A 212,161-nucleotide genomic window follows, 5' to 3' on the forward strand; every position below is an offset into this window, starting at 1 on the left:
ACCCTGGGGGAGTGGGGACCCCTTCAATCAAGGGGTCCCCCCCCCAGCCACCCAAGGGCCAGGGGTGAAGCCCGAGGCTGTCCCCCCCATCCAATGGGCTGCGGATGGGGGGCTGATAGCCTTTTTGTAAAAGTGTAAGATATTGTTTTTAGTAGCAGTACTACAAGGCCCAGCAAGCCTCCCCCACATGCTGGTACTTGGAGAACCACAAGCACCAGCATGCGGCGGAAAAACGGGCCCGCTGGTACCTGTAGTACTACTACTAAAAAAATACCCAAAAAAAGACAATACACACACACCTTGAAAGTAAAGTTTTATTACATCCATCCACACAAACATACATACATACATACATACATACATACTTACCTTATGTTCACACGCAGGTCGGTCCTCTTCTCCAGTAGAATCCATGGGGTACCTGTTGAATAAATTATACTCACCAGATCCAGGGTACCAGGCTCCTCGGATAATCCTTTTGTAATCCACGTACTTGATTAAAAAAATAAAACGGAGACCCGAGCCACGCACTGAAAGGGGACCCATGTTTTCACATGGGTCCCCTTTCCCCGAATGCCAGAAACCCACTCTGACTGATGTCTAAGTGGGTTTCTTCAACCAATCAGGGAGCGCCACGTTGTGGTACCCTCCTGATCGGCTGTGTGCTCCTGTACTGTCTGACAGGCGGCACACGGCAGTGTTACAATGTAGCGCCTATGCGCTCCATTGTAACCAATGGTGGGAACTTTGTGGTCAGCGGTGAGGTCACTTTCGGTCAACCGCTGAGCAGAAAGTTCCCACCATTGGTTACAATGGAGCGCATAGGCGCTACATTGTAACACTGCCGTGTGCCGCCTGTCAGACAGTACAGGAGCACACAGCCGATCAGGAGGGTGCTACAACGTGGTGCTCCCTGATTGGCTGAAGAAACCCACTTAGACATCAGTCAGAGTGGGTTTCTGGCATTCGGGGAAAGGGGACCCATGTGAAAACATGGGTCCCCTTTCAGTGCGTGGCTCGGGTCTCCGTTTTATTTTTTTAATCAAGTACGTGGATTACAAAAGGATTATCCGAGGAGCCTGGTACCCTGGATCTGGTGAGTATAATTTATTCAACAGGTACCCCATGGATTCTACTGGAGAAGAGGACCGACCTGCGTGTGAACATAAGGTAAGTATGTATGTATGTTTGTGTGGATGGATGTAATAAAACTTTACTTTCAAGGTGTGTGTGTATTGTCTTTTTTTGGGTATTTTTTTAGTAGTAGTACTACAGGTACCAGCGGGCCCGTTTTTCCGCCGCATGCTGGTACTTGTGGTTCTCCAAGTACCAGCTTGCGGGGGAGGCTTGCTGGGACTTGTAGTACTGCTACTAAAAACAATATTCATAACTATCAACAAAGGCTATCAGCCCCCCATCCGCAGCCCATTGGATGGGGGGGACAGCCTCGGGCTTCACCCCTGGCCCTTGGGTGGCTGGGGGGGGACCCCTTGATTGAAGGGGTCCCCACTCCCCCAGGGTACCCCGGCCAGGGGTGACTAGTTGGATATTTGATGCCACGGCCGCAGGGCACGGTATAAAAGTGACCCCCGGCTGTGGCATTATCTGTCCAGCTAGTGGAGCCCGGTGCTGGTTTTAAAAATACGGGGGACCCCTACGCTTTTTGTCCCCCGTATTTTTGGAACCAGGACCAGGCGCAGAGCCCGATGCTGGTTGCTTAAATATGGGGGAACCCCTGTCATTTTTTTCCCCATATTTCTGCAACCAGGATCGGCTCAAAGAGCCCGAGGCTGGTTTGCCTTAGGAGGGGGGACCCCACGCAATTTTTTTTTAACATTTAAACTTTTTTTTTTTTTAAACAAAGTGCACAATGAAGCCCAGCACGGATCTCTCAGATCCGGCCGAGATTCATTGTATTAAAGTCGGCAGTGTTTTACAAGTCACTCATGTAAAACACTGCCTAAAAAAACGAATGACATCGACATCGGAAAACCCGAAAATGCAGAATACGGCAGCTTAGTAAATTAGTCGTAATAAATTCAAAAAGTTGCAGTTTTACACTTTCGATGTCATTCGTGATTATTCTCCCACCAAATCGGGAGAATTACGAATGTTAGTAAATATACCCCCTTGAGTCTGCATTTTTCTATCATTAACAGATGTACCATTGATTGTAGCCACTTCCTCCACTTCGACTTGTGTCGGTTATGGTGTGTTTGTGCCCTCATTCCTGCTAGGTTTGAAACTTGCTTTGCGAGTTTGTTCCCTTTGCACCTTCCCCTCTTGTTGCCACAGATTTAAACAATCATTATGTCTGATCCTTTGTTTTCTAGATTTTATCAGACATATTCTAATCTTTACGTTCTGCAGTACCTCTGGCTCAGAGCTGCCCATCTTAGGGAATGATGCCCTATCTTCTGCAGTCATATGTACCCATTCAGAACCAGAAAGTCTCTGCGTGTGGACCATATTTCCCACACATTTTAACTTCAGCATAATAACTTCAGCCTGAACCCTGTCTACCATACGCCTCTTACTTGAGCAAATGGCTCCCATTGTGGGTCCTTTTCCCACAAACACCACCAAAATACACAATGCAAGCAGACGGTTAAAGTGCTCCGAGCGCTCTTCACCCACTCTCGCCCACGTTGGCCAGTACTACGATACACTGTTGATAGTGTAAGGCAATGTACCCAACTTAGGGCCCCTAACTGGCTTCTATTCACTGGAAGTTTTTAGGAGTGACTTACCTTTTCCAGTGAATATCTACTGTTGGAGATTTTCCTGAGAGAGACCAGCGAAAACTCCCTATGCACTTATACACAAATCACGCTTGCGTATGCTTTACACGGCGCTAATGATACCGCGGTTTTGTGCAAAAGTTCGCACAAGGGTATCAAGTTACGTAACGTATCGCACCCACAAACGCGCGGTCAAATCGCACAGCGTATAGGTACTTGTTACCTATCCGCTCTACGATGACTGGAGTCGAATTCACAAGCTGCGATCCTCAGCCAGGGCGTAACAAAAAACCTTTACTTCAATACTACACAATGCACAATTCCCTATTACGTTCCTCTGCAAATCTCCTCACGATTTGCGTACTTCACTGTACCATATTCAGCATGAGTCAGCCGCCTCACGCCGCCAAGCCTCCACTTACTTGGTGTACCAACGACGGGATCCCGAATTCACGGGGTTCAATACACTCACTCCTACTTTCAGCTCATACAAATATACAGCATTTTTCTGTACAGAAAATTTCCACTCTTTCTGATTGGCAGCTTTACCCCCAGGGCACTTACAGTTTAGACAAAAGTCTTATACTAATCTGCTTTTGAAATCAGATAGTTATGTGCTATTTGCATTTAAGGTATACTATCCCACCTTTTAATTGAACAAACTATCGTGTGATTTGTACTTAGCGTCTGCACTCTTACGCAACCTTGCGTAAACACGCGACCGTGCATGCCTTTTACGCCGCGTGCACGGTCCTGTACTTTGTCCGGCCCACGTGTACAAAACGTGCGTCCGCGATAAAACAAACCACACAATCTCTATAAATGTGAGCAATACAAACTATAATCGCTCACTTAACACAACCCACACTTATTCTGTATAAACCTTTACAACCAGGCCAGAACTGCGTTTTGTCTTTATAATTACTCCCTTAACATATTAATTCGAATTTATCTATATAGCAAAAATGTATCCGATTTCACACAGATCTAAACTGATTTAAAAATCTATACCTTGTGGCAACAATATGTGAGAGGGTATGCAAAGTATAGGTACGCCCTGTGTACGCTTTTTCGCGCCAAAAATTACACTGAGACAATAAACAGCTTTTTTCCTGTATCTCTCCTGTCACAATCCTGACTGTAGGTTTATATTTGGTGACTTACCCCTGCCATCTGTCCTGGATCCTGTGTCTTTTCACTCACGGAGTTAAACAGCTTGTCAGCACTATGTGTTTTCCTGAGTTCTCTGCCTGAGAGGTAATCAGCTCCACCTGTGGTGATCTCCTGTGTGAGGCTGAATTCAGTAATCTAAAAGCAAGCATCCTGTGTTTTGCAGAAGTCCAGGCTTCAGTGTTCTCTTGGCCTGCTAGGCCTCCTTCTACATCACAGCCTTGGCTAGAGTAGTCACATGACAGTGACATCACCTAATCCTGCCCACCAATCATCAAGGACCAGGAAGTATAAATCAGGAGGCTGAGTTGGAATCTGGGCCAGTTCCTTGTGTCACATACAGCCTTGTGTGGGTCTTAAGCTGAGCTCCCTAAAGGTAACCTTTGTACCTAAGTTCCTGTGGAAACTCTGCTCCCTTGTTACCGTTTGGTTTACTTGTGTGTTGCCATTTGATTTCACCATTTCCCTGAGTCTCAATGTAAAGGTACAGCTGCAATGTTTCGTCTTAAAGGCACAGTACTGAATTCCGTGTTCTCCCCTGAAAACCACAGCTGTCGTGTTTCAGTTTTACTGCTGTTGTAGTTGGGATCTCCAGGGCTCAGTACCTCGTGCCTCAGCATCTCCATGCCTCAGCATCTCTGTGCCTCGGTACCTCCGTGTCTCAGTACCTCCGTGCCTCAGCACCTCCGTGCTTCCAGCATCTCCGTGCCTCAGCATCTCCGTGCCTCAGCACCTCCGTGCTTCCAGCATCTCTGTGCCTCGGTACCTCCGTGCCTCAGTACCTCCGTGCCTCAGCACCTCCGTGCTTCCAGCATATCTGTGCCTCGGTACCTCCGTGCCTCAGTACCTCCGTGCCTCAGCACCTCCGTGCTTCCAGCATCTTCGTGCCTCAGTACCTCCGTGCCTCAGCACCTCCGTGCTTCCAGCACCTCAGTATCTCCGTGACTCAGCATCTCCGTGCCTCAGTGCCTCAGCACCTCCGTGCTTCCAGCACCTCCGTGCATCAGTACCTCCGTGCATCAGTACCTCCGTGCCTCAGTACCTCCGTGCCACAGTACCTCCGTGCCACAGCACCTCCGTGCCTCAGTACCTCCGTGCCTCAGCATCTCCGTGCTTCCAGCACCTCCGTGCCTCAGCACCCCTACGCACCCCAGTGTCTCCACGCACCCCAGTGCCTCCACGCACCTCAGTGCCTCCACGCACCTCAGTGCCTCCACGTACCTCAGTGCCTCCAAGCACCTCAGTGTCTCCAAGCACCTCAGTGTCCCCAAGCACCTCAGTGTCCCCAAGCACCTCAGTGTCCCCAAGCACCTCAGTGTCCGCAAGCACCTCAGTGTCCGCAAGCACCTCAGTGTCCGCAAGCACCTCAGTGTCCGCAAGCACCTCAGTGTCTCCAAGCACCCCGCGCCCTTTAGCACAATTATACCTGGTATTCTTCACTGATTCATCAGTGCCTTTCCAGTTCTGTCTTTCAGGAGACCTTCAGCATGCCTCCTGTCTGCCGACCTAATCCTGCATGAGGAGAACCTAGATTCGGCCATCTCTGCTGCGGTTCCTCTTCCCAGTCACCGGAAGAAACCCAGAGTCCACAACAGTCCCAAACCAGGTCAGTGGTAGTATTCATATAATCCTCCAGTCGCCCGCACAGACTTCACTAACACCGGGTTCACAAAACCTTAGTCATGACAGTAGGAACTGGCCACATGGACCCGGCCGAAAGTGTTTGTCTGACGCATGACCTCCTAAGCAATATTGCAGGACGCTTGGAAGGTCTGGAGTCGACTCAGCATCGATTGGCACAGTGTCTGCAGCGGAATTCGTCCTCCAGAGATTCTATGACCTTCTGCTCTAAGACTCCTGACCAACTGCAGATTTTCTACCAGATGTTACTACAGTTACAAGAACTTTTGCCTAGTATTCTCTCTGTGATGCCTGATCTCCTCAGGAATACTACCAACGTTGTTGATCCTGTTTTGTCCCATCCAGTTAATAGAGTCTCTTCCTCTGCGCAAGGGAAAGTTTTTCATCAGAGCTATCCACGGCCCAAGCTCTCTGAAGCTGAACGTCAGCGGCGTAAGGAGCTACATCTCTGTCTTTACTGTGGAAATTCTGGTCATTTTGTTAAAGACTGCATTCTTCGCAAGCCAGGTAATAGTGACAAATCTCAGTATCATAGTGCTCATGTCTACAAGTCATCCACAGTATCCGATCCTTCTGCTGCTGACGGGGGTATCAAGAAGGCTACTCTTCTGAGAGAGACTCAAATTTATGACTGGGGTCCGGTGGTTAAAAGACCTTATCCCAAGTTGGGTGTCCAGAGAAGAATGTTCAAGCCATTTACAGTCACAGAGGAGTCCGTGTCCACAGCCCCAGGAGGGGCGTCTTCAGAGCGTCCAGCCCCAGTGAGGGGTTCAGAGCGTCCAGTCCCAGAGATTCTACAGAGTGCTGCCCAGCCAGAGATTCTACAGAGTACTGCCCAGCCAGAGATTCTACAGAGTGCTGCCCAGCCAGAGATTCTACAGAGTGCTGCCCAGCCAGAGATTCTACAGAGTGCTGCCCAGCCAGAGATTCTACAGAGTGCTGCCCAGCCAGAGATTCTACAGAGTGCTGCCCAGCCAGAGATTCTACAGAGTGCTGCCCAGCCAGAGATTCTACAGAGTGCTGCCCAGCCAGAGATTCTACAGAGTGCTGCCCAGCCAGAGATTCTACAGAGTGCTGCCCAGCCAGAGATTCTACAGAGTGCTGCCCAGCCAGAGTGTCTACAGAGTGCTGCCCAGCCAGAGTGTCTACAGAGTGCTGCCCAGCCAGAGAGTCTACAGAGTGCTGCCCAGCCAGAGAGTCTACAGAGTGCTGCCCAGCCAGAGAGTCTACAGAGTGCTGCCCAGCCAGAGAGTCTACAGAGTCTTGCCTCAGCCCAGCCCCGTGAAGTGGGGGCTCTTGCCTCAGCCCAGCCCCGTGAAGTGGGGGCTCTTGCCTCAGCCCAGCCCCGTGAAGAGGGGGCTCTTGCCTCAGCCCAGCCCCGTGAAGAGGGGGCTCTTGCCTCAGCCCAGCCCCGTGAAGAGGGGGCTCTTGCCTCAGCCCAGCCCCGTGAAGTGGGGGCTCTTGCCTCAGCCCAGCCCTGTGAAGAAAGGGCTCAGCCCGTCCCGGTTCCAGCCGGTCCAGCAATACTCCAGGCCCAGCCTGGTCAGTCCGTCCCGGTTCCAGCCGGTCCATCAATACTCCAGGCTCCGCCTGGTCAGTCCGTCCCGGTTCCAGCCGGTCCAGCAATACTCCAGGACCAGCCTGGTCCGTCTCCTTTGGCTCCAGCCAATTCAAGTATCCTCGAATCCAATCCAGTCCTACTCGTCCAGCCAAAGCTTTCTTCAGTTTCATCCTCTAAGCCTGCCAAAGATAGTCCAAGTATCTCCTTCCGTAGGAATCCGACCATTCAGGTTGGTCATGTAGGAGTCTCTCCTAGCTCAATACTAAGTTCTCCGCCAAAGAATTTAAAGTTACAGTGCACTTCTAGGTCATTTTCAAACTGTGTATCTAAAGGAGATTCGTATTTTCCGTTAGACTTGGACTCAGACTCTGAATTTGATCCAGTTTATGATGCTACTCCTTTCCTGGGAGGTGCTGTTCCTTCCTGTTATGCTTCCATGCATGAAGAGGTTCCAGAATCACCAAAAAGCTCTACAGGTCTCTGTATGAAAAGTCCTCGTTATAGAACAAGATTTAATTTAAGCCTCAGTGGAGTGCTAGCTTCGAAAGCACAATCTTCTCGCACTACAAAACGAGGAGAGGAACCTTCTACAGTTTATTCCTCAGTCCTTTCGGATGAAGGAAATTCCAGTCTTGTCTATGATGGATGGTCTACCTGTTCTGAAGATGAAGATCAGGAAGACTTCTAAAGAATCCAGCTTAAGTTTTGTTCTGGACCCTCTGGTTTCCACTTTTTAGAAGCTTTGTGTACAAGTTATTCATCAAGTTCCTCTAAGATTCAAGATGGGTGTCCGGAGTCCACCCTTGAAGAGGGGGATACTGTCACAATCCTGACTGTAGGTTTATATTTGGTGACTTACCCCTGCCATCTGTCCTGGATCCTGTGTCTTTTCACTCACGGAGTTAAACAGCTTGTCAGCACTATGTGTTTTCCTGAGTTCTCTGCCTGAGAGGTAATCAGCTCCACCTGTGGTGATCTCCTGTGTGAGGCTGAATTCAGTAATCTAAAAGCAAGCATCCTGTGTTTTGCAGAAGTCCAGGCTTCAGTGTTCTCTTGGCCTGCTAGGCCTCATTCTACATCACAGCCTTGGCTAGAGTAGTCACATGACAGTGACATCACCTAATCCTGCCCACCAATCATCAAGGACCAGGAAGTATAAATCAGGAGGCTGAGTTGGAATCTGGGCCAGTTCCTTGTGTCACATACAGCCTTGTGTGGGTCTTAAGCTGAGCTCCCTAAAGGTAACCTTTGTACCTAAGTTCCTGTGGAAACTCTGCTCCCTTGTTACCGTTTGGTTTACTTGTGTGTTGACATTTGATTTCACCATTTCCCTGAGTCTCAATGTAAAGGTACAGCTGCAATGTTTCGTCTTAAAGGCACAGTACTGAATTCCGTGTTCTCCCCTGAAAACCACAGCTGTCGTGTTTCAGTTTTACTGCTGTTGTAGTTGGGATCTCCAGGGTTCAGTACCTCGTGCCTCAGCATCTCCGTGCCTCAGCATCTCTGTGCCTCGGTACCTCCGTGTCTCAGTACCTCCGTGCCTCAGCACCTCCGTGCTTCCAGCATCTCCGTGCCTCAGCATCTCCGTGCCTCAGCACCTCCGTGCTTCCAGCATCTCTGTGCCTCGGTACCTCCGTGCCTCAGTACCTCCGTGCCTCAGCACCTCCGTGCTTCCAGCATCTCTGTGCCTCGGTACCTCCGTGCCTCAGTACCTCCGTGCTTCCAGCATCTTCGTGCCTCAGTACCTCCGTGCCTCAGCACCTCCGTGCTTCCAGCACCTCAGTATCTCCGTGACTCAGCATCTCCGTGCCTCAGTGCCTCAGCACCTCCGTGCTTCCAGCACCTCCGTGCATCAGTACCTCCGTGCATCAGTACCTCCGTGCCTCAGTACCTCCGTGCCACAGTACCTCCGTGCCACAGCACCTCCGTGCCTCAGTACCTCCGTGCCTCAGCATCTCCGTGCTTCCAGCACCTCCGTGCCTCAGCACCCCTACGCACCCCAGTGTCTCCACGCACCCCAGTGCCTCCACGCACCTCAGTGCCTCCACGCACCTCAGTGCCTCCACGTACCTCAGTGCCTCCAAGCACCTCAGTGTCTCCAAGCACCTCAGTGTCTCCAAGCACCTCAGTGTCCCCAAGCACCTCAGTGTCCCCAAGCACCTCAGTGTCCCCAAGCACCTCAGTGTCCGCAAGCACCTCAGTGTCCGCAAGCACCTCAGTGTCCGCAAGCACCTTAGTGTCTCCAAGCACCCCGCGCCCTTTAGCACAATTATACCTGGTATTCTTCACTGATTCATCAGTGCCTTTCCAGTTCTGTCTTTCAGGAGACCTTCAGCATGCCTCCTGTCTGCCGACCTAATCCTGCATGAGGAGAACCTAGATTCGGCCATCTCTGCTGCGGTTCCTCTTCCCAGTCACCGGAAGAAACCCAGAGTCCACAACAGTCCCAAACCAGGTCAGTGGTAGTATTCATATAATCCTCCAGTCGCCCGCACAGACTTCACTAACACCGGGTTCACAAAACCTTAGTCATGACATCTCCGGGTTCTTTCAGCACCTCTGCAGACCAGACAGAGCAGACGCAATCTAACAGCACACAAATAGGGTTTTAAAACATTCAAGCAACCAGAAAAAGGTTTAACTTAAAGCTGTATTTCCACCCTTTGCTGATAGATTAAAGTCTGCTATGATCTGCTAGCCCTTGAGTGTGTGAAAAACAGGATTGAGCCCCCAATTGTGAATGCTGATTATTTTACAGGACAAAAGCAATACCTTAATACACTTAAATTCGAGCTGCTGCGGCCGCTGTATGTAATCCTTACCCTACGTACTTTTTACACAGTTAGCATACAAAGGGCGTACCCTGTACGCACTTTGCGTACTCACGCCATGACGGACGTACAAAGTACACGCAGTGCATACACATACACACGGACACTCTGAGAGCGCAATGTAGCTACACATGTGATAGAAATACACCCTAAACCTTTGGCAGGAAATGGGACATGACACCAATTGTATTTCAAAAACTATGTTGGGGTCCAACCCACCAACGGTTATTTTACTTAGCAGGGGGTTACAATAATAACACAATACAATAAAAGAAAAAGGCTACAGTCAATGGTACATACGACTGTTCGCCTGCGCTTCCCGGTCCGGTCCTCAGTCATCAGGGTAGATGACCTTCAGAGATTGTGTGTGACCGGGCCTGCAGCTGGCTTTTTATACATTTGTCCAAAACCTAACACAATGGAAACTGTAATCTCTTTGTCTATTGGTCACTGGGATGGTCATTTACAGTACAGGAGAGGTCATAGGTCGGTTTGAATAGGTGGGCGATGTCTGGTTCAGGTGCACTTGCAGTTGGTCTCCACTGGGTTCCCGCCGAATATCAGGAGTACAGTAAATACAGTTGATATTAATATTCTGCTCCTGTGCATAACTATACGCAGGAGCGTGCGATCTTCCGCAAACCAACACCGGAATATTGCTCTAAAAATATCCTACAGCTGGATACCAAACACCACCTCCTAACCTAATTCTGTCCCCTCCTATCATGTAAAGGTGTAAGTGTAACTCGCTGGTGTGGTGCATGTAGACTATGTGTACATTGTGCACTATGTGGATTAAATATGTAATGTGTTTTTATTGCTTTTCCATGCGACCACAAATACTACCGTAATTACTCATACCACGCGCTAATACGCAGGACCGCGGGAGCGGTCATACGCAACTTGCGAATATGTGCACGCACGGCAGAACAAGTACGCTCATGGAGGCCATCTGTGTGTAGTTTGTACGTGATGTGTGTACTGAAATATTTTTGACTTCGACAGTGTGAATAATTAAAACTTATCTTTTAATGGTTCTAAACAGACGATGGCAGTAAAATTTCAATAAGGAAAACAAGTCATTAGATAAAAAGAGATTAAATCAAAATTAAATACGTTACTCACTCATGATCAGTTAGGTGAGAGGTTGTCTCTATGCACACCTACTGTATTCTAAGTGAGTGTCAATATATGACATTTATCAGAGCGATTTACGCACAATTTACCTGACACTCACGTTATTTAACACTCCACACAAAAATGCATTTCACATATATTTATCACATCCCTTCACAATTCCACTATAACCAAACACAATTCACATCATTTCATAATTCTCTAAGAGTAGTACAAGCATGTCACTTTTTATTATTTATTTCTTTATTGATCTCTGTGTCTCTGTATACATATACACACTAAATTTATTAAAATCAAGAATAAGAATTAGATAATGGATCCATAACTACTGTATGATATATAGGTTCTAGGATTATAGGATCCAATTACAACTTACATCAGACCTGACCAAGGTAGGGCAGGCGCAGCAGGGCAGCATGCCAGCTCCACCATCTCCAGCAGTAGTTTCTCCTTCCACCTGTATGGGAAGCCTGCACCCAGCTGCTCCCACCTCCCACCTTTCTCACAGTACATATGCTGCTGGGTACTAATACCTGCCAGATATCTGGCTCCAAAATAGATGAGGCAGTGCATTGCGCGCCTCTAACATTGTGACCCCACAAAACTGGTACATTTACGCTTCCCGAAAACTGTCTTCGGGGCACAGAGACAAATTCCAGTGCGTTCCTGGGAAATCCGGGACATATAGCAAACACTAGTCAGGTGAACACAGAGAAATCCATATTTCTCATACGTTCTAGAGGATGCTGGGGACGACATAAAGACCATGGGGTATAGACGGGATCCGCAGGAGACATGGGCACTCTAAAGACTTTTCATTGGGTGTGAACTGGCTCCTCCCTCTATGCCCCCCCTCCAGACCTCAGTTTTAGAAATGTGCCCAGGTCGACTGGATGCACTCTGAGGAGCTCTACTGAGTTTCTCTGAAAAGACTTATGAGAGGTTTTTTATTTTCAGGGAGATCTGCTGGCATCAGACTCCCTGCTTCGTGGGACTGATGGGTCAGAAGCAGAACCAACTTCCTCAGAGTTTCATGGCTCTGCTTCTGGCTGACAGGACACCATTAGCTCCTGAAGGGAACTGAACGCTAGCCGTGTCTAGATGCTCACTTCCACAGCACGCCGTCACCCCCCTCACAGAGCCAGAAGTCAGAAGACAGGTGAGTATAAGAAGAATGATCTTCAATCAAGTATGTGACGGCTGAGATGCGGCGTGGCTGGCAGGAGCACAGCGCGCCATTGCTGCCCACACACACAGGCACTACAGGGTGCAGGGCGCGGGGGGGGGGCGTCCTGGGCAGCAAGAAAAATACCTCAAACTGGCTAAAAAAGGGTATAAGTTGCCGCTGGCACAGCCCTACCCCCCGCCAGTTTGTATGAGTGTAAGGATGCGCCATTGCGGGGGCAGAGCTTCTTCCTCAGGCAGCCAGCACACTACTCAGCGCCATTTTCTCTCCTCAGGCTGCAGAGAACACGCTGGTCCTCTCCTCCACTTCTGACAAGTATAGGGTGCTATTAAAGGGGGGCACAAAGCGATTGTGGTGCATTTGATAGTGTATATTACTATTTAAAAAGCGCTGTTAGGCTGTGGACATACTGTGTTCACAGGAAATACTGGCACTGGGATTGTGAACTGGCTGCTCCTATCCTGTGTCCCTCTGACAGATTTTACTGTGGGTCTGTCCCCAAAATAAGTCCCAGTGTGTCTGTTGGTGTGCTGTACACATGTGAGGCATGTCTGAGGCAGGGAGTTCCTCCCCGGAGGAAGCCATTCTAGGGACACAGAGTTGTAATGTGGTGGCGCTACCGGCACACCAAGAGCCTGCATGGGTGAAAGAGCTACGTGACAGTATGCATCTGATTAACTGTAGATTAGATAAGTCTGAATCTAAGGCTGCATGCTCCATGCTGGAAAAAATCTGTGGAAGATGTGATTTTTCAGGATGCTGTTATTCCTTATGCGGGCGGCCCCTCTGGGTCACATAAGAGACTATTTGCAAATGTTGTAAACACTGATACCGACACGGATTCTGACTCTTGTGTCGACGATAGTGAATCCAGAGAGATAGATCATAAATTGGCAAAAGGGACGTGTTGGAGGTTACAGAAACCACTCCTGTACCTTTAGGAGAAGGCGTGTTTATGTAAGGAAAAGAAGTCCAAAGTCACATTCCCCCCTTCACACGAACTAAATGCTCTGTTTGAAGGGATGTGGGTGAATCCTGATAAAAGCTTTTGTATTCCCAAAAGGATTCACATAGCTTACCCTTTCCCGGCTGGGGACAGGAAAAAGTGGGAGTCACTCCCTGTGTTAGACAGTGCACTTTCCAGGTTGACAAAGAAGGTAATTCTCCCTGCTCCTGGCACGGCTTCTCTTAAAGAGCCGGCAGACCGCAAAATGGAAACGACATTGAAATCCATTTATGTTACCAATGGTACACTGATTAGGCCCACTATTGCCTGCGCATGGGTGAGTTGCGCTATTGAAAAATGGTCAGAAAGCGTGTCATCAGAAATTGACACGATTGATAAAGATGAGATACTCCTTAAGTTAGGGAATATCAAGGACGCTGCCGCCTACATGCTGGAAGCAATGAAGGATATTGGACTCTTGAGTTCACAGGCCGCTACCATGGCAGTATCGGCTAGGCGAGCGTTGTGGATTCGCCAGTGGAACGGGGATGCAGATTCCAAAAGAAACATGGAGGCTCTCCCATATAAAGGTGAGGCCTTATTTGGCGATGGCCTGGATGCGTTAGTCTCGGCGGCTACCGCAGGTAAGTCGACATTTTTGCCCTCTGCACCTGCACCGGCAAAAAAGACCTATCACCCGCAAATGCAGTCCTTTCGACCCAATAAATACAAAAAGACGAGAGGTTCCCCCTTCTTTGCAGGTAGGGGAAAGAAGCCCACAGCGGATCCAGGTTCCCAAGAGCAGAAGTCTACCCCTACTTCTGCCAAATCCCCAGCATGACGCTGGACCTCCCTTGAGGGAGGCCGCTCGGGTCGGGGCACGTCTCAGACTCTTCAGCCAGGATTGGATTCTGTCTGGCCTGGATCCCTGGGTGTTGCAAATAGTATCCCAGGGGTACAAGCTGGAGTTTCAAGACGTTCCCCCATGCCGATTTTTCAAATCGACCTTGCCAGTTTCTCCGTCAGAAAGAGAAGCAGTAACAGCGGCAATCCAAAAATTATGTCAAGACCAGGTCATAGTCCTGGTACCGTTGTGACAACAAGGGAGGGGTTTTTATTCAAGCCTCTTTGTGGTTCCGAAGCCGGACGGCTTGGTCAGACCGATCCTAAATCAAAAGGATCTGAATGGTTACCTAAAAGGGTTCAAGTTCAAGATGGAATCACTTCGGGCAGTGATTGCCAGTCTGGAGGAGGCGGACTACTTGGTGTTGGTGGACATAAAGGATGCTTACCTGCATGTTCCAATTTATCCTCCTCACCAGGTTTATCTGAGATTCGCGGTTCAGGATTGCCATTACCAATTCCAGACGTTACCTTTCGGGCTCTCCGCGGCGCCGAGGGTATTCACCAAGGTGATGGTGGAGATGATGGTTCTCCTTTGTCAGAAAGGAGTCAATATAATTCCTTATCTGGACGACCTCCTGATAAAGGCGAGATCCAGGGAACAGTTGTTACAAAACATATCACTCTCTCTGCCAATACTCCAACAACACGGGTGGATCATAAATTACCCAAAGTCACAGTTGGAACCGATGACAAGGTTGTCTTTCCTCGGGATGATTCTGGACACAGAAGTTCAAAGAGTATTTCTTCCGCTGGAAAAGGCTCTGGAAATCCAGAAAATGGTAAAACAGATATTGAAACCATCAAGTGTGTCGATCCATCAGTGCATTCGGTTGTTGGGGAAGATGGTGGCGGCCTACGAGGCCATACAGTTTGGCAGGTTCCATGCTAGAGTATTCCAGTGGGACCTGTTGGACAAGTGGTCGGGGTCACACCTACACATGCACAGAAAGATAATCCTGTCGTCAAAAACCAGGATTTCGCTCCTGTGGTGGTTACACAGCTCTCACCTACTAGAGGGACGCAGGTTCGGGATTCAGGACTGGGTCCTGGTAACCACGGATGTAAGTCTCCGAGGCTGGGGAGCAGTCTCTCAGGGAGAAAACTTCCAGGGACGTTGGTCACAACAGGAAGCCTGCCTTCACATAAACGTTCTGGAGCTAAGAGCCATTTACAATGGCCTTCAACAAGCGGTACATCTTCTTCAAGACCGTCCCGTGCAGATCCAGGCAGGCAATGTAACAGCAGTCGCATACATAAACAGGCAGGGCGGAACGAAAAGCAGAGCGGCAATGGCAGAGGCGACAAAAATCCTCCACTGGGCAGAAAAACATCTACAAGCTCTGTCGGCAATATTCATTCTGGGAGTAGACAACTGGGAAGCAGACTTCCTCAGCAGACACGATCTCCATCCAGGAGAGTGGGGCCTCCACCAAGAAGTCTTCGCAGAAGTGACAAGTCTTTGGGGAGTTCCTCAAATAGACATGATGGCGTCTCGTCTCAACAAGAAGCTTCAGAGATACTGTTCCAGATCGAGAGACCCTCAAGCAGTAGCAGTGGATGCACTGGTGACCTAGTGGGTGTTTCCGTCAGTGTATGTCTTCCCTCCACTTCCGATGATCCCAAAAGTACTCAGGATCATAAGAAAAACAAGGGTTCGAGTAAATCTTCATTGCCCCAGACTGGCCAAGAAGGGCTTGGTATCCAGATCTTCAGCAGTTACTCATAGGAGATCCTCGGCCTCTTCCTCCTAGAGAGACCCTGCTGCAGCAGGAGCCGTGTGTGTACCAAGACTTACTGCAGCTACGTTTGACAGCATGGCTGTTGAGCGCCGTATCCTAGCCAGGAAGGGTATTCCCGAGGAGGTCATCCCCACCCTGATTCAGGCCGGAAAGGGAGTAACGTCGAAACATTACCACCGTATTTGGAGAAAATATGTATCTTGGTGTGAATCCAAGAAGCTCCTACGGAAGAGTTTCATTTAGGACGTTTTCTCCATTTTTTACAGGATGGTGTGGAGGCGGGCCTCCGATTGGCATCAATCAAGGTCCAGATTTCGGCCTCGTCAGTGTTCTTCCAGAAACAATTGGCCTCTCTTCCAGAGGTTCAGACCTTTGTTAAAGGGGTTCTGCACATCCAGCCTCCATTCGTGCCTCCAGTGGCACCATGGGACCTTAAAGTGGTATTGCAGTTCCTTCAATCGGATTGGTTTGAGCCTCTACAAAAGATAGAGTTGAAATTTCTCACTTGGAAAGTGGTGATGCTTTTGGCTTTGGCATCCGCAAGGCGGGTGTCTGAATTGGGGCCTTGTCTTACAAGAGCCCTTACCTGATCTTCCATGAAGATAGGGCAGAGTTGAGGATTCGTCAACATTTTCTTCCGAAGGTGGTTTCATCTTTCCACATAAACCAACCTATTGTAGTGCCAGTAGTTACTGACACATTCACTGATTTAAAATCTCTAGATGTGGTTAGAGCTTTGAAAATCTATGTTGCTAGAAAGGCTCGTATACGAAAAACATAAACTCTATTTGTCCTGTATGATCACACCAAGATTGGCTGTCCTGCTTCCAAGCAGACTATTGCACGTTGGATTGTGTGTATGCACAGTGCAAAAACACCCGTACTTCCGCAAAACCGACTTCCACTGAATTATGCATCAGCCACCCCAGTATGTACTGTAACTCATGGCAACCAATCAGATATTGGAATTGATCAGTTTGGTGAACTTTATCCTGTGCTAATGACTAGATGCCAAGTTATAGCACATATGTGTAATTCACACACATTATTAAATAAGCCTTTATCTGTCATTTTATTGCAGTGATTATATAGCAATTACTCTATGTTTAAAATATGATTAATTATTAAATGGGGTGTGAATTTTTACAATAGACTTGAAAAAGCAGATTATCGGGACAAGTAGTTCTTATCTGAAAGACGTTCTACGTAAGACAGTTAGATATCAAGTACTATAGTGCAATGGTAGCAGCTGATAAACCATTTTAATAATTACAATTATATACATTAAAATTAATAATAGAATGCTGCTAGAAGAAATGGTGAGTTATAGCAGCACAATCAGACTATTCTGCATGCACTGACTGTAAATGAAAGTGTTGGTTACTTAAGAACGAGTTGCTATACTTTGAGTTATAGTATGTGGGAATCGCAGAGAGTTCTTTCCAGTCGCTGACACAACTTGGACTTTGCTGCCATTTCATAATTTGCTCTACTTTCCTTAGATTATTCACTGAGAACAAGGAAATCAGCAAGTGAAACATCTTCACATCCACACAAAGACTGGCAGACCAGAAGGGGAAGAGACGGCTAAACAAGTAAGTATCTGGAAGTCTTCTACACATCTGTATGCTGAAGACTCATCTTGTGTCTATACCAATAGCATAAATCTTCAACACCTCCTAAGGAGTATATTTACATTACAAACAAGTTGATGTAAACAAACCCAACGTTTGCATCTCAATACTCCCAGTAGCTCCTGTTACTTCCCACATACTGGTAGGTTAATTGGCTGCTTGAAAAAAAAAAATTAACCATAGTGTGTAAAGGGGGGTACACGCCTAGAGATGTGTGCTGAGCATTCTATCACAGACCGCACAGCATACATCTCTTTCCCCGCTCAGCACTCAGCGCGATGTGTACTGAGCAAGGGGGGACGGGGGGGTGCTCACTTTACACAGCGCTGATGTGAGCGACCTGCTAGATTGAGCCTGCATGCAGGCTCAATCTAGCACTGGCGATAGCGATGTGCGGTGCCGCGCATCGCTATCGCTGGGGGGCATACACACGATAGATCCGTGCCTAATTTCTAAGCAATCTAGTCAGATTGCATAGATTTTAAGCACGGATCTCTCAGTGAGTACCCCCCTTAAGTGTGTCCATGTGATTGGCAGGTTTGCTGTAATATCCCTTTAATCTGGGACACCTATGATTTACACAGGTTCTGCGGCTGGCTAAATTCAAGCCAGAATTTCACCTGGTTCTAAGCCACAGAACATGTGTAAATCATAGGCATCCTGGATTAAAGGGATATTATGGCAAGCATAGTTATAGGGAATATAGATTGTAAATTCCACTGAGAAAAGAACTGGTGTGAATTACTGATATATTCTCTGTAAGCGTTGCATAATATGGTATATACATATATATATATTTATATAAATATATGTATATATTTATGTGTATATCTATATCTATCTATCTATCTATCTATCTATCTATCTATCTATATATATATATAATATATATATATATATACATACTGGCTGTTCTACCCTTCTACCCGTTCTACGCACGGGAGTTTCTGATTTTCACGATTGTACATATAAATGAGTGTTAAAAATGTGGTAAATTTGTAGAGATGTACATTTGAGATGCCTTAATGTAAGTAAATATTAATCCATGTTTCTTGGAGTTACCCGAGGAGCATCCGTAACAGAGACGGTATAAAGGGACAGGACTATTTTTGTAGTTTATTAAATTCTACACTCTGGAGGCGCAATCCAAATTTTGATCCGATTGTCTGTTTGGGCGTTATCATTCACGCAACGCAAGCCTTGCATCGTTAATGATGTCTTCATGTCAACCCCCTTTTCGTCCCCTTAGGGGAGGTTTATGAAAATTCTAAATACGTAATTTTCCTATTTCCCACCTGAATAATACCTATGTTAAATTTCAGCTTTCTAACATATCGGGAAGTGTTAGGATTAGAGATGAGTCAGTCAGTGAGTGAGGGTTTTCGCATTTATATATATAGATTATTATTATTTTTATTATTATTTATTTGTGCTCTATGTAGGCTTACCATACTATCCCTTTAAACCAAGACACTAATGAATAACACAGGTTCTGTGGCTGGCTGACTTCAAGCCTGCATTTCATCTAGTTTTAATCTGCCACAGAACATGTGTAATTCATGCATGTCCCGGTTTAAATGGATAGTTGGTTAGCCTATTTATATGTAGTGCCACCTCAGCTGATCCACACAAATGCGTCTGTAATGCAGTTTAAATGCAATAAAATTTCCTTAATAAGACTGTTTACACCTATATATAGAGAGAGCGATTACAGAAGATGTTGATGTGGTACATTAGAAATATTTCATGTTGCAGTTATCATTAGGCTTACCATACTATCCCTTTAAACTAGGACACTCATGAATTACACAGGTGCTGTGGCTGAGTAAAACCAGGTGAAATGCAGGCTTGAAGTCAGCCAGCTACAGAAACTGTGTAATTCATGAGTGCCCTGGTTTAAAGGGATAGTATGGCAAGCCTAGTTATCATTCATCAGCACATATTTTCAATCAATGCAATTGAATGGAGACCTTTTCAATGCATAAGCACAGGTTTATTTGTATTCTGTGTTGAAAATCCAGTAGCGTGAAGGATCCCTAACATTATAAGACAGAGGTTCACAAACTTGGTCCTCAAACCACCATAACAGTCCACCTTTTAAGGATATCCATGCTTGAACACAGACAGTGGCGGGTTTTACCTATATGCTGCAGGACTGCAGCCCCCCCAAGGTAAAATCCACAACTTCAGATCAGTAAGCCAGATGTAGTCCATGAGACTGCACTGGGCTACATTGTGACTGGCAGTGACTTCCTATTGGAAGTCCCACCTACCAGTTACCGGCAGGACAGGCAGTTTCATTGGGGGGTGTTTCCTCCCTCTGGGACTGCCATACTGGGCTGCGATTCCTATAGGAAGCTACTCCCTGCCCCTTCAGCCCTAGCCTGCTTCTATGGGCTGCAGCCAATGCAGTCCATAGAAGCTGGGGGTTTGCCCATGAGCAGTACCGCCACCGCCACTGCGCTGCACTTGTCAACTACATTGTACGGTCGGCAGCAGGAGCAGACAGCAGGGACAAAGCATCAGGGACCTGGCAACAAGGCCAGTGGCAGCCCCCCTCCTCCATCAAGGTACACTGTAGGAGCCGCCACTGACCACAGGTGACTTAATTATTACCTAAGTCAATTTGATTTAACCATCTGTGCTCAACCATGGATATCCTTAAAACATGGACTGTTTGAGGGCCTTAAGGACTGCGTTTGGGAACTACTGCTATTAGAAATTGAATCTGTGATGTATCAGGTCAGATACAAGTAATTAATTCAACAAATAGCTGTTAAAAAGTGAGCTTTGAATTTTCCCATAATTATGTTTGTTTTTCTAGAATCTAGACTGTTATCATTTCCGATCAGTTTACATAATAACAGTTCATGTCTTTTTAAACGGGAAAATAGATAATTGTTTCAAAAAATAAACCTGCCTTACAAATTGTTTATGTTTTGTTACAAACTTTGTTTCGCCTATACCGCTCTGTAATTATCTTTAATGTGGTGCCTTTTCAATCCATAAATTCCGTTCTTGTATTTTAGTTCCTTGTATAAATTCTTCTTGGGAGAGGATTCATTTACTCAGTTATATTGCAGCAATTGTGAGCTGTTATTGTTTTGTTGCATAATTTGTATTGATCTATGGTGATTAAAGGGAAGACTAGATGGGCCAAGTTGTTCTTATCTGCTGTCAAATTCTATAGTATGATGTGTAGCTTAACAGTGCCACATGTTCTGTACAGTGCAAAAGGAAAATAATAAAATACAAATATTGCAGGAATAGAGTTTAAATAATAATGTCACTGAGAATACCAGTGTTAATTTGTGGCAGTTACACGAATATTGCTTAAAAATGGAATGTGTTGCATTACCAAAAGCTTCCAACACTCTGCAGTGTAATATTATAATTTGTTTACATTTGCAACAGGCATGGAACTATCACAGACAAACAATAATCTTGGAATCTCAAATGAAGCTTTTTATGAAGGGGTAAGCATTCTGCACATATACACTGTATTTTGATGTTTCAAAAAATTATTTACTTATTCGTGATATTAAGAAAAATAAAATGACAATTGACCATCTGCTCCCAAACACTGGGAAATAGCTAAAATGGTCTTTCAGACAAATTGGTTAAATCCATTTTATCCGAACAACCGTTTTGGTCTGTTTTCCGGCTTTTGGGAGCAACTGGTTGATTGTTATTTGCTCCCAGATTATCACTGATCTGTAGATCCGGACTAGTTGTGACAGCGGGAATGGGGTCTGTGAGGCTATGACGGAAACAGGGAGGTATAATATAACTCTTCTTCATACAGTCTAGTGGTTAGAACGGAAGGGCAGGATGATGATGATGAACTGTGTGAGTAGCTATCAGATGATGCACAGACAGGACAGTTCAATGAATGCAGACTCTGAAGTAAGCCAATTTATTCAGGAACAGGCAAATTGAGCAGATGCTGGGATAACCAGCTATTCAGGAACTAACAGGTTGAGCAGATCATGTAGTAACCATCTATACAGGAACTGACAGGTTGAGCAGACACCGGGACTGAACCAGCTATTCAGGAACTGGCAGTTTGAGCAGATGCTGGGATTGAACCAGCTATTCAGGAACCGTCAATTTGAGCAGACACTGGTATTGAACCAGCTATTCAGGAACCAGCAATCTGAGCAGATGCTGGGATTGAACCAGCTATTCAGGAACCAGCAATCTGAGCAGATGCTGAGATTGAACCAGCTATTCAGGAACCAGCAATCTGAGCAATGCTGGGATTGATCCAGCTATTCAGGAACCAGCAATCTGAGCAGATGCTGGGATTGAACCAGCTATTCAGGAACCAGCAATCTGAGCAGATGCTGGGATTGAACCAGCTATTCAGGAACCAGCAATCTGAGCAGATGCTGGGATTGAACCAGCTATTCAGGAACCAGCAATCTGAGCAGATGCTGGGATTGAACCAGTTATTCAGGAACCAGCAATCTGAGCAGATGCTGGGATTGAACCAGCTATTCTGGAACTAGCATTTTGAGCAGATGCTGGTATTGAACCAGCTATTTAGGACAAAGAGCACTGGAGATGAAAACTGCGCTGAGAGTCTATTTAGCTAAATAATGTCTGTGGAGACACAGATATAGCTTTCAGCTGGTTCGGAGACAACAAAGCACTGTCAGCTTGGGAGTGTCCAGAAAGCTCCCAAGAAGCTCTGGATTGGCTTCTGCATCCCTTCATCATAACCTCCTGCTTCTCATTGGTAGTGCATTGGTCATGTGAGGAAAGCCAAAATGGCTGCACCCAACCGGTGCCACGTGGAATGCTACAGGGAGACAGCCGTGGCTGCCGCTGGGACTGGAAAACTACAAGCAGCCTGGAGGGCGCCCGAACCGATGGAAGCTGCCAGAGAAGGATTACACCATGCGCCGGGACTTGGAACAGTGGGAGAAGTGAGACAGCATGCAGCAGGGAGACCCAGACGCCACTGCTTTGTTTCAGAGACATTACCAGATTTTCGTTCCAACCAGCCAGATTGGACAGATAATCCTATAGTATGCATCCAGTTTAAGTGCTGCTGTGAGTTTCTCTGCTAATTGTGAATTCCACCTGTGGAGCTTCAACTAATCTAATCTAATCTGTTCCTGCCTACTGTTTTCAAATCCTACAGAGTTCTGTTTTCAGCCAGTGGTATTCTACTCTCTGCATCATCCATTCTCTTGCAGATTTCCTGGATCTCTGTGTAGTTTGTACAGTTAAACTTTAATACTCCTGCAAGCAAGTTATCCATCTGTACGAGTGCAAGTTCCAGCCTACTATTGAATGCTCATTACCTTGGACATTATCATTTCAGTCCTGTTGTGCTAGCACAGTGTTCTCCTGTTAATTATTGTATTCCTCTGCAGTGAGCACATATAGTGTTTATTTTCTCAGTTTCTTAACACAGGTTAGCACTATACACACAGACGCAGACTCTACTACATTTTACCAGTCCCCTGCATAACTAGTCCTATCCCAGCTCCAGTGTTAAGTACAACCAGTACCAGCCGGTGTTTAGTATTCCTGATTCCTGTGCCACGAGCCCCAGTTTGAAGTTCAGTACCATCGGTACCAGCCCAGTGTTCAGTGACCAGTGCCACCAGTCCCACTGCAGTGTTCAGTGTTTCATTGTCAGATGCCACCAGTCTCTTTCTGATGTTCAGTAGCACCGGTGCCAGCCCAGTGATCAGGATTCCTGATTCCAGTATAACTGATACCAGGCCGGTGTTCAGTGCCACCGGTACCAGCCTGGTGTTCAGTATTCCTGATTTCAGTGCCACCAGTTCCAGCCTTGTATGCACTTAGCAATTATCATAACTGCTTCATCAATATAGACCAATGGCTGCAGTTCCCGTGCCCACAAACAAATGCAGATTCAGACGGATCCATACAGTATGGATACTGACACTGAAGACTGAAGCAGGTCTTACGGAACAATGGTTTAATATTTGAATTCTTTCTTTTTCTATGCCGTAGAGTAGGAAAAATGATTAACTGTCACCAACTGTCAAACATAGGAGAAAAAAGCGCGATGATCTGGGGCTCTTTTACTAGATCCCAAGTTAGCAACTTGCGTCAGAAATTTAGACCACATTTTTTTAAATATAATGATTCTGGGATTTCCTTTTTTTTATATATATTTTTTTTTTACCTCCAATTGATTATTTGTTCTATGCTTACATTTCAGAGTACATTACACTGTGTAAATAAAAAAAAAACAATAGGAAACATTAGTGTGTTATTAAACTTTAGTACAGTAGTGCAAGTCTAAAGTTAAGATGATGTCTCATGACACCCAGTCCCACTCTTTAGCATGCACCAACTCTCTCCAGGTTATATACCTGGCACCAACCGAAGCTAAGAGAAAAAGTAACTGGCATTTCTCGGACCACGCGTATCTCAAAATATAAATGTACTATTTATTGCTTGAAATACTATTTACTATAAGGCAATGCAAGATTAATAACACAACAGTATATCGTAAATTGGCCAGATCACATTTCCAATTATAAGTATGGGAAATGCGATCTGGTTACTAAAAAAAAAAATGAGAATTATAGGATTTGGAGCAGTTTTTCACATAAACTTCTTCAAAAGACCTTTAATACATTCAGGTGATACTAAAATAATGTGAAAAGGGTGTCAAAACACTCCCTATTGTCCAGCAGTAAACTGATCAGACAGGGGGGCTCACTGGCTGATGTAATCACCTTGATTAGAATATGTATTGTATTCCAATGCTTTAAGATCCTAAAGCAAAGAAGTCACATAGACCCCTGCAATATGAAGCTTCTGGGGCTATAAATAGAGCTAACCGGAGAGCTGAAGGAGACATTCTCTGCTCTAAAGGGGGGTACACACGGAGAGATCCGTGCTTAAAATCTAAGCAATCTTGCTAGATTGCTTAGATTTTAAGCACAGATCTGCCGTGTGTATGCCCTCCAGCGATAGCGATGCGCGGCCCCTCGCATCGCTATTGCCGATGCTAGATTGAGCCTGCATGCAGGCTCAATCTAGCGGGTCGCTCACTTCACCATTGTGTGAAGTGAGCGGCCCCCCGTCGGCTTTCCCCCTCGCTCAGCACATCGCGCTGTGCTGAGCGGGGTGAGAGATGTGTGCTGAGCGGTCTGTGTTAAGATCGCTCAGCACACATCTCTCCCGTGAGTACCCCCCTTTAGACTAAGAAGTAATGTTGTGGTGGGAATTGTCATGTGGAATTGGATTACAGAAGTGTGCTGAGATGTTTATAACCCATTCTGTTCAGTAAACGACTGTTGGCTTTTCATCTACCACCGTGCCTGAGTGATTTGGAACCCGGTATCTTTACAGGCCCATTGGCAGTGTATTGGGCCAGAACGTTGACAGGGGTCCTTATGCGGCAGGGTTAACTCGGGCTGGAACAGGACGGAACTGCATCCTCAGCGTTTGGCCTCTGTTCACTCACACTGCATCCTCGTCCGCCTGCCTCTGCCTGCCCCACTTGTCTGCACCCAGTCATGACTGCTGAAGGAGGAGAAGAGGCTGGGTTCTGGGTGGGATCTCTTCTGCTTGCTCTGCCCATATCACAATACACTCATTCGGGTGATGCATTACTGGCATCCTCTTTCTTCCCATCCAGTCCGCCTGCATATATATATATATATATATATATATATATATATATATATATATATATATATTTTTTTTTATTTTTTTTTCTTGCGACCCACACAAGACTTAGACCTTGATAATTCAGCCAGTTGGGATTTTGAGTTTGACATGCCTGGTCTATGTGCTCCTTCTCCAGAACAATAGGTATCCACTAAGAGTAACAAGCCCCTGTTACACTTAGTGGGTACCTAAGGGTGTGTGGTTTCTTTGATTAGGAATACCTCCCAGAAGTAACCCATGACTAACTTTTTCTTATATTCTTCTGTGATATTCCTGATTCAGAGAAAGGAGGACGGAATGCCGTACCGTATAAAATACTGTGCAAAAGTTTTAGGCGGGTGTGGAAAAAAATGTTGCAAAGTAAGAATACTTTCAAAAATAGAAGTGTTAAGTTTATTTTTATTAATTAACAAAATGCAAAGTTAATGAACAGAAGAGAAACCTAAATCAAATCAATATTTGGTGTGACCACCCTTCAAAACGGTATTAATTATTCTAAGTACACTTGCACGGGTCGGGTTCGTGTGACCGGCGGTTGGGAGACTGCCGGTCACCATAGCGATGGTGGGATCCCAGCTTTAAGATCGCCAGCGGGGCGAGCGCAATGTGACACCCACGAGTGGGAATAGTCCCTGTTGGTCGGCAAGCTGACCGTCGGGCTGTTCACCGTTCGGTATCCCGGTGTGGGTATAGTGACCGGTGGTCTCCCGACTGCCAGTCACATATCCGTATTCTTGTCAGAATTATGGATAACCCACCATGTACACAAACATCACTATTGTCTGTCATGCAATCAAATTTGTTGCTCTTCTTTTAAATTTGTGTATAAAAGCAGACCATATAAATGATATTGTTCTCATTCCTTTACTATGTTTTGAAGGAACCAGATTCCAACAAACCAGGTGGCATTTATGATGATGTAGGAGTTAACAAAAACCAAGGTGAAATGAAGTCAAAGTTTTTAAGGTGAGCATGGTACACTGAAAATGGTACAACTAATTACAAATGAAAAAAAGATTTCCAAACCTCAATAAAATTCCTAATCGTGCACTCTTGGTCACAATGAGTACGTACCAATATGTTAAATGGGTTCAAATACTTTATTTAATTTATAATAAAATAATAAACTCTAACTTCTGACAATAAATACAATGAATGAATGTGAACTATAAAGAAAAAGAACATTTGTATTTTTATTAAAAAAAACTTTTTATGCTGAATTTTTGCACTTATGTGCAGCTTAGTAATAAATTGTCTCATTTTTATACCAAGCCTTATCTAGAAACTTTTATATAATAATGTTTTTTATTTGCATGAACTAATGTTTTATTGAGTTAATGTTATTAGAGTATATACCCATTATTGTTAAGCACCACATTGGGCTAATACTGCAACACACTGTTTAGCGCTGTTCACCTTTTTATCCATTAGTTCTCCTTTATATGTTGGAGGCTGACACCCTCCTTGAACCAGTTTTTAGACAGTGTCGTTCTGGTCTATTTCTTTGTATTGCACAGGATTTGCTTCTGTTAGTTCACATAGTTTATGACTGGAATGGTTCCTGGACCAACAGCCCAAGGCACCCCCGGGTGCCAAGGCACGCAGTTTGGAAACCACTGGCCTACACGTACACCCATATCAAGATTTTCATATATCAGCAGCCGTATCTCTTGCTGAAGCTTGAAATCTGGAGTGAAGGTCCAAGTTGATGATGATGCTCATCACCAGCCAAGACTTTCAAAATATAAAAACAAACTGTAAGCTAATAAATAAATTAAGCATGGCCCTTTCTAAAATTATCTAATTCCCCGTCATTACTGCTAATGTGGGTGAAGAGCAACACCAGTCTATGACATACTGGGCTAGTCACTTTAACAAGGATCTGCCTGTCATAGTGGGATATAGCCCCTGTCTGTTTGGTAAGGATGTCTCCCTAGAATTATCAGACCCGTGTGTATAGCAATGGGGGGTCATTCCGAGTTGACCGCTCGCTAGCAGTTTTTAGCAGCCATGCAAACGCATTGTTGCCGCCCACCTGGGAGTGTATTTTCGCTTTGCAGAAGTGCGAACGCCTGTGCAGCAGAGCACCTGCAAAAACATATAGTGCAAAACAAGACCAGCCCTGCACTTACTCTTCATGTGCGTTGATTCTAACGCCGGAGGGACGGCCTTTGACGTCACACACCCGCCCAGCATTCGCCCAGCCACGTCTGCGTTTTTCCTGGCACGTCTGCGTTTTTCTAAGCTCTCCCTGAAAATGGTCAGTTGCCACCCAGAAAAGCCCACTTCATGTCAATCATCCTGCGTTAAGCCGTGCGACTGAAAGCTTCGCTAGAACCTGTGCAAAACCACAAAGAACTTTGTACCCGTACGTCGCGTGTGCGCATTGCGGTGCATACGCATGCGCAGAAATGCCGATCTTTAGCCTGATCACTGCGCTGCGAACAATGTCAACTCGGAATGACCCCCAATTTGTATTTTCCCAACATACCTGTGCAGCAGATTTTGGGGAAATATATTTATATATATATATATAGAGAGAGAGAGAAAGACAGCATAAAGGGGCACTCACCAGAGTTTTGCACGTAAAAAGCATTGAATATTTTATTTATACTTATCAAGGTAATTTCACAAGGAGAGTTCTTTCAACGTTTCGATCCATCAGGATCATCATCAGGAAAATACAGCATAGGCAGCATGTACAAAAAGTTGCATCCGTTCATGTACACCAGTATCTGAACGGATGCAACTTTTTGTACATGCTGCCTATGCTGTATTTTCCTGATGATGATCCTGATGGATCGAAACGTTGAAAGAACTCTCCTTGTGAAATTACCTTGATAAGTATAAATAAAATATTCAATGCTTTTTACGTGCAAAACTCTGGTGAGTGCCCCTTTATGCTGTCTTTCTATACGTTGACGTCTGGACTAACACTCTGGACCTCTTGGGAGCCACCCCAGTCGATGTCATACTCCTTTGTGTGAGTGCGACCACATTTGGATTTATATATATATATACACACAGTATATATATATATATATATATATATACAAACAAAGAACCCAGCACTCACCAAAGTAAACTCACTTATCCTCAACAATTCAATAAATAAACTCACTTATCCTCAACAATTCAATAAATATATTACACAGTATATATACAGGTTGAGTATCCCTTATCCAAAATGCTTGGGACCAGAGGTATTTTGGATATGGGATTTTTCCGTATTTTGGAATAATTGCATACCATAATGAGATATCATGGTGATGGGACCTAAATCTAAGCACAGAATGCATTTATGTTTTATATACACCTTATACACACAGCCTGAAGTTAATTTTAGCCAATAATTTTTATAACTTTGTGCATTAAACAAAGTGTGTCTACATTCACACAATTCATTTATGTTTCATATACACCTTATATACACAGCCTGAAGGTCATTTAATACAATATTTTTAATAACTTTGTGTATTAAACAAAGTTTGTGTACATTTAGCCATCAAAAAACAAAAGTTTCACTATCTCACTCTCACTCAAAAAAGTCCGTATTTCGGAATATTCCGTATTTCGGAATATTTGGATATGGGATACTCAACCTGTATATATATATATATATATATATATATATTTATATATATATATATATATATACACATACAGTACTCTATGGGATTTTTCTTCATACAGGCAAGGTGTGTGTTACAGCCAATAAAGGAGCTGCTGAAATTAGGATCAATACATAAAAGGACATTTCTAAAAGTGTAAAAGTTCAGCCCGTTAGTGCAAATTTTGAACAAATGCGTACACCTTTTTGCAGCATGCCTGAGTGTTAGTGTCAGAATGATGCCTTGGCGGGAGCAAAATATTGCATGTTCTTTTCAGATGACATGGGCAGATTGGCGGTATTCATAAATGTGGGGCCTCATTTTACTTCCTTGTGCCAAATGCCTAAACTAGTGTGCTACTAATTAGCTGCTGTATGAAGGTGCACCCATCTACCCCAGGAGACAGCATCCTTACCCTTATCTTGCATTTATATAGTGATGTACTTGGGTATTTTGCTCAGTAGAGTGGTCAGTGGTGCTGTATTTGGGTGCTCAAGGGTCACCATACAGCCATTTGCTTTAATGTTGCCAGAACTCTCTCACTTCTTCAGCCCTCTCTATTAAGGCAGCTAGTCTGCGTACAACTTAGTTGTCAACTATACAAAAGTCTCAGTCCTTCCTGCCTGCTTCTTGCAGGTATGGTCACAGCCCTCCTGTCCTCTACTGGCTTCAAGGCTGCCACAGCCCCCACCTGTGCTGTATCCTCTGTATGTCATATCCCTATTTAAACCTGTTTGGATTGAATTTGCAGTTTCAGTGGCTCACCAACTAGCTTCATTCTATCACATATCCCTCTTCACAGCTCACAACTCTTGGGGGTGAGCGACTTTTCATGGCAAAGACACTTTTCATTTTTCTTACCAGGGCCTTCTACCACCTTCAAGATTCTCATCCAGACACTTCTGTCATCTGGTGGTTTCTTCATCCAAATTCCTTTGTCTTTTCTTTTTTCCCTGACCTTGTGGAATTTTATATGTTTATGTAAATCCTCCAGTAATTGATTTTGCTTTCAAACTTAGCACGTTTTCTCTATTAAAACATACAGTATGGCAGATAAAGCCTTTTGTGATTCTTCCTCCATTTCAAAACTTCCAATTCTTTTCTTGAACCTCTTGCCCAACATTCAGCTGCATATATATCTTTTTGGCTATACTTAAAAACTTCAAGATTTTCCCCACATCAGACAGAAAAGATTAGGCTCTTCATCCTGCACAGTGGTTGTGATGTCAGGAATGAAGGAAGCAGCATCAGAGAATGTAAATGTCCCCAGGAGGTCCAGACTTTCCAATTTCTCTTCATACTTAATATGAACTTCCTGCAAGGTTTTGCTTTCAACTGCAAAAGTGTGTGGCCTTTTCATATTCTGATAACATGGAAACACTACAGTCTTATCTTGGGAAGCCATATATAGTTTAGTAGTCTTATGTATGTCTTGTACCTTTGACCAGTGTCGGATTGAGGCATGAAGGGCCCACCAGGGAAATGCAGTCACAGGGGCCCACTAAGGGGCGTTGCCATATTTTGGAAGGGGTGTGGCCATGTGACCAGAGAGGGGTGGACAGCCATTATAGTCACCACCTAGCATAGTATATAAAGAGCTCTTCCTCTCTGCCCACTTCAAGTTGTTGTGTATGTGTTCCCGGTGCAAACAGTTATAGGGTGATACGAGTGCAGTGGAGTATTATGTGAAGTTAAAAATACATACAACAATATAGAAAAATGCAGTTTAATATTCAATGTACTTAGCTGCCAATTTCCATTCAGTCAGAAAATGTCAATCAATTCATAATCCAGTAGCCCCTCCTTACCACGTATCTCCCAGTATGTCTGCAGTCAGTCTGGGTGTAAGGCTACTTACCCACCCGAAGGTCACATACTTATATGGCTACTGACCAGACTCAGATGTGGCAATACCATAAAAGGGCATAATCCTTAAGCTCACATACTGATAGGTCATGTAGCAACAGGATATATGATGCACAAAAGAATGTACAATGCTGTATGCAAAGTCCTGTTATCCATGCTCACCAAAGCATTAAAAGTACAAAGGAACAATAAAACTACAAGATGGCAGTAGAGTCAATTGTCCCATATCACAGTATGTGCCTGGGTTACAGTAGAGAACAGTAGTATATGCGCCAGATTCAAATAGTGACCCGAGTAGAGTGCCAGATGCACATAATGACACCAGTGTAGTGCCAGATACACATATTGCCCCCAGTATAGTGCCAGATACAAATAATGACCCCAGTATAGCACCAGATACACATAATGACCCCAGTAGAGTGACAGATACACATAACAACCCCAGTAGACTTTCAGATACACATAATGACCCAAGTAGACTGTCAGATACACATAATGACCCCAGTAGCGTGCCAGATACACATATGCCCCCAGCAGTGCCAGATACACATATTCCCCCAGCAGTGCTAGATACACATACGCCCCCAGCAGTGCCAGATGCACATACACCCCCAGCAGTGCCAGATACACATATGCCCCCAGCAGTGCCAGATACACATATGCCCCCAGCAGTGCCAGATACACGTACACCCCCAGCAGTGCCAGATACACATACGCCCCCAGCAGTGCCAGATGCACATACTCCCCAGTAGTGCAGCGCCAGATACACATTTGCCCCAGCAGTGCCAGATACACATACCTCCCAGTAGTGCAGTGCCAGGTACACATACCCTCAGAATTGCAGTGCCAGATATACATATGACCCCAGTAGTGCAGTGACAGATACACATACCCACCCAGTAGTGCAGTGACAGATACACATACCCCCCCAGTAGTGCAGTGACAGATACACATACCCCCGGGTAGTGCAGTGACAGATACACATACCCCCCAGTAGTGCAGTAACAGATACACATACCCTCCAGTAGTGCAGCGACAGATACACATATACCCTCTTTGTGCCATGAGCAGCATATAGGGCACACTGAGCAGCTCACAGTAGCTGGGGTCTGGGACTGCCACTGGCAGAGGCTCCCGGTATTGACAGCACCGGAGGACCCCCTCATCTGTGTCACCAGAGGACCCCCTCAGCCCCCTCCCGCTGGTGGTTCCAGCTGACCGCACTTGCCAGCTCCAGGGCATGCCTCCTCCTCCTGCGGACCATGGCGGCGGGATCCACGTCGGGACTTTGCAGTGCAGTGTGACTTCATGACGCTGCTAGACGTCATGGCGCTATAAACCCACAGTGTTCCTCTGGGAACGGAGCCTGCCACCTGCCTTTTTAAGTCCTGTCCCTCTGCAGACATGGGTATGGTTATCAACTGGCAGGACCTACTGGTGGATCCCTCAGTACCCCGGCAGGCCAATACGAGCCTGCCTTTGACTCATGGGACAAAAGATCATTATTTGTATTTGTCAACTCCATATCACCAACATTAGGTACAGCTTTATTACCAGGAACTGTAACCCTTTGGGAGAACTGCAGAGCTTCAGACATAATGGGAAGCTGAACGTCACTGCAAGTCATTTAAATTTCTGTAACTAATTCTTTTGGGGAGTTTTTCAACTTTGACTCACTAATTGTAAATGGAGCAAACATATTAACATGGCCGGAATCAAATTGTAGTCCAAGTGTAGTCCAACTTTTCTACTTTTCTCACTTCCAAATGGCACTTTTCTTTAGTTGCACTCATTTCCACCTGGTTATTGTGCATCTTTTTCTGTGCACTCACACAGACCGATGCATTGAAGACGCGGCGGTGTGATATAATAGGTCACGGCCGCATCGTCTCACCACCCAGCCAGCTCACCCACCTGCATATATATCTTCCAGGTCCTGCCCGCGTCCACAACTTTCCCTGTCCACCCACATCCACACCTGCCCGACCATCCGCTGCTTAGTATTCGCAGCACTCTACTATGAAAAACCCCTGCCACTGAGAGACAGGGAGAAGGACAGCTGTCAGGAAGGGGCTAATATTTGTTATTTTACTTCTCCTGTGGGGAACAAAAGGATTTATGGGGGGAACAATGCAGGGAAGTGCAGTCAGGGGAGGCAGTGCCTCCCCTGTGATTAATGCTTATAATAATACAAAGAAGATACTTATTCTGTGTCATAAGTATCTTCGTTATATTATTCTAATAATTTTAATACATTTAAATAATTCAGGAGGCACTGATAACAGTGCCTCCCGTTGACAATGGGAATGAGGATAAAGCGGGGGGTGGGGCCAAGCACCGGGCTGTAAAAGCCCATTGAAAAAAGCGCAGAAAGTGGCACTAATATAAGTGCCTCGTTAACAGGGACCGATGTGATTGGACAGCGGATCCAGTGCTGGATCCGCTGGTCCAATCACCCATACGCAGCGGCAGGGGCAGATACACAGGCTAGGTCCCGGCTGGTGATGGAACATCGCTGCAGACTTCATATTTTCAAAATACATCTGAGCGGCCAGGCTCCAGCAGGCTGTAAGCACACAATTGGACAGCTGCTGCTGGGAGCCGCCACCAGCTCAAGCCCAGTCTGCTCTGTCAGTCACAGAGCAGTAGTGCCCTCCTCCTCTCCTGCACAGTGAAAACTGGCCAGCACGGAGAGGAGAAGAGCGGAGCAGTGACAGCCAGAACCGCCCCCGCCTGCCGCAGCACAAAAAAACAGCCACCGCTGACCGCTGATGGTATTCCCCCACCCGCACCACCGCACCACGCTGGAGGTCGCAGCCACAGACAGCAGCTCTTCCTGACAGTCAGAACCCCCCCTCCTCCCACCACCCCCCGCCGCAGCACAAAAAAACAGCCACCGCTGACCGCTGATGGTATTCCCCCACCCGCACCACGCTGGAGGTCGCAGCCATGGACAGCAGCTCTTCCTGGTCTTCAAGAGACTGCAGGCTACCCGTGCGGGCTCCATCTTGCAAGGTCCTCCCCCTCTCAGTGTGACAGGATGATACTGTGGCTGAACCGAGGATCGTCACGCCGCTGTCCAATGGGACAGAACAGGGGAATAGGATGTGCGGTCAGACATCAGGTAAGACCCTGGGGATCTGGCTGTGCACCAGTAATAATATATTAATGAATGGGCACATACAGAGAGGAGTTTGATACTAAAGTCCCATTAGGTAGTGCTGGTACTACATAAAGTGCACCATTTTAGCTACTATGGAGGTGGGACTACAAGTCCCAGTATAGAAGCATGTACTAATAGCTTCTATTGTAAAATAAAAGTTGTGCCTGTCACTGTTAAATTTAAATAGGCTATCTGACCTCACAGGATACCCTGATACCCCCTTTCCACACTTACAGCCCTGTCCTAATATCCGCCTCTCTGGACTCACAGCCCTGTCCTAACCCCCTACCCCCCTGCACTGAATACCCCCCTCTCTGCACTCACAGTCCTGTCCTAATACCCCCCTTCTCCGCACTCACAGTCCTGTCCTATTACCCCCCTCTCCGCACTCACAGTCCTGTCGTATTACCCCCCTCTCTGCACTCACAGCCCTGTCCTAATACCCCCCTCTCCGCACTCACAGTCCTGTCCTATTACCCCCCTCTCCGCACTCACAGTCCTGTCGTATTACCCCCCTCTCTTCACTCACAGCCCTGTCCTAATACCCCCCTCTCCGCACTCACAGTCCTGTCCTAATACCCCCCTCTCCGCACTCACAGTCCTGTCCTATTACCCCCCTCTCCGCACTCACAGTCCTATCCTATTACCCCCCTCTCTGCACTCACAGCCCTGTCCTAATACCCCCCTCTCCGCACTCACAGCCCTGTCCTAATACCCCCCTCATACACTGATATTGCACTATATTATTTCATAGCAGTAGCTGTAGAGATCAGGTGTACTATGATATCCCGGCTGTTGGGATCCCGGCGCCCAGCATACCGGTGCCAGGATCTCGACTGCTGGAATGCCAGCAGTGGGGTGAGCGCAATAGAGTCCCTTGCGGATTCGCTGCACTCACCACGCTGCGGTCAAGGTGGTGCGCTGCACGCGCCATGCTATTTATTCTCCCTCCATGGGTGTTGTGGACACCCCAAGAGGGAGAATAGTTGTCGGTATCCCGGCGCTGGTATGCTGAGCGCCAGGATCCCGACACCCGGATATCGAATGCCTCCTATACACCTATACACACACACACACGGGCTTTACTTGGTGCCTCCCCAGCCATTGACCTCACCGCACGTCACTGGAACAATGTGACTAATTCACGTAGGGAGCAATCAGTAGCGGATCTTGCCACGGGCAAGCAGGACTTTTGCCCGGGGCGCCGCCTTCCGGAGGTCGCAGGGCACCATCCGGAGGGCGCCGCACCAGGGCAAGATCCGCTGCTGCTGGGTGCTCCCCGCTGCCCCCCTGCTGCCGCTGCCCCCCCGCTGCCGCTGTGAAGGGAAACTAGACGCGTACGCGTCTATTCTCCCTTCGTGGAGAGGACCTTTGCTGTGCGGTGCGCGATGACGTCATCGCGCACCGCACATCATTTCAGTCTGTACAGGGGGTGTAAATGACCACGCCCCCTGTACGAAGCCACACCCCCTATTGCCGCCCGGGGCGCACAGAGCGCCAGAACCGGCCCTGGGAGCAATAGGATTTATGTGGGGAGCAATGTGGTTAATTTATGTGGGGAGCAATGTGATTTATGTGGGGAGCAATGTGATTGAATTTTGTGGAGAGCAATAGGATTTATGTAGGGAGCAACATGATTTATGTGGGGGGCAATGTGATTGTTTTTTCTGTGTAGGCCACTGTATGTGTGGATTATTTTTTACTCTGAGGGCCAATGTGTGTGTTTTTTTCCATGGGAAACTGATGGTGTGCCTTGCCAATTTGAAAATATTGTTTGGTGTGCCGCGAGTTAAAAAAGGTTGAAAATCACTGCTAGGCAAATGAGACCATAAGTGACTACCTTTTCTTTTTATGAGAAAAGTGCCACCATACTGTACATATAAGACATTTTACATATGAGACATTTTCACCATTATGCGTCAGAATAGGTATGTTATGTCATCTGAAGCAAGGATAAATCTTGAATGTCCTGCCTTCCATTACTTTTGCAGTGATCTTTTAACAAATTGTAATTAACACGTTTCTAAGTAAAGACAGAAGTTTACACCAGGACTATCTTTATCTTATGTTACAGTTGTATTTTTTTTTATACCATCTGTTTTTATTGAAAGAATTTCAGCATGTCAAAACAGCAATATATAAACATTACATACAATATGTAGTTAATAGTATGTTAAAGTTGTATTTTTTATTGCATTTATTTGTGCCCATAAATCAAGATTACTAGATACATTGTGCCTGGTATTCAAAAGGTATCCCATTGAAAGTATAGGAAGACAATCTATTAATGGCGCCTCCAAGGTTTTTTGTCACGTGTTTTATCTGTTATAGAAGCATTTTTTAAATGAAGACAGTCCCTGCTGAATTATTAAATTAGACTTGTACAATACAGATTAGACAACACATAATAAGTCCCTACAATCAAGACAAAAATATCCAACTAAAATATAAACCTGACTCTTTATGTATGATTAGCAGCTCCTGTGATTGACATCCATTAGTAATTTGGTGCTAAGTTATTTTTCTCTTTTGCATCTGATCCTAGCAAAGTAGCCAAACCGTTTGATGAAGCTGCAGAGCATATCAAGAAGCATTCACGTATTCTGAAATACATTGTTATTGGAGTCCTTTGTGCAGGTAACCTCATCTCATAAACTCAGTATATACCTGTATTATAATTTTACAGCACAAGATACAACGTGCCTTCTAAAATGTGGTGAATATCACAGCTTTACCAAGGATTTTAAGATTTATTTAAATCATTTCTATTTAATCCCTTTTACTACAAGCGATGGAGTTAGTGTGTTAAACATCTACAAATAAAATATACTGTAGGTTTGAAAATCAACTCCATAGTCTAATTTTCAAATCAAGGGAAAATAGCCATTCCTAATCATTGGAAAGACTAAGTGGTTATGTAATTTGAGAACAAGCTATTCTGTTATTGTATACGATTTAAATATAAATTATTTTATGAAAAAGAATGGCATTATATAAGCAAGAAGTAAGAATGACTGGACTCTTCCTTGTAATATGCAGTAGACATTTAAATTAAACAGGGTACACATTTATACAACCGTTGCATGTTCACCCGATATCAGGTAAATGGCCCATATTTGAATAGGTGTAATTGCAGTACTGATGTATGAGTGTTAGCCAATAAGTGGCTTATAACGCTCCTGCAATAGTCAGGATCAGCAGGCTGCGTTTTATGTGCTGCACAGCCAAGGTCCTAATACCTCCTAATCCTGTAAGACAGTCTCACTTTCACTCCCAGCTCTGCTGCTGCCTCTCACGGAGGGTAACGCTGGGTACACTGCTGGGCTGATTGGGAGCATTTAATCCGATCAGCCGAGGATCGGGAATGTGTGTGTCCAGCTTTACAAACCATGAAACTGAATGGTCTTCTTAGTCCCTTGTATAGTTTCAAAGTGTAACAAAGAACAAACAAAGCTTTGATTAATCTGAAAATCAAGGATAATGTCCAGTTTTTCAAGATTGTACAGCTTCTAACACCAACTCAAAATGAGAGTTATGTCATGTACTGTGGGCCTAATTCAAGACTGATCGTAGCAGCAAATTTGTTAGCAGATGGGCAAAACCATGTGCACTGCAGGGGAGTGGGGGGGCGCAGATATAACATGTGCAGAGAGCGTTAGATTTGGGTGGGGTGTGTTCAAACTGAAATCTAAATTGCAGTGTATAAATAAAACAGCCAGTATTTACCCTGCACAGAAACAATATAACCCACCTAAATCTAACTCTCTCTGCATGTTATATCTCCCCCCCCCCTGCAGTGCACATGGTTTTGCCCATCTGCTAACAAATTTGCTGCTACGATCAGGTCTGAATTAGGCCCAGTGTATGAAATGTATTCATAAACTGTTCTGTTAAGCAACTGATGATGGGATCTACTGTTAATGAATTGATTAGGAGATCTATCTGTTTTTGACCTTTGCTATGTTTTTTTTTTTAAATAATAATTGATAAATAAATTATTTTATGAGTTGATGAGAGACTTTGTCCTTTAGATATAATTTGATAGAATTGATAGATATAATTGTAATATTGCTAACATGAAGGAATATGTTTTATCCTATAAGAAGGGGCTGAGTGCACTAGGTACCTAATTATTAATTGTTTTGTATGTACTTTCAAAGTTCAAGGATAACTTTCTAGCGCTGTCACTGCAAGTTACATTTAGTACATAGTGGGGACAATCATAAAAACATTATTCCTGCTGTGATGTACAATTAAATAAATTGTGGCAGTTTCGCAATTGTTAGTACACATGCCCCTAAACCTTACATAGCATCAGTAAAAACAAAAATAGCTAAAAAGTATGCATAATGCAAAATTCATACAATACTAATAACAAGAATCATATTACCTTACTGCATATAGAATCTGCCCAGTACATATACAATGTTTGGGGAGGTAATTAACTTTTCAGATTTAGAACAAAGAAGGAAACTCACAATAAGTTGACTTAATCATTATTAATGAAACATACAGATAAGATTTGTTTTCTTTGACATGAGTTGTCATCTTGTTAATAAATTGCCAGCTAGTCAATTTGGGTGGTCTTCTGTTTGCCGGCGGTCGGGCTCCCGGCGCTCAGTATACCGGCGCCGGGAGCCCTACCGCCGGCTTACCGACACTTATTTTCCCTCGTGGGGGTCCACGACCCCCATAGAGGGAGAATAAAATAGTGTGGCGCGCGTAGCGCGCCACCGTGCCCGTAGCGTGGCGAGCGCAGCGAGCCCGCAAGGGGCTCATTTGCGCTCGCCAAGCTGTCGGTAAGCCGGCGGTCGGGCTCCCGGCGCCGGGATGCTGGTCGCCGGGAGCCCGACCGCCGGCCACCCGTAGTGAACCCAGTCAATTTATGTGGATAAGGTGTAGATAATGAGGAAATATATATATATATATATATATATATATACAGTATGACGAATGCAGACTTAATCATAAATCCATTTACTGCAAAAGGTTATAAAAGATCACGTCTTCTCTCCATGAAGAATAAAGTGGCAGATGGCAACAGGAGAAGTAAATAGTTTCTTGTGTGTTGAAATACCATAACAATTCTAACAGAATCAAATTAATTGTATTAAAATGTTGTTGTCTTCAGAAGGATAGAACACAAGTGGTTTGTCACACCTTCTACGCAGGACAAGTGGAGGTGTTGTCCATAGCAACCAATAAGCATCAAGCTATAATTTAATAGAATGTACTAGATAAATGATAGCTACAGTAGTATCTGATTGTTTGTTCTGGGCAAAGTCTCCACTTGGGACCCTAATTCATTTCCCTACTATGTGAGCATTTAAGAGAACTACATACTGAAGGTCCACTGGTGACCAGGAAACTGAGGGGCAGATTTATTAAGCTCGGTGAAGTGATAAAGTGGAAGGTGATAAAGTACCAGCCACTCAGCTCCTAACTGTAATTTTTCAAACCCAGCCTGTGACATGGTAGTTAGGATCTGATTGGCTGGTCCTTTATCACCTTCCACTTTATCACTTCACCGAGCTTAATAAATCTGCCCGTGAATCTGGTTTTAGTAGTCTGATCAATCTTTGTTAAATATAGAGGAGAAAGGCACATTTTTATGCTGGTGATGTGATTATAAAGGGTAGTATAGGTCAATATCCTCATATAGGTACGAATTATAAAGGTAGAGATTTTACCACTTGTGATTCAAATTATGCAATTTATTTAGGTACATTTAAATGAAAGCAAAATCAGGACATATAGGGGGTCATTCTGACCTGATCGCCAGAGCCGTAACTACGTGTGTGCCAGGTGTGCCTGGCACACAGCGCAGTTGCACTGAGGGCGCAACTGCCCACATTCCAAGTCAGAGGTTTGTAATGAGTCAAATTGACTCATTACAAGCCGCCTGTGTGCGCCGGAGGAGAGGAGCAGCTCCGGAGGCAGCGGAGAAGGAGGAGTAAGGAGGGGGACTCTGGAGCTGCAGTAGCGCTATGTAATTGGTAGCTGCGCCGCTGCAGCTGTCCCTCTCCTTCCACACAGGCTGGTCGCCGCCGCTGTGAATGTTGGGATGCGCTTCCCTCATCCCAGCATTCACAGCGGGGGCGGCCAGCCAATTCGGAAGGAGAGGGACAGCTGCAGCAGCGCCGCCACCAATTACAGTGCGCTGCTGCGGCTCCCAAGTTCCCCTCCCTCCTCCTCCTCCTGCACCGAGGAGCCTGACTGCCTGAGCCAGCGGAGAGATGGTAAGTATCATCTATTCTATCTATCTATCTATCTATCTATCTATCTATCTATCTGTCTGTCTGTCTGTCTGTCTGTCTGTCTGTCTGTCTGTCTGTCTGTCTATCTAGCTAATGTGTAAAAAGGGGGACACTGTCTGCCGTAATGTGTAAAAAGGGGACGCTGTCTTCCGTAACGGGTAAAAAGGGGACGCTGTCTGCCATAATATGTAAAAAGTGGGACTGGCTGCCGTAATGTGTAAAAGGGGCTCTAACTGGTGTAGTAGCATTATGAGTGGTGTAATTTGAAAAATGGAGACTACTGTGCACCGTAATATGAATTTGTATTATTTTGTGGCCACACCCCTACCCCATGAAGCCACGCCCCTATATATATTTTTGCGCGCACTGCCTCTATTTTATATAAGGGGGGGGGGGGCGGGCACCAATGCCATTTCTTGCACACAGCGCTAAAATGTCTAGTTACGGCACTGAGACAAAGCACATTAATATACGCAGATTTTATGAAAAATAAATAAATATACAGTTTTTAATGCTTTTATTATGCACTATTATTATATTTTATTTAAATGGGCCAAAAAGGTTCTGTAATGCCTTACATAACAGAACATGCAACTAGATTACATTACACATGTACAAGTTGGACTAATTAGACAAATACATACAGTTTCACAAATTAATGTATACATAATTACAACCTGCAAATCACATAATTACATTGAGAAAACAGGGAAGAGGTTCCTAATTGAGATCTTACATTCTAAAGGGAAATTGGGTGGATACAAAGAGAAAGAGTGGAGCAGAACAATGGGACGCAGAGTCTGGAGAGTTAGGGGTGGTAGGTTTGGCTGAAATCATGAGTTATGAGGCTTGCTAAAAGTCTGAGCATGGGAGAGCTTTGCACAGCTTGAGCACAGATACGTCCTGAAAGTTTGAGTGGGAGGAGAAGATCAGGGAGAGGAGGCAGTTGTTGGCAGAGCAGAGTGTGCGAGAGGGAGATGTAGGGGGAAGAAGAGTGGTTGGCTTTGTAGAGTAGTGAAAGGAGTTAGAATTTGATTCTGTATACTATATAGAGCCACTGACTGTGGGGGACAGCTGGTAACTGAGGATCAAATAGGATCAAATTAAAATGTTTGCAGACAAAAGGGGGAAAGTTCATTTGCATTGTGGTCCAGTTTCAGCCTGGATTGTACTTTTCCAGTTAAGGTTTGAGGAAAAGTAGCATTTGGGTATATACCTCTTTACTGTATGTGTAGTGTTGTAATTAAAGTATTCAACACACGGTCGCTGTGGAACTACAAATTACAGCATGCCCTACCACAGTTTTGCTATTAGGGCATGCTAAAATTGTTGCTAAGCATGCTGGGATGTGTAGTTCCACGCCACCTGATGGCCACATATTGAATACCCATGACATACTGTACAGTATAACATATCAAATAACCCTTTGCATTTTAATTTCTGACTTACAAAAATGTATTTTGTGCTCTGGGCAGGCAGTGCTTTTTATGTCTGTTGGTACTTACTCTGTACTCGGCACCTTTTTTTCTTGGAAGTATGCAGTTCATCCTCTGCCATTGCTAGCATAATTTAGCACTCCTTCCCATAACTTGCATAACCAGACTTTCCTATTCCAGCTACTTAATAGACCAGGGTGAAACTAGCCTGGCCACAAAACCTTCAGCAGTCAGGTACCCTTTTTTTCACACTATGGGAACCATTTTACATAGAAATAAAGCACTGGCATAGGCCTTAGGGTATATGTCTGGCTACACTCATTACTTTGTCTTGCATCTCTTCAGTGATGTGCAGTTTATAATATGTACAGACTTATTACAGCCCCTAGAGAAATGTGTATAATTTACAGTAACTAATCGTTCACTCTCTCTGTTTTCCAGGCTATGCTGCCTACTTCATTGCAGCTTGTGTACTGAGTTTCCAACGTGCTTTGGCACTGGTGGTTATAACTTGCGTGGTTATTTTCTTCTTGGTCTATGACCTACTGGTAAGACTGTATGGCAAACGTATTAAGCGTTTTCTGAGTAGATGTGGCCCATGCTTGAAAAAGAACAAAGTCTGGATGAAATGGTGAGTTACTTTAGTACAAGATTGTCACTTATGTCCAGTGTGATTGAACTAGAGGGCCCTACACATTGGCCTAGGTGCCCGACGGCCAATACAGCCGACGGACGACCCGGCGGCAGGGGGAATGGAGTTTCTTCACTCCCCCCGTCACGCGGCCTCATAGCCCTGCATGCTAATATGGACGATATTGTCCATATTGGCTTGCAGGCATAAATGAGCCGGCACCAACGATGAATGTTGGTGCCTACACACTGAAAGATATGAACGATATCTTGTTTATTAATTAACGAGAACGTTCATACAGTGTATCCGGAAAGTATTCACAGCGCTTCACTTTTTCCACATTTTGTTATGTTACAGCCTTATTCCAAAATGGAATAAATTAATTTTCCCCCTCAAAATGCTACACACAGGGGGTCTCTGGGTGTCAACCGACCGTTTTCAGGGAGTGTTTGGAAAAACGCAGGCGTGCCAGGAAAAACGCAGGCGTGGCGGGCCGAACGCTGGGCGGATTTGTGATGTCAAAACAGGAACTAAACAGTCTGAAGTGATCGCAAGCGCTAAGTAGGTTTTGAGCTACTCTGAAACTGCACAAAAAAACTTTGTAGCCGCTCTGCGATACATTCTACACACAATGGCCCTCATTCCGAGTTGATCGCTCGCAAGGCGATTTTAGCAGAGTTGCTCACGCTAAGCCGCCGCCTACTGGGAGTGAATCTTAGCATCTTAAAATTGCGAACGATGTATTAGCAATATTGCGATTACAAACTTCTTAGCAGTTTCAGAGTAGCTTCAGACTTACTCGGCATCTGCGATCAGTTCAGTGCATGTCGTTCCTGGTTTGACGTCACAAACACACCCAACGTTCGCCCAGACACTCCCCCGTTTCTCCGGCCACTCCTGCGTTTTTCCCGGAAACGGTAGCGTTTTTTCCCACACGCCCATAAAACGGCCAGTTTCCGCCCATTAACACCCATTTCCTGCCAATCACACTACGATCGCCGGAGCGAAGAAAAAGCCGTGAGTAAAAATACTATCTTCATTGTAAAATTACTTGGCGCAGTCGCAGTGCGGACATTACGCATGCGCACTAAGCGGAAATTCACTGCGATGCGAAGAAATTTACCGAGCGAACGACTCGGAATGAGGGCCAATATGCCATAATAAAAACGTAAAAAAAGTTTTTATGGGATTTTTGTAAATTTATTAAAAATTAAAAACTAAGAAATCACATGTACATAAGTATTCACAGCCTTTGCCATGAAGCTCAAAATTGAGCTCAGGTGCATCCTGTTTCATACAGCTTAATTGGAGTCCACCTGTGGTAAATTCAGTTGATTGGACATTATTTGGAAAGGCACACACCTGTCTATATAGGTTCCCACACTTGACAGTGCATGTCTGAGCACAAACCAAGCATGAAGTCAAAGGAAATGTCTGTAGACCTCCGAGACAGGATTGTCTTGAGGCACAAATCTGGGAAGGGTACAGAAAAATATCTGCTGCTTTGAAGATCTCAATAAGCAGAGTGGCCTCCATCATCTGTAAATGGAAGAAGTTCAGAACCACCAGGAATCTTCCTAGAGCTGGCTGGCCATCTAAACTGAGCGATCGGGGGAGAAGGGCCCTAGTCAGGGAGGAGACCAAGAATCTGACCATTTATTTTTAATAAATTAGCAAAAATCTCAAAAAAAGGTTTTTCACATTGTCATTATGGGGTATTGTGGTGGTCATTCCGAGTTGATCGCTCGCTAGCAGTTTTTAGCAGCCGTGCAAACGCTATGCCGCCGCCCACTGGGAGTTTATTTTAGCTTAGCAGAAGTGCGAACGAATGTATCGCAGAGCGGCAACAAAGATTTTTTGTGCACTTTTAGAGTAGCTCAAAACCTACTCAGCGCTTGCGATCACTTCAGGCCATTCAGTTCCCGTTTTGACGTCTCAAACACACCCTGCATTCGGCCAGCCACGCCTGCGTTTTACCTGGCACACCTGCGTTTTTCCGAACACTCATTTTGAGGGAAAAAATGAATTTATTCCATTTTGGAATAAGGCTGTAACATAACAAAATGTGGAAAAAGTGAAGCGCTGTGAATACTTTCCGGATGCACTGTATACAGTGTAATCGGCCAGTGTGTAGAGCACTTAAGGCTTAACAGCATGAAAATAATATATATTTTAAAAAGTATTATTCAACAAGTAAATGTTATTTTCATTCAGCACCTGCATTTATATATGCCATTGTGCCAGCCCCTAATGTCTCTCTGCTAAATTATAAGATAGCAGATGCTTACACTCCTCCAATAGTGGATGCATCAGGAACGGCTGAATTATATTACTGGGCTCCTGGTTCTGCTCACATATTTCACCTTTCCCACAACATTGGTACATTAATTTTATATATATATATATATATATATATATATATATATATCTGTATATATAATGGATGGACAGACAGACAGACAGACAGACAGACAGACAGACAGACAGACAGATAGATAGATAGATAGATAGATAGATACTGTGTTGAGCAACCAGTTCATTTAACCATTAAAGTGCAAGAGCACGTACAGGATAGGATGGGAGCCAAGGGAAGGCCATGGTCAAAAAGAAGGTTTCTTTTGCTTATGATAGATGATAATTGGATAGAGAGAACTGTGACTATAAAAGCCACAAAAATATTTTGCAATATGCCAATTAATTGGGGTAGACTTCAACCTAAGATAGAGGTAAGATAAAAACAGGCAACTTGATCTCTTCCCCCCAAAACTGTATTGGTCTCGATGATGAAAATTAACAGACATCACCAAATGGGTCTCTGCTGTGCAGTTTAGTATTTTGCATTCTTGTCACCATAGATCCTAATCTATGTACTTTCCAGAATAAGGAAGTGATGCTTGAGCTATCTTTACTGCCTTAATGCAGCAACTTCAAGGTTTTCCTATCCTGAGATTGCCATCATATACATAAGTAATTGAAGGGAAAATTACTATGCAGCCCCAGTGGCTTGTTATTTGTCAACTTCACAAAGAATTAAGCTCCCACACAGTCCATAGACTACTGGACTACGATCAATGCATTCTTTTATTCCAAAATTTGATATATACATAATTTGGACAAATAAATACCGCAGAGAGGTTATTGCTCCCTAATATCTTCCATTTTCTAGTTATTCTTTAGAAACTTCTCTACACTGACATGACAGTGTCAGTGTATTATTATTATTATTATTATTGTTATTATCCTTTATTTATATGGAGCCACAAGGGTTCTGCAGCGCCCAATTACAGAGTACATATGCACATAATCAAAACAGGAAAATAGTGACTTACAGGTAAAGACAATATCGGACAAGTACAGGGTTACTAAGCATAACTACATCGGTTGACGGCACTGAGATAAGTATCAAGGTGGTCGAAAACTGCAGTATTTGGGCAGTTGAGCATTATTAAAGTAAGAGAAGAATAAGCACATGAGGGAAGAGGGCCCTACTCATTAGAGCTTACATTCTAAAGGGGAGGGGCAGACAGACAGACAGGGGTGACACAGATGGGGTAGACCAAGCGTGGGACAGAGGGTTAGGATGAGATTTGGCTGGGTTTGGTAAAGAAGTGGGTCTTAAGAGCACATTTGAAGCTCTGTAGAGAGGTGGAGAGTGTGAGGGCGAGAGGTAGAGAATTCCAGAGTAAGGGAGCAGCACATGATAAATCTTGGACATAGGAGTGGGAGGAAGTAATCAGAAGACAGGAAAGTCGGCGTGCATTAGCAGAGCGAAGAGGACCGGTGGGAGAGTAAAGAAAGATAAGGTCAGAGATGTAAGTGGGAGAGGAGTGGGTGAGTGCTTTGTAAGTGAGTGTGAGAAGTTTGAATTGGATTCTGAAAGGGAAGGGAAGCCAGTGAAGGCTTGTAGGAGAGGGGAGGTGGACGTAGTGCGTTTGGTGAGGAAGATAAGCCGGGCTGCAGCATTGAGGATAGATTGGAGTGGAGAGAGGTAATTGTCAGGAAGGCCAGTTAGGAGGAGATTACAGTAATCCAGTCTGAAAATAATCAGTGAGTGGATAATGATCTTGGTAGCATCCTGGGTGAGAAAGGGTCTGATCCTGGAAATGTTTTTGAGATGAAAATGACAGGTTTGTGAGAGGTGCTGAATGTGTGGTTTGAAGGAGAGGGAGGAGTCAAGGATTACGCCAAGACGGCATACTTGGGGGCTAGAGGAGATAGTCGTGCCATCAATGGATAATGAGATTGTGGGAGGTGAGGTTGTACGGGAGGGTGGGAAGATGATCAGCTCAGTCTTGGACATGTTGAGTTTAAGAAAGTGCTGGGACATCCAGGAAGAGATATCAGAGAGACAGTTGGAGGTACAAGTGAGGAGAGCCGGGGAGAGATCAGGGGAGGAAATGTAGATTTGTGTGTCATCAGCATAGAGGTGATATTGGGAGTTAAAAGAACTAATGAGTTCATCTAAAGAGGATGAATAGAGAGAGAAAAGGAGAGGACCAAGAACAGAGCCTTGGGGGACACCAACAGTTAGTGGAAGTGGGGGGGAGGTAGCGTCATGTGTGGAGACAGAAGGAACGATCAGAGAGGTTTGAAGACAGCCAGGAGAGGGCAGTATCACGCAGACCAAGAGAGTGAAGGATTTTCAGAAGGAGAGGGTGGTCCACAGTGTCAAAGCAGCAGAGAGGTCAAGAAGAATAAGCAGAGAGTAGTGGCCCTTAGATTTGGCTGCATGGAGGTCATTTCAGACTTTTGTGAGAGCAGTTTCAGTGGAGCGGAGAGAGCGGAAACCAGACTGGAATGGGTCAAGCAGTGAGTGGGAGGAAAGAAAGGCAGTGAAGCTTTTACAGACAAGACGCTCAAGGAATTTGAAGGCAATAGGGAGGAGAGAGATGGGTCGATAGTAGATCAAGGGTAGGTTTTTTAAGAATAGGGGAGACAAGAGCATGCTTGAAGGCAGAGGGGACAGTGCCTGATGAGAGTGAGAGATTGAGAAGGTGGGCAAGATGGGAACAGGCAGAAGGAGAGAGGTAGTGGAGGAGGTGGGAGGGGATAGGGTCAAGTAGGGAGGTGGCGGGGGTGAAGGAACGAATAAGGGCCATGACTTCCTCACCAGATGCATGGGAGAAAGATGTCAGAGTTGGTGAGAGGGAAGGGGAGGGGTGGCAAGGGATGGGTGTTGGCTGGTTGCTGGTCTGGTGGGATGTGATGTCCTGACATATGGAACCACTCTTGAATGTAAAATAAGTGGCAAAGTCAAGAGCAGACAATGAGGATGGGAGAGGAGGTGGTAGTGGGCAGAGGAGGGAGTTGACAGTGGCAAAGAGGCGCCGGGGGTTGGAAGACTGGTTAGAGATGAGAATTTTGAAGTATGATTGATTAGCGAGGGAAAGGGCAGCACTGAAGGATGAGAGCATAAATTTAAAATGGAGGAAGTCTGCCTTAGAGTGTGATTTCCTCCACTGTCGCTCGGCACTACATGAGCATTTTTGAATATATCTGGTGCATTTGGTGTGCCAGGGTTAAGATGTTGATCTGCGAGGATGAATAGTGGTTGGTGGAGCGACAGAGTCAAGAGCAGAAGTAAGAGATACATTGTATAGGGATGTGGCTTGTTCAGGGCATGAGAGAGAGAGAATAGGAAAGAGAAGTGAGTTGAACAGGGAGGATAGGGATCATAGGCGTGCACAGGACATTTTATTAGGGGGTGCACGATTAGAAGGGTGTGTTTAGCACCGCCTATTGGGCATGGCTAACACCACCTATCAGGTGTGTCTACCTCCGCATATTGGCACTCAGTGCAAACTAAATAATATAGAGAATTGATGCACAGATTTTATATATATATATATATATATATATATATATATATATATATATATATAGACAGTGGACGCGGCACTCCTGGTGTCTGGATCAATAAAACTCTTAGCAGGCAGGTAGTAGCAGACAACGTTTCAATGACGTTTAATATGTAATTTTCCTCAGGTCTAAAATAACAATGGTACAGGTCTTACCTTATAAAGTGTGCATCACCCTGCGAGAAACGTCTCGCGGTCAGCGGGACGCCGCCCGCCCCGTCCAGCGTGCCGGAAGTGACGTTGCGCCGCGTCACTTCCCCCGGCCGTGCTCCCCTTCACCATAGTAACAAACAACAAGAAACAGAGAAGGACAGCTGCAGGTAACAGATAGAGCAGATCAGGCAACGGAGTAACATACTGGCATTGAGACATGCTGCATTACACAGTTACATATATGTAACACTTCAAAAGTACATGCTTATTAGAAACAAGTAGGGCTCATATGCAGAAAAATTAATGTTGTAAATATATGTGCCCATCATATAGAAAGACGTTTTTTGTAGCGTCATTTGTAACAGTTGCATGCATAACTGAAGGTCAGGGCCCTGGTACTTGACATGATTTGCTAAATAGCGCTCAACGGAAGCCAACCCCATGTCATGTGGAATGACTGTATATAAATTTTGCACATCAATACTACACAACAACACTGGTGTCTCAAACATGGGTAACTGCTGCAATTTGTATAGTAATGTGGTGGTGTCAAGCAGGAAGCGGGGATGGACTTGTATGCACGGTTGCATGATTGAATCAAGAAATAAGGCTACTGGTTGGAATAATGATGCTCTAGCAGATATAATAGGGCGCCCAGGGGGATTATGGAGGGACTTGTGGATTTTGAGTGTCGTGTATAATAAAGGCATAACTGGGTGCGCAGGTATAAGCGCATCACGTAACTCCCTAGAGATTTTGCCTTCACAGACTGCACAATCTAAGGTCAAGGTAAGATGGTCTTTATATTCAGCAGTCGGATCCCTACTGAGACGACACTATGTGTCCACATCTTGTAGTTGGCGCTCTATTTCAGATTTATAATCTTGTAGGTTTTGGATCACGAGCGCTCCGCCTTTATCCGCTGGGCGGAAGATAAGATTTTCTTGTGCTGCTAGATGGCGAAGGGCATCGTTTTCTGCTTTCGTAAGGTTGTAGGGAATATGCATATTGGACAACATATGCGCGTTGGTTTGTTCATCTAACAACCGTGCAAATGTCTTGATTGAGGCATTGTGAGACTGTGGCTCAAATTTGGACTTAGGTAATATCTTCTGTAATTTCGCTGGTATTTCAGGGCGCTCAGTGCTGGTAGGCTGTTTGTTGAAATATTCTTTTAATTTCAATTGTAGCTGTAAACTGTATTTTTCTATCTGCCAAAGGGATCTAATTTCCGTGCTGGAACGAATGACAAGCCCCTAGACAGCACCTGGCGTTCAACAGTAGATAGATCATAATTAGATAAATTGACTATTAGCGTCTCTGATGCTTGGGGGGCCTCACCACTCTGCCTCTGCCATTGTTTGCTCCTTCTTGTGTACGGACGCCGGCATCTCTTTTTTCTTGGACCAAAGTCCGTGTCGTAACCCCTAAAGGGTGAGCCGCTGGTACTGATTGACTCGCTGAATCAGATTCACTAGATGTGGGGGTATGTTCGTGAGATGTTTCAAGGTCCCGCTGTTTATATCGTCTACGATGAAAGAAGGGTTTTTTGTGGTCATAGCGTGTAGATGCGTCAGTCCATTTATATACATTGTGGTTGTCATAATCACCGTCAACCTTACTGCGCTTTTGTGCCTTAAATGTAATAAGGTCACCCTTATAGATTTGTAGCTGCCCATTTAATTTTTCATACCAGTCGGTACCCGTGTCAGCCTGCAGAATTGGTTTGTGTATGATCTCATACTGCACTATTTTAGCTTTGATGTTATTCATCTCTTTAGTGGATTGCTCTATAATTAAGATCATTAAGTCCATGGAGCATTTATTAAGGATACCCACCCACTTTTTGCAAAAGCATAGGTCATTCCGGCCGATGGTGGGTGAGTTCCTAACTCGTAAACACTGCGGAATCTTTTTGGCTCTGTAGTAATCAGAAAGTGAAATACAATGATAGTAGTAATCTATCTCCTTGCGATGTAAACGGAGTAATTCTCGGTAGGAGCTAGCAGGTGTATTAGCCTCCTGTTGAGCATCCATAATTTCACTATATAGGATTGCCTCAGCCTCAGCCTCAGAATAGCCATGGAGGTCACCAATTGCATAATTAGAGAGCTGAGGACAATCCGCTGGTTCAATACTAGATTCAGCCATATTCACACAGTTCCACGGTTAGTGATATATACACAAGCACATTTAACAATCAAGCTGCCCAAGATGATAAAAGATAAAAGAAAAAAGAAAAAAAACGTGCTGATATACTAAAAATCAGTATATTGTGCAAAAATATGCATAAAAAAGTGCTGGTGCTGGTGCTGTATTACAGCTGTGCAAACTGGCAGAGGAAAACAGAGTAAAAGCATCAAAATAAATACAAGGGAGCCTTGATCAAAAGATTGTTGGAGATGCCGCTCCAGCAACTTACTAATACAATGTCCATGTGATCCGGCTCTCCTTTAGGATAGATTGCTGCACCGGGTGCCCCCATAATAAATCAAGCATATAGACAGTGGACGCGGCACTCCTGGTGTCTGGATCAATAAAACTCTTAGCAGGCAGGTAGTAGCAGACAACGTTTCAATGACGTTTAATATGTCATTTTCCTCAGGTCTAAAATAACAATGGTACAGGTCTTACCTTATAAAGTGTGCATCACCCTGTGAGAAACGAGTCGCGGTCAGCGGGACGCCACCCGCCCCGTCCAGCGTGCCGGAAGTGACGTTGCGCCGCGTCACTTCCCCCGGCCGTGCTCCCCATCACCATAGTAACAAACAACAAGAAACAGAGAAGGACAGCTGCAGGTAACAGATAGAGCAGATCAGGCAACGGAGTAACATACTGGCATGGAGACATGCTGCATTACACAGTTACATATATGTAACACTTCAACAGTACATGCTTATTAGAAACAAGTAGGGCTCATATGCAGAAAAATTAATGAAACCAATACCATGGCTAGTATATTTAAGTGAACTATACACATACCAGTTAAAATACTGAACATAAACATGTCAAGTACCAGGGCCCTGACCTTCAGTTATGCATGCAACTGTTACAAATGACGCTACAAAAAAACGTCTTTCTATATGATGGGCACATATATTTACAACGTAAGGGGTGTGCCATGGGGTCCTCTGTGGCCCCTTCATATTCCAACATTTTCATGTTCGATATTGAACAGCAAATATTTTTTGAAGATCAGGATGTAGCGGCCTGTATATTGTTTTACTGCCGCTACATCGATGATCTTTTACTCATCTGGCAGGGCACTCAGTCTCAACTTGAAGCGATCATCCATAGGCACAATGCCAAACAACACCCTATCAAATTGACGTATACAATTAGTAACCAGGTTATCAACTATTTAGATGTTCAAATTTCCATCCAGCAAGGTCGCTTAGTAACTTCCCTTTACTGCAAACCTACTGATAAGAATAATGTCTTACATTATAGTAGTTTTCATCCCCAACCCCTTAAACGGGGTTTACCGTTTTCTCAGCTCTTGCGCATCAGACGCATTACATCTGATTCAGAAACAGCCAATTCACAAATGGATGTGATGATTGCCCAATTTAGAGAACGTGGGTACCCAATGCAGTTGTTACAGGAGGCCAAACTAAAAGCATTAAATATTGATAGAGCTACACTAATAGGCCCACCTCAGAGTGCCAGCGACTCCGGTCCCATTATGCCATGGGTGATGCAATATCATTCAGCCAGTACAGGTATTAACCAAATATCTAAACAACTATGGCCTATCGTACAGAGTGACCCCGAGTTACGGTTAGACAACACCAAATTGATGTCCTGCTATAAATGCAGTAAAAACATCCGGGATATTCTGGTGAAAACAGATGTCACTAAGTATTCTACTGCTACCAATTCTAGTAGGGGTAGGCATAGGGGCTGCATTCGCTGTACCTGTACAACATGCAGGTTTATGATAGCGGGTGATACCTTCCAGCATCCCCACTCTGGGAAAACATTGTACATATTGCATACATTAACATGCACTTCACGCTTCGTGATTTACCAATTGATATGCCCCTGTGGGCTGTCATACATAGGTAAGACACAGTGTATGTTTAAGGAAGGTATGGCAGCCCACAGTTCGGCAATCAAATTGGCTATTACCAAGGGTACTAATGAAAAGCCCGTTGCTAGGTATTTTGCCTCTAATCGTCATCCACTAACCATACTTAAATACTGCATGATTGATCACGTGCCAGCATCTATCCGTGGGGGGGACCGTGGGGCCAAACTGTTGAGGCTTGAAGCACGGTGGATCTACCGTTTAGATACGGTGTATCCACGAGGACTAAACGAGTCCCATGGATACAAAAGTTTCCTATAAATGTATTGTAGATTTGTTAATACTATCCTGCATGTTTATGTTCAGTATTTTAACTGGTATGTGTATAGTTCACTTAAACATACTAGCCATGGTATTGGTTTCATTAATTTTTCTGCATATGAGCCCTACTTGTTTCTAATAAGCATGTACTTTTGAAGTGTTACATATATGTAACTGTGTAATGCAGCATGTCTCAATGCCAGTATGTTACTCCGTTGCCTGATCTGCTCTATCTGTTACCTGCAGCTGTCCTTCTCTGTTTCTTGTTGTTTGTTACTATGGTGATGGGGAGCACGGCCGGGGGAAGTGACGCGGCGCAACGTCACTTCCGGCACGCTGGACGGGGCGGGTGGCGTCCCGCTGACCGCGACTCGTTTCTCACAGGGTGATGCACACTTTATAAGGTAAGACCTGTACCATTGTTATTTTAGACCTGAGGAAAATGACATATTAAACGTCATTGAAACGTTGTCTGCTACTACCTGCCTGCTAAGAGTTTTATTGATCCAGACACCAGGAGTGCCGCGTCCACTGTCTATATGCTTGATTTGTTACGGGGGCACCCAGTGCAGCAATCTATCCTAAAGGAGAGCCGGATCACATGGACATTATATATATATATATATATAAATCTGTTTACTATATGTTAAATTTGTATATTGTATTACAATAGATTATACCCTAATCTCTCGAAATATATATTGATATTGAATTTGAACTTCTCCTCCAAGAGGAATGCTGTATTCTGTGGCATTGGCGTGGCACATGATGAGGAGAGAGAGAGTGTGGGTGGGAGCATGAGCGGGTATGTGAGTGGCATAACATCATCACAACACATCACACAGGTTAGAGGAACTGGGAGTAGGATTACGTCAGTGATGCTGCACCCATACAAATGAATCATTAACCGTCCCGGGTGTCCGGGCAGCCAGGCTGAGCAGATGGGGTGGCGGGCGCAACGGGCGGAGGACAGGAATGAGCACACTCGGTGATCGCCGATCACTGCAGCAGCAGGCGTGTGTGAGAGGGTGACAGACATTAGGGGGTGCCTGTGCGCACCAGGAACCCCCCCTGTGCACACCTATGATAGGGATGAGGTGTCAATAGCCTCAATGTTATGCTTAGTGAAAGTAGTCTTAGGAGGGAGAGATGGGGAAGCGGAGATAGATAAGTTGAAAGAGAGCAGGTGGTGGTCAGAGAGGGGAAAAGGGGAATTGGAGAAATCAGAAATATTGCAGCGGTGAGTGAAAACCAGATCCAGTGAGCTCCCGTTCACATGGGAGGGTGAGTTGGTCCACTGGGAGAGATCAAGTGAAGAGGTAAGGTTAAGGAGTTTAGAGGCAGGTGATTTTGTGGGGTTATCGATAGGGATGTTGAAATCACCTAGGATAATGGAGGGAATGTCAGAAGAAAGGAAGTGAGGTAACCAGAAAGCAAAGTTGTCGAGGAATATGGAGGAAGTGCCATGTGGACAGTAGATCACAGCAACTCGAAGATTAGTAAGTTGGTAGAGGCGTATCGCATGGACCTCAAATGTAGAGAATGTAAGGGATGGTTCTGGAGGTATAAATTGGTATTGTAGCTTGAAGGTAAAAGGACCCCAATACTACCACCATGGCGTCCCCGTGTAGTTCACAAACACCAAGGCTCTCCATTTCACACATAAAGGCCCCCTTAGACAGCAGTGGATTTTTTAGGTTCAAACTTGTCCCTCAATCAGAGAATATTTTAGGGAATTTTCACTGGTAGGGCACATAAACTGTGAAGGTTGACTGATTTTTAAATAAGGAGGCTTATGATTGAAGGGCCAAAGTCCTTAAACCCTGACCTAAACCTGTGTTATCCATACAGGATCAAAAATTTGAATATTTACAACATTTAAATTCTCCACTTTTAAAACATAAGTACAGCAACAAGCATTTGTATAAAACATAGAAATGTTAATTTATTTGTGCTGTTTACAATGACGTATTTAAAAAGATTATAACAGGCAGGGCCGGCAAAAGAAATCTTGGGGCCCAGTACACTGATGAATTCATGGGGCCCCCATGACCCCATCACAAAACAAAACAAAAGCAGACATATTAAGGTTGACATTTCAGGGACCAGAAACATTGACCGCAAGGTTTAGCCTTGTACATGATTGCCCCTTTTTTAAAAAAAAATCAGATTTTGGGCAGCATCCCGCACGGCCGCCGAACTCGTACTTCATTACATTCCGGCCTGTGTCTGGATTTATTTTGTGTTTTAAGACTCTGAGTGCCGTCTCTGCATGGATATATTATAATTTCTTTTGACTGGCACCAGAGCAAGCTGCAAGTTGATTGAGTGTCAGACAACCAATCTAGAAGTATAAATATAGATAATAATAATTTATAATAATAATAAAAATAATTAAATTTATCGTATATAAAACCCTTTGTGAGGTCTAAGAACACTGTACGCTATTTACGTATGAAGTACCGTAAGGGTACGCTTGTTGCGTAACAATCGCTTAGCCGTGGTCGAGACGCTCAAGCGTCACGTTCGCTCACGGCCAAGAGATCACAGGCAGGCACGCTATTGGCTGCTGACTAACGTAATGGTTCACTATAGCGTAACGGACGCTGTATCGGGAGCGGGCTGCTCGAGCGATACAGACGCTCACGAGAATACGCTGTTGGTATCGGGCACATTTATAGGTGAGCGACTACCGTAATGCTACGCTATCAGCGTAGCGGACGCTCGAGACCACGAGGAGATCACGAGCGGCGCTGACGCTCACAATGTTAAACCTTTAAATCTAAACCATAAACAATGTAATATGCTGTAAAACCTTTGTGTAGAGATAGGGTGTAGATGCAACCTAGTGTAACCTTATTAACTTAAAAGCTGTTTGAGCGTCACCGACGCTCTGAGAATACTAGACACTATAAGAAATACACAGATACCTGGGCTTAGGGTCCAACGCCTAATATGTATATATTTTGAATGATAAACTTGCAAAAGAATTAATACAAATACAAATCATTCACTACAATATAACATAGACTACCTAACCAGATAACTACACAGGAAATATAATACAATTACTATTTAAAGGAAAATAAGAGAGAAAGAGGAGAAGGGAGAGGGAGAGAGAGATTGACCCACAATAACAAGAAGATCAATATAGTTGCGGAGAAACACTTACGCACAAAGGGAAACGATCGCATGCGCCTCGATATCCAGCTCCCGATTATCAGCAATGAGAACCGTTGAAGAGAGTGAACTGGATATGGTCGGCCTGCCTATTTATGCCCCACACACAATGCAATTCAATGGTCCCTACAATCTCATTGTTCATTGGACACAGGAATTCGGCTTCGCATTATAACAAAAGGTCATAGGTTGATTCATACAGGTGGGCTGTGACTGCTTCCAACTGTTCAGGTGGGTGGGACACTGAGTTTCCCGCCGCATGACTAAATAAGAACAAATAATAGTAAATGGACATAAACTTCTTATGTCCATAACTATTCGCACGAGCGATTAATCCGCTCCAAACCAACACCGGAATATTGCTATTTAAATACTCTTCCGATGGGTACCAAACACCACTGTATGACCCCTGTTAGACCCTTCGTACAATACAAAGAGGGATCTCTCTGTTCAGGAACATGCTATGTTAACTAAACTTTCAGAATCTATCAAAGGGACCATGATCTACAAAATACATTATATAGTGAAAATATGTAACGATTGAGTCGCACGCTACGATCACATAAACTCTACCGTAAATACGCATACCGTGCGCCTGCGGGTGCCCGCGACTGTGAGTATGCGCACGTACGGGAGAGCGCACGCATGCGCAGCACGGACCTGTGTGAGGTGCAAATATGGTAGTGTGCATAGAGATATTTTTCTGACTTTGACAGTCCACCCTTTGGCAGTCAATAATAACTGCCACCTTCTAAAACATTTCAAAAGGAGAAAAATATATGTCAGGGATTAATACATTTACATGGTTGGGTAGGGGAGGAGAGGAGAAGGTAGGAAAAGGGTATGACCTAGTGAGATAGCAGAAGCATGTGTGTATGAATCCGTGCTTGGGGGTCATGTATCATCGTGCCGTACGTGTTTTAAATCAAGCTTCGAGGTATTGCGAAGTATACATTTGAATTCCTTCTTATCCCGTGGTACGGGTCTGTGGATGGGCTGTCAAACTTTACCGAGCTCTTTTCGGCTTTGGTTGTAACAAAATGGGGGAGCACATTTTAGTTGATGATACATGAATGGGGGAGATATGTGATTGCTGATATCTGTGCCTGTATTCCCTATCGACTATGTGTGTCATTACCTGAGGGTTGTAGAAATGAAGAAAAGACATAATTACGGTAAATGCGGTGGTATTCTATGTCAGGTAAATGTACATTCGTCGATTGAGGTCTTGTTTGGTGTCTGTTGAATGCAGTCTTCTTTGTGCTTTTGCCCATAAGGTGCGAGCAAAAGCTGTCAATGTCCATAGATTTACAAAAGTGTTGGGCTAGCGTAATTTTAAAATTTCTAGGGAAACTGGGGATCCATGGCATAGTTCATCAAAAATCTGTGTATCAGGTTGTCAAAACTTCTTCTTTAATCCCTCTGTTGTCTGTATATCGGCTCATCAAATTCCTCGTCCAAGTGGGTCTTTTTACCTTGGAGATAACTGAAAAACAGGTGAAAGAAACGGACCGTAGAAATCGCATTTTCATCACATCATTGTTTCTACATTTGGGTCATAAATCAAGTCCATTGGAATTACAGTTTCCCTGCTCCTTAAACTCATTACCCTAGTACGACGATTGCACCTCATTAAAGCCTGACCGCATCTAAATATCAAACCGATCGTTATGATAACACCTAAGATACATAGGAGAAACTTCCCAACATCCATTATGACTCCTTGAGCCCAGTCTCCTAAACCAGAGAACCAATTTCGCGGGTTCAACCATGACACCCAACCAGTCAGCTCATTACCTACAGCAGCAAGAGTGAGATTGTGTCTCCTGCGAAATTCCCACTTCAGTTGGAGAATATCGTACATCTTTTGGTCTATGACCTCGACCGGGTCCTCGGTGCTATTCGTAATATATGTGCAACATTTCACGCCGTATTGTGTTGCCAGTGTGACACAATATCCGCCTGTCACTGCTGTGAGGTAATTAAGAACCATTCTATGCTGTACCAGTTCTGTTTTATAAGCTTGAAGTTTCCTTCCAGTATACCTAAACGTGTCATCATACATTTCAGTGATATTATCTAACAAATTGGCGAGCGCAGATATGTATTTATAATTCAACACTCCTCTAGCGGTGCGAGTGATATCTAACGCGATTAGAAACTGAATCCCGGTGGATTCATGGATCATGTCAGAGGCCGGATGCTCTGTTCTTTCTATCAGGTGTCGTTTAACTACGTGCTCGTAATGGGTGTGAGTATAAGGAGTTTGGGCAACACGGTGTATGTCTTTCATTTTGTCATGTGATACAGTCATTACTTCAGGCAGTACTTTTCCAATATAACACAATCCTTCAGAGTTTGGGGCAAGCCACTTATACGCCTTTCTCCCGCATATGAAATATGCATCATCGGGGAGAACATATGGGACGGAGTAGGACATAACCATATTACACACCTTCCATGTGAAATCTCCTAACCCTATTTCTTCCATCTGCTTAGTACACGTATCAGGTTGTACGATATGTGCACAGTATCCTGGTGATACCTCTCCAACTCTCGTAATCTTATTTCCTAAGGTATACCTATACCGGAAAGATTTTCCTCTACTGGCTATGTGGCGTATAAGCTCTGTATCTGTAGGCATTCTATCTGCTCTATGCGAAAAGGTCATGGTCTGATTACTCCATGACACTTCCCAATTTCCCGGCTTTCGGGGATTGGAGATGTTAAAACATAATAGGGACCTATCCACATGGTATTGGTGGAGCTTCAAACTAGGAGGGCTGGAGATATTAAACCTCCTGTCCACCGGTCTCCCACCACTTAACTCAAGTACCTCCCCTAACGTTAAAGGAAATGGTACTAGCCCTGATTTGCTATGACCTTGAGGTACTTGAGAGCATACCCAACAATCTGTTTTATTTAACACACTACCCACTAAGGAGTGATAGTCACTCAATGGATGCTGGTCCATATGGATATTAAAACTGGATTGGCATTTCTTTATGCACCCATCCTCAATGACATTGTTACAGAGCCGACAGATACAGTTTTCTTCAGCTAACAATCCTTCACAATTCCTTCTATGGTCAATGCTATCGGATCGTTTTCTGATACTCGCCTTTGCTTGTTGATTATGTTGTTCTTGGAAAACTACGCCTCCATCTCTGTCATCAGAACCCATTCCAGAACCTCTCTCGACCTCCATGGTACTCTCGCCGGAACAGACTGCTCTGGTCAACATCATGGTCAACAGGAAAATCCGGATCACAGTCTCTTGGGGCAAGTCCATCTTGTAGGAGGAAACGGAGAAGAATGAGAAGGGGGGGAAATAATTTGAAGGAGAGGGGATGGGAAGTTGGAGAAAAACAATAAAAGGGAACAGGGGATCGACAACTGCTTTTGGTCTTGTGATTTTCAATGCTCAGGTGCCGCCTTAATCCTCCTGGAACAGACACTCCAGTGATACAACCTCTACCGTCTGTTCCTTATCACGGGACCTCTCTGGATCAGCAACCTTTTTACAGTGGGACGAATGAACCCAAGTCTCTCTCTCAGCAACCTTCAATGCTGTAGTGCTAGTCAATAAGACCTGGTATGGTCCTTCCCATCTGTCAATAAGGCAACCTGAGCGTAGAAAATTCCGTATCATTACATAATCCCCAGGTTCAATGTCATGACAATTACTATCTGGTAAATCAGGAATCACTAACTTCAGATTATCATTTTGATTCCTCAACTGTTTACTCATGTTAATCAAGTATTTTACAGTCACTTCATTGTTACACTTCAAATCATCCTGAGGGTTAATCATAACATGCGGTTGTCGACCAAACAAGATTTCAAAGGGAGACAGATTAAGAGGGGACCTGGGAGTGGTTCTGATGCTGTACAGTACAATGGGTAAAGCTTCTGGCCATGTCAATCCTGTCTCTGCCATCACTTTACTCAGTTTATTTTTAATAGTGCTGTTCACTCTTTCCACTTTCGCACTCGCCTGTGGACGGTATGGAGTGTGCAGCTTGCTATCAATTCCCATCAATTTACACATTCCTTGAAAGACATCACCTGTAAAATGGGTACCCCTATCACTTTCGATAATTCTAGGGATACCATATCTACATACAAATTCCTGCACAATTTTCTTAGCAGTAAACATAGCGGTATTTGTGGCCGCTGGAAATGCTTCGACCCAATTTGAGAAAACATCTATACAAACAAGTACATATTTCAAATTTCGACAAGGGGGTAATTGAATAAAGTCAATCTGTATTACCTGGAAAGGGCCGCCGGCAGGTGGGATATGAGATGGTTCTGTAGGTATTGCCTTTCCGATGTTCTTTCTCAGACAGGTAAGGCATGACATTGCCCTTTTACTCGCATGAGAAGAAAATCCTGGGGCACACCAATATGCTCTTACCAACTTGCACATCCCTTCCTTGCCCAGATGAGTCAGCCCGTGAGCTGCCTCAGCTAAGCATGGATGGTATGCTTTGGGGGCCACTGGTTTACCGTGTCCATCCGTCCAGAGTCCTGAGGACTCCTGACCATATCCCTTTGCCTTCCAGACTGCCTTTTCCTGTGTGGAACACAAATTTTGCATCTCACACAACTTCTGTGTGTTGATGGTATTAAATACCATCAGTTGTGTGGTGTCTGTCTGTCTGGGGGTAGCAGCTGCTAATTTAGCAGCTTCGTCTGCTCGGCTGTTACCAAGTGATACTGGGTCTTGGCTATATGTGTGTGCTTTACATTTGATAACAGCCACTCTATCGGGTTCCTGTATCGCTGTTAGAAGCCTTTTTATGTGAGCTGCATGCGCTACCGGTGTACCAGCTGCCGTCATGAAATTTCTGAGGCGCCGTAGGGCTCCGAAATCATGGACTACCCCGAATGCGTATCTAGAGTCGGTGTAGATATTGGCTGATTTGCCCTTAGCCAATTCACATGCTCTGGTTAGGGCGACCAGTTCAGCAACCTGGGCTGAGTGAGGTGGGCCTAGCGGTTCCGCTTCTATGGTGCCTTGGTCATCTACGACTGCGTATCCAGTACACAAGTCTCCCGAGTCTGACTGTCTATGACAACTACCGTCCGTGTAGAACGTAAGTTCTACGTCTTCCAGTGGGTTGTCACTGATGTCAGGCCTTGCGGTAAAATTTTGGGTCAAATATTCCATACAATCATGAGTGTCTTCCTTTGTGTTAAATTCTCCTTCCCCACCACTCTCATCCTCCACCCTTTGTGCCTGTCCAGGCACACCTGGGAGATATGTTGCAGGATTTAATGCACTGCATCTCCTTATGGTGATGTTTACGGGGGCCATTAGTGCCAATTCCCATCTTGTAAACCGCGCTGATGAGACGTGTCTGGTTTGGGCAGAATTCAACAAGGCTGACACTGCATGTGGTGTATGAATTGTGAGGTTGTGACCTAGCACGACGTCTTTGCTTTTTGTTACTAGCAATGCTATCGCAGCAACGCTTCGCAAGCATGTGGGGAGGGATCGCGCTACCGTATCTAGCTGAGCGCTGTAATATGCTACCGGCCTGCTGGCATCACCGTGCTTTTGGGTTAGTACGCCTGCCGCGCAACCAGCACTTTCTGTTCCGTATAGTTCAAAGGGTTTCCCATAGTCAGGCATACCTAATGCTGGTGCCTGCGTTAGGCACTGTTTAAGTCTCTCAAATGCTGTCTCAGACTCGTCTGTATGCGAAATCCGATCAGGTTTGTTTGAGGAGACCATCTCCTGCAAGGGTAACGCTAGAATGGAAAACCCTGGGATCCAGTTACGGCAATACCCACACATTCCTAAAAATGTTCTGATCTGTTGCTGGGTTTGTGGCAGAGTCATGTCTCTAATTGCTTGAATTCTATCAGCGGTCAGGTGTCTCAGTCCTTGTGTTAAACAGTGTCCCAAATATTTTACCTTAGTTTGGCATAATTGCAACTTGTCTTTGGAAACCTTGTGTCCTGTGTCTGAAAGATGAAACAGGAGCTGTTTCGTATCCTTCAGGGATGCTTCCAATGAATCAGAACACAGTAGTAGATCATCCACGTACTGTATTAATACTGATCCACTCACTGGTTGGAAAGACTGTAAACAATCATGCAAAGCCTGAGAAAATATACTTGGGCTATCTATGAATCCTTGTGGTAATCGAGTCCATGTGTATTGGACTCCTCTGTATGTAAATGCAAACAAATATTGACTGTCAGGGTGCAGAGGTACCGAAAAGAAAGCGGAGCAGAGGTCAATAACAGTGAAAAATTTCGCAGTGGGAGGGATTTGCATTAGGATGACAGCTGGATTTGGCACTACGGGGAACTGACTCTCAACTATTTTGTTAATCCCCCTTAGATCCTGCACTAGCCGGTAACCCCTCCCCCCACTCTTTTTAACAGGGAAGATGGGACTATTGGCAGTGCTGGACGTTCTTACCAGAATGCCCTGTTGTAGCAAGCGCTCTATTACGGGATACACTCCTAACTCCACCTCTGGCTTCAGAGGGTACTGTGGGATTTTTGGAGCTATCCTACCATCTTTTACTTGTACAACTACCGGAGCTACGTTTGCCATTAATCCAGTGTCCTGTCCATCTTTAGTCCAAAGTGACTCTGGTATCTGAGATGTCATTTCTTCTACTTGGGATGGAGTCCTATTTGTCATAATGGTATGTGACATTAATTTTGACGGGGAGTCTAACATGTCTCGCACTTCCTGAGCGTGATTCTCAGGTATGTCCAAGAATACACCTTCAGGAGTACAATAAATGACGCACCCCATTTTACACAGTAAGTCTCTTCCCAGGAGATTAGTCGGTGCCGATGCAGCCAGCAAAAAGGAATTCTTGGTATGTAAAGGCCCTACTGTAATCTCGGCTGGTTTGCTAACAGGGTAGTGCTGGACTACTCCCGTTACCTCTATGGCTGGAATTGTCTTACCAGTGGTTCTCATGCCCACTGTCGAATTTATCACTGATTTGGCCGCCCCTGTGTCTACAAGAAAGTTTAATGATTTACCAGCTACATTGATTGCAATTTCTGGTTCACCTCCAAGACTTGCAATCAATTTCACTGGCTGCAGATTACAGGTATGGCCACACCCCTATTGGGTATGGTGACCTCCCTGAATCCCGCTGGCAGCAACTACTTGTGATGGAGTTAATTGGGAGCTACCAGAGGCTTGCCAGTCTCTGTTCGGGGGGTATCTTTTTGTTTCCCCTGTATGTGGCTCATAACTCCGTTTCTGCGGACCTTGCTCCCAATGTCGTGTGTCGTGTCGTTGTCTAGGGGGTTGGTATGAGTTTCGTGAATTCTTCATTCTACAATCTCGTGCCATGTGTCCCTGTTTATGACAAGAATAACAAGTAACCACACTTGACTTACCCACAGGGTTTGGTGATATAAACAAAGGCTGCCTTGTGGTCAGGGCCTGTATACTTACTGACATTAATTTATCACCTTGTTGTTCCCTGTGTCTGGTGATGTTCCTATTGTGATCAATAGCAGCCTCTCTCAAAGTAGCCACAGACAGACCTCGCCAACATGGTTGTGTGGTCTGTACCCTAGTCTTCAATGACTCTTTTAAACCATCCATCAGTACCGATACTGCTACTTCTCGATGGTTTATGTTTGTTTTAATGTCCTCTATGCCTGTGTATTTTGCCATTTCTGATAATGCTCTGTGAAAATACTCTGCAGCTGTTTCTGACTCCTTCTGTTTAATGGAGAATATTTTGTTCCATTTAACTACGGCTGGGAAATACTCTTTTAACTGTAAGCTTATTCTTTTTACATTGTCTTTGTTGTACTCATCTGTAAGAGGTACATCCTGATCTAATCCACAGTCAGCTAAAAATTGAGCTGCGTCGACATTGGAGGGTAAACATGCTCTCAGCAATATCTGCCAGTCTTTGTTGTTGGGCTCTAACGTGTTACCTAGGTCTCTGATGTATTTTTGGCTGGCAACTAAGTCTTTTCTAGGGTCAGGGAATTCCGACACTATGGTCCTTAATTCCATTCGGGAAAATGGGCTGTACATGGCAATGTTCCTAACAGGAGTGACTCCTGAAGTGTCTGTTTTCCCATTTGGAACTACTATTACCTTAACAGGATTAACTCTAACAACCTCATCCTGTGTAGATTCTACAGGCTGTGGTGAAATAGTTTCAGCATAGTGTATGGTGCCGTACTTACCCGTTGATACGACCTCACCTATCCCTCCGCTAGGGGCTTTCGTTACTAATCTCGGGGGTTGAGCTGTGCCTACAGTGGTCTCTGCTATGGTGGCTGCTAGAGAGAGCGCTGAAATTGTTGCCGATTCGTCCTCTTGATCACACTCCTGAGGAAAGTTCAAAACAGGGTACAACTTGCACGGGTTAATACTTGCATTGGTTAATTGGTTAACATTATCTTTAACATTTACACAGTTGCTAAGTGTTTGTTTGTTACACCTTAATGCGTCATTCTCCGCAACCAATTTTTCTCCCGATATATATGGTGGCGGTGGGGCCGTGGCTATCAGTTTTCTGATCGAGCCAGATCCCGCCGCCTGAGCCAATCCTCTCTGTATGTCACCCTCCTGTTGCCACAACTGTAAATAATCATAATGCTTGATTCGTCTCTTGGCTGATTTAATGAGACATATCCTTCTCCTTAAATTCGTTAACACTTCTGTGCTGAAGCTACCTACTCTTGGGAATTTCTCCCCGTCATGTATTGTCATTCTCTCCCATTCATCACATAAAGCTTCTGTGTGACTTCCGTATTTCTCACACATTACTTATCTTGCCGACCCGACTGGTCGGTTCACTGAATCAACCCGAACCGAGGTTGATCGCCCCGTACCTGAACAAGTGGCCCCCATAGTTCGAAGGTGTTGCTTTATTCAACCAACCCTTACGCAAACCAAAATGTTCAAAATAGGCTGACGGTGGCGGTTTACCGAGTACCCCACTCACTCGCCCACGCCGACCAATACGACCTGATCACACCGATATGGTGCTGGCGTACTCGACCTAGGGCCCCTGCGACCTGAACCTCTATTTACTGGAACCTGTGAGGGTGATCCGAAGAACACTTACTCTTTCCAGTAACTATTGGTTGTTGGATAGTTCCTGAGTGAGCAGCGAACCTCCCTTAAAATAAAAAAAAATTACACAAATCACGTTAGAATGTACAAATAGCGTTTATGACCTTCGTACACAAATAGTACCGGTCAGGTTTACTAATGCACACAATTACGTGCGGTACAATCGTTCAGCACATAAGCAACTAATCTTATGTACGGAGCGACCAGTGGAATCGAAAATTGCGGCTGCGAATTCCTTCAGCCAGAGCTTGTATGGCCTATATGGGTGTTGCACCAACCCTTTCTTGGTGTTGTGCCTGTGGACTGTATAGCGGACTTCCTTGTCTGCTGTACCTGAACCTGCTGGTCTGCTATGACCTCCTAGTCTGTTACAGTATGACCTCCTGGTCTGCTACACTCTAATGCTCAAATTGTATGTTTTAACCAGGGATGCCTCCCTAGCCACCATGTACGTCACTTACACGCATGTACCTCACGAGAACTCGACTTTTCTTGTGGTTCAACCTCAAAAATTGTAAAAACAAACACTCACTCACCACATATACACTTTTGTTTCTATTTCTATTTCTGCGCAGAAATTTCTCTTTAGACCAGATGTGTTACAAATTAGGAGAAGGATCTATTAATTTAAATTTCGAATTTTAAAATAGATTTGCGCGATTTATCGCCTTGCGTTATTTACCGCGTTGCGCTATTTATCGCGTTGAAAAAAAATTGACGCTTGTGATTTGAGTTACGTGGGCGTACCCGTACGCTCCGTTGCGTAATATACGCTGCGTGCGTCGGCCCTTGGATTGCGTACACAAGTCTCAGTCCTTTGTTAGAGACACGTGTACGCAAAGCAAAGATCCACCGTAACACAATTTATACGTTTATCAATGTAGATGATCCTTTATCATCTACCACGCACCACACTGACTTCGCCTTGTCTCTTAGGCACAGCTGTGTGTTTGTCTATACTTTAACTATATTACCTTTACTCTTAAACTATTAAAATAGCGGCAAATCTCTCTCAGCACGTTTATCAATTATAAAAAGGCAAACAGAAGAGTGATATACGAAAATACACAAATGAAAAAGAAATGCAGATATATATGTGCGTGCGTGTGTACGCAAGACAGAAAAATAAACAGTTTTAAAAGAGACTAGCGTGTTGTTCTTACCTCCGGTTCCCGGATTTCTTCAGCACCCTTTACTAAGAGAAGCAGACGCTTATCCAAACAGCACTACGAGGAATATGATCTCCCGCCCTTTGCTGCTGGATAATGTCTGCTGAAATTACCTAGTGCAGATATGTGAAGGACGGGCGAGCCGCCAATTGATAAAGCTGAATATTTATCGTATATAAAACCCTTTGTGAGGTCTAAGAACACTGTACGCTATTTACGTATGAAGTACCGTAAGGGTACGCTTGTTGCGTAACAATCGCTTAGCCGTGGTCGAGACGCTCAAGCGTCACGTTCGCTCACGGCCAAGAGATCACAGGCAGGCACGCTATTGGCTGCTGACTAACGTAATGGTTCACTATAGCGTAACGGACGCTGTATCGGGAGCGGGCTGCTCGAGCGATACAGACGCTCACGAGAATACGCTGTTGGTATCGGGCACATTTATAGGTGAGCGTCTACCGTAATGCTACGCTATCAGCGTAGCGGACGCTCGAGACCACGAGGAGATCACGAGCGGCGCTGACGCTCACAATGTTAAACCTTTAAATCTAAACCATAAACAATGTAATATGCTGTAAAACCTTTGTGTAGAGATAGGGTGTAGATGCAACCTAGTGTAACCTTATTAACTTAAAAGCTGTTTGAGCGTCACCGACGCTCTGAGAATACTAGACACTATAAGAAATACACAGATACCTGGGCTTAGGGTCCAACGCCTAATATGTATATATTTTGAATGATAAACTTGCAAAAGAATTAATACAAATACAAATCATACACTACAATATAACATAGACTACCTAACCAGATAACTACACAGGAAATATAATACAATTACTATTTAAAGGAAAATAAGAGAGAAAGAGGAGAAGGGAGAGGGAGAGAGAGATTGACCCACAATAACAAGAAGATCAATATAGTTGCGGAGAAACACTTACGCACAAAGGGAAACGATCGCATGCGCCTCGATATCCAGCTCCCGATTATCAGCAATGAGAACCGTTGAAGAGAGTGAACTGGATATGGTCGGCCTGCCTATTTATGCCCCACACACAATGCAATTCAATGGTCCCTACAATCTCATTGTTCATTGGACACAGGAATTCGGCTTCGCATTATAACAAAAGGTCATAGGTTGATTCATACAGGTGGGCTGTGACTGCTTCCAACTGTTCAGGTGGGTGGGACACTGAGTTTCCCGCCGCATGACTAAATAAGAACAAATAATAGTAAATGGACATAAACTTCTTATGTCCATAACTATTCGCACGAGCGATTAATCCGCTCCAAACCAACACCGGAATATTGCTATTTAAATACTCTTCCGATGGGTACCAAACACCACTGTATGACCCCTGTTAGACCCTTCGTACAATACAAAGAGGGATCTCTCTGTTCAGGAACATGCTATGTTAACTAAACTTTCAGAATCTATCAAAGGGACCATGATCTACAAAATACATTATATAGTGAAAATATGTAACGATCGAGTCGCACGCTACGATCACATAAACTCTACCGTAAATACGCATACCGTGCGCCTGCGGGTGCCCGCGACTGTGAGTATGCGCACGTACGGGAGAGCGCACGCATGCGCAGCACAGACCTGTGTGAGGTGCAAATATGGTAGTGTGCATAGAGATATTTTTCTGACTTTGACAATATATTATATATACACACACACACACACACACACACACACACACACACACACACACACACACGTACCTGTTAAAAAGGGTGACAAACCTATGTACATACATTTGTTTGCAGCCTGCATTAATTATTTAGGCCTCTGGTACTTTTTTATTTAGTTTATTTTGCCGTGCTATAAGCCCACCTTAGGGTGCACATAATGGAGGAGACCCTGTTCATATCCTGGCTGGTGCAAGGACACTGGTGAAGACAGAGAGGAATGAGTGAGCGGCGCGTGGGTCCAGTGGGAAGACATCTGGCATGAGCAGAGAAAGTAGTAGAGGTGTTAAAAGGCAGATCTCCGGTCAGTTAGGGAGCTGTAATGTAACGGTCTGAGGCAGCAGACCGGATTGCCGTGGGAGCCGCAAAAGTCAGAGATCCGAAAGTGTGTGCCGCTATCGTTCTCCTGGGAGGCAGGATCGAGGTAGCAGAGGATTGGAGCATAGTACATGCTCTCACAGGAGGTGCTGAATGACCGGGTGAGTTATTTCAGGAGCCAGGCAGCTGTGCAGAGACTTTGAGCACTGGGTGTCACAGTGGGTCCGCCAGGAAGCAGACTTCTGCATCAGCCACGGCGTGTTTTTAGCCCGTCCATACTTGGGGCCCATTGGGACCTCGGGCCCATCACCGGTATACCCTTTGTACCAGTACCCCCCTGTCGCCGGGCCTGATAACAGGACTAAGTGAAATTAATGGCAAGCTAAATACTTAAAATGAATGATGGAATGATCAATAAACAACAGTGCATTATTCCAGTTTATAAAAATATGGATTAAAAAAAGGTTCCATTTTAAAAACTGGTTCTGTTGTTATTTATTTCGTGATAAAAGTAGCATGACAGTCTGCATTTTCTATTCGCTGTCTTAAAGATATGGAAGAAGCTGGTATCCGGATGATAGATAGACAGTTTCTAGTTAGACAGTCAATAGATAGACACCATATGTTAGACAGACACTAGGTCAACAGGGTCAAAAGGTTAACAGAGTCAAAAGGTCGTCATGAAAAGGGTAGACAGTACAAAAGGTCGGCAGGGTCAAAAGGTCAACATAAAAAGGTAGACACAGGTTTTATTTTTATTTTACATGTTTTTGCACTTTTTCTTACCTTATCTATTCATGTCGGCATAGAGTTGATTATAAACCTTGTGGTGAGCGCAGCGAACCACAGAGCCTGAAGCGTGGCGAGCGAATGCCTTTCTACAATTGGGGATCGCAGATGACAAAACTATCCACACAAACCCCAGAAATGCAAAAAAAATGGTGTCTACCTTTTTTATGTCGACCATTTTCATGTCAACCTTTTGACCCTATCGACCTTTTGACTGTCTAACATGTGGTGTCAATCAATTGACTGTCTAACTAGACACTGTCTAGCTATTATACCACACCCTTTTTGATACCATGCATCTTAATTGTAACTGGGCCTTTGTGTGTACACACTGAGTATCACATGCGCTATATGATATTTAGAGATTTTTCGTGCATGCACAATACCAAACAGTCGCTCAACTCTGAGAAAATCGTCACTGCATTCAACTCTGAATTATGCTCAGAGTATTCTTAGGCAAAGCTTCCCTGGGTGTGGTCCAGTTACAATTAAGACGCGTGGTATCAAAAAATGTCTTGGGAAAATGCTGGGTGGTGACTGGGAGGTGGCTATGAAGAGGCACAAAGTGGTATTTCTTATAGAGGTGTTATAGGAGGTAGGGAGTCTGTTGCTAAAGTGTTTGTCTACGCAGATGCTTCATCATTCACATTGGAGGCCATACTAAGATGGAAAATCTGTACCTACCATAGGGCTGGTGCAAGTTTCAAAACTCAGCAGGTGGTATACAGCGTCTACAGATGCTCAAAGTAGTAGTCTCAGTCCTTACACATTGGGACACAGATGTACGCCAGGGAAGGGCTTTGTAGCAGCATTTGAATATTGCGGAAAACGAGGGACTGCCAAAAGGCGCAGGCTCAGCCGCTTCTACATCCACTACTGAATCAGGCCTGCTATGTTTAACAGAGTTGCTCTGGAAAGTCAGATTTATAAACATTATATTTTTTATATTCGTGGTATATAGTGTTTCCGGGAGGCCGGGGATGGTTGCATGCTCACAGAGCTCCCATCCCTGGCTCCACAATCACCATGCATTCGGCCACCCAATCTGTATTTTGGCATCAGCCTGCTTCTGCGCTTCTGCTTTTGCCCGGTCTGTTCGCTACCTTGTGCTGGGTGAGCCATAGGCTGAGCTTAACGTCTCCCCCTCCCCCATCCAATCCGGAGCCAGGGAGTTGCGGCTCTTGTGTGCTGACTGGGCGCTGCCCCTGCTCCACGGCAGACACTGTCTTCAGGTGGCGGTTGAGGATGGTGTGTGCACAATCACAATGCCCTAAGTATGTGGCCTGCTCTTACGAGAATGGCTGTGACCTCTGTTTGCTGGCCACTGACACTGTGGACTGCTGCCAATACTACTACTACCAGGTGCTCTGTTTGGAAAGAAAACTGCATGGCTCTGATGAACTAGCAAGGTTATCATCTAATCATTTTCTCTTCCACTGTGGGACATACAGTAGGCATCTGACTAATCTGTTCCTATGTAGTGCACCTAAAATGGCTGCCTGACCAAGATCTTTTGTGAGTCGAATAAATGATCCTGTAACTGATGACCCAAAATGGCTGCTGCACCTTTGTAGTATCTCCATGGTGCATTTCTAACAAATCCAAACCTCCCGAGTATGTTCACAGTTTCTGTAATGTTTTGAAAATGTAAACTTCTGTATCATGTTCTATATCATGTGTTTTGGGACAAAAGACAGCTAGATAAATAACATTATTATTATTATTATTATTATTATTATTATTAAAAATTAAAATTGGTTCTTTGATCATTTACTGATCATTTCCAGCTGTCAGTCTTATTGGCATTCAGTATAGCAACCACTAAAGCGTTTGTGTGGTCAATGTTGTTGAAGGCTTTTGTACTGTATTTGGTTTCCAATGTAAGTTTTATGCTTTCAGGGTGTTCATTATATTGCTTCTTATTGGGCTTATTACCTGGTTGGCTGTGGACACGGCCAAGAGACCTGAACAGCTGATATCATTTGGAGGTGTCTGTATGTTTGTCATTATCCTCTTTTTGATGTCCAAGCACCACCGAGCGGTAAGTGATCTTAAGGGAGATGTATCAAAGCTTTGAGATAAATAAAGTGAGAAAGTGTTAGGAGCTGCTGCAGCAGCGCATCGGCTCACCACCTCCTTTCGGGTCCCGGTTGTCACTAGGTAACAGGACGTCGGAGCACGGAAGCAGAGTATGATAGTCCCAGCTATTGCTGGGAAACCAGGATGCGACATGCAGGGAGCAGTGACTGCACTGCAAGTGTTCCCAGCTGGTTCTAATGAGCTGGGACACTCAGTACTGCTCTCCTATGTGCAGCTCTGTATCTGCAAAACACTAAAGCTCCAGTCCACTTTCATGTTATACTGCATTTGTATTACATCTACCTAAGCCTACTCCATGCGGTCACCTGGTTACTTATGTAAGCCCTTACTACCCTGAGTTATGTCCTGGCAGCATCTCAGTACTGGTGAGAGCATCTCTCTCTATGGGAAAAGGGCGGCTCTTATACGTGATGGCCTCTGCAGCATGGTTCTAAGGGTCTTATGCAGTTTCTTGGATGTACGATAACAGTAAGTTATCGGCATGGCGCAACTTCAAGGGTATTTTAATGTGACTACAGCAAGGATGTAAGAGGACACATCTGTAGGTACGAACACAGAAATCAGACTTGCCACATGCCACTGTCAATCTGTTTGGTTTTGTACACATATGCAGTATGCCGATAATCACTCATTGCGCAATTATTCGCATTTGCAACTGATGCTGTATGAGGCCCAGGGTTGTTTTCTTTGTTTGTGCCTCTCTTGATAATGGGAGGTTTTCATACAATTTTAGAATCAGGGCTAGACAGACTTTCCTTACCTACAGCTGCACCCACCCTGTCTTGGCCTGATCATACACATTTACAAAGATATGGCAGTGGAGACCTCAATATGTTAACAAATGATCAATTTAGATTAGCTGCCGGCATACTGGTGGCCGGGATCCTGGCCATCGGTAAATAGTATGTATTCTGTTTTACCTATATACTGTATACATGATACTTTGGCAATCTCTGACCAAAGATATTGCATTAATTCCTTGACATTTAACCCGTCATTATCCTTTGTCTTCCCTAGGTGTCATGGCGGGCAGTGTTTTGGGGACTTGGACTTGAGTTTGTTTTGGGAATATTTATTATTCGAACTGAGCCAGGTTACTATGCTTTCAAGTTTCTTGGTGAACAAATTCAGGTAGTTTTCATTCCATGACATAAGCGACATCATTGTTAAAGTTCTATAATTATAGGCATTTCTCTGATTAATTCTAATAGATTTGTTTGTTATAATTGACATCAATTTATAATGAATAAACAGTAAGTAAATTAGATGATAAGTAGTGGCATTAATGCATCCTTGTCTCTTGCAGACTTTCCTAAATTATACAACTGCTGGCTCAGGATTTGTTTTTGGAGAAACTCTAATTAAAGACGTATTCGCTTTTCAGGTTTGTAATGGTGAAAGTAAACCCAGTAGTTCTTAGATAATAGTACAGATGTATTTATTCATGTTACAGAAAAAGTCTGTAAACATGACCATTAGTGAGACCAGCTGTTTTAGTACCCAGAGTCAGAAAACATTGCTCCTCATCATACCATTATATTTGTGTAAGCCCCATTTATTGTTCCACCCTTCTACACAGATTCATACTTAACAGTGTTTCATACAGAAAACCACGTGTCAGAAGTGCCCCCCACATACATTATTCCAGAACAGTTTAACCACACACTAGATTAGCCTAGTGTCCTGCCATACATGACGTACCAGATAAAAGCACCTGTGCTGAGCCCATTCCAGTGTATACAATTCAGGTCCATTATTTGGTTCTTGTAGATAATACAATCTATTGTTTTGTGGCTGGCATACAATAAAGTGCTACGTTCCTGTTTGCATGCATACAAGTTAGAGCCCATTACCTGGAGACCAATTGTACTACAGTATATTGAGCCCAGTACCTGGAGGCTTACTGTTCAATACAAAAATAATATTGTTATGTTTGAAACTATATCCAAATCAAAGCATTTAATGATTTATGTAACTCTTCAGATCTTCTTCCTTGCAGGCCCTTCCTATTGTGGTATTCTTTAGCTGTGTGATGTCAGTCCTCTATTATATTGGCATAATGCAGTACGTAATTCTTAAGGTAAGCGGCTTGCTTGTTGGGGTGTATTATTTGGTGTCCAATGGATGAATAAACTAGAATACCCATTAAAACTGATATTTCTAATATAAAGATTGTTCAGCTACAGTATGGCACTAATGTATTGCATTTCATCAGCATTACCTTATTGTAGGCTGTACATGGCAAAACTCAAATGTATGCTTTTTTTGTTGGATTTATATAATGTAACCTACTGTATGTATGATTTACATATATGGAAATTATAGTTTAACTTGAAAATTCAGTGGTTCAGTCTCTCCAATTAGCTTGGATATCAGGATGGAAAAGTAAAACATATTATATAACACATTTATTGATATCATGTTGCTTAATAGTATTCAATATTATAAAGCAGAATTAGTTTTTTTCTAAGTGCTATTGGCTACTTGAGCTATTACACTTCTTATTGACCACAATGTGGGCATTGGTGACAGTCAGGCTTTCGAGAGACACTAGGGATCCGGAACCACTAGAGATTACCGTCTGATGTCCTTTGAAGGGTGCCTGCCCAGGATCTCTATGTTGACCACGCATACATGTGTTCTTACTTTTGCACCAAAGTAGTGAAGGTGAATGCACCATATTATGTGCAGCTGCTATTATTAGGCCCGCATTCAGTTCTCTACTATATCCAACTTTGCACTATGCGGTAAAATACAGTGCTCAAACATGGCCAATTTTCCTGCTCACCTCTGTGGGGTGCAAGGGAATATTAGTGATGTTGGCGATCAGTTGAAAAAAGTGGGAGAGGTGAAAGGGAAAAAGGATCTGAACTAGGGGCCCAATTCAGACCTGATCGCTGCTGTGCGTTTTCGCACAGCGAGCGATTATTGAACTACTGCCATGCATATGCAACGGGATGTGTACGTGCATTGCCAATGTGCGACAGGATTGTGCGAAAATTTAAATCGCACGGCTGTTTGCAAGGTAATTGACAAGAAGAGGACGTTCGTGGGTGGTAACTGACCGTTTTCTGGGAGTGTCAGGAAAAACGCAGGCATGCCCAAGCGTTTTCAGGGCGGGTGTGTGACATCAGCTCCGGCCCAATCAGCCTGTTTGTATTGCGCTGTAGGAGTAGGTCCTGGGCTGTGCACACACTGCACAATATGGAAAAAATAATTTGATGGTGAGTGTGATGTGAACGGTTTTGCAGCTGTCCGCTGACTTAGGGGAATACACATGCAATCGCACACTTGCACGGGGCAAATTTTCACCCACCCCCTGGGCGGTGACCATCTGATCACAGGACAGTGTAATTTGCAGCACAGCGATCAGGTCTGAATTAGGCACATGGTCCCTCCCTCTCCTCCAACCTGGGTAAGGTAAATCAAGAAGGAGATACAGGGAGAATAAGGAGTATGTATATTCCAATCACTAAACCAACTACCTGTTCCTTTTTATAAGGCCATCTGCGTGAAAAATACCTTAGACATACATGGGTTGGTGGTTCTCCCCTGAGTCACAAGCACAGACTGCTACTGCTAAGAGAAAAAGATGTTGCTGGTCGCAAAGTGCCGCCATTGCCCCGCAAAGTGCCGCCATCACTCATAATTGAATCAAAAAACTCAAAGTATTCAGTGTTTGGGGACATACTGTAATACTGTTTCTATTATTCCTTTTTTGTTCAATTAGTGAATTAATTATTAAAAATGTTTTTCAGATTTCTTGGATCATGCAAGTTACAATGGGAACCACGGCCACAGAAACACTCAGTGTGGCTGGCAATATTTTTGTTGGACAGGTAAATAGAAGATGAATCCTGATGAATCCCACAAAGGCCCTAAATATATACATATTAGTGGGGCATAAATATATACATTTCCTAGCTGTTTTTAGACGTGTGCATATATTAGACTTGGAGTCGCTTATGCCTGCAGAGACAAAACGGGTCAAGTTGCAGTACAGTACAGGTTGAGTATCCCTTATCCAAAACGCTCGGGACCAGAAGTATTTTGCATATCGGATTTTTCCGTATTTTGGAATAATTGCATACCATAATGAGATATCATGGTGATGGGACCTAAATCTAAGCACAGAATGCATTTATGTTTCATATACACCTTATACACACAGCCTGAAGGTTATTATAGCCAATATTTTTAATAACTTTTTGCATTAAACAAAGTGTATCTACATTCACACAATTCATTTATGTTTCATAAACACTTTATACACACAGCCAGAAGGTCTTAGTTATAATACAATATTTTTAATAACTTTGTGTATTAAACAAAGTTTGTGTACCTTGAGCCATCAGAAAACAAAGGTTTCACTATCTCACTCACACTCAAAAAATTCTGTATTTCGGAATATTCCGTATTTCAGAATATTTGGATATGGGATACTCAACCTATATAGGGATATAGCATTCCTCCCAGAGATGCAACTTTATGAAACCTGGGTGCATCTATAGATACGTTGGTTAGGAGGGGTATATTTTGCAGGTGCTGGAATGTACATGCTAATGGGGCCAGCACTGTATCATTGCTTATGATTATCTGTATATTGACCCAGTTGTAAGATCTTTCATTAGTGTTGCAGCTATATTATGTGAATTTGCTGCGGTTGTTCGATAGGGTAATGGACCGTCACATTTATAACGCTGCCAACCAACAACTCTACAATATAGTTGGTTATATAAATATCCACTTATAAATTGGATGTAAAAATATTGTTGTGTTTTGAGTTGGACATACAGGGGGGTAATCAATTGTTTGAAAAGTCAGTTGGGTGTCTGTGTTTTTTTATCTAATAGACACTCAACCGACTTTTCAAACAATTGAATATCCCCCACAGTATCTTGAGATACAGGGCTAGATGCATCATCGCTTGGAAAGTGATAAAATGGAGAGTGAAAAAGTACCAGCCAATCAGGTCCCTCCTGACATATCCCAGGCTGTGTTTGAAAAATTGCAGTTAGGAGCTGATTGGCTGGTACTTTTTCACTCTCCATTTTATCACTTTCTATGCGATGATGCATCTGGCCCACAGTATGAACAACTTTAAATTTTTCAGACATTTATATTGTATGTTCAGTATGTAAAAATGCACCAAATGCTACATTTGTTGCTAAGTTACTGTTTCTTATCTCTGTCTTTTATGTGTATCTTTCTGTCCACTGTTGTCAATTATGTCTCAGTGAAAACATATGTTTTTTTTCCCCTGTGCTATATAATAGACAGAAGCACCATTGCTTATCCGGCCCTACTTACCGGAAATGACCAAATCTGAAATCCACGCTGTAATGACTGGTGGCTTTGGGACTATAGCTGGCAGCGTAATGGGTGCATACATTTCTTTTGGGGTAAGAAAATGACCTATTACTTTCCATGGTTTCCATATATGTCTATTACTGCAGTTTGTACATTTTACTTGCATAATCACATAGTTAAATGTGACTGTGGGGCAGATGTATTAAGCCTTGGAGAGTGATAAAGTGGCTATATAAACTGCCAACCAGTCAGCTTCTGTCATTTACAAAAATAGGGGTAAATGTATTATCCCCCATCAAGTTATGTGCACTGATACCACTTTTCCCCATGTATTACAGCAGCGGTGTGTGCAAGGTGACAGGGGCGCTATGTGCCCCTGTCACTATCGACGCTGCTATCTGTAAGATAGCATACCGATGTGTGGGGGCAATGTAAGACCGGTCAGTGACACTTACTGTTCCAACACCTGCAGCTATCGATTTTGACAGCTGCAGGTGTTGTTGCCCCATACACAGCTCTTACCTGGCTGTGGCTGCCTGCTCTGGACTGCGCACATGAGAACTTGTGATATTAGTGAGATCTCTGCACTAGAGGCGTCCAGGAGGGGAGACATAGCACATTAGCACTAGGTTGATGCACTGTGGGTGGCTGACAATGATCGCCGGTGGGGGAAGTATTCACTCCGGCAAACAAGATGATGATACACCTTGTAGCTATTGCTTCCTGCTCCGCCTCAGTATATTTATTAACAGTTTCTTATATAGCGCAGCATATTCCATTGCGTATTCCGTTGGTATAAAGGCAAAGCAGGAAGTGAATTACTGGCATGATCAGTGCCTGGTAATACATTTACCCCACAGCCTGTAACATGGCTGGTACTTTATCTCTATCCACATTATCACTCTCCAAGGCTTTATACATCTCCCCCTATATGTGAAAGCATCTGTTTTAAATAAAGTAAATCCATTGGGATAATTTTAGGGCAATCAGCTGAGTAGAGTGCTTAGTGGTGCAGTGTTTAGTACTTGAATCAGGAGCAACATGCAGCTTTTCAAGTTCAAATGAAACAAATGGAGTCTTAAGGTGGGTACACACTATTAGATATATCTGCAGATCAATTGATATGCAGATATATCTATGTACGGATCGGGCAGTGTGCTGTGCATACACACAGCCCGATCCGTCGGGGGACTGACGTCATGAACTGGGCGGGCGGGCGCTCGCGCCCGCCCAGTTCACCTGTCAATCACTGCCGGCCGCCGCAGCAGCATGTGTACGTGCGGTCGGACGACCGCCCCGTACACACACAGCGACGGGCCAATATATCGTTAGATATATTGGCTGTCGGCTGTGCTGCGCGGCCGACGCGATACGTCTGTGAACGACGGAGTTCACAGACGTATCGCCCGTACACACTGGCCGACGGTCCCGCGATGTATCGGCCGTTCAAGAGAACGGCCGATACATCGACCAGTGTGTACGGGCCTTTACTTTCAGCATAATACGTGAACAAAAAACAAAAACAACCTAGCCCCCATGCAGGGCACTACCTCACTTCTTGGACACTCTCTTCAATTGGCAGCTAGTCTGCATGCAAATTCTCACATAAAATGGGATATTCAGTTTGCCCCGAAGAGACATTGGGAGTAAAAACCCCCGATGTTTCTTCGAATGCTGCGGTCGGGCTATTCAATTAGCTTGGCTGGTAAAATGTGCTTTTATACCCGTAAACACACAGGTTCAGTGAAACCTGTGTGTTTTCGGGTGAAATAGCCCCGTTTTTCGAAAGAAAACGGGGCTGTTATTGGGGATTTTGCTTCACCGGAGGCAGGTGAAACAAACTTCCTGATAAGCCGTGGCACACGCCGGCTTATCGGGGCCAATTAGCCCCCCCCCCCTCCCCCCCGGCGAGACTTATCACCCGACAGTGACGGGGCTGATTGAATATCCCATAAAGTCTCAGTCCTGTCTAGGGGCGCAGCCAGAACATTGTGGGCCCCATAGCAACATTTTGAAGGGGCCCCCTTCCCAATGCTTGTAGAGAGACACTTCTCTGCAGCAGTTTTATGCCCTATAATAGGGCCCTAGTTCATTTTCTGAACCATAGTAGAGCTTTATTTAATGTTATGCCCCATAGTAGTGCCCTAGTTTCTTTTATGAATCGCAGTAGTGCTTAAGTTCACCCTATGTCACATTTCAGAGCTGCCATTACATATTATGCCACACAGTACCCCCAATTCACATTATTATGTATAGTGCTCGCCGTTCATATTGTGCCTCATTACAGTTCCTTGGTTCATATTATATAACATTAATATGCCCTCCAGTTCATTTTATACCACACTACAATGAGCAGGTCCAGGAGCATACCTAGATATATTGCAGGCCCCAAGGAAAAAGTTTGTAAAGACCCCTACGAACCACCCAGTGGCGAAAAATGTATAATAACACATGTAACTGAGACAGGGAAGGTGGGCCCCTCTCAGCTTTGGGCCCCATAGCAGCTGCACTGCCTGCACCTATGGTAGCTACGCCCTTGGCCCTGTCTCTCACTGACCTTCTCAGACTCAAACCCACTGGCCTGGCTTCTTCTTAATATGCTTATTCACAGAGATTTGTGGTCTTCTCTGCCTACTGCAGATTTAGACACTGGACTCCTAGCCCCCACTGTCTCACTGGGCTCTTTGGCTGCTACAGTCCCACTTGGACTGTCTCCACAAGTAGCCTGACTGACTTTCCCAACCCCACCTGGGCTGTATATATAGGCAGCAGGCTCCCTTGACTGCAGCAGTCCCTCTTTGGACTGTCTCCTCATTTTTCTTCTCTGTGTGGGCAGATCCTACCAGCCCCCACAGAATCCATGGGTCACTACTGCCCTCTATGATGTTACTGCCACACATCCCCCTCCTCAACTCAAAACTCCTGGGGTGAGAAATTGGGGACAAGGCATTTTCATGGAAAGTCTTAATTTTTCTTATCAAGCCCTTTCACCATATTCAGAAACATCATCCAGACTTGATTGACTTGCGTCTCTTCTTTTTTTTTCTGGCTTTATGGTACTCTTTGAACTACTTGCTTTCTACATCCAGTACTGGAGATTCATTCTTGGATATATTAGGCATTTAGAATTCAAAGTAACTTTCCTCAGAATCTTCTGATTCAGACCAAGAATGGCTTTTTCTTGGTTTCTTCATAACAGAATAAAGGTTTCTCTTGCTTAAATCTTTACAGGCATACTAGTTGGCCAACTTCTGCTTGAAACATCTCTAACCTTCAACCTTGAAGCACTGTATTGGCTACTAGCATGCTTTACTGGTAGCACACCCTCTTTCAAAGAGCCATTATTATCCTGAGAGCCACCAGCATTATAATCTCCAGACCTTTGCTTTATGTCATCAGAAGACATACTGGCATTACGACTCTCAGATTCTGGTCTCTCTTGTCCAAGTAACTCACTGAAATGTTTATTCCATTTACCCATAAACTTAATTTCATATTGTCAGATTCTGTATTTGTTACGGGCACTGGACGGGCAATACTGGTGAGGGCTGGTTTGGGTGAAACTAGGTGCATGGATAATACTCTTTCTCATTAGTAGAATACACAAGAATAGTGGAACTGGATAGATTAACACTAGGTTTTGCACAGATGGTGTGCTTGACAGTGGCTAAACACTGACAAATCCTAGAACACTAAACATATGTGGTGCTTTAAGAACTTGTGTCAGGAACACAATGATAGACAGAATACACTCTAGTATTTGCACCCTCTGCAAGCTAAATATGACAGTGGATGCTGGATGCCTGTAGACAGCACAGTTGCTGAGATTAAATCAACTAGTTGAAAGTTTGAACTGAGTGGAAGCACCCAGGCTGCTGCTGAGACTTGCACAGGTATAGCAGGTAGTCGTAACTGTTTGTAGGAATATACTGATGAAGACTGCGTACAGGGAACCGGTATGTCCGCAGATTGGTTAAGCGCAGATAGCTCTAGGATACTCTAGTACAGGTTGGCTGCACACAGGGAAGGCAACAGGGACTCCAGCAGGTGTAGGGAATGGAAGCTAGAGCACAATGGTATGAAAGCTACAGCACCAATTGGAAGCTGGGAACCACGAGTGAGCACTAGCGCAGTGCTGGGATAGTCACGGATGTGAGTCAGCAGATGGAGCATCTGACCAGGAACCAGGAACAAGTAGTAAAACGAGTTGCACTGGCAATGTCTAGTGCATCTGAAAAGTTTAAATAGGGTGCTCAGGAACTGAACAGACTGGAATGATCATGTGGAACAATGAGGTCCAGGATAGGATCAAGAAGGTCAGATGATCAAAGGCAAAATGGCGGCACCCATTCCGCTCTGTCACTCAGGATCCATGTTTGTTATGGCATGTGGAATATGTGCAGCAGAGCCATGCCATGATGAATTCTGAGAGCACTGGGTGCGGTAGGAGGGTTTGGAGGGCCGCAATGCGATAGTTACTGCTTGGTAGTGTTCTTGCAAATGTGAGTTGCCTTGTATTGTGATTGGTATATTAACTATAATCTCCTACTCTGCTTAAATCATTTTCTTGTGCTACAATTTGAAATTTGCAGCCAGTTGATATGAACAGATATCACAATCCTATAGTATCTGCCCACTGTTATAGGCCCTACACATTAGGCGATATAATTGAACGATATGAACATTCTTGTTCATTAATGAACAAGAACTCGTTCATATCATTCAGTGTGTAGGCCCCAACGATAAACGATTAGCGGCCCCGCACTTGTTCATCGTTGGTGCAGGGTCGCTTATGCATGCAAGCCAATATGGACAATCTTGTCCATATTAGCATGCACTGCTATGGAGCCGAGTGACGGGGGAGTGAAGAAACTTCACTCCCCCTGTCACCTCCCCCCGCCGCCGAGTCACCCGTCTTTCATATCGGCCGTCGGGCAGCTCGGCGGCGGGTCGCCTAATGTGTAGGGCCCATTACTCTGTGCTGATTAAATTGTGCCTCGGAGTCTCACCTTGGAAACCTTTACTCATGAAACATTAGCAACTTGGCATCCTTCCCCAACCCCCCTCCCCGCCCCCTTCCCCCTCCAACCCTTGGAACAGAGGGGCTGATGCAGATGGAGCACCACACCGGTTTGCATAGCATATCTTGAATGATTTAGCTCTGTAGCTGCTCAGAAAACAAATGCATGCATATGTGCTTTATCAGCAGATTTCAAGCTTTATGAATAAGGAGGCAGAATGGGGGTGAGAAAGGGTATACTCATTTATGCAGACGTCAGAGTGTCTGTGCAAATCCGTATCACGCAGCCTTGCAATTATATGCCTGTTAGGAGTAGTGATGAGCGGGTTCGGTTCCTCGGGATCCGAACCCCCCCGAACTTCACCCATTTTACACGGTTCCGAGGCAGACTCGGATCTTTCCGCCTTGCTCGGTTAACCCGAGTGCGCCCGAACGTCATCATCCCGCTGTCGGATTCTCGCGAGATTCGTATTCTATATAAGGAGCCGCGCGTCGCCGCCATTTTCACTCGTGCTTTGGAGATGATAGCGAGAGGACGTGGCTGCGTTCTCTCAGTTTCTGTGTTCAGTGTGCTGCAAATATCTGTGCTCAGTGTGCTGCAAATATCTGTGCTCAGTGTGCTTGCAAATATCTGTGCTCAGTGTGCTGAAAATATCTACGTTCTCTGCCTGAAAAACGCTCCATATCTGTGCTGCATTGTAGTATATAGTAGGAGGACAGTGCAGAATTTTGCTGTGACCACCAGTATATATATAGCAGTACGGTACAGTAGTCCATTGCTCTACCTCTGTGTCGTCAAATATACTATGCATCCATACCTGTGCTGTATTTTAGTTGTGCCCAGTATATAGTAGGAGACAGTGCAGAATTTTGCTGACCACCAGTATATATATAGCAGTACGGTACAGTTAGTCCACTGCTCTACCTCTGTGTCGTCAAGTATACTATCTATCCATACCTGTGCTGCATTTTAGTTGTGCGCAGTATATAGTAGGAGGACAGTGCAGAATTTTGCTGACCACCAGTATATATATAGCAGTACGGTACAGTAGTCCACTGCTCTACCTCTGTGTCGTCAAGTATACTATGCATCCATACCTGTGCTGCATTTTAGTTGTGCGCAGTATATAGTAGGAGGACAGTGCAGAATTTTGCTGACCACCAGTATATATATATAGCAGTACGGTACAGTAGTCCATTGCTCTACCTCTGTGTCGTCAAGTATACTATCCATCCATACCTGTGCTGCATTTTAGTTGTGCGCAGTATATAGTAGGAGGACAGTGCAGAATTTTGCTGACCACCAGTATATATATAGCAGTACGGTACAGTAGTTCATTGCTCTACCTCTGTGTCGTCAAGTATACTATGCATCCATACCTGTGCTGCATTTTAGTTGTGCGCAGTATATAGTAGGAGGACGGTGCAGAATTTTGTTGACCACCAGTATATATATATCAGTACGATACAGTAGTCCACTGCTCTACCTCTGTGTCGTCAAGTATACTACAAAAGTTCAGTAAAATGACCCAAAAATCAAAATTAAAAGCGTCTGATGAGAAGCGTAAACTTGCCAATATGCCATTTACGACACGGAGTGGCAAGGAACGGCTGAGGCCCTGGCCTATGTTCATGGCTAGTGGTTCAGATTCACATGAGGATGGAAGCACTCATCCTCTCGCTAGAAAACTGCAGTGCCACTCCTAGATGGGCCAGGTAGTTTGTGTTGGCCACTTGGGTCGCTTAGCTTAGTCACACAGCTACCTCATTGCACCTCTTTTTCTCTGACGTCCTAGTGGATGCTGGGAACTCCGTAAGGACCATGGGGAATAGACGGGCTCCGCAGGAGACTGGGCACTCTATAAGACAGATTTGGTACTATCTGGTGTGCACTGGCTCCTCCCTCTATGCCCCTCCTCCAGACCTCAGTTAGATTTCTGTGCCCGGCTGAGCTGGATGCACACTAGGGGCTCTCCTGAGCTCCTAGAAAGAAAGTTTAATTTAGGTTTTTTATTTTACAGTGAGACCTGCTGGCAACAGGCTCACTGCAACGAGGGACTAAAGGGAGAAGAAGCGAACCTACCTGCTTGCAGCTAGCTTGGGCTTCTTAGGCTACTGGACACCATTAGCTCCAGAGGGATCGACCGCAGGACCCGTCCTTGGTGTTCGTTCCCGGAGCCGCGCCGCCGTCCCCCTTACAGAGCCAGAAGCATGAAGATGGTCCGGAAAATCGGCGGCAGAAGACTTCAGTCTTCACCAAGGTAGCGCACAGCACTGCAGCTGTGCGCCATTGCTCCTCATTACACACTTCACACTCCGGTCACTGAGGGTGCAGGGCGCTGGGGGGGGGGGGCGCCCTGAGCAGCAATAAAAACACCTTGGCTGGCAAAATAACCACAATATATAGCCCCAGAGGCTATATATGTGGTAATTACCCCTGCCAGAATACAGAAAATAGCGGCAGAAAAGTCAGCCGAAAAAGGGCGGAGCCATCTCCCTCAGCACACTGGCGCCATTTTTCCCTCACAGTTCCGCTGGAAGGAAGCTCCCTGACTCTCCCCTGCAGTCTACACTACAGAAAGGGTAAAAAAGAGAGGGGGGCACTAAATTTAGGCGCAGTTTAATACTATAAGCAGCTATAAAGGGTCATAATTCAGTTAGTCCCTGCATTATTATAGCGCTCTGGTGTGTGCTGGCATACTCTCTCTCTGTCTCCCCAAAGGGCTTTTGTGGGGTCCTGTCTCCTTTAAGAGCATTCCCTGTGTGTGTGTGGTGTGTCGGTACGGCTGTGTCGACATGTTTGATGAGGAGACTTATGTGGAGGCGGAGCAGATGCCTGTAAATGTGATGTCACCCCCTGCGGGGCAGACACCTGAGTGGATGGATTTATGGAAGGAATTACGTGCAAGTGTCGACTCCTTACATAAAAAATTTGACGAAAATGCGGGACAGCCGGCTTCTCAGCTCGTGCCTGCCCAGACGACTCAAAGGCCATCAGGGGCTCTAAAGCGCCCGCTACCTCAGATGGCAGACACAGATGTCGACACGGATACTGATACCAGTGTCGACGACGATGAGTCAAATTTAATGTCCACTAGGGCCATTCGTTGCATGATTGAGGCAATGAAAGAGGCATTACACCTTTCTGAAATAAACCCAGGTACCTCAAAAAAGGGTATTATGTTTGGAGAGAAAAAACTACCTATAGTTTTTCCCCCATCTGAAGAATTAAATGAAGTGTGTGAAGAAGCGTGGGCTTTCCCCGATAAAAAATTGGTGATTTCAAAAAAATTACTAATGGCGTTCCCTTTCTCGCAAGAGGATAGGTCACGTTGGGAAACTCCCCCTAGGGTGGATAAAGCGCTCACACGTTTGTCTAAAAAGGTGGCACTACCGTCTCCGGATACGGCCGCCCTAAAGGAACCTGCTGATAGAAAGCAGGAGGCTATCCTAAAGTCTATATATACACACACTGGTGTTATACTGAGACCAGCTATTGCTTCAGCGTGGATGTGCAGTGCTGCTGCTGCTTGGTCAGATTCCCTGTCGGAAAATATTGACACCCTAGACAGGGACACTATATTGCTAACCGTAGAGCATATAAAAGACTCAGTCTTGTACATGAGAGATGCACAGAGGGAGATCTGCCGGCTGGCATCTAGAATAAGTGCATTGTCCATTTCTGCTAGGAGAGGCTTGTGGACTCGGCAGTGGACAGGAGATGCAGATTCTAAAAGGCACATGGAAGTTTTGCCTTATAAGGGTGAGGAGTTATTCGGGGATGGTCTTTCAGACCTTGTTTCCACAGCTACAGCTGGGAAGTCAGCATTTTTGCCCCATGTCCCCTCACAGCCTAAGAAAGCGCCGTATTACCAGGTACAGTCCTTTCGACCCCAGAAAAACAGGCGGGGAAAAGGCGGGTCCTTTCTGTCTAGAGGCAGAGGACGGGGGAAAAAGCTGCAACGCACAGCAGGTTCCGAGGACCAAAAGTCCTCCCCCGCTTCTTCCAAATCCGCCGCATGACGGTGGGGCTCCACAGGCGGAGCCAGGTACGGTGGGGGGCCGCCTCAAAAATTTCAGCGATCAGTGGGTTCGCTCACGGGTGGATCCCTGGATCCTTCAAATAGTATCTCAGGGGTACAAGCTGGAATTCGAGGCGCCTCCCCCCCCGCCGTTTCCTCAAATCGGCCTTACCGACAACTCCCTCGGGCAGGGAGGCTGTGCTAGAGGCCATTCACAAGCTGTATTCCCAGCAGGTGATAGTCAAGGTACCCCTACTTCAACAAGGACGGGGTTACTATTCCACACTGTTTGTGGTACCGAAACCGGACGGTTCGGTGAGACCCATTTTAAATTTGAAATCCTTGAACACATACATAAAAAAATTCAAGTTCAAGATGGAATCGCTCAGGGCGGTTATAGCAAGCCTGGACGAGGGGGATTACATGGTATCCCTGGACATCAAGGATGCTTACCTGCATGTCCCCATTTACCTTCCTCACCAGGAGTACCTCAGATTTGTGGTACAGGATTGCCATTACCAATTCCAGACACTACCGTTTGGACTGTCCACGGCACCGAGGGTGTTTACCAAGGTAATGGCAGAAATGATGATACTCCTTCGAAAAAAGGGAGTTTTAATTATCCCGTACTTGGACGATCTCCTTATAAAGGCGAGGTCCAGGGAGCAGTTACTGGTCGGAGTAGCACTATCTCGGGATGTGCTACAACAGCATGGCTGGATTCTAAACATTCCGAAGTCACAACTGGTTCCTTCCACTCGCTTACTGTTCCTGGGGATGATTTTGGACACAGAACAGAAAAAAGTGTTTCTCCCGCAGGAGGTCTCTAGTCAGAGACCTCCTAAAACCAAAACGGGTATCGGTGCATCACTGCACACGAGTCCTGGGAAAAATGGTGGCTTCATACGAAGCAATTCCATTCGGCAGGTTCCATGCAAGGACCTTCCAGTGGGACCTCTTGGACAAGTGGTCGGGATCGCATCTTCAGATGCATCAACTGATAACCCTGTCTCCAAGGACCAGGGTGTCTCTACTGTGGTGGCTGCAGAGTGCTCATCTTCTAGAGGGCCGCAGATTCGGCATACAGGACTGGGTCCTGGTGACCACGGATGCCAGCCTTCGAGGCTGGGGAGCAGTCACACAGGGAAGAAACTTCCAAGGACTATGGTCAAGTCAGGAGACTTCCCTGCACATAAATATTCTGGAACTAAGGGCCATTTACAATGCCCTAAGTCAGGCAAAACCCCTGCTTCAAAACCAGCCGGTACTGATCCAGTCAGACAACATCACGGCAGTCGCCCATGTAAACCGACAGGGCGGCACAAGAAGCAGGATGGCGATGGCAGAAGCCACAAGGATTCTCCGATGGGCGGAAAATCACATAATAGCACTGTCGGCAGTGTTCATTCCGGGAGTGGACAACTGGGAAGCAGACTTCCTCAGCAGACACGACCTACACCCGGGATAGTGGGGACTTCATCCAGAAGTCTTCCTACTGTTGGTAAACCGTTGGGAAAGGCCACAGGTGGACATGATGGCGTCCCGCCTTAACAAAAAGCTAAAGAGATATTGCGCAAGGTCAAGGGACCCTCAGGCGATAGCTGTGGACGCGCTAGTGACACCGTGGGTGTACCAGTCGGTTTATGTGTTCCCTCCTCTGCCTCTCATACCAAAGGTATTGAGAATAATAAGAAGGCGGGGAGTAAGAACGATACTCGTGGTTCCGGATTGGCCAAGAAGAGCTTGGTACCCAGAACTTCAAGAAATGATATCAGAGGACCCATGGCCTCTACCGCTCAGACAGGATCTGCTACAGCAGGGGCCCTGTCTGTTCCAAGACTTACCGCGGCTGCGTTTGACGGCATGGCGGTTGAATTCCGGATCCTAAAGGAAAAGGGCATTCCGGAGGAAGTCATTCCTACGCTCATAAAAGCCAGGAAAGAAGTAACCGCAAACCATTATCACCGTATTTGGCGGAAATATGTTGCGTGGTGTGAGGCCAGGAAGGCCCCTACAGAGGAATTTCAGCTGGGTCGTTTTCTGCATTTCCTACAGTCAGGAGTGACTATGGGCCTAAAATTAAGTTCCATTAAGGTCCAGATTTCGGCTCTGTCGATTTTCTTCCAGAAAGAACTGGCTTCACTGCCTGAAGTTCAGACTTTTGTAAAGGGAGTGCTTCATATTCAGCCCCCTTTCGTGCCTCCTGTGGCACCTTGGGATCTCAATGTGGTGTTGAGTTTCCTAAAATCACATTGGTTTGAACCACTTAAAACTGTGGATCTGAAATATCTCACGTGGAAAGTGGTCATGTTGTTGGCCTTGGCTTCGGCCAGGCGTGTGTCAGAATTGGCGGCTTTGTCATGTAAAAGCCCTTATCTGATTTTCCATATGGATAGGGCAGAATTGAGGACTCGTCCCCAGTTTCTCCCTAAGGTGGTATCAGCTTTTCACTTGAACCAACCTATTGTGGTGCCTGCGGCTACTAGGGACTTGGAGGATTCCAAGTTACTGGACGTAGTCAGGGCCTTGAAAATTTATGTTTCCAGGACGGCTGGAGTCAGGAAAACTGACTCGCTTTTTATCCTGTATGCACCCAATAAAATAGGTGCTCCTGCTTCTAAGCAGACTATTGCTCGCTGGATTTGTAGCACAATTCAGCTGGCGCATTCTGCGGCTGGATTACCGCATCCAAAATCAGTAAAAGCCCATTCCACGAGGAAGGTGGGCTCATCTTGGGCGGCTGCCCGAGGGGTCTCGGCTTTACAACTTTGCCGAGCTGCAACTTGGTCGGGGGCAAACACGTTTGCTAAATTCTACAAATTTGATACCCTGGCTGAGGAGGACCTTGAGTTCTCTCATTCGGTGCTGCAGAGTCATCCGCACTCTCCCGCCCGTTTGGGAGCTTTGGTATAATCCCCATGGTCCTTACGGAGTTCCCAGCATCCACTAGGACGTCAGAGAAAATAAGATTTTACTCACCGGTAAATCTATTTCTCGTAGTCCGTAGTGGATGCTGGGCGCTCATCCCAAGTGCGGATTGTCTGCAATACTTGTATATAGTTATTGACTAACTAAATGGTTATTGTTGAGCCATCTGTTGAGAGGCTCAGTTGTATTTCATACTGTTAACTGGGTATAGTATCACGAGTTATACGGTGTGATTGGTGTGGCTGGTATGAGTCTTACCCGGGATTCAACATCCTTCCTTATTGTGTCAGCTCTTCCGGGCACAGTATCCTAACTGAGGTCTGGAGGAGGGGCATAGAGGGAGGAGCCAGTGCACACCAGATAGTACCAAATCTTTCTTATAGAGTGCCCAGTCTCCTGCGGAGCCCGTCTATTCCCCATGGTCCTTACGGAGTTCCCAGCATCCACTACGGACTACGAGAAATAGATTTACCGGTGAGTAAAATCTTATTTTTTCTTTGCATCATGTGCTGTTTGGGGACTATTTTTTAAATCTCCCATCCTGTCTGACACTGCAGTGCCACTCCTAGATGGGCCAGGTGTTTGTGTCGGCCACTTGGGTCGCTTAGCTTAGCCATCCAGCGACCTTGGTGCACCTCTTTTTTTCTTTGCATCATGTACTGTTTAGGGACTATTTTTTAAATCTGCCATCCTGTCTGACACTGCAGTCCCACTCCTAGATGGGCCAGGTGTTTGTGTCGGCCACTTTAGTCGCTTAGCTTAGTCACACAGCTACCTCATTGCACCTCTTTTTTTCTTTGCATCATGTGCTGTTTGGGGACTATTTTTTTAAATCTGCCATCCTGTCTGACACTGCAGTGCCACTCCTAGATGGGCCAGGTGTTTGTGTCGGCCACTTAGGTCGCTTAGCTTAGTCACACAGCTACCTCATTGCACCTCTTTTTTTCTTTGCATCATGTGCTGTTTGGGGACTATTTTTTAAAACTGCCATCCTGTCTGACACTGCAATGCCACTCCTAGATGGGCCAGGTGTTTGTGTCGGCCACTTGGGTCGCTTAGCTTAGCCATCCAGCGACCTTGGTGCACCTCTTTTTTTCTTTGCATCATGTGCTGTTTGGGGACTATTTTTTTAAATCTGCCATCCTGTCTGACACTGCAGTGCCACTCCTAGATGGGTCAGGTGTTTGTGTCGGCCACTTGGGTCGCTTAGCTTAGTCACACAGCTACCTCATTGCACCTCTTTTTTTCTTTGCATCATGTGCTGTTTGGGGACTATTTTTTAAATCTGCCATCCTGTCTGACACTGCAGTGCCACTCCTAGATGGGCCAGGTGTTTGTGTCGGCCACTTGGGTCGCTTAGCTTAGTCACACAGCTACCTCATTGCACCTCTTTTTTTCTTTGCATCATATGCTGTTTGGGGACTATTTTTTTAAATCTGCCATCCTGTCTGACACTGCAGTGCCTCTCCTAGATGGGCCAGGTGTTTGTGTCGGCCACTTGGGTCGCTTAGCTTAGTCACACAGCTACCTCATTGCACCTATTTTTTTCTTTGCATCATATGCTGTTTGGGGACTATTTTTTTAAATCTGCCATCCTGTCTGACACTGCAGTGCCACTCCTAGATGGGCCAGGTGTTTGTGTCGGCCACTTGGGTCGCTTAGCTTAGTCACACAGCTACCTCATTGCACCTCTTTTTTTCTTTGCATCATGTGCTGTTTGGGGACTATTTTTTAAATCTGCCATCCTGTCTGACACTGCAGTGCCACTCCTAGATGGGCCAGGTGTTTGTGTCGGCCACTTGGGTCGCTTAGCTTAGCCATCCAGCGACCTTGGTGCACCTCTTTTTTTCATTGCATCATGTGCTGTTTGGGGACTATTTTTTAAATCTGCCATCCTGTCTGACACTGCAGTGCCACTCCTAGATGGGCCAGGTGTTTGTGTCGGCCACTTGGGTCGCTTAGCTTAGTCACACAGCTACCTCATTGCACCTCTTTTTTTCTTTGCATCATGTGCTGTTTGGGGACTATTTTTTAAATCTGCCATCCTGTCTGACACTGCAGTGCCACTCCTAGATGGGCCAGGTGTTTGTGTCGGCCACTTGGGTCGCTTAGCTTAGTCACACAGCTACCTCATTGCACCTCTTTTTTTCTTTGCATCGTGTGCTGTTTGGGGACTATTTTTTAAAACTGGCATCCTGTCTGACACTGCAGTGCCACTCCTAGATGGGCCAGGTGTTTGTGTCGGCCACTTGGGTCGCTTAGCTTAGTCACACAGCGACCTTGGTGCGCCTCTTTTTTTCTTTGCATCATGTGCTGTTTGGGGACTATTTTTTTGAAGTGCCATCCTGTCTGACACTGCAGTGCCACTCCTAGATGGGCCAGGTGTTTGTGTCGGCCACTTGGGTCGCTTAACTTAGCCATCCAGCGACCTCGGTGCAAATTTTAGGACTAAAAATAATATTGTGAGGTGTGAGGTGTTCAGAATAGACTGAAAATGAGTGAAAATTATGGTTATTAAGGTTAATAATACTATGGGATAAAAATGACCCCCAAATTCTATGATTTAAGCTGTTTTTGAGGTTTTTTTGTAAATAAACACCCGAATCCAAAACACACCCGAATCCGACAAAAAATTTCAGGGAGGTTTTGCCAAAACGCGTCCGAATCCAAAACACGGCCGCGGAACCGAATCCAAAACCAAAACACAAAACCCGAAAAATTTCCGGTGCACATCACTAGTTAGGAGACACATCATTTACATATGCTACAGTGCAGGTGGAAGTACACACTGATGATGACTCATTATAAACAAGTCTCATATGCTGCCACTGCAGATGTATATGTATCTTGAGATGTCTACAGCTCTGCAGTTGTACAAAAATAAGCTGTTTTTGTGGTAAATGGTTGTTGGCATGTATATGCACTGAAGACGCTGCAATATCTGGTTTTAGTAGCAGCTAGTGTTGGAGGTGACCAACCTCCTAAATCTCTGGCGGAGTGTATTTTAGCATAGCAGGGCTGCGATCGCTTGTGCAGCCCTGCTATGCTTAAAAAGTTTCCTGCAAAACAAGACCAGCCCTGCAGCTACTTACCCTGTGCGATGAATCCAGCAATGAAGGCCCCGGTCCTGACGTCAGACATCCAGCCTCCGCTCGCCTGGATATGCCTGCGTTCTTCTTACCACTCCCCGAAAACAGCCTCCAACGGTGAGTATCCGCCCCATAACGCCTCTCCGCTGTCAATCTTCTTCCGTCCAGCGCTGCGTCTTTTTTTTTTCAGTGTACGCTCCGTTGCCTGGCGATGTCCGTCACCGGGCAACGATGCGCGTGCCAATGCGCATGCCGCACATGCGCAGTTCCGACCTGTTCGCACCACAGCGAAGAGCCGCTGCGTGCAAACGGGTCGGAATGACCCTCATGGTGCAATATGTGCTTAATTTTCTTACGATTTTGACTATATAGTCAAAATCGTAACATCGCACCATGTGTCTGCACCTTACGATGTGCTAAAAGATTACATATACATTTGCAGTAAAGGAATAATATTGTTATTTATTGATATAAAGCTAAACAATATATAAAAATATTATTAATAATGTGATTGCAAAAATGTAACATAAACATAGTTGTACTATAGGATCGATGCAGTTGTATAGGGTGTTAGTAACTGATTGTTTACTGTGGAGACTGGGGCTAGCCAGACAAAACAGAAAACAAGGATCTACTGCTGTCCCTGTGTATAACACCCACCATGAACCCTTGGGCACATACATTGTGTGTACATCTGACTTTGGTACTAGCCAGTGCCTCCTCAGCCATTTACCTCATCGCACGTACCTGGACAGAGGAGGAGGTGCAGGCTGCAGCTGCTACTCCAGCTTGTCCGGGTAGTTCTGAAAGTGAGGGCAAAAGCTCAGGGTCTGATAGTGTTAGCTCATAGTAGCCTATGGGCTGCTGTAGTAAATTTATTTCAGAAAGTGATCCTCTGGATTGCTAAATGTCTCAAAATGGTAATTTTCATGTTGTAAATTTAGGTAAAAATAATTGATCACATTAGCAATAAAAAAACAGATGGTGATAAATAGGGCCCCAAATAAAGACATAGTTGTCAGCCTCCCTCTGCTCATCTCCAGCCCCACCATGACTTGTTTTCTCATCAGCCAGAAACGGGTACATAATCATACAAATTGCAGCAGACAGAGGGCCTAATTCAGATCTGATGGTGGCTATGCAAATTCGCACAGCAGCCAATTATCCGAAGACTGCGCATGCGTATGCACTGCAATGCGCAGGCGTGAGCCCAAACAGTGACAGAATGGTGCGAAAATTTCGATCGCACTGCGTACACAAGGTGATTGACAGGAAGCGGACATTTGTGGGTGGTAACTGGTTGTTTTCTGGGCGTGTCAGGAAAAACGCAGGTGTTCCCAAGCGTTTTCAGGAAGGGTGTGTGATGTCAGCTCTGGCCTCGATCAGCCAGGTTCTTTCGCACTGGAGGAGTAATATTTGGGCTACGCACAGACTGGAAAGACTGGAAAGAACATTCGATGGTGAGTGATTTCCGAACAGATTTGCAGCTGTCCACTGCCTGGAGAAGTTCCCGCACGGCATACGCATGCATTCACACACTGGCACGGGGCGGGTTTTCACTCTCCCTGGGCAGCAACTACCTGATCGCAGACCTCTGCAAATTTGCAGCACAGTGATCAGGTCTAAATTAGGCCCAGAGTAGGAGCTGACTTTCTGTCACACAGCCCTGGTATGTGCTGCCAAATAGACCATGTCAGCACTTGGGTGACTGGAACTTGGCATTTACATTATCTGCTATGTGCTAGCAGCTCTGAGTTCAGTACATGTGGGCACAAAGAGTCCATCTGCCAATAACTTTTAGTAATGGCTAAAATTACTGAGGATGTTATGATCACATACTCAGCAGCATATATGTCAAACATGGGATTAGCTGGTACTAAGGGCTCACACATCCGATGTGTTGGGTTACTGTGAATTTCTTCTGTTAGTCATACTGTGGACCCATCCGATTACATTATTCTTACTTACATCCCTTTTGTATTATTTGTTATCTCACATCCACTCACTATGGCCCTCATTCCGAGTTGTTCGCTCGCTAGCCGCTTTTCGCAGCAGTGTACACGCTAAGCCGCCGCCCTCTGGGAGTGAATCTTAGCTTAGCAGAATTGCGAACGAAGTATTCGCAATATTGCGAAAAGATTTTTCTTTGCAGTTTCTGAGTAGCTCGAGACTTACTCTTCCAGTGCGATCAGTTCAGTGCTTGTCGTTCCTGGTTTGACGTCACAAACACACCCAGCGTTCGCCCAGACACTCCCCCGTTTCTCCAGCCACTCCCGCGTTTTTCCCAGAAACGGCAGCGTTTTTTCACACACTCCCATAAAACGGCCAGTTTCCGCCCAGAAACACCCACTTCCTGTCAATCACATTACGATCACCAGAACGAAGAAAAAACCTCGTAATGCCGTGAGTAAAATACCAAACTTCTTAGCAAATTTACTTGGCGCAGCCGCAGTGCGAACATTGCGCATGCGCAGTTAGCGGAAAATCGCACCGATGCGAAGGAAAAGAACGAGCGAACAACTCGGAATGAGGGCCTATATACTTAGCAATCTGCTCTCACACTAATGTCTCTGTTGCTGCAATGTGGGATATTTCTCCTAACCCTGGTGTCCTTTATTTTTATCAGGCAGTGTCTAGTCCAGTGGTTCTCAAACTTTTTTGAATCACGGCGCCCTAGAGTATCAGAATTATATTCACGGCACCCCTAGGCCTAAAAAATTTTTATTGAGAAATTTAGAAAGAAATATTAAATTAAGTGAATTGTGTTTATAGGTCATCCTTAGGTTTACTTGTGTGGTGAGGGACAGAATTTGCTGCTGTTCGTCCACATATGTTATGATTGGCAGCCATCAGCACTGGTTTTGCCTATTACATTGACCATAAATAATTTTACTTGGTCCTGGGCCACCAACCCAGGGCACCCCTTCAAGTGTCCTGAGGCACCCCAGGGTGCCACGGCACGCAGTTTGAGAACCACTGGTCTAGTCATATCATCTGTGAATGTATTCCTGTAATCTCACACCTTATATTGTTCATTTCCTTACATAAACTCTACACCTCTGCCAGAGTACAGAAATAGAATGAGTTTTAATTGTTTTCTATGCCAGGGGATTTCATTATTCTTCTGCGTGCTGCTGCGTTATGGATACACAGTCACTTTTCATCAATTTAAGAGCAAAAAAAAAAAGGAACAATCATACACCCAAGGCGCACCAATACTAATTCAGCCACCTGTGAAAGAAAGGGCCACTTAACCCTTCATGGAAGACAGTGAGAAGAAAGAAATTCCACTGGTCTCTGGCGCCTCAGTAAATGTCTCAAATATATAAATAGGATATCAAAATGATACTCAGTCTTTTGTTGCTTTCTTTATATGACAGTCTGTCTCATAGTCCCCACGATTTGCAGTCTCCCAAGATTATAGATAAAACTGAAAAAACATAAAAAAGCATATCATGGTGTAGTAAGTCTCAATAGCAATAGATTGATGTAAAAGTGACTGAAAAGACACAGAAAAATATTCTGGATGTACTATATAGCATATGGGTGCGTACCCAAACTCACAGAAAAACGTAATATTATAAGCATATAGCAGTTTCTGTCACATCACAAGGTAATTTTCTATTTCATATAATAATTATATTGATTATATATTATTGATAATATGATTATATGATTATCTGCTTATATGAAATAGAAAAGTCACTTGCAGGAAACATGGCAAGTGATTGATAGTTTTAGTTGTGATGTTTAGAGCCCTATTTGTTTTAGACTAGCAGATATACACAGTCACATTATTATGACAACCAGCTAATAGCCAGAGTAACCGCTGTGTGCAGCACGACAGCAGCTAGACGGGCTGAACTGTCCTTTTAGACACACGTCTGGTGGACCCTAGGTTAATTTTGATGTTGAACTGCTCGACTGTAGTGTGTCAGTCCGCCCTCACGCACCTTCATAGACAATGATCACCTCTCACATCAATGGCATGTGGCGCTTTGCAGTTTCCACATCGGTTATTCACAATGGTGCCATTTGTCCAGTCACGATACACCTTCACCACAGCAGCATGCGAACAGTTCACAAACTTCGCTGTTTCAGAGATACTGCCACCCTTGGCCAGAAAGCCGATAATCTTTCTACTACTCAGATAAATTGCCCCTTTTACCCATGACAGCAACAAGTGATATGTGTGCAGACAGCCTATCACACACCTTATATACCCACCAAGCCAGCGCACCACACGTGACGTACTTCATGGGCTACGCGCTGCTAACATCAAATGAAGGACGTAGTCATAATAATGTGACTTTACCGTGTATATGCCAGTACACGTTGTTACCTGTTACTTAGTTCCTGGTTCTTTTTATGAATGTGTTCTGTTCATAAAGGTACATTGTTGTTACATGTGCAGTTCTCCAGTAAAGAAGTACACTCTGCTACAATCTGAGTGTGCAAACATCCTCTCACAGATGTAAAAACTACAAGTAAAACTAGCAATGGTTTGGCCTTTAAAATCCCTCTTGGAGAAATTTTAGTGCTTGGGCTACAAAATGGCCATTGAGCGATTCAGCGTCAAAAAAGAATTTGTTACATGTTTTATTTGTATGGGTATTTTATGGTTAGAACCTTTTCCTCTTACTGTACAGCGCTGCAGAGAATTTTGGTGGTTAATTAATTTTGTTCATAGGAATAATTATTGTGTGTTTTTGAATTTAATTGATTATATTTTACTGGAAGCTTGTGGTAACTGCAGTTAATGGAAAATGACTGGGATCCAAGTGACTGACCCTGAAAAGCTGACTATTACTGTTTCAGATTGACGCATCCTCACTTATTGCTGCCTCAGTTATGGCTGCTCCTTGTGCTCTTGCCCTCTCCAAGTTGGTTTATCCAGAAACTGAAGAATCCAAGTTCAAAAACGAGGAAGGTGTCAAGATAGAAAAAGGGTAAAATCTAGTGGCTTGCATAAATTATCTTATGATCTGTATCTGAGCCCTTCAGTTGCTTTGTATGTATATATCATTTAGTAGCATAGTGAAATAATGTTTTATTTTAAGAGCATTATGCACTGACATTAGAGTTGAGCATACTTTATTTTTTGTGGTACAAATATAACCAAGGCTGTAACTAGGTGTGTGCAAGGGGTGCCATCACACAGAGCACAGGGTTCTGTGGTTGGCACTGCCTCTTCTCCACAGTCCCTGCATTTGGCTAGCAAAGTAGAACTGCATACAAAGAACAAGGCTTTCCTTCCTTCACTTTTCACTACTTTACCTCTCACTACTTTATCTCTCACTTCATTACCTCTCACTAATTTACCCCTGCTCTTTTCAGCAGCCTCCCTCACTAACCCATTTTCACTTTTTCATTATATATTTTTTCACTTTTGTGTTGCCCAGGGATCACTCAGCTGCTTCATTTTTGGGGGGTCCCGCACTCTAGATTTGTACCCCCCAAAATGTTAGGGACTTGCCCGACTAATGAGGTCACCTGGACGCGGTGGGCAAGCCGTTACTTATGGCCATAACTATGCGAAGAACCTCGCTTAAAATGCTAAATTTTATTGCAATGATTATTATTAATAAATTGGTAATGTTTGAATTGTGCACCTGCAACCTTTTTCTTTGTATGCAGTTCTACTGAAAGGTCTCCGCAGGGTCGCATCTCTCATTACCGGTGTGCACCCCAGGACCCCTCCCCTTTGGCTAGCAAAGTGCCTGGAACGACATCCTGCAGCCAGAATCTCTGCTGCAGCACCGGCCAGAGCATCCTTAGATGCTCCAGACAGGCACCCTGCAATTTGTGCAGCCTCCCAGAATGTCCAGAGGACAATCTGGGCAGTGCAGCACTTACTGGCAGCAGTGGCCCTGCCCCTTGCGTGATGTCATTGGTCAGGGGCGTGGACGGCACAGGGCACAGTGCAGCCCTGTTACGGTACTGGATATAAGCCTTTCTGTATGACGCATGAGCATATATGTCTATTGTAGATTAGTGTGTAGTATAGACTTGCATTATCTTATCTTGTGCTTGTGAAATGCATTCTCAGATGGGCTTCTTGCAGGTAGTAGAGGGTTGCTGCAAATATATGCACAAATGATGATGCAAGGACATGCAATGATGATGATAACGCATTGACCTCCCCAGCTGATAGTATTTAATTTGTAAGCATTGCAGCAGAGCCGGCCCTAACCAATATGATGCCCTAGGCAAGATTTTGGCTGGTTCCGCCTCTGACCTTGCACCTCTTTCCCAGCACCATCACCCCTCACCCATAGCAGTCCTTATTTTGGTGTTTGTAACCCCTATATTTTAAATAGTAACAGTTTGCACATTTGGCGCACAGCCCAAAAAGGGGTGTGTTTTTGCTGGCAAGGGGCATGGCCACAAAATAGTAACCCCAATTCCAATTACGCCACACAGTACTGCAACTATATTCACATTTGATCATGCGATAGTGTTCATAATTCATATTACATCCCACAGTAGTATAATTTTACCTTATAAACGTTACTACTCACAGTAGAGCCCCTTATTCACATTACATCACACCCTATTGCTCTTTATTCAAATTAGACGACACAGTAGTACCCTTTCTATATGCAACGCCACATAGTAGAGCACCTTATACACATAATGCCACACATTAGTAATGCATTTATACACATAATTCCACACAGTAATGCCCCTTACACATATGAGACACATTATTAATGTCCTTATAAACATAATGCGCCTTACACACCTTTATTAATGCCCTTTTACACATAATGTCCCTTACTCATAAGCTGCACATTATTAATGCCCTTATACACATAATGACACACATAGTGCCCCCTACACATTTGCTGCACATTATTAGTGCCTCTATACACATAATGACACACATACAGTAGTACCCTTTTACACATATGCCACACATTAGTAATGCCCTTATACACATAATGACATGCATAGTGCCCCTTATACATATGTTGCACATTAGTAATGCATTTTTACATGACACACATAATGCTCCTTACACATATTCCGAACACTACTGCAAAACCAACCCACTCACATGCACACAGCAATCACACTGCCACTAACACTGTGACCTCTGCCTCTGCTTGGATACAGATGTGTCCTTATTTGCATTGCTATGTGGCTAGGATGCACAGGCAGCTTCTACTGATTAAAATTATATGCGGCATGCCTATATACTGTGTGAGACTGTGGCTGTATCTGCATATGAAATGCTACACACAGAATATAGGCATGCCGCATATAATTTTAATCAGCAGAAGCTGCTCATGCCCCTAGGCATATCAAATACGCTAGGCAATTGCCTAGTTTGCCTATGCCTAAGGCCGGCTCTGCATTGCAGCCATCTATCTACATCACTTAATTATTTTTTCTGCTTGGACAGCTCCTAGAAAGAAGAATTAACTTTTATTTTTAAAAGGATGTACACGCAGTGTGGTTACAGTGTGTATTTCATTACATTTTATATGGAGAATGAAAATGTCACATTTATTAATCACACAACCCTATAAGGCACCCATAATTTTATTGCGATTGACATAAACACTTCTTTAAGCTAGCTTACCACTAAAATAACGACACACTAAAATAACGACACGGACACGGTTAGCTGTAGTTAAAGGTCAGACGATATTTATTGATCGCTGACCTGTTCCTTAAACTATAATTGTAATTCGGGGGGCGTGGCCTGGCTGGCAAGCTGGAAGGTTGTGCGAGTGAGGAGCTCCAGGTCCCTGTTTATAAATTCAGCCATAAACCCCTTTTTCCAGCCGCTGTTGGGCTCATATTCCCTGCTGCCTTTTGCCCTGATCCCCCCTGTGCTTGGTGTGTCGGGTCCCGGAGCCGGGGGGGGGGGGGGGCTCCTGCCTCCCTGCGGGTTGGGGCCTGTGCGCCTGACTGCAGCCGGGGACTGAATTACAACTGGGACCCGGACGAGGAGGACCTTGCTGCGGACACCATACATCATCTTGCCCAGACTCACCCGGGCTGAACTCTCTCCTTGTGCCCGCCTCTCCTCTGCTCGTTGCATCCTGTCTGCGGCTTACGGGTGCGCCGGAGGGACCTCCGAGGCCGATCGACGAGATCCGTGGTCCGGGTGAGTGCAGCGGCTTGTTCCCGCCCAGCATCACGAGAACTGCAGCGGCTGCGGCGGCGGCCACCGTGGGTGCTTAGCCGCTACTACACCCGGACGGGGCTTGCTCGCCCCTACCCTCCTCACCTGGCGCCGCACATCTCCTGGTTTCTGATATATCTGGGGCCTCGCTGGGGATAAGCCTGGGCTCCCTGGCCTCATCGAGACGCCGGTGGCCATATTTGTTGTGGGGACGGGGGGATTTCTGCACCCCTCAGCGCAGGAGGTGGGGGTGAGATATCCTGGCTACTGGCTGGCCCGTGGCCGAGACCCACCGCCCACTGGGCCCTGCCTCATGTTCCCCTGACAGCAGCAAATAATAGTCACATGCAGTGGGTATACATCTATATTGCCACATCTCTGTGCTCTGGGGCCACCTGTGTCTGTACCCTCTCTTATTTCGGGGGGCCGACCCACATCAGGTAAGCGCAGCAGTGACCAGGGGGGGGGGGGAGGACCCCCTAGTGTACGTCGCTCTGACACTGGGAGTACCTATTCTATGTTTCAGCCTTGCCCTGGCTGTCTTGTCTTGTTTCACCTATGATAACTGTAGCTGGAGCTCCATCTACTGGCGAATTCTGTTGTTTGATTTCAGCTGCCTGAGTGAACCTACTTCTCCTACAATGTGATCTGCTGGAACGTGCCCTGAGTCTTGGGACCCTCTCTCATCGATATTTATGTCATAATTATTACAGCGTATATTTCCTACTACCGGGACTTTTCTAGTTCTATAATGCAGTGATCTTTTCAGATCAATCTACCCATATTTCCCATCATGCCCAGAAGTAACAAAAAGCAACATGGAGCGGACCTGAGTCAGAGCTTAAAAAAAATTGCCTACTCAAATACTAAGTCTCCAGGCGCGGAAGCGCCCTCGCTACCTGATATCTCGGATTCGGAGGACTCAGATCACTCTCCGTTGACTTGGAAAGACCTATATCGGCTTTTCCGTGAGATTCAGGAGACGAGGAAATCCGTGCAAGCGGTGCAGGCAGAGGTGCACACAGCGATTGCCTCTCTTAAGGCTGACGTTAACGACCTTGGAGACAGGACGGACCACTTAGAGTCTAAAATGGATGAAGTGGTCGCTTTCCAACAAGGTATGGGTGACGAAATTCAGGGTCTAAAACTGGAGATGCAGGTAATCCTGGAGCGTCAAGAAGATCAAGACAATAGGGCGTTACGTAACAATCTCCACGTCAGAAGGATCCCGGAGGACGTCGATATGACGTCCCTACATGATTACCTTAAGAAATTGTTTAAGCATCTTTCGCCTTCACTCCCGGGAGACCAACTCTTATTGGATCGGGCCCATAGGGCTCTCCGCCCTCGCTCCCCAGACTCGGCTCAACCCAGGGACGTTATTCTACTTGCCATTACTATACGGCCAAGGAGGACATCCTTAGAGGGGCCCGGAAGCTCTCCAAACTAGAATTCTTGGGGCACTCTCTCTAAATATTTCAGGATATTGCACCTGCCACCCTGCTTAAAAGAAAGGAGTTCAGACCCATTACTTCAGTACTTCGGGACAATGGCATTCGTTATAGATGGGGCTTGCCTTTCCGCATTCTGGTGTGGCATCATAACCGCCTCCACTCGGCTAGGGATCTGGCCGATGCTAAGGGACTCTTACACACCCTGGGCCTCTCTCCTCCACCGACCCTATCTGAGTCTCCGCAGCGGACGGCCAAGGTTTCTCCCACAGAGTCGATTGCCACCCCCAGGCGCTCCTTGAATAGAGACTGGACGAGAGTGTCCTCTACGCGGAAATCTGCCTCTGTTGTCCCTCCCACCTGATGCCTTACGTGTTTACTTATTAATTAATTGCTGTAATATGTTACTTCAACGCATGTTTTATTTTGTGGAGATGTACTTTCTCTCTTTTTCCGTTCCACTACTGGCCCGCCTTCCCTTATACCTGGCATATGCACCTAGCTGCTTTGCCTCTATTGCCGTAGCCGTGTATGCAGGGGGGTTATAGGGCTGTGGCTCCCCCTCTGGGAATTGCATCCCTCGGTACTGGAACTGACACCTTTTGGTTTATCTACTGTTTGTTAGTACGATCCTCCGCCTATGGTAATATCTATTTCAGTTTTGGATGGTCAATATCATCTTACTAGTTGCCCTGTATGGTAGTGGGATTTAGGAAATGTGGTTTACTCTCTTATCCCCTTAACATAGGTCCTTAGACTCGGGACACATGATGGTAAGTGTCCGCTGCCCTTGATGCACCTGGCCCGGCCAGGCCGCGTCCCCATAATTGGGTCTTATACCTGAGCCCGGTTGTTGTCACTTAGTGACCCCTTTCTATTGTCTCCTGACCGGCACGCTAGGCCAGATGTAGTTCTTTCTGGTCTCCAATCTTCCCCTCTTCCCTACTTTTCCCGTGTCTTGTTTCCCCTGTTCCTGTGTTCTCGTTTTCTTCTTGTTCAGATGTGTAGAAATGTCCGCCGATTGCCATGGGTATTCACAATGTTTTTGCTTTGGTTTGTTACAGGGCTGCGGTGTCCGGAGGGAGGTGGTGAGGCGTTCCGGAAACTCGCTGGTCATGGCTCTTAGAATCTATTCCCATAATGTTAAAGGTTTGAACAGCCCTCACAAACGCACCAAGCTTTTTCTCTCCCTTAAACAGGCCAAGGGCGATTTAGTTTTCCTACAAGAAACCCACTTTAAGAAATCCCTCCACCCTGATTTAAAATCTAAAGCCTACCCTCTTACTTTTCATGCATGTGATGCTACACACAAGAAAAGGGGGGTCTCCATCTTGATAGCGGCCCACCTTACGTTTGAATTGGTGGACAGTCATGTAGATAAATCAGGTAGATGGCTCATTCTTATTGGGAAACTAAATGACATCCTATGTACCCTTGTGAATGTCTATGCACCGAACCAGAATCAGGCCGCATTCTTTAGAAGGCTGAATGTGCATTTGACTAGACTCTGTAGAGGGGAAGTCATAGTGGCAGGAGATTTTAACAAAATGCTTGACACTTCGTTGGATAGATCCTCCCCTCTCTCTCCTCGTTCTTCTACCCCTACACGCCCGTCCTCGGGATCTCTTGCCCTGCTAAACCTTTTGAAACTCCAGTTGCTATTTGACTCTTTCAGACTAACTGAACCCCTGACTAGAGACTATACTTTTTTTCCCTTTGTAATTAAATCCTATTCTAGGATAGACATGATCCTACTCAGCCGAGACCTGTCCTCTAAACTTAAATCTACTGGTATACTCCCTATGATATGGTCCGACCACTGCCCGATCACGGTTGATCTCTATTCTATTTCCCCCCGACCCCCCCCAACCTCTTGGCGGTTGAATGATTCCCTATTGCATAGCCAGGAAGTTACTAACCAGATTAAATGCTGCCTCACTGACTATTTTCTACTTAACAACCTCTCGGGGACTTCACCTATTACTCTATGGGAGGCACATAAGGCTGTTTTATGTGGCCACTTGATTAGTCAGGCATCCAGGTTTAAAAAGTCCCAGGAAGCTAGCTTCCTTTCCCTTTCCACTAAACTTCAGACCCTTGAATGTCAACATAAACTTTCCCCTACCCCTTCCAATTTAGAGTCCTTACTGGAAGCGCGGTCTGTGATCTCGCTATCTATGTCGGAGCGTACCGCGAAGACTCTCCAGAGGCTTAATCAGACCTTCTACGAGAAGGGTGACAAAGCCGATAGAATCCTGGAATCCCGCCTTAGAGCACAGCGGTCACGGAATAATATTCTGGCGGTGCACACTGAGTCTGGTGGGGTTACATATGCCCCAGAGGGTATAAACAGGGTGTTCCGGGACTATTATACTAAGCTCTATAATCTAAACCCAGCTGACTCAGGCCCCATTCCCGCAGATGCCTTGATATCAGAATTCTTACATCGGGCTAATCTCCCTCGGCTATCTGAATTTGACTCTTCGGAGCTGAATAAGGATATAACTGATGAAGAAATAGCTGCCGTTCTGAGGAATCTCAAATCTTCGAAAGCTCCGGGTCCTGATGGCTTTACGGCCTCTTACTATAAAAAATTTGCCTCCATTTTGGTCCCCCACCTCAGGGTACTGTTTAATGCTGTACTTCATGGCACCCCATTCCCGAGTAATATGCTGGAGGCCAGGGTTATAGTTATCCACAAAGAGGGCAGAGATCCTCGAAATTGCGCTAACTATCGGCCGATATCCCTATTGAATTTGGATATCAAACTCTATGCAAAAATTTTGGCTACTCGCCTCAATGGTGTGCTCCCGGGCCTGATACATTATGACCAGGTGGGTTTCATCCCTGGACGTCAGGCCAGGGACAACACTAGGAGAGCGATCGACCTCATTCAATTGTTGAATTGCAGACAGACCCCATCCATTATCCTTTCTCTCGACGCCGAAAAGGCGTTCGATCATATTTCGTGGCCTTTCTTATTTCAGACACTACAGGCGTTTGGGATATCAGCAGAATTTTTGACAGGAGTCTCTGCCCTATACTCCGCCCCTATAGCTAAGGTCCTCACTAACTGAATATTATCCCCTCCCTTCCCGCTATCCAATGGCACGAGGCAGGGGTGTCCTCTCTCCCCGCTGGTGTTTGCCATGGTCATTGAACCCCTGGCCACTATGATAAGAAACTCTGACGGAATTAGGGGAGTGAAGGTGGGCTCGCAGGAGTCTAAGATTTCGCTCTTTGCAGACAATGTATTGTTGTCTCTTACTCAACCTCAGTCTTCTCTCCCTGCCCTATATCAGATTATAGAGGAATATGGTTCCCTGTCGGGCTATAAAATAAACTTCATTAAATCCGAAGCTATGTTATTACATGTACCTGTAGATCTGAAACACTACCTGCAGTCCTCCTATGACCTTCGATGGCAGACCACTAAGATTAAATATCTTGGTGTTTATATCACTTCTCACTATAATTCCCTGTACTCTGAAAATTTCCCGCGACTGTTGACCAAGATTAAATCTGATTTGGCAAGATGGAGATCACATATTATATCCTGGCTGGGTAGGATTATTGCTCTCAAAATGACAGTCATGCCACAACTTCTCTACCTTTTCCAAACTCTACCTGTGAGGGTTCCGGAGGGGGTTCTTAGGGATACCCAGGCCTCATTCGTGAAGTTTGTCTGGAACGACAAACCCCCACGGATAGCCCTTACTGTGCTCCGGCTCCCTCGCTAGGAGGGAGGCCGAGGATTTCCCGATGTTAAATTTTATTACTTGGCCAGCCATTTAAGTCAAATGGTGGCCTCCTTTGCGCCCCGTGGCTCTATTGCCTGGGTGGACTTTGCAGCTCTTTCTTTGGGACTTGGCTCCTTGGCTTCGCTGTGGGGTCTGGGCAAACCATATCAGCTTACCCTAACGAACTCCTCTCCTTCTCTTAAATTCCATCTCTCTATTTGGCATAAATCTCTCACAAAATATAATCTGTCCTCCTCGTGCTCCCCTCTCACACCCCTCTGGGACAACCCTGATTTTCCCGCTGGGGTTTCACCCTATCGGTTCACACCCTGGTTTAGTGCCGGGATCCATGTGGTGCATGATATCTCTCTTCAGGGCCACTGGATGTCAATAGATGATATCAAATGTAAGTTTTCCTCGCTATCCCCTCCCTTTTTTGAATACTTTCAGCTCCATGACTTTCTTCTCTCCTTGCCCCAAGCTGACGCTTTGCGGGATCTTACCGCTTTTGAGTCTCTATGCACGACGAAACCCATATGTAGAGGGTTAATCTCGTTGATCTACTCTATGTTGGTTGGAGTTTCCTCGGGACCGCAGACTCGCCATGAGCGGGAGTGGGAAAGGGACCTAGGTCCCCCACCAGACGGTGCCTGTTGGGAGGAAGTACGGGAGGTTATCGCTAAAAGCTCTATCTCTACCCGACCTAAGGAGACATCCTATAAACTATATTATCGGTGGTATTACACCCCGGACAAATTATCTAGGATGTTCCCTTCTGCCACCCCGGTTTGTTGGCGGGGATGCGGTCAACGTGGCACTCTCTTCCATATTTGGTGGACCTGTCCACGTATTGTTCACTTCTGGAATAGGGTACTCAATATACTGAACTCCCTATCTGGTTTGACGCTCGAACTGGACCCGTGGATGTTTTTATTGGCCCGTCCACATCCAGATCTTGATCCTCTTTTGAATAAACTGTTTTCCCATGTATTGGTGGCTGCTAAATCATTAATTGCTAAAAATTGGAAGGCCTCCGCTGCTCCCACTATCCCAGCTTTGAACAATTATATTTGGTTCGTTGCTAATATGGAAAAGATCACTTATTATCTACATGACTGTCCCCACAAATTTGAACTAGTTTGGGGCCCCTGGTTGCTTATGATGTCTTCCCCAATTTGATGCTCAAACCGTTCTTTTGTTCCCGTCCTCTGAATTTCTTGCCATGCTGTATCTGGACCCTCCCTCCGGACGCTGTCCTGCCCTCCATGCTCCTTATTTGTTGTTAAGTGATGTCCAGCTAGAGTGTTTATATCTATTTTGTATGAGTATACACTATTTTTAGAAGCACTTGATGTTCTTTCCCCCTCATGGCATAGATCGTCTCTGTTCTATGTTCCGCATCTGTCCCTCTTCTTTTTCTTCCCGCTCCCCCCTCTTCCTCTCTCTTTCCCCTTCCCTGTTTTTTTTTTCTTTTTCTGTTTTTCTTTTATGCATATGGTCCTCGCACAGGGGCCATTTTTGTTTGTTTGTTAAAAGCGATTAAAGCTGTTTGAACAAAAAATTTCCATGGAGACTGATTTTCACCCTTTATTGTACAACTACGTCTGTATTGTCTACCTTTTTGTCTCTCCTGGTATAAATAAAGAGTTTAAAAAACAAACAAAAAAGAAACTATAATTGTAATTGAATTGATTTTATATTGGAGGATGGCAAAGGAAAAGTCGCTACCAGACAATAGGGGTGCAGGGGAAGAGGCGAAAACACGACCCAACGTATAAGTTAGCCAAAAAGGAGGTACCCGGCCCATAATCACGAAACAAAACGCAGAGTCCCTAAAAGACTAATACTCACCCTGCGCACGGTCTCGGAAACGGAGCATGAAAAGAAACCCCATGAAGATAAGACAAATGTAGGATAAGGCGGAACTAGCCCGGGGTCCTTGGGGACCAACTCCACAGGGAAGATGCACAAGTCGTGAAGAGAGGAAAAAACGGCACAGAGCCCACACAAGCACCAAGCCGGTTCTGCGTGCACCTTCCGCCGGACCTGATGCGGGACAGCGTAAGTGGACAAAAAACGCCGGCGCGCCACCACGGGCAGGTTACCCGCTCGTGGCTCGGTCACCGTCACTGGACGGGTGACAGGCCTCACAAATTTGCATGAGTGACGAAAACGGGAGTGGACGACTATGGTGTACTTGCCCCTGCCATAAGCGAAATAAAAACCACCCCTACCAAGGAGCGCAAAACAGAAGCGCCAACTGCGAGGGGCCTGCGACCTGGGACCCCACTGTGCGGTCCGGCCTGCCGGGTGACCCCCAACCACAACCCCAAGGAAAAACGATGTTACCACCCGATCACGATGGACTTCACGTCGTAATCTCCCCAAGCGTAAACCTAGGATTTAAATTGCGTGCGCTGACACAAAACTGCACCATGTGGGGATACGCGGCAGGTCGTGACCCGGTGCCACAAGCCGTAAATTCAAAAACCGTAACCACAGATGAAAGTACGGAAAAACGTCTCCCCAATGCAACCCCCCACCCCCGGTCTGCCTTCTCCACGAACCGCAGGGGGCGGAGGGAACAGCAGCCGCCGGCGCCCTGCCTTTCCGAGACGCCTAACGCCACGCGCCGCGCAATGAGCCTAGCCAACTAACGCAGGCGCCAAGGAGAACCAGAGGAACACTGCAGAAGTTAAAAGTACTGTAACAATAAGGAGAAACAACAGCATGCTCACCGGTGCCTGAAGGACCTGGAACACCATCAGCTGCCGCCACCGATCTCGGCGGTGCGTCTTCCGCTGCCGCTGCATCCCTCCTCGGCCTCCGGTTCCTCCGTGCTGACGCCCTGACTCCCCCGGACCCGCAGACACCTGCGCAGACAAAGCAGAGGGGACAACAAGCGCAGGAAGCTTCGACGACGAAACAGGAGGCACAGGCGGGGGGGAGGCGCAAGTGGAAATAGTGCAGGAGGGCTGCCACGACCCACGGGGTGTAGGCCGGAAGCCATGGGGGGGGGAAATAACCCGCAGCCCGGGAAAACATAGGAGGAACGGTGGGGAACGGTGCGGGAGCGGGTGAGGCCGTAGAAACTGGGCAGGAGGGGCCGTCGCGGGGGAATTCCCAAGCTGGCCGCCCGCGTGGGCTGAACCCCAGGGGCCGAACTGAGTAAAAATGGGAAAAGTGTGTGTGTGTGTGTGGGGGGGGACGGAAGGCCCGGGAAGCGCGCCATGGAAGCCGTGGTAATCGACCGCGCAACGGGCCAGGTACGAGCTCCGGGAAAAAATGGAGGGACCTGACCCCCGGCAAACCCAGCCGGCGCCGTAAAACCAGCAGGAGGGCCAGACAGGTGGAACGAGGCAGCCGCAGCCGACCGCGCCGCCACAATCCGCACCGTCCCAGCCTGCAATGCGGGGGCATCTGCAAGCCGGGAACGGATGGAACAGGCAAGCGGGAGAAGGGGGGGGCTACGCAGGTGAGGCCCCGCCGCGAGCACCGTGGCCGGAGGCCCCCACTAAAGGGGGGGCCACCCAAAGCACTACGAAACGGCGCCCACCAGCCGAAACCTGCGCAAAACTCAGGGAGCCCAGCCGGGATCCCCCACCCACACCCAGCTAGGGACCCCAACAACCAGACCCCCCCCCTGCCTGAGAGATCACCCCAGCTGCCACCAGCGCAGCAAAAATCCGTGGGGACGCAGCAGAGCCGCTGCCCCAGCTACACCCCCCACCAGAACACACCGCGCGCCATTCCAAAATGGCAAGAGGAAGTCTGAGGCACATGACTGGGATTATATATAATCCTAAACCCACGCCCCTTAAACAGGGCCGGATTAAGGACCACATGGGCCTGGAGCTGAAAATTTTTAAGGGCCTATACTGAGAACGGAAGGAGGTGTGGCCGGAGCCATGTGGGCGTGTACACCCTATATACACTATGCGCTCCAATGTCTCCCTAAATACATAAACACAGAAACATTGCATAATTTTGTGAGAAAACTACAAACATTTTTAATACTTATGATATATGATTGATTATTTGGCCAGCCGTGCAGCTGCTGCCAGTGTGATGGGCCTATTGTTATGTGGAGGCCTGGAGCTGTAGCTCCATCCGCCTCATTGTTAATATGGCCCTGCCCTTAAACCTTGATGGACAGCCCAAACATCCTATAGGAAAAATTACCACAGAACCAAAAAACTACCTAGCAACTGCTTAGTCATAGACAACCAATCACAAAAAATTGGGCTCTTATATGGCCTCAGGCTTATGCAGCCTTCAGCTAATCTTCTTTTTTGAGGATGTCATTTCATTCCATTATTTTATTATGTGCAGAGTAATGCTACCTAATGCACATTTACTGCTAAGCCTCATCTCTGCGCTATTGTTAGGCATGACTTTGTACATCTGACATAAGCCTGGTGCAAACAGTACTGTTTCTAAATTGGATACCTCTTGAGATTCGTGTGCCTAAATATTTACACCTACCAAATTCGTCCTACTCTAAATGAGGCCCTTCTAAAGAAATCTACTAAATTATTATCTAAATTTATGAACATTATGTAAGGCAGGTATTCCCAACCTCGGTCCTCAAGGCACACTGTGAGATCTTGGCTATCTTCGATTTTGACTATGTGATATGGACTATGCGATATTGACTATGTGTGCTTGCGATATTGGCTATGTGCGATATTGACTATACTTTAGTACTATATAGTCAAAATTGACTTGCTGCAATTTGCACTAACTTTCCTTGCAATTTTGACTATATAGTCAAAATCGCAAGGTAATATCACACCGTGTGTACACACCTTTACAGTCCAGGTTTTAGTGATATCCATGCTGAGCACAGGTGACTTAATTAGCACATCAGTTAATTTGATTTAACCATATGTGTTCAAGTCTGGATAAACACTAAAACCTGGACTGTTAGTGTGCCTTGAGGACCGAGGTTGGCAATGCCTGATGTAAGGCATACCTCCCAACATGACCCTCTCCAGGAGGGACAGAATGCTCTGCTCCTGGACTTCCGTCTTAATGTATGATTGCCATCACCTGTGCTGAAACAGCTTTCTTATCCATTAACCTGTCCAACACAGGTGCAGGCAATCATAAATTAAGAGAAAAGTCCAGAAGCAGAGCATTGTGTCCCTCCTGGAGAGGGTCATGTTGGGAGGTATGTGTAAGGTATAAAGTTGTTATATGAACTTGAAAGAAAATTCTATTTATTATAGATTCAATATTGACCCCTGTCCATCACACTTAGACCATAGGCCGCAAAGCTGTAATATAGATCTAATAGCCACTACGCAGCAGTGGGGTTACCTATACTAAGGGATATGTCAGGGATTATGGCAGTGTTTCCCAACCTCGTCCTCAAGGCACACTAACAGTCCTGGTTTTAGTGATATCCAGGCTTGAACACAGGTGACTTAATTAGTACATCAGTTATTTTGATTTAACCATCTGTGCTGAAGCCTGGATATCACTAAAACCTGCACTGTTGGTTTGCCTTGAGGACCGCGGTTGGGAATGCCTGGATTATGGGGTTATTATGTCACTATTATGTGTACCAGGATTTCATGTAAAGTATAAGCTACTTCATTCACTTTAAACACCATGCACAATGATCGTGCGACCAGAAACCATTAGTTTTGCTCCTTGCCACTTTTCTGACATACAAAGATGTATTTGAAAAAAATGCAATATATCAGCGGTAGTTCAGCAGGAAGTATGACATTTAATGGCTTAAAGATATAATGAAATGATCCAATCATATTAATTGTTTTAGTATTCTATTATATTTTTTGCTTTACAAAAATCTCAAAACACTAAGGGGGGAAATCAATTGGCCCCGATAAATTTTTGCATGAAAAAAGGGGTATTATAGTCATTTTTGCCCTGTGTTTTGCATTGGACTATTCAATTATACCCTTTTATTTGCGCAATAAAATTTCAGTTTTCTTGCTAAAACACATAGGATCCAGGATAAGTTCCCGGACCTATCTGTATTCGCAGCCACATCCGTGAAAACAGGGCTGTTATCTGGGATTTTTTTTCTGAGGCAGGTGGAAAAAATCCCTGATGACTGGCTGGCATCGGTTGCAATTGAATAGCCCCAAGAGGTCAATTCACTGTGGTAATTTACCGCGGCCAGTTGAACTCCCCCCTAATTATATTTGCAGTGGCTTTTTTTAACACATAAAGTTCTACGTTCATTCTATCTGGTGCCTTGAGTCCTATTGGAGAAAGAGCGCTATACAATAAAAATTATTATCATTATTATTATTATTGTTATTGTTATTATTATGATTATTAGAAATATAATTATAAGAACATCATTTGTGAATAAAATTGTATTGCGTAGATGCATAGGTTTATTTGAATTTACATGAGATAATCTGCATCTTACAATAACGTGTATGTGCTTTTGTGCTGTTAGGGAGGAACGGACCATACTGGAAGCTGCCAGCAATGGGGCTTCTACCTCTGTGGGACTGGTTGCCAACATTGCAGCCAACCTGATTGCATTTATGGCCTTACTTGAATTCATCAACGCTGCTTTCTCCTGGCTGGGAGGAATGGTGAACTACCCAAAGCTCACACTACAGGTGAGGGAATGCAGCTAGGTTGTAGTTTATGTGACTGAGTTTAAAAACCTTAACCATTAAAAACCTTTGTCACCTTAACTTTTATTGTAACCATTTCTGCTGCGGGGTACACTGGGCTCCACAGGGAATAACATTGGGGTGTAGAGTAAGATCTTGATCCAAGGCACCAACAGGCTCAAAGCTTTGACTGTTCCCAAGATGCATAGCGCCGCCTCCTCTATAACTCCACCTCCATGCACAGGAGCTCAATTTATAAGTTGGTGCCATGCAGTAAGCAGGCGTACAACAGGTGGGCTTCTCCAGCAGCCCTGAGAGAGCTTTTGTAAGCGAAGATAGAAGACTTCAAGGGTTGCAGCAGTGATAGATGTCAGTCTGACATCTCCTGCTGCAGCTCCATCACCTCCCCCAGCAGCGCTGTATACTCCCCCGCGCCCTGGTTGCCGGGTACTTACAGCGGAGGCTCCGGTTTGCTCACTGTTAGTCACACACTTGCCGAAGTTCTCCTGGATCACGTGGCTGCACTCAGGGAGGAGGTAAGAGGGTCCCCTAGGTGGGTCCCACTGAAATCACGGTCCGGCGCGGTCGGTGGGAGGTAGGCCGTGCGCTGGTGTGGACACTGTGGTCAGGCAGGGACTCCACTAAACCACCAGGGCAAGGGCACAGGTCGTTTTTTTCCTCATAAAAAAAACGTTTTTATTACAGCCCATAGTACCAGTGGTGAGTTCCAGCAGGGGGATAAGGCTTGGACCTGTAGCCCCTCCCCCAGCCCCAGGGCGCCATTTACAGTAATGTTCCCGCCCTGGAGCTGCATATATCTCTCTCCCTCACTCCCAGTCAGTGTTTGGGCGCCATTACACAGAGCAGCACTGTTCCTGGGACTGTTTGGGCAAATCCTCCTTTGTAAAGCCACCTGGTAGTCAGCGCTGTGACTTTACAAGACACTTAAGTATTCTACATGTCTGTTGTCAGTGTTAGTTAAGAAACAGTGCATTTGGTCAGGGTTATATGGTACAAGTACCCTGTGATATACATTCAGTCTTTACTATAATCTACTAATTATAATATAGCTATACTGAGTATTACTTTGTATTGCTAGTCCAGTGCAGTTTTATTTCATGTCATCATTTCTGCATTGTACATTGTGACTATATGTGTGTGCATGTAGCTGCTGTGTGACCTCCATTTCGTGTCTCTCACTCAGATTGCTATCCCTATATTCTATGACCTGATTGGGCTCAGTGCTTCAGGTTTATTATCTGATATAGGCGTCTCACAAGATATACGCATTGTGCATGTTTCTTTGTGATCTTTAGTCACCATAAACCTCTTGAATTCCCTGTTTGCGGAATATATAAGCTGCACAGGGGATGCTTGTCAGGTATATTGCTGCGGATATTGGCCCTCATTCCGAGTTGATCGCTCGCTAGCTGCTTTTAGCAGCAGTGCACACGCTAAGCCGCCGCCCTCTGGGAGTGTATCTTAGCTTAGCAGAAGTGCGAACGAAAGATTAGCAGAACTGCACAGGAAAAATTTCATGCCGTTTCTGAGTAACTCCAGACCTGCTACTATCTTGCGATGACTGCAGTCTGTTTAGTTCCTGGTTTGACGTCACAATCACGCTCTGCGTTCGGCCAGCCACTCCCCCGTTTCTCCAGCCAGTCCTGCGTTTTTTCCTGGCACGCCTGCGTTTTTTAGCACACTCCCTGAAAACGCTGAGTTGCCGCCCAGAAACACCCACTTCCTGTCAATCAAACAATGAACACTCGAAAAACGTTGCTCGAGCTTCTGTAAAACTGCAAACTTTTGTGTGAAAGTACTTAGCGCATGCGCGCTGCGTACCATGCGCATGCGCATAAATGCAGTTTTTTTCACCTGACCACTGCGCTGCGAAAAATGGCAGCGAGCAATCAACTCGGAATGAGGGCCATTGTACTGTGTTGCCTGAGACTGTGCTTTTAGCTATGTCAGCTACAGGGGGCAACAGAGCTGGAGCTGATCCCACAGAGTGTGGAGGTGACGCTGCAGGCATGTTTGAGGAAAACTTGGCAGCAGAGGGTTCAGATTCTGGGGGTTCCCTACCCCCAGTGGAATAGTGGCAACGGGGGTTCAAAATGAACCACCTTGGGCTACATTTTCCTCTATATTAACTACGCTTGTAACTAAATTTACGCCCTCTATGGGACCTCCTGTGCCGGTACAACAGATTATAGTCCCTGCAGTTAATCCGCCCTGGGCAGATCAAATTTCCAGTCAGTTACAGCAATTAAACCAGTCACTGTTATGATTCCCGTACTCCAGACCAGCGGAGATCGTATGGCTGAGGTCAGAGTACTGGGAAGATATGCTGGTTGTGGGAGCAGGAAAGCCTAGTAACCCCTGGCGCCCTAACTCCGTTGTCTCGCCCGTGTTATCAGACATCCCCTGCGAGACTATGGTTGCTTGAGCCCATGGCAGCCGCGTTCGAAGGGCGGATTATGTCTGCCCAACCCCGATGCCCCCTCAGGTCTTAATGGGAGACAAAGGGAAATCCGAGACAGGGTGATAACAAGGGGCCCTCTGACTAAGCAACCAGGCCAGGGGTTACAAGCTAACTAACTAAATCAAAAGGTATGTGCGGACTAGCCGCCAGGGAAAAGGACAACCAAAGATCCACTGATCCGTTACTCCTATCCAGCACCGCTGGATACCAGAGTGGATCAGGGAGAGCGGAATCCTCCGCAAAAGCTCCAGGACACAAATATACTAAATAATAAACAGTAAGCGGACAAGCCGCAACACACGGCTGCGCCGTGACTCACGAACACCACAGGATGTTAAAGGTGCTCAGTCAGACTCCAGGAAAAGATGACAAATCTCTGAGTACAGGACCACTGAGGACAGGAACAACCGGCTTGAGCAGGACTGGATACTTTCTGCAACTGACATAGGCAAACAGGAAGCTGCCGACACCGACTTTCAGAACTGGAGGACAGGCAGAATCCACTGGAACTCAGGGTAGGACACGGGATCAGACACAGGGACTGACACAGGAATCAACACAGGGACTGACACAGGAATCCACACAGGGACTGACAGGAACCAGCTCAAACTTAAAGCAGACTGCAAACCAAGGAATATCATCAGCATCTGCTAACTGCAGTGAGCCAGCATATATCAGAGAGGCCTAATTAATTATCTCTTGCAGCTGGCCTGCTGCACGACTAAGCTGACAAGATGCAATCAGCAGCCAGATGAGGCTGAACACATGGGAACAAGCTGCAATTGCACAGACTCACCAGCGGCAGCAGACAAGAGTAATCCAAAACAGAGCAATGGGAAATCCTGGCATGCAAGACAACTAAATAAACATAAAATAGGAATGAACCACTACCTGTGGTTCATAACAGTATCCCCTCCTTAAGGGTGAGCTCCGAGCACCCCATGACACCCACGGGGAACATAAACAGAAGTATAACATGAAATACAGAACAAAACTGCAAAACAGGAATGAGCCACAGCCGTGGCTCATAACAGTACCCCCCCCTTGAGGAGGGGTCAAAAGACCCCAAAATTCAGACTATCCAGAACAAGGGATACAAAAAAAAACCTGACACATTGGTCTAACAGACACGAAAACAGAAACAAGCTGCAACCACAGCTTGTAACAGTGCCCTCCCCTTGATGGTGGCCACTGGACACAAGACAAGGGAAAAAAAATCTTTTTTTTTTTTATCAAGGCAAGAGTCAAAAAATTATTTCTTTTTCTTCTTCTTCTTTTTACAAAGCTCTTTAGGTCTGACCAAGGTAATTCCCCAAACATTGTCTGAACTGATGGTACCACCCAGCAAGGCTGCGTTCAAATCAGAGACAGGTCTCTTACCCTTGGGAGCTGAACTTTCTGGTAAAGTACTATTATTAGAAGAAGTAGTCAGAAAAGCACATCCTGCAGTCACAACAACGGGCTGAGACTCCTGTGCCGAGTTTACAGTATTTTGTGGACTCTCAGCAGACAAGACGGGTGACTTAGAGGAACCTGAACCAATTTCTTTGGAACCATATCTTTTAATAATTGCATCACTGAATGCTGGGGGATCCTGAAGAATGGGATCTTCAGCTTTCATTAGGCTGGTCGCCCACTCAAAAGGCTCTCCTCTAAAAGAATAAATAAGATAGAGCACAAGGTTCTCTGGAGTGATGCCCAGAAATGGTCTAGACAACATAATAATGTAATAGTGTTTGTAAAGCGCCAGAAATTGGGCTAAGTCCCCATCAAAGATTATGGATGTTGAGATATCAGAGTCAGGATCTGTTTCCTTCTCATCTGACTGACTGGAGTGCTTTGCTAGGACCTGGTCACTATTGACCTTACTCGAGGCTGAGACTCTCTGAACCCCACCCGGGGCTGAGACTCTCTGAACCCCACCACCCGGGGCTGAGACTTTCTGAACCCCACCCGGGGCAGTGACTTTCTGAACCCCACCCGGGGCAGTGGCCTCCGGGAACCCCGCTGGAGCAGTGGCCTCCGGGAACCCCGCTGGGGCAGTGGCCTCCGGGAACCCCGCTGGGGCAGTGGCCTCCGGGAACCCCGCTGGGGCAGTGGCCTCCGGGAACCCCGCTGGGGCCAGCACCTCGGATTCTTTTACTGGGACCGGGTCGTTGGCCTCCCTGACTGGGATCGGGCCATCGGCCTCCCTCTCTGAGTCGATAATAATCGAAAGTTCTCCCGGGACTATGACTTCCGGGACTTTTGCTGAAGCAATAACGTTCAGATCCTCCACTAATGCTATGCTTCTTAAGTTCTTTCCTGGGGAAGCGACTTCTAGACCCTTCTTTGGGGCTGCGTCTCTCGAGACCCCACTTGGGGATATTACTTCAAAGATCCCTTCTGGGGTTTTGCTTCTCGAGTTCCCTTCAAGAACTATGGTTTTAGATACCCTTTCTGAGGTTGCGCTCCTCAAGTCCCTACCTGGGGTAACAGCTTCTGAGACCCCTTCTGGTATGGAAACCTGAGCTACAATATTTGATGTCCCTCTATAAGCTTGGGCATCGGGTACCGCTCCAGCACTCTGGGCATCGGGTACCGCTCCAGCACTCTGGGCATCGGGTACCGCTCCAGCACTCTGGGCATCGGGTACCGCTCCAGCACTCTGGGCATCGGGTACCGCTCCAGCACTCTGGGCATCGGGTACCGCTCCAGCACTCTGGGCATCGGGTACCGCTCCAGCACTCTGGGCATCGGGTACCGCTCCAGCACTCTGGGCATCGGGCACCACTCCAGCACCCTGGGCTACGGGCACCACTCCAGGACCCTGGGCTACGGGCACCACTCCAGGACCCTGGGCTACGGGCACCACTCCAGGACCCTGGGCTACGGGCACCACTCCAGGACCCTGGGCTACGGGCACCACTCCAGGACCCTGGGCTACGGGCACCACTCCAGGGACTTGCAACTCCGCTTCCACAGGAACCTCAAGAGAGGAGAGAAACATTCTCTTTTGATTCCTGAATCTATAATGGGGCTCCCTTGCCCAAGGACCCCAATTATAGGACAGAGAGCTTTTTTGTGTGGGTTGTGTGACAAGTACCTCTGCCACAGTAGAGACAGGAGTAGGTCTTGTATCATGACTCAACTTGGCCAGAGGGCAAGACTCGTCACCACACTTTGGCTTGCGCAACTCACAGGTCTGCAGATAATGGCCTAAACCCCCACAATATAGGCATAAGTTTAAGTTTCTGCGACGCAGACGCTCCTCTTCTGAGAGCCTGGGCCGCAGAAAACTTTTAAACTTTTTCTCTTCAATTAAACCAGAGGATTCTCTTGTCACCATACTGTGAACAAGAGTCTCTTTAGAGATAGATGTACTCTCAACGACTTCTGGCAAAATAAGCAAGATTTTAGTCAGAAGGTTTTGCAGTTGCTTTAGGGATTGCTGCAAAACTTCTAGTCGCTCTGGTCTCAAAGCACTGAATACAGAGTTCAGGGCTGCGAGAGATGCCTGCAGGGCTTGCATAGTAGACATAGGAGGATTTAAAACTAGACAAGACAAGACAAGGCAAGACAAGGCAAGACAAGGCAAGGCAAGACAAGGCAAGGCAAGACAAGGCAAGACAAGGCAAGACTAAATTTTGCTAAACAAAACAAGACTTTTTTTTTTTTTTTAAACACCGGACTGGATTCTAAACACCGGACTGGATTCTAAACACCGGACTGGATTCTAAACACTGGATTGGATTCTAAACACCGGACTGGATTGGATTCTAAACACCGGACTGGATTCTAAACACCGGACTGGATTCTAAACACCAAATTCTAGACAGGACTGGATTCTTGACACCGGATTGGATTCTGCACACTGAATTCTAGACAAGACTGGATTCTAAACACCGGATTGGATTCAGCACACTGAATTCTAGACAGGACTGGATTCTAGACTAGACACTGGACTGGGCCAAAAAAGAAAAAAAAAAGTTTTATTTCTTTTTTGTGGTATGGCTGATGATAATGTTATGATTCCCGTACTCCAGACCAGCGGAGATCGTATGGCTGAGGTCAGAGTACTGGGAAGATATGCTGGTTGTGGGAGCAGGAAAGTTCCAGCAGGGGGATAAGGCTTGGACCTGTAGCCCCTCCCCCAGCCCCAGGGCGCCATTTACAGTAATGTTCCCGCCCTGGAGCTGCATATATCTCTCTCCCTCACTCCCAGTCAGTGTTTGGGCGCCATTACACAGAGCAGCACTGTTCCTGGGACTGTTTGGGCAAATCCTCCTTTGTAAAGCCACCTGGTAGTCAGCGCTGTGACTTTACAAGACACTTAAGTATTCTACATGTCTGTTGTCAGTGTTAGTTAAGAAACAGTGCATTTGGTCAGGGTTATATGGTACAAGTACCCTGTGATATACATTCAGTCTTTACTATAATCTACTAATTATAATATAGCTATACTGAGTATTACTTTGTATTGCTAGTCCAGTGCAGTTTTATTTCATGTCATCATTTCTGCATTGTACATTGTGACTATATGTGTGTGCATGTAGCTGCTGTGTGACCTCCATTTCGTGTCTCTCACTCAGATTGCTATCCCTATATTCTATGACCTGATTGGGCTCAGTGCTTCAGGTTTATTATCTGATATAGGCGTCTCACAAGATATACGCATTGTGCATGTTTCTTTGTGATCTTTAGTCACCATAAACCTCTTGAATTCCCTGTTTGCGGAATATATAAGCTGCACAGGGGATGCTTGTCAGGTATATTGCTGCGGATATTGGCCCTCATTCCGAGTTGATCGCTCGCTAGCTGCTTTTAGCAGCAGTGCACACGCTAAGCCGCCGCCCTCTGGGAGTGTATCTTAGCTTAGCAGAAGTGCGAACGAAAGATTAGCAGAACTGCACAGGAAAAATTTCATGCCGTTTCTGAGTAACTCCAGACCTACTACTATCTTGCGATGACTGCAGTCTGTTTAGTTCCTGGTTTGACGTCACAATCACGCTCTGCGTTCGGCCAGCCACTCCCCCGTTTCTCCAGCCAGTCCTGCGTTTTTTCCTGGCACGCCTGCGTTTTTTAGCACACTCCCTGAAAACGCTGAGTTGCCGCCCAGAAACACCCACTTCCTGTCAATCAAACAATGAACACTCGAAAAACGTTGCTCGAGCTTCTGTAAAACTGCAAACTTTTGTGTGAAAGTACTTAGCGCATGCGCGCTGCGTACCATGCGCATGCGCATAAATGCAGTTTTTTTCACCTGACCACTGCGCTGCGAAAAATGGCAGCGAGCAATCAACTCGGAATGAGGGCCATTGTACTGTGTTGCCTGAGACTGTGCTTTTAGCTATGTCAGCTACAGGGGGCAACAGAGCTGGAGCTGATCCCACAGAGTGTGGAGGTGACGCTGCAGGCATGTTTGAGGAAAACTTGGCAGCAGAGGGTTCAGATTCTGGGGGTTCCCTACCCCCAGTGGAATAGTGGCAACGGGGGTTCAAAATGAACCACCTTGGGCTACATTTTCCTCTATATTAACTACGCTTGTAACTAAATTTACGCCCTCTATGGGACCTCCTGTGCCGGTACAACAGATTATAGTCCCTGCAGTTAATCCGCCCTGGGCAGATCAAATTTCCAGTCAGTTACAGCAATTAAACCAGTCACTGTTATGATTCCCGTACTCCAGACCAGCGGAGATCGTATGGCTGAGGTCAGAGTACTGGGAAGATATGCTGGTTGTGGGAGCAGGAAAGCCTAGTAACCCCTGGCGCCCTAACTCCGTTGTCTCGCCCGTGTTATCAGAAATCCCCTGCGAGACTATGGTTGCTTGAGCCCATGGCAGCCGCGTTCGAAGGGCGGATTATGTCTGCCCAACCCCGATGCCCCCTCAGGTCTTAATGGGAGACAAAGGGAAATCCGAGACAGGGTGATAACAAGGGGCCCTCTGACTAAGCAACCAGGCCAGGGGTTACAAGCTAACTAACTAAATCAAAAGGTATGTGCGGACTAGCCGCCAGGGAAAAGGACAACCAAAGATCCACTGATCCGTTACTCCTATCCAGCACCGCTGGATACCAGAGTGGATCAGGGAGAGCGGAATCCTCCGCAAAAGCTCCAGGACACAAATATACTAAATAATAAACAGTAAGCGGACAAGCCGCAACACACGGCTGCGCCGTGACTCACGAACACCACAGGATGTTAAAGGTGCTCAGTCAGACTCCAGGAAAAGATGACAAATCTCTGAGTACAGGACCACTGAGGACAGGAACAACCGGCTTGAGCAGGACTGGATACTTTCTGCAACTGACATAGGCAAACAGGAAGCTGCCGACACCGACTTTCAGAACTGGAGGACAGGCAGAATCCACTGGAACTCAGGGTAGGACACGGGATCAGACACAGGGACTGACACAGGAATCAACACAGGGACTGACACAGGAATCCACACAGGGACTGACAGGAACCAGCTCAAACTTAAAGCAGACTGCAAACCAAGGAATATCATCAGCATCTGCTAACTGCAGTGAGCCAGCATATATCAGAGAGGCCTAATTAATTATCTCTTGCAGCTGGCCTGCTGCACGACTAAGCTGACAAGATGCAATCAGCAGCCAGATGAGGCTGAACACATGGGAACAAGCTGCAATTGCACAGACTCACCAGCGGCAGCAGACAAGAGTAATCCAAAACAGAGCAATGGGAAATCCTGGCATGCAAGACAACTAAATAAACATAAAATAGGAATGAACCACTACCTGTGGTTCATAACAGTCACTGTCTAAAAAGAAATCTGACTCTCGCCCGCCTAAGACCAAGGGGTCATCCAAATGGGCCATCATTCCTCACAGTCTACCACTGTCCCAGACACCTCATCTGATGAGGATGGTGTTTATACTGACCCCTCAGATTCTGATCCTGATAGTTCTGATGGGGATGCTGGGTTGCAGGTAGATGTTCCTGACTTGTTGGAGGCGATCAGGATGATTCTTCAGATCACTGATGACGCAGAGCCTGATGCCGTTCCTAAGAAACCTGACAGGTTCAAACGTAAGAAAGTGGTTAAGCAAGTTTTACCTCACTCTGACCACTTAGTGGACATCCGTCAGAAATTCTGGGAAACTCCAGGTAAGAAATTCACACCTCACAAGAAGATGCTGGCTCGCTATCCTCTTGCTGCGGAGCTAAGTAAAAATTGGGAAACACCCCCGCCTGTGGATTCGCAAGTGGCGCGGCTGGTAGTATCCTCAGCTCTGCCTGTGACTACCGTCACATCTCTGAAGGAACCGACGGATAAGCGTGTGGAGGGTTGTTTAAAGGCAATTTACACCCTAACTGGTGATGCGCATAGGCCCACTATTGCAGCTACTTGTTGGAGTTGGAGGCAGAGTTGCCTTCCAATGCTTCAGATCACACTAGACAATGCCTGTCGTATATTGTCACAGCGTCACATTATGTGAAGGAGGCAGCTTCTGATGCCGGTATTCTGGCGGCCAAGGCTTCTACTACATCTATCCTGGCTGCTTCCAAAACTGACAAGCCTGCCGCATGACGGGGCGGACCTCCCCCTGGGTGATCCCAGGATGGGGAGCCGACTTCTAGGGTTTACCCAGGAATGGTTGAAGACCACTTCCGATGCCTGACAGACGCCCCTTTGAATCAGGTGAGGGCAAAAACTCTTCATTCGGTGGTACAGTCCCTCCTGGACACAGGAGCGGTAGTACAAGTGCCCCTGGCTCAGAGAGGCAAGGGATACTATTCACCGCTGTTCCTAATCCCGAAACCGAATGGGTCTTCCAGGCCCATTCTCAACCTCAAGTCCTTGAACAAATTTGTCAGGGTTTCTAAATTTCGTATGGAAACCCTTCGCTCTATTGTTCTGGCCTTGGAACCTGGGGATTATATGGTCTCCTTGGACATACAGGATGCTTACCTGCATATTCCTATTGCAATGTCGCATCAGCAGTATCTGAGGTTTGCTGTGGGTAGCCTCCATTACCAATTTTGGGCATTACCTTTTGGCTTGACCACGCCTCCGCGAGTCTTCACCAAGGTCATGGCGATAATGGCGTCAAGGGGTCAGGATCCTACCGTATCTGGATGACTTGTTGATCCTGGCAAATTTCCCGAAAGTTCTCCTACGCCATCTGGATCTGACTCTCCAGTTTCTGCAAGCCCACGGGTGGCTCATCAACTGGAAATCTTCCCTGGTCCCTGCGCAGAGCATGGTGCACCTGGGAGCGTTATTGGACTCCCGCAACCAGCGGTTGTTCTTGTCTCAGGAGAAGGTCCTGAAGCTTCAGGACAAGATTTGATACTTCCTATCTCGTCCGCAACTGTCAATACATTCGGCGATGCAAGTGCTAGGTCACATGGTGTCGGCTTTCGACATGGTGGAGTACGCTCAATTCCATTCACGCCCTCTACAGAAATTGATTCTTGCAAAATGGGATGGCCTGCCTCACCGGATCAGGTCTCACATGATCTCCTTGTCTCCGGAGGTCCGTCTGTCACTGAGCTGGTGGCTGCAGGACCGACTTTTGAGCAGGGGTCGTTTCTTCTGGATCTCCAACTGTGTCCTTCTGACGACGGATACCAGTCTGAGAGGCTGGGGCGCGGTGTTGGAGCAACACTCCGTTCCAATAAACATTCTGGAACTGCGGGCGGTGTTCAACACGCTGAACCTGGCCCAGCATCTAATTCAGAACATACCTGTTCAGATACAGTCGGACAACACCACCACAGTGGCGTACATAAATCATCAAGGCGGCACATGAAGCCGCATAGCAATGAGGGAAGTATCAAGTATTCTACAATGGGCGGAAAGCCATCTACCAGCCATATTGGCGGTGTTCATTTCGGGGGTCCTCAACTGGGAAGCGGACTTTCTCAGTCGTCAGGACATGCATGTCGGGGAGTGGAGCCTCCATCCAGAAGTATTTCAACTACTCGTGGACAAGTGGAGCACTCCGGACGTAGATCTCATGGCGTCTCGACACAACCACAAGGTTCCGGTCTTCGGTGCAAGAACAAGAGATCCTCAAGCAGCGTTCGTGGACGCACTGGCAATTCCATGGAACTTTCGGCTGTCATACGTGTTCCCTCCGGTGTCACTTCTGCCAAGGGAAATAAGGAAGTTCAAGCAAGATGGAGGAATACTACTTCTAATTGCTCCAGTGTTGCCCAGACGGCATTGGTTCTCAGACCTGCAGGGTCTCTCGATAGAGCGTCCCCTTCTACTTACACAACGACCAGACCTCCTCGTTCAGGGCCCTTGTGTCTACCAGGATCTGGCCCAATTGGCTTTGACAGCGTGGCTCTTGAAGCTTCCGTACTGAGGGCGATAGGTTTTTCGGAGGCGGTCATTCAAACTATGTTGAAGGCCCGTAAGCCGGCTTCTGCTTGGATTTACCATAGGGTCTGGAATTCTTACTTTGCTTGGTGCGCAAATAAGAATCATGACGCTTACAAGTTTAGTACAGCCAAACTTTTGGCTTTTCTACAGCAAGGCCTAGACTTAGGTCTTCGTTTAGCCTCCCTCAAGGTTCATATTTCTACCTTGTCGGTATGGTTTCAGAGAAAGATTGCATCTCTTCCTGATGTTCACACTTTCACTCAGGGTGTTTTACGGATTCAACCTCCCTATGTCCCTCCTGTGGCTCCATGGGATTTGTCTGTTGTTCTGAATTTCCCTGCAAGAGTCTCCATTTGAGCCTCTTGAGTCTGTGGACCTCAAATGGCTTACGCTTAAGGTCTTATTTTTGCTGGCTATTGCCTCTGCTAGACAGGTTTCAGACTTGGGTGCATTGTCTTGTCGGTCACCCTTTCTGGTTTTTCACCGTGACCGTGCTGTTCTTATAACTCACCCTGGTTATCTACCTAAGGTGGTGTCATCTTTCCACTTGAACCAAGAGATTGTGGTTCCGGCCTTTATCTCTCCTGATTTGTCCTCCAAAGAGTGTTCTTTGGATGTGGTACGGGCTCTCCGTATCTATGTGAAGAGAACCGCCTCCCTTAGGAGATCTGTTTCTCTCTTCGTCCTTTTTGGTTTTCACAAACATGACTGGCCTGCGATTAAGCAGACCTTGGCCAGATGGATTAGAATGGTGATTGCACAAGCTTATGCGCAGGCTGGACTTCCAGCTCCTGCTGCTATTAAGGCCCATTCTACACAGTCTGTTGGACTTTCTTGGGCGGCCCGCCGTGGTGCGTCTCTTGAACAATTGTTCAAGGCGGCTACGTGGTCCTCAGTGAACACATTCATAAGGTTTTAGGCCTTTGATACCTCCGCCTCCCAGGCTGCCTCCTTTGGACGCCGAGTTCTTGTGCCCGCTACAGTGCGTCCCCTCCCATGAGAGACTGCTTTAGGACATCCCCGATGTTATTCACTGTGGAGCCCAGTGTACCCCGCTGCAGAAAAGGTTTATGGTAAGACTTACCATGGTTAAATCTCTTTCTGCGAGGTACACTGGATTCCACAGGGCGCCCACCCTGACGCACTTAGCTTCTTTGAGTTTGTATGGCATTAGCTGCTGGTACCTTCTCCTGTCGTGAGAATGTGGTTCTATGTGGCTAACATCTATCGTCTCTTTTACCTGCTACTGCATTGGACTGGTTAACAAAACTGAGCTCCAGTGCCTGGATGCGGGGATATAGGGGGTCATTCCGACTCGAACGCTCGCTGCAGTTTGTCGCAGCACAGAGATCGGGTCGGAACTGCGCATGCACCGGCGCCGTAGTGTGCCGGCTCATGGCAGCCATCGTTGCCTAGCGTCGTTGCCTGTGTTATGCCTTTGCACTTCTGCGGGGAAAGCCGGCACTGACATGCGGGGTGGGATAGCCCTGTGCTGGGCGTCCCCCCACATGTCAGTGTGAATGATCGTAGCTGTGCTAAATTTAGCACCGCTACGATCAACTCAGAATGACCCCCATAGAGGAGGCGGTGCAGTGCATCTTGGGAACAGTCAAAGCTTTAGCCTGTTGGTGCCTCAGATCAAGATCCAACTCTAGTCCCCGATGTTATTCCATGTGGAATCCAGTGCCTCGCAGAAAGAGATTTAACCATGGTAAGTCTTATCATAAATCTCTTTTTTATTGATTTTATGTAATATTCGAGTTTTCGGAGATTTTGGATTTGGGGTTATCTTAAGATGTAAGCCACAATCATCAAAATTATAACAAATAAAGGCTTGAAATATCTCACTTTGCATGTAATGAGTCTATATAATATATTCGTTTCACCTTTTAAGTTGAATTACTGAAATAAATGTACTTTTGCACGATATTCTAATTTTCTGAGTGTCACCTGTACATAAAGAATATAAAGATCTAAAACAAATAGGTTTTTTTACTGGAAAGAAAAAGAATGAATAAAAAACGTAGTAGAAATGTAAGAAGCCAAGATTTTATTCCAGACAATATATAATTTTAATGTTCGTTTAACAATTCTTTGGTTAACAAACGTGTGATTTCCAGCTGATCCTCTCCTACATCTTCATGCCGGTGGCCTTCATGATGGGAGTAGAGTGGGATGAAGCAGGCCCAGTTGGTGAGATGCTGGGGACAAAAATCATTCTGAATGAGTTTGTAGCATACCGGAAGTTGGCTGATTACAAGGCTAACCGCATGGATGGCGTTGAGGAATGGCTAGATGGAACCAAACAGTGGATCTCGGTAAGTATATCACAAAAGGTTCCTTGTTAACCAATTTAATCCTCACAAAAATACCAATAATTATTTTTACTTTTTTTAACAAATCTGTTATTAAAAGTTTTCAGCAAATAACATATCACAAATTACAAAAAAAGAAAAATCAATACAATACAGGGCAGTGCGTCAGGTCTTGAAAGTAGACATAATGTGGGCTAACAGACCAAGCAAGTAGCTCAAATTTGTCCTTATAATACGTATGCCAAGAAGTCCAATGATGAGGCTAATCAAAATATAAAGTCCACATTTGAAAAATATAAACCATCCATCCATGTAAAGAATAAAAAGTGGCATACATAATATATACAGGAAAAGAACAGTAGGTCAGGCTCAACTTAAAATTGGAAGAATACTTTCCAATACCCTGAGAGCATGGCAAGAAATCAAATATATAAAGACCGTACAAACAGGGAGAGGAACATACAGAGAGCAAAACACAAGAGGGAGAAGAGAGAGGGGGGAAGTGGCAAGTAAAAGACAAAGAGGGTAATTCAGACTTGATCGCAGCAGCAATTTTGTTAGCAAATGGGCAAAACCATGGGGGTCATTCCGAGTTGTTCGCTCGTTGCCGATTTTCGCTATATTGCGATTAGTCGCTTACTGCGCATGCGCAAGGTTCGCAGAGCGCATGCGCTTGGTTATTTTACACAAAAGTTAGGTATTTTACTCACGGCATAACGAGGATTTTTCATCGTTCTGGTGACCGTACTGTGATTGACAGGAAGTGGGTGTTTCTGGGCGGAAACTGTCCGTTTTCGGGTGTGTGCGAAAAAACGCTGGCGTTTCTGGGGAAAACGCGGGAGTGTCTGAAGAAATGGGGGAGTGTCTGGGCGAACGCTGGGTGTGTTTGTGACGTCAAACCAGGAACGAAACTGACTGAGCTGGTCGCAATGTAGGAGTAAGTCTGGAGCTACTCAGAAACTGCTAAGAAATTTCTATTCGCAATTCTACTAATCTTTCGTTCACAATTCTGCTATGCTAAGATACACTCCCAGAGGGCGGCGGCTTAGCGTGTGCAATGCTGCTAAAAGCAGCTAGCGAGCGAACAACTCGGAATGAGGGCTCATGTGCACTGCAGGGTGGGCAGATATAACATGTGCAGAGAGAGTTAGATTTAGAGATGTGCGGGTTTGGTTTTACTCGGATTTACTCAGGTTTTTCTGATTTTTCTTATTGGCTATCCAAAACGCGTGACATCCGTGAGCCAATAAGATGCTGTTTTGAGACCCGAGTAAATCCGAGTAAAACCGAACCCGCACATCTCTAGTTAGATTTGGGTGGGGTGTGTTCAAACTGAAATCTAAATTGCAGTGTAAAAATAAAGCAGCCAGTATTTACCATGCAGAGAAACAATATAACCCACCCAAATCTAACTCTCTCTGCACAAGTTATATATGCCCCCCCCCCATTTGCCCATTTGCTATAAAAATTGCTGCTCTGATCAAGTCTGAATTACCCCCAAAGTACGGACAAAGGTTCCAGAATTTAAGATGTGAGACGGGTGGGGCATCTCCAGTAGGATATACAGTAGTTCAGAACAATAATAACATAGTATCTTGATATGGTAGGCAGTCAAACAAATAAGGAGAATCAGAGGAGGGAGTACATGTTATACATTGCCATATATAAGACAAATCTCTTAAGAAAGCTGTCTTAGCGTAAACTAGCTGGTGGAGTCAAATGCCTGTAGTATTTGAGATTGCATTTGTGGAGGTAGAGATTCAATGAAAGGGCCTCATTTCTTGTAAAATTGAATTACCGCCTTTTCTACATCAAGGAAGGCTGCCCTTCTATCATAATATAATATTTTAAGCAGAAGTTGTTGCATTGAAGATAGAAAGGATAGTCTTTCTGGTGGCTGCAAAAGGATAGTCTTTCTGGCGGCTGTTATAATAATTACAAGTAACGGCATAATAGTGTTACCATGTGGGCCTAGATTCCAGTTACGGAAATATAAGCAGAGGAGGGCCAAAGGGTCTGGTTGAAGCTGCAATGAAAAAAGGCTATTAATGTAGGCCACAACTTTATTCCAATATCGAGCGATCTTATGACACTGCCAAAAATAAGGGTAGAAAGATGCCTTGGGTGATTTGCATTTAGGGCAGTGTCCAGGTTCTGCGTCAACCAGATGACTACTTTAAAATTGAGAAATATAGGCCCTGTTTAAAACTCGGATGTGGACCTCCTGCAGCATAGCGGTGCGAAGGTGTCTCATATCCAAGTAAAAATGTAATAACAACTCGTCAAATTTGGGGAAGGAGGGGATATCCTTCAACCAACTGTCGTATGTGGCACTCCACACAGTAACATGGTTATTAACAGCTAACAGGCCAACCAACATTTTAGTATGATAAGAGTGGGTCTGCAGTGAGTTAATAAGTTGTACAAAAGGGTCGCTTGCTAGCATGGAAGAAGATAAAGCAGGTAGGGACTGTACATAATGGTGTAGTTGTAGGTACATGTAAAAGGACTTATTGGAAATGTCATACTCTTCCCTAAGGGATTGGGAGGATTTAATATCCCCTCCCGGATCAAACACATTTTTAATGGTCATTATACCATGTTGTTTCCAAATTGTAAAAGCCCCATTCTCCAAGGCCGGGATGAATGATGGATTACCACATATAGGAATAGAGGGAGTACATTTCCAATTACGTTTAATCTTTTGATTAATTGTTCGCCAAGCGGTATAGGTGTTTCTAAACAATGGGTTCAGGAATAATTTTTCGGTCTGCATGTAGTAGGGCACTTGGAGAATAAGGCATAAACAGCTCCTTTTCAACAGGTAGAGACATGTAGATAGACCTGTCTAGTAACCAATCAGATATATACCTGAAAAAACAGCTAAAGAAAACAACCCAGGGTCAGGGACAGCCAGTCCACCATCTACCCGAGGCAGTCAAAGCTTGGCCAGTGCTATCCTAGGTTTGCCATTGTTCCATAAATATTTTCTGAAAATTCTTTGTAAAAGGAGGATATCCTGTTTAGTTATGGCAATGGGAAGCATTTGCATGACATATGTGATCTTGGGAAATATTACACTTTTGAGAACAGCAACTCTACCCAATAGAGATAAAGGCAGAGACAGACAAGAATCATTCGGGGATAGCCTGTAGGACGGGGGCAAAATTCACAGAATAAAGATTGTGCATGTCCAGAAGGAAATAAACACTCGCCAATAATTAATTTTAAGCAATAATGTAAAAATATGTTTTTTTTGTTCTATCATATGCATTAAGGCTTACACACATTGGCATTGTTTTCAGGTATTCAGTGCAAATTAATTAAAAAAAAGTTTTATTTTTGAACAAAAAATAATGTAAGTTGAATACCTGTAAATACACTGTCTGATAAGCTTTGCATCAATTGTAACATTGCCTGAAATGTTGGGAGAGAGTTACGTAGTACTCTATGCTGCTGTTTGGCTTTTACAATAAGTTTTAAATGCTCTGGTAAAGGCATGGACAAAATGTAAAGCTTTTGTATTTGGTTTTGTTTGGTGGTGTTTTGTATATGCCCATATCTACAGTTTGTAAAGTTAAGTAACATTGTGGAAACAGTCGTGGCGCAGTAAACTCTATCCTGATTGAGCACTCATACAGAAATTATTGTCAAATGCCTACAAGTTGGTAGATGGGTAGCGGATGTGAGCAAGGAGGTTAGTCCACATGTTGATTCCGGTGCCAGAGTAGGTTTAATTGAAGATAACAGTATACAGGTGATAGAAGATAAACAACTGTCAATATAATAATGCAGAGGTTCTCAAACTCGGTCCTCGGGGGCCCACACAGTGCATGTTTTGCATGTCTCCTCACAGAATCGCAAGTGAAATAATTAGCTCCACCTGTGGACCTTTTAAAATGTGTCAGTGAGTAATTAATACACCTGTGCACCTGCTGGGTTACCTGCAAAACATGCACTGTGTGGGCCCCCGAGGACCGAGTTTGAGAACCTCTGTAATAAGGTATCAATCTCTCTTGTACAGCACTATGACACTCCAGTAACACAGTGACAGACTTGTGCACATGCAGACTGTTAGGGAACTCCAGCACAATTGTGTAAGACCCCCAGAGCCAGCGAGAGGGTCTTCTGTCTATAACAGCCACCAGTTGTTCCCTTAGTGCCTGATGTGCACACCAGTACTTAGGATGCTGCCAGGACTTATACCTCCAGCAGTAGAGGCTTACACAATTGGCTGGAGACCACAGGATGAGAGGCTGGAGTAATATACTTAGAGCAAGTAATGGACAAGACTGGAACACAGAAGGTTAAGGTTAGGACTGGGTCCGGAACTCAGCTAGGACAGATGAGGTGATATGAGATGGAATATGAACACCGTGCAGTTGGTAAATATATTGCAGGCTGAGCACAACATAAACACTGAGGAGGCAGCCGAGAGGTTAATTGACACTGCAACAGGACGATGGTTCAGGCAAGGCAAGGGCTAGACTTCTGAGGAATACAGAATATGCAGATGAGCAGATTATCCACAGGCTAGGCACAAGGTGCAGAAACCTGAGACATGGACCAGCAGTTTACACTACAGCATAATTTATAAACGGCAGGGCGTAGCAATACTGACAGGCTTATAAGAGATACTGGAACCAATCAGCTGCGCTGGAGGAGGAAACTCACTTTAATTAATAACTCCATGCAGCTGCAGCACTGCACGTCTCACACACAAACCATCTGTCAATGAGCGCAGCAGCCCCAGGATTCCCTACAGCTGCCTGGCGTCCTGGTTGCTTAGCAACTGGCTGGGTCTGATGGGCATAGTGCGGAAGTGACATGATGTCCCAGACGCCTAAAGGGCTGTACACACCGGGAGATTTCTCCCAGAGATGTGTGCTGAGCGATCTAGCACAGAACGCTCAGCACACATCTCTCCCCCGCTCAGCACTCAGCACGATATGTGCTGAGCGAGGAAGGTGGGGGGACGGGGGGAACGCTCATTTCACCCAGCGGTGAAATGAGCAATCTAACTAGATTTGGCCTGCATGCAGGGCGATCTAGTACCGGCTATAGTGCCGTGCGGGTCCACGCATCGCCATCGCTATGGGGCATACACACGGAGAGATCTGTGCTTAATTTCTACGCAATCTAGTCAGATTTCTTAGAAATTAAAACAAAACCACACAGCTTTGACTGTCTAACCACTAATGATTTCAACTGTCAAACCTGTGTAACAATCAAGCGCACTAAAACTAACTCCTTAGATGGGTACCAATTTTAAATGATATATTTGCAGCTCCCAATAGAGTATTCTACCTTACTCCAAACTTGAACACTAAAAACATATACCATATAAGAATATGTATATTACAAGGAAGCGCATATATATAATCTATTTGATTAAAAATTGTAAATATTTTTTATTTAGTATTCAATTTTCTTAATAATGCATGACATAATAAAACCTTAAAACACACCAAATCTGCAGTGCAAAGAAGTCCAGAAACTGTGACTATTACCGTCCAGATAACCATATACCGCTGGAGCTCCAATAAGGATTTTCTTTAAGCACACTAAGTGCTATTTTTGTAACTCCCCGGTGAAAAGCTGGTTATTTTAAAGTGATATCCGTTGTTACTTTGTATCCACTAGCCAGAACAATATACTTTGTAGGAACTGCAAATGTTCACAATGTGCCTGCCGCACAGCAGCTAGTGTCCCCTTTCTCACCCCACCGCCAATGATTATTGGCGGTGGGGTGAGAAAGGGGACACTAGCTGCTGTGCGGCAGGCACATTGTGAACATTTGCAGTTCCTACAAAGTATATTGTTCTGGCTAGTGGATACAAAGTAACAACGGATATCACTTTAAAATAACCAGCTTTTCACCGGGGAGTTACAAAAATAGCACTTAGTGTGCTTAAAGAAAATCCTTATTGGAGCTCCAGCGGTATATGGTTATCTGGACGGTAATAGTCACAGTTTCTGGACTTCTTTGCACTGCAGATTTGGTGTGTTTTAAGGTTTTATTATGTCATGCATTATTAAGAAAATTGAATACTAAATAAAAAATATTTACAATTTTTAATCAAATAGATTATATATATGCGCTTCCTTGTAATATACATATTCTTATATGGTATATGTTTTTAGTGTTCTTAGAAATTAAGCATGGATCTCTCCGTGTGAACCCCCCTTAAAAATGACCACCTTTAAATAACATGCACCTGCAGTGTAATCAGTCTGACCTCTGGTCACTCAGACATGTGATGTTATTGAGGCTGATGAGTCATGCACAATAATAATGACATGAAATGTTATTGTAGATGATGAGTCATGCACAATAACACTTAAGATACAACTTGTAGCTTTTAAGCATTTAAATACATGTCAAAAGAAATGAGATAATAATTGACCAATATAATGAATCATTGTGGGCTATGAAATCCTGGAATGTATGTATGTCTAAGTAGTATGTGCACTTTAAATGTTATATATACAATACAGGAATAAAGACTTATTTATTGGAAGACTTTGTGATGGTGAATGTTACTGTCACTGACAACTATATTTCATTAATATTTTTTTTATGTTGGACCTCAGTACAAAACACCAGCTTAATATGTGAATTTATGGTAAACAACCAAAGTGATGTAGGTTTTACAGAGTTACTCTTATATCTTCATACTTGCCGACGTTTGAAAAAGCATTTCAGGGATACCGTGAAAGTAACACTTATCAGCACGGACGTGTACTGCTACATCTGAGAGGCATGTCATAAAAATGACTTACATCCAAATGTAAATGAGCCACAACATTAGTAAGATCTAATTGTTAAAGAAAAGATACTGATAATTTGCAGGATTTGTTTTTGTATTTATGTTTTTTACAAGAGGATCCATATACTGTAAGTGGCCACGAGATACCTTATTTAAAATGCATGTAGCCATAAGGTGCCGTATAACCAATGCAGGGAAATGGCACTGATGAGCTCATTTGAATGTATGTATCTCTGATTTCTCCCCCCCAAGAATGTAATAGCTACATAATGGGAGTAAAGTGCAATCAAGGAGATTGCCGGACTATTCAGGGAGTCAGGGAGATTGCTACTATTTCAGGGAGTCTCATGCAGAATGCGGGAGTGTAGGCAACTATGCTGTAACATGATAATGCATTCAGCTGCAGGCAGCTACACAGTACCTCTGCTACATCACAATGAAATCAGCTACAAGCGGCTAGAAAGTACCTCTGTGGCATCACAATGCATTCAGCTATGGGCAACTAGTCAAATTCTTCTGTGACATCACAGTGCATTAAGCTGCAGGCAGCTAGACAGTACCTCTGTGACATCAAAATACATTCAGCTGCAGGCAGCTATACAGTACCTCTGACATAACAATACATTTAACTGCATGCACCTAGAAAGTACCTCTGTGACATCACAAAGCATGTAGCTACAGACAGTTAGACAGTACCTCTGTGACATCACAAAGCATTTAGCTACATGCAGTTAGGCAGTACCTCTGTGGCATCAAAATACATTCAGCTGTAGGCAGCTACACAGTACCTCTGACATAACAATACATTTAACTGCATGCACTTAGACAGTACCTCTGTGACATCACAAAGCATTCAGCTACAGGCAGTTATACAGCACCTCTGTGATATCATAATGCATTCAGCTGCACGCAGCTAGACAGTACCTCTCTAACATCACAATGATTTCAGCAGCAGACACATTGGGGGTCATTCTGAGTTGTTCGCTAGCAGCTTTCGGTCGCAGCGATGAGATTAGGTCAAAAAGCAGCATTTCTGCGCATGCGTATGGTGTGCACGCGCGACGTACTTTCACACAAAACTGCAGTTTCACACAAGGTCTAGCGACGCTTTTCAGTCGCACTGCTGATCGGTGAGTGATTGACAGGAAGTGGGTGTTTCTGGGTGGTAACTGACCGTTTTCGGGGAGTGTGTGTAAAAACGCAGGCGTGCCCGATAAAAACGCAGGAGTGGCTGGGGAAACGGGGGAGTGGCTGTCCGAACGCAGGGCGTGTTTGTGACGTCAAAACAGGAACTAAACAGTCTGAAGTGATCGCTAGCTAGGAGTAAGTCTCGAGCTACTCTGAAACTGCACAATCTTTTCTTGTAGCAATGCTGCGAACCTTTCTTCGCACTTCTGCTAAGCTAAGATACACTCCTAGAGGGCGGCGGCTTAGCATTTGCACTGCTACTGAAAGCAGCTAGCGAGCGATCAACTCAGAATGAGGGCCATAGCACAGTACCTAGGTGTCATCACATTTCATTCAGCTGCAGGCAGCTAGACAGTACCTCTGTGACAACACAATGCATTCAGCTGCAGGCAGCTATGCAGTACCTCTGTGACATCACAATGCATTCAGCTGCAAGCAGCTAGACTGAACCTCTGTGATATCACAATGTATTCAGCCACAAGTACCTAGAGCAGTGGTTCTCAAACTCGGTCCTCAGGACCCCACACAGTGCATGTTTTGCAGGTAACCCAGCAGGAGCACAGGTGTATTAATTACTCACTGACACATTTTAAAAGGTCCACAGGTGGAGCTAATTATTTCACTTGTGATTCTGTGAGGAGACCTGCAAAACATGCACTGTGTGGGGTCCTGAGGACCGAGTTTGAGAACCTGTGACCTAGAGAGTACCACTGTGACATCACATTGCATTGAGCTGCAGGCAGCTAGACAGTATCTCTGTGACATCACAACGTATTCAGCTGCAGGCAGCTAGACAGTACCTCTGTGACAACAAAATGCATTCAGCAGCAGACATATAGACAGTACCTAGGTGACATCACATATCATTCAGCTTCTGGCAGCTAGACAGTACCTCTGTGACATCACAGTGCCTTCAGCTATGGGCAGCTAGACACTGCCTCTGTGGCATCAAAATACATACAGCTGCATGCAGCTAATCAATACCTCTGTGACATCACAATGCATTCAACTGCCGGCATATTGACAGTAGCTCTGTGACATCACATTCATTCAGCTGCAGGCAGCTAGACAGTACCTCTGTGACATCAAAATACATTTTGCTGTAGTCAGCTAGACAGTACCTCTGACATTACAATAGATTCAACTGCATGAACCTAAAAAGTACCTTTGTGACATCACAAAGCATTTAGCTACAGGCAGTTAGACAGTACCTCTGTGATATCATAATGCATTCAGCTGCAGGCAGCTAGACAGTACCTCTCTGACATCACAGTGCATTCAGCTGCAAGCTCCTACAGAGTATCACTGTGACAACATAATGCAATCAGCTGCAGGCAGCTAGACAGTATCTCTGTGACATCACAGTGCATTCAGCTGCTGGCAGCTAGACAGTATCTCTGTGACATCACAGTGCATTCAGCTGCTGGCAGCTAGACAGTATCTCTGTGACATCACAATACATTCAGCTGCAGGTATACTGACAGTAGCTCTGTGACATCACATTCATTTAGCTGCAGGCAGCTAGAAAGTACCTATGTCACAACACAATGCCTTCAGCTGCGGGCAGCTAGTCAGTGCCTCTGTGACATCACAATGCTTTCAGCTGCAGGAGCCTATACAGTACATCTGTGACATCACAATGCATTCAGCTGCAGGCAACTATAGAGTACCTCTGTGACATCACAATACTTTCAGCTACTGGCAGCTAGACAGTACCTCTGTGACATCACAATGCATTCAGCTGCAAGCAGCTAGACAGTACCTCTGTGACATCACAATGCATTCAGCCACAAGCACCTAGAGAGTACCACTGTGACATCACAATGAATTCAGCTGCAGGCAGCTGGACAGTATCTCTGTGAAATCACAGTGCATTCAGCTGCAGGCAGCTAGACAGTATCTCTGTGACCTCACAATATATTCAGCTGCAGCCAGACAGACAGTACATCTGTGACATCACAATGCCTTCAGCTGCGGGCAGCTAGCCAGTGCCTCTGTGACATCACAATGCTTTCAACTGCAGGAGGCTATACAATACATCTGTGACATCACAATGAATTCAGCTGCAGGCACCTATAGAGTACCTCTGTGACATCACAATACTTTCAGCTACTGGCAGCTAGACAGTACCTCTGTGACATCACAATGCATTCAGCTAAGGGAGCACCTCTGTGATATCACAATGCATTCAGCTACAGGCAGCTAGGCAGTACATCTGTGACATCACAGTGCATTCACATGCAGCCAGCTAGACAGTACCTTTCTGACATCACAATGCATTCAGCAGCAGACACATAGACAGTACCTAGGTGATATCACATATCATTCAGCTACTGGCAGTTTTACAGTACATCTGTGACATCACAATGCATTCAGCTGCAGGCATACTGACAGTAGCTCTGTGACATCACATTCATTCAGCTGCAGGCAGCTAGAAAGTACCTATGTGACATCACAGTGCCTTCAGCTGCGGGCAGCTAGCCAGTGCCTCTGTGACATCACAATGCTTTCACCTGCAGGAAGCTATACAGTACATCTGTGACATCACAATGCATTCAGCTGCAGGCAACGATAGAGTAACTATGTGACATCACAATACTTTCAGCTACTGGCATCTAGACAGTACCTCTGTGACATCACAATGCATTCAGCTACAGGCAACTATAGGGCACCTCTGTGATATCACAATGCATTCAGCTACAGGTAGCTAGACAGTACATCTGTGACATCACAGTGCATTCAGCTGCAGGCAGCTAGACAGTACCTCTCTGACATCACAATGCATTCAGCAGCAGACACATAGACAGTACCTAGGTGACATCACATATCATTCAGCTTCTGACAGCTAGACAGTACCTCTGTGACATCACAATGCATTCAGCTACAGGCAACTATAGAGCACCTCTGTGATATCACAATGCATTCAGCTACAGGCAGCTAGACAGTACATCTGTGACATCACAGTGCATTCAGCTGCAGGCAGCTAGACAGTACCTCTTTGACATCACAATGCATTCAGCAGCAGACACATAGACAGTACCTAGGTGACATCACATATCATTCAGCTTCTGACAGCTAGACAGTACCTCTGTGACATCACAGTACCTTCAGCTGTGGGCAGCTAGACATTGCCTTTGTGACCTCACAATGAATTCAGCTGAAGGCAGCTAGACAGTATATATGTGACATTACAATGCCTTCATCTGTGGGCAGCTAGCCAGTATCTCTGTGACATCACAATACTTTCAGCTGCAGGCAGCTAAACAGTACATCTGTGACATCACAATGCATTCAGCAACAGGCAACTATAGAGCACCTCTGTGACATCACAATTAATTCAGCTGCAGGTAGCTATACAGTACCATTGTGACATCAAAATATATTCAGCTGTAGGCAGCTATACAGTACCTATGATATAACAATACATTTAACTGCATGCACATAGAAAGTACAATACCTCTGTGACATCACAAAGCATTCAGCTACAGGCAGCTACACAGTACCTCTGTGATATAATGCATTCAGCTGCAGGCAGCAAGACAGTACCTCTCTGACATCACAATGCATTCAGCAGCCGACACATAGACAGTACCTAGGTGACATCACATTTCATTCAACTGCCAGCTAGACAGTACATCTGTGACATCACAATGCATTCAGCTGCAGGCATACTGACAGTAGCTCTGTGACATCACATTCATTCAGCTGCAGGCAGCTAGAAACTACCTTTGTGACATCACAATGCTTTCAGCTGTGGGCAGCTAGCCAGTGCCTCTGTGACATCACAATGCTTTCACTTGCATGAAGCTATACAGTACATCTGTGACATCACAATGCATTCAGCTACAGGCAACTATAGAGCACCTCTGTGATATCACAATGCATTCAGCTACAGGCAGCTAGACAGTACATCTGTGACATCACACTGCATTCAGCTGCAGGCAGCTAGACAGTACCTCTCTGACATCACAATGCATTCAGCAGCAGACACATAGACAGCATGTAGGTGACATCACATATTCAGCTTCTGACAGCTATACAGTAGATCTGTGACATCACAGTGCCTTCAGCTGCGGGCAGCTAGACATTGCCTCTGTGACATCACAATGCATTCAGCTACAGGCAGCTAGATGGTATCTCTGTGGCATCACAATACATACAGCTACAGGCAGATAATCAATACTTCTGTGACATCACAATTAGTGATGAGCGGGTTCGGTTTCTCGGAAACCGAACCCCCCCGAACTTCACCCTTTTTACACGGGTCCGATGCATACTCGGATTCTCCCGTATGGCTCGGTTAACCCGAGCGCGCCCGAACGTCATCATCCCGCTGTCGGATTCTCACGAGATTCGGATTCTATATAAGCAGCCGCGCGTCGCCGCCATTTTCACTCGTGCATTGGAAATGTTAGGGAGAGGACGTGGCTGGCGTCCTCTCTGTGTATTGTTGATGCAAATATTTGTGCTTGCTTTACTTATTGCTTAATTGTGGGGACTGGGGAGCAGCTGTATATTAATATAGGAGGAGTACAGTGCAGAGTTTTGCTGATCAGTGACCACCAGTTTTATCCGTTCTCTGCATGAAAAAAACGCTCCTTATCTGTGCTCAGTGTGCTGCATATATCTGTGCTCACACTGCTTAATTGTGGGGACTGGGGAGCAGCTGTATTATATAGCAGGAGTACAGTGCAGAGTTTTGCTGACAGTGACCACCAGTATACATTGTCTGCCTGAAAAACACTCCATATCTGTGCTCAGTGTGCTGCTTTATTGTGGGGACTGGGGACCACCAGTATAATATTATATAGGAGGAGTACAGTGCAGAGTTTTGCTGACCAGTGACCACCAGTATACGTTGTCTGCCTGAAAAACACTCCATATCTGTGCTGCATTGTAGACAGTATATAGTAGGAGTACAGTGCATAATTTTGCTGACCACCAGTATATAATATATAGGAGTACGGTACAGAAGGCCACTGCTGTACCTACCTCTGTGTCGTCAAGTATACTATCCATCCATACCTGTGGTGCATTTCAGTTTTGCACAGTTTGCTGACCACCAGTATATAATATATAGCATTACGGTACAGTAGGCCACTGCTGTACCTACCTCTGTGTCGTCAAGTATACTATCCATCCATACCTGTGGTGCATTTCAGTTTTGCACAGTTTGCTGACCACTAGTATATAATATATAGCATTATGGTACAGTAGGCCACTGCTGTACCTACCTCTGTGTCGTCAAGTATACTATCCATCTACATTCTATACCTGTGGTGCATTTTAGTTTTGCAGTTTGCTGACACAGTGACCACCAGTATATATAGCAGTACGGTACGGAAGGCCACTGCTGTACCTACCTCTGTGTCATCAAGTATACTATCCATCTAGATTCTATACCTGTGGTGCATTTCAGTTGTGCAGTTTGCTGACACAGTGACCACCAGTATATATAGCAGTACGGTACGGAAGGCCACTGCTGTACCTACCTCTGTGTTGTCAAGTATACTATCCATCTACATTCTATACCTGTGGTGCATTTTAGTTTTGCAGTTTGCTGACACAGTGACCACCAGTATATATAGCAGTACGGTACGGAAGGCCACTGCTGTACCTACCTCTGTGTCGTCAAGTATACTATCCATCTACATTCTATACCTGTGGTGCATTTTAGTTTTGCAGTTTGCTGACACAGTGATCACCAGTATATATAGCAGTACGGTACGGAAGGCCACTGCTGTACCTACCTCTGTGTCGTCAAGTATACTATCCATCTACATTCTATACCTGTGGTGCATTTTAGTTTTGCAGTTTGCTGACACAGTGACCACCAGTATATATAGCAGTACGGTACGGAAGGCCACTGCTGTACCTACCTCTGTGTCGTCAAGTATACTATCCATCTACATTCTATACCTGTGGTGCATTTTAGTTTTGCAGTTTGCTGACACAGTGACCACCAGTATATATAGCAGTACGGTACGGAAGGCCACTGCTGTACCTACCTCTGTGTCGTCAAGTATACTATCCATCTACATTCTATACCTGTGGTGCATTTTAGTTTTGCAGTTTGCTGACAGTGACCACCAGTATATATAGCAGTACGGTACGGAAGGCCACTGCTGTACCTACCTCTGTGTTGTCAAGTATACTATCCATCTAGATTCGATACCTGTGGTGCATTTTAGTTTTGCAGTTTGCTGACAGTGACCACCAATATATATAGCAGTACGGTACGGTAGGCCACTGCTGTACCTACCTCTGTGTTGTCAAGTATACTATCCATCTAGATTCTATACCTGTGGTGCATTTTAGTTTTGCAGTTTGCTGACAGTGACCACCAGTATATATAGCAGTACGGTACGGTAGGCCACTGCTGTACCTACCTCTGTGTCGTCAAGTATACTATCCATCTAGATTCTATACCTGTGGTGCATTTCAGTTGTGCAGTTTGCTGACACAGTGACCACCAGTATATATATAGCAGTACGGTACAGAAGGCCACTGCTGTACCTACCTCTGTGTCGTCAAGTATACTATCCATCTACATTCTATACCTGTGGTGCATTTTAGTTTTGCAGTTTGCTGACAGAGACCACCAGTATATATAGCAGTACGGTACGGTAGGCCACTGCTGTACCTACATCTGTGTCGTCAAGTATACTATCCATCTACATTCTATACCTGTGGTGCATTTCAGTTGTGCGCAGTATATATAGTAGTAGGCCATTGCATTGATACTGGCATATAATTCCACACATTAAAAAATGGAGAACAAAAATGTGGAGGTTAAAATAGGGAAAGATCAAGATCCACTTCCACCTGGTGCTGAAGCTGCTGCCACTAGTCATGGCCGAGACGATGAAATGCCATCAACGTTGTCTGCCAAGGCCGATGCCCAATGTCATAGTAGAGAGAATGTAAAATCCAAAAAACAAAAGTTCAGTAAAATGACCCAAAAATCAAAATTGAAAGCGTCTGATGAGAAGCGTAAACTTGCCAATATGCCATTTACGACACGGAGTGGCAAGGAATGGCTGAGGCCCTGGCCTATGTTCATGGCTAGTGGTTCAGATTCACATGAGGATGGAAGCACTCATCCTCTCGCTAGAAAAATGAAAAGACTTAAGCTGGCAAAAGCACAGCAAAGAACTGTGCGTTCTTCTAAATCACAAATCCCCAAGGAGAGTCCAATTGTGTCGGTTGCGATGCCTGACCTTCCCAACACTGGACGGGAAGAGCTTGCGCCTTCCACCATTTGCACGCCCCCTGCAAATGCTGGAAGGAGCACCCGCAGTCCAGTTCCTGATAGTCAAATTGAAGATGTCACTGTTGAAGTACACCAGGATGAGGATATGGCTGTTGCTGGCGCTGGGGAGGAAATTGACAAGGAGGATTCTGATGGTGAGGTGGTTTGTTTAAGTCAGGCACCCGGGGAGACACCTGTTGTCCGTGGGATGAATATGGCCATTGACATGTCTGGTCAAAATACAAAAAAAATCAGCTCTTCGGTGTGGAATTATTTCAACACAAATGCGGACAACAGGTGTCAAGCCGTGTGTTGCCTTTGTCAAGCTGTAATAAGTAGGGGTAAGGACGTTAACCACCTCGGAACATCCTCCCTTATACGTCACCTGCAGCGCATTCATCATAAGTCAGTGACAAGTTCAAAAACTTTGGATGACAGCGGAAGCAATCCACTGACCACTAAATCCCTTCCTCTTGTAACCAAGCTCCTGCAAACCACACCACCAACTCCTTCAGTGTCAATTTCCTCCTTACCCAGGAAAGCCAATAGTCCTGCAGGCCATGTCACTGGCAAGTCTGACGAGTCCTCTCCTGCCTGGGATTCCTCCGATGCATTCTTGAGTGTAACGCCTACTGCTGCTGGCGCTGCTGTTGTTGCTGCTGGGAGTCGATCGTCATCCCAGAGGGGAAGTCGGAAGACCACTTGTACTACTTACAGTAAGCAATTGACTGTCCAACAGTCCTTTGCGAGGAAGATGAAATATCACAGCAGTCATCCTGCTGCAAAGCAGATAACTCAGGCCTTGGCAGCCTGGGCGGTGAGAAACGTGGTTCCGGAATCCACCGTTAATTCAGAGGCAACTAGAGACTTGATTGAGGTACTGTATCCCCGGTACCAAATACTATCTAGGTTCCATTTCTCTAGGCAGGCGATACCGAAAATGTACACAGACCTCAGAAAAAGAGTCACCAGTGTCCTAAAAAATGCAGTTGTACCCAATGTCCACTTAACCACGGACATGTGGACAAGTGGAGCAGGGCAGACTCAGGACTATATGACTGTGACAGCCCACTGGGTAGATGTATTGCCTCCCGCAGCAAGAACAGCAGCGGCAGCACCAGTAGCAGCATCTCACAAACGCCAACTCGTTCCTAGGGAGGCTACGCTTTGTATCACCGCTTTCCAGAAGAGGCACACAGCTGACAACCTCTTACGGAAACTGAGGAAGATCATTGCAGAATGGCTTACCCCAATTGGACTCTCCTGGGGATTTGTGACATCGGACAACGCCAGCAATATTGTGCGTGCATTACATCTGGGCAAATTCCAGCACGTCCCATGTTTTGCACATACATTGAATTTGGTGGTGCAGAATTATTTAAAAAACGACAGGGGCGTGCAAGAGATGCTGTCGGTGGCCCGAAGAATTGCGGGCCACTTTCGGCATTCAGCCACCGCGTGCCGAAGACTGGAGCACCACCAAACATTCCTGAACCTGCCCTGCCATCATCTGAAGCAAGAGGTGGTAACGAGGTGGAATTCAACCCTCTATATGCTTCAGAGGATGAAGGAGCAGCAAAAGGCCATTCAAGCCTATACATCTGCCCACGATATAGGCAAAGGAGGGGGAATGCACCTGACTCAAGCGCAGTGGAGAATGATTTCAACGTTGTGCAAGGTTCTGCAACCCTTTGAACTTACCACACGTGAAGTCAGTTCAGACACTGCCAGCCTGAGTCAGGTCATTCCCCTCATCAGGCTTTTGCAGAAGAAGCTGGAGACATTGAAGGAGGAGCTAAAACAGAGCAATTCCGCTAGGCATGTGGGACTTGTGGATGGAGCCCTTAATTGCCTTAACCTGGATTCACGGGTGGTCAATCTGTTGAAATCAGAGCACTACATTTTGGCCACCGTGCTCGATCCTAGATTTAAAACCTACGTTGTATCTCTCTTTCCAGCAGACACAAGTCTGCAGAGATTCAAAGACCTGCTGGTGAGAAAATTGTCAAGTCAAGCGGAACGTGACCCGTCAACATCTCCTCCTTCACATTCTCCCGCAACTGGGGGTGCGAGGAAAAGGCTAAGAATTCCGAGCCCACCCGCTGGCGGTGATGCAGGGCAGTCTGGAGCGAGTGCTGACATCTGGTCCGGACTGAAGGACCTGCCAACGATTACTGACATGTCGTCTACTGTCACTGCATATGATTCTCTCACCATTGAAAGAATGGTGGAGGATTATATGAGTGACCGCATCCAAGTAGGCACGTCAGACAGTCCGTACGTATACTGGCAGGAAAAAGAGGCAATTTGGAGGCCCTTGCACAAACTGGCTTTATTCTACCTAAGTTGCCCTCCCTCCAGTGTGTACTCCGAAAGAGTGTTTAGTGCAGCCGCTCACCTTGTCAGCAATCGGCGTACGAGGTTACTTCCAGAAAATGTGGAGAAGATGATGTTCATCAAAATGAATTATAATCAATTCCTCCGTGGAGACATTCACCAGCAGCAATTGCCTCCAGAAAGTACACAGGGACCTGAGATGGTGAATTCCAGTGGGGACGAATTAATAATCTGTGAGGAGGGGGAAGTACACAGTGAAAGGGGTGAGGAATCGGAGGATGATGATGAGGTGGACATCTTGCCTCTGTAGAGCCAGTTTGTGCAAGGAGAGATTGATTGCTTCTTTTTTTGGTGGGGGCCCAAACCAACCAGTCATTTCAGTCACAGTCGTGTGGCAGACCCTGTCGCTCAAATAATGGGTTCGTTAAAGTGTGCATGTCCTGTTTATACAACATAAGGGTGGGTGGGAGGGCCCAAGGACAATTCCATCTTGCACCTCTTTTTTCTTTCATTTTTCTTTGCATCATGTGCTGTTTGGGGACAATTTTTTTAATCTGCCATCATGTCTGACACTGCAGTGCCACTCCTAGATGGGCCAGGTGTTTGTGTCGGCCACTTGTGTCGCTTAGCTTAGTCACACAGCTACCTCATTGCGCCTCTTTTTTTCTTTGCATCATGTGCTGTTTGGGGACAATTTTTTTAATCTGCCATCCTGTCTGACACTGCAGTGCCACTCCTAGATGGGCCAGGTGTTTGTGTCGGCCACTTGGGTCGCTTAGCTTAGTCACACAGCGACCTTGGTGCGCCTCTTTTTTTCTTTGCATCATGTGCTGTTTGGGGACAATTTTTTTGAAGTGCCATCCTGCCTGACACTGCAGTGCCACTCCTAGATGGGCCAGGTGTTTGTGTCGGCCACTTGTGTTGCTTAGCTTAGTCACACAGCGACCTTGGTGCGCCTCTTTTTTTCTTTGCATCATGTGCTGTTTGGGGACAATTTTTTTGAAGTGCCATCCTGCCTGACACTGCAGTGCCACTCCTAGATGGGCCAGGTGTTTGTGTCGGCCACTTGTGTCGCTTAGCTTAGCCATCCAGCGACCTCGGTGCAAATTTTAGGACTAAAAATAATATTGTGAGGTGTGAGGTGTTCAGAATAGACTGAAAATGAGTGTAAATTATGGTTATTGAGGTTAATAACACTATGGGATCAAAATTACCCCCAAATTCTATGATTTAAGCTGTTTTTTAGGGCTTTTTTGTAAAAAAAAACGAATCCAAAACACACCCGAATCCGACAAAAAATTTTCAGGGAGGTTTTGCCAAAACGCGTCCGAATCCAAAACAAGGCTGCGGAACTGAATCCAAAACCAAAACACAAAACCCGAAAAATGTCCGGTGCACATCACTAACACAATGCATTCAGCTGCAGGCATATTGACAGTAGCTCTGTGACATCACATTAATTCAGCTGCATGTAGCTAGACAGTACCTCTGTGACATTACAATGCATTCAGCCACAAGCACCTAGAGAGTACCACTGTGACATCACAATGCATTCAGCTGCAGGCAGCTAGACAGTATCTCTGTGACATCACAGTACATTCAGCTGCCTGCAGCTAGACAGTATCTCTGTGACATCACAATGTATTCAGCTGCAGGCAGCTAGACAGTACATCTATGACATCACAATGCATTCAGCTGCAGGCATACTGACAGTAGCTCTTTGACAGCACGTTCATTCAGCTGCAGGCAGCTAGACAGTGCCTCTGTGACATCAAAATACATTTTGCTGTAGGCAGCTATATAGTACCTCTGACATAACAATAGATTTAACTGCATGCATCTAGAAAGTACCTCTGTGACATCACATAGCATTCAGCTACAGGCAGTTAGACAGTACCTCTGTGATATCATAGTGCATTCAGCTGAAGGCAGCTAGACAGTACCTCTCTGACATCACAATGCATTCAGCTGCAGGCAGCTATACAGTACCTCTGTGACATCACAATGCATTCAGCTGCAAGCAGCTGGACAGTACCTCTGTGACATCACAATGCATTCAGCCACAAGCACCTAGAGAGTACCACTGTGACATCACAATGCATTCAGCAGCAGACACATAGACAGCACTTAGGTGATATCACATATCATTCAGCTTCTGACAGCTAGACAGTAACTCTGTGACATCACAGTGCCTTCAGCTGTGGGCGGCTATACATTGCCTCTGTGATATCACAATGCATTCAGCTGCAGGCATATTGACAGTAGCTCTGTGACATCACATTCATTCAGCTGCATGCAGCTAGACAGTACCTCTGTGACATCAAAATACATTTTGCTGTAGGCAGCTATACAGTACCTCTGACATAACAATAGATTTAACTGCATGCACCTAGAAAGTACCTCTGTGACATCACAGAGCATTCAGCTACAGGCAGTTAGACAGTACCTCTCTGACATCACAATGCATTCAGCTGCAGGCAGTATACAGTACCTCTGTGACATCACAATGCATTCAGCTGCAGGCAGCTATACAGTACCTCTGTGACATCACAATGCATTCAGCTACAAGCAGCTAGACAGTACCTCTGTGACATCACAATGCATTCAGCCACAAGCACCTAGGTAGTACCACTGTGACATCACAATGCATTCAGCTGCAGGCAGCTAGACAGTGTCTCTGTGACATCACAGTGCATTCAGCTGCCTGCAGCTAGACAGTATCTCTGTGACATCACAATGCATTCAGCTGCAGGCATACTGACAGTAGCTCTATGACAGCACGTTCATTCAGCTGCAGGCAGCTAGAAAGTACCTATGTGACATCACAATGCCTTCAGCTGCAGGCAGCTAGCCAGTGCCTCTGTGACATCGCAATGCTTTCATCTGCAGGAAGCCATACAGTACATCTGTGACATCACAATGCATTCAGCTGCAGGCCACTATAGAGTAACTCTGTGACATCACAATACTTTCAGCTACTGGCAGCTATAGAGTACCTCTGACATCACAATGCATTCAGCTACAGGCAACTATAGAACACCTCTGTAATATAACAATGTATTCAGCTACAGGTAGCTAGACAGTACATCTGTGACAATCACAGTGCATTCAGCTGCAGGCAGCTAGACAGTACCTCTCTGACATCACAATGCATTCAGCAGCAGACACATAGACAGCACTTAGGTGACATCACATATCATTTAGCTTCTGACAGCTAGACAGTACCTCTGTGACATCACAGTGCCTTCAGCTGTGGGCGGCTAGACATCGCCTCTGTGATATCACAATGCATTCAGCTGCAGGCAGCTAGATGGTGCCTCTGTGGCATCACTATACATACAGCTGCAGGCAGATAATCAATACCTCTGTGACATCACAATGCATTCAGCTGCAGGCATATTGACAATAGCTCTATGACATCACATTCATTCAGCTGCAGGCAGCTAGACAGTACATATGTGACATCACAATGCCTTCAGCTGCGGGCAGCTAGCCAGTGCCTCTGTGACATCACAATGCTTTCAGCTGCAGTCAGCTAAACAGTACATCTATGACATCACAATGCATTCAGCTGCAGGCAACTATAGAGTACCTCTGTGACATTACAATGCTTTCAGCTGCTGGCAGCTAGGCAGTACCTCTGTGACATCACAATGCATTCAGCAACAGGCAACTATAGAGCACCTCTGTGACATCATAATGCATTCAGCTGCAGGCATACTGACAGTAGCTCTATGACAGCACGTTCATTCAGCTGCAGGCAGCTAGGAAGTACCTATGTGACATCACAATGCCTTCAGCTGCAGGCAGCTAGCCAGTGCTTCTGTGACATCACAATGCTTTCACCTGCAGGAAGCTATACAGTACATCTGTGACATCACAATGCATTCAGCTGCAGGCAACTATAGAGTAACTCTGTGACATCACAATACTTTCAGCTACTGGCAGCTAGAGAGTACCTCTGACATCACAATGTATTCAGCTACAGGCAACTATAGGGCACCTCTGTGATATAACAATGTATTCAGCTACAGGTAGCTAGACAGTACATCTGTGACATCACAGTGCATTCAGCTGCAGGCAGCTAGACAGTACATCTCTGACATCACAATGCATTCAGCAGCAGACACATAGACAGCACTTAGGTGACATCACATATCATTCAGCTTCTGACAGCTAGACAGTACCTCTGTGACATCACAGTGCCTTCAGCTGTGGGCGGCTAGACATTGCCTCTGTGATATCACAATGCATTCAGCTGCAGGCATATTGACAGTAGCTCTGTGACATCACATTCATTCAGCTGCATGCAGCTAGACAGTACCTCTGTGACATCAAAATACATTTTGCTGTAGGCAGCTATACAGTACCTCTGACATAACAATAGATTTAACTGCATGCACCTAGAAAGTACCTCTGTGACATCACAGAGCATTCAGCTACAGGCAGTTAGACAGTACCTCTGTGATATCATAGTGCATTCAGCTGTAGGCAGCTAGACAGTACCTCTCTGACATCACAATGCATTCAGCTGCAGGCAGCTATACAGTACCTCTGTGACATCACAATGCATTCAGCTGCAAGCAGCTAGACAGTACCTCTGTGACATCACAATGCATTCAGCCACAAGCACCTAGGTAGTACCACTGTGACATCACAATGCATTCAGCTGCAGGCAGCTAGACAGTGTCTCTGTGACATCACAGTGCATTCAGCTGCCTGCAGCTAGACAGTATCTCTGTGACATCACAATGCATTCAGCTGCAGGCATACTGACAGTAGCTCTATGACAGCACGTTCATTCAGCTGCAGGCAGCTAGAAAGTACCTATGTGACATCACAATGCCTTCAGCTGCAGGCAGCTAGCCAGTGCCTCTGTGACATCGCAATGCTTTCATCTGCAGGAAGCCATACAGTACATCTGTGACATCACAATGCATTCAGCTGCAGGCCACTATAGAGTAACTCTGTGACATCACAATACTTTCAGCTACTGGCAGCTATAGAGTACCTCTGACATCACAATGCATTCAGCTACAGGCAACTATAGAGCACCTCTGTAATATAACAATGTATTCAGCTACAGGTAGCTAGACAGTACATCTGTGACAATCACAGTGCATTCAGCTGCAGGCAGCTAGACAGTACCTCTCTGACATCACAATGCATTCAGCAGCAGACACATAGACAGCACTTAGGTGACATCACATATCATTTAGCTTCTGACAGCTAGACAGTACCTCTGTGACATCACAGTGCCTTCAGCTGTGGGCGGCTAGACATCGCCTCTGTGATATCACAATGCATTCAGCTGCAGGCAGCTAGATGGTGCCTCTGTGGCATCACTATACATACAGCTGCAGGCAGATAATCAATACCTCTGTGACATCACAATGCATTCAGCTGCAGGCATATTGACAATAGCTCTATGACATCACATTCATTCAGCTGCAGGCAGCTAGACAGTACATATGTGACATCACAATGCCTTCAGCTGCGGGCAGCTAGCCAGTGCCTCTGTGACATCACAATGCTTTCAGCTGCAGTCAGCTAAACAGTACATCTATGACATCACAATGCATTCAGCTGCAGGCGACTATAGAGTACCTCTGTGACATCACAAATGCTTTCAGCTGCTGGCAGCTAGGCAGTACCTCTGTGACATCACAATGCATTCAGCAACAGGCAACTATAGAGCACCTCTGTGACATCACAATGCATTCAGCTGCAGGCAGATAGACAGTACATCTGTGACATCACAATGCATTCAGCTGCAGGCAGCTATACAGTACCTCTGTGACATCAAAATACATTCAGCTGTAGGCAGCTATACACAGGGGCGGATTCAGGGGCGGATCCAGAAGAAAATGATAGGGGGGGCACCATGGAAGGGGCAAGTACATTTGCGTGCTGCTTCGGTGCATGTGAGGTGGCGCTTCTTATACAATGCCCACAGTTGTAGCGCTCATTATGCAATGTCCACTGTACTGGTAGTGCCCCTTATATAGACCCCATAGTAGTGGTGTCCCTTATGCAATGCCCGTATTGCCCCCAGTAGTAATGTTGCCTGTAGTAATGCCCCCAGTCATTATGCCCTCAGTGGTAATGCCCCTGCAGTTATGACCCCAGTAGTTTAGCCACCAGTAGTAATGCCCCTCTATAGTTTGCCCCATTGTAGTTTAGCCCCTGTAGTTATGCCCCCCTTATAGTTTAGCCACCAGTAGTAATGCCCCCCTGTAGTTTGCCCCATTGCAGTTTAGCCCCTGTAGTTATGCCCCCCTTATAGTTTAGCCTCCAGTAGTAATGCCCCCAATAGTTTGGCCCCTGTAGTTATGCCCCCAGTAGTTTGGCTCCCCCTGTAGCTTAGCCCCCAAGTAGTAATGCCCCTGTAGTTTAGCCCCCAAGTAGTAATGCCCCCTGTAGCTGCCCCCCAGTAATAATGCCCCCAGTAGCTGCCCCCCCCAGTAATAATGCCCCCAGTAGCTGCCCCCCCAGTAGTGATGCCCCCAGTTATAATGCCCCCAGTAGTAATGCCCCCCCTCAGTAGTAATGCCCCTTGTTGATGCCCCCCCAGTAGTAATGCCCCTTGTTGGTGCCCCCCCCCAGTAGTAATGTCCCCCCGTAGTTTCCCCCAGGAGATGCCCCCGCTGCATTAAGGAAGAAAAAAACATAATACTTACCGAGCCCCGTTCCCGCGCCGCTGCAGTCCTCCTTCTGGCTGGCGTCCTCTCCTCAGTACTATGAGAGAGACGTCATGACGGACGTCTCTCCCATAGCGCACGGCGCAGTGACAGCGCCGGAAGCCGGAGCTCAGCACTGAGCTCCTGCCTCCGGCTACCGCTGTGCAGGGAGACGGGCGCCCGCTGGTAACACAATCTCAGCGGGCGCCCGTCATCTCCCTGTGCGGCGCCGACGCCGCGCGGGGGGGGACGATGGACGGGGGAAGCCACAAATGACAGGGGGGCACGGGCCCGAGTGCCCCCCCCCTGGATCAGCCACTGGGCGGATTGGTGTGCCGGGACGCCGGACTGGATTCCGTTTGGCCGGTCCGCCGTCCCGATTGGCTGGCCGTCACCCCCTATGAAGGCCGCTGCCAGCCGCAGCCGCGGTCACGGCAAACGGGCAGCGTTAAGTGAAGCTGAGCAGAAGCCCAGTGAAGCATTTAAAAAATGTCCGCCATCGGAGCTTCTGCGCATGCGCAGCTGCTCCTACGGCGGACATTTTTGAAATGCTTCATAGAACTTCTGCGCATGCGCAGAAGCTTCACTTAACGCTGCCGTGATCGCGGCTGCGGCTGATGGCCTGCAGCGGCGACAGCCTTCATGAGGGGTGATGATAGCGGATGCGGCTGGTGGCTGGCGGCAGCCTGCATATGGGGTGACGGCCAGCCAATGAGGGCTGTGCTTTGTATATGATTTAGGAAGGATTAACTATAAAGGTATGTTTGAGGCGTGCACGTAGGGGGGTTTCCGAGTACCTAGAAACCCCCCCTGGCACCGATGTATCGCAGCTTACCTGATTTTTTCTTTTTGTATCTGTTTAATAAAGTATGTCCTCCGGAGCTCAGCCTCCCTGCACGGCTGCAGCAGCTGCCTCTGCTCCGTTACATACCACTGAGAGGCTGGCTGCTGCATGCAGGGAGAGCGGCTGCTCTCAGGCTGTTTTTGTTTGGGTGCGGCTTGAGTGGAGAGAAGCGCATGGTAGCGGCGCTCCGTCACACTGTACAAAGGAGCGGCTGCTGATAAAACTTGGACGTGGCAACCAGCTAATTCTGACTGCGTCATACACCAGTTGTGTGACAGTCAGTAAGTACTGTCTACTCTGCTACATTTAATAATTATATAGTGTGCCTACCCGCTGCATCATATATATTTTATATATTAGTATAACGTGCTCTACCTGGTGCAATGTGTATAACGTGCTCTGCCTGGTGCAATGTGTATTATGTGCTCTGCCTGGTGCAATATGTATAATGTGCTTTACCTGTTGCAATGTGAATAATGTGCTCTACCTGGTGCAATGGGTTTAATGTGCTGTACCTGGTGCAGTGTGTGTAACGTGCTCTGCCTGGTGCAATGTGTGTAACGTGCTCTGCCTGGTGCAATGGCCCTCATTCCGAGTTGTTCGCTCACTAGCTGCTTTTAGCAGCCGTGTAAACACTAGGCCGTCGCCCTCTGGGAGTGTATCTTAGCTTAGCAGAATTGCGAACGAAGTATTCGCAATATTCCGAAAGGATCGCAGCATTGCTACAAAAAAAGATTGTGCAATTTCTGAGTAGCTCGAGACTTACTCCTAGCTAGCGATCACTTCAGACTGTTTAGTTCCTGTTTTGACGTCACAAACACGCCCTGCGTTCGGCCAGCCACGCCTACGTTTCCCCAGCCACTCCTGCGTTTTTATCGGACACACACTCCCCGAAAACGGTCAGTTACCACCCAGAAACACCCACTTCCTGTCAATCACTCTGCGGCCAGCAGTGCGAGTGAAAAGCGTTGCTCGACCCTGTGTGAAACTACATTGGCTTTTGTGAAAGTATGACGCGCGTGCGCACTGCGCACCATATGCATGCGCAGAAGTGCCGCTTTTTTACCTAATCGCTGCGCTGCGAACGAAAGCAGCTAGCTATCAACTCGGAATGTGTGTAACGTGCTCTGCCTGGCGCAAAGTGTATAACATGCTCTACCTGGTGCAATCTGTGTAATGTGCTTTACCTGGTGCAATGTGTATAACATGCCCTACCTGGTGTAATGTGTATAATGTGCTTTACCTGGTGCAGTGTGTATAATGTGCTCTGCCTGGCGCAAAGTGTATAATGTGCTCTACCTGGTGCAAAATGTAGAACGTGCTCTATCTGGAGCAATATGTATAACATGCTCTACCTGGCGCAGTGTGTATAGGAGGTTCTACCTGGTGAAATGTGTATAAGCGGCACTACTGTGTGGTCTAATGTGAATTGGCACTATTATGTGGCCACGCCCCTTCCCATGAAGCCACACCCCTAAAATGTTGCAGCGCACCTGAGGCGCGCACTTCCAATCCCTGTGTATAGCCAAGCCTTCAGAGCAGTAATCCCGCCCACTTGACAGACTCCACCCCCTCAACAGACCCCACCCCTATTAGGGCTGCTTCCATAAATTTCCCGGGCTGGTTTTTGATCCCAATCCGCCACTGGCTATACAGTACCTATGATATAACAATACATTTAACTGCATGCACCTAGAAAGTACAGTACCTCTGTGACATCACAAAGTATTCAGCTACAGGCAGTTAGACAGTACCTCTGTGATATCATAATGCATTCAGCTGCAGGCAGCTAGACAGTACCTCTCTGACATCACAATGGCCCTCATTCCGAGTTGATCGGTCGCAAGGCGAATTTAGCAGAGTTACACACGCTAAGCCGCCGCCTACTGGGAGTGTATCTTAGCATCTTAAAATTGCGACCGATGTATTCGCAATATTGCGATCACAAACTACTTAGCAGTTTTAGAGTAGCTCCAGACTTACTCTGCCTGTGCGATCAGTTCAGTGCTTGTCGTTCCTGGTTTGACGTCACAAACACACCCAGCGTTCGCCCAACCACTCCCCCGTTTCTCCGGCCACTCCTGCGTTTTTCCCGGAAACGGTAGCGTTTTCAGCCACACGCCCATAAAACGGCCTGTTTCCGCCCAGTAACACCCATTTCCTGTCAATCACATTACGTTCGCCGGAGCGATGAAAAAGCCGTGAGTAAAAATACTATCTTCATAGCAAAGATACTTGGCGCAGTCGCAGTGCGAATATTGCGCATGCGCACTAAGCGGAATTTCACTGCGATGCGATGAAAAATACCGAGCGAACGACTCGGAATGAGGGCCAATGATTTCAGCAGCAGACACATAGACATTACCTAGGTGACATCCAGTGGCGTAACTAGAAATTTTTCTCCCCCAAGCCAAAAAATCCTTCGGCGCCCCCCCATACCCCCCCGTAATTGGCACTGGCAAAGGTAGAAAAATGCCGGCAAAAAGGGGGTGTGGCTTTGTCGAAATGGGCGTGGCTTTGCGTGGAGGGCGTGGCATTGCAGGAAAAGACTACCTTATACCCCAGTTTTGCAACCTGCACGCCCAGACGTTGGCCACCACAGGAAAGAAAAATAATCCTGATTCATGCCCCTTACATTATTTGTAATTTTTCCTCCTTATAGTAATGCCCAGTATACATTATTCCACATACTGCAAAGGCCCTTAGACATTATTCCTCACACAATAATGCACATGACACAATATGCACACACTGTAATGCCCCAGACACATTATGCCACACACCGTAATGCCTGTGACACATTATGACAGGAATCGCAATGCCCGTTATACATTATGCTACACACTGCAATGCCCCTGATACATTATAGCACATACAATGTCTGTGACACAGTATGACACACACCACAATGATCCTGAGACATTATACCACATACCACAATGTCCGTGATATAGTATACAACACACCGTAATGCCTGATACATTATGACACACACCGTAATGCCCATTACACATTAAGTTCTACAGTAAGGCTTCTAATTACTTTTAAATTACCTGCTCGTTGCCAGGGGTTTCATGCTCTTGGTTCCATGCACGGTGCCAGGGGTTTTCATGCTCAGGGTGTCATGCTCGTTGCCAGGGGTTTCATGCACTGGGTGTCATGCTCGTTGCTAGGGGGTAGTGCTTGTTGCTAGGGCCATGCTCCCAGTGCCACATATGCCCCCAGTGCCAGATATTCCCCCACAGTGCCAGGTATATGCCCCTAGTGCCAGATATTCCCCCACAGTGCCAGGTACATGCCCCCAGTGCCACATATACCCCCCCCCCCAGTGCCACATATGCCCCCTCAGTGCCTGCTCCCCCCAGTGCCAAATATTCCCCCACAGTGCCACATATGCCCCCTCAGTGCCTGCTCCCCCCAGTGCCAAATATTCCCCCACAGTGCCAGGTATATGCCCCCAGTGCCAGATATTCCCCCACAGTGCCAGGTATATGCCTCTAGTGCCAGATCTTCCCCCCACAGTGCCAGGTATATGCCCCCAGTGCCAGATCTGCCCCCACAGTGCCAGGTATATGCCCCCAGTGCCAGATCTGCCCCCACAGTGCCAGGTATATGCCCCCAGTGCCAGATCTGCCCCCACAGTGCCAGGTATATGCCTCCAGTGCCAGATCTTCCCCCCACAGTGCCAGGTATATGCCCCCAGTGCCAGATCTGCCCCCACAGTGCCAGGTATATGCCCCCAGTGCCAGATCTGCCCCCACAGTGCCAGGTATATGCCCCCAGTGCCAGATCTGCCCCCACAGTGCCAGATATATGCCCCCAGTGCCAGATCTTCCCCCCACAGTGCCAGGTATATGCCCCCAGTGCCAGATCTGCCCCCACAGTGCCAGGTATATGCCCCCAGTGCAAGATCTGCCCCCACAGTGCCAGGTATATGCCCCCAGTGCCAGATCTGCCCCCACTGTGCCAGGTATATGCCCCCAGTGCCAGATCTTCCCCCCACAGTGCCAGGTATATGCCCCCAGTACCAGATCTGCCCCCCACAGTGCCAGGTATATGCCCCCCAGTGCCAGATCTTCCCCCCCACAGTGCCAGGTATATGCCCCCAGGGCCAGATCTGCCCCCCACAGTGCCAGGTATATGCCCCCAGTGCCTGATCTGCCCCCCACAGTGCCAGGCATATGCCCCCAGTGCCAGATCTTCCCCCCACAGTGCCAGGTATATGCCCCCAGTGCCAGATCTGCCCCCACAGTGCCCCAACAGTGCCAGGTATATGCCCCAAGTGCCAGATCTTCCCCCCACAGTGCCAGGTATATGCCCACAGTGCCAGGTATATGCCCCCCCCCCCCCCATGTGTTGGAGGGACACGGAGCGCATCGCGCGTCTCTCCTGGCTCTCCCCCCGGCTTGTCTAATAAAGGAAGTGCCGGTTCGTGAGCCAATCAGAGCTCACGAACGGCACTTCCTTAGACCGGCCGGGGGAGAGCCAGGGAGGGACACAGGAGAGACGCGCGATGTGCATTACGTGTCCCTCCAACACAGCAGGGAGGGAGAGGAGACCGCAGATTGACATGCGGACGCTCATCCGCATGTCAATCTGTTCTAAGTCAGTGGCGCCCCCGCAGCCCCTCGCCCCCAAGCCACCACGAGGACTGCGGGGGCAGTAGTTACGCCACTGGTGACATCACATTTCATTCAACTGCTGCCAGCTAAAAAGTACCTCTGTGACATCACAATGCATTGAGCTGCAGGCAGCTAGACGGTACCTCTGTGACTTCAAAATACATTTAGCTGTAGGCAGCGATACAGTACCTCTGACATAACAATACATTTAACTGCATGCACCTAAAAAGTACGTCTGTGACATCACAAAACATTCAGCTACAGACATACAGTACCTCTGTGACATCATAATGCACTCAGCTGCAGGCAGCTAGACAGTACCTCTGTGACATCAAAATACATTCAGCTGTAGGCAGCTATTCTGTACCTCTGACATAACAATACATTTAACTGCATGCACCTAGACAGTACTTCTGTGACATCACAAAGCATTCAGCTACAGGCAGTTAGACAGTACCTTTGTGATATCATAATGCATTCAGCTGCAGGCAGCTAGACAGTACCTCTCTGACATCACAATGCATTCAGCAGCAGACACATAGACAGTACCTATGTGACATTACATTTCATTCAGCTGCTGGCAGCTAGACAGTACCTCTGTGACATCACAATGCATTCAGCTGCAGGCAGCTATACAGTACCTACGTGACATCACAATGCATTCAGCTGTATGCAGCTAGACAGTACCTTGTAACATTATAATGCATACAGCTACAGGCAGCTAGAGAGTACATCTGTAACACATACAGATGGAGCCTCAGTTATCTTACCCCCCCTAGTCGCAGGCATGCACTCCCGGCGCGACTAGGCGATCCATCCGCCTAGTCACGACGGGAGTGCATAGAGCCACTTCCCATTGTAAGCGTCTCTGTCATGGCGCGCGGGCCTGCCCAGACGGAGACTCTCTCCATTAAAGTGAATGGGGCGTGCATCCGTCCAGATGGAGATGCTCACAGCGTCTCTGTGCGCACAGGCGGGCGCGCCTAGTCACAAACGGAGCCACGACTAGCGTTGTGTAAATGCCGACTTTTGAAAGAGCATTTCAGGGATACCGTGAAAGTAACACCTATCAGCACGGCCATGTGTTGCTACATCTGAGAGACATGTCATAAAAATGACTTACATCCAGGGGTTAAAGTGGGGGGGAACGAGGTGGAACTGAGTTCCACCACCTGTAATGGTAGGGGGAACTAGTTCCACCTCCTCCTTTGCCCTGCACAGTAATTCCAACAGAAAAGCCCACCCCATCACCTTCGTGAATCGATGATGCAGGCGGTGCTAGTGTTACTGATGAGCTGCAAACACCTCCTCCTTCCTCAGGTCCTGGTGGCTCCATGGTCCTCCTACATCTACAGCCCACCCCTCCTGGTTATCAAACATGCTGTGTCTGTTGGACAGCATTCCTCAGGTCCCAGTGGCTTCCTTTTTTGGCACGGCATATGTGATGTCATGCTGTCACCGCTGCAGAAATGAAGGAGAGCCATGAAGAGAGCAGGCTCTGTGCATCTTGAAGACAATGTGAGAGGGGGCTTGAGGGACAAGAGAGGTGGGGAAGCTGCTGGAGGGATATAGGGCATGAAGCTGCTGGAGGGACACAGGCGGTGAGCTGCTGGAGTGACAGAGGCAGAGATGTGTATAAGAGCACTATGGTGGTCATTATGTGTAAGGGGCACTACAACTGGGGACATTATGTTTAAGGGACACTACTACTGTGGGCATTATATATAAGGGGCACTACTGTGTGGCATAAGGTGTATACAGGGTACCATTATGTAGTGCAACATGAGTAAAGGGCACTAATGATTGACGTAACCATAATAAGGGGCATTACTATGTGGTGTAATATGAATCGGGGGCACTACATGCCGTTTAATGGGAACAAGACCATGCTACTGTGTGGTGTAATTTGAATTGGGGGTACTATTGTGTGACCACGCTACTTCTTTGTGAGATCAATGTCCCTTGATAAAGTATGGAAAGTAGGGCACTCATTTCTAGTTTGCAGGGGGGTGCTGAAAACACTAGAACTGTCCCTGGCTTTTCTTAATGTGGGGGGGGGGGGGGGGGGGGGGGTAGGTGGAGGGGTAAATGAGTTCCACCACCTCTTCAGAACCACTTTAAGCCCTGCTTATATCCAAATGTATATGAGTCCCAAAGTTAGTAAGATCTAATTGTTAAAGAAAAAACACTGATATTTTGCAGGATTTGTTTGTGTATTGTGTTTTACAAGAGGTTCCATGTACTGTACGTAGCCACGAGATACCTTATTTACAATGCATGTAGCCATAGGGATCATTGTGCCTTATAACCAATGCAGGAAAATGGCACTGATGACCTCATTTGAATGTATGTATCTCTGATTCTTTTTCCCCCCAAGAATGTAATAGCTACATAATGGGGGTAATAGATCCAATTAGGGAGATTAATGGACTATTCAGAAGTCAGGGAGATTGCTACTATTTCAGGGAGTCTCCTGCAGAATGCGGAAGGGTAGGCAACTGTGTTTATAGTATCAGACCACCAGTAGTCAGTCAGTACAGGTACAATACACAGTCCACATGAATGATCACTAGGCAAGATATAACAAGCGAAGTCCAAATAACAAGCAGTGGGGGATATTCAATTGTTTGAAAAGTCAGTTGGGTGTCTCTTTTTTCCTATCTAATGGACAGGAAAAAACAGACTTTTCAAACATTTGAATTCCCCCCAGTGAGTGAGATTCATGACAAGGCAGAGGCAACACACAGAGGTGAGACATAAACTTGATCCAAGGGCAAGTCCAATGGGGGTCTTTCCGACCTGATCGCACACTAGCTATTTTTTGCAGCGCTGCGATCAGGTAAAAACTCGGCAAAACTGTGCATGCATATGCACCACAATGCGCAGGCATGTCGTACGGGTACAAAGCAGATCAGTGCTGGGCGATGGATTTAACGAAGAATCCATTCGCACAGCCGATCGCAAGAAGATTTACAGGAAGAAGGCGTTTATGGGTGTCATCTGACCGTTTTCAGGGAGTGGTTGGAAAAACGCAGGCGTGTCCAAGCGTTTGCAGGGCGGGTGTTAATTTCCGGGACCGGACAGGCTGAAGTGATCGCAGCCGCAGAGTAAGTTCAGACCTACTTAGAAACTGCACAAAACTTTTTGTACCGCTCGGCTGCACAAGCATTCGTACACTTGCAAAGCGAAAATACACTCCCCCATAGGCGGCGACTATCTGATCACAGAGCTGCAAAAAATAGCTAGCGAGCAATTAACTCGGAATGACCCCCAGTATTCGGTACACATCATTGTTATCAAGCAGGGAATTGCAAAGCAGGTTCAGTACACGATAACCCAATCAGTAGCGGATCTTGCCACGGGCAAGCAGGACTTTTGCCTGGGGCGCCGCCTTCCGGAGGGCGCAGGGCGCCATCTGGAGGGCGCCGCACCAGGGCAAGATCCGCTGCTGCTGTGCCCCCCGCTGCCCCCCGCTGCCGATGGCCGCAGTGAAGGGAAACTAGACGCGTACGCGTCTAGTTTACCTTCGTGGAGAGGTCCTTTACTGTGCGGTGCGTGATGACGACATCGCACCGCACATCATTTCAGTCTGTACAGGGGGCGTAAATGACCACGCCCCCTGTACGAAGCCACACCCCCTATTGCCGCCCGGGGCGCACAGAGCCCCAGAACCAGCCCTGAACCCAATATGGATGGAAGAACACAGAAGCGTAGTCAAAATGAAAGTCAGAGGTCAAAAGCCGATGTCTCATTCAAATGTTTGAGGAGTGTGCACAAGAAAACGTTCACAGAAAAATCAACTAGTTAGATTTAACTAGTTGATTTTTAGTTAGATTTCTCTATTAGGGGTATCAGTGGTGGAACTAGCGAGCGGTGGGCCCAGGTGCGAAAAAATGCTTTGGGCCCTCCCATCCCGTCCAAGTCCACCCCCTCACCTCTGGAGAGGATCTGGTGATGAGGGGGACCTGCTCAGGGCCAGAGAAATGGATACTTAGCAACAGTGCCGTAACTAGACATTTTAGTGCTGTGTGCAAGAAACGGCATCGGAGCACCCCCCCCCCCCCCGTAGGCGCGCGCAAAAAATATAGCGTCGTGGCTTCATGGGGAAGGGGTGTGGCCACAAAATAATACCAATTCATATAACGGTGCACAGTAGTCTCCATTATTCAAATTACGCCGCACAGTAGTGCCACTACACCAGGTACAGCCCTTTTTACACATTACGGCGGACAGATTCCCCTTTTTACACATTACGGCAGACAGAGTCCCCTTTTTACACATTACGGCAGACAGCGCCCCCTTTTTACACATTACGGCAGACAGCATCCCCATTTTACACATTACAGCAGACAGCGTCCCCCATTTTACACATTACGGCAGACAGCGTCCCCTTTTTACACATTACGGCAGACAGAGTCCCCTTTTTACACATTACTGCAGACAGCGTCCCCTTTTTTACACATTACTGCAGACAGCGTCCCCTTTTTTACACAATACGGCAGACAGCGTCCCCTTTTTACACATTACGGCAGACAGCGTCCCCCATTTTACACATTACAGCAGACAGCATCCCGTTTTTGTGCACATCACACAATCCAACACCCCTTATGCATTTTATATCTATCACCCCTTGACTCCCCCTATGCCTTTATGCCTATACCTCCCACACCCCAAATATACGCCTATCATCCCAAGCATTCACACACCCTTTGTATAAATAATGCCTATCATCCCTCCCCCCACACTCCTTATATACTGTACCTATTACTCCCCTTATTTACATAATACATATCACCTATACTTTATGCCTATCAACCCCCCCATTCCACATACTGAATACCTAAAGATCACCATGACAGGCAGTTTTTACCTGTTTGGATGATAGTGGCTGTTCCTCCCAGGATGAGAGGTTCCACGGCAGGTATCAGCTCTGCTCTCCTCTGTGCATGCTAAGATTCTGTCTTTCTGGAGCAGGAATCGGAAGAACTAGCCAGGGTCAAGCACGTGTAACGGAGCCAGGGACAGCACGGGCTGGTGAGCTGCTATGGTAGCATTTCATGGCAGTAGCCGGCAGCTCAGCAATATTACTTGATGCAGCGGGCTGGGGGCAGCGATCACATCTCCTTGCCCCAAGAAAATAGAAAAACAGTTCCTCTTTTGGCGCTGCAAATTGGAGCAGCAATGGGTAGTACAAAAATAGGTCACCAACCTATACAACAGTATGCAATGGAAAAAGTACAACCTCACTTTCTGCGCTCCAAATGTCCCATCGATTGAATGGTTTCTCACCAGAACAATGGTATCATATGAAAAAGAAAATAAAACACAACATAGTGTAATATAGTCTATGAGAAATAGTTCTTTCCACTGTGTGGGGGGGAAGAATAGGTGATGTAGAATTTTCCCAAAAAGATTCAAACGTCCACCTTCTTATGGGATCACCACAAGTGATGTCATGCCAACGGAACAAGGAATTCGGACATGTATGCTTAATTGTATAAGCGAGGTAGAAAACACATAAAGGTTTCTTTATTGTGAGTGCTGCTTGTTTTTCTTCAACCAATTCAGAAAGGATGAATATCACTCACAAAATACATGAGAAGAATTGAAAAAAAGGGAGCCAATTAGGGCAAACAAAAACCCCTTTATTAAAATTCAAAATACAAATAGACGACCGGCCATACCATGAAAGGAAACTGAGATGGAAATCAGCTGACACAATGTGACCCGGGTATCAATATGTCATAAGTTCCCCTCAATGAATATGGCAGGTTAGGACATCAATATGGCACTGTATCAACGCGTTTCGACGCTCAGCGGCGTCTTTATCAAGATTTAACAGTGTACATAACTATAAAACATATAAAAATATATAAATAAATATATGTATGATAATAATATCCATCCAATATAAATGATAGCCTCAATATAATTCCAAATTAAAAACATCTAAACACACATAGCATATCATATGACCTACCACTGATATGTGGACTCCCTTGTATGGTCAGCTCACATTATCCAGCTGACCATTCAAGGGATGGTGATCCCATAAGAAGGTGGACGTTTGAATCTTTTTGGGAAAATTCTACATCACCTATTCTTCCCCCCCACACAGTGGAAAGAACTATTTCTCATAGACTATATTACACTATGTTGTGTTTTATTTTCTTTTTCATATGATACCATTGCTCTGGTGAGAAACCATTCAATCGATGGGACATTTGGAGCGCAGAAAGTGAGGTTGTACTTTCTCTAACGTCCTAAGTGGATGCTGGGAACTCCGTAAGGACCATGGGGAATAGCGGCTCCGCAGGAGACTGGGCACAACTAAAGAAAGCTTTAGGACTACCTGGTGTGCACTGGCTCCTCCCTCTATGACCCTCCTCCAGACCTCAGTTAGAATTTTGTGCCCGGCCGAGCTGGATGCACACTAGGGGCTCTCCTGAGCTCTTAGAAAGAAAGTAATATTTAGGTTTTTTATTTTCAGTGAGATCTGCTGGCAACAGACTCACTGCTACGAGGGACCTAGGGGAGAGAAGCGAACCTACCTGCTTGCAGCTAGCTTGGGCTTCTAGGCTACTGGACACCATTAGCTCCAGAGGGATCGAACACAGGCCCAGCTTCGGTCGTCCGGTCCCGGAGCCGCGCCGCCGTCCCCCTAGCAGAGCCAGAAGCAAGAAGACGTTCCTGGAAATCGGCAGCAGAAGACTTCGGTCTTCATTAAGGTAGCGCACAGCACTGCAGCTGTGCGCCATTGCTCCCCAGGCACACCACATACTCCGGTCACTGATAGGTGCAGGGCGCTGGCGGGGTTGGGGGGGCGCCCTGGGCTGCAATATAAGTACTTTACTTGGCAAATTAACACATAATATAGCCTTTAAGACTATATATGTGCAAAAATCCCCTGCCATAACTGTATAAAAAGGGGCGGGGCTATCTCCCTCAACACACTGGCGCCATTTTCCCTCACAGCTCCGCTGGAAGGATCGCTCCCCAGGCTCTCCCCTGCAGTTCCAGACTACATAGGGTAAAAAAGAGAGGGGGGGGGGGCACTAAATTTAGGCGCAATCTGTGATATATAAGCAGCTATAAGGGGTAAAATCACTGTGTAGTGTGTATCCCTGTTTTATATAGCGCTCTGGTGTGTGCTGGCATACTCTCTCTCTGTCTCCCCAAAGGGCTTTGTGGGGTCCTGTCCTCAGTCAGAGCATTCCCTGTGTGTGTGCGGTGTGTCGGTACGGCTGTGTCGACATGTTTGATGAGGAGGCTTATGTGGAGGCGGAGCAGGTGCCGATAAATGTGATGTCACCCCCTGCGGGGTCGACACCTGAGTGGATGGATATGTGGAAGGAATTACGCGACAGTGTCAACTCCTTACATAAAAGGTTTGACGACATATCAGATGTGGGACAGCCGGCTTCTCAGCCCGTGCCTGCCCAGACGTCTCAAAAGCCATCAGGGGCTCTAAAACGCCCGCTACCTCAGATGGCAGACACAGATGTCGACACAGATACTGACTCCAGTGTCGACGATGATGAGACTAGTGTACATTCCAATAGAGCCACACGTTACATGATTACGGCAATGAAAAATGTGTTGCACATTTCTGATATTACCCCAGGTACCACAAAAAAGGGTATTATGTTTGGGGAGAAAAAACTACCAGTGGTTTTTCCCCCTTCTGATGAATTAAATGAAGTGTGTGAAGAAGCGTGGGCTTCCCCCGATAAGAAACTAGTAATTTCTAAAAAGTTACTAATGGCGTACCCTTTCCCGCCAGAGGATAGGTCACGTTGGGAGACATCCCCTAGGGTAGATAAAGCGCTCACACGCCTGTCAAAGAAGGTGGCACTACCGTCTCCGGACACGGCCGCCCTAAAGGAGCCTGCTGATAGGAAGCAGGAGGCTATCCTGAAGTCTGTTTATACACACTCAGGTATTATACTGAGACCAGCTATTGCTTCAGCATGGATGTGCAGTGCTGCAGCTGCGTGGTCAGATTCCCTGTCAGAAAATATTGATACCTTAGACAGAGACACTATATTGCTAACCATAGAGCATATTAAAGACGCAGTCTTATATACATGAGAGATGCACAGAGGGATATTTGCTGGCTGGCATCTAAAATAAGTGCAATGTCCATTTCTGCCAGGAGGGGTTTATGGACTCGGCAGTGGACAGGGGATGCAGATTCTAAAAGGCACATGGAAGTTTTGCCTTACAATGGTGAGGAGTTGTTTGGGGGTGGTCTCTCGGACCTCGTTTCCACAGCGACAGCTGGGAATTCAGCATTTTTACCCCATGTTCCCTCACAGCCAAAGAAAGCACCGTATTATCAGGTACAGTCCTTTCGGCCCCAGAAAGGCAAGCGGGTTAAAGGCGCGTCCTTTCTGCCCAGAGGCAGAGGTAGAGGTAAGAAGCTGCAGCATACAGCCAGTTCCCAGGAACAAAAGCCCTCCCCCGCTTCCTCTAAGTCCACCGCATGACGCTGGGGCTCCACAGGCGGAGCCAGGTACGGTGGGGGCCCATCTCAAGAACTTCAGCGACCAGTGGGCTCGCTCACGGGTGGATCCCTGGATTCTACAAGTAGCATCTCAGGGGTACAAGCTGGAATTCGAGACGTCTCCCCCTCGCCGTTTCCTCAAATCTGCCTTGCCAACAGCTCCCCCGGACAGGGAGGCAGTGCTGGAGGCAATTCACAAGCTGTATTCGCAGCAGGTGATAGTCAAGGTACCCCTCCTTCAAAAAGGAAGGGGTTACTATTCCACACTGTTTGTGGTACCGAAACCGGACGGTTCGGTGAGACCCATTTTAAATTTGAAATCCTTGAACACCTATATAAAAAGGTTCAAGTTCAAGATGGAATCGCTCAGGGCGGTTATTTCAAGCCTGGAGGAAGGGGATTACATGGTATCACTGGACATCAAGGATGCTTACCTGCATGTCCCCATTTACCTTCCTCACCAGGAGTACCTCAGATTTGTGGTACAGGACTGTCATTACCAATTCCAGACGTTGCCGTTTGGTCTGTCCACGGCACCGAGGGTATTTACCAAGGTAATGGCCGAAATGATACTCCTTTTAATTATCCCATACTTGGACGATCTCCTTATAAAGGCGAGGTCCAGGGAGCAGGTGTTGGTCGGGCTAGCACTATCTCGGGAGGTGCTACAACAGCACGGTTGGATTCTGAATATTCCAAAGTCACAGCTGGTTCCTACGACACGTCTACTGTTTCTGGGGATGGTTCTGGACACAGACCAGAAAAGGGTGTTTCTCCCGGAGGAGAAAGCCAAGGAGTTGTCGTCTCTAGTCAGGGATCTCCTGAAACCAAAACAGGTCTCGGTGCATCACTGCACGCGAGTCCTGGGAAAAATGGTAGCTTCCTACGAAGCAATTCCATTCGGCAGGTTCCATGCAAGAATCTTTCAGTGGGATCTGTTGGACAAGTGGTCCGGATCCCATCTTCAGATGCATCGGCTGATAACCCTGTCTCCAAGGACCAGGGTGTCTCTGCTGTGGTGGCTGCAGAGTGCTCATCTTCTAGAGGGCCGCAGATTCGGCATACAGGACTGGGTCCTGGTGACCACGGATGCCAGCCTTCGAGGCTGGGGGGCAGTCAGGCCCTTGGAAGTTTCTTCCCTGTGTATGGTCATGCCAGGAGATTTCCCTACACATAAATATTCTGGAACTAAGGGCAAATCTACAATGCCCTAAGTCAGGCAAGACCCCTGCTTCAAAACCAGCCGGTACTGATCCAGTCAGACAACATCACGGCGGTCGCCCATGTAAACCGACAGGGCGGCACGAGAAGCAGGACGGCGATGGCAGAAGCCACAAGGATTCTCCGATGGGCGGAAAATCACGTGTTAGCACTGTCAGCAGTGTTCATTCCGGGAGTGGACAACTGGGAAGCAGACTTCCTCAGCAGGCACGACCTCCACCCGGGAGAGTGGGGACTTCATCCAGAAGTCTTTCAGCTGATTGTAAATTGCTGGGAACGGCCATAGGTGGACATGATGGCGTCCCGCCTCAACAAAAAGCTAGAAAGATATTGCGCCAGGTCGAGAGACCCTCAGGCAATAGCTGTGGACGCTCTAGTGACACCGTGGGTGTACCAGTCGGTTTATGTGTTCCCTCCTCTTCCTCTCATACCCAAGGTACTGAGGATAATAAGACGAAGAGGAGTAAGAACTATACTCATTGTTCCGGATTGGCCAAGAAGAGCTTGGTACCCAGAACTTCAAGAAATGATCTCAGAGGACCCATGGCCTCTGCCGCTCAGACAGGACCTGCTGCAGCAGGGGCCCTGTCTGTTCCAAGACTTACCGCGGCTGCGTTTGACGGCATGGCGGTTGAACGCCGGATCCTGAAGGAAAAGGGCATTCCGGAGGAAGTCATCCCTACGCTGATTAAAGCTAGGAAAGAAGTGACCGCAAACCATTATCACCGCATATGGCGAAAATATGTTGCGTGGTGTGAGGCCAGGAAGGAATTTCAGCTGGGCCGTTTTCTGCACTTCCTACAGTCAGGGGTGACTATGGGCCTAAAATTGGGTTCCATTAAGGTCCAGATTTCGACTCTATCGATTTTCTTCCAGAAAGAACTGGCTTCACTACCTGAAGTTCAGACATTTGTTAAGGGAGTGCTGCATATTCAGCCCCCTTTTGTGCCTCCAGTGGCACCTTGGGATCTCAACGTGGTGTTGAATTTCCTAAAGTCACATTGGTTTGAACCACTTAAAACCGTGGATTTAAAATATCTCACGTGGAAAGTGGTCATGCTGTTGGCCTTGGCTTCGGCCAGGCGTGTGTCAGAATTGGCGGCTTTATCATGTAAAAGCCCTTATCTGATTTTCCATATGGATAGGGCGGAATTGAGGACTCGTCCCCAATTTCTCCCAAAGGTGGTTTCAGCTTTTCATTTGAACCAGCCTATTGTGGTGCCTGCGGCTACTCGTGACTTGGAGGATTCCAAGTTGCTGGACGTAGTCCGGGCCCTAAAAATCTATGTTTCCAGGACAGCTGGAGTCAGAAAGACTGACTCGCTATTTATCCTGCATGCACCCAACAAGTTGGGAGCGCCTGCTTCAAAGCAGACTATTGCTCGCTGGATCTGTAGCACGATTCAACTTGCACATTCTGCGGCTGGACTGCCGCATCCTAAATCTGTAAAAGCCCATTCAACGAGGAAGGTGGGCTCTTCTTGGGCGGCTGCCGAGGGGTCTCGGCTTTACAACTTTGCCGAGCAGCTACTTGGTCGGGGTCAAACACATTTGCTAAATTCTACAAGTTTGATACCCTGGCTGAGGAGGACCTAGAGTTCGCTCATTCGGTGCTGCAGAGTCATCCGCACTCTCCCGCCCATTTGGGAGCTTTGGTATAATCCCCATGGTCCTTACGGAGTTCCCAGCATCCACTTAGGACGTTAGAGAAAATAAGATTTTACTCACCGGTAAATCTATTTCTCGTAGTCCGTAGTGGATGCTGGGCGCCAGTCCCAAGTGCGGATTGTCTGCAATACTTGTATATAGTTATTGGTTAACTAAAGGGTTATTGTTGAGCCATCTGTTGAGAGGCTCAGTTATATTTCATACTGTTAACTGGGTATAGTATCACGAGTTATACGGTGTGATTGGTGTGGCTGGTATGAGTCTTACCCGGGATTCCAAATCCTTTCCTTATTGTGTCACCTCTTCCGGGCACAGTATCCTAACTGAGGTCTGGAGGAGGGTCATAGAGGGAGGAGCCAGTGCACACCAGGTAGTCCTAAAGCTTTCTTTAGTTGTGCCCAGTCTTCTGCGGAGCCGCTATTCCCCATGGTCCTTACGGAGTTCCCAGCATCCACTACGGACTACGAGAAATAGATTTACCGGTGAGTAAAATCTTATTTTTTCCATTACATCTCCTTGCCCGCGTCTCTGAGAGGGGCTGCGGAGTCCAGTCAGCCTGGTTGCAGCCGCTGCCTGATTGCATGTAAAGGGAGGAGGAGCCTTTCCCTTGCTGCCGTTGCAGCGGCCCAAAAACCTCTAAAGTGTACCAGCGGGGGGGGATATGTCACCCTACCCAGCCAGCCACTGCTGATGGTCGTGAGACAGTGGAGGAGCCAGTTGCCCTCTTCAGGACTGGAGCCTGGAGGCAACAGGCTCCGTTGCCTCCGGGACTTCCACCCCTGATTCCTAATCAGTGTGGCCGGAAGTGCTGTGCCGCTGCTCAGCAGCACAGTTCCTCGGAGTCAGCGGCGGCAGCAGGGACGGGCTGGCGTGGGGTCATGCGTAGTGACGCCGCAACGCTGGCAATACAGCACAGCGGACCAGCTCAGAAGCTCAGATCAAGACCAAGTGACGAGGTAAGCGAGGTGGGGGGGGGGGGGGGGGGGAGTTTGGCCAGACAGCGGCATGTAATGAGTCAGTTTGACTCATTACATGCCGCGCAGGCTTTGGGCCCCTTGACAGTGGCGGGCCCCAGTGCAAGGCACTGCCTGCACTGGCGGTAGTTCCGCCACTGAGGGGTATATTTACTAAAGTGCTGGTTTTTAGAAGTGGAGATGTTGCCCATAGCAACCAATAAGATTCTGCTTATCTAGCACGTACTAGAAGATCATAGCTATAATCTGAGTGGTTGCTATGGGCAACAATCTCACTTCTAAAAACTTGCACATTAGTAAATAACCCCTTAGTGTTCCAGGGCATAGTTCTAATCACCTATAGGCTAGCTGGCAGCACATATTAAATACTTTTAGACCTCAGTGGGAGCTGTGAGCCTAAGGGCAATACTCCGTAATCTTTAAAAGTAATATCACCCAACCAGTTTTTCAAAAAAGTGGTTCTCCTGTATGTAGCACCTGGCTTTCAGTCTAAACTGTGCGACTAACCACGGAGCACAGTGAAAACATTTGTACAGAGCAGTTTCGGAAGTGGGGAACTATAATGCGGTGCTCCATACCTATGTGCCAGTGCAGCTTTTAGGATGCTGCATGTTCATAAAAGCATTTTATCAATAGATAAATATGAAAATATTTTAAGATATTGATGCTTTTTGCAGTTCACTAGACCCATATTTAGGTTGAGTCTAAAAAAAGACACCTTTTTTATTGAATATTGTATAACTTTAAGATTAGTGCAAACTAACCTTGCAAAGTAAACCGAAAGCACTGGCGTACTTATAATTGGTGCATTGTGCTCCCAGGGTCCAATGGGACCCACACCATCACCCTGCACCCATTTTTTTCAAAACTTACCCTCTGTAACCCCGTGTCGGCAGCAGCAGTGCTGCAAAAATCACCAGAAAAATGACAGGGTGGCCATTTTCCTGACGTTTCACACATGCACAGTAAGAAAATCACTGGGTAAATGGTTCCCGCTACATTTTCCCAGAGACCTGCACATGCGCACTAGACCTTGGGACATTGCTTGGGTCCCCTAGTGACCCTAGTGCCTGGAGTCTACAGTGCAGTCGGCTAGATAGGAGGGGACCCAGACATCTGCACACGGGCCTCCTCCTCTCTTGACCGGAAACCCTAATTATTAAATGCTCTGAAGTACCTTGTTATTATAGATTCGTAGGGGTAAATTTACTAAGATTCGTGTTTTTTGACGATTTCAGCCTGGATCAATCTCAGCTGTCATTGGCCGATTGAGCTTGCAACTGTTTGAAAATAAAAAACACGGTAATTTACTAAACTCACATATTTTTATTTTTTTTCAATTAGAGTTCACCGATCCCGATGTAATTTGTATTGTCAGGCAGTGTTTTATGGGAGAGATTAGTAAAACATCGCCTGACATAACACAATGAAGCCCAGCCGGATCAGTGAGATCCATGCAGGGCTTCATTGTGTACAGTATTTAAATAGTTTTCAAAAATGTAAAAAAAAATTGTGGGGGTCTAAGCATAGCCAGCCCCGTGCTCTTTGAGCCGGTCCTGGTTGTTAAAATACCAGGAAAAGATTGCACAGGGGTTCCCCATATTTTAACAACAAGCACCAGGCTTTTGGGCCAGTCCTGGGCTAGTATTTACTAAAAATCCGAGTTTGGCCGATTTGTGTTTTTTTTTCTAAGTCCCAACACGGGAATTCACTAAGCACAAATCTCGGCAGTGTTTGGGACATTCGTAATGGTTTGAACGGCAAAGTACACAAATACGAATGTATAGACCATCGGTCAAACGCGCCTGTGATTTCATACAATACGGGAATTCACTATTCATTCGTATTTGGGTGTTAGTCTCTGAGTGCTCAATTGCGGTTGGATTTGTTTGCGATTCGTTAAAAAACGCAGCAAAAAATAGACCTGCTTTTTTCAGCCGTGTTTACATGTGTTGACACTTACAAATCATTCTAACCTGAATTAGGATGCCTATAAAAGGGACACAAACTTCTCTCATGCAAAATAATTTATTTCCTTATGTTTGCTGGCCAAAACTTGTAGATTTGTAAGGCAATACACATTTTTCTACATATATCCATTATTACACACATTTGTGTTCAACTTTCAAATATTTCAAATGTTGTTGTTTCTGCATCATGTTTTTAAATCTGATTACTTATTTTTAACACACACAAACATGGCACAACAATAATGTCAGTCATTTTCGGACTGAATTATCTAAATATTACCCCCAACATATTAGGACACTTTTAGCCAACTCAATTGTGTTTTTCTTGTCAATTCGTCTAGAGAAGAAATGTAAAACAGTTACAATTCACATTGTAAATTGTATTGGTCATGGATGAATCTGCCTGGCTGCCAATTAGTCTGTCTGCTGGCTCTAAGAATGATTAGAATCTAGAAAGAGTAATGATTAGAAAAAAATCAAGTGGTCTTCTTTCTGCCTGCTTAAGACAATCTGCCTGGCTGCCAATTAGTCTGTCTGCTGGCTCAAAGAATGATTAGAATCTAGAAAGAGTAATGATTTGAAAAAATCAAGTGGTCTGCTTTCTGCATGCTAACATCTATGTGCAGCTCAAACAACAGTTTCCTGTTAACAAAAAATACAAAGATGATAAAGAAGAAATGTGCGTACAAAATTCCTGTTGTTGTTTGTACCAGTTATAATTAATGATGTTGTACAAATTGTCAAGGAGCTAAGTGTTATATATATTCTGTTAATCATACACTTGGTAAGTGTTTTGTTTCTCTTCTCTTTAAAGAAATGGGTGTTTTTTTTATGTTTATTTGGGTGGTTGCTTGTCCTGGCCTTTGCCTTTACCACTGTCGTGTTGGCGTGCTCTGGTGGAGCGCCTTGGTGGTGATGACACTGGCGTTACATTTGGAGTAGTCGTACCAGAACTGCTGCTTGTTTGCTGTTGCTGCAGGGATCTGAGTGTTTCATTGAGGTTAGTGAGGGTGGCATTGAGTTCACGTATTGCAGCATTTTGATTGTCTACAATTCTGGACATGGATTCATTGATCATTTGATTGCTTTCTAAAATGTTGATATAGCTTTGCTGTTGTCTGTGCTTTTCTTCCATTATACGCTGTAAGTTGCCCATGACATGTGTAATGTCTGCACGCATGATTTCCATGGTATTTGCAATTCTTGTGTTTGTTTCATTTTGTCTACTCAGATTTCTGCTGATTCGTCTGAGGTGAGATGGTAGGCTTGCAAACATTTGGGTCTGCCTACGCAGGCAATCTTCATTAGTGGCCTGCTGTCTAGCCCAAATGGTCCAGAACACTTGATCAGGGCCTTGTGTTACTGGTGTTGTTGGGCTGTGTTGGGGTGGTGGTGTGGTTTGCTGTGGTGGAGTACTCACAGGTGCTGGGGGGCTGATTCCTTCGATTACTGGATGCATTTCTAACATGATTGTGTCATCCATGTCAGCCTTCTGCTGCTTAAGACTTCTTTGGATGGACCTAGTATTGAAAGTGACATTTTGTTATGGCCATTCATTTACAAACCTAACCTGTACTACAATGGACACTTTACCTGCTTCCGCAGCATCATCATCATCAGATGTGATGGGAGTGACTGTAGGACGACCAGTACTGCTTTTTTTCAACACTGTAAATTAAAAAAAATAAGTAAAAAAAAAATATTCCTGCTATTGTTAATACATCCACCCATTATGCTTATGAACATTACATCTTAAAAAAATTGATGTTTTATTATTAATCTAAAAATAAGGACATTAAACACAAAAAGCACAACATCAAACCCAAAACATTGTCCAATAGCCATATGGACTATGGAAAGTGCAACACAGGGAATCATATACAGGACACAGACATAGGACACAATTCCAAAAACATACACTAACAAGCCAAAACACACACAGCTTCATTTTCTAATAAAAGGAAAAAAATTACAGATGCAATATAGAAATAGGTCTGTGATGTGGCACTCCAAACACACATTACCACAATATGAGGCCAAAAAAAAAAAAATACAGTAAGGTAACTAAATCTGCAGTTGTTGTGTCAGGGTACAAATACAGACTCAAAATTAACCATCAAATAGTGGCCTTGACTTAAACAATATTACATTGAGTACTAATGAAATTACACATGTAACTGCCTTCAAAGACACTTTGCACTACTCCAGCCTCTAACATATCAACCACTGATTTGGAAACATTGCACATGGATAACTGAAATAAAAAACATAGTCCAACTTTCAAAATGTACAATGTGCAAAAGTAAAACATTATTGGTGGACAATTCAATGACACACCAAGTCCAAACTACACATGGAAAATGTACTGTCCAAAAACCACATGACATACAAGCAAGTAAGACGTTACATTGACTTTTGTATGAAACATGACCCAAAACAATGTATTTGAGGACGCACACTTGAAGATGGGAGTAATATGCAACGTCACATGACACACATTTAAAACATACAGTAAGCCAGAAGTAATGTCATAGAATGTTAAGGCAAATACTCATGCTCACCATCCTTCCTGGGGCGATCGGAATCCCGGACATGGGTTGCAGACACTACTTCTGGAGGGATTATAGTCCACATGGGCTCCTCATAGTCCAGATATGTGCAACAAAGGGCGGACTACCACCGGTTTTGCGAGCCGACTTCGCCTCCTTGGCCATTTTGGACTTGACACGTCGCTTTATGTCATAGTACCGTTTGCGGCACGTGTCCTCCGTCCGCTTCACCACCCCCTCACTATTTACAGCAGCAACTACTTTCGCCCACAACACCGTCTTCTTCCGTGTTGGCACCTTGGCAGACTCAGGCCCAAATAGCTGCCGCTGATACTTCATCAGCTCCCGCACCAATGCCACATTTTCTGCATAACTAAACTTTACATTATGCCCAGTCTTAGTAGTGGTACGTGGCTGCGGAGCTGTCTGACTGTCACTATCACTGTCACTTGAGGCTGCTGCAGCAACCTCACCAACCTCCTCCACCTCACTAACCTCACTAACACTCACCTCCTCCACCTGACCGACCTCCTCCCCCTCACTAACACCCTCCACCTCACTCACCTCTGCCACCTCTGAGTCACACATAATTGTGTGACTAAACAATTAACACAGAAAAAAAAGACAAACAAAACACTCCTCCACTACCACTACACTAATCACACACACACACACACACACACACACACACACACACACACACACACACACACACACACACACTGACAAGGGACTATAAATTAAAAAAACTTGGACAAAAATTGAGACAAAACCAAAAAATACAAGACAACAAGAATGACAAAACTACTTTCAAACACAATACAACACTCAGAACTCGCAAAAAATACTCCTCCAAACAAACACTACTCACCAAACTCCACTGCACAACCTCTCTCCTCACTACTAACTAAACCCACGAGGTGCGGACGGTTTGGGGCGTATTTATATGGTTGCGCACAGACACTCCTACATCTGAAACACAACCAATCACGAACGGGGATAAAAACCAAAACTAAAAGTGAAAATGCGGCCGTGGTCTAAAAAAAACACTGCCGCGTTTAACATAGAAAAAAAACCAAGTACAAACAATAAAAACCCATACGCAAACGTTAATGTCGGCCGTAAATGACCCCCAAAAAAACGAATGCCAACGACATCGGAAAACACGAAAACAAATAAGACGACAGCTTCGTAAATTAGCGTATCTCAATTCAAAAAGTTGCATGAAAATGCACCCGATAACAAAGGAGTTTAAACACTCCACAAACCGACTCAAACACGAATATTCGTAAATACTGGCCCTGGTTCCAAAAATACGGGGGATAAAAGACGTAGGGGTCCCCCTTAGTTTTGAAACAAGCACCGGGCTACACTAGCCCCTCGGTCCCCTTTTCTAGTAGAATCCACGCCTACATGTTAAAAAAATTAATTATACTTACCAAATATCTAGTGTAGAGCGGTCCTCTTCTTTCCATGTAGGCATCCACAGAGTAAAAAAAAAGAAAAAACCCAACCACTCAACTAAAAGGGATCCATGTTTACATTATCTCCTTGGCTAGTGGAGCCCGGTGCTAGTTTTAAAAATACAGTGCAATTTTTTCCCTGTATTTTAACAACCAGGACTGCCTCAAAGAGCCCAGGATAGTTATGCTTAGGAGGGGGAAACCCGACGCAATTTTTAAAAAATGTTTTTAACTATTTGACACACTTTTACACAGAGAAGCATGCACGAATCTCACTGATTCTTGCATGATTCTCCAAACAGGCTAACCAGAAGCAGGTCTATTTGAAAGTTCTATTTCTGCACAAATTCAGTGCTTTTCCGGCAGTGTTTGGTTATGGGGGGTGATTCACCTCCTCCAGGGGGAGTGTAAATTCGCCGTGCAAGTGTGCGATCCCATGTGTACGCAGAGCTGCAAAAATCCATGTTGTGCAGTCTCTGCGCAGCCCAGGACTTACTCCTACAGGGCTATGAGAACAGGCTGATCGGGGCCGGAGCTGACGTCAAACACCCTCCCTGAAAACGCTTGGGAACGCCTGCGTTTTTCCAGACACTCCCTGTAAACGCTAAGTTGCCACCCCCAGATGGCTTCTTCATGGACAGCAGTATTTCTTAATACGAATTGTCCCAACACGGCCCTGATTTGCGTTTAGAAAATTTCAGAGTTGCCGAAAATGCAAACTCAAATCAATTTGGGACCTTAGCTAATTTCCACCATAGTATGCAAAACATATACAGTAGATATGACAATTATTTTATGTCAAGCCATGTATCCCAAATACATTTACTGTATGTATAGCAAGCAAGGATTGGAAAGATCAACATTCAGTTATGTATAGTATATCATACAGTTTGAAACTGAAATAAGTTTATTATAGAGACGTTCTGAAAGATTTAAGTACTGTACAAAATAAGGCACTGGTAGATCAGATACATGCAGAACATTTAGTGAAAGTATTCATTTAAAAGTAGTGAAAAGTATAAACAGGCATCCACCAGCATTTGTAGAGCAAATCGAGGCTTAGTTTACCATAGCCAGATTTAGTTATAGATATGGTTATAATTCTTACTGTTGTATGAAAGAAATGCTCCACTCACTTGTGAAAGGATGGATGTTCTCCTATCATCCATGTCCTGGCTATAATGACCCTGGCCAGCCCCTACTAGGTTAACATATATTGGGACTCAATATTCTGAGAGGCATCTGTGGAATAGCTATCCCCAATCTTCAGATACATTCTTCTACAGAGAGTCAGAGTCTTTGAATTCCATAAAATAACCACCAAATTCCTGCATTTTGGACTGTTGGAGTTGTGTCCTTTACCCCTCCTATAGAGGGCCTGAATTGGATTTGTACGTAAACCCAAAGTACATGTGCTCACAGTTCCCCCTTAGTTGCAGCATGATTGACATTGTGGTGTTTGGGGGGTGAAGTGAGAGGACCATTCTACAAAACTAGGGCCCCCATTTTGTAGGCATGCCAAGCCCAGGGTCTGCGCCATCGGACGCAGACTTCCTAGACCTGACATAGAGGTTCTGACGGGCAATCTGCGTAAGCTTTGGTGTACACAGATGGCTGAGAGTAGTGACAGACAGAGGCGTAACTAGGGTTTTCGGAGCCCAGGGCAAGATAGAAAATGCCCCCCCCCCCAAAAAAAAAAAAACACACACACACACAAAAAGAAGTGAAAAAATGGGCGTGACCACACACCAGAAGGGGTGTGGCCACGCTCCAGACGGGGTGTGGCCACTGAAAATGGCCCACAGTGCCAATTACATTGCCCCACAGTGCCGGATACATGCCCCACAGTGCCAGTTACATTGCCCCACAGTGCCGGATACATGCCCCACAGTGCCGGATACATTGCCCCACAGTGCCGGATACATTGCCCCACAGTGCCGGATACATTGCCCCACTCAGTGCCAGTTACATTGCCCCACAGTGCCAGTTACATTGCCCCACAGTGCCAGTTACACTGCCCCACAGTGCCGGATACATGCCCCACAGTGCCAGATACATTGCCCCACAGTGCCAGATACATGGCCCACTCAGCGCCAGATACATGCCCCACAGTGCCAGTTACATTGCCCCACAGTGCCGGATACATGCCCCACAGTGCCAGATACATTGCCCCACAGTGCCAGATACATGCCCCACTCAGTGCCAGATACGTGCCCCACTCAGTGCCAGATACATTGCCCCACCGTGCCGGATACAATGCCCCAAAGTGCCGGATACATGCCCCACAGTGCCGGATACATTGCCCCACAGTGCCAGTTACATTGCCCCACAGTGCCAGATACATTGCTCCACAGTGCCAGATACATGCCTCCACAGTGCCAGATACATGCCCCACAGTGCCAGATACATGCCCCACAGTGCCAGTTACATGCCCCACAGTGCCAGTTACATGCCCCACAGTGCCAGTTACATTGCCCCACAGTGCCACATACATTGCCCCACAGTGCCAGTTACATTGCCCCACAGTGCCAGATACATTGCCCCACAGTGCCAGATACATTGCCCCACAGTGCCAGTTACATGCCCCACAGTGCCAGATACATGCCCCACAGTGCCAGGCCCCACTCAGTGCCAGTTACATGCCCCACAGTGCCAGTTACATGCCCCACAATGCCAGATACATTGCCCCACAGTGCCAGTTACATGCCCCACAGTGCCAGATACATGCCCCACAGTGCCAGATACATTGCCCCACAGTGCCAGATACATTGCCCCACAGTGCCACATACATTGCCCCACAGTGCCACATACATTGCCCCACAGTGCCAGATACATTGCCCCACAGTGCCAGTTACATGCCCCACAGTGCCAGATACATGCCCCACAGTGCCAGGCCCCACTCAGTGCCAGTTACATGCCCCATTTGGTGCCAGTTACATGCCCCACAGTGCCAGATACATTGCCCCACAGTGCCAGTTACATTACTCCACAGTGCCAGTTACATTGCCCCACAGTGCCAGATACATTGCCCCACAGTGCCAGTTACATGCCCCACAGTGGCAGGCCCCACTTGGTGCCAGATACATGCCCCACTGTGCCGCCGGACCCCCCCCCCCGTCACTTACCGGCCGCTTGTTGCTATGTGAGGGGAGGAGAGCGCAGCGCCTCTCCTACCCCTCACCGCTCCAGGTCTCTGGCGGCTGTCTGGCGCCGGTTCGCTAGCCAGTCAGAGCTCGCGGACCGGCAGCCAATCAGGAGCCGGTCCGCACGCTCTGATTGGCTAACGCCGGAGACTGGACACAGCAGCGCTGCTGGCAGCGCTGCTAGTGCTGGCAGCGGCGGTGAGGGGAGGGAGAGACGCTGCGCTCTCCTCCCCTCACATTTAGGGTTGACGGGGGCGAGTGGGGCATGATGCCCTGGACGCCGGCGGCGCCCCCCTCTCCTAGGCCTGCCAAGGCGCCCAGGGCACGTGCCCCACTCGCCCTACCCTAGATACGCCTCTGGTGACAGATGGTTGCATTAGTGATCCTAAGACGCAACACTCGGATCACAGATGCTGGCAGGAGGCGTCTTTTCCTATAGACACCTCCTGCAGCATTAGAATATTAGTTGTACAGTATTGCACAGCCACTTCCCTGCGGCTGTGCAGTACCAAACATATGAGAATCAGGTCCAGAGACTAAAAAGAGGGAGATATAAAGCTTCTGTCGCACTGTTACAGGAAGATGTGCCTCTATAGGAAATTCAGAAACAACTGTTCTTTAATTTTCATCTTTGTTTATTAGCTTTGCATCCTTACATGCTGTACATTTGTTTCCAGCCATAAATGTGATCTAAAACCAGCTCTGATTTACAGGAGCGAGCAGAGGTCATCACTACCTTTGCCTTGTGTGGATTTGCTAACATTAGCTCCATTGGGATCATGCTGGGAGGCTTATGTAAGTATATTTTATTACGCTAGTCATCTTACAGATGAAATAGAGCAAAGTATGAAGTAATATCGATTGGATTCTGTTTTTATCTGTAAAAGTTCCAAAAACTAACACAGATTTGTGAAATAATTAGCAAAATGACTGTTTTCATTTACAAATGTTCTTTTTCTTTATGTCATAGCCACCATGGCGACTGAGCGCAAAAGTGACCTTGCCAAGGTGGTACTACGGGCTCTGATGACTGGAGCATGTGTCTCATTTGTTAATGCATGTATTGCAGGTGGGTTCTGCTGATTCTGGAGAACTTTAATTATAATAAGGGCTGGATTTCCCATCTGGCGCTCCTGGCAATAACTTGGATGTTTTTCCTAACTTTGTATGACTATAACAATGAGCTCTTCATAAATTGTTGCATTTTTCATTGGCATAGAGCTCAGTTCTGTATATTATAATACTCATCAGCACTTACTACAAGGTTGTGTAAAAATTGATTGTTTCTTTAGTTTAATAGGCATTTATTTTGGCATAGTTGATAATCCAACATTTTAGATGTTTTTACATTATGTAGGGCTAGTGAATGAAATTATGTAATTCACTATTTACTTAACTAACAAATCACACGTAAAATAATGTCCACAGACTGCACCAAAGCTCGACAAAAGTAAAATAAATAATTTAATGTAATCAGTGTAATAGCTATGTTATAAGGAATAGAGGAAATTTCCAATGATTGCTTAATTATATTCACTCTAAACCTGAAAATAACAACATACTTTTATATTCCAGGAATTTTATTTACCCCAAGAGAGGGAGTAGATTGTATAGACTTTCTTGGCAACACAGAGATTTTTAGGAATGCAAGCTATAACCTCTTGGTTTGTTGTAAAAACATTTTTGGAAGGTAAGTGTGTTCAGAATCTTAAAAATTGTGAAGACTAAGTATTTTTTTTTTAAGTTTAAGAAAACAAATGGATGTCTCTAATTTTGGTGGTCATTCCGAGTTGTTCGCTCGTTGCCGTTTTTCGCAACGGAGCGATTAGATAGAAACTGCGCATGCGCTTAGTTATTTAACACAAAACTTTGGAGATTTACACAAGCTCGAGCGACGTTTTTTCAACGCTCGAGTGATCGTAGTGTGATTGACAGAAAGTGGGTGTTTCTGGGTGGCAACATGGCGTTTTCAGGGAGTGTGCTAAAAAACGCAGGCGTGTCAGGGAAAAACACGGGAGTGTCTGGAGAAATGGGGGAGTGGTTGGCCAAAAGCAGGGCGTCTTTGTGACGTCAAACCAGGAACTAAACGGACTAGCTGATCGCAATATGTGAGTAGGTCTGGAGCTACTCAGAAACTGCAAGGAATTATTTAGTAGCAGATCTGCTAACCTTTCATTCGCTATTCTGCTAAGCTAAGATACACTCCCAGAGGGTGGCGGCCTAGCGTGTGCAATGCTGCTAAAAGCAGCTAGTGAGCGAACAACTCGGAATGAGGGCCTTTCTACTTGGGTGGTAAACACAGGAGTAGGCTCAAGGAACAGTAGATGATGTACTGCCATTTGCACCTATTTCCACCCAAACCACAGGGTGTAATGAAATATTAAACAATGCTGGATAATATCAGTCCCTGGAGAGCTATCAATTTTGCTGATCAATGTTATTTACTTTGTGTATTATATATATATATATATATATATATATATATATATATGTTCAGTAGGGAAAGCCGGCGCACGGGATCCCGATGTACCAAATACTTACGCCGGGATCCCGATCGTGAACAATCCGACAGAGATGAGTAAGGGGTGTTATACCCTCTCCCCTAACTCTAACCCTCCCTACCCGCAGCGTAAACCCTAACCCCCCCCCAGTAAGTGCCTAAACCTAACCCCCCATCCCCGCTGCCTAAACCTAACCCTCCCACTCCACAGCCTAACACTAACCTTCAGAGGGGGGTGCCTAATCCTAACCCCCCTCCCCACACCCTAAACCTCCTGGGGCACCACCTAACCCTAATCCAACCCCTGCAGCCTAAACCTAACCCCGCGGTTTACCTCTCCAGCGCCGCTGTGTCTTGGCGTTTGGTATCCCAGCTGTCGGTATTCCGACGCTGGGATGTGTACCTATTTGGGATGCTGGTTTCAGCATTCCGAATAGTGTCAGGATTCCGGTGACGGGATTATAAATAAGAATTTACTTACCGATAATTCTATTTCTCGTAGTCCGTAGTGGATGCTGGGGACTCCGTCAGGACCATGGGGATTAGCGGCTCCGCAGGAGACAGGGCACAAAAGTAAAAGCTTTAGGATCAGGTGGTGTGCACTGGCTCCTCCCCCTATGACCCTCCTCCAAGCCTCAGTTAGGATACTGTGCCCGGACGAGCGTACACAATAAGGAAGGATTTTGAATCCCGGGTAAGACTCATACCAGCCACACCAATCACACTGTACAACCTGTGATCTGAACCCAGTTAACAGCATGATAACAGCGGAGCATCTGAAAAGATGGCTCACAACAATAATAACCCGATTTTTGTAACAATAACTATGTACAAGTATTGCAGACAATCCGCACTTGGGACTGGCGCCCAGCATCCACTACGGACTACGAGAAATAGAATTATCGGTAAGTAAATTCTTATTTTCTCTGACGTCCTAAGTGGATGCTGGGGACTCCGTCAGGACCATGGGGATTATACCAAAGCTCCCAAACGGGCGGGAGAGTGCGGATGACTCTGCAGCACCGAATGAGAGAACTCCAGGTCCTCCTCAGTCAGGGTGTGCCCCTGACCAAGTATCAGCTCGGCAAAGTTGTAAAGCCGAGACCCCTCGGGCAGCCGCCCAAGATGAGCCCACCTTCCTTGTGGAATGGGCATTTACATATTTTGGCTGTGGCAGGCCTGCCACAGAATGTGCAAGCTGAATTGTACTACACATCCAACTAGCAATCGTCTGCTTAGAAGCAAGAGCACCCAGTTTGTTGGGTGCATACAGGATAACAGCAAGTCAGTTTTCCTGACTCCAGCCGTCCTGGAAACTATATTTTCAGGGCCCTGACAACATCTAGCAACTTGGAGTCCTCCAAGTCCCTAGTAGCCGCAGGTACCACAATAAGCTGGTTCGGGTGAAACACTGACACCACCTTAGGGAGAAACTGGGGATGAGTCCGCAGCTCTGCCCTGTCCGAATGGACAATCAGATATGGGCTTTTTTGAGACAAACGCCGCCAATTCTGACACTCGCCTGGCAGAGGCCAGGGCCAACAGCATGGTCACTTTCCCTGTGAGATATTTCAAATCCACAGATTTGAGCGGTTTAAACCAATGTGATTTTAGGAATCCCAGAACTACGTTGAGATCCCACAGTGCCACTGGAGGCACAAAAGGGGGTTGTATATGCAGTACTCCCTTGACAAACTTCTGGACTTCAGGAACTGAAGCCAATTCTTTCTGGAAGAAAATCGACAGGGCCGAAATTTGAACCTTAATGGACCCCAATTTGAGGCCCATAGACACTCCTGTTTGCAGGAAATGCAGGAAACGACCGAGTTGAAATTTCTTCATGGGGCCTTCCTGGCCTCACACCACGCAACATATTTTCGCCACATGTGGTGATAATGTTGTGCGGTCACCTCCTTCCTGGCTTTGACCAGGGTAGGAATGACCTCTTCCGGAATGCCTTTTTCCCTTAGGATCCGGCGTTCAACCGCCATGCCGTCAAACGCAGCCGCGGTAAGTCTTGGAACAGACATGGTACTTGCTGAAGCAAGTCCCTTCTTAGCGGCAGAGGCCATGAGTCCTCTGTGAGCATCTCTTGAAGTTCCGGGTACCAAGTCCTTCTTGGCCAATCCGGAGCCACGAGTATAGTTCTTACTCCTCTACGTCTTATAATTCTCAAAACCTTGGGTATGAGAAGCAGAGGAGGGAAGACATACACCGACTGGTACACCCACGGTGTTACCAGAACGTCCACAGCTATTGCCTGAGGGTCTTTTGACCAGGCGCAATACTTGTCCAGTTTTTTGTTCAGGCGGGACGCCATCATGTCCACCTTTGGTCTTTTCCAACGGTTCACAATCATGTGGAAGACTTCCCGATGAAGTCCCCACTCTCCCGGGTGGAGGTTGTGCCTGCTGAGGAAGTCTGCTTCCCAGTTGTCCACTCCCGGAATGAACACTGCTGACAGTGCTATCACATGATTTTCCGCCCAGCGAAAAATCCTTGCAGTTTCTGCCATTGCCCTCCTGCTTCTTGTGCCGCCCTGTCTGTTTACGTGGGCGACTGCCGTGATGTTGTCCCACTGGATCAATACCGGCTGACCTTGAAGCAGAGGTCTTGCTAAGCTTAGAGCATTGTAAATTGCCCTTAGCTCCAGTATATTTATGTGGAGAAAAATCTCCAGACTTGATCACACTCCCTGGAAATTTTTTCCCTGTGTGACTGCTCCCCAGCCTCTCAGGCTGGCCTCCGTGGTCACCAGCATCCAATCCTGAATGCCGAATCTGCGGCCCTCTCGAAGATGAGCACTCTGTAACCACCACAGGAGAGACACCCTTGTCCTTGGAGATAGGGTTATCCACTGATGCATCTGAAAATGCGATCCGGACCATTTGTCCAGCAGATCCCACTGAAAAGTTCTTGCGTGGAATCTGCCGAATGGAATCGCTTCGTAATAAGCCACCATTTTTCCCAGGACTCTTGTGCAATGATGCACTGACACTTTTCCTGGTTTTAGGAGGTTCCTGACTAGCTCGGATAACTCCCTGGCTTTCTCCTCCGGGAGAAACACCTTTTTCTGGACTGTGTCCAGAATCATCCCTAGGAACAGCAGACGTGTCGTCGGAAACGGCTGCGATTTTGGATATTTAGAATCCACCCGTGCTGTCGTAGAACTACTTGAGATAGTGCTACTCCGACTTCCAACTGTTCTCTGGACCTTGCCCTTATCAGGAGATCGTCCAAGTAAGGGATAATTAAGACGCCTTTTCTTTGAAGAAGAATCATCATTTCGGCCATTACTTTGGTAAAGACCCGGGGTGCCGTGGACAATCCAAACGGCAGCGTCTGAAACTGATAGTGACAGTTCCGTACCACGAACCTGAGGTACCCTTGGTGAGAAGGGCAATTTGGGACATGGAGGTAAGCATCCTTGATGTCCAGGGACACCATATAGTCCCCTTCTTCCTGGTTCGCTATCACTGCTCTGAGTGACTCCATCTTGATTTGAACCTTTGTATGTAAGTGTTCAAAGATTTCCCATTTAGAATAGGTCTCACCGAGCCGTCTGGCTTCAGTACCACAATATAGTGTGGAATAATACCCCTTTCCTTGTTGTAGGAGGGGTACTTTGATTATCACCTGCTGGGAATACAGCTTGTGAATTGTTTCCAATACTGCCTCCCTGTCGGAGGAAGACGTTGGTAAAGCAGACATCAGGAGCCTGCGAGGGGGAGACGTCTCGAATCTCCAGTCTGTACTCCTGGGATACTACTTGTAGGATCCAGGGGTCCACTTGCGAGTGAGCCCACTACGCGCTGAAACTCTTGAGACGACCCCCCACCGCACTTGAGTCCGCTTGTACGGCCCCAGCGTCATGCTGAGGACTTGGCAGAAGCTGTGGAGGGCTTCTGTTCCTGGGAATGGGCTGCTTGCTGCAGTCTTCTTCCCTTTCCTCTATCCCTGGGCAGATATGACTGGCCTTTTGCCCGCTTGCCCTTATGGGGACGAAAGGACTGAGGCTGAAAAGACGGTGTCTTTTGAGATGTGATTTGGGGTAAAAAAGGTGGATTTTCCAGCTGTTGCCGAGGCCACCAGGTCCGATGGACCGACCCCAAATAACTCCTCCCCTTTATACGGCAATACTTCCATGTGCCGTTTGGAATCTGCATCACCTGACCACTGTCGTGTCCATAAACATCTTCTGGCAGATATGGACATCGCACTTACTCTTGATGCCAGAGTGCAAATATCCCTCTGTGCATCTCGCATATATAGAAATGCATCCTTTAAATGCTCTATAGTCAATAAAATACTGTCCCTGTCAAGGGTATCAATATTTTCAGTCAGGGAATCCGACCAAGCCACCCCAGCGCTGCACATCCAGGCTGAGGCGATCGCTGGTCGCAGTATAACACCAGTATGTGTGTATATACCTTTTTAGGATATTTTTCAGCCTCTCAGCTGGCTCCTTGAGGGCGGCCCTATCTGGAGACGGTACCGCCACTTGTTTTGATAAGCGTGTGAGCGCCTTATCCACCCTAAAGGGTGTTTCCCAACGCGCCCTAACTTCTGGCGGGAAAGGGTATACCGCCAATAATTTTCTATCGGGGGAAACCCACGCATCATCACACACTTCATTTAATTTATCTGATTCAGGAAAAACTACAGGTAGTTTTTTCACACCCCACATAATACCCTTCTTGTGGTACTTGTAGTATCAGAAATATGTAACACCTCCTACATTGCCCTTAACATGTAACGTGTGGCCCTAAAGGAAAATACGTTTGTTTCTTCACCGTCGACACTGGAGTCAGTGTCCGTGTCTGTGTCTGTGTCGACCGACTGAGGTAAATGAGCGTTTTACAGCCCCTGACGGTGTTTGAGACGCCTGGACAGGTACTAATTTGTTTGCCAGCCGTCTCATGTCGTCAACCGACCTTGCAGCGTGTTGACATTATCACGTAATTCCTTAAATAAGCCATCCATTCCGGTGTCGACTCCCTAGAGAGTGACATCACCATTTCAGGCAATTGCTCCGCCTCCTCACCAACATCGTCCTCATACATGTCGACACACACGTACCGACACACAGCACACACACAGGGAATGCTCTGATAGAGGACAGGACCCCACTAGCCCTTTGGGGAGACAGAGGGAGAGTTTGCCAGCACACACCAAAAACGCTATAATTATACAGGGACAACCTTTATATAAGTGTTTTTCCCTTATAGCATTTTAATATATATATACATATCGCCAAATAAGTGCCCCCCCTCTCTGTTTTAACCCTGTTTCTGTAGTGCAGTGCAGGGTAGAGCCTGGGAGCCTTCCCACCAGCATTTCTGTGAGGGAAAATGGCGCTGTGTGCTGAGGAGAATAGGCCCCGCCCCCTTTTCGGCGGGCTTCTTCTCCCGTTTTTCTGAGACCTGGCAGGGGTTAAATACATCCATATAGCCCCCAGGGGCTATATGTGATGTATTTTTAGCCAGAATAAGGTACTATCATTGCTGCCCAGGGCGCCCCCCCCCAGCGCCCTGCACCCTCAGTGACCGCTGCTATGAAGTGTGCTGACAACAATGGCGCACAGCTGCAGTGCTGTGCGCTACCTTATGAAGACTGAAGAGTCTTCTGCCGCCGTTTCTGGACCTTCACTTTTCGGCATCTGCAAGGGGGGTCGGCGGCGCGGCTCCGGGACGAACCCCAGGGTGAGACCTGTGTTCCGACTCCCTCTGGAGCTAATGGTGTCCAGTAGCCTAAGAAGCCAATCCATCCTGCACGCAGGTGAGTTCACTTAACAAACTTTTACTCTAAGCAGCTCTTTAGGAGAGCCACCTAGATTGCACCCTTCTCGGCCGGGCACAAAAATCTAACTGAGGCTTGGAGGAGGGTCATAGGGGGAGGAGCCAGTGCACACCACCTGATCCTAAAGCTTTGACTTTTGTGCCCTGTCTCCTGCGGAGCCGCTAATCCCCATGGTCCTGACGGAGTCCCCAGCATCCACTTAGGACGTCAGAGAAATAAGATTTTACTCACCGGTAAATCTATTTCTCGTAGATTTCTGTGCCCGGCCCGAGCTGGTTGCACACTAGGAGCTCTCCTGAGCTGCTAAAAAGAAAGTTTAAAATTAGGTTTTTTATTTTACAGTGAGACCTGCTGGCAACAGGCTCACTGCATCGCGGGACTAAGGGGAGAAGAAGCGAACCTACCTGCTTGCAGCTAGCTTGGGCTTCTTAGGCTACTGGACACCATTAGCTCCAGAGGGATCGACCGCAGGACTCGTCCTTGGTGTTCGTTCCCGGAGCCGCGCCGCCGTCCCCCTTACAGAGCCAGAAGCATGAAGATGATCCGGAAAATCGGCGGCAGAAGACATCAGTCTTCACCAAGGTAGCACACAGCACTGCAGCTGTGCGCCATTGCTCCTCATACACACTTCACACTCCGGTCACTGAGGGTGCAGGGCGCTGGGGGGGGGCGCCCTGAGCAGCAATAATATCACCTTGGCTGGCAAAAATAACCACACTATATAGTCCCAGAGGCTATATATGTGGTAATTACCCCTGCCAGAATTACAGAAAAAAGCGGGAGAAAGGCCGCCGAAAAAGGGGCGGAGCCTTCTCCCTCAGCACACTGGCGCCATTATTCCCTCACAGTTCCGCTGGAAGGAAGCTCCCTGACTCTCCCCTGCAGTCTACACTACGGAAAGGGTAAAAAAGAGAGGGGGGCACTAAATTTGGGCGCAGTTTAATATAATAAGCAGCTATAAAGGGTCATAATTCAGTTAGTCCCTGTATTATTATAGCGCTCTGGTGTGTGCTGGCATACTTTCTCTCTGTCTCCCCAAAGGGCTTTTGTGGGGTCCTGTCTCCTTGTAAGAGCATTCCCTGTGTGTGTGCTGTGTGTCGGTACGGCTGTGTCGACATGTTTGATGAGGAGACTTATGTGGAGGCGGAGCAGATGCCTATTAATGTGATGTCACACCTGAGTGGATGGATTTATGGAAGGAATTACGTGCAAGTGTCGACTCCTTACATAAAAAATTTGACGACATGCCAAATGCGGGACAGCCGGCTTCTCAGCTCGTGCCTGCCCAGACGATTCAAAGGCCGTCAGGGGCCCTGAAACGACCACTACCTCAGATGGCAGACACAGATGTCGACACGGATACTGATGCAAGTGTCGACGACGATGAGTCAAATTTAATGTCCACTAGGGCCATTTGTGGCATGATTGAGGCAATGAAAGAGGTATTACACCTTACTGATATAAACCCGGGTACCTCAAAGAAGGGTATTATGTTTGGGGAGATAAAACTACCTATAGTTTTTCCCCCATCTGAGGAATTGAATGAGGTGTGTGAAGAAGCGTGGGCTTTCCCCGATAAAAAATTGGTGATTTCAAAAAAATAACTAATGGTGTTCCCTTTCTCGTCAGAGGATAGGTCACGTTGGGAAACTCCCCCTAGGGTGGATAAAGCGCTCACACGTTTGTCTAAAAAGGTGGCACTACCGTCTCCGGATACGGCCGCCCTAAAGGAACCTGCTGATAGAAAGCAGGAGGCTATCCTAAAATCTATTTACACACACACTGGTGTTATACTGAGACCAGCTATTGCCTCAGCCTGGATGTGCAGTGCTGCTGCTGCTTGGTCAGATTCCCTGTCGGAAAATATTGACACCCTAGACAGAGACACTATATTGCTAACCATAGAGCATATAAAAGACTCGGTCTTATACATGAGAGATGCACAGAGGGAGATCTGCCGGCTGGCATCTAGAATAAGTGCTTTGTCCATCTCTGCTAGGAGAGGCTTATGGACTCGGCAGTGGACAGGAGATGCAGATTCTAAAAGGCACATGGAAGTTTTGCCTTATAAGGGTGAGGAGTTATTCGGGGACGGTCTCTCAGACCTTGTTTCCACAGCAACGGCTGGGAAGTCTGCATTTTTGCCCCATGTCCCCTCACAGCCTAAGAAAGCACCGTATTACCAAGTACAGTCCTTTTGACCCCAGAAAAACAGGCGCGGAAAAGGCGGGTCCTTTCAGTCTAGAGGCAGAGGAAGGGGGAAAAAGCTGCAACACACAGCCGGTTCCCAGGACCAAAAGTCCTCCCCCGCTTCTTCCAAATCAGCCGCATGACGGTGGGGCTCCACAGGCGGAGCCAGGTACGGTGGGGGGCCGCCTCAAAAATTTCAGCGATCAGTGGGCTCGCTCACGGGTGGATCCCTGGATCCTTCAAGTAGTATCTCAGGGGTACAAGCTGGAATTCGAGGCGCCGCCCCCCCCCCCCGCCGTTTCCTCAAATCAGCCTTACCGACGACTCCATCGGGCAGGGAGGCTGTGCTAGAGGCCATTCACAAGCTGTATTCCCAGCAGGTGATAGTCAAGGTACCCCTACTTCAACAAGGCCGGGGCTACTATTCCACACTGTTTGTGGTACCGAAACCAGACGGTTCGGTGAGACCCATTTTAAATTTGAAATCCTTGAACACTTACATAACAAAATTCAAGTTCAAGATGGAATCGCTCAGGGCGGTTATTGCAAGCCTGGACGAGGGGGATTACATGGTATCCCTGGACATCAAGGATGCTTACCTGCATGTCCCTATTTACCTTCCTCACCAGCAGTACCTCAGATTTGTGGTACAGGATTGCCATTACCAATTCCAGACACTACCGTTTGGACTGTCCACGGCACCGAGGGTGTTTACCAAGGTAATGGCAGAAATGATGATACTCCTTCGAAAAAAGGGAGTTCTAATTATCCCATACTTGGACGATCTCCTTATAAAGGCGAGGTCCAGGGAGCAGTTACTGGTCGGAGTAGCACTCTCAGGAGGTGCTACAACAGCATGGCTGGATTCTGAACATTCCAAAGTCACAGCTGGTTCCTTCCACTCGCTTACTGTTCCTGGGATGATTTTGGACACAGAACTGAAAAAAGTGTTTCTCCCGCAGGAGAAAGCCAAGGAGCTGTCATCTCTAGTCAGAGACCTCCTAAAACCAAAACGGGTATCGGTGCATCGTTGCACACGAGTCCTGGGAAAAATGGTGGCTTCATACGAAGCAATTCCATTCAGCAGGTTCCATGCGAGGACCTTCCAGTGGGACCTCTTGGACAAGTGGTCGGGATCGCATCTTCAGATGCATCAAATGATAACCCTGTTTCCAAGGACCAGGGTGTCTCTACTGTGGTGGCTGCAGAGTGCTCATCTTCTAGAGGGCCGCAGATTCGGCATACAGGACTGGGTCCTGGTGACCACGGATGCCAGCCTTCGAGGCTGGGGAGCAGTCACACAGGGAAGAAACTTCCAAGGACTATGGTCAAGTCAGGAGACTTCCCTACATATAAATATTCTGGAACTAAGGGCCATTTACAATGCCCTAAGTCAGGCAAGACCCCTGCTTCAAAACCAGCCGGTACTGATCCAGTCAGACAACATCACGGCAGTCGCCCATGTGAACCGACAGGGCGGCACAAGAAGCAGGATGGCAATGGCAGAAGCCACAAGGATTCTCCGATGGGCGGAAAATCACGTACTAGCACTGTCAGCAGTGTTCATTCCGGGAGTGGACAACTGGGAAGCAGACTTCCTCAGCAGACACGACCTACACCCGGGAGAGTGGGGACTTCATCCAGAAGTCTTCCTACTGTTGGTAAACCGTTGGGAAAGGCCACAGGTGGACATGATGGCGTCCCGCCTCAACAAAAAGCTAAAGAGATATTGCGCCAGGTCAAGGGACCCTCAGGCGATAGCTGTGGACGCTCTAGTGACACCGTGGGTGTACCAGTCGGTTTATGTGTTCCCTCCTCTGCCTCTCATACCAAAGGTACTGAGAATAATAAGAAGGCGAGGAGTAAGAACGATACTCGTGGTTCCGGATTGGCCAAGAAGGGCTTGGTACCTGGAACTTCAGGAAATGATATCAGAGGACCCATGGCCTCTACCGCTCAGACAGGATCTGCTGCAGCAGGGGCCCTGTCTGTTCCAAGACTTACCGCGGCTGCGTTTGACGGCATGGCGGTTGAATTCCGGATCCTAAAGGAAAAGGGCATTCTGGTGGAAGTCATTCCTACGCTAATAAAAGCCAGGAAAGAAGTAATCGCGAACCATTATCACCGTATTTGGCGAAGATATGTTGCGTGGTGTGAGGCTCAGAAGGCCCCAACAGAGGAATTTCAGCTGGGTCGCTTTCTACACTTCCTGCAGTCGGGAGTGACTATGGGCCTAAAATTGGGTTCCATTAAAGTCCAGATTTCGGCCCTGTCGATTTTCTTCCAGAAAGAACTGGCTTCACTGCCTGAAGTTCAGACTTTTGTAAAGGGAGTGCTTCATATTCAGCCCCCTTTTGTGCCTCCCGTGGCACCTTGGGATCTCAATGTGGTGTTGAATTTCCTAAAATCACATTGGTTTGAACCACTTAAAACTGTGGATCTGAAATATCTCACGTGGAAAGTGGTCATGTTATTGGCCTTGGCTTCGGCCAGGCGTGTGTCAGAATTGGCGGCTTTGTCTTGTAAAAGCCCTTATCTGATTTTTCATATGGATAGGGCAGAATTGAGGACTCGTCCCCAGTTTCTCCCTAAGGTGGTATCTGCTTTTCACTTGAACCAACCTATTGTGGTGCCTGCGGCTACTGGGGACTTGGAGGATTCCAAGTTACTGGATGTAGTCAGGGCCCTGAAACTTTATGTTTCCAGGATGGCTGGAGTCAGAAAGACTGACTCGCTTTTTGTCCTGTACGCACCCAACAAGATAGGTGCTCCTGCTTCTAAGCAGTCTATTGCGCGCTGGATTTGTAGCACTATTCAGCTGGCGCATTCTGCGGTAGGCTTACCGCAGCCTAAATCTGTAAAAGCCCATTCCACGCGGAAGGTGGGCTCATCTTGGGCGGCTGCCCGAGGGGTCTCGGCTTTACAACTTTGCCGAGCTGCTACTTGGTCAGGGGCAAACACGTTTGCAAAATTCTACAAATTTGATACCCTGGCTGAGGAGGACCTTGAGTTCTCTCATTCGGTGCTGCAGAGTCATCCGCACTCTCCCGCCCGTTTGGGAGCTTTGGTATAATCCCCATGGTCCTTACGGAGTCCCCAGCATCCACTAGGACGTTAGAGAAAATAAGATTTTACTCACCGGTAAATCTATTTCTCGTAGTCCATAGTGGATGCTGGGCGCCCGTCCCAAGTGCGGAGTGTCTGCAATACTTGTATATAGTTATTGCCTAACTAAAGGGTTATTATTGAGCCATCTGTTGAGAGGCTCAGTTATATTTCATACTGTTAACTGGGTATAGTATCACGAGTTATACGGTGTGATTGGTGTGGCTGGTATGAGTCTTACCCGGGATTCAAAAAATCCTTCCTTATTGTGTCAGCTCTTCCGGGCACAGTATCCTAACTGAGGTCTGGAGGAGGGGCATAGAGGGAGGAGCCAGTGCACACCAGATAGTACCAAATCTTTCTTATAGAGTGCCCAGTCTCCTGCGGAGCCTGTCTATTCCCCATGGTCCTTACGGAGTCCCCAGCATCCACTAGGACGTTAGAGAAATATATATATACATATATATTGTGTGTGTATATATATATATATATATATACATATATATATCTATATATACACACATGCATACATACATACATACATACATACACGCACACACACCACTGCCCTCAGTTGATAATATGTCACACATCAGTGCCTGATGCCCCCAATTCATCATATGCTTCATAGCAGCGCCCTAATGCATAACATCATTGTCACTGATTGATAATATGCCACCTACTGTATCAGTGCCCCAATTGATGATAAGCCAGACCTCCAGTTCATGTTATGCCACACATCAGTACCCCAATTCATGAAATGCCTCTCAGCAGGGGGGGCAGATATAACATGTGCAGAGAGAGTTAGATTTGGGTGTGGTGTGTTCAATCTGCAATCTAATTTGCAGTGTAACAATAAAGCAGCCAGTATTTACCCTGCACAGAAGCACTATAACCCACCCAAATCTAAAGGTGGGTACACACTATTAGATATATCTGCAGATCAATTGATATGCAGATATATCTATGTACGGATCGGGCAGTGTGCTGTGCATACACACAGCCCGATCCGTCGGGGGACTGACGTCATGAACTGGGCGGGCGGGCGCTCGCGCCCGCCCAGTTCACCTGTCAATCACCGCCGGCCGCCGCAGCAGCATGTGTACGGGCGGTCGGACGACCGCCCCGTACACACACAGCGACGGGCCAATATATCTTTAGATATATTGGCTGTCGGCTGTGCTGCGCGGCCGACGCGATACGTCTGTGAACGACGGAGTTCACAGATGTATCGCCTGTACACACTGGCCGACGGTCCCGCGATGTATCGGCCGTTCAAGAGAACGGCCGATACATCGACCAGTGTGTGTACGGGCATTAACTCTTTCTGCAAATGTTATATCTGCCCCCCCTGCAGTGCTCATGGTTTTGCCCAACTGCTAAAAAATTTCCTGCTGCGATCAACTTGGAATTACCCCCTATGAGTTTAAGCAAACCAATGCAGCCTATGTACACCAATAAAAAGAGCTAGACCATTGGGCTAAACACAGAACAAACAAACAATAATTGTATCGGGTAAAATGGCACTTAGGTATTGTAAAAATGGGTATTACTGTCCTGTTAATCCACTTTTTCTCAAGATGATTGCATGTCTCAGAATAACATAAAGTAATGAAAAAACACAACGCACAATCGTGTAATCCTGTTTACATATAAAATTGTACAATATCCACTGTGTGATAAAATAGTTCTCATTTGAAAATAGTGATATCTTAACCACCACCCAATCAATTGAAAATTATTGGGTATGCCTCCTACACATAGCACTCACAGCTCTAAGCTGGTATTCAGGCATATATCAATATCTCAAAGTCAAAACACGCACCAACACCACAATGCTAAATGATTATTGGGGTTGCCCCTCCCCCCACACAGATCACTCACAGCTTCCCTCTAGGTAATCAGGCATGTAGTATACAGTATATCTTGTACAGACTTCAGGACCACAGAAAAAAGGTTACATTAGCAAAAGAAAACTTTTATAAAAACAATAAAAATTAATAAAAACAGGCAGGTGGAACTCATACCCATGGGGGAAAGTATTCTGCGGTAGACGACAAATAAGGATTCCAAAATCAGCATCGTATAAAGGTCCACAATTTCAGTGCCAGATAATCCCCACCAACGCGTTTTGATCCATAAAGGATCTTTTTCAATGTGTGTGGGATATCTGGTAAAGTCAGCTATAATTACCCTATACAATTAGCAGCTATCTAATTTTAATAAATCTTCAGCCTTGCAACATGTGTAAACATATCCAGGCCATTCAAATATACATAAGACCAACAGCGATTCATATTCTGGATTACATTGTGGACACATCAAATTAAGGTTGATCCCTGGCAGCGCAGCCTGGCTGCGCCGTCAGGCGGTCCACCACCATTTTTCTAAAATTGCTCCCAGTCCGCCCCCGTTCAGCCCACCATGCCCCCCAACGCCGCCCACAAATGCCTGCCACTGTCGATCACACTGTGGCCGCATCCTTGTAAATTCACACATGCGCACTGCGGTCAGTGCGCGTGCGCAGACCATCTGGATGCAGCCACTGTATTTAGATGTGCGCACATCTATACGCAGCAGCTGCATTCGGGTCTGAATGACCCCCTCTGTCCGGAACCGGAAGTCATCATTCATCCGGATCCATTTCCAGGACCGGAAGAGACATGATTCTCAATGTCCCATATACTTAAGCTAGAAGTTACAAATCCAGAAGTAGCGCAGTGTCCATTTTGATGAAGTACATTTTAGGAGGCTGGAATTCTCACAGCATCCATATTATAGAGTTTAAATGTATTGTCATTCAGTGGTTCAATGGACATCTTTTCCAATTAATATATTTAAAATAACCAAATAATGGAAACAGATAAATAAAAACAATGTTAAGCAATCTAACTTGATATGAAAATACACAATGGTACAGAGACATAGGCCCTCATTCCGAGTTGATCGCTTGCTGCTTTGGTTCGCAGCGCGGCGATTTGTTGAAAAAGCGGCACTTCTGCGCATACGTACGGTCCGCAGTACGCACGCACGAAGTACTTTCACACAAAACTATGCAGTTTTACACAAGGGCGAGCGACGCTTTTCTGTCGCTCTGTTGATCGGTGTGTGATTGACAGGAAGTGGGTGTTTCTGGGTGGTAACTGGCCGTTTTCAGGGAGTGTGCAAAAAAACGCAGGCGTGACAGGTAAAAATGCAGGCGTGCCTGGGGAAACGGGGGAGTGGCTGGCCGAACGCAGGGCGTGTTTGTGACCTCAAAGCAGGAACTAAACTGACTGAAGTGATCGCAAGGTAGGAGTAGGTTTGGAGCTGCTCAGAAACTACATGAAAAGATTTTGGAGCAGTTCTGCTAACCTTTCCGTCGCACTTCTGCTAAGCTAAGATACACTCCCAGAGGGCGGCGGCCTAGCGTTTGCACTGCTGCTAAAAGCAGCTAGCGAGCGATCAACTCGGAATGAGGGCCATAATACACAGCTAATACACAGCTAGAACACTAATACAATGTCTATAGAAACCATTTGATTTCACAATCATTATTCAAACCTCCTTGTACAAGCATACAATATTGGTAAATGAGTTTCATTTCAGTCTTCACAATAGATTTTGTGACATCATTACATCTTTGACTATTTCTAATTAACTTGATGACATGAAAATTCCTAATACCCTCAACTGCACATGAATGTTCTTTCATGAAGTGTGCTGACAATGAATGGGTTTCCTTTTTTAATATTACTTAAACGCTTACCCATTCTCACTTTTAAAGGTCTGGTGGTTCTACTTATGTAAAATTTGTTCCAGACACACTGTATACCACATTTTTGTACTGCAAGTTATGAATTCTTTAATTCATGTCCTTTGTTATTAATATTAGCTGCCTCTACCTACTTTGTTGTTGTGCCTTTGATATATTTACAAACCAGGTTGGTTTTGCTGTGTAAATGATTGCTATATTAAAAAAACGGACAGATTCTCACAAATTCCCGCTCCTCTTTCAACTCGCAGGCTATTACATTTAGCCCCCATAGTGGAAAGCTAAAGCCACCAGTGACTGTTGTTTGTGATATGCTAATACCTCACATGTATCCACAAACCTTAGAAAAGGCTTCTTAAAAAGATGTGTAACAGGAGATAGGTAATTACCGGTGAAGTTGATGCCGGTTGCAATTGTTGGTAGCGGTTCTGTTCCCCAGAGTTGGAGCCTATTGTTTTAGCCCGCAACTCACTTTTGGAACCCTAGGCAGAGGAATGGAGAAAACCCCAGCAAACCTCTAAAGAGTCACTACACATGTGGACAGTGACTAAAAGTTTATTTTTACTGCATCCGAAGATAATCACTGCTATATGAAATAATAAGAATTTACTTACCGATAATTCTATTTCTCGGAGTCCGTAGTGGATGCTGGGGTTCCTGAAAGGACCATGGGGAATAGCGGCTCCGCAGGAGACAGGGCACAAAAAGTAAAGCTTTAGGATCAGGTGGTGTGCACTGGCTCCTCCCCCTATGACCCTCCTCCAAGCCAGTTAGGTACTGTGCCCGGACGAGCGTACACAATAAGGGAGGAATTTTGAATCCCGGGTAAGACTCATACCAGCCACTCCAATCACACCGTACAACTTGTGATCTAAACCCAGTTAACAGTATGATAACAGCGGAGCCTCTGAAAAGATGGCTCACAACAATAATAACCCGATTTTTGTAACTATGTACAAGTATTGCAGATAATCCGCACTTGGGATGGGCGCCCAGCATCCACTACGGACTCCGAGAAATAGAATTATCGGTAAGTAAATTCTTATTTTCTCTATCGTCCTAGTGGATGCTGGGGTTCCTGAAAGGACCATGGGGATTATACCAAAGCTCCCAAACGGGCGGGAGAGTGCGGATGACTCTGCAGCACCGAATGAGAGAACTCCAGGTCCTCTTTTGCCAGGATATCAAATTTGTAGAATTTTACAAACGTGTTCTCCCCTGACCACGTAGCTGCTCGGCAGAGTTGTAATGCCGAGACCTCTCGGGCAGCCGCCCAAGATGAGCCCACCTTCCTTGTGGAATGGGCCTTAACCGATTTAGACTGTGGCAGGCCTGCCTCAGAATGTGCAAGTTGAATTGTGTTACAAATCCAACGAGCAATCGACTGCTTAGAAGCAGGCGCACCCAACTTGTTGGATGCATACAGTATAAACAGCGAGTCAGATTTTCTGACTCCAGCTGTCCTGGAACATATTTTCAGGGCCCTGACAACTTCTAGCAACTTGGAGTCCTCCAAGTCCCTAGTAGGTGCAAGGCACCACAATAAGCTGGTTCAGGTGAAACACTGACACCACCTTAGGGAGAGAACTGGGGACGAGTCCGCAGCTCTGCCCTGTCCGAATGGACAAACAGATATGGGCTTTTTTGAGAAAAAACCACCAATTTGACACTCGCCTGGTCCAGGCCAGGGCCAAGAGCATGGTCACTTTTTATGTGAGATGCTTCAAATCCACATATTTGACTGGTTTTAAACCAATGTGATTTGAGGAATCCCAGAACTACGTTGAGATCCCACAGTGCCACTGGAGGCACAAAAAAGGGGTTTGTATATGCAATACTCCCTTGACAAACTTCTGGACTTCAGGAACTGAAGCCAATTCTTTCTGGAAGAAAATTTACAGGGCCGAATTTGAACCTTAATGGACCCCAATTTGAGGCCCATAGACACTCCTGTTTGCAGGAAATGCAGGAAACGACCGAGTTGAAATTTCTTTGTGGGGCCTTCCTGGCCTCACACCACGCAACATATTTTCGCCACACGTGGTGATAATGTTGTGCGGTCACCTCCTTTCTGGCTTTGACCAGGGTAGGAATGACCTCTTCCGGAATGCCTTTTTTCCCTTAGGATCCGGCTTTCCATCGCCATGCCGACAACGCAGCTGCGGTAAGTCTTGGAACAGACATGGTACTTGCTGAAGCAAGTCCCTTCTTAGCGGCAGAGGCCATAAGACCTCTGTAAGCATCTCTTGAAGTTCCGGGTACCAAGTCCTTCTTGGCCAATCCGGAGCCATGAGTATAGTTCTTACTCCTCTACGTCTTATAATTCTCAGCACCTTAGGTATGAGAAGCAGAGGAGGGAACACATACACCGACTGGTACACCCACGGTGTTACCAGAACGTCCACATCTATTGCCTGAGGGTCTCTTGACCTGGCGCAATACCTGTCCCGTTTTTTGTTCAGACGGGACGCCATCATGTCCACCTTTGGTATTTCCCAACGGTTTACAATCATGTGGAAAAAACTTCTCAATGAAGTTTCCACTCTCCCGGGTGGAGGTCGTGCTGAGGAAGTCTGCTTCCCAGTTTCCATTCCCGGGATGAAAAACTGCTGACAGTGTTATCACATGATTTTCCGCCCAGCGAAAAGTCCTTGCAGTTTCTGCCATTGCCCTCCTGCTTCTTGTGTCGCCCTGTCTGTTTACGTGGGCGACTGCCGTGATGTTTTTCCCACTGGATCAATACCGGCTGACCTTGAAGCAGAGGTCTTGCTAAGCTTAGAGCATTATAAATTTACCCTTAGCTCCAGTATATTTATGTGGAGAAAAGTCTCCATACTTGATCACACTCCCTGGAAATTTTTCCCTTGTGTGACTGCTCCCCAGCCTCTCAGACTGGGCTCCGTGGTTACCAGCATCCAATCCTGAATGCCGAATCTGCGGCCCTCTAGAAGATGAGCACTCTATAACCACCACAGGAGAGACACCCTTGTCCTTGGATATTGGGTTATCCTCTGATGCATCTGAAGATGCGATCCGGACCATTTGTCCAGCAGATCCCACTGAAAAGTTCTTACGTGAAATCTGCCGAATGGAATTGCTTCGTAGGAAGCCACCATTTTTACCAGGACCCTTGTGCAATGATGCACTGTTTTTAGGAGGTTCCTGACTTGCTCGGATAACTCCCTGGCTTTCTCTTCCGGGAGAAACACCTTTTTCTGGACTGTGTCCAGAATCATCCCTAGGCACAGCAGACGTGTCGTCGGGATCAGCTGCGATTTTGGAATATTTAGAATCCACCCGTGCTGATTGTAGCAGTATCCGAGATAGTGCTACTCCGACCTCCAACTGTTCCCTGGACTATGCCCCTATCAGGAGATCGTCCAAGTAAGGGATAATTAAGACGCCTTTTCTTTGAAGAAGAATCATCAATTCGGCCATTACCTTGGTAAAGACCCCGGGGTGCCGTGGACAATCCAAACGGCAGCGTCTGAAACTGATAGTGACAGTTCTGCACCACGAACCTGAGGTACCCTTAGTGAGAAGGGCAAATTTGGGACATAGAGGTAAGCATCCCTGATGTCCCGGGACACTATATAGTCCCCTTCTTCCTGGTTCGTTATCACTGCTCTGAGTGACTTCATCTTAATTTGAACCTTTGTAAGTGTTCAAAAAAAAATTTTTAGAATAAGTCTCACCTAGCCTTCTAGCTTCAGTACCACAATATAGTGTGGAATAATACCCCTTTTCTGTAGTAGGAGGGGTAATTTAATTATCACCTGCTGGGAATACAGCTTGTGAATTTTTTCCCATACTACCTCCTTGTCGGAGGGAGACTTGGTAAAGCAGACTTCAGGAGCCTGCGAAGGGGAAACGTCTCGACATTCCCATCTGTACCCCCGGGATACTACTTGTAGGATCCAGGGGTCCTGTACGGTCTCAGCGCCATGCTGAGAACTTGTCAGACGCGGTGGAACGCTTCTGTTCCTGGGAATGGGCTGCCTGCTGCAGTCTTCTTCCCTTTCCTCTATCCCTGGGCAGATATGATCTTATAGGGACGAGAGGACTGAGGCTGAAAAGACGGTGTCTTTTTCTGCAGAGATGTGACTTAGGGTAAAAAACGGTGGATTTTCCAGCAGTTGCCGTGACCACCAGGTCCGATGGACCGACCCCAAACAAGTCCTCTTCCTTTATACGGCCATACTGTGCCGTTTGGAATCTGCATCACCTGACCACTGTCGTGTCCATAACATCTTCTGGCAGTTATGGACATCGCGTTTATTCATGATGCCAGAGTGCAAATATCCCTCTGTGCATCTCGCATATATAGAAATGCTCTATAGTCAATAAAATACTGTCCCTGTCAAGGGTATCAATATTTTTAGTCAGGGAATCCGACCAAGCCACCCTAGCTCTGCACATCCAGGCTGAGGCGATCGCTGGCCGCAGTATAACACCAGTATGTGTGTATATACTTTTTATTATATTTTCCAGCCTTGTCAGCTGGTCCTTGAGGACGGCCCTATCTATAGACGGTACCGCCACTTGTTTTGATAAGCGTGTGAGCGCCTTATCCACCTTAAGGGGTGTTTCCCAACGCGCCCTAACTTCTGGCGGGAAAGGGTATACCGCCCATAATTTTCTATCGGGGGGAACCCACGCATCATCACACACTTTATTTAATTTATCTGATTCAGGAAAAACTATGGTAGTTTTTTCACATCCCACATAATACCCTCTTTTGTGGTACTTGTAGTATCAGAAATACGTAACACCTCCTTCATTGCCTTTAACGTGTGGCCCTAATAAGGAATACGTTTGTTTATTCACCGTCGACACTGGATTCAGTGTCCCTGTCTGTGTCTGTGTCGACCGACTAAAGTAAACGGGCGTTTTAAAACCCTTGACGGTGTTTTTGAGACGTCTGGACCGTACTAATTGTTTGTCGGCCGTCTCATGTCGTCAACCGACCTTGCAGCGTGTTGACATTATCACGTAATTTCCTAAATAAGCCATCCATTCCGGTGTCGACTCCCTAGAGAGTGACATCACCATTACAGGCAATTGCTCCGCCTCCTCACCAACATCGTCCTCCTACCTGTCGACACACACGTACCGACACACAGCACACACACAGGGAATGCTCTGATAGAGGACAGGACCCACTAGCCCTTTGGAGAGACAGAGGGAGAGTTTGCCAGCACACACCAAAAACGCTATAATTATATAGGGACAACCTTATATAAGTGTTTTCCCTTATAGCATCTTAATATATATATAAGCATATCGCCAAATTAGTGCCCCCCCTCTCTGTTTTAACCCTGTTTCTGTAGTGCAGTGCAGGGGAGAGCCTGGGAGCCTTCCCTCCAGCCTTTCTGTGAGGGAAAATGGCGCTGTGTGCTGAGGAGATAGGCCCCGCCCCTTTTTCGGCGGCCTCGTCTCCCGCTCTTAACGGATTCTGGCAGGGGTTAAATATCTCCATATAGCCTCCGGAGGCTATATGTGAGGTATTTTTAGCCAAAATAGGTATTCATTTGCCTCCCAGGGCGCCCCCCTCCCAGCGCCCTGCACCCTCAGTGACTGCCGTGTGAAGTGTGCTGAGAGGAAAATGGCGCACAGCTGCAGTGCTGTGCGCTACCTTTAGAAGACTGAGGAGTCTTCTGCCGCCGATTCTGGACCTCTTCTTACTTCAGCATCTGCAAGGGGGCCGGCGGCAAGGCTCCGGTGACCATCCAGGCTGTACCTGTGATCGTCCCTCTGGAGCTGATGTCCAGTAGCCAAGAAGCCAATCCATCCTGCACGCAGGTGAGTTCACTTCTTCTCCCCTAAGTCCCTCGTTGCAGTGATCCTGTTGCCAGCAGGACTCACTGTAAAATAAAAAACCTAAGCTAAACTTTCCTAAGCAGCTCTTTAGGAGAGCCACCTAGATTGCACCCTTCTCGGCCGGGCACAAAAATCTAACTGGCTTGGAGGAGGGTCATAGGGGGAGGAGCCAGTGCACACCACCTGATCCTAAAGCTTTACTTTTTGTGCCCTGTCTCCTGCGGAGCCGCTATTCCCCATGGTCCTTTCAGGAACCCCAGCATCCACTAGGACGATAGAGAAAACTGGTTAAACAGTCAAACACAGCCTGATATGGCAGATAACAAAGCGAGGAATATCACACAGTGCAATTCAAATTGGAAAGCGTCATACAAAAATATATAGATGGTTTATAACACATTTTATGATAGTTGGCACCATGCATTTGTATTCAGGTCACTGGATGTTGGGAAGGTAATACCCCTAAGTGTCCACTATGTGACAGTCTTTGCTATGTCTATTACTGCGAGGTCTAAGGTGGTGGTACCCTTTATCTATAAAGGCAGGCAGTACAATTTTGACTTTATAATCCGGGTATTACCCAGAAGGTGACCGCTAAACCCCCTTGGTTCAACTCACTAAAGAATATTGGCATGCATGAGCTGTCCCAGAAACAGAATTTGAATTATAAGTCAGAAGGTGAAAGCAGAGGTAATCCCTGTAAGAAGTCCTGTTATACAGTACAGTTTATTAACAATTATGCTTGTATAAGGATTACAGTTCCCTGGTGAGTACACCCTCAGTGTGTCAGCTCAAATAATGGCAGTTCAACTATAATCCAAGAGCCATACAAGGAAACAGCAGGATTATATTAGCAGCACGGTGCAGTCACATTAAAAGATGCAAGCGTGAAGCAGGCAGTGGGTGATTGTAACCAACAAGCAAGGATGCAGTTTAAGCACTAGATGGGCAGCCAACATGCAAGAAGTAGTGGCAGGAGGCAAGCGGTAGTAGCATTCACTGACAGAAAACTCTGTTACTAATCAGAGCGGTTGTTAATGGATGCAGTGTAAGTTGCAAAAGTTCAACCCATGCAGTCCCTGAGTCGAGCAAGTACGCTTCCTATAGCTCCAACTAACCGTAGTGTTCCCTGCAGTTTCAGACTATGACAAGGGTCTCTGTGTAAATTCTGCAGGCATGACTGACAGGTCACTTTGGGGTGTTAGGCTGCGGGACGTTTTAACTTAATGGACCCCACCAGTCTCCGTAAGCTTCTCTGAAGCGTTTGAGAGTCTCTGACTGGCTATGGTGATCTTACAACGAGTACTGGCTGGCAAGTAATCAGTCACTGACTAAAGGTGGGTACACACTAATAGATATATCTGCAGATCAATTGCTCTGCAGATATATCTATGGACGGATCGGGCAGTGTGCTGTGCATACACACTACCCGATCCGTCGGGGACTGACGTCATGAACTGGGCGGGCGTGTACACACGCCCGCCCAGTTCAGCTGTCAATCACCGCCGGCCGCCGCAGCATGTGTACGGGCGGTCAGCCGACCGCCCTGTACACACACAGCGACGCGCCAATATATCGGTAGATATATTGGTTGTCGGCTGTGCTGAGCGGCCGACGCGATACGTCTGTGAACGACGGAGTTCACAGACGTATCGGCCGTACACACTGGCCGACGGACCCACGATATATCGGCCGTTCAAGAGAACGGCCGATATATCGACCAGTATGTACGGGCCTTAACCCTCAGCTACCGGTATAAATCCCTTTGCCAGAAGTGAAAATGCAGTGCAGGTGTAAGTTGCTAACCCGGCTCACAGGGGATCGAATACAGGCATGCTTTCCCTGCTTATTAAAATCTGGCAGTAGCTCACTTAACTTCAGCAATGAAGACGGGGTTCACGCTCCCTGGCTCTTTTTCCGCGGCTTGTCCTCGATGCAGTACTGCTCCCCGGGCCTGTCACAGATCGGGACTTTAGGGAGCTTCACCGCGGGGCTCGTCCATTCTGGCACTCCTGTCCATCAGCGCGATCCCTCTGGCGCGGTCCGGTATCCGTTCAGATGGTCGACCATGTTATGGTCGACAGTCATTAGGTCGACCACTATTGGTCGACATTGACATGGTCGACATGGACACATGGTCGACACATGAAAATGGCCGCCACATGAAAAGGTCGACATGAGTTTTTTAACTTTTTTCTTTTGGGGAACTTTTCCATACTTTACGATCCACGTGGACTACGATTGGAACGGTAATCTGTGCCGAGCGAAGCGAAGGCACCATGCGAGGGGACGCGGTGCACTAATTGGGGTTCCCAGTCACTTTACGCAAAAAACGACACCAAAAATAGTTAAAAAACGCATGTCGACCTTTTCATGTGTCGACCTTTCATGTGTCGACCATTTTCATGTGTCGACCATGTGTCCATGTCGACCATGTCAATGTCGACCAATAGTGGTCGACCTAATGACTGTCGACCATAACATGGTCGACCATTCATACCGGAACCGCGCGGTCCGCGGTCTCTCAGCACTCTCTGTCCGTGCCGTCTCCTCAGCATCACCTCAGCGCAGCATCACTCTCCACGTTGTTACCTCAGAGCAACACTCCTCACAGCCTCTCTCTCCCTGTCACCTCAGGAGACTCTGCAGCAATCACCTCAGGAGGTAACCCTGCCTCCTACTCTTCCCGCTCTGCACCACCCAATCAGCAGCTTCGATTTCTCCTGCTCTGCAGGTCTGCACCTGGGTCACAAGTTGCTGTCCTTTGGTTGCTGGCATTGCCATTGTTAACCCTTTCAGCTGCACTGTGCTGGCTAGTGAGAAGTAAGGGTTCCTTTTAGGGAAAATTTAGGTTGTCTTCAGTATATGGGTGATGGCACCTATATAGCCACATATATCCCCATAAATCCAAGTTAATAGGATATCCATGTCAGAGTGTCACAGATGGCCTTCCCCCACTAAATACATGCGTGTCCTCACGTAAGATTTTCAAAGGCAAGAATTCTGAGAAACCGTTCGTCAAATACACACTCAAGTCTTGAATGTGGCAGAGCAATATTGAGCATAAACAATATACTCAAGGTAAGTATATACTTATCACATTATATACATATATGCAGAACAGCGGTTGATAAAACATTTCATAATATTTCAATCGCGGTACCTTAGAGGTAACGTACCTCTTGTACTGCATTCTGGCCTCTTAAGAACTGGGGACAACACCCCTTCGGCCTGATCAGGTACAATACAAAGCGTATCATCACATTTAGTGGGTACCTCTACCCTTGGTCTTGAGGCTATTGGTTTCATGGAGCTCGGAGTTGCACTACCCATAAATAATAAGAGCTCTATGGGGTCATGAAATGGAATACCCCCGGGGTCCTCCGCACCTGTGCCAGAGGTGAGTTTTCCTCTATTGCCGTTATTTCAACGGTGCAGAGCTTCACTTGGTCAGAGGAACAGTAGTCAAATGTCCAACTAGTCTTTGGATTTGGTAGGTATATAGTCCATCAGCTGGAACTCAGACAATCATGTAAGGAACATCTTCCCACATAGCATCTAATTTACTGGACCGGTGATTTCCCCTTTTCCAAACTTTGGTGGTCATTCCGAGTTGTTCGCTCGTTGCCGATTTTTGCTATATTGCGATTAGTCGCTTACTGCGCATGCGCAAGGTTCGCAGAGCGCATGCGGTTAGTTATTTTACACAAAAGTTAGGTATTTTACTCACGGCATAACGAGGATTTTTTATCGTTCTGGTGATCGTAGTGTGATTGACAGGAAGTGGGTGTTTCTGGGCGGAAACTGGGCGTTTTCTGGGCGTGTGTGAAAAAACGCTGGCGTTTATGGAAAAAACGCGGGAGTGTCTGAAGAAACGGGGGAGTGTCTGGGCGAACGCTGGGTGTGTTTGTGTCATCAAACCAGGAACGAAACTGACTGAACTGATCGCAATGGCTGAGTAAGTCTGGAGCTACTCAGAAACTGCTAAGAAATTTCTATTTGCAATTCTGCGAATCTTTTGTTCGCAATTCTGCTAAGCTAAGATACACTCCCAGAGGGAAACGGCTTAGCGTGTGCAATGCTGCTAAAAGCAGCTAGCGAGCGAACAACTCGGAATGAGGGCCTTTATCTCCGATCTTGAGAGGCATTGGCCGGGCATCAGAGTTATAGATTTTCTCCTGACGGCGATGCACCGTTTCCATCCGTTGTTCAACCAGTTGCGGAGCAGTTTCTATCCGGTACTGATGTTCTTTGCACCCAGTCAGTCCGCACGGTGTCAGGCTCATCCACCAGCTCTAAGTCTTTTGGGAGTTTGCCCTGTCTCCCGTACATTAGGTAGAATGGAGTGAATCCCATGGAGCAGTGCTCCGTATTGTTATAGAGGTAAGTCAGTTCCGGAAGGTTAGGCCACTGGTTACGTTTTTCTGCTGAAAGACTTCGGAGCATTCCAATTACAGTCTGGTTGGCTCTCTTGCATAGGCCATTCCCCTGCGGGTGATAGGCCGTAGTCCGCACCTTTTTACAACCGTATAGGGTACAGAGTTCTTGGAATCACTGGGACTCGAATGCGCGGCCTTGGACAGTGAGAACTTTGTCAGGGTAACCGTAGGGGCGGACGAAATGCAGTTTAGCCGTTGTTTTTGCTGTCAAGTCGCATGCTGGTACCACCACCAAGAATTTGCTGAAGTGATCGGTGATGGTCAGGGCATACTGGAACCCAGTGGAGCTTTGCTCAAGTTTCACATAGTCTAAAGCAACAAGTTCAAGTGGGCAAGAGCTCGATATCAGATGTAGAGGATCTTTCTGGGACCCGTCAGCTGGTCTTTTCAAATTACATATCCTGCAATCACGACACCACTTGACGATATCAGATCTCATCCCAACCCAAAAGAATCTCTGTCGGAGTACCGCCTCCATTTTCTGGGTCCCGAAGTGCCCCGACTGGCTGTGATAGGCGTTAAGCAACATATCAGCTTGCTGTCTGGGTAATACAATTTGAGAGATGGGCTGGTGGGTACCGGGATCAAGGCTGGTGCGGACGACAAGGCCCTGTCGTAGGCTGATTTGGTCTTGGTGGCATAACAGTTTGATCAGTTCCAGGTAGGCAGCGGCTCTCTGGGACTTAGTTTGATTGCTTTTGCTGTGGATGAGGCCCATTGGGTCTTGTAACACATTAATCGCTTACTGTACTAGTTGCCAGTCGAACAGAAGACTATTCGGCTAAGCATTTTCGAAGGTGAGGTCGGTAGTGGTGGTCACAGGATCGGAGGTAACTATCGGCTTTCTTTTCCTAGGAGATTTGAACACAGGGGTCACAATATCTTCAGACCAATCCCTTTCCTTTTCTGCGACATCAGTGGTTGTGAGGCAAGACAAGGCATCAGCATTTCCATTGGACTTGCCACTCTGGTACAACACTGTATATCTGAAGTTGCTCCAGCGCTCCAAGATGGGCGGAGGACAAATACGCCAATGGATTGTTGTCCATGACAATCACGAAGGGTGTAGCTGTTAGATAATTCTTGAACTTTTCGGTGACGGCCCAGATGAGGGCAAGGAGCTCCAGTTTAAAGGTGCTGTAGTTTTTGCTGTATCTTTCGGTCTTCCTTAGACCCTGGCTGGTATACGCTATGACTCTCTCACGTCCGTCTTGTATTTAGGAGAGGACAGCTCTCAGTCCCTGGGGGCTGGCATCTGTATAGACCGGGAAAGGCTTCTCATAGTCCAGATATGCAAGAAGTGGGGCCTCCGTTGGTGCCGACTTCAACCATTCAAAAGCATTCTGCTGCTCCTCTGCCCATGCGACTAGGGCAGTACCTTGCCTCTCTTGACCTGACTTGCCTCGTAGTAACTCATGAAGTGGTGCTGCCACATTGGCGAAATGTTGGCTGAAGCGTCGATAATATCCCACGAAGCCAAGAAAGCTGCAGACATCTTTCACTGTCTTGGGTACAGGACAGACCCGCACCACCCGTATCTTTTTCCGGATCAGGTTTCACCCCATCAGAGCTAACTATGTGGCCCAGATATTGCACAGTTAGTTTCAGAAGATAGCACTTGGACGGCTTTAACTTTAGACCACATTTCGTCAATTGGATGAAGACTTCCTCCAGATGTTTAAAGTGCTTGTCGTAGGACTTCGAGAATATGATGACATCGTCAAGATACAACAGGACCATCTCGAAGTTCCTGTGCCCCAAACAATGTTCCATAACTCGTTGGAAGGTGGCAGGAGCATTGCAGAGCCCGAATGGCATGCGGTCAAACTCGAACAGACCCATGGGGGTCATGAACGCGGCCTTTTCCCTGTCTTTTGTGGCCATTGGAATATCCCAGTATCCGCTCGTCAGATCAAGAGTTGAGAAGTACTGAGCTGACTTTAGCGTTGTTAACGATTCCTCTATCAGGGGCAATGTATAAGCATCTTTTTGCGTCACCGCATTCAGTTTTCGGTAGTTGATGCAGAATCTGAGGCTGCCATCTTTTTTCTGCACAATCACTAATGGTGCTGCCCATGGACTATGGCTCTCACGTATCACACCAGCTTCCTTCATGTTATGTATCATATTTCTCACCGGCTGGTACATGGCCGGTGGTAGAGGCCTGTGTCTCTCTTTAACTGGCAGATTAGTTCCAGTAGGGATGTGGTGTTGGACTCCCTTAGCCTTCCCGAAGTCTGATGGGTGCTGACTAAAGGCTTCGGCACTCCTGCGCACAATCTGAAGTATGCCCTCACCCTGACTCTCTGACGTATCTGAGCCACCAATCTGTACTTCACTCCACCATGGAGCCTCACCAGTGGTCATACTGGTCTGTCCAGCTACCGCTCCCTCGGGAATCTTGAGTAGAGCCTCACCAAGGACATCTTGAAAGTCTACTACAATTACTCTAGCCACCGGACAGTGTTGAAACAATCGGACTGGATAGCTATGTGGGTTTAATATCCGGACAGGTACTTTCCCACGTGTCACTTTATCTAGTGTTCGTGCCACCGCAAACTGTTGCTGTCCATTGAAGTGACAGGGTTCCAGGATTGCCTCATAATCTCACCCCCCCAGGGCCGATCTGGGTTTTGCACCACACTACTTGCTCAGAATTTGGTCGCAAGATGACGTGTTGGCGATCAGTGATGCTTGCCTTTCCAACTTCTGTTTGTATTGGTGAATCTCTTTTACCCCTCAAGCAACCTGACTGTCTGCTGTAGAGTCTTCCGCTCCATCGGGGCCGCAGACCGCATTTGCAGTTTAAGAGCCTCCCTGAATGCATCCGGACAGTTCATCAACATGTTCATCCCTAAGATGACCGGAGGTAAATATTCATTGTACGTAGTGGTGACCAAGCACCCTTGTCGCTCCATGTTAGCCTTGCCGATAGTAAGGTCAGCCTCCCAATAGCCGCAGAACTTAATTTGCTGTCCATTACTGGCCAGTAGGTGTGACCAGGGTAATGGTGGGCTTACTATTTCAGATTCATCCCAGTGTCTCTAAAACTCTGCAAGTTGGATCATCGTCACCTGTGAGCCTGTGTCCAGAAGAGCAGCTACCTCCACTCCGTTAACTTGAATTTTGAGGTGGGGACACTCTCCGACATACCGAGGCCACCACCCTGGCTTTGATGGACCTACTAATGTATCTCCTCCCGAGGGTTGGTCCCTCGCCTCGGGGTCGAGTTGTTCAAAGGATCATTGGGACACTGTCTCTCATTGTGTGCCCACTCTGTTTACACCATCTGCATATAGGTCCTCCTTGAGCATCAAATTGATCTGTGGGGCATCGCCCCGATTCGTGTGGCACATCCCACTGCTGTCGTCCTTTTCCGCCTCGATCCTGGTGCCATTCCTTGCGTTTAGCTTCAGCCTGTTCCAACTATATTTCTTTTAGCTCTTTTATCATCTCGTGGACAACACTGGTGAATGCCCCCACTTGGTCTTGACCCACTTGTAACTTGCATGGCGGTTCCTCTGAAGACAAAGGGTTCAGCCATTGGACTTAATTGTGAATCTCTGTACCTTCCACTCTCAAGTGGCTCCGACACAGTTCCATACTCGACATCTGTATTTTGATTAAAGCCTAAAATGTCCATCATTGCCTCCTTGAACTCTGAAAAAGTGCAAACAGGGTTTTGACGCCTCCACATCCGCAACTGGGCTCTTGTTGCTTCCCCTATAGCTCCTTCTATGAGTAAATTTATCATGGTCTCATCTGCTTCCTCAGCCTCTTTTGGATCTCTGGCTTGTATTGCCCTCATGGCTTCTTGTAGTTCCAGTGCAAACTCTCGCAGGGACTCATGTGGTTGTTGCTTCCTGGCAAACAGACAACCTTTTAACTCTGCAATTGTCTGTTTGAAGATACCGGGCAACTTATTCAAGATGCCGTCAGTTGTCATTTGCTCCTCGTCAGACCAAGATCTTACTTCTTGTAATGCTGCGCCTTTTAATTGTCCAATGACAACCTCCACTTTTGTTCCTCGTTAAGCCTGAACATAGATCTTAATTTTTCTTTACATTCTTTAAAAGGACTCGTGCCAGTTATCTTAGTATCTCCCGTGTATATGGGAAGCCATGGGGCCCCAAAATAATAAGGCATCGTTATCGGTGCAGCCTGTGATGACGCAGCTGGTGGTGACCGGCCTGGTGAAGCGGGTAACCTCCTTCGGACTGTAGTTGATGCAGGCGTCTGAGGTTCCTCTAGTTCCGACAACCTGAATCCTGTTCGTGGACGCCAAGATGTAACAGGAGATAGGTAATTACCGGTGAAGTTGATGCCGGCTGCAATTGTTGGTAGCTGTTCTGTTCCCTTGAGTTGGAGCCTCTTGTTTTAGCCCGGAACTCACTGTTGGAACCCTAGGCAGAGGAATGGAGAAAACCCCAGCAAACCTCTCAAAGAGTCACTACACATGTGGATAGTGCCTAAAAGTTTATTTTTACTGCATACGAAGATAATCACTGCTATATGAAATAACTGGTTAAACAGTCAAACACAACCTGATATGGCAGATAACAAAGCGAGGAATATCACACAGTGCAATTCAAATTGGAAAGCATCATACAAAAATATATAAATGGTTTATAACACATTTTATGATAGTTGGCACCATGCATTAGTATTCAGTTCACTGTACGTTGGGAAGGTAATAACCCTAAGTGTCCACTAGGTGGCAGTCTTTGCTATGTCTATTACTGCGAGGTCTAAGGTGGTGGCAGGGGCGTAGCCAGAACTTTGTGGGCCCCATAGCAACATTTTCAAGGGGCCCCTCTCCTAATGATGCCTCACTGCAGCAGTTTTAATTTTATGCCCTATAATAGTGCCCTAGTTCATTTTCTGAATCATAGTAGTGCTCTAGTTAATGTTATCCCCTATTAATGTTATCCACATTAATCAACACAGTATCCCCAATTCACATTATGACATACAGTGTTCCCAGTTTATATTATAAGACATTACAGTGCCCCCTGTTCAAATAATGCCAAACCATAGTGACTCCACTTCATATGGTACCACATTAGTGACCCAGTTTATACTATGACCCAGATTTATCAAGCCTTGGAGAGTGATAAGTTGCATGGTGCTAAAGTACCAACCAATCAGCTCCTATTTGTTATTTTTCAAATACAGCATGTAACATGGCAGTTAGGAGCTGGTTAGTTGGTACTTTATCACCGTGCAATTTATCACTCTCCAAGGCTTCTGGGCTTATGTAACATAATGCCCTCCAGTTCATTTTATACCACATTACAATCAGTAAGTACAGGGGCATACCTAGATGTATTGCAGGCCTCAAGGCAAAAGTATGTAAGGGTCCCTTTGTACCACCCAGTGATGAAAAATGTATATGGCACATTACTGTGACAGGAAAGGTGGGCCCCTCTCAGCTCTGGGCCCCATAGCAGCTGCACTCCCTGCACCTATGGTAGCTACACCCTTGGGTGGTGGCACCCTATATCTATAAAGGCAGGCAGTACAATTTTGAGCCATACAGGGAAACAGCAGGATTATATTAGCAGCACAGTGCAGAGTCACATTAAAAGATGCAAGCGTGAAGCAGGCAGTGGGTGATTGTAACCAACAAGCAAGGATGCTGTGCAAGCAGTAGATGGGCAGCCAACATGCAAGAAGTAGTGGCAGGCGGCAAGCGGTGAAAGCATTCACTGACAGAAAACTCTGTTACTAATCAGAGCGGTTATTAATGGAAGCAGTGTAAGTAGCAAAAGTTCAACCCGTGCAGTCCCTGAGTCGAGCAAGTACGCGTCCTATAGCTCCACAACTCTATGGTGATCTCACAACGAGTACTGGCTGGCAAGTAATCAGTCACTGACTTACCCTCAGCTACCGGTATAAATCCCTTTGCCAGAAGTGAAGATGCAGTGCAGGTGTAAGTTGCTAACCCAACTCACAGGGGATCGAATACAGACGTGCTTCCCCTGCTTAATAAAATCTGGCAGTAGCTCACTTAACTTCAGCAATGAAGACGGGGTTCACGCTCCCTGGCTCTTCTTCCGTAGCTTGTCCTCTGTGCTGTACTGCTCCCTGAGCCTGTCACAGATCGGGACTTTAGGCAGCTTCACCATGGGGCTCGTCCGTTCTGGCACTCCTGTCACTCCATCAGCGCGATCCCTCCGGCGCAGTCCTCAGTCTCTCAGCACCCTCTGTCCGTGCCGTCTCCTCAGCATCACCTCAGCGCAGCATCACTCTCCGCTTTGTTACCTCAGAGCACCACTCATCACAGCGTCTCTCTCCCTGTCACCTCAGGAGACTCTGCAGCAATCACTTCAGGAGGTAACCCCGCCTCCTATTCTTCCCGCTCTGCACCACCCAATTAGCAGCTTCGATTCCTCCTGCTCTGCAGGTCTGCACCTGGGTCCTAGTGCTCCACAAGGTGCTGTCCTTTGGTTGCTGGCATTGCCTAGCAACCTAGGCAATGGGAAGCTGTTAACCCTTTCAGCTGGCTAGTGAGAAGTTAGGGTTCCTTTTAGGGAAAATTTAGGTGTCTCACCCAGGTTGTCTCCAGTATATGGGTGATGGCACCTACATAGCCACATATATCCCCATAAATCAAAGTTAATAAGTTATCCATGTCAGAGTGTCACAGATGGCCTTCCCAGCATTGAGGTATTGGGCATTGTGTGTGCAAAGTCCTTTAGTAGCCTTCCTCACTGTATCCTCAACTAAATGTAATGTACATTTAATATTAACTGCCAGTTACATGTTTCTTCATTGTTGATTATGCTAATGACAGAAGCTGCAATATTGTCTTACTAGTTACTTAAATAAAAGTAATAATTATAATTATGACAAGAGATATACTCTATTCTTTCTCAATGCAGCACTAACACTACAAATGGGACATTTATATTTACAAATGGATGGGAAGACGTGGTAAACCCTACTCTGGCTATCAACAATTGCTGCACATTTTACAATAATACGTTGTGCACCGCTCTGTAGGTCTGTAACCAGTTGGCTGCCTTTGAACTGTGACCATCATTCATCAGAGTGGTAGACCAGCCCCAAGAAATCTGCATCAGGAATTACTGGCAACTGATAAACCAAATATAGGAGCGCTGCTGAGAGATCAGCCTCAGCCATATGAACTGTAATCAATGTTTTAAAGTGTCTTGCACACAGAAAAACATTCACATCACTTATTTATAATGTAATGTAAATTTATTATTGTAACAGTGCATCAATAGATATTCAGTTTTCAACTTTTGACTTTGTTGTATTTTATGACCTCCACCTCTTGGCATGGATTTTACAAATAAATATCTTATAATATTACAATTTCTAATATTCTATGCTAAGTTTAATTGAGAGCATGAAGCCTTATTTTCTGACTGTTATACTCGACATACCATGTTTCAGTCATCTCAAAGCAACTGCAAACCCTACTTGGTTATGTTTACATATTCCCATAAAACTGATAATGTAATGATGTATGAAGCATCTTCCTCTATGTATGGATCGTCAATAATTGTGTAATGGTTATTGTTGTTATACTTATTTGTGTTTGCTATTAAAACTAATAAAATAACTCAATAAAAAAAAAAAACTGATAATGTCACTATGCAACAAAGTAGAATATAAACCTCCTTAGGGAGAAAATAGTACTGCAAAATATGTGTGTCATATATTAATATATCATTGTTAATAATAGAAATCAAATAACCTAGAAAATTAACATTATGTACAGTAGGCGAATACATATTGTGTCACATATAATTAATTCATAAAAAAATGTATTTGAATAAATGTATTATTGAGTAAATAGCTAAAGCTACCCAGCATAAAAGCCAAGTCTGGTTGAACCTTATAAGAAGAAAACACCATGATAAGTAAATATACAAGAAGGATAACAAAAGTATATATTTATACATAAACTGTATTAAAACTGTTAAAAAATTATTTATAGCCCTAAATAAATGTCTTTTTTAATATATAACTGTACTGTTATATATATATTTTCCAAGCATTAATATGTTATACCCAGTCTGTTTGGGAACTTTATCACTATTTGTGTGAGACCACTAGAGCCGGTGAGAGGGT

The 212,161-nt window shown here is 46.2% G+C and overlaps 1 protein-coding gene and 1 long non-coding RNA gene across 2 annotated transcripts; both read left to right on the plus strand.

The window, feature by feature from the left end:
• The first annotated feature begins 17,364 nt into the window (after positions 1–17,364).
• LOC134935269 (uncharacterized) lies at positions 17,365–26,120 on the plus strand. The gene is made up of 3 exons (XR_010180026.1): positions 17,365–17,453; positions 20,907–20,968; positions 26,041–26,120. It is a non-coding gene; the product is annotated as an uncharacterized LOC134935269 (long non-coding RNA).
• A 9,594-nt stretch (positions 26,121–35,714) lies between these two features.
• On the plus strand, positions 35,715–211,961 carry LOC134934569 (sodium/nucleoside cotransporter 2-like). The gene is made up of 16 exons (XM_063929981.1): positions 35,715–35,728; positions 36,346–36,437; positions 41,935–42,124; positions 70,628–70,769; positions 71,846–71,959; positions 72,135–72,212; positions 72,828–72,908; positions 74,587–74,667; positions 76,105–76,230; positions 96,016–96,146; positions 110,965–111,133; positions 125,070–125,267; positions 177,165–177,246; positions 177,422–177,520; positions 178,027–178,141; positions 210,943–211,961. The coding sequence occupies exons 1-16, from the start codon at positions 35,715–35,717 to the stop codon at positions 211,061–211,063; spliced, it is 1,833 nt and encodes a 610-aa protein (XP_063786051.1). The 3' UTR covers positions 211,064–211,961.
• Positions 211,962–212,161: the final 200 nt, after the last annotated feature.

The sequence above is a fragment of the Pseudophryne corroboree genome, chromosome 6 (assembly GCF_028390025.1).
Source record: "Pseudophryne corroboree isolate aPseCor3 chromosome 6, aPseCor3.hap2, whole genome shotgun sequence".
In the NCBI taxonomy this organism is placed as follows: Eukaryota; Metazoa; Chordata; class Amphibia; order Anura; family Myobatrachidae; genus Pseudophryne; species Pseudophryne corroboree.

Coding starts and splice junctions, on each gene's coding strand:
- LOC134934569 (XM_063929981.1), top strand. Junction 42,125..70,627: donor AACAAAGTCTGGATGAAATG/GTGAGTTACTTT, acceptor TTATGCTTTCAG/GGTGTTCATTATATTGCTTC. Junction 76,231..96,015: donor GTGCATACATTTCTTTTGGG/GTAAGAAAATGA, acceptor TTACTGTTTCAG/ATTGACGCATCCTCACTTAT.